The sequence below is a fragment of the Salmo salar genome, chromosome 17 (genome assembly GCF_965601325.2).
Source record: "Salmo salar chromosome 17, fSalSal1, whole genome shotgun sequence".
Lineage (NCBI taxonomy): Eukaryota > Metazoa > Chordata > Actinopteri > Salmoniformes > Salmonidae > Salmo > Salmo salar.
In genome coordinates this window covers 59,540,349-59,819,118 of record NC_138307.1, presented here as the reverse complement: position 1 = coordinate 59,819,118, position 278,770 = coordinate 59,540,349, and the positions used below count along the sequence as shown (strand labels likewise).

The 278,770-nt window shown below is 44.1% G+C and overlaps 13 protein-coding genes and 2 long non-coding RNA genes across 23 annotated transcripts in view; 7 read left to right on the top strand and 8 right to left on the bottom strand.

Moving 5' to 3' along the window:
- nrip2 (nuclear receptor interacting protein 2) overlaps positions 1-21,482 on the top strand; it is a 24,585-nt gene extending 3,103 nt beyond the window's left edge. Inside the window, exons 2-6 of the mRNA XM_014153377.3 lie at positions 7,611-7,952; positions 16,135-16,217; positions 16,486-16,601; positions 17,629-17,681; positions 19,000-21,482. Of these exons, the coding sequence (XP_014008852.1) occupies positions 7,611-7,952; positions 16,135-16,217; positions 16,486-16,601; positions 17,629-17,681; positions 19,000-19,119 (714 nt within the window). The 3' untranslated portion in view covers positions 19,120-21,482. The remainder of the gene's footprint in view (positions 1-7,610; positions 7,953-16,134; positions 16,218-16,485; positions 16,602-17,628; positions 17,682-18,999) is intronic.
- On the bottom strand, positions 10,736-13,531 carry LOC106576287 (uncharacterized). Its single transcript, XR_001321915.3, has 2 exons — positions 13,006-13,531; positions 10,736-12,636 (listed from the first exon to the last, which is right to left on the bottom strand). It is a non-coding gene; the product is annotated as an uncharacterized LOC106576287 (long non-coding RNA).
- A 13,763-nt stretch (positions 21,483-35,245) lies between the features above and the next one.
- On the bottom strand, positions 35,246-46,978 carry itfg2 (integrin alpha FG-GAP repeat containing 2). Of its 2 annotated transcripts, none has more exons than XM_014153374.3 (11): positions 46,639-46,978; positions 46,020-46,115; positions 45,797-45,838; positions 45,499-45,676; positions 45,241-45,380; positions 44,267-44,421; positions 43,958-44,106; positions 42,677-42,768; positions 42,469-42,586; positions 38,422-38,595; positions 35,246-35,431 (listed from the first exon to the last, which is right to left on the bottom strand). In XM_014153374.3, the coding sequence occupies exons 1-11, from the start codon at positions 46,732-46,734 to the stop codon at positions 35,352-35,354; spliced, it is 1,320 nt and encodes a 439-aa protein (XP_014008849.2). In that variant the 5' UTR covers positions 46,735-46,978; the 3' UTR covers positions 35,246-35,351. The 2 variants fall into 2 exon arrangements, with proteins under 2 accessions (XP_014008849.2, XP_014008850.2); XM_014153375.3 differs by lacking the exon at positions 35,246-35,431 and adding an exon at positions 35,449-35,614.
- A 3,839-nt stretch (positions 46,979-50,817) lies between these two features.
- ascl1a (achaete-scute family bHLH transcription factor 1a) lies at positions 50,818-51,922 on the top strand. Its single transcript, XM_014153376.3, has 2 exons — positions 50,818-51,611; positions 51,761-51,922. Exon 1 carries the CDS (start codon positions 51,012-51,014, stop codon positions 51,594-51,596), a length of 585 nt encoding a protein of 194 aa, XP_014008851.1. The 5' UTR covers positions 50,818-51,011; the 3' UTR covers positions 51,597-51,611; positions 51,761-51,922.
- Positions 51,923-55,512: 3,590 nt separating this feature from the next.
- On the bottom strand, positions 55,513-115,495 carry LOC106576282 (uncharacterized). Of its 3 annotated transcripts, XM_082963944.1 has the most exons (17): positions 115,331-115,495; positions 111,779-111,917; positions 100,931-100,996; positions 93,472-93,655; positions 90,145-90,612; positions 88,594-89,037; positions 82,207-82,365; positions 79,534-79,752; positions 78,193-78,293; positions 77,196-77,301; positions 76,120-76,188; positions 72,662-72,901; positions 64,909-64,979; positions 64,594-64,704; positions 64,414-64,511; positions 60,949-61,018; positions 55,513-56,792 (listed from the first exon to the last, which is right to left on the bottom strand). In XM_082963944.1, the coding sequence occupies exons 4-17, from the start codon at positions 93,599-93,601 to the stop codon at positions 56,541-56,543; spliced, it is 2,538 nt and encodes an 845-aa protein (XP_082820070.1). In that variant the 5' UTR covers positions 93,602-93,655; positions 100,931-100,996; positions 111,779-111,917; positions 115,331-115,495; the 3' UTR covers positions 55,513-56,540. The 3 variants fall into 3 exon arrangements, with proteins under 3 accessions (XP_082820070.1, XP_014008848.3, XP_082820069.1); XM_014153373.3 differs by lacking the exons at positions 111,779-111,917; positions 115,331-115,495 and adding an exon at positions 107,344-107,714; XM_082963943.1 differs by lacking the exons at positions 111,779-111,917; positions 115,331-115,495 and adding an exon at positions 107,232-107,382.
- A 494-nt stretch (positions 115,496-115,989) lies between these two features.
- On the top strand, positions 115,990-130,592 carry LOC106576281 (phenylalanine-4-hydroxylase). Of its 2 annotated transcripts, XM_014153365.3 has the most exons (13): positions 115,990-116,227; positions 117,602-117,718; positions 124,173-124,356; positions 125,578-125,666; positions 126,248-126,315; positions 126,798-126,994; positions 127,092-127,227; positions 127,494-127,563; positions 127,858-127,914; positions 128,024-128,119; positions 128,985-129,118; positions 129,265-129,380; positions 129,764-130,592. In XM_014153365.3, exons 1-13 carry the CDS (start codon positions 116,168-116,170, stop codon positions 129,805-129,807), a joined length of 1,368 nt encoding a protein of 455 aa, XP_014008840.1. In that variant the 5' UTR covers positions 115,990-116,167; the 3' UTR covers positions 129,808-130,592. The 2 variants fall into 2 exon arrangements, with proteins under 2 accessions (XP_014008840.1, XP_014008841.1); XM_014153366.3 differs by lacking the exon at positions 115,990-116,227 and having other exon boundaries at positions 117,619-117,750.
- A 474-nt stretch (positions 130,593-131,066) lies between these two features.
- LOC106576278 (tyrosine 3-monooxygenase-like) lies at positions 131,067-141,075 on the top strand. The gene is made up of 12 exons (XM_014153361.3): positions 131,067-131,401; positions 131,541-131,718; positions 131,879-131,967; positions 132,129-132,196; positions 132,356-132,406; positions 132,557-132,702; positions 133,034-133,169; positions 133,355-133,424; positions 133,544-133,600; positions 133,818-133,913; positions 134,069-134,202; positions 140,463-141,075. The coding sequence occupies exons 1-12, from the start codon at positions 131,174-131,176 to the stop codon at positions 140,620-140,622; spliced, it is 1,413 nt and encodes a 470-aa protein (XP_014008836.1). The 5' UTR covers positions 131,067-131,173; the 3' UTR covers positions 140,623-141,075.
- Positions 141,076-145,354: 4,279 nt separating this feature from the next.
- On the bottom strand, positions 145,355-152,363 carry LOC106576279 (nucleoporin Nup37-like). 2 transcript variants are annotated; one of them, XM_082963942.1, is made up of 5 exons: positions 151,338-152,363; positions 146,369-151,060; positions 146,121-146,171; positions 145,736-145,828; positions 145,355-145,574 (listed from the first exon to the last, which is right to left on the bottom strand). In XM_082963942.1, exons 2-5 carry the CDS (start codon positions 146,455-146,457, stop codon positions 145,568-145,570), a joined length of 240 nt encoding a protein of 79 aa, XP_082820068.1. In that variant the 5' UTR covers positions 146,458-151,060; positions 151,338-152,363; the 3' UTR covers positions 145,355-145,567. The 2 variants fall into 2 exon arrangements, with proteins under 2 accessions (XP_082820068.1, XP_082820067.1); XM_082963941.1 differs by having other exon boundaries at positions 145,355-145,828; positions 146,369-146,550; positions 150,966-151,060.
- Positions 152,364-157,071: 4,708 nt separating this feature from the next.
- On the top strand, positions 157,072-180,436 carry parpbp (PARP1 binding protein). The gene is made up of 11 exons (XM_014153360.3): positions 157,072-157,221; positions 157,395-157,549; positions 158,603-158,839; positions 158,962-159,072; positions 159,645-159,815; positions 159,951-160,105; positions 161,283-161,463; positions 161,593-161,774; positions 161,909-161,990; positions 178,931-179,111; positions 179,650-180,436. Exons 2-11 carry the CDS (start codon positions 157,400-157,402, stop codon positions 179,979-179,981), a joined length of 1,782 nt encoding a protein of 593 aa, XP_014008835.2. The 5' UTR covers positions 157,072-157,221; positions 157,395-157,399; the 3' UTR covers positions 179,982-180,436.
- A 66-nt stretch (positions 180,437-180,502) lies between these two features.
- pmch (pro-melanin-concentrating hormone) lies at positions 180,503-182,131 on the bottom strand. The gene is made up of 3 exons (XM_014153364.3): positions 181,883-182,131; positions 181,018-181,159; positions 180,503-180,690 (listed from the first exon to the last, which is right to left on the bottom strand). The coding sequence occupies exons 1-3, from the start codon at positions 182,129-182,131 to the stop codon at positions 180,641-180,643; spliced, it is 441 nt and encodes a 146-aa protein (XP_014008839.2). The 3' UTR covers positions 180,503-180,640.
- A 13,168-nt stretch (positions 182,132-195,299) lies between these two features.
- On the bottom strand, positions 195,300-217,197 carry LOC100136517 (insulin-like growth factor I). Of its 4 annotated transcripts, none has more exons than XM_014153327.3 (5): positions 216,911-217,194; positions 215,278-215,437; positions 203,143-203,405; positions 201,027-201,062; positions 195,300-198,725 (listed from the first exon to the last, which is right to left on the bottom strand). In XM_014153327.3, exons 1-5 carry the CDS (start codon positions 216,956-216,958, stop codon positions 198,666-198,668), a joined length of 567 nt encoding a protein of 188 aa, XP_014008802.1. In that variant the 5' UTR covers positions 216,959-217,194; the 3' UTR covers positions 195,300-198,665.
- Positions 217,198-223,393: 6,196 nt separating this feature from the next.
- LOC106576276 (WASH complex subunit 3-like) lies at positions 223,394-227,347 on the top strand. Its single transcript, XM_014153359.3, has 6 exons — positions 223,394-223,598; positions 223,826-223,990; positions 224,136-224,276; positions 225,413-225,520; positions 225,606-225,670; positions 225,826-227,347. Exons 1-6 carry the CDS (start codon positions 223,548-223,550, stop codon positions 225,920-225,922), a joined length of 627 nt encoding a protein of 208 aa, XP_014008834.1. The 5' UTR covers positions 223,394-223,547; the 3' UTR covers positions 225,923-227,347.
- A 2-nt stretch (positions 227,348-227,349) lies between these two features.
- Positions 227,350-234,664, bottom strand: LOC145861405 (DNA damage-regulated autophagy modulator protein 1). The gene is made up of 6 exons (XM_082963940.1): positions 232,437-234,664; positions 231,940-232,082; positions 231,683-231,860; positions 231,545-231,582; positions 229,722-229,814; positions 227,350-229,621 (listed from the first exon to the last, which is right to left on the bottom strand). The coding sequence occupies exons 1-6, from the start codon at positions 232,459-232,461 to the stop codon at positions 229,583-229,585; spliced, it is 516 nt and encodes a 171-aa protein (XP_082820066.1). The 5' UTR covers positions 232,462-234,664; the 3' UTR covers positions 227,350-229,582.
- Positions 234,665-235,190: 526 nt separating this feature from the next.
- On the top strand, positions 235,191-238,428 carry LOC145861404 (uncharacterized). The gene is made up of 4 exons (XR_014381189.1): positions 235,191-235,357; positions 236,494-236,601; positions 236,687-236,751; positions 236,907-238,428. It is a non-coding gene; the product is annotated as an uncharacterized LOC145861404 (long non-coding RNA).
- A 2-nt stretch (positions 238,429-238,430) lies between these two features.
- Positions 238,431-248,437, bottom strand: LOC106576274 (DNA damage-regulated autophagy modulator protein 1). The gene is made up of 7 exons (XM_014153358.3): positions 248,112-248,437; positions 243,518-243,585; positions 243,021-243,163; positions 242,764-242,941; positions 242,626-242,663; positions 240,803-240,895; positions 238,431-240,702 (listed from the first exon to the last, which is right to left on the bottom strand). The coding sequence occupies exons 1-7, from the start codon at positions 248,246-248,248 to the stop codon at positions 240,664-240,666; spliced, it is 696 nt and encodes a 231-aa protein (XP_014008833.1). The 5' UTR covers positions 248,249-248,437; the 3' UTR covers positions 238,431-240,663.
- Between the last annotated feature and the right edge of the window lie 30,333 nt (positions 248,438-278,770).

Sequence of the window (278,770 nt, the reverse complement as noted above, 5' to 3'; positions counted from 1 at the left end):
TTAGGCTCTTAAGTGTATTTACAGTCACATGTATAACTTTATGCCACTTTGTCAAGATATAATGCAGTCAGAGCTGAATCTAATCCTTTCTGCATCACCTTCAAAATGCAGACCACATCTGCTGAACGGCAGCATTTAATTCAACGACCCTACTGGGATAAATCCCTCTTATGCTAATACCAATTATCTGCTCATCGGAAAGAGAAAAGAACTCACTCTGATTCATACCTCATTTGCTAGAAACCCCATTCGATGGAGGAAACAGGCCACAGGGGTTACAGAATGATTCGCATGTCATCTCACCGCCCTGCATCACATTGTAATGGCCTCGGAGCCTGAACGGCAGAACACCAGAGAGGCAGCCATTGTTACAGCTCCCCCGCCGTGCCTCGCTCTCCGTACTGACTGTCAAAAGCAATCACGCTCCGGGTGGAGACATAGCTAAAGTGAATTGTAGAAAAGCAGCAGGAGTGTCCCTAAGGTGCGTGGGGCTACTCTGAGATCAAACAGAAGCAAGCTGATAGGCAACAACAGGGTAGTGATGTCACCTCACAGCTGAATCGACACACAGTATGTGTGTACAGTCGTGGCCAAAAGTTTTGAGAATGACACAAATATTAATTTTCACAAACTTTGCTGCTTCAGTGTCTTTAGATATTTTTGTCAGATGTTACTATGGAATACGGAAGTATAATTACAAGCATTTCATAAGTGTCAAAGGCTTTTATTGACAATTACATGAAGTTGATGCAAAGAGTCAATATTTGCAGTGTTGAGCCTTCTTTTTCAAGACCTCTGCAATCCACCCTGGTATGCTGTCCTATAACTTCTGGGCCACATCCTGACTGATGGTAGCCCATTCTTGCATATTCAATGCTAGGAGTTCGTCAGAGTTTGTGGGTTTTTGTTTGTCCACCCGCCTCTTGAGGATTGACCACAAGTTCTCAATGGGATTAAGGTCTGGGGAGTTTCCTGGCCATGGACCCAAAATATCGATGTTTTGTTCCCCGAGCCAATTAGTTATCACTTTTGCCTTATGGCAAGGTGATCCATCATACTGGAAAAGGCATTGTTCGTGACCAAACTGTTCCTGGATGGTTGGGAGAAGTTGCTCTCGGAAGATGTGTTGGTGCCATTCTTTATTCATGGCTGTGTTCTTAGGCAAAATTGTGAGTGAGCCCACTCCCTTGGCTGAGAAGCAACCCCACACATGAATGGTCTCAGGAAGCTTTACTGTTGGCATGACACAGGACTGATGGTAGCGCTCACCTTGTCTTCTCTGGACAAGCTTTTTTCCGGATGCCCCAAACAATCGGAAAGGGGATTCGTCAGAGAAAATGACTTTACCCCAGTCCTCAGCAGTCCAATCCCTGTACCTTTTGCAGAATATCAGTCTGTCCCTGATGTTTTTCCTGTAAAAAAGTGGCTTCTTTGCTGCCCTTCTTGACACCAGGTCATCCTCCAAAAGGCTTCGCCTCACTGTGCATGCAGATACACTCACACCTGCCTGCTGCCATTCCTGAGCAAGCTCTGTACTGGTGGTGCCCCGATCCCACAGCTGAATCAACTTTAGGAGACGGTCCTAGCGCTTGCTGGACTTTCTTGGGCGCCCTGAAGCCTTCTTCACAACAATTGAACTGCTCTCCTTGAAGTTCTTGATGATCCGATAAATGGTTGATTTAGGTGCAATCTTACTGGGAGCAATATCCTTGCCTGTGAAGCCCTTTTTGTGCAATGCAATGATGACGGCACGTGTTTCCTTGTAGGTAACCATGGTTGACAGAGGAAGAACAATGATTCCAAGTACCACCCTCCTTTTGAAGCTTCCAGTCTGTTATTCGAACTCAATCAGCATGACAGAGTGATCTCCAGCCTTGTCCTCGTCAACACTCACACTTGTGTTAACGAGAGAATCACTGACATGATGTCAGCTGGTCCTTTTGTGGCAGGGCTGAAATGCAGTGGAAATGTTTTTTGGGGATTCAGTTCATTTGCAAAGAGGGACTTTGCAATTAATTGCAATTCATCTGATCACTCTTCATAACATTCTGGAGTATATGCAAATTGCCATAATACAAACAGAGGCAGCAGACTTTGTGAAAAGTAATATTTGTGTCATTCTCAAAACTTTGGCCACGACTGTATATGTGTGTGTCTGTCTGTCATTCTGAAATAGTGTTCATATTTCAAGAATGCTTTATTATCAGTCTCATGGGTGCTTTCCCCTATTAAGGAATGATGAAGCCATTTGTCCTCATTATCATTCTCAAGTCATTAAAATAGAACTATTCCTGGTGTAAAAACACACATTGAACCAGGCAGGGCTTCTTTAGATGTAGCCTGGTTTGCCACTCCACTTCAACTCAGCCAGTACATCATTTAACAGTATAGAGCCAGTTATATGAGTGAATGTGTTTGGTCTCTCTCTCTCTCTCTCTCCCTCTCTCCCTCTCTCTCTCTCTCTCTCCCTCAAACCCTCCCTCCCTCCCTCCCTCCCTCCCTCCCTCCCTCCCTCCCTCCCTCCCTCCCTCCCTCCCTCCCTCCGGTAATCATCCTAGACCAGAGCCAGGAAGCAGTGAGCATGAAAAGGGCAAAGACACCCACCATTCGATCGCAAGAGCGAGGGAAGGGAAAAGCAGAGTGGAGGAGGGTGGGGACAAAAGGGGAAGTGGTAGACTGTGGCCCCTTTTAGCACAAGTGTTATTTATATCAGAAAGCCATGAGTACTAGAAAAACAGTGAGGAAGAGAGGAAGCCGCATCCCTCTCGCCACTTCTCAGTTATATCCCTCCATCTGCTCTGCCTCCCACTCTTTTTAACTTTGTGTGTGTGAATAAATGTGTGTGAGTGTATCTGTGTATCCTCTTTCCTGACAGACCCAGTGAGGCCTGTCTAATTGGGAGGCTCCAGATGTCCCTGTCAGGTCAGAGCTGGGCTGCAGCGTCCGCATTGTTTATAACATCCAAGAACGACGACATTAGCCCGAGTTCTCTCCCAGACGGCGACATGGCACCTTCACTCACTCAATGTGATCCCTTGACATTTCCCTAAGAAGTTTGAGAAAAGTGCCCTAACTCTGACTGTGGAGTGCCATGGTGAATTGATTCAGGAGACATCTCAGGAAGGTTCTAGTGATTACCGTTTGAACCCAGCACTGAGCCAATTAGCCTGGCTGACAAGAGCAGAGGTGAGCCCCCCTCTGACTTCAGCTAGGCGAGGACCCTTCTCTCTATCCCTCCACCCTCTCTCCACACTCTCTTCCTACCTGTTTCTCTCTCTCTTCTCTGCACTCTCTCACCCTCCCCGCTCTCTCTCATCCACTCTCTCCCTCTTTAAGTTGTCAGAAGCTTTGATGGGCGGCAGCAGACAGACAGCCGCCTAAAAATACCTGGGTGAAACAGACAGGCACAGAGACTGAGGGGATGGCAGAGGGAGAGAGAAGACAGTAGAAAGAGAGAGAGAGCTAGGGAGGGTAGGGAGAGAGGAGAGAGAGAGCAGATGTGTCGCTGGCTACACCGTGATGGTTTGTATGACAGGAAGCCAGTGGCTGGGGACCTTGATCCAAATGGAAAAGCAGGCATTAGCAGAGTCATGTGACTTCAGCCATGACAGAGAGAGGAGCCTGTTGCAGTCAGATAATTAGCCCACACGGCAATTAGGCTCTAATCTCTCAGAGAGAGTCAGAGAGAGAGAGAGAGAGAGAAAAGAGGACATGCCATGACAAAAGGGAGGGAGGGAGGGAGAGAGAAAGAGAGAGAGAGTGAGCATCATAGTGACCGGTTTGAACTGGAACACTGTGGACGTGTTCCGAGGGAGGTCACAGCAAGACACTCATCAGCCGAATCAGCAGTCTGCAATATGTATTAAGAACACAGAGGAACAGTGTGTGTGTGTATATGTATGTGTGTTTGAGGAGGGCTTGAAATTATGCAAGATGGAATGCTAGAATATGACAGACAGGATACAGACAGCGAAGGACAAGGACAAGGTCATTGATGATTGATATTCTATAAACATTCCAGTTTGTTTTTCCTCTTAACCTATTGTGCCATGTCTAGTGGTTTGACTGGACTGGTTGTCTAACTGGGTCAGTTTGCTTCTGTATCTAGTAAATTTGAATATTTAAAAAAAAACTAAACAATGGCCATCTAGCCTACGGGGGACAACAGTTGGCATTCATCAATAGTGTCATACAGTGTTAACACTCATAGAAATATCATATGTCATGCCAATAAAGTTTTAATTTCAATCTCTACTCCATACTTTCAGTACCAGAAAGGCTATGGGAAGTTATACTCTTTAATTACAGCTAATTGAATAGACAATTTATTTCTAGAGACCAACTAGGGGAGGGACAGGAAGAGACAGGAACCTTCACATCCTTTGTACATGTTTAACCAACCATCACAAATCACTATTTAAGACTCATCCAGTCATCATCTCTGCTGGCTGAAATGAATGATGGCTAACCATGATATCAGCCAATATAATCTAATCTGCATGAACGCTGATGGATGCAGACAAAGATTAGCCTAATTCATAGCAGGGATGCCAATTACAAGTTAACCACTTAGCCAATAAAGCCTACCACCTATCAGCATGCATTTACAACCATAAAGGTGTTGTAGAGCATAATGTCTGATGTATGACTGCGACCTTGTCCCAGGGGGGATTCAATAGGGGTAACTCCATATTAACTCCATATTTACTACATAGTAACTCCATATTTAGTGTGACAAATCAAATAAATGCCTTGTATGAGCTATTTGGCAAAACGAGACAGTTTTACATGTACTCATGCTTTTGCCATTTGACGGTTGGCACAAAAGTGATGAACGTGTCCACTGTGACAGCTGAAACTGAATAAATAATCAAAGTTTACTTGCGGTATTTGGTCGATATATTATTTTGTTGTTGTTGCAAAAGCCCTGAAATCATACTGTTTGCTTTAGCACTCCATCTTGTCTCTGAGGATGTCATGGCTTGAAAAGAGGCCAGACAGATGCAACATCAGACATGATTATAATCTTTGTCTCCAAACGGGTTATTTTACAGCCGCTTTCATCCCTGTCCCTGGAACCAGACAAAAGACTAAGCACATCCGCCAAAGTGCAGCGCTAGAACAGTGAATTGCATTTGAACTTTAGAAAAAAGGCCAGGGCACATACTATATGGCAGTTCACGACCGCTGCACACAGGCCGCCTGTTGTGGACAGAGGATCTGCATCCAAACAGTCTGACCTCGCTGTAGCTGCAGGGCAATCGGAACCTACAACAGCCAGCTGCCTCCTCACTCACATGGAGCAGGGGGAATTACATTGGGTACACTGCTGTCAGCTTCAATCTGCTCTGCTCTTTGCCAGTCAGAGAGGAGCACTGAGGAGGGGAAGTATGGGTAATGGAGTTTTTCTATAACTGATTTATAATAATGGGATTTAAAGGAGGGCTTTCTCCGGAGGAAATATAAAATAACATGATTTATTATAGAACTATAAAGTAACCCTATCAGAGGTGACATTGTATCACAACATAGTAATGAGGCTGATTGTGCTGTGATGTCCTGAAGCTTCTCTCTGTAATAGTATCTTTTAGAGGAGGCACTTGTACAGACTACAGACTACAGACTCAAGGCTTCATACAGAACGGACACCTGCTCATCTACTGAAGGTGTTGAGGAGGTCAAGGGTCACGTCTGTGTAAACTCTCGCCAGACACTTCCGGTGTGACACAGGGCCTTTAGAGAAACTGCAGTCTCCCACAATACCAGCAGCAGAACCCACCTACAGATGTAGGATCTTCATTTGAGCCTACTCTCCTAATGCAATCTTGCTGACTTTACAGAAGCCATCGCTCAGACATTTTGAAATGAATTGTGAATAATGATGAGTGAGAAAGTTACAGATGCACAAGTATCATACATCATCTGGGCGCGTGTGAGAGTGTGTGTGTGTGTGTGTGTGTGTGTGTGTGTGTGTGTGTGTGTGTGTGTGTGTGTGTGTGTGTGTGTGAGAGAGAGAGAGAGCTACAGTATATATGAGGGAGAGAAAGAGAGTGCATATATGCCTGATTACAGTGTCAATAAGCCCTATAACAGAGAAGTTCTTAGTAAAACTGGCCTCTCCAGAGAGTACTTCCTCCCTGATCAATAGAACACCTATCCACAGAGGTATACAGAGGCCTGATACGATCTATTGTGTGAGCCAGTGTGAGAGCCCTGACCAGTAATCACTTTGACGGGCTGACAGGGAGAACTGGAGCACAGGGTGAAATGAGCCCAGGAGACTGACAGACAGCTCGGCTTGGCTCTGATATGCTCTGATGTTGTGGTCATTACCTGAAACCTTCAACACCTCAACTGAACTCACAATGAGGCCCCAAAGGTGAGATTTGAGACCAGCAACTGTGTGATACAAGCAGAACAACTGTTTTGTAGGCTACATACTGTACAGACATGCACAGTGCCGATAAAAACACATCAAATTGGAGGCGCGCCTACACACACATAAGCGTGCACACTATTTACAGCTAACGATGTGCCTCTGGCATTGAGAGAATGGATGTTTCTATCACGTCAGTTGCAGCTTCGTTTTTCAGCAGCAGTTATGATATCTGACATGACTGACATCCTCCTTCTGGTGAATTGATGCTGTTGGTTTTGCTGGTGTTAGCTGACCTTCTGTTCACTTCAAACCACATGGCCTCTTAGGAAAACTATTTCTGTCTTTCTCTAGAGTGACTCCCTACTGGAAAACAATTAGATTACTATGAGGCACTGGAGCTGAAAATTATATTAATTTTAGATTTATCACATGAAAAGAATAGTTCAACTCATTGCCCACCAGTTGTTTTGAAATGGTTTAAAATCGAATTTCTTGTTAGTCATCCAGGCAAGTATCAAATCATAAAACAACAGTCACTGTAATATCTCTATGGAATGGGGTTGGTCTGAGTAAATGGATATGAAAGCTGTACAGAACACTAAGATAGAAATGTATCATATTTACAGAACTCTCTGTCCTGGAGAATATGGACTCATCATAACATTCTAACATAACACAAATTCTTATTTACAATGACGGCCTACCGGGGAAAAAGGGTTAACTGTCTTGTTCAAGGGCAGAACGACAGATTTTTACATTGTCAGCTCAGGGATTTGATCCAGCAACCTTTCGGTTACTGGCCCAACGCTCTAACCAATAGACTACCTGCCGACCCTAGCTGGTTCTCTTTTCTATTTATTTACCATTTCAGGTCTACTGTGCACTACCTATTAAACTAAGGGGCGGGATCTCAGACACAGATTAAGCCTAGTCCAAGAGTAAAAAGCACTTTCAATGGAGATTCTCTTAGTGACATCATTTTGAGTCACCCTGCCCCCAACCCAATGGACATTTATCATTGCCACAGTTGTAATATGTATATATAGTTTTTTCACTTTGTCCTGCATTGTTGGATCCTGGAGCGCAATAATTTCACTGTACTCTGTAATTACATCTGTAACCCTGTACATGTGACTATTAAACTCTCTAGTCTAATCTAGTCCAGGACTAGGATTAACCCATTGAAAATGGTGTCTGACATCCCTCTACCTGCTCTGTCTCCTGGTTACAGCAGCCCCACAGCATCGTGCAGCGCCGCCTCATGGCGGGAAACATCCCACAACTGCGTGGCGAAGCCCGCGTGGGGAGACCCTCGCCCCTGGTCGACAGCAAGGAGGGGGGCGCCGGCGACGCAGAGGAGAAGAGCGAGAGCACGGCTGACGACTCCACGGAGGAGAGGGATTCGCCGGAGGAGAGCGAGAGGAGCCTAGAGACGAGGTCGGACGAGGAGGAGGACAGCAGCGAGGCCGGAGGGAAGACAAGCAGCACGGCTGGGAACGATAAAACAGAGGAGGGGAGGAAGGAGATGCAGAGGACGGAGAGACCTCTCACTGCCCTGCTGGTCCAGTGCAAGGTACGCTTGTACACCCACCCTTCCTTCAGTTTGGCCTCATGGGTTTTGTATTAATCTAAATTAAATCTCAGATACTATTCAGTTCCATTCCATATGAAGATAAAAGAGGAGTGAAAGGGAGAGATAAAGGGATAGGAGGAGAGAGAAGCACTCAGAGAGACCACAGTGAATCATCAGTTATCCAGATGATGCATTCCCTCATTGTATTCCATTGAGCCCGCTTTCATTCTTAATGGCTTTGATTCTAGGGTTTGTCGAGTCCCGATATCGTCCCTCTGCACCCCTCAGACACTCTTGTCACATTGTGTCTGTGGCTAAATGAAGAGATAATGTAACACACTGTAACAGCGACTCCTCCACATGCAGGATCAACAACAGACTCATAATGAGGTCAACACAGCTGAAGACCCCATCATACTAACATCATAAGATAATCATACGAACAACATTGGTAGAATCAATCTATACGCAAGATGGGAACACAAACCAGTAACGCAAATGCATTGAGTCCACTGCCAACATCATTCATTTCAATGAATGAATAGCATTCAATTAAATTCTGACTCCGTATGTTCAGGCTATATTATTTCTGCACGCAACCCACTGACAACCCACATACTGCAACGTAATAATTGCACTAACTTTAAAACACCATACTGCACCCACCCGCAAGTATTGATTGTCTGGAATACAGGCTCAGACTGATGAAGCAACACCTACATACACGAGACTAACCAGGCATCAACTCCACTGAGAGATACGGAAATATACCCCCAATTAAAGGAGTTTGACCTTGGGGAGTGGGTGGGCGGGCGGCAGAGACTACTGTGTACTTTCCCTCCTCCAGATCACCTCGCCTGAGTCACTCTATAGACCAAGGTTGACTGCCACACAAAAAAAGATCCACTCAGTTGCATCATTTCTAACTGATGTCATGTCATCTCAAGGTAGTGTCCCCAGTGTATTTCCAATGTCCCCAGTGTATTTCCAATGTCCCCAGTGTATTTCCAATGTCCCCAGTGTATTTCCAATGTCCCAAGTGTTACCTAGCAGCATTTAACTAACTGGCTTTCTGAATCATAACTGCCTGAAGCATACCTGTGAGAGCATTCGAGGTTCCAACAAATCAATGTGGTTTGGAATAGATAAAGCTTTGCTGATGAACTCATACACTATTCCACATTTTGTTGTTACAGCCTGAATTAAAAATGCATTAACTACAATAACTTTAACTACAGCCTGGTACAGCCAGAAGAGGACTGGCCACCCCTCATAGCCTGGTTCCTCTTTAGGTTTCTTCCTAGGTTCTGGCCTTACTAGGGAGTTTTTCCTAGTCACTGTGCTTCTACATCTGCATTACTTGCTTTTTAGGGTTTTAGGCTGAGTTTCTGTACAGCACTTTGTGACATCTGCTGATGTAAGAAGGGATTTATAAATACATTTGATTGATAGATTTTTTTTTATGTTTGCAAATGTATTTAAAATCAAATACAGAAATATCTAATTTTCATACATGTTCACACCCGAGTTAATACTTTGTAAAAGCACCTTTGGCAGTGATTACAGCTTTTAGTTGTCTTGGGTATATCTGTATCAGCTTTGCACATCTGGATTTGGGGATTGTCTCCCATTCTTTCTTGCAGATTTTCACAAGGTCTGTTAAGTTAGATGGAAACCGGTGGTGAACAGCAATCTTCAAGTCTTTTCACAGATTTTCAATGGGATTCAAGTCTGGGCTTTGGCTGGGCCACTCAAGGACTTTCACATTCTTGTTCTGAAGCCATTCCAGCGTTGCTTTGGATGTATACTTGGGGTCATTGTCCTGTTGGAATGTAAATCTTAGCCCCAGTTTTAGGTCATTTGCACTCTGAAGCAAGTTCTCATCAAGGATTTGCCTGCTGTCATGTGCCTTTTTCTTAGGAGTTGCTTCCTTTTAGCCACTCTCCCATAAAGATTGGTGAAGTGCTGTAGAGACGATTGTCCTTCTGGCAGGTTTTCCCTTCTCAGCCAAGGAACTCTGTAATTCTGTGGTCATTGGTTTCTTGGTCACCTCCTTCTTGCCCAGTTGCTCAGTTTGGTCGGACAACCAGCTCTGTGCAGTTCCATATTTTTTCAGTTTCCCAATACTGGAGACCACTGTGCTCTTGGAAACGTTCAACACTTTATACCTTCCCCAGATATATGCCTCATCACATTTATATCACAGAGATCTATGGACATTTCCTTGGACTTCATGTTATAGTTTATGCTCTAACATGCACTGTCAACTGTGGGACCTTACTCTATATAGACAGGTGTGTTTCTTTCTATATCATGTCCAAACAATTGAATTGGCCACAGGTGGACTCCAATCAAGTTGTAGTGACATCTCAAGGATGATCAAAGGAAATTGGATGCACCTGAGCTCAATTTGGAGTGTCATAGCAAAGGGTTGTAAATACAGTACCAGTCAAAAGTTTGGACACACCTACTCATTCAAGGGTTTGTCTTTATTTTGACTATTTTCTACATTGTAGAATAATAGTGAAGACATCAAAACGATGAAATAACACATGGAATCATGTAGTAAACAAAAAACTATTACACAATTCAAAATATATTTAGTATTTTAGATTCTATAAAGCAGCCACCCTTCGCCTTGATGATAGCTTTGCACAGTATTCTTAATTTGTGCCCTTGAAAACCAAACCCAGAATCAAACTGAAAACTCATTTGAAACCTTTAGACATGCCTGCTCGTCCTTCATTTGAAAATGTTAAGTATCAAAGAAAATGTCAACAAAATTGAATTTCATAGTGGTTTTTATTAACATCATCATTTGCCAAGTGCAAGATGAATTATGGTAGGCTTAGATAAGTTCATGAAGTGCCATATGAAAAGAGAGCTATGCAAGGTACAATAAAAACATTCATAAATTATTATCCGTAGGCATTAGATAAACATGTATGAAGAGAGCTGTACAAGGCAAGATATAAAAAAAAAAGAATTATGCAAATATAATCAGGTAAATGTGCATATGAAGGGGAACTGTGACAGACAAAAAAACACCAATAAAGAGTTATGCTTCGATAATAAGGTAGAGCTGACAGAGCTTTACAAGACACAAAATATATGTACTATTTTTTTTTAAGTATAAGGCCCCTAGATACCACATAGAGGAACATATTTGGAGCACAGAGTTAGTCTGCCTGACTGGAACTCATCTACTATCCTTGGCAGCATATGTGTGAAATAGAATGCCTTCAGTTTAGGAATGCAATCAGCACAGAACTTCACATCAAAAGGCACATCAATAACAACCTGCTCGGATCGAGCCCAGACAAGCAGTTTGCATATGTATGAATATTCAAAGATAAATACAAAATGCAGAGGACTAAAGGTCAAGAGGGAATTCATTATCAATGGAAATAGTTGCTTTTCTGTAATGGGGAACTGAAGATTAATGGGTCAGGGACATGGGAGGAATTTCAATCCGGGACTCATAGCCCCATGTGGCAAGTTTTCATTGGTCCGAATTGTCTATACATTGAGCCTGAAACAGGATATTTGTTATTTGGCCATTGGCCCAGTTTTATTGCAAGGAATTCTAATTGGTAAACCACAGGCTAGGGTTGGGTTATAAACTACATCCTGTCTCTTTGTTCAGCAGAGAAACATTGAGGACAGGGAAGAATAAACATCTGCCATCTACTTTCGAGCATAACAACTATGATTTGTTCTCTTTGAATAAATATATTTTTCTCTCCCTGATTTACTTTGGGGTCTGTGTTATTGAAGAATAACATCGACTGCTAACACATCTCTCCAGTCCTGTGCAGAACATTACCATTTGCACCTGCATGTAGTACCCACGGGCTCCATTAGGATACAGCTGAGGAACCCCATGCACCAGCTTCACATCGGTGAGTTTGCCAGAGAACAGTTCAGTCAGAGACTCACACTACTTAATCAGAAGAGGACATTTGATTTCTAATAGTTCTTGAGAGTTTAACACTCCATCTGGGCTTGCAGAAAGACATGGCTCCTTGACACTCACTACTGTGCCTCTACTCTCCAGACTAAACCCACAGCTCTCCATCCATGTGTAGGCCACCTGCTCGTTCTCCTTGCCATATGTGGTTGCGGAACCTGGGGGAAGAGATGCTCCCGCACAAAGTTGTCGGCATTTGTTGGGGTGCGCACACAAACCTTATTTTCTGAGCTAGCAGTGATCCGAAGTTTACGCGGGTCACAGCACACATGGGAGACACTCTGTGCTTTAGTGACCTCCTCCAAACTGGCACATTTACACTCCAACAGCTTAACATAAACGTCATAAAATGAAAAGCATTTCTGACACTGCATGTTAATGCCGTGTTCACCATAAGGCTGCTGTAGCTGTGTGGCTGCTGCTGGAACCTGATGACTGTATAGTTTAGCTTTGATGCACAAGGCACCCCACTGGAACATTGACCCCTTCCACAATGCACTTAATAAAAGTTTGGGAGTGGTACGCAGGAGTTGGAGGTAGAGATGGAGAAGCGGCTGGGGTGCTGTCAGAGAACTCGTCACTTGGTTTGTGACGTTTGAAACAGATCTCGCTCAACCTTTTTGGAGCTAAATTCCGCTGCGTCCCAGAGTGCCACTGGCATTGCTCATCTGTACAGGACACCCCTGTCAATCCTCCATACACAGCATTCTGCACCTTCAACAAAACACTACTGTTAGAATAGCAAATTACAGTACAGAACACTAGTTTACATGGTGTTCACAGCTGACTAGTTTACACAGTCTCCTTTTAACTAGTAGGTTTAGGTTATGCTGGTAATTTCCTTGTAAAACTCACCTTGATTCTGTACCTACCTCATTGCCATTTGAGATTAAACTGATATACTTACACAATGAGCCATTGAAACCCAAAACTGTGTATGCATGTTGTACTAGTTAACGTTATCAGTTCTGATCAATGATATGGTATCATCACAATTAGCTAGCTAGCTAAGTAACTAGCTAACGTCAAACATATCAGTCAAAGAAAGGGTTATGATAAACAAAAAGCCAGCGAGCTAGCTACCTTCCATAGTATTACAGCTGCATGACCGCAATACTTCCCCTGCCCTGCCCTGCAACACAACAACACCCTGCACTCTCCACCGTTCCGACAGATGATATAAGAATCCAGGCAGAATGATGGTGTGTTTTGTTCTGGCTAGGCTGGACATCTGCTTTGAGGAACACCAGGTTGTCATCCTCAAGACAGTGAATAAGCACCCGCCCAACTCTGCCGCTGTGGAGGTATTGATATGCCTCTGCGCTTTTGTAGCTCCTCACCTCTGACCCACCCACACCGAGAGACGAGACAAAATAAGAAAAAGATGTCTTCGGAGGTGATATTCGGCCATTTTTTCATATCGTCTTCCCACTCGTGAATAATCTGCGGATGTGGCACAGACTTGCCATTTGACTTTGAAAGTTTTTTTTGGTATGATCCCACGACATTTTGAGCTAGCTAGCTAACGTTCGCAAAACTGCAAGAACGACACAACGGAAGTCCTCCACAAAACAGAACGTTTGGACATTGTTTTCTTTCCGGGTTCATAAATAAGGTGAATACTTAAGCAATAAGGCCCGAGGGGGTGTGATATATGGCCAATATGCCACTGCTTAGGGCTGTTCTTACGCACGACACAATGCGGAGTGCCTGGACACAGCCCTTAGCCGTGGTATATTGGCCATATATCACAAACCCCAGAGGGGCCTTATTGCTATTATAAACTGGTTACCAATGTAATTAAATGTTTTGTCATACCTGTGGTATACAGTCTGATGTACCATGGCTTTCAGCCAATCAGAATTCAGGGCTCAAACCACCCAGTTTATAATTCGTATTTTGGCGAATCTAGTACGACATCCGGGAACTTTTGGCATACTAACTATATCCATACTATGACCAATAAGCATACTTTATACTCAATTTACATCCCAAATAGTACGGTTAGTGCAGTTAGTATGAGTATTGGAACACAGCTACTGTGTGTGTGTTTGAAGCGAGTGGTTCGCCAGGGAACATTCCATGCGGATCAGCTTATCTTTGATCTGGTTTGTTTAGTTCTGTTTTTTTAAGCGGCTAAAAGCTCCATAGTTACCCATTAATTCCGGAGCCATTTTGAAACTTCACAGAAAGGGAGGACTTTTTCACCACTCAGGCAGAGACAAAAGCACACGTTTGCAGGCCTTCTGAGAAGCCTGGCCGTGAGAAGCCTGCAGGGATTAAGAGGGGGAAGCTCAACTAAAACCAATTGTGTGTTGGGGACTACATTTTTACACCCAGCCACAGCAACGGGATTTGATGTCCTAGTGGGCTTTAATCTAGGGGGTAAAAATGCCCTAGAGCCAAGTCGATGTATGTGTGATACACATACATCCATACATCTATGATTATCCATCCATACATCTATGATTCATTTATCCACCCATCCAACTTTTATCCACCCATCCAACCTTTATTCATCCTTCCATCCACCCCCTATCGAACCATTCATTCAAAACACGGTGGATGTTAGAGAAGGCTTGAGATGAGGTAGACTGGGTTGTGTTAGCTCGTGTTCAGGGAAGCATATCATTATGTGTCCACTCGGTGTCTTTCCCTCTCCATCGAGAGGGGGCGGGTGTGACATCTTGTTCCGTTCTCACTCGTGCGGATCCACCATACGCTGTGAAGTGTGTTTTAAATCCTCCCTCCATAGTTGCATGTTTTCACCAACATTGCGTGTTCTCCCTTCCACTCGAAGCAGTGTGATATGCCATATTCGAATAAGAGCCTTGAGATTTACAACAGAAACTTCATTATAGAACATTTTACATGTATATTTTAGTCCTTTAGCAGACACTGAGCAACTTACAGGAGCAATTAGGTTTAAGTACCTTGCTCAAGGACACATCGTCAGATTTGTCACCTAGTCGGCTCGGGGATTCGAACCAGCTCTCTTTCTGTTACTGGCCCATTGCTCTTAACCACTAGGCTACCTGCCGCCAGGCCGCTGCAGTCATTATAATCTGCCGCAATGTCTGCTTCCCCTTTACCGTGAATCACTGCATTGTGACATGAAGTGCCCTACGGCGGAACCACTGGGAGATGTGGAGGAGGATAAAGGACCACCACCCTGGCTGTTAGCAGCTCTGCTGGGTGGGTGAAAACACACACACACACACACACACACACACACACACACACACACACACACACACACACACACACACACACACACACACACACACACAGAGGCTGGATGACAGGAAGTGAGACAGATAGGATGCTTTAGGTACCCAGGAGAAGACAGCACTGCTGATCCTCACTTCAGAAGCGTTGTTTACTGTTCTATGGTTCTGGCTCAGAAGACAACATCATGTTGCTCTTGTACAGAAGATGTTGCCCTTGAGCATAATGGTTTCGAACGAACACTATTTACAAATCAGGAACTGACCGGTTCGCTGATTAGTTGAAGAACATTCCGCAGGCTCTGCTGATTGGGCTAATATTTCACTGTCTAGTAATGCATTCAGGATTATAAAAGCATGGAGAGGCCTCAGATAACATGGGATCATCATCTGTTTCAGAAAACAAGCACGGTCACTGGCTCTAATGGTTGAACTAATAGTCAACACATCCACTGGAGTGAGACTAATGATTTCACAGGTGTTTTTTTCTAAAATAGTCATGGTTGGTTTGGTATTATCTCTAACCACGAGGCAGAATAGTCCTGCATCATCAGCACAGGCTTCATGGTCTAATAGTCTCTGACTCAGACAGAGGATCAATACGAATGTGATTGCATATAAACAACTATGCCAAACCTAGAAAACACCTAGTCTTAAACACTACTTGTAATTGGTTGGGAAATGTGGCTTAATAATGGACTACTAGCACAAATTTGACCAGAACTCCAGAGTCGGTAAGCCTTTAATTCAGACTTTATATCGTCGTTTGGCAGTTTTACAGGCAGGCACTTGGCAGGCGTAGCAGAGCTGTTGGGACCCATTTGATGAAAAGCCTTTTGTAATCAAACAGATCTATTCCACTAAAGCCGCAGGACAAATATACGTGTTCCTGTCTGATGTTCTCTCCTTTGTGGGAGTATAAGTGTGTTGACTATACACGTACACTGTCAGTTAACACTGTAGTTGTTCTGCTGTGTTTCCACAGTGCTGTGACACTGAGGTGAAGGCTTCCATCAACACCGGGAGTCAACACAACCGCATCTCCAGCACCTGCTGCAGGAGGCTTGGGTGAGAGGCCTTATTCTCCCTCGCTACCTCTTTCTCTGTCGACCTCTACCACACCCACGAATCCCCACCCATCACATAACACTCCTGGGTCCAGGTTTGCCAACCAGCAACGAAATACAGAGCGCCAACAAACACATTTGAGTTCCACAGGCACTCACACAACCACAACCAACATCAGACCGCATCAGCATCAACAAACTGGCCTGTGAGAGACAGAACAAAGTAGCGTCCTAATAACCTCTACCATGGCCGTGTTGTGTGTTGCCAGATTGGTTCCCACCCAGGAAGGTCCACCCTGTGAGCAGACAGAGGGCCAGGGCTCTGTGAGGGGCCTCCAGCTGCAGCTGGGCAGACAGAGTGTCCAGTGCTCTGCCCACGTCACCGGTAAGGAAGGGGAGATCACATATTACGTCACATTAACATTTAAAGCAGCATTGCAGCCAGTTGTAATGACTGTCAATGAAGCAAGAGAGAGTCCACTCATACAGGGTAGGAATACAGGTGTTATGACAGTGTCAATGAAACACTTTTGATTTTCTTTCTCCGTAAACATACAGACTGTGACAAACAACATTGAATTGAATAATACTATAGATTGGACAAGTAAACCGTCTGGGTGCTATCTCACAATGACCACAAGCCATTTTACACACCATCAAGGTTACTTCCCTTCACCAATGTCAATACAAAACCCCTTGGTAAAAACCCCCCAACAAATCAGGTCCTAGACCCAACACTGTGTTGCATCTAGGCACTGATCATTAACAGACGGTAATAGATTTGCTTGCTGGCTGTGTTATTTCTGAATGCTTGCTCTAAAAAGTCAGCTGTCTTAAAAGGTGTTGGAGATGCGCTTGGCAGCCAATGTGTCTGTGACAGCATGTGTGTCTGTGAGAGAGTGTGAGTATGTGTGAGAGAGTGTGAGTATGTGTGAGAGAGTGTGAGTATGTGTGAGAGAGTGTGAGTATGTGTGAGAGAGTGTGAGTATGTGTGAGAGAGTGTGAGTATGTGTGAGAGAGTGTGAGTGCGTACTCAGTGTGCAGCATGTGCTCCTGACCTTTCCTATTCAGCAGCCAGGGTCAAATCACAAAGACAAATAACACTGAGCAAGCAGGGAGAGATTAATATCTTAATGGTTGAACACACACACAGAGCGTGCGCGCGCACGCACACACACACACACACACACACACACACACACACACACACACACACACACACACACACACACACACACAAACACAAACACACACACACACACACAAACACACGATGCAGATGGGAGAATTAATCAGTCAGCGGGAGACACGGCAGGTTAGAAATTCACTGTTTCTTATTCTGCTCTCTCTCTCCTCTCTCTCTCTCTTCCTCTCTTTGTCTCTCCTTCTCTCTCCTCTCCATCTCTCCATAGAGGATGAGGTGTTTGAGCTGTGCCTGGGTCTTCAGACTCTGCAGGAAATCAAAGTAAGTCCTCATTAATGTCGCAAATATGTAAATGCTGTGTTTGATCTGCCATCCTCCCTAAATCTCCCCCAACTTGAACTTTACAGCTAATGAAAATTGCTGCTAAAAATAATCATAGGAAAAAGGAGGCAGACATTGAATGTAGCAATTCGATTATGCAGAGGCCTTAGTAACACATTGAAGATGCTGGTTCCTATCAGAGCACATCAAGTAATACCAGGTTAAAACAGAGATGGAGACAGACAGGTTTGTGTTATGTTATCTGAGGGTTACAGCTGTCTGCTGGCGTTGCCTGGTGAGGACTGCAGGTGAAAGCAGACAGATAAGACAGAATTCAGATCAGCACATCTCACTGAGGTTTAAAATGCTGCCATTGCCCCAGGATATACCAGGAAATGACAACACAACGTGACAATCAACAAACAGAACAGGAGAAGAAAACACATGAACAGGGAAAGTAGAATTAGGAACGAGACTAATTGCGACCATTTCTCACAGAGAATCAAATTAATTAGACTTTAAGAGTACACTGGAAACCAGATCTATGATTACGCAAAAGCACCCCTGGAGGATCCACGATACCGGAGCCAATTTTCCTTCCAAGTGCACCCAGTCTCAGTATTCTGCTCCCTCGGCAAAACTCAAGATGGGAACTTTAACTCAATTTAAATCATAGCTGAAAGGTTTTCAAAATATTCCTTAAATAGACCGGTGGCTTGGAAAAAAGGGTGAATCCTAATTGAATTATCACGTATGCCTGCAAGGAAAGATACCCATACATGGAGATGGAGGAAGCCTGGAGTTACAGTTATAGACAAAATGTTCAGTTTAGTCCCTGGGCCGTTCTGGTGACCTGGAAGGAAAACACAGAGCTCAGTGGTGCGGAGTCTGTCAGGCCCAATGGAAGGCAGAGAGCTAGACTCAGGTGCATCTCACAGCCATTGTGTGAATTGTGATCACATGTGCATGCGCACTGGGGCATACTTAAATGTTGTGCAACATTGCATGGAGCCCTTCAAGAGAACCATTTGGATGGAAAAGCACATAACTGAAAAGAGTACAGTGTCTCCCTTTAATGTCACCATGTGCAGACCGATTGAACTGCTATTTGGAGCAGACGCGGCGACCTTTCCGAGGATATTGGTTTACATAACATTATTAACCTTCTGTTGTCCAAAATGACACTTTGTTGGATGATGGCAGTACTGCAAACGAATGGAGTTTCCATGGCATGCACTGCATTCTATCTGTGGTAGAGTTGATGTTAAACCATGTTTTGACCCATCTGATGTCTCCCATATCCATCCTTTATCTCTAGTGCTGTGTGGACCTGAGCAGTAGAGTCCTAAAGCTCCAGGGCTCAGGGGAGGAGCTGCCTTTCCTGGAGCCGCCATTGGTCAGCCAGTGCCATCACCAAGACAGCAATGAGAACCTGTGACGCCGGCGTGTAACAACCTCCCAGCCGTCCCACACCCTCCTCTGATTGGCTGGCGCTGTAAAAACATGATGCAGTCTGGGTCTGGACTGTCCAACCAGTGTTTCGCACTGCCAGCAACATGGTTGAACACCCCAATTCTCTTCAGTTTACACCATTGTGTTTGTTTCTGTGGAATTAAGACATTACCATGATGTTACTGCTGTATTGAATTAGCCTAGTTTATGGAGCGGATGGAGCTCAAGGATTGGGACGATTCTATGTGACAATCTTCATAATTATGTTCTTAATCAAGGTGTTTTTTATCTGACAGACAGTGCATCATTGTTCAATATACTCTTGGGACAAAAGGAATCCAAAAGGGTTCTTTGGCTGTCCCCATAGGAGAACCCTTTCTGGTTCCAGGTAGAATTGTCTTTGTAAAGAGTTCTACATCGATCTCAAAAGGGTTTTACCTGGAACCAAAAAGGGTTCTTGAAAAAGTTATCCTATGGGGACAGCTGAAGAACCCTTTTAGGTTCTAGATAGCACCTTTTTTTCTAAGAGTGTACTGAAACATACTGAGGAGTCAGACGATGATTATCATTTGAAATTAACATATTGTGACTTGGAGGTATAAAATAATTTACGTTGATCATCAATTAAATGCCAAAACTGTTTAAAATCAAAATCAGTTCAGCCTTGAGGAAAGAATGATATCTCCCTCCCTTTACAGAGAGATAGTCTCCTGGATATCTCCTAGATATCTCCTATGATATCTCCCTCCCTTTACAGAGAGATATCCTAGATGTCCTATCATACGTGCTCAAGAGAAACGGTGAAAAACCAGGTCTTATGAAACCTTTGAATCTGCCTGTTAAAAAATCTAATTGAGAGTCAGGACAGACAGGGAATACTGGAAGAGATGTGAGGAGACTACTGCTATTCCTGAACTAACTGCCTTCAGCCAAGTGAAGACTCTCTCTCGTCTATTTTCCCAAATGAAGAGTGCTCCTAAGAATGTCACAATGACCCACATCAAAACTAGTTCTCAGTAATTCCACTGTCCTGGAGCTAGTTGTGTGTGTCAGATGGACAGCACAGCAAAAAGATCCAAACAGTCCATAATTCCGCATTATTTTTTGTCAAAATCTGGATGTTAGTGTTCCTGTGAGAGTGTGTCAGTGCGTGTGACTTGGAGATGTGCGAGTGTGTGTACGTACTGGTGGATGTGCACTGTCTGTATGTGTGTGTCTGTGTGTTGGAGTGCATGTCAATCGAGGAGGGGCTTTTCTGTTTCGATATGGTTAGTGGCTAGAGTTTCACATGGGAAAGAAAAAGGGATGAGTTCTATTTACTTCTCCTCCCAGCTCCTCCTACTCCTCCCAGCTCCTCCTACTCCTCCCAGCTCCTCCTACTCCTCCCAGCTCCGGTCAGAGGGAGATGCCAAGATCGGATCGGCGCAGCGGTACAGAATTATCATCAAGCCCCTTGTTGCCTGACTGACAGTTTCACACTACAGGGTCAGCTACAGGGCCGAAACATACTGTGCTGGCTTGAAAATCGTATTTTCTCTTATCCTTTACAGCACGGTTCCAGCTACTATGGTGGATACGTAACGAGGCCAACCCAGTACTGTACAGCTCGGCTTGGTTCAGTTTGACCCTATGGTGTGAATCAGGCATGAGAGAGAGCCAAAAGGCCACACTATAATCTTCCCACTATCATGCATTACACTCTGCCTTGATCCATTCGCATTGTTTGGACAATCGAGAAGTGCTTCAGACACCCTCAGAAAGGTCTTCATACTCTGCTTTTACCATCTGGACCTGTATTCAAAAAGTCTCTGAGTATGGGTTTCCACTAGATAGCACAGCCACAAAGTCAAAATGGGCTATATTGAAATAAATACATGAAAACAAAAATGAGCTTTTTGGTCTTAATTCAAGGTTAGGCATAAGTTTTGCAGTGAGGTTACGGTTAGGTTTAAAATCAGATTTCTGGAAGAGACGTAGAAATAGGCTGGGTTTATGACTTTGTGGCTGTGGTAACTAGTGACTACCCTGGGTAGGTGCTGATATCGGATCAGTCATGCCTTTCAGAGCACAATGGATAAGATTACATGGACCTGATCCTAGATCAGCACTTCTACTCAGACTTTTTCTGAAGATGGGCCTTGGACAGTGCCATGCTCTCGACTGTGTAACAACATCCATCTGACCTCTAGCTCTTTCTTTGGAGGTGAACCACGAATAGATTGCTAATGTTTCGTACTAGTGTACTTCCTAATATGCTGTGCGATGGTAATCGATGTATGAAATACATTTATTTTTTGTGTTTTTTCTGAACAGTATTTTCTCTGCCTATTAAAATATGTATTCTGGCTAGCTATGCTTGCAGTTTTTTTATAGGTCTAATTTGCACACATTTACTATGCCAAGACTAAGATGTGCCAGTCACATCTTGACGAATGCCTGTTATGACACAAAAACAAGACTAAGCTAACAGTACAACCATTTATCTGCTCAAAAAACATCAAACCACAAGCAGTATCACGAATATCCACCACCTGACCAACTGGAGGGAAGAAGGGAGGATATTCAGCGCTAACTAAAACATGAGTCACTGTGCTGCCATTTTCTTTTTTTAATAACCCACTTGTAGCTCTGATATTCTCATGGTTGTGTTGCTGTGACGTCGTTATAAAAATACCCTTTTCACGTTGATGCAGCAGAGAAAGCAGATGTTCCCACAGCGAGGGACTGGGGGGCTGGAGGCCTGGAGGGATGACTCCTCTGACTAGGGAGCAGGTCCCTGGCTGGCTGCGTCCCTGTGCTAATGCTGACGTGTGTAACAGATGTGATCGTACTACGGAACTCGTGTTGTGCTTTTAAAGAAAAGACTGTCCAGCCAGAGATCCCCGTTGATTGGTGTTTATTCTGATGATAGACACAAGGAAGCACATTAGATATGACGGACAGTAGGTTGACGGCTGTAGATTCGTTATTAGTCGTTTGCATGTCAATATCAGACTGGGAATGTTGTAATCAAACGTCATAACAATGACAAAAATAGTACAGAATCCAATAAATGTAAGTACCTGACAATAGACACAAGGAAGCACATTAGAGGTGCAGGACAACAGTATGTTGATGGCTGTAGATTTGTGATTCGTCTGTTAGCATGAAAATAACTGAATAAGCAGGGAGCTAAGTAATGCGACCACTACAATTAGAGAATGTTAGCTAACTCGCTCATACAGCGATAACATACAAAAGCAAATCCCAGGAAGCCCGTAATATCTAACACGCACGCACGCAGTGTACAAAACATTAGGAACACCTTCCTAATATTGAGTTGCACTCCTTTCTGCACTCACGACAGCCACAATTCCTCGGGGCATGGACTCTTCAAGGTGTCGAAGGCGTTCCACAAGGATGCTGACCAATGTTGACTCCAATGCTTCCCACAGTTGTATCAAGTTGGCCTGATCTCCTTTGGGTGGTGGACAATTCTTGATACACACAGGAAACTGTTGAGCTTGAAAAACCCAGCAGCGTTGCAGTTCTTGACACACTCGAAACAGTACGCCTGGCATCTACCACCATACCACCCCCTTCAAAGGTGCTTAAATATTTTGTCTTGCCCATTCACCCTCTGAATGGCACACATACACAATCCATGTCTCAATTGTTTCAAGGCTTAAATATCAATTTTATTTGTCACATGCACCGAATACAACAGGTGTAGACCTTACAGTGAAATGCTTACTTACAAGCCCTTAACCAATAATGCAGTTTTAAGAAAAATTATGTTAAGTAAAAAATAAAATAACAAATAATTAAAGAGCAGCAGTAACATAACAGTGAGGCTATATACAGGGGGTACCGGTACAGAGTCAATGTGCAGGGGCACAGGTTAGTCGAGGTAATTGTACATGTAGGTAGAGATAAAGTGACTGTGCATAGATAATAACCAGAGAGTAGCAGCAGCGTAAAAGAGGGGGTGGGGGGGACAATACAAATAGTCTGGGTAGCCATTTGATTAGCTGTTCAGGAGTCTTATGGCATGGGGGTCGAAACTGTTTAGAAGCCTCTTGCACGCTTGCCGTGCTGTAGCAGAGAGAACAGTCTATGACTTGGGTGGCTGGAGTCTTTGACAACTTTTAGGGCCTTCCTCTGACACCGCCTGGTATAGAGGTCCTGAATGGACCTCCATTGATGCAACCAGTCAGGATGCTCTCGATGGTGCAGCTGTAGAACCTTTTGAGGATCTGAGGACCCATGCCAAATCTTTTCCATCTCCTGAGGGGAATAGGCTTTGTCGTGCCCTCTTCACAACTGTCTTGGTATGTTTGGGCCATGGAACTTGAAGCTCCCAACCTGCTCCACTACAGCACCGTCGATGAGAATGGGGGCGTGCTCGGTCCTCCTTTTCCTGTAGTCGTTAATCATCTCCTTTGTCTTGATCACGTTGAGGGAGAGGTTGTTATCCTGGCACCACACGGGACTTCCTCTGACACCGCCATTTATTGTATATCATTCTTTAACTGGTCTCCTCCCCTTCATCTACACTGATTGAAGTGGATTTAACAAGTTACATCAATAAGGGATCATAGACTGACCAGTTGAATCCAAGTGAAAGCTATGTCATGGAAAGAGCAGGTGTTCCTAATGTTTTGTACACTTATTAGGTACACCCCCCTGTTCACGAAAATGGTTCGCTCCTACAGACAGTGAGTCACGTCGCCGTGGCTTGCTATATAACGCAGGCAGACAGGCATCGAGGCATTCAGTTACTGTTCCATTTAATGTTAGAACGGGCAAATCAAGTGACCTAAGTGACTTTGAGCGTGGTATGATCGTCGGTACCAGGCGCGCTGGTTCCAGTATCTCAGAAATGCCCGGTCTAGTGGGCTTTTCACACACAAAAGTGTCTAGGGTTTACCGAGAGTTGTGCGACAAACAAAAAACATCCAGTCAGCGGCAGGCCTGTGGGCGAAAACAGCTCATTGATGAGAGAGGTCGAAGGAGAATGGCAAGAATCGTGCAAGCTAACATGCAGGCCACAAACAAACAAAATAACGGTGCAGTACAACAGTGGTGGGCAGAACGGCATCTCGGAAGGCACCACTTGTCGAACTTTGTCACGGATGGGCTGTTGCAGCAGAAGACCACACGGTCACTCCTATCAGCTAAAAACAAGAAGAAGCTGCTCCAGTGGGCACGCGATCACCAACACTGGACAATTGAAGAGTGGAAAAACATTGCCTGGTCCGACGAGTCCGGTTCCTGTTGGGTCATGCTGATGGCAGAGTCAGGATTTTCCATAAGCAGCATGAGTCCATGGACTTATAATGGTGCCGTCTTACGGGTTCCTGATCAATTGTTCTATTTTGTTTGTTTTCTTTGCGCTGATCCTAACTTTCTTTTGTACATAATGTTTCAGACATTGTTTTAATATGACCGAAAATAGCTTCTGGACAACAAAACAGTGATTTGGATGAGGACTATTTCAACAAATCAGAGCCGAAGGACATAATGCTCATCCCAGACCAGGCCCAAATCCCTGTCACTTGGAGGAGGTGGAGTCGGCGCTATAGGGGTCGGCGTGCGGGATATCTTACGAGACTCCGAGTGCGAGTAGATCAGTTGCCATTACCCTCCGTTCTATTGGCGAACGTGCAATCACTGGAAAATAAACTGGATGAGCTCCATTCGAGACTATCCTATCAACGTGATCTGAAGAACTGTAATATCCTATGTTTCACCTAGTAGTGGCTGAACAAGGAAATGGAAAATATAAATCAAACTGTTTTTTCTATTCAAACTCTAGATCACCTCTACTCTATACACAGAAATGTATACAAAGCTCTAGATCACCTCTACTCTACACACAGAGATGTATACAAAGCTCTCCCTCCATTTGGCAAATCTGACCATAACTTCATCCTCTTAATTCCTGTTTACAAGTAAAAACTCAAAACAGGATGTACCAGTGATTCGCTCAATATGGAAAGTGGTCCAATGAAGCGGACTCTAAGCTCCAGGACTGTTTGGCTAGCACAGATTGGAATATGTTCCGGGAGTCATCCGACTGCATTGAGGAGTTTACCACATCAGTCACCGGCTTCATTAATAACACACACACGCACATATATATATGGAAATATACATAGTGAACTCGTACACATTGTAATTACGTAAATAGAATGCACTATTTCAGAACGTGACCCTTTCAGAACGTGACCCATCGCTTGCATTTCAATATCAGACTGGGAAGAATGTACATTTTGCGATCTCCCCCTATCTGCAAGCATGACCAACGGCATAACACCTCATTGATATGTAAATTCAACCAACCAATAGGAATACATAAACATTGAATACATATTTCTTCAGTGGCAAGTGGAAACATAACCAACCCTGTTACACATGCTCCCCCCCCAATCAGAGAGGAACCAGGGAGGCAGGCTGCCTCTTAATCCCCCATACCAACCAGCCCCCAGGTGCTCTGCTGAATCACTGCTACCAACAAACAGCCTTAGGACTAGAGCCACACATATTCCCCAGATTTATCTCTGACTGCAAAGGACTACAAGCTCAAAACAATGCTACTAGCAGAGGTCTCTATGACCAAGTTATTACCTTGGCACCCAGAACCAAATCAGCTTCAATGTTAAGGCTGTCACAAGAGACTATTTTGTCACTGTTCTCCATGCCCACAGTGTTGATGGAATAAGAGCAGGTACTGCAGTACACAGGATTCAGAATAACATTGCCGATGTCAAATTTGGAAGACAAATGGACCTCGGCTAAGGAAACGTCTAAAGAGATCAGTGTCAATTTAAAAAGCTATTGTCCTGTGCTGCTGCTGCTGCTGTTTGTTCTATGACTGAGGCTCCTGCATCATTCGGGATTTAAACAGATGTATCAGCTGTCATGTCACAAAAACAGCCAAGTCCATTCATCTCATCTGGACTGTCTCTCAGTAACTGTTTCATCTGAGCCATGGGACGTCCCTGGCTTATCCTAGGTTTAAACACAACGCGTGGGGACACGGAGAGACTCTGCAGAGCTACATTATATCAAAGCAAGGTACAGAACGTCCCCCGAGCACCCTACAGTTAACCCAAAGCATAGTCATCTGTGCAAAACTGCAGTTTGCCGTCGCAGCATGCTTTGGGAGACCAGTAGCAACTTTCCTTTGGAGTCAGTGCACAGGCCACATCCTGTCACAGCTCTAACTCGCCACATTCTTTGTTCCTCTGCAGAGAACAAATGGCATATGGTGTAAACGTTGAACACAGGAAACAGCAATGGTACTCTCTATTGTTGGTACTTTGAGGCTTTTGACACCTCTGGACCTCCGCCAAGCTATTATCTTGCTTGATTACTTGAAAACTGCTGTGAATAAAACAGAAAACAGTGTATCACTTGTGATTGTGTTAGTCATATGGTTAAAAATACATTCAACTAGAGGCCTCCTCTTTTGCCTCCCACACTAAAGTCTAGCCACGTCTGAAGTCTCTCGCCATCTTTGGAAGAGTGTTGCAGGGTAACAGAGCACCTCCCCGCAGACCTTGAGTATGGTGTCCATTTTAGGACACCCTCACACCTCAACAAATAGACACCGTACCGGAGACAGTTCTCACTTACTGGAAGGAGAGGGGCTCTGCAGAGCCTAGCAGGGGACATCGTCAGACCCAGTGGAAGAAAGGCTGATACAACACTCCCACTCACAGAACAATCACACACTGAATCTCTCTGGGCTCTATCTCAGGTTACATAGGTGTTCCACTGATGAAAGATGGTCAATGTGTGACTGTGTCCAACCGGTCACGAATGGAAGAGCCTTCATTGCTTTTAAGCATCGCAGGCTGAATGGTGTAACTATGGCAATTGAAAGAAAAGTGTTGTTTCAAATCATGCACTAGATCATGATATGAAAATAAATATTGGACAAGAATTCTAGTCAAAATTGCGGGCCAGTGTTGACATACTGGATTATAATTGACATGTTACCTGCTCCTATTGTAATAGACCTGAGAATAAACAGACAGGGTTGGTGGGGTGGAGGAAAAACCTGTCTGTCTGTATTCTGTACGTCAACTCAAAATGCAATGATTTGTCTTGCCTGTCAAAGAGAAATTGCTCTTTGGGTTTCTATTCCTCTCCATCTCTCACTGCTATGGTGAAGTGATGATTCTGTCTGGCACATAGAGCGTTCTGTGGGTACCTGAAGGGTGGTCACGAACAGCCTCCAGCCTACTGCTGCTTGAGCCCAGGGAGAGCTGCTGGGGGGGGATATTAATCAGGCCCCCCCCCCCGCACACACACACACACACACACACACACACACACACACACACACACACACACACTCACACACACACCCCCCACACACACACACACACCCCCGTGGAAAATCCCACAGGGAGAGTTCCCCCTCCCACAGACAGCAACATAACTCCTTCCTGTCTGTAATGAAACATGCAGTGCCCTCTACACACTGACTAGCAGACCCACAGGAACATTGTGGTTAATGAAAAAACATTACACTGACATTCACATCAATGTGCGCGCCGCGCTTGGTGGACACACTGAGTTTGAAATCCTCGGCGCTGTGATAAAACTCGCCGCTTGTTAAAACGTCCACTTGTGTCATTCAGCCCGCGTTAGACCCCCAAGGGGGATCATGAGTTTATGAAATGGTGAAGTATGCCGTTGGATGCCATTCAGCTGTGTCAAATGTCATGGCGGGGGCCGCGGGGGACACAGAGACTAGCCCTCACATCAAGGACCCTTGTGAGGTGGCTAGCAGCCGGTGGGCTGTCAGTCAGGATCAGAACCCGTCACGGTGACACTGGGATCAAGCCTGAGCGTGCGCACACACACACACACACACACACACACACACACACACACACACACACACACACACACACACACACACACACACACCAGCATCAAGCCTAAGCACGCACAGGGTTACCATGTCAGTTTGGAACAGACTGTAGCCACCACAGAGACTCAGCAAAAGCACAGCACATCTCCATCAAGATGAGTTTTGTCTCATGGGCTAGGGACTTTGTTATGGCTTATCTTTCTAACAGCTCTCATGTACTCACAAGGACCAGGACTGATTACATTACACTACCATGTCTATTCAGGTTGAGACAATGCATGAAGCATACGCAAACAACTACCAACATTACTTCAATATTCAACCTGTATGAATCCTATTCAGCCTGTGTGAATGCAACATTGCAGCGGTATTATGTGAAAATCAATAAGGCTTTGTAGTGCAACAGACCCAGATTATGCATGGAGGCGCTCACATAGAGGGGCTACTGAGCATAGATACATACATTCTTTACTATTCTATTTAATTATGTGCTACAGAGATCAGGGGAGCATGTGGGCTAGTAACACACAGAATGGCACATAAAAACTGTGATATAGAAAGCAAACGGGGGAGGTTGGCCAATAGAGATATACAGTGTTTGATAGAGAGGAGACCTTGAAGGGACAATGATGGCTGAACTTGAATTTGAATCATGGCAAGGCGACTGGAAACATGACCGAATACAAACAGTGTAGTTATTCCCTCCAGAAGGCAATCAAACAGGCAAAGCGTCAGTATAGAGACAAAGTAGAGTCGCAATTCACCGGCTCAAACACGAGACGTATGTGGCAGAGTCTTCAGACAATCACGGACTACAACAAGAAAACCAGCCCTGTCGCGGACATCGACGTCTTGCTCCCAGACAAATGAAACAACTTCTTTGCACGCTCTGAGGACAATACAGAGCCACTGACACAGCCCGCTACCAAAACCTGCGGGCTCTCCTTCACTGCAGCCAACGTAAGTAAAACATTTAAACGTGTGAACCCGCGCAAGGCTGCAGGCCCAGACGGCGTCCCCGGCCACGTCCTCAGAGTATGCGCAGACCAGCTGGCTGGTGTGTTTACGGACATATTTAATCAAGCCTTATCCCAGTCTGCTGTCCCCACATGCTTCAAGAGGACCACCATTGTTCCTGTTCCCAAGAAAGCGAAGGTTACTGAACTAAATGACTATCGCCCCGTAGCACTCACTTTTGTCATCATGCTTTGAGAGACGAGCCAAGGATCAAATCACCTCCACCCTACCTGACAACCTAGACCCACTCCAATTTGCTTACCACTCCAATAGGTCCACAGACGATGCAATCGCCATCACACTGCACGCTGTCCTATCTCATCTGGACAAGAGGAATACCTATGTAAGAATGCTTTTCATTGACTATTGCTCAGCATTAAACACCATAGTACCCTCCAAACTCATCATTAAGCTTGAGACCCTGGGTCTCGACCCTGCCCTGTGCAACTGGGTCCTGGACTTTGACGGGCCGCCCCCATGTGGTGAAGGTAGGAAACAACATCTCCACCCCGCTGATCCTCAACACTGGGGCCCCACAAGGGTGCGTTCTCAGCCCTCTCCTGTACTCCCTGTTCACCCATGACTGCGTGGCCATGCACGCTTCCAACTCAATCATCAAGTTTGCAGACGATACTACAGTGGTAGGCTTGATTACCAACAACGACGAGACGGCCTACAGGGAGGAGGTGAGGGCCCTCGGAGTGTGGTGTCAGGAAAATAACCTCTCACTCAATGTCAACAAAACAAAGGAGATGATCGTGGACTTCAGGAAACAGAAGGAGCACCCCCCTATCTACATTGACGGGACAGTAGTGGAGAAGGTGGAGAGTTTTAAGTTCCTCGGCGTACACATCACTGACAAACTGAAATGGTCCACCCACACAGACGGCGTGGTGAAGAAGGCGCAACAGCACCTCTTCAACCTCAGGAGGCTGAAGAAATTTGGCTTGTCACCTAACACCTTCACAAACTTTTACAGATGCACAATCAAGAGCATCCTGTCAGGCTGTATCACCACCTGGTACGGCAACTGCACCACCCTCAACCGCAAGGCTCTCCAGAGGGTAGTGCAGTCTGCACAACGCATCACCGGGGGCAAACTACCTGCCCTCCAGGACGCCTACAGCACCCGATGTTACAGGAAGGGCAAAAAGATCATCAAGGACAACAACCACCTGAGCCACTGCCTGTTCACCCCGCTATCATCCAGAAGGCGAGGTCAGTACAGGTGCTTCAAAGCTGGGACCGAGAACTGAAAAACAGCTTCTATCTCAAGCCCATCAGACTGTTAAACAGCCATCACTAACATACTGTAGAGAGGCTGCTGCCAACATACAGACTCAAATCACTGGCCACTTTAATAAATGTATTTAATAAAGGTATCACTAGTCACTTTAAATAACTCCACTTTAATAATGTTTACATATCCTACATTGCTCATCTCATATGTATATACTGTATTTTATACCATCTATTGCATCTGCCTATGCCGCATGGAACTAGAAGCACAAGCATTTCGCTACACTCGCATTAACATCTGCTAACCATGTGTATGTGACCAATACAATTTGATTTGAACATGAATCAGTCTCAGTCCTAGTGATCAGGGGAAGGAGGGGAGGGAAGGGGGGGCTGCTTTAGTGTCACACAAGTGCCATCTGACCCGCATTATTATTAGCCGTCTGAGGAGACTGCTATGACAACCGAGTGACCTGATGGCAAAGGTGAAGGATTTGAGGGGGATACTCCCTTACAGAAAAAACACATGATCTGACATGTGAAAAATCCCACGATTTCACATGTGAAATCATGTGTTTTTGGAACACTTCACGTGATCACGTTTGTGTAGTTTGATGTTATCACACGTTGCTTTACATGTTATCACATTAACTTCACATAAGGCTAGCAGTTTTCAGAGTAGGACAATTTTCTTTTCACTCAAAGAGAAGATGCTATTTCCAACAGTACTTATTATTAGCCATGTCTTTGAGCTTAGATAGACTCAAAGTTTTCCAAACCCTTTTATGTTGGATAAAGCTCTCATAGCTACTGCCTTCAACTCCATATCAGATTTTTTCCCCTTCAGCTTTAACTTCAATTATAACTTGATTATTATAATTTGTAATGCGATTAAATGTACCCTTTCTTCTAAAGGTAATTATAGCTGTTGATAATTTGCCCAAAATGATATTATGTAGTGTAAATCAAATGACATGCTGCAAAGAACCTTTAATAACAGCAGACAAAAACAATTATCTTTCATTTAAAATGATCAACAACAAAAAAATGATCCTTCATTTAAAATGATCCAAATGCATCCATTATAGAGCGTTTAGACACGTCATGTTGTCAGTTGTCATAGACCCCGGGCCCTGATCATAGCCTCACTATTCTGCTTCATCAGAACAGTTGTTCAACCTTCCTATGATTACACTAACCCGGTAGCCATGCTCTGTGGAAGCATGTTAAATGTTAACATTCTCTATCTCTGAGAAAGAAAGTCCTCCATCCATTACACACAGTCAAAAAAGTGTTGTTTTTCTCATGCCACGGTAATGGGAGCAACAATTCTACCTAAAAACATAATCACAAAACTTGTTGAACTGCCTGGCTGACCTATGAATATAATGATTAACAGAGAGGAAAGAGGACATAGAACACACACATCATTCTACTGTTCCCATCGCCGGTTCATTCAATTCCTTAATGAACGGATGTGACGAGGTGTAACTTCTAACCTGTTGACTGAAACTAAACATATGTCAACACTGACTATCAATATAACTGTAAAAACTACAGGAGGGTGGAGGCAAGAATAGCTCCCATTGCTTAAATATACACACACACACTGCTGGCGGGGACATTACCCATGGGTGGTCAGTTCCCAGGGTCATCCATCTGCTGCTTTTGTATTAGATAGTGTAACATCCAGCCTGACTGCATTGGGGAAATATCAGGGCAAAGGTCAAATTCACACAGGATCCATACTACTCCTCCATGTTGCATTTATTATACCAGGATAGGGGTGTCCTATGTGGGAAATAATTTAATAAAATATGGCACCGATTGCTGGTCTTGACATTACTCTATTTGATGGGGCTTGACATACATCTACAATTGAAGTCAGAAGTTTACATACACCTTAGCCAAATACATTTAAACTCAGCTTTTCACAATTCCTCACATTTAATCCAAGTAAAAATGTCCTGTCTTAGGTCAGTTAGGATCACCACTTTATGTTAAGAATGTGAAATGTCAGAATAATAGTAGAGAGAATTATTTATTTCAGCTTTTATTTCTTTCATCACATTCCCAGTGGGTCAGAGGTTTACATACACTCAATTAGTTTTTGGTAGCATTGCCTTTAAATTGTTTAACTTGGGTCAAACGTTTCGGGTAGCATTCCACAAGCTTCAAACAATAAATTGGGTGAATTTTGGCCCATTCCTCCTGACAGAGCTGGTGTAACTGAGTCAGGTTTGTAGGCCTCCTTGCTAGCACACGCTTTTTCAGTTCTGCCTACACATTTTCTATAGGATTGAAGGTCAGGGCTTGTGTTGGCCACTCCAATACCTTGGCTTTGTTGTCCTTAAGCCATTTTGCCACAACTTTGGAAGTATGCTTGGTGTCATTATCCAGTTGAAAGAACCATTTGCGACCAAGCTTTAACTTCCTGACTGATATCTTGAAATGTTGCTTCAATATATCCACATAATTTTCCTACCTCATGATGCCATCTATTTTGTAAAGTGCACCAGTCCCTCCTGCAGCAAAGCACCCCCACAACATGATGCTGCCACACCCATGCTTCACGGTTGGGATGGTGTTCTTCGGCTTGCAAGCCTCCCCCTTTTTCCTCCAAACATAACGGTGGTCATTATGGCCAAACAGTTCTATTTTTGTTTCATCAGACCAGAGGACATTTCTCCAGAAAGTGCGATCTTTGTCCACATGTGCAGTTGCAAACTGTTGTCTGGCGTTTTTATGGCAGTTTTAGAGCAGTGGCTTCTTCCTTGCTGAGCGTCCTTTCAGGTTATGTCGATATAGGACTTGTTTCACTGTGGATATAGATACTTTTGTACCTGTTTCCTCCAGCATCTTCACAAGGTCCTTTGCGGTTGTTCTGGGATTGATTTGCACTTTTCGCAACAAAGTACGTTTATCTCTAGGAGACAGAACACGTCTCCTTCCTGAGCTGTATGATGGCTGCGTGGTCCCATGGTGTTTATACTTGCGTACTATTGTTTGTACAGATGAACGTGATACCTTCAGGCGTTTGGAAATTGCTCCCAAGGATGAACCAGACTTGTGGAGATCTACTTTTTTTTCTTCTGAAGTCTTGGCTGATTTCTTTTGATTTTCCCATGCTGTCAAGCAAAGAGGCACTGAGTTTGATGATGGCCTTGAAATACATCTACAGATACACCTCCAATTGACTCAAATGATGTCAATTAGCCTATCAGAAGCTTCTAAAGCCATGACATCATTTTCTGGAATTTTCCAAGCTGTTTAAAGGCACTGTCAACTCAGTGTATGTAAACTTCTGACCCACTGGAATTATGATACAGTGAATTATAAGTGAAATAATCTGTCTTTAAACAATTGTTGGAAAAATTACTTGCGTCATGCACAAAGTAGATGTCCTAACCGACTTGCCAAAACTATAGTTTGTTAACAAGAAATTTGTGGCGTTTTAATGACTCCAACCTAAGTGTATGTAAACTTCCAACTTCAACTGTATATAAAGTAGAGAGAAAAACACTTAAGAACATTAGAAGATTTTATATACTGAATAACCACATAAGGTAGCAAGTACTGGGACTGCAGTCAGAGGCCTTAGTCGGCAGACGGGGTCAAAAGTCGAGACCCAAGTGGAACCCAGTTATAGAATGCAGTGTTTTTCTGTCCCTTCAGTGTTGACGCACAGAGACAGAGGTCCTGGGAACCAGCGTGACACACTGATGTGCCAACCGTTTGACCATTAACGGTCAAAACAGGAACAAGTCTCGACAAAGCTGATAGGAAGGCTGCTGACCAATGGGCCGGCTACATATAAGGGCATATATCAGTGTTTTTTTTTGTCATGCCACAGTAATGGGCGCAACGATCAATCTAAAAACATAATCACATAACTTGTTGAACAGCCTGGCGGACCCATGAATATAATGATTAACAGAGAGGAAGAAGGACATAGAACACACATCATTCTACAGTCCCCATTGCTGGTTCATTAAATACCTTAATGAACGTACAGGTAAGTGCCAAAATAGGGGAAACACCAACATAAAGTGTCTTAATAGGGCGTGGGGGCACCACAAGCCAGAACAGCATCGATGCACCTTGGCATAGATTCTACACGTTTCTGAACTCTATTGGAGGGATGCAACGCCCCTCCATCCACAAGAAATTCCATCCTTTGGTGTTTTGTTAATGGTGGTGGAAAATGCTGTGGATGGGTGCATTGCCATCCTTTGGGGTCATAGCCATGGTAGACAAAATAATGGCCAACCCAGAATTTTTTACATGACCCTAAGCTTGATGCCTTGGCCCATAAAGGAGAGGAGAGCTCCAGAGTAGGCTACACAAGATACACCTGAGCCCAGAGTCTAGACACACACATACACACTTGAGGAGGCCACTGAGTCCTCCACACGTCCCTCTTCATTTATAATACATGAGAACCAGAGTAGACACCCTAGAGGATGATATAGGATCTTCCCTTTGGAAGAGGATTACCCTATAGACCAATCCAGCAGTCAGCCAGTGTTTACGCTTGTTGCCTCAACTTAGAAGTCCTCTGCAATACAAAACTGACAAACAAGAGTAGTCTTGCTGCTACGTTGATGGTCAAGTTACATAACGCTGTTGGTATTATGCAACATCAGTACCACTCCAGATCTTTGAGGATCAAAGATCACAGAACAAAAAGACAGAAAGAAAGAAAGGGACTAAAATGGCTGACATTTGGTATAACTTACAAGATAAAAAAACCAGGAATAAATATTGGTGGTTGAACCTATACAGGTTATTCACATTGAGAGCATATATCACTTCAATGTGTCTTCTAGACCCTATTTCTAAACCAGTCTGGTGCATGGAATACCAATAACTATGGCAGGGGGGAGATCTGAGACAGTGAGACAGTATGAAATAGATACAAGCTGAGCTAGGCAAACCAGACACATTTCATAATAAGATTCTACCAAAAACATGAGACAACTAACAGTCAATGTGTGATTCAGCCTTTATTCAGAGAATGTACATAAACAAGGAGAAAGAGAAGAAGGGGGGGGGAGGGTTGGAGGAGTGGAGAGGTGAGGGTCGTGTTAAGGTCATCCGGCCTGCTTCTTCAGCGTGTGTCCGTACAGCGTGTCTCCCACCAACTCTCTCACGGCCTCCCTGTCCTCGGCGTCTGTCAGAGACACAAATGGTGGCTATGACCCTTGACCAGACAATGATCATAGGACCTGTCTGTCCCCTGGCGGCATGGGAGCCTTCTGATTGAAAGGTTGCAGGTTCAGAGTGGGTTTTGAAATGTAGATGAGAGCACTGCTTTAGCTGCTCTGAGGAGCTCCTCTACCGGCATTCACTGAAACTGGGGAGTTTAGAATGCATGACCATGGTTGCTTAGGGAAGGTAATGCAGAAAAAAGTGTGACATCATCATGCAGAAGCAGGATGGCATGCATTACGAATGGGCCATTCATTTAGCTGGTCCCTTAAAGAAAATACATTAGGGCAGGATGTTAAATCAAGAGATGCAGACAGGTAGCATGTAGTAGCTGCATGTCCTCACTTCCTTGTTGAGGGTCCAACTTTGTCAGTGTTGTTCAAACCCATATTTACAATGACATACTGCAGACAGGTACACAGGTTCACTTTACATAAATGTTTTAGTTTGCCACAGTAAAACACCTGAGAGTGGGGGTACAAAGTAAACTGTACCCTCTGCATGGCAACGCCGCTGAGAAGACATTCAGATTGTTCATTTACTGCTGAAATAAACACAAGCAGAGAGAGATAAAAGTCCCCATAGGTATAACAAATATGCCGCTCTCCTCACGGCGTCTTGCTTTTACCTGTACAGCAACAGCCAAAATGATCCTGCATTGTCACATTGTGAAGCCAGAGGAAAGAAGCTTCTAGATAAACATAAAACACACTGTAGATACATTTACTGCCTTCCTTGTTATTAAGCAATGAGTCATATTTAATATCTCAGGTCTGTCGACAGAGTCAGAGAAGGGGGATGTGTTTGTGATGGGTGGGTGAAGATGTCTACCATTCTGTGTGGAACTCAGACTTGGTGACAGGCGACAGCTACACACACAGGCAGCACAATCTGTCAGCAATAAACTGATGTCACACTGCTAGCTGGGTTTACCCCCCCCCCCTCTCTCTCAGTCCCTACCCCCCTCTCTCTCTCTGTCCCTACCCCCCCCTCGCTGTCCCTACCCCCCTCTCTCTCTCTCTCTGTCTGTCCCTACCCCCCCTCTCTCTCTGTCCCTACCCCCCCCTCTCTCTGTCCCTACCCCCCCTCTCCCTCTCTGTCCCTACCCCCCCTCTCTGTCCCTACCCCCCCCCTCTCTCTCTCTGTCCCTACCCCCCTCTCTCTCTGTCCCTACCCCCCTTCTCTCTCTCTCTGTCCCTACCCCCCCCCTCTGTCCCTACCCCCCCCCCCTGTCCCTACCCCCCCCCCTCTCTGTCCCTACCCCCCCTCTCTGTCCCTACCCCCCCTTTCTCTCTCTCTGTCCCTAACCCCTCCTCAGCCCTCAGTCTCCATGACCACTCTGTGTCTCATGATGAGTTAGGTAACCAGTTCTCTGAAATCGCAGGAAGGAGCACCAACACGCCCAGGGGTTCAATTATTAACACGCTGCAGGAACAGGAAGCTACTAGGCTTAGCTGCTGTTAGGAAATCTGTCGTCAGTACATTTTTTTTTAAATGAATAAGGCCTACATGAAATGGCTATCTGCAGATTATATCATCAAAAACAACAATAAAAATATTGGGGAAAAAAAGAAGTGGAATGGTATCAAACTCATCAAACTCATCAAACTCATGGTTTCCATTCCATTTTCTCCGTTCCAGCCATTATTACGAGCCATTCTCCCCTCAGCAGCCTCCACTGGGTCAGGTAGCTGGACCATCTGTCACTCTGAGAGCACAGCAGCTACTGTCTCTTACAGAGTGCCATGCAGAGCAGCAGAGTATAGTACAAATGAACAGTACGTGCATATGCAACACAAACATAAACAGACAGGAAGCTAGCTACTGTATTATGTAGTGCAGTCTATGTCATTCATTAGTGGGGCAGACCAGGGACAGATGGAGATAGTGCCCACGGAGCACAAAGATAAGCCTGAATAGAGCCCGGCAGCTTGTCGTCCTAAAAAAATGAAAATGATATACCTCTGGTTCGTTTCTATGGGGAAAATGGGAAAGAATGGGGTTTTGGGATAAACGCTGAAAATATGGTCTGAGGTTAACACAGATCTCCTATCTTATACGTTTTGTTCGATGAGATAATATCAGGCAGTTAACGTGACCTTTATGAATTATGAAGCCTTTCATGTGCTTTGTAATTTTTTTGGATGACATAAATGCTTCAGAATTCACAAAAAGTGATGTTAGCGGATGAAGATTATCTCATAGAACAAGATCCCCTAAACCTGTATTTACCACCAACCTTATTTTCGGCGCGTTTATCCAAAAACTCCATTCATTTACCCATAGGCTTTGCCCATGAACCACGGCAGAGTGGTGCCTACAAAAAGACACCATTATGATTGCGTTTGTGTGTGTGTGTGTGTGTGTGTGCGTGCGTGTGATGTGTTTGTGAATCTGGGCAGCGTTTGACAGTGTTGCTAGTCTGCTGACAGAGAATTCCCCTGGGATAGAGAGAGCGAAGAAGAGAGAGGCAGAGAGAGAGAGATGAAGAGAGAGCGGTCCCCTCTGCTCCATAGGAGTGAATGTGTGGATTCCAGCCTCTGCTTCTATAAATACTCCAGTCATGCATCAGAACAACAGTCTGCTGGCAGAGACAGGTTTTTCATACATGTAGACGAGTTGAGGACACACACATTTAATCTGTTTCCCTTACTCTCAGTTAGATTACATGAATACAGAACAGTAGATGCACTGTTTATGTGTCAGGCAGCATTAGCTGAGTTAATGGGAAACAAAACAAAAATGGTGGACAGGGAAACCCAGGAGCCTTCTACCTGGTGCTGTGGTCTAATTAAATTACATGCAAGATGTATTTCAACCTACTTAGTCCACCTGTTGGCTCTTTCTAGTAATGAGCCCGGGGATGAGGTGAGACCTAACTCATTTTTTGTCTTGATATAGTTTGAGTGAAAGTAGCTTTTAGGTTTACATTGTTGTTTAACTCCAACTCACCCACTCCCAGTTGCTCCAGCCGGGCCTTGAACTCCGGCCTCTCCTCCAGGACCCTAAGGAGATGGGTGGGCTCCATGCGCTCCAGCTCCACCCTCCAGTACACATAGATCTTGTGGTTGAAGCTGACGTACACCAGACAGGGGCTGTTCTTGCCATCCTTACAGGTGTACTGACCTGTTAAACACCAACATGTAAAAGGCCGGTTAGACAACCACAGGGAAGAACATATTCCACATATTCCATGACTAGGGGCCTGAGTTTTCCCTAATCAGGAAAAACTCCAGGCCCTAGTCATTACAGTAAAATATACATTGTGACAATAGGAGATGCTTAGAAATAAGATTGTTCAAATCAAATAAATCAAATGAGATTTTATTCGTTACATGCGCCGAATACAACGGGTACAGACCTTACCATGAAATGCTTAAAAACAAGCACCAAATGACCAACAATGCATTGTTTTTCCTTTAGTAAGTAAGAAAATATTTGCTCATCTCTGTGGCCCTGTGAACACTGGCTAGCAAGCAATGCCAACAGTGGTGAGGCTGAGCTAACACTCTCCAATGACCACAGAGACAAAGCATGGATATTACTGTAGAATGCAGGCAGTGTGCTTGACGATTAAATCCTATCTGTAGTTTCAACATGCGTTCATCATTACACATTCTGCATTTATTCCTTGTGGTATTATTATTATTTGTATTATTCTCTGCGCTGTTGGAAAGCGCCTGTAAGTTAGCATTTCACTGTTACTCTAAACCTGTTGTTTACAAAGCATGTGACAAATAAAATTTCATTCTCTCTTGCCCATTTCTATAATCCTGCTTATTAGATAACAATATGATCTCTCTCTGCTCTCAGAGAGCCACTGGGGCTCGTGCAGAGATTGGAGAAACAGCGTTTGACAGAGCCTGAGATAGAGGATGAAGCGTGTTGATGTGAGCCTGAAGTCCAACACTGCCATCTAATGGTGACATGAGCTGGAATAATACTGTCGATATCAGGTATCCCGAAATGTGGGTACCCAATGCCGTCGGGGGTACGCCAAATTAAAATGTGATTTACATTTAAAAATAATAATAATTGTTTTTAAAAAATATAAAAAAATTATTCACATTTTCAAACAGTACATTATATTTTCCAACGGGGCTATACATTTGGGTGAGGTTTTTTTCTCGCCCGAGTAGCCTCGTTTCACTATCAAAAATACAATTAAACCATCTAGTGTTCAGCGAAATAACAACACAATGTCAAATATAGGTAGCCTAGTCAAATAATTAACATCCAATCACAATAACCGTTACTCTCTCGCAGGAATTCCACTCACGGTCCGAAGGTACCCGGGAAAGCACCGAACAACAGACAGGGACGTTGGACCATCGAAGAGGCGCAAATATGATGAGAACTACATGGATTTGGAGCTCACTTATATTTGGAGTAGTGCCTTTCCTCAGCCACAGTATGTTATATGTGCAAAAGTACTATCTCACAACTCAATGAAACCTTCACTCTTGCGCAGATATTTATAAACAAAACATGCCAATTTTTTAAAGAAGCCACAGGAGTTTTTTGAGCGAGAATTAAGACAAATTTCAAGTAGTAAGACATGTATCAAAGCAACAGATACCATTAATAAGAAGGGACTAGAAGCATCTTATATGGTGAGCTACCGAGTGGCTAGGACAGGCAAGCCCCATGCTATTGTGGAGGACTTAACTCTTCCTGTTGCTGCGGATATGGTTGGGACAATGCTGGGGAAAAGGCCAAAAAATCGATACAGACAATACCTTCATCAAAACAGCACTGTTTCACGATGCATCAGTGACATGGCAGGAGATGTTTTGAAACAATTACTGCTTCGCATACAAGCTGGATGAGTCAACAGACGTGACGGGCCTGGTACTGCTCCTGGTATATGTCCGTTATATTTATGGGGGGTCAATTAAGGAAGACATCCTCTTCTGCAAACCAGGACAACAGGACAGCTTTGTGACATCAAATGGACTTTGGTGGTCAATATGTGTTGGTATCTGTACTGATGTCGCAAAAGCCATGACAGGGAGACATAGTGGAGTGCAAGCAGTTGCTCCTGACGCCACTTGGGTACACTGCAGCATCCACCAAGAGGCTCTTGCTGCCAAGGGAATGCCTAACAGTTTGAAAGACGTTTTGGACTCTACAGTGAAAATGGTTAACTTTGTTAAAGCAAGGCCCCTGAACTCTTGTGTATTTTCTGCACTATGCAATGATATGGGCAGCGACCATGTAACGCTTTTACAACATACAGAAGTGCGCTGGTTATTGACACGTTTTTTTGAATTGAGAGACGAGCTTAAAGTTTTCTTTTCTGACCATAATTTTCACTTGTCTGACCGCTTGCATGATGACGAGTTTCTCACACGACTGTCCCATCTGGGTGATGTTTTTTCTAACCTGAATGATCTGAATCTAGGATTACAGGGACTCTCCGCAACTATATTCAATGTGCGGGACAAAATTGAGGCTATGATTAAGAAGTTGGAGCTCTTCTCTGTCTGCATTAACAAGGACAACACACAGGTCTTTCCATCATTGTATGATTTGTTGTGTGCAAATGAACTCAAGCTTACGGCCAATGTCAAATGTGATACAGCGAAGCACCTGAGTGAGCTGGTGGCGCAATTACACAGGTACTTTCCCGAAACCGATGACACAAACAACTGGATTCGTTACCCCTTTCATGCCCTGCCTCCAGTCCACTTACCGGTATCTGAACAAGAGAGCCTCATCGAAATTGCAACAAGCGGTTCTGTGAAAATTGAATTTAAATCAGAAGCCACTGCCAGATTTCTGGATTGGGCTGCACTCAGAGTTTCTTGCCTTGGCAAATCACGCTGTTAAGACACTGATGCCCTTTGCAACCACGTACCTATGTGAGAGTGGATTCTCAGCCCTCACTAGCATGAAATCTAAACACAGGCATAGACTGTGTGTGGGAAATGATTTAAGACTCTCTCCAATATGGTGGAAAAATTGCAAGATTATGTTATAATACTTTTATTGTATCAAATAGTTGTTTTATGCAACAGAATAGAGTATTCTTATAGCTATTGTGTGTGTGTGTTCTACTGAGGATGGGCCTCTGGGAGATAACACTGACAGGAGATTTACGATGTCTTTTGGGTGATAAAACCTAAAGAGCATTCCAGAGCATGAGTTAATGTTTCTGTTCTATACCGTACCAGGGAGACACGGCTCCAGAATGGAGTTGGGGAGCCAGACACTGGTCTCTACACAATGAAAACTGTTGACCCAGCAGATACTGTCTGCTATGTTTTATAGGTATCTTTCATACAGATCTTAACCTTGTGACCCATTCTATATATCGGTTGTTCGTCACGTAGGTTGAAAGGGGTGTATCTTGCTTATAAAAGACCTTAAACTTTTGTCTCGGGGCTCTCAACGAATCATCTTTGCGTGATTCGTCGACCAGCCATCACTACTGCAAAGCTCTCACTAATAAAGATTCAGTTTAAGTATAACTCTGACTTGTGTGATACGTTTGTCTCTCCTCATTTGATAATACAGAAATTAACCACCACACCAATCAAACCCAACATAGCAGAGGTATGTGCATCCTTTCAAGCATACCCTTCTCATGAACATGTGGTGAGTTAATCACTATTTTTGATGAACAAATAAAGTTTTAAATGTAAAATGGTTAAATAAAGAGCAAAATGATTGATTATTATTATATTATTATTTGTGCCTGGTCCTATAAGAGCTCTTTGTCACTTCCCACGAGCCGGGTTGTGACAAAAACTCACACTCATTCTTATTTTTAATAAATGTATCGTATAGTGTGTGTGTGGCAGGCATACAATGATGGCAAAAAAACAACATTTGAGAGTGCGCTGACCCTGGTGCTAGAGGGGGTACGCAGCTGGAGGTTGAATGTTTGAAGGGGTACGGGACTATAAAATTTTTGGGAACCACTGGTCTATATCATTTGCTTAGTCATCACGTAAATCAGGTATACATAGGTGAGGGATATGACCAGAGTCTCACCTGCACAGAAAGCGTTGACGTTCTCGTCAAACTGGAAACGCACCACCATGCGGTTGTGGTCGATGATGTAGGTCTGACCATCCCAGGCACACGCCACCACCTCCTCTCTGCCGTCGCCCTGGAGACAAGAGGCACAGTCACAATGTCAAAAAACGCACAGGCACAAACAGTCACAAAAAAAAAACGTTGATTGTTTTTGTAAACTCACTGTGACGTCCAGCTTCTGCAGAGCAAAGAGCTGGTGATCCACCTGCACTGACCATTTCAACTGCTCTGAACTGTCCATCAGTTTCAGTGTGCCTGGAACACAAAAACACACCATCACATTATTACATACTAAAATGACCAACATTTTATGCTTAATATTGTTAATGGCATCAAGAGTATTGTTGAAACTGCATATAATACGACAGTCTGATTAAAAAAATACAGAGAACTTAAACAACTCAAGACCTGCAGATCACTGGTTCTCACGAGGTTAAGGAAAACATTGAAATGGAATGAGTTATTTCTGTGGTTACAGCAGCACTCTGAGTGCTGGACACCGATTTTGCCCTATTTCCTTGCTTCGGGCTCAGGGATTTAGATGACTATGTTGAAGGTAACCTTTATTCAACACCATTTCTGACCCTCAATCTCTCCTGAAAACACCAACAAGCTTTGAATCGAAATTCAAATACTTGGAAAAATCATCTTCAAATTAAACTGCGACGTTATCTTCAAGCGTCACCTTTATTGTTTAAATAAAATGGCTGTAATATGACCTGGCTACATTTCACTATTCCGTCAGCAGAATTGCTCAAACGTTGATCCTAATTAGGGTACACAGGCATGTCAAGCCCTCTCTTGCGGCATCATTATTAGCCTATCTGTGACTGGCCCAGACTCTCTAGTAAGATAATCCTATTGGTTCCCCTTTTCTTTAAATATTGATAGTCTCTCCAGGAGCTCACAGAGCCCTCAGCCTGCTCAACCACAACCAGTCTCTTCTGGTAACATTCACCCACAACACCTCCCTCCCTTCTACATGCCTTTCCTAGTTCTGAGTGACCTTGTTAGACATTGGAATTGGTGAGAGAGTAAGAAAGGTCTTCCTTTTCCCTTTAAGGGGGCAGCGGAGCAGGCTAGGCAGCTCTATGAGCTGGCAGATATACTGCCTGTCAGAGATGTCCAGCAGGTTTCTATAAGGATGATTAATATACAGGGTCATGTCTGTTGAGATAAACAGGTCAGTCAGGTATCTTCACAACCACAAGTTATATAAACCTTGGATCAGATTTTTTGTTGTTGCTGAGCCCACTGCAGTTGTGATTTAGCTCATTATTTTAGAAGACAATTGACTGGCGTGATGTTAACACGTCTATCTGAACACATCCTCATTAGGATTCTGTTATGAGACGGACTGCGTACAAAAGTTCAGAGAGGTCAGTGGTGCGATTAGCGAATTACGCAGCGTTGCTCTTCTGAACAACTTCATTCAGACACTTACCATCTAGAGTACAGAGGGCAAACAGGCCGCATTTAGAGGAGTCGCCTTTGGAGCCTCTGCTTATGCTCCCGATGAGATGAGTGGAAACGTTTTTGTTGTGGATCCGACCAGTGGTCAGATGCAGAATGACGTCTCTGGAGGGACCCTCGCTGTGACAGACACATTACAAACACAGGACGATACCAACATGAACTGGCACAGCCCATCTATCATTAGACAGCCAAAGCACTGTTACATGTCTACTACTGTGTACTGTATGTATCAATACTGCATATGTATTAGGTGCTCTGCATGTCCAATGGTATGTACCTGCCAGGAGTGGGTGGGGCCTCCTCCCCAGGCCCCGCCTCAGAGGAGCCCTGTTGTGTCCATGTGCACAGCAGGATGGCAAAGCCACAACCAGGCTGGGACACCATCAGTTCAGGAAGACCCTCTAGGTCTGGGTTTACTGACAGGCTGTCCACCTGTCACAGGAGGAAATAATGGATTAGAAATAGTAGAGTGTAGACTTTACAGGATGTGAAGTCATCCAGTGTTATGTGGGGTTTATATGTTGGGCCAGAGTTCAACTCGGGATAACCGGTCATACAACGAATCCTTAAGAACTAACCTGGGGCAGGCTAACTCCACGTACCCTGAATGAAATGACTGAGCGCGAGTTGAGGACAAATTAAATCAGATCCACTCCCTCTTGCAAAGACTGCATCCTCCCCTCCATTTGAGGAAGACGACTGATTCAATATTTTATTAATCAAATGTTTTTTGTGTGTTACAAAATAGTCATGTTAAAATATATCACATTACACATTTAGTAATGATAGAATGCATTTTAAACTTCACGCAATGTAACACTTTTGTGTGAATTAATGAATAACAAATATCAGTTGGAGTGGGAAGAAAGGTGCTCGTGCATTGATCAGCACACCAAAGACAGCCTTAACGATAAGTTAGAAAATAAAGACGGCACTTCTAAAAGCCTATATCACACCATAGCCTGCTGAATTTGCAAAATAACTTTTCCTTCATTTTTATTTCAGAACAAATGAAAATGTGGCACTGATTAATTCATGGATGAATGTTTCAGCAATGAAGAGTTCGACTAGCCATGTGCGGCATGGACACAAGCCTGCTAGTTAGCAGCAGGCGGACGAGCAATATCCACCGTCGTTGAACGGACCAAGCCTGAGCTGGAACGTAAAGCTAGCTGAAGCTGGTAAGCTTTAGAAAACCCTGAGTAGATTGCTTCGTAGGATAGGAGTTTTTCAGTCTTTGTATAGACCTACCTGTCCCTCCAGAAGCCACTTCTTCAGCAGGACCAGCTGCCCAGAACTCAGGTCTGAGGAATCGGTAGGCTCCTCCCAGCGGAACGCTCTCACCACACGGTCTGTGTATCCCACTACAAGCTCACTGCGCCCATCCCCATCTGCAAAGCGTGTACACACACATACACAGTTGAGAATAAAGCAGTTGAAACAGAAGCGGTCAATTGCATTGAGGGTGCCTACATCTAGGGCGGAATGGGTGCAGAACAGAGAGGTTACCTATGTCACTAATAAGGATGACTTTGGTGTTGGCAGGAATGTGCTGAGAGAAGCAGGGTTTCTGGTCGTCAGAGAACAGCGCCTCCTGCTGGCTGGATGAATCTGACTTGGCTCCTGCCACTGCAGACAGGTCAAACAGGTGAAACCATCCCTCTGCACCCACAGCAACTACAAAGTTCTGATGGATAAGTTAAGTCAGTGAACAGTTAGGTGATAGCACACACTGGATGCAAGGGGAAACGATACACAAATATTCCTCATATGACTGGAGGACTATGCACAGTTTCTGCACACCCACCCTTCCTCTGTTGCATATGTCTCCAACACCAACACAGGTGAGCTAAAAAATAAACCAAAAAGATAACTCATTAAATATTTGTCTAAATCTGCTAAAATAACCATATAAATCAGACGTGCAGACAGTGGTGTTCAAATTTCCTCCTTCATGCCACTACAGTACTTAAATGTGCCGACATTTGAACTCAGAGAAGTGACCAAATGCCCTTTAAGCAGCCACTTACCATGCCCACACATGTTCTAGTGATCCAAGGCTTGGAGTCATCATTCTTGTACACATGCAGCTTTCCACTGGTGTCACCCACAATAAGTTCATTCAGCTGTTAAAAAAGAATAACAGTTAATGTCAAGGTTTCGGTGTCAAGGCCATGGGTACAGTCACAGCCAGGACATTTTGTTTCCATAGATATAAGACATGTTGTCATAAATATGTTGAAGGTCAAGGAACGTGATAGGAGTACTGTTATGGCATCTACTATTTCACTCTTGACCCTCTTATCGTGACTGGAGGGAATGAGTCAGAGACCCTCTAAAGCAGGAGTTGCTATTTACAGTACAGGCACAGCTGGACAATGAGTGGGCAAGTGAATAGTTGGTAGAGCAGTCTATGACTTCTGAAAAATGATTTATGTTGCCACGTAGGTGGGGGAAATAACTGACAAAAAAACGAGTTGATACATGTCATTGGTAGGCCTACAATATGTATAACTGGCCCTAAGTGGTGGATACACTAACGCCGTGAGCATTGAGACTACACATTTATTTTTCAATGATTGCCAAATGTCCGAAAACATGGACACAAGAAAAGATCCCTGAATAATTGTCTAGTTGCTGATACTTTACCGAGTCATTGTCCGCATCACCAAGACAAATTGCATGAGGGAAAAGCGTTCCGGGGAAATCAAAACTAACACGCTGAACATAGCTCAAGGACCGCATATCACCAGATAACAGTTTGACAGCTGAGCTGGACACTGACAGCTGCAATTTGCACCATCCAAATGCAAGTTAGAGAAACATCAAGTAGTTAGCTGTGTTAACGCGTATATTTAAGCGTTGCTTCTGCTTTTAAACTTGGCGTGATAACTATTATCAACCATAACCACTAAAAATAACAGAAAGGTGTACTGAAGTTATAAGACGTGAGGGTTTGTACGCTCTTCCTTAAACAAAGCACACGTGATAAAAACAGTACGGAAACTTACTCCAGACAAGCTTCACGCGTTTTAAAATTTGCGATTCGTATGGTCACGTGGCGATATTTATTGTAATCTTACAGATATCGTTAGTTATTGATAAATACAGAAAAAATTAAACAGCCAATGGAAATATATTATATTTTAACATAATCCCTGCATTTGTGTTTATGCACAAATACTGAATCCCACCTAGCTGATTATTCAATTGTTCATAATATAGCCTAATGTCACATTCACATGTAGCCTAGTAATTCCAGAATATTCTATGAGTGTAAATTATAAAATATAATGTCAGTAAGCTAAAAGAATAATGTGGTAGACGCTGTGAGCATTAAATCAAAAAGGTTTAAAAACTCAGTACAACTGCCATCAAGTTTACAGGGACTTGAAAGGCATTTGGGTGAAGCACTGTCAATCCTCTAGAGGGTACTGCAGTACAAGACAAAATATTTTCCAACTATTTCCCCTCATGCATGCTGTCTATGGACCCAAGGCCCTTCTGACCCATATGACCCTTTGAGTGAGGAACCCAAGCCACCGTTGGTTTGCCTATATATGTGGCCTACATGTTTGAAAGGCCTACATTTGTTGGTATATTCTCAGAAGTGCGGAATAATTTCAGTGCACATAACAGCCTGTGGATATTTACTGCAGCAGAGCCGCTGTTTTCAGTGATCTCCAGTGGTGTAAAGTAATTAAGTAAAAATACTTTAAAGTACTACTTAAGTCGTTTTTCGAGGTATCTGTGCTATTTATATGTTTGACCACTTGTACTTTTATTTCACTACATTCCCTAAGAAAATAGTGTACGTTTTACTCCATACATCTTCCTTGACACCCAAAAGTTCTCGTTACATTTTGAATACTTAACAGGACAGCAAAATAGTCAAATTCACACACTTATCAACTGAACATCCCTGTTCATCCCTACTGCCTCTGATCTGGCGGACTCACTAAACACACATGCTTCGTTTGTAAATGATGTCTGAAGGTTGGAGTGTGCCTGTGGCTTTCCATAAATACATTTTATAAAAGAAAATGGTGCCATCTGGCTTGCTTAATATAAGTAATTTGAAATGATTTATACTTTTACTTTTGATAGTTAAGTATATTTTAAACCAAATACTTTTAGACTTTTACTCAAGTAGAATTTTACTGGGTGACTTTTACTTTTACTTGAGTCATTTTCTATTAACGTATCTTTGCTTTTACTCAAGTATGACAGTTGGGTACTTTTCACCACTGGTGATTTCTCTCTCTCTCTCTCTGTGTGTGTGTGTGTGTGTGTGTGTGTGTGTGTGTGTGTGTGTGTGTGTGTGTGTGTGTGTGTGTGTGTGTGTGTGTGTGTGTGTGGTGTGTGTGTGTGTGTGTGTGTGTGTGTGTGTGTGTGTGTGTGTGTGTGTGTGTGTGTGTGTGTGTGTGTGTGTGTGTAAAGCCCAGAACAGGTCGTCACGACCCATTAAACAGCTGCACATCACTGGCCACAGACAGGACTGGATGATTGTCCACATCGACTGTAGGGAATTTTGGATAAATATTCAGTTCAGCATCTCTTCAATAGGCTAACTGCTGAGAGAAGTTGATTCAGGTTACTCAGATGCCTTGTGATGGCATGGTTCATTACCATTCACTTCAGATGTTCTTGACAGGTCTCATAAATTAATCAAATGCATAGCACAGCACTTTTCTTTTACTCAATAAGTAAAACAAAAGCATCAGATAGATGTTTAAAGTAGCCTAATTGTAAACGTCCCAAACTTTCAAAATAAAAGTCCACTATACTGTCATGTACGCTAGCTAGACAACACTGTGCACTTCAAATGTCTTATTTCAGATATGGTCTTTCATCTAAAAACTCTAGTTTAGCACAATTGAATAGTTAATGCAGCTGAATATAGGCTTTGCCCTTCAAACTTTTTTATTTAGACCTATTCATTTATTGAAATTGTTAGTTGAGATAAATCAGAATTTTGATAACAGTGATCACTGTGTTTGTATCCTTCAAAATGCATTCAGTAGGGGCTTTTCACTTTATTATAAGACTGATCTTTTGTAATACACCTGCAGAAATGATACAAAGAGTCAGTGCCATGGGCGACCCCAAACGACCACATTATTTAAAAAAAATAAACACCACAATTTAGTTTAACAGCTAACAAATTGAAAATTAATCCCACATATCACATAGGGATTATTTCCCAGGACAAATGGGCCCTTATGGGTTTTGTTTTATGATGTCTCAGTGAACTCCAAAAGCAGAAAGACAGAGGTGTTTCAATGGATACTCGGGCGCCCAGATGTCATATTAATTATTACACTCGGCTATGACTGGAACCCTCGAATAGAGGGAGCGCTCTGCCTGCCTCTGGAAGATCTGCAGTAGAAAAAAGTCTTTACAAAGCGCTAATTGGACTCTGGAACCGCACTGACAGGGGATGGTAGATAGGTTTCAGAAAGCCGACGATGGCGAGGGGGCTGGGGGAAACTGAATGGAACCCACGCTTCTTTTCTAAACTCTCTTGCTGTGCAAAAAAACGGAGGAAAAAGAAAAGAAAAGTTGGTGGGGGCTGGGTTCTTCAATGCAGGCTTGATTTTGAATGCCACAGCCAACACAGAAAAATTTCACAATTTACCCCCTCCCCTCAAACACACACACACACACACACACACACACGTATCCCCATGAGTGGAGTTGGTTGGTTTTGTTCTCAGTGAAAGACATGTTCTATTATGCTGCCCTTTAAAATAAAACAAAATTGTCGAAATACACTGTGTCGAGTCGTTACTGTAACAAAATAGGGTGTATCAAATCATACACAAAACATCCTCGAATGCGTCCTTCTTATGGCCCCTTCTCAGATTTACCCTTCCGTTTCGCCTCTCCGATGTTGATGATTAGCTCTAGCCTAATGAAAGTGGAAAATTCGCCTCTGGTGGACAAAGCTCCATTCTTCGAAAGACGAAGCATTCAAATGCGGTTGTAAAAGTGTTAACAATAAACTGTGGGTCATCCAAGACTGTGGGGTCTGCTTGTGCCTGCCAACTCGACAGTGTTTCAAACAACTCAATGGGGTCTATAAGGTATACCTTATAGTATAGTGCCCATACTTTATGGACTGAAAAGACAATGCAAACAACTAAATCTTAACTTCTTTTATAAGCGCCTTTAAGGTCCGTCAGAGTTTGAGAGCTGCCTTTCAGCACTACTTTTCGGTCCACTTGGGAAATTGGTTATCTACATGCGTAAAAAGCTAGTATAGCCTAATAGGTTCGCTTGAATAAGCTATTTAAAAAATATATTTAAAAGAAATTCAGAAGTTGTTTGATTCACCCATAAATGGACACGTTTTACTCATTTTACACATACAATTAAATTACACCTTATTTGTCTTTCGATCTAGAGCTTATTTTAAATGATATAAAACTGTGGCCAACTTTTATGAACAAGACCATCAGTCTCTCATTCGCCATGAAATTCAATATATCTAGCAAATAAGGTGCATTTCTGAAACAAAGACGCTCTATTTTTATGCATTTTATATGAGGAACATCATGCGTAATCATGCGATCCGGTGGTAGATGTCCAAAGCAGAGTTGAATGAAAAGTAACATTCTATTACTTCTCAAAACTCTCAAGACATCTGGAACAAGTCTGCATGCTGCAACCAGTTGTGATTTGGTGACTGTTTGTTCAGTGGTTCAAGTGGCACGCGTCCGGCGTACGCATTGCAACAGCACAGGAGCCAAGGTGAATACAACTAGCACGAGGAGGAGGCGTGGTCAGGTCCAGCGCGTGGGGTTGCCAGTGTAAAAGCCCCGCTACTAGCCTTTCTCAGGACTCAGTTCAGACTGAGGAGTGTGCGAGGCAGAAGCCCACAAGACCGCCCATTAAACAAGGCTAAAGTGAGCATTAAGCCACACGTGAACGCCACGAGCAGGACGCACTGCTACAGATCTATCCAAAGAAGAACTCTGAGATTCTCTGCAGCTCTTATTTTTATTTTTCAATACGTGCCGATGGACATCACAGCCAAGATGGAAATAAATGTGAGCCAGCAGCAGTTCATGCCGCCATCCTGCTTCTTTGCTGCGGCAGCGCAGAGTATCCAGCTCAGCCCTACCAGCAGCCAAGGGAGCGGCAAGTCAGCGTCCAAGGTGAAGAGACAGCGCTCATCCTCGCCGGAGCTGCTAAGATGCAAGAGGAGGCTGAACTTTGCCGGTTTTGGGTACAGCCTGCCGCAGCAGCAGCCGCACACCGTGGCGCGGCGGAACGAGAGGGAGCGCAACAGAGTGAAACTTGTCAACAACGGCTTCGCCACTCTCCGGGAACACGTCCCCAATGGCGCGGCCAACAAGAAGATGAGCAAAGTGGAAACGTTACGGTCGGCGGTGGAGTACATTCGCGCACTGCAGCAACTTTTAGATGAGCACGACGCCGTGAGCGCAGCGTTTCAGTCCGGGGTCCTGTCGCCCAACAACTACCCCAACGAGATGAACTCCATGGCAGGCTCTCCAGTGTCCTCCTACTCGTCCGATGAGGGGTCCTACGACCCTCTCAGTCCCGAGGAGCAGGAACTCCTGGATTTCACCAACTGGTTCTGAGCATCAGCCTATAAGGTACGAATGTTTTTATAATAGGCCTATCATTCATATTCTACAAGTACAGTATTATGCTTTGTTATGAATATTTGCATTATTACGTTTTCAAGATAAATAGAAAATAACTGAACTAATGTCTTACCTACTTTTGTTGTTCGTTACTATAGGAATATGGATCAATTGAATGATGTAAACTCTCAGCATGCGCTCGGGAGGATCACAGAGGAGCTCGCGCCTTCTAGAACAAGACGCACTGAGCTGGCGTTCTGCTCCGGTCGTCCACGTACCAGTCCACCTAAAGGAACGGCCTTGCAACCGGAGAAACTGCGGACATGCAGGCCAGTGTTGAGCCAAGCGCCAAAGGACTAAAAAAGAAAACGGGCTCTCCATGTCTGACAGCGTGGGAATCCAACCTTCCAGCACATTCGCCCACGAAAACAACATTTCAAAAGTGATTTTACAACAGCACACAAAACATTATTTAAAATGTTGGTTCTCAAACTATGCTTAATCCAATCAAAGAACATCAACCCTTCTTTGTAAACTCCTGTGACATTTAGTTCTAAAATGCTTCCATTGTGCGGATTTTATTATATGAAATTCTATATCAAACATGTTTTTGAAATATATCAAGATATTTTTGTATGTAAAGAGATTTTTTTAGATGTTTTCTTTTGTATATATTTATATTGATAAGTTGCTCTTATCTCTTGCCTATTTTAGACTTGTATAATGCTCTGCAGCTGGCTATTCTGTGTATGGTCATTGATTAATGGAGTTTCAAGAAGGGGTTTGACACTCCGGACGTTTTATTTTAGCACCAATGTGTCTTATTTAAATAGGAAATACATGTTATTGTATTTGAGTTCACAATGATCAGTTCATGAGTTCACGATGATCAAAGGTTATGCAGCTATTGTCCAAACAGAGCACAATGGCGATTCATTGTCTATTGCTATACTGCCAGCTCTACACTGCCTTTACTTATATCATGTTGGTTGAAAAGAGAAAAGCCTATAACCATATTTTCTACACTCTAGTCTCATAATAAAACATTTTCTAGTATTTCCTTTTGTACCTCAAAATTGTGCGTTTGCATTTTACATTCACTTTTAATTACAGTGTGTTTGACTGGAGATGGAATGGGAGAAAGGATACAGGAGGGGGGATGAAATATATTTCTGTTACAATTTTTCAATAGAAATATAAACTATTTTATGCACACTTCCACCAACGAATTCATGCCATATCACACATTTTACACGCGTCTCCATATGCGTAAAAAAAACCAGTACATTCTGTAATATAAGGTATTAACATACAAATAGAGTAATACAACAATAGTAAATTCGATTCCTCAAGAATCCAATAGCCCTGTTTATAGCCCCAGGACACTTAATGGGGTGATAATACATCTCGCCTGGCGTTAGGCTAGCTGAGACGTGTCATGAATATTGGAGTGTTGATGCTGCATGTCAATTCTGTTGTGCACCAGCTCAATGCTGCAGCGCGCAAGAGCGTGCATATCAGAGTGAGAGAAATATGTAGCTACAGCCTTGCACCCAAAAATAACACTTACAAAAGTCCCAGTTGTGACGATGACTCCGTTAATCCGTCTATGCCATCCTCTCAGTGAAATCCCTTACAATAAACTCTAAAAACAACTTTAATAAATGAAACTGTATAAATAACAGTGAATTCTATCAGCTGACTATGTTTTTGGAACCTGTAATATATTGTTCAATTCTGTAAAACAAACAATCCTATTTGTAATTGAAACAGACTTATTTCGTTGACAAACCATCAAAATTAGGATTCTGAATCATATAGAACTTTAGGGTTTAAGCTCTGAAAATAAAGTTAATTGCAATGACAAGAAAAAACGTAAAGCTTGAAAAGTTATTCTCGTTTAGCCTACGTATAAATGAACTCACCTGTGGTAAGTTGCAGGTGCCTACAGGAAAAAATAGACATTCAAACAGTTTTGCAAAGAGCACACATAACGTTCTGCGTCATTGCACTCTGTAGAGTGTTAAAGTGCCAATATATTTGACCGCAACTGTAGGCTCTATATTGAAACTCACATTAAGCATAATCAAAGGGAAGGACAGCATTTGTAGTTGTTTGGTTAAATTCATTACAAAAGTTGGCACTTTGTAGGCTTGTTTGCCTTGGTTTGTAAGATTCAATCAATGAAACAGAGACTGATGAAATATTTTAGATGACAATATGTCTCGTTCAGGTACCCATCTATTCCCTGAGGCCAAGAAGCATCGAGTTTGACAGGCAGGGAAGCGTTAGCTTCGAGGCGCGTGGCTGGTTTAATGAGTGAACGCTGTTGTCAAGTGGTGGAGAGGAGACCGCGCATTGAATTGGCTGACGGCGTGTGCCTTTCCTACAGCAGCGCGCCACAAGCACTCAGCAAATGCCCCGGCGAAGAAAAAAACAGTTTGGCTGAAGTTAAACCATTTGTTGCGTGCAGCTGCCAGAGGGAATATCGTCAAAGAGTGCCAGGTATTGTTCGCCACTATCTCTAGCTGAAAGGGTTATTGCTCAGCAGTTATTGCTGTTACCACAATACAGTATACAATTCCTTGACACCAAGATAAACAGCATAGCTGATGTTTCGTTAATGATTTATCCGGTAAAATTGTAGTCACATAAGAATATATTCGAAAGCTTGGCTACTAGGCCTACATATTATTTGAGTGGAGCCTAGTATTACATAAAGCCTGGGCATTGTGTATAATGCACCATTATCTAACTCTCTATGGGGACAAATACGGATTTGAAATCTATCGCTGAGACCAAGTTCTTTATAGACAGGACACAACGTGTATTTTCTGATGGTGTTAAGTTAGGTTTCCTTGATATTACCTTTACGAAAGGTGTCCCACAGTGTTCGGTTTTGGGTCCTGTACCTTTGACTAACTACAGTATATAAACAATATTGGTTTGTCTTTAAAAATGTGTAACCTTCACTTGTATGCGGGCATACTGCTGTGTATTCTGCTGCCCCTTTCTGTTGATAAGGCTCTAACTGATCTTCAGTCTGCCTTCATTGACCTCAAACTAGTATTAAATTATATGTTTTCTAGAGCACATGTAGTTTAGATTGTGTTAACATCGATTGTGTCCCTGCATGCACATATCTTGGCATCTGGATAGACGATGGGCTGTCTTTTAAAAAGCATATAGATGATTTAGTGAAGAAGCTGAGAATAAAATGGGCTTCTTCTGTAGAAATAAGTCCTGCCTCTCGCTTAATAGCAGAAACCAGATCATTTTATCGATCTTCCTACCGTTCCTAGACTATGGTGACATCATCTATATGAATGCAGCAGCCACTTCATTAACACCTTTAAATGCAGTTTACCATAACACTTCATTTTATTACTGGTGACAGGTTCAGATGCATCACTGCATTACTAACATAATTACTAACCTTTAGACATACGAGTCACAGTACCATACCTGGTCTCAGGGATGGCTTACTCTGGAAATCCCTTCCGTCTCTGCTTTTAGTTTGGTGCCTTTTGGGGAGTTCAAATTGTTGATTGGGGATCTCTTTGCTGAGGAATGTGATTGTTTTTCTTGAGTGTGTTTGTAATTGTGTATAGGCCTATTTGTATTATATTGTATTTTGTAGATGATGTATATGCTGGGCTCGCTTGGTAAATAGACCTTGCTCCCAATGGAACTCCCTGTTAACCTTTTACTGCAGTGGGCTAAATCAGGATCACACTGTCTTTCTTGGTAGTCTTAAACAAATCTACTGTACTTTGAAACGAAAGTATACACCTCACACGGTTATGGCCTAAAAAAATTATAATTAGGCAACTGAAAATGTATTACATTTTTAGTTTGCATCCAAATATTATACTTTATATACATCACAGAAGATTGAAACACAAAACCGTTTGACATAGAAACACAGAATTTTCGTTTAATTTATTTTTTTTTTGGGGGGGGGGATTAATTATGAAAAAATAATAACATTCCACCCATGATTGCACTAGAGGGCGATTTGATCATTTGAATGCAGGAAAGGGTTACAATAAAGGTCAAATAAAAATAGAGCTTACCAAGAAGGGCACAAGACACAAAAACGACAGGCAATATGTATAGCTCTCTTTGGTACCCTTACTAAGCATCATAGAATTTCTATGACACAGCTACCCGAAAACAGCAATGAATGGTCTGAACAATTCCATGACCGCCTGTCAGAGTGCGTTAACCCTTTTCTCCCCGACTCTGTCAAGCCCGAGGGAAATGAAATAAAGAACTGCCATATCTAATTTGTAATTTCTTGCCGGACCCTCTCACTTAAAGCTGAGGGAGATGATTGAAAACACATAGGAGATTTAGGTTAGGTCATGCTTCATTTATTTTATTTTCATAATGCCACATTACTCAGTTACTAAAGCGGTGGAGAACCATTATATTCACCCCCCCATCTTAAAAACCCGCACAAAGGTTTGGCATAAATCATGCATTAAATCAATGCTTAATTTGTGCAAAAGTTCGAAGTAGCACCTGCATCATGCATTTTAGGATTTGGTCCCCCATGAGCAACAATTGTGTATCCCTTATCTAACTGGAGTCTAAACGTGTTATGTCCCTATTCAGTGCATTACTCATTCAGCATGAACCGCAACTGACAATCCCTGCATATTTCAGTACCATAGACAGCACCATTCTCAAGCTTAGACGTCCACCTTCAGTAGGCTATTTATAAATGCATATTCCAAAGGGTGTCTCCAAAGCCCTTTTCAAGAAATGTCTCAGAATGTCGACCTTGTTACATGAAATGTGCCCCCCCCCAAAAAAAACACATCTAAACAACAGCTTTAAGTGCATTAGCTATCGTTTTAGAAAGGGAACCCTGTTGTCACAGTGTGTGGTAGCTAATGACAGATAGGGTTCAAGCCTGTGTAGCCGATGACATCACAGGTTGCTGGAGTCATCCAGTGGGTTGGCGATGACTGAGTTGTGGATTAGGACGAAGAGGGGCAGGTACGCCAGGAAGTCCAGCAGGTCCAGGGAGCTGATGTGTCGGAGCTCCTGTTTGATGGCTTCCTCTTGTTCTGGTCGGATGCCCCCGGCCTTGAGCTCCACTAGGAGCTGCTCTGCGCTGATACAGCCCTGCTGGGCCACAGCGCCCCCTGTCTGCTCCTCCAGCAGGAACATGAACAGCTGCTGTAGAGGGACAAACACCATGTCAATACAGGTGGAAAAAAGAGAGGCCTTTTCAATATGCAATGGTGTGGACTTGGTTTAGACAGGGCAGAGGTGGGTGTGTGTGTCTTGTGTATGTGTGTGTCGGTCGGTGTGTGCCTCTCCTAGCGTCTCATGTTACATCGGCCTGTTTCTAGTCTTGTATGAGTGCACCTGTTTGCACAGTTAAATGCATTCTAGGTAATAATTGGGGGGAGGGGGTATAATCCTCTGGCAATCAGCCTATTTCTACCCTCCAGCTCCTGCAGCCCAGTTAACAACCCTATCCCTACCACCAGCTCTATAATTACTAAGCCTTCCTCCACCTAGACCAGGCTCAGTTTCCACACCCATGGCCACATGCTTTCATGTTCCCTATGTGCCTTTCAGCAGCCTCGTCGGCCTGGCCTCCCCATTTGAATGCGACGGGCTGCCTTGCCTCTTGTGAATGGCCATCCTATAACCCTGGTCCATCTGAGATGAGTGGTAGTGTGTCTCAGGGCTGATTAAAGGGAGGGGCGGAGCGGCGCGGGAGGTACACCGCTGGGCACTTTAATGAGATTAAGGCCCCGCAATCCATGAAAGCGAAAAGGAGCCTCTCTCTCTCTTTCTATAGATGCACTTGGTCCTTCTGGAAAAAGCTAGTTTTACTAAGCTTTCATTTGAAATGCCCTTCAAAGTGTTTACCAAGTCTTTATTTCACTGTAATTACCCTCCCGGGGCCATGAAAGAGGGAGAGGTACCGCAGGTTGGAAGAGATCTTGTGATGTAAGCATGAAAATACCTTCATGAGAGTGATTGTGGTAAATGATAAACTATACTGTACATGGTAAAGATGGGCTTTACAGTTAGAGAGTAAGCAAACTACCTGAACTATTTTGAATATTATTACCACATGAATATACAGTGCCTTCAGAAAGTGGGATTAAAATGGATTTAATTGACATCTACACAAAACACTCTGTAATGGAAGTAGTCAATACATGTTAGAATCACCTTTGGCAGTGATTACAGCTTTGAGTGTTTCTTGGTATGTCTCTAAGAGCTTTCCATACCTGGATTGTGCAACATTTACCCATTATTCTTTTCAAAATTCTTCACGCTCTGTCAAATTGATTGTTGATCATTACTAGACAACCATTTTCAGGTCTTGACATAGATTTTCAAGCAGATTTAAGTCAAAACTGTAACTCGGCCACTCAGGAAAATTCAATGTTGTTTTGGTAAGCAACTCAAGTGTAGATTTGGCCTTGTGTTTTAGGTCAGGGTTTTCCAAACTTGGTTCTGCTGGGTGCAAGTTTAGTTTTTTGCCCTAGCACTACACAACTGATTCAAATAACCAACTCATCATCAAGCTTTGATTAATTGAATCAGCTGTGTAGTGCTAGAGCAAAAAACTAAAAGTGCACCCAGGGGGGACCCCAGGCCTGAGTTTGGGAAACCCTGTTTTAGGTTATTGTCCTGCTGAAAGGTGAATTAGTCTCCCAGTGTCTGATGGAAAGCAGACTGAAACAGGTTTTCCTCTAGGATTTTGCCTGTGCTTAGCTCCATTCTGTTTTTTGTTTTTTTTTTCTGAAAAACTCCCCAGTCCTTATCGATTACAAGAATACCCATAACCCAATGCAGCCACCACTATGCTTGAAGATATGAAGTGGTACTCAGTAATGTACTGTATTGGATTTTCCCCAACCATAACACTTTGTTTTCGGGACAAAAAGTTAATTGCTTTGTCTATTTTTTTGCAGTATTACTTTAGTGCCTTGTTGCAAACAGGATGCATGTTTTGTAATATTTTTATTCTGTACAGGCTTCCTTTTTTTCACTCTGTCAATTATGTTAGTATTGTGGAGTAACTACAATGTTGTTGATCCATCCTCAGTTTTCTCCTATCACAGCCATTAAACTCAAACTGTTTTAGTCACCATTGACCTCATGGAGTGAGTCCCTGTGTAACGTCTGCTTCCAACTCACACCCTCAAACACATAGATCCCCTGAACGCAGCTCACTTTCCAGCCCACTTTCCAGCTCACATTCTCAAACACATAGATCCCCTGAACGCAGCTCGCTTTCCAGCCCACTTTCCAGCTCACACTCTCAAACACATAGATCCCTTGAACGCAGCTCGCTTTCCAACCCACTTTCCAGCTGGCACTCTCAAACACATAGATCCCCTGAACGCAGCTCACTCTCCAGATCCCAATCACCTCAATTCTAATCACCTGTTCACACACCTGTATGTCATTATCACACACTATTTAGTTCAGTTCTTTGCAACCCATCACTGTGAGGTATTGTTTGTTTTGTGACACATGGCATTTGGAGCGCTGGGTTTCCCTTGATTTACTCCCCCTGTGTATGATAGTTTTTGCCTATTCCCTGCCTGTACTTTAGCCTATCGGATTTCCTGTTATCTACCTATTGCCCGATCTCCTGGACTACGTTACTAACCTTTTCACTGCCTGTACTGTTGCCCTTTTGGACCCCCTGTGTATGACCTTCTGCCTGCCCCTGGACCCAGCTACCTGCCTCCTCCTGTGTATGACCTTCTGCCTGCCCCTGGACCCAGCTACCTGCCTCCTCCTGTGTATGACCTTCTGCCTGCCCCTGGACCCAGCTACCTGCCTCCTCCTGTGTATGACCTTCTGCCTGCCCCTGGACCCAGCTACCTGCCTCCTCCTGTGTATGACCTTCTACCTGCCCCTGAACCCAGCTACCTGCCTCCTCCTGTGTATGACCTCCTACCTGCCCCTGAACCCAGCTACCTGCTTCCTCCTGTGTATGACCTTCTGCCTGCCCCTGGACCCAGCTACCTACCTCCTCCTGTGTATGACCTTCTACCTGCCCCTGAACCCAGCTACCTGCTTCCTCCTGTGTATGACCTTCTGCCTGCCCCTGGACCCAGCTACCTACCTCCTCCTGTGTATGACCTTCTGCCTGCCCCTGGACCCAGCTACCTGCCTCCTCCTGTGTATGACCTTCTGCCTGCCCCTGGACCCAGCTACCTGCCTCCTCCTGTGTATGACCTTCTACTTGCCCCTGGACCCACCCTCTGCCTGCCCCTGGACCCAGCTACCTGTCTCCTCCTGTGTATGACCTTCTGCCTGCCCCTGGATCCAGCTACCTGCCTCCTCCTGTGTATGACCTTCTGCCTGCCCCTGGACCCAGCTACCTGCCTCCTCCTGTGTATGACCTTCTACCTGCCCCTGAACCCAGCTACCTGCCTCCTCCTGTGTATGACCTCCTACCTGCCCCTGAACCCAGCTACCTGCTTCCTCCTGTGTATGACCTTCTGCCTGCCCCTGGACCCAGCTACCTGCCTCCTCCTGTGTATGACCTTCTGCATGCCCCTGGACCCAGCTACCTGCCTCCTCCTGTGTATGAACTTCTGCCTGCCCCTGGACCCAGCTACCTGCCTCCTCCTGTGTATGAACTTCTGCCTGCCCCTGGACCCACCTTCTGCCTGCCCCTGGACCCAGCTACCTGCCTCCTCCTGTGTATGAACTTCTGCCTGCCCCTGGACCCAGCTACCTGCCTCCTCCTGTGTATGACCTTCTACTTGCCCCTGGACCCACCTTCTGCCTGCCCCTGGACCCAGCTACCTGTCTCCTCCTGTGTATGACCTTCTGCCTGCCCCGGGACCCAGCTACCTGCCTCCTCCTGTGTATGACCTTCTGCCTGCCCCTGGACCCAGCTACCTGCCTCCTCCTGTGGTCCTTTACAGTAAACACCTGCTGCGCCCTGCACTTGAAACCAGCTCTGTCTCTCCTCGTGTTCATTACACCCTGCAACTTATTACGTGAATTGTTAGGCACATTTTTACTCCTGAACTAATTTAGGCTTGCCATAACGAAGGGGTTGAATACTTATTGACTCCAGACATTTCAGCTTTTCATTTTGAATACATTTTAAAAATTTTGAAAAAACATAATTCCACTTTGACATTATGGGTTATTGTGTGTGTAGACCAGTGACAAAAACATGCTCAATTTAATCTACAGTATATATTTTAAATTCAGGTCGTAATGTGGAAAAGGTCAAGGGGTCTGAATACTTTCTGAAGGCACTGGAGACCATCGTCCATACTGAATATGTTGATTCAACAGGATTGAGATAATACAAACCAAATGTTGTCATTACCTTTGCTTTGTATAGCTTTAATGCCAAAGAATGGAAGTCCATTTTGCTTATCAGGGAACGCATAAATACACTGGAAAAAAGAGACACAGACAGTGTCATTCAGGAGACAATCATGACACTGCAACTCTAAAAGATTTTGGTCCCTCAGAGTTATAAAAAAAATCCCTCTCCTTTTGAAACATCCTCTTTGTCATATAAAGATGCACACATACGGTCAAAATTAATCCCATTACACCTCTTTGTGGATATCTCTACAGTGTCACTATAGTGTTAGGGTAAAGGGGAGAAAGAGAGAATAAACAGAAAAACAGGAGAGGTGGCCCAGTTGGGGAGGTCTGGGTCCCTGTGGCGGGTGTTTTTTGGCGGGGCTCTCCCATGTGATGCTGTGTTTGGGGAGACGTGATGGTAAAGTGTTCTGAGCCCATTGTGGTTGCTCACCGTGGCCTGTCCCCCAAACAATGCCCATGGATACGGGGACATCCCGCCACAGCTAACAGATAAAACTGCTCTGGATGGAGACAGTGAGAGGGTGGTGAGGGTGGTGGGCGAGGGGTAGTAGGGTGGGGGTTCAGTGGAGGTAGGGGGAGGGGGATGCTCTGGTGCAATGTGACTATTCGCTGACCGACACAATCTAGTCCCCGTTCAGATAATTAGACAGAGACACAGACGATTGTGTTGGGACAGACCTCTCCTGTCCAGCGTGTGGCACAGCGACGGCCGTCCCCCGGTCTCTAACGAGCCCCCCGTGCTAATGAGCCCTCGTCCCTCCCCGGCCCGGCCCACGCGCTGAATGGCCTGTTAGGGGGAAAGAATGGAATCAGCACTCTGCCACCGAGTTGAGCACACGCCTGAGTGCCCACAGCGCTGCGACTGGCCCACTTCCCTAACCGGGGCCAAGACGGGAGGGGCTTGACGGGAACGAGGGGAGACAGGGCAGCTAATGATCATTAATTGCACTTGGTTTGCAGTAAAAGAGCCCAAATGACGGTGCAGGGAAGGACAGTCATGATAATGGCCGCCCCCAAACATGGGTCCGGGAAGGACCAGCGAGGAGGATAATAGCAGCCTAACCCACTTCTTTTGTTGGCCCCCCTACGGCACCCTGCCGTGGACAACCCAGCAGACTTCGTACTTACGTAATGTCCAACATTTTGGCGGTCACTCCTCCATTAGGGGGGCAGGGGCATGATGAGGTTGGGGGTCAGTGTTGGAACGCAAACGCATGCTGACCCAGTTAAAATCGAGTGACAGGGAGAAATTGAGACTTGTTTTTGGAAGAGGGGGATTTGAGCAGGCCACAGTTGGTCTGAATGCAGTGTGAAGGAAGGAGAGAATGAATAAAAGCAGGTCTGAGGGAAAAGAAGAGGAGAATGCATTTGGAGGGACTCAGAAGTGAGAAGAAAGAGGGTGAGAGGTACATTGCATTGTGGGTCAGTCTATTTAAAGGTGAGCGGTTCAACCGTCTAGGGTCTCAGGTTTCCCTGCTCATTGCCAAATGAACACCTCCTCCCTCTCAGTGGTCTGAGTCACTCTAGTGAATTGGCAGGAACATTGGGAATTACTGTTCTTCCATCATGCGGCTTTTGCTAGATTCATTCAAAAATAATGCACTAGAACACCCCCCCTACACACACACACACACACACACACACACTCACACACAGCACAACAGAGGTCAGAGTGAGGAAAGACTACTAGGAGTGAAATTCCACTACAGCTCTTCCAGGTTCAGGGGGGTTCAGTGGGGGCATGAGGCTCCACTGGTGTCCTGTAAGGGAATGCAACCCTGGCTCTGATGGGCTGCTGCTGTATGGAAATGTGTCTCTCAGGTCATGTGACCTGCCCTGGGGGAATAGCGATGTACAAGGAGGGCTGAGAAGCACAGTGTTATACAGGGACAGATGGACTGAGTCAGGGGCAACACGCCAGAGCAGAGAGAGAGAGAGACATTGAGAGAGAGAGAGAGACATTGAGAGAAAGAGACATTGAGAGAGAGAGAGAGAAAAAGAGACATTGGGAGAGACATTGAGAGAGTGAGAGCGAGAGACAGAGAGAGAGAGAGACTGAGGCACAGAGGGGATAACTAGATTGAATAGTTGACTGAAGTTGTGAAGGATAGAAAAGGAATTGTGGGGGAAGGGGGAAATAACGGCATGGTACATCATTATCTGGGATACTCATGCTGGTGAATCCTCAAAGGCAGCCAGAGAGTAGTACTGTTGGGCTACTGTTACAGATTAGTTTTACGCTAGGACTAAAATCAACAGGATTAGAGCAGGTAACAGGATCAATTTAGTTCAGCTAGGACCAGATGAGAGACTGATGCTATTGTTTTTTAGGGAAGGGTATTAAGACGACTAATCTTTGTCTTGAAGCTTGTACTTCCATTTAAGGACCTACAGATGAATATCGGCGGTTTAGGAAACTCTGGAAGTATTACATGCCAGTATTGTCTGAGATGTTAATGATTGGGCATGGTTCCTGTTAGATATATCCAGGAACCATTTACAAGTTCTCTGAAAAGAGTTCCATTTCCATGTACTGGACGTTAAAATGAATCACGATCACAATTACTTCTTTCCAGACTAAACACCCCAGTCAGTCCCTCTCCATTTCTGGAGAAGTCAGAGAGTCTACAGTCATAGATGGGATTGAGTAGGAGCCCCTTCTCCTCTTCACGGGGCCGCACAAAGGGCCAGCCGTAAATCAGGGGACCCATGACCCTGGCCTCGTTCACCCTGAGAGGGAGCTCTCACACTGGACTGTGTCTCCCTGAGCAGCCCCTGACCCCTGGAGACCCCTGGAGCTTCAGGCGGGCCCTGCTCACAGTACTTAGTACTCAGCCATAAACCACGGCCAGGGAGAAACGTGCAGTGTGTGGGAATCTGTGGCATATGGGACATAATGTAGTGACAGAGGCCCAAAACTCTAATCAGTGTGATGGGGTTCTGTACTGGGATCATGACTGCCCGGGTCAGCTTTAAATGGCCTAGACTAGGCGTGTTGTAGTCTTAATGTATTCACAGGCATACACAAACACACTCAAAAGAGTACACACACAGAGGCATACACAGTGGACAGACATACCGATGCATACACAGTGGACAGACATACCGATGCATACACAGTGGACAGACATACCAATGCATACACAGTGGACAGACATACCAACGCGTACACAGTGGACAGACATACCGACGCATACAGAGTGGACAGACATACTGACGCATACAGAGTGGACAGACATACCGATGCATACACAGTGGACAGACATACCGATGCATACACAGTGGACAGACATACCGACGCATACAGAGTGGACAGACATACCGATGCATACACAGTGGACAGACATACTGATGCATACACACACACTAGTATTCTTATTTATGGTGGGGGGTTCAGTGACACCTCTTCCGACTTCATTGTGAAAAGGGAGTTGGATTAGTGACTTGGACTACTCACTCCATGGTGACTATCTTCTGCGCCAGGCTCGCAATCACAGCAAAGAGCCTCAGGTCTGTAAGTCCATCTGTCACCCTGAAATCCACCATCTCCAGGATCTGAGAGAAAAACCATCATGGTCAAAGTGATATGGAAGGTGTTGTGTGTGTGTGTGTGTGTGTGTGTGTGTGTTGTATTTACCCTGTAGACATATATCTCTTCTTCATCAGAGAGCAGCTCTGGAGGGATGATCTTCTTTAGTGCCAGCAGCACTTGCAGACAGGAGATGTAACCATCAGCATCGCTGTCAACCTGAAGGGATCATCATCAACATTATCATAATCAACAACAACATCATCATGTAAGCAAAGTTAGAATCACGAGAGACAGGAAGAGTGAAAAGGAGAGAGAGAGAGTAAGATCTAGAGAAAGAGAGAGACAGAAAACCAGGAAGAAAGAGGGAGTGTATCTGAGGCATAGTGTGAACAGAGAGGGTTTAAATCCCCTTTCACTTACTGCTTCAAAAGCCCTTTTGTATTCTGCCAGCTTCTCCTGGCTGAAAATGCAATACTTTGCCAAGAAGTCGACTGCAAGAAAGAAAGGAAGAGGAGAAGAGAGTAAATACAAACCTCTGTGTTTAACAGGCTCTCTAGCGGGAAGAGAAGCCACACACAACCCTCTGCTATAGTGTTCAATTCAAATCAACTGCTTACAAATCCTCACACATCACCAAACTGAAAAATAAACTTAATATTATCTCAAACTGGGTTTATATCTTATTTCATACTGATCACAATACATCTGTGAGATTTTTGAACGTTTTCTAATAATATCTAGATATACAGTATGCCAGGATTCAGGTGTGTGTATGTGTATGTGTCTGTGTGTGTGTGAGAGTCTGGTCTTTATCAATGCGAGGCCAGCAGCATCCCTCTGGTGGTGGTGGCGGTGGGGGGGGGGGGGGCAATAAGGGCCAGTGTGTTCACTGGGGTTCCCAGCCGGGCAGGCAGCACACTCAGGGGACTCTTGTGGCACTTGGCTGCTAAGTCTTCGTGTGTGTAGAGAGAGAGGAGTTTTTACAGACCTGGGATCAGCTGAGGTCAATGTATTGATTGACTAAGAGAAACAGGCATCATAACCCACTTTCGGGGAAACGTTTAATACAAGTAAAAGGGTTTGAGCACGTAGTACACATTTTAGAAATTATAAACAATTGAAGTCTGAAGTTTACATACACTTAGGTTGGAGTCATTAAAACTCGTTTTTCAACCACTCCACAAATTTTTTATAGTTTTGGCAAGTTGGTTAGGACACCTACTTTGTGCATGACACAAGTAATTTTTCCAACAATTGTTTACACAATTCACTGTATCACAATTCCAGTGGGTCAGAAGTTTACATACACTAAGTTGACTGTGGCTTTAAACAGCTTGGAAAATTCCAGAAAATGATGTCATGGCTTTAGAAGCTTCTGATAGGCTAATTGACATCATTTGAGTCAATTAGAGGTGTACCTGTGGATGTATTTCAAGGCCTACCTTCAAACTCAGTGCTTCTTTGCTTGACATCATGGGAAAATCAAAAGAAATCAGCCAAGACCTCAGAAATGTTTTTGTAGACTTCCACAAGTCTGGTGGTACCTGAAGGTACCACGTTCATCTGTACAAACAATAGTACGCAAGTATAAACACCATGGGACCATGCAGCCGTCATACCACTCAGGAAGGAGACGCGTTCTGTCTCCTAGAGATCAATTTACTTTGGTGCGAAAAGTGCAAATCAATCCCAGAACAACAACAAAGGACCTTGTGAAGATGCTGGGGGAAACAGGTATAAAAGTATCTATATCCACAGTAAAACGAGTCTTATATCGACATAACCTGAAAGGCCGCTCAGCAAGGAAGAAGCCACTGCTCCAAAACCGCCATAAAAAAGCCAGACTACGGTTTGCAACTGCACATGGGGACAAAGATTGTACTTTTTGGAGAAATGTCCTCTGGTCTGATGAAACAAAAATAGAAATGTTTGGCTATAATGACCATCGTTATGTTTGGAGGAAAAAGGGGGAGGCTTGCAAACCGAAGAACACCATCCCAACCGTGAAGCACGGGAGTGGCAGCATCATGTTGTGGGGATGCTTTTCTGCATGAGAGGCTGGTGCACTTCACAAAATAGATGGCTTCATGAGGAAGGACAATTATGTGGATATATTGAAGCAACATCTCAAGACATCAGTCAGGAAGTTAAAGCTTGGTCGCAAATGGGTCTTCCAAATGAACAATGACCCCAAGCATACTTCCAAAGTTGTGGCAAAATGGCTTAAGGACAACAAAGTCAAGGTATTGGAGTGGCCAACACAAAGCCCTGACCTCTATCCTATAGAAAATGTGTAGGCAGAATTGAAAAAGCGTGTGCGAGCAAGGAGGCCTACAAACCTGACTCAGTTACACCAGCTCTGTCAGGAGGAAGGGGCCAAAATTCACCCAATTTATTGTGGGAAGCTTGTGGAATGCTACCCGAAACGTTTGACCCAAGTTAAACAATTTAAAGGCAATGCTACCAAATGCTAATTGAGTGTATGTAAACTTCTGACCCACTGAGAATGTGATGAAAGAAATAAAAGCTGAAATAAATCATTCTCTCTACTATTATTCTGACATTTCACATTCTTAAAATAAAGTGGTGATCCTAACTGACCTAAGACAGGGAAATTTTACTAGGATTAAATGTCAGGAATTGTGAAAAACTGAGTTTAAATGTATTTGGCTAAGGTGTATGTAAACTTCCCACTTCAACTGTATATATACGGATGTTGAGGATGCCACAAGTCTACAGTGGTCAACATTTTAGATAGCAACCGAAGGGACAACATCTCGTTTGCTATGATAGCTAATCACACATCCACGTCAATTTCAGAAAGCAAATCTGGAGGAGGAGAAGAGAAAGCAGCAGAAAGGGGAAACGGGAGAGTATGGAAGAGAATGGGAGAGAAGCAGAGAGGAAGGGAAGAGAAGGGGAGAGCTCTTTAAGCTGCTTCCACTTCAATTCAGTAGAGATGAGAAGGAGTCCTCTGAATAATGGATCTATTCATTGGGTAGCAGAAGAAAGTAACAGAAACAGAGTTTATATCAGTCTGACTTAAACCCCTGGACCTCTGGGTTGCTCCCCGGTTGCAGGGGGCCGTTTCAATCTGCCATTTATCTGCTTAGGCCTAATCAAAACCAGGCCTTCCGCAGCCTCCGCCTTTCACATGCAAATTGTTACATTCGCATCCAGACAACTTGACTTGTTAAAGCTTGATTGATCAAAACCTGCGGGGCGGCTGTGTACATCTGTTTGCAAATATCTGTGACGAGAAGGGGCTTTTGCTGAGACCCATGAGTCACACGTTCGGTCCCCGAGCAGCGTCTGGGATGGGTATTAGCTAGCCCCCAGACCCCAATCTAACCCTCTTCAATAGACACACACACACACCACTGCCTGGATCAGTGCACTGATCAATCCAATGAAGTGAATTGACAGCTTGTGTAACAGAGTAAATGGATCCCCCGTCTCCTCTCTTTAGCATGGTGGCGGGCTGAGGCAGGTCCCATCATTCCTGTCCCTGGTAGGTAGTGCTTCAGTCCCCCTAATGGGGACTCTATTTCTACCACGCTCTCTCTCTCTCTTTCTCTATCCTAGGCATGCTTCGCTTTCCTGGGCCTCTGAATTGCACCTCTCAGGCCTGATGTGTGCCCACAGGCACTCACTTTTACACACACACACACACACACACACACACACACACACACACACACACACACACACACACACACACACACACACACCACACACACACACACACACACACACACACACACACACACACACACACACACTGCAGTCCATGCTGGAGGGAGATCAGGGGGTCTGCGACTGAGGGGGCCACTCCGTCGGGAAATCAGCCGGACAAAAGGTGCAGTGGAGTGAGAGATTGAGGGAGGAAGCGAAGGCGGGTGGAGGAGCGGGACAAAGCCCAGGCACTAAAACCTCCTGCCAGATAGCCTTATCTGATTCCACTCCAGCGCATGATGGCTTTCTTTTTCAGATGGCCTTTAAAGCACACAGGTTGTGCCTTTGGTGTGAAGCCTAGCAGAAAATGTTAATCAAGAGAAGGACCGTGGCACAGAAAGGCGAGAGAAAGGGGAGAGTCACTCTGCTAAAGCTGTAATCTGTAATGAGAGTGAGGCGATTCAGTAGCGATTGAGGGAGGAACAATGGGGCCGTGATGATGATGAGCGAGGAGGTTCACTTTTGCTGCCGTTTGTTTTGCTGCTTTTTGTTCCGTTTCTTCAGTCACCAAAAAGATGTTCATCGGTCCGCAGACGGCGAAAAGCCACCAGTCACATCTCATTTAACACACACTTGGACATCACTGTCAATGTCTCCAGCTGACAGATGACAAACGGCCTGATTGCTGATCTGACACCGTGCAGGCATTCATGAACACATGATTAATACTTTCTCACAGTCACAACCTGAACAAAACAAACATCATTCAAAGTGAGAAAGTAGTTTGCATATAACCGTTATTTTTGATCGAAATCTAGGTTAAGTCGGAATAACTGAATAACTGCAACAACAAACTTTCTCAATACCGTACATTATAGTCGGGAAATATGTAAACAGTGTCGGGACTGTGGTTCTATTGTGTTATATCACGTGTTGTCCTCTTGTTTATTTCGCTCCCTCTCTTCCCCACTTAATCCCAGACCTTTGTTTCTGCTCATCATCACATGTATAAAGTATCCATAATTCCCCAAACAAAGGTCACATTCAGTGCTAGAGGAGAAATTACCCCGTTTTTCCAGCGGGAGAATGTCAGAGCCCAACCTAACCCGCATAGTGTCTGATTAAAAACCTGTATTTAGAGTAATTACATTCATGTAATGAGCATGGATTTTCCATGGCGTTGGCTAGACTCAAACGTTATCCACTGTGACGGTAACACAACAGACAGACTATACGGGAACATTTGGGGATACGTTGGGTTTTAAGCTCTTTAAGTGCTATGATCTTTTAATTCTGTAGCGTCAAAACATGACATAATGAGTGCTAGTCCTACAATCTTCAAATAAACCAAAGCTTCAGTATAGTTTGAGTAGTTTGACATGTTGTATGATGATAATAAAATCCTCCAGTCACTGACATTAATTCAACCAAACTGGTCTAGATTGTTCCATGATACGATTCTACAGTATATTTAAGTGTATTAATTACACAATGGAGCAACCAATGAGGTTTATATGAAGACTAAATGTTACAGTAACAGCATTATAAAAGCAGGAAGTTGAGAGCTTCAGTAGGCCAGTAGGAGGTGCACGAGGGGATCATCAGTCCTTTAATTCCTGAGCTCCACTCAATGTTGAAAGTCATTCACAGAGAGTGTATCTAAGTGTATCTATGTCCATATCCACACACAACTGTTAGCTGAAGACAGGGGGTCAGACATCACTTAAACATATTGTACATTTCCTCTAGTCTTGTAACAGCAGTAGCTAAGGATTCATGGCCAGACTAGCCAATTCATCAGTAACGATTCCATGATGTTATCGTTTTACATGAAAGGAACTTAGAACCATAATTACAGGATAGTTCATCAACTTTTCGTGATTCTTTAATAATGCGACCAAATATGATTCAACATCTCTTTTGAGTCGGAGGAGAATTTGGCAGTGTGCTCCAGTCCCTTTGAGCATGGTGGATTCAGGAGGGGGGGCAGAATTTGGCAACAGGCCTCATTATTACTCCATGGACCCGTGGCTCCGCCCCTTCACTTTCCCCAAAAGGATGAGGGGGAAAAGTCTGTGTCAGGAAAACAAACAAAGACACACGCAGCGCCACACTCCCGACCCTGGCAGCACGCCACCCACCTCACCACAAACCACAGCTCGCATACACACACACACGCTTACACACACTCATACACACGCCTACGTCCAATCACCTAGCGCTGATTGGACATTGGACAGATCCACAAAGATAAGTCCTCAAAGCCTCTAATCATCTGCTATAACTGATCTGTACTGATAAGCTGACATTGCCAAATTCTGTGTTATTATTGCCCAGCCTCTCCTTGACATTATGCCATTAATAAAGCCATTGTGGAGGGCCCTCTCTGTTCAGACACCATATAATAGACTCTTTGACAGATTCACTTTGCCGCTCTCTGCCTCTCTCCTTCTCTGCGCTCTTTGAAAACAGCGGCAGCTAACGTGCATATTCCACGCTGATGCTCATCAATAGGCTGGCTGTTTGTTTGTCCAGTCATTTGGCGCTAATGGTAAATACACAGAGGTATTCTAATGGTAAATACACAGAGGTATTCTAATGGTAAATACACAGAGGTATTCTAATGGTAAATACACAGAGGTATTCTAATGGTAAATACACAGAGGCATTCTAGATCAAAGGCTGAGCAAACTGCCGTTACATAAAGGCACTGTACCTTAGCGCACGGGCACACACACACACACACACACACACACACACACACACACACACACACACCACACACACACACACACACACACACACACACACACACACACACACACACACACACAGGCGCATGCGTGCAGACACACACACACACACACACACCCTCTTTTCTAAGTGATTGGTCTCCCTTGCTCATTCATTGAGAAGCTATTCATTGCGGTGAAAACAACCGAGCAAACGACTGCAGTGGATTCCCCACCTGACTGAATAGAACGCTAATACACGGGAGGCTGAGTGGCGTCCGGGGGGCGGGGCTGAGGCGGTGCAGTCACGGGGCCGCCAGGTGTTCCCCATCAACACCGACATTCATCAGAGACCCTGGCAGAGTGAGTCACTGACGCCAGCAGCACAGGTACAGCTACTGAGCAGCACTCCATGGGACAACAGCACACAATGGAGCTCCGAGTGGACACCAGTCTCCCTGCATGCACTTACAGTCATCCCTCTTGCGTATCTATCCAAAACAATCATGCACTCAGTCAACACAGGCATTGTATGTTCCTAGCCTACTAGGAAAACATTGAGGTTCAGACCTGACGCCGCTCTTATCTGTATGAAAACAATCATCACTCTGCTATTGCTTATACTTACTGTATACAATCTACGGTCTCTCTACTACTGTGATAACACAGTCATGTACACCTTCCTGTGTACAATCCACAGTCTCTCTACTACTGTGCTAGCCCAGTCATGTACTCTTGATGGGAAACAGGGAGTGTGGCACAAACAGAGGCACAAGAGAAAGTGAATGTCTAGGGGTAGGAAGGATGGATGGATGGGGAAGTAAAGGAAGAAAGTGGGAGAAAAGTGCATAGAGGAGAGGAAGAATGGAACGAGGGAGGGGTGCGTTGAGAGGCGTCTCTCTAGGAGTGCTTTGGCCAGTGGTCAGTGCCAGACGAGAGGGTGCCAATTAAGGCCAATTAGTGCCTTTCAGCCCCTAATGAGGGGACAGGTTTACACGTGTCTGAGCGAGGGGCAGCAGCCCACACACACGTGCAAACACACACACATACTGACACTCATTATCACACAAACCCACAAATACAAACAGAAAGTAACACCAGCAGACATAAACATGATGCTCGAAGATGACTGCTAAAAATATAAAATGTGCTGAGAACTGAGAAATAGTTGAAGCCAATACACACTTATGAAAGAGAAACAGTTCCCTCTCCCCACCACACACACACACACACACACACAAACTCATCATTGGTAAAAACCTTCCTTTTGTTGTGTGGAAGGACAGCTGCAGGGTTCTTCCTCTTGGTTTATTACTGGCTGAACGAACCTGTCCAATCAGACAAGTGGCAGTGCACACAGGAGAAACCCTGACCCAGGGACCAATCTGGGGGCCCCACCCCCTTAACCTTGACCCGAGGTGTACAGGCTCATTGTGGGACTTGCCAGGCTCGGCACAGTGACAATGGGTGGAACGACAGAAATTCGACATTTGGGAGAAACTGAAGAATTTCAGGGTAAACTCCTGTTTACAAAGCAGCTAATTGAAATGGTGAAATCAAGTGCTGTGCTCTGGACTAAAGGAAAATTGTGTTGGGGAGAAAAATGATTTTAAAAAGTTGAGAGGCCGCAGTGTTGAGCGTAGATGCGTTTGTGTTTTGCTAACATGCTCCCTTATGGTAAGAGGCAGTGGGCAGATCAGTATGTGTCGGTTGGCAGTTTTGGGTTTTAAATGTGTGAGGGTGGATGGATACACTGATACACTCACAGTCCTCAAACTTGGAGCGGCCCCTGTTGCGGCTGGGCTGAAGGGGCCCGCTGTCCTGGAGTCTGGAGTAGATGTTTAGCACCTTTGTCTTTCTCTCCTCCCTTTTTCGCTCCTTCTCCCGCATCCTGCGCTCCAGCCTCCCGGGTCTTCTCCTGCCCACTGTGGAAGCCCAGCCTCGCTCCCCCCGATCAGGGCAACCAGGCTCCTCCTTCACTGGAACCCCCTGGTCTGGGCTGGGGCCTGGATGGGGACACATAGAGATGGAGAATAATCTCATGGCATTGGGCAGATTTCAAAGCCCATCTGAGTCTGAGAGGTCATCATATTGCAGTCATATCCCCATAAGCAGATCTATGAGAACTAACACTGTTTATGGTTGTTTATGGTACTCACTCACTGGTTGTTGTATTTTCATGATGCTGACCCACTTAGTTAGATATTACTGTTGTGTGCCTAGTAGAGTTCCACAAAGCACTTTGAAAGTCAACATGCTAGGTGTTCTGCATTTGTGTACATCTATCTTGCTACTTAAGAAATCACTTTGCAACCACTTCTCCTTTTTTCCCCCCTCACAAACACACGTTCACCTCTTTGTCCTCCCTAAACATCCCAGTCACATCATTTCTCCACTCCTCTGTTCTTTACACATCCTAACTGAAAGAGGGACACTCCCTTCGGGAAACTTAACCACTCAGTCGATTTGGCACTGGCCACCAATTAGGAGTCCCATTATCTGCCAATGAAATGTCAGAATAATGCACTTCCTGGCCTGGAAGCGCAGGGACAACGAGTGCCATCAATGAAGACTCAAGGTACATCGAGGCTTGGATTGTGAGTACAAGTTCCTTCTTTTTTTAAAACTATAGTAGTCATTCTTTACCATAAGTGTTACTTGTGTTATCACATAAAACAAATGAGTTTCAAGCATTTCAGCATTAGGATGGTGTTAGTTAGACATTTCGATCAGGAGAAAGCTTGACCAACAGAGTGATAGGGTTCCTTCAGATCTATCTTTCATCAAAAACGTCACAGACTGTCATCATATATCATATATCGTGCTGAAAGGTCAGAGGTCAGCAGCTCAGATGGATATAGTCATGTCTCATTTGACAATCCGTCTTCCACCACAGTGAACACAATCAATATCTCTACTTCAGTTTCTTTGTCGGGCACCATTCTCAATGTCAAAGGCTTTTGGGTAGTAAAATACTGTCCACCGATACAACATAGAATTTATCATTCGGTCTACAATATTTATTTGTGTGCAACATCAATCATGTTTAGATTATTTATTTAAACGAAATTGGAAGGACCAAGGAGATGTATAATACAAATGATATCATACAGTATAGAATGCATGCCTATACACCATGAAATTAGAAGGAACGGTGACAAAATGTTAGTTCGATTGCTATCTGAAATTATGCATTTGTGCAAGCGCTTTAACATCTTACATGAACACATTTCATAATATATTTATGTTCATTATTGGACAAGACCAACTAGACTGGTCATTTTAAACAGCGAGTCTGAGACATCTTTGATACAAAGTAAAAGCTTTGCCCAAATTATTCACGATTTGGTGCCTTCCTTTCTAAAAGCTCCTATTCTAATATGGCTTAATCCGTGAATGCTGGGGAGTGATTACAGGTCAGTTCAAGCTGGAAACAAGACAGTGGCCTGCTTAGAAACCATCTAAAAACACACAGACCAGGTTACCATACCAACAGAGCCATCTGAATTGTGGCAGATAGCTGGATTTGGCTGTGTGTAGCCAAGTCAAATCCCCTCCCTGATCTCAAAAGGCCACCGAAGACAAAAAAATCCCACACCACCCCCCCTCTGGCCGGCTCTGCCCCTGAACACAAAAATACACACATTGACTGCTCCTCCACACAGAAAGAACCCAACATCCAGTGCACCAGGAAGAGGCAGGAAGGTCGGACTTGTATCTTTTTCTTTGTGTGTTTGAGAAAAGGATGAGCGTCAGTGAAACAATCAGTGCCATTCACCGATGCCACCCAGAGCCTCGACTCCTCTATCTGTCCAGAAGAAAGGCTGGAATAAAGGGAGGGGCGGACAAAAAAGGCAAATCCGTCCAGATTATTATTCATGGGGAGGGATTGGCCTTTTCAGGTCTCCTTTATCGGCACGTTCGTTTTCCAACACGTCATCCTCTCTATCAGCCGCTGACAAGTGCCAATCAAAGGGCCTGGATGAATCCAGGTTTGAAAAAGGGCAAGGAGGGAGAGAAAACGATGGTGGATTTTGGAGGAGACAATGACCACTGAGCCCACAGTGGCAGTGGTTTAGAGACAATAGTGACACAGCTACATTGTCAGTGTGTGGTCCTCTGGGGGGAGGGACCATCCTTTCCCTTCTCTTTCACCGGCCCTAATCTGTCCAGCTAGCGGCTCCCCGAAGCCTTCCGGAACAATCTACCAGGGTCAGTCCAGATTAGTCCTCTTCGTGGCCCCGGCTCGTAACGATATTCACTTAGGACGCTAACGTCTTCAGTTACAGCTGAATGCTAAACTCTGGGGTAAACACAGGAGGGACCGGGCAGAATTGAAACAGTCATGAATTTGTACCTATGAATGAATTATGACAGAGAGAGGGACAAAGACCTTATCAGAGAGCTCACTGGGGACAGACCACATATCTTACTGACTTATCTTAACTTATTGCATGATGTTTCTGACTGGGTAAGTCATTGGCCTAAGTGCCATTGGCCTGTATTCTGCCTATTGGTTCATGCACAGGTGGACATTGTTTGGAACAAGCCACAAGCTATAAACCTGTTATAACAAAAAACTGATAACTACGACAACAGGGTCTGTATTTCACATTTGTCGTATATTCTTTATTTGGACACATACTTTTAGGTCAAAGTCCTTATTGGATTCGTAAATTCATACTGGAACGCCATGCTGTCACCCTACAATGCTGTCCCCATAGTGTCACATTGAGTCCTAACAGTGTCATTCTATCGACTACTTAGGGAGCTCTATAGAGTTTTAACTGCACCGTTCCTCCGCTTGGAAACCCAATCTCACCTAACTTATGGCCACACAAAGCCATCCCACACACTGGGCACCTCTCAAAGGCTCGCTGACCCCGGGGCTGACCCCTCAGCGCCCTCCCCATGACCCTCTCCTGGGCTCTGACCATGTCTTTGGCCTCCCAGAGGTCATTGTGCAAGAGCACACAGACCATCACCAAGGATACCTGGGATGACATCTTCTTTTTTATGTGACAAGTTTGTTCTCGCAGAGCTGCAGTAAATAAGACCGTCTTTTGGGGTTTCGCGATGTTTAGGGCTCCACCACAACAAACGGTTGCCTTATGTCGAATGAGCATTATGAGCGTTCCATTGCAGGCGTGTAAAATAGAGGTGATAATACAGTGGGAAAACTTTACTATCCCAAATGAAGACATCTCACGAAAACGTCACTCACCCTTGTGCCTGTCATTTAAGGAGGTAAGGGCCTGGCTGGTTTGGTCACTTCCCTCGGACTCCTCCCCATCTGTAAGTTAACATAGATGAAGTCATGTGACACAGCTCCTGGTATCTGACCAGTGAGTGTAACCCACCAGTCATGGTGTCCTGACATCAGACGACAAGCAGTGGAGCCAAGAGGACATGTTACATGTCACTGTGCCCTTGATCATAGTTAACGGCTGAGTACGGTGGCCTTCATGCATGACTGTTGAATCACAGGTATGACAACTGGGTTTGTAATGGTGCTGTCACTGAGCCGCAACACAGCGAGCCACGGGCCATTAGGGCCAACATAACACAATGACTGATACAGGAGAGTCACTCAGCGTTAAAACACATGGCATGATCACAGGCTGAGGACAGATGTGGTGAAATAGAGGTGGAGGAAGAACAAAAAGGGCGAAGGAGAAAGTGATGAGAGGGAAGAGGGAAAAGGAGAAATTAAATGGGGAGAAAGTTTTAGCTCAAAAAGAGTGTTTCTCTGCTTCACAGAAGAGAGAGAAATGTGAAGGGGGTAAGTCAAACCCAATTGATCCTTCCTTTCTCTTTCCTTCCTGTGAAGCCTGTTTTCTCTGTGTTTCTGGTCCTACAGTACTTGCTCTGCCTTTGAACCCATTATTCATCAGTGTACACAAGACGGCCACACAGGAGAGGACCACTCTGCTCGCCAGCCGGTTCTACGGAGGATTATCAGGCTTAAATGTACCGGACGCAGAGAAACGCGGCCAAACAGCGGTGACAGTAAAAACACAATGGCTTTGAATAAGACCCACTCTAGTATGGACAGAGGGGGCTTTTACGGAGACCAAACCCTCATGTTAAGGACATCCTCTTGTAGGTATTGACTGATTAAAGACAGCTGTTAAGGGTTTCCAGAGATGTATGCTGAGGTTCAGAGAGAAGGGTTGAATGCAGAATATGCAGAGCTGAAGCTGAAGTATAACGGTTAGGAAATCAAATCAATAAGGTCGTTGTTAATAAGAGATCACGTTCATTAAGTGTGGATGTGATAGGAGTTATATGATGCAGTACCACAGCAGGACTCGCATTGGGAACTGGTGGACCCGGATATGATGCCTGATGGGCTGGAGTCACTGATCCATGACGATGGTGACCTGGAACCATCCTTGGTGTGGGACTGTTGAAAACACAAGCATAAAACCACGACACGACCATCACATTATTCAATCTGACCTGTGTTCAAACCACGTTGACCAATCAGGCATGACTATTACAAAAAAATAAACATTATAACCGCATAATGCGTTCCAATCCCGCACCAGCACCCTAGACTCTAACCCTGTGGTGTAGTAGTGGTCCAGTATGCAAATAGCCTAACATGAATCATGCCCCGGGTACTCAGAACGCTTCATTGTGGTTAGACATAATCACAGGGGGCTTATAAGGCACATTGAGCCTTTCAGAGAGCAGAGGAAGCTCTCTCCTCCATCATAAAGAGGAGATGAATAGTCTATCGCGTGGAGCACCTGCATCCATTCCACTGCACCCCGGCACTCGCAGCGCTGCGTTTACCCCCTGACCCCTCACCCCTGACCTGTCTGATCCATCCCACCAGAGGCGCATCCTCCAAAAGAGTCCCCCCTGTATAGAGCCACATCTAAGTGTGAGTGAGTGGTCCCCCCTTGGTTAGAGCAGTGGGATGAGTGGAGTGTGGTGTAAATAATAAATCTGCTCTTTCAGTGGTACAGTCACCAGCCTCTCCCTCCGGTGGCCTGTGACTGATTAACTACACACCTGCTGCACAGCACGCTTCTCTCACTGTTGTTATATTGTGTTTCAATTATCAACAACAATTTGGCTGCTTGATCCGGGATGGCAGTTACAAATTCGCGCCAGTTCAAGTTTATACTGTAAATAGAGGTCTTTGTCTCAGTCAGTGTCTGAGTGTTTGTATAGTCCGTGTTTAAACAACAATGTGCAATAGTCATTTAAGGAGACGGATGAAAGCCGGGGGGGGGGGGGGGGTTGTTGTGAGGGGTAGTTTAGGGGAGGGCCTACAGACACTCACCATTGTGTGCTCACCCTGTTCCTGGACTTTGCCTGTGGCGACACACCTCTCAGACACACTGCCGTCTCCACAGCTGCCAGCTGTGAGGGGCTGCAGGACGTCTGACAACAACACACACACACACACACACACACACACACACACACACACACAAGCACATCAATTTGAAGACACAAACTGGATAGATTGTGTGTGCGTGTGCCAACGTGCCCGGTGTGCACGCTTGCGTGTGTGTTTTCCTTTGTGTTTGAGTGCGTGCACCGATATGAGTAATGCCATGTATTAGTTAAAAGTATGGTTCCTAATCGCTCTGCAAATACTGATATAAAAAGAGGGGGAAAAAAACATGGAGGAGCACCTGTCTCGCAGAAGCGTGCCAGGTGCAAACACAGAATGGGAAAACATCGTTCTGGAGACACACCTAGGAGGACAGACAGACAGACAGACTAGCTCCCTGCAATGTCTACATCTCCAGGCAGGCCACGGTGACATGTCACCGAGTGAAGAGGATTTAGTTGGATTCAATGACTGTATTCAAGGCCATTGCCAATTCAGAGGAGAAGCATCACACTGAGCATTAGTATTGTCAATATCATGGAAAACAAGTTTACACATCTTTTGTTTGCCTCTAAAACTACAATATGACGTGCTTATTTCCAACTGTTTGCTCATCGACCACTTACGTTCCTTTTACCACTTTACGGGACGTTTGGTCAACTTTCTATGCCATTTCTTGCATCACCCAGAGTGATATGCGCATGCCGCACAGACACAATCACATCCAGATTGTGCCATTGTTAAAAGAGATACTTTTGTGTGTCTGGGCTGAGGTCTCCAGGTTAATGATAAACGCGAAGCAGTTTGATCTTTATTAATATGGCATATCATATCCCAATAAAATGTTCTGCCAAAGCCAGAAATGAGCCTCCATATCTTTATGGCCTTTCAGTTAAGAGCCTGCAGCAGCATGCCTGGGAGCAGATGAGAGGCGGTTCACACTGTAAAGACATTACTCTCAAGGCCGGGCCAACGAACGGCAGGCACACACCCATAACGCTGCTTGGTATTCCCCTGTCCAGCCTATTCTACAGAATAGAACTCTGTCTGGATTTTCCCTGTTGTGAAATCAACGGTTTTGCTGTTTCTATCAAAGGTCACAGTTTGGCTCCTTGTAACTGTCAAAAGAAACTATCAAAGGAGTGAGTTTACATCTAGTAATCTTACTGAAACAATGTCTCAAACACAGTGTGTATATAAAGACATGTGCCAGTTCAATCCCATTCACTGACTCACAAATAAATCACAGACTGGGCTGGGTGTTGAGTTGTAAATCAGGTATACCTGTAGTGTACAGTCTTGGACTAAGAGGTCTTCTGGCTCGGAGCTCCGCCGTGAGGTCTGTTGTTCTGTCTTCTGTTGGGGAGTACTTGTCCTGACCAGCGAGCCAGTGGGGCTCCACAGGGTCCGACCGGTCCAGGAGCAGGAGCTGCACACGGGACAGGGAGCCCAGGTCCCCTGAGTCACAGCCCACTGTCAGAGCAGCCAGGCCTGGGGACATCTCTGCAGAGGTGGCATACAGTATACAGGACAACTGAAGCATTATGTGAAACAGCAGATCCAACACATCAGAACTAAAGCATTAAAAAGGGACTAAGGGAGTCCATTGCATCAGTCAGTCCATCTACTAACTCATTTAAAAAAAATGTTTGGACATTTAGCAGACACTCTTATCCAGAGCGACTTACATACGAATACATACATTTTCATACTGATCCCCTGTGGGAATCGAACCCACATCCCTGGTGTTGCAAGAGCCATGCTCTACCAACAGAGCTACACGGAACTCAACAAACAATAGATTAGTCAGGACCAGAGTGACCACCTCCTCTGATTCCCTGTGTGCAGGGGGTTATCACAGGGAACCCTGGATCACAGGGACCCCTGGATAACCAGGCATAGGCCAGGGATAGCCTCTCTGAACCAGAATAGAGATGGAGGAAACAGTCCTGTATGGATCAGTGAGGTGTGTGCAAATATGACTGACAACCCTCCAGCTCCACCCCCCAGTCCTAGGCTCCAAAGTTCTCTGTCACGGCCAATTAAAAGGGGATCAGTAACAGTGTGGGCTCCCTGCCCATGCAAATCCCCACGCCGCCCAGGCAGAGAGCAGGGTGTGGAGCTGCTGTTCCTGGGAGGGGATTTCACACAGCCGCTGAGCTGGAGCTGTCTCATATCACGCTCTGCTGCACGTCAAACCTGCTTCTCCTCTCAATGCAATCTCAGTCCCACCATCTCACAGCCATAGTGGAATGCATTGTGTTTTATAGCGCATAAAAAGTATCACATCTGGATAGTTTTCTAATTGTTAAGTACAGTACAGCGTTTATTTTACAGTATGTCCTTTGAGCGACTAACTTTTAGTGACTTTGAGCGACTTTAAATGAATTCTGCCTCGATCAGGGGAAGACAACCCTGTACCTGGAGTACTGCAGGTACTGCAGGATGTTGTTCCAACGAGGTACCACACCTGACCAACCGAGGTGATTCCTTAGTTCAGCGATTCCCTACATTCAACACACCTGGTCTTCCAGGTCAGTTAAATCCAAAACCTGCCTGTGGACCTCTAGGATCAGGGTTGCCTACCCATGGCCTAGGGAGTGTTCCTGCCTCTACAATGCGTTGCTTGTCTCTGGGTGTGTTTCTGTTTGTCAGGTAAACCCCTTCAGGTGAGAAAAAAGGGAACTGGCTGGCTGTCTGATTGATTAAGGAGTTGTGGTGAAGGAATTCCCATGGATCAGCATGGGTGAGACACATTGGGATGACACACTTTCAGTTAGGCTGGGAGTTAACCCCCTCATTAGCCATGACAATGCAACCCATTGTAAAGACACACTGTTACAGATAAAAGGTCTAACCCTGTGATTAAAGCGTTAACTAGCTATACTGCCACCCAGATGGGGTCACTGGAGAGTGGACAGACACACTTGGATGCCTGTGAGTCAGTAGCAAAGTTTAAGCAGTCAGTCAGTTTAAGACAGTTTTACATGTATTTGCTTTCCAGGCTCTATACTGATAATAGATGTCTATATCTGTCAATTGAGGAAGATGTTACACCACTGACATGATCCCACCACATCCTCAGGGCAAAGGTCATGGAGGTCAGACGGAGGTTCAGGTCAAGCGAGCAGGTTAAACATCTTAAACACCTTGTCAGGGATTAGAGGGGATGAGAGAAGCTTGGGGAAGTCCTCAGTGAGTGAGAAAATCACTGTCTGCGTTGGGTAATGATCCACTTCACAGCTCACTGAACTGACCAACCTCAGTAGACACACACACACACACACACACACACACACACACACACACACACACACACACACACACACACACACACACACACACACACACACACACACACACACACACACACACACACACACACACACACACACACACACACACACACACACACACACACACACAAAGACGCGGCACTCTGTTCCACAACAGAGCGCTGAGATACACACATCACCGTCACACCCCAGTCCATTACATGAGAGAGGCTGAGGAAGGAGAGCACGTCTCATTAATGGTGGTCAAACAAACATGGCCACAACAACAACCACAAACAGGAAAAAGACAATCAGGTGCCGTGACCTTTTCATTGACAATACTGTCTAAAACAATGCTAATTAATTTTAACACCATGGACTGCCCAGGTAGAAACAACTCTAAACATCAAGTACATTCCACAAGTAGCTAGTTAAGCATTCACCTGCTCTAAAAAAATAAACGGTTAATTCACCAACTTTGATACAAAGTAAAAAGCCAATGGCCATACAACAAAGCTCTTCTTTTTCAAGTGTCTACAGTTAGAGGAGCACATGTACAGTATGTTTGACATAAATATAGAGCACATTTCTGATGTAATCATTGTGTAGACCCTTGACAGGTATGACATCAGTGGTATTTTATACAATCTGCTGGACATAATGTGGGTGCTCTGTACAGTACCTGTACCAGGTGGGCTGCAGTCTGCTGGGCTGAGTGGGTGGTCTAGGGACAGACAGGAGCTGGTCCGCGGGGCGATGGCCTCCAGTTCATCAAACACATGGGACTGGCTAGAGCTGACCTGAGAACAGCGGGACCAGGAGGACACTGTGTCACTGCCATCTGAAACAGCACAAGCAGGTTGGCATATCACATAGAGAATATACACCTGTATTGTGTTACATGATGCAATAGAAATGGAGGGTTAGAAATAGAGGATCCGTTCCGAGCAGAACCCCTATTTATTTATTTACAGTGTTCCGACCAGCATAATAAAGTTCTGAACCGGTTCGAACCCACCCCAAAAAGTAACGGTTTATACAGTTCCTTTTCATTCATTTTTTACCCTGTGAAATCAACATCGTTCTTTCATTTAGTCCACCAAGAAGCGTGGATAGAGCAGCTTGCTGTGGAACGTGTAAGCTAGTTGTTTACATGTTTGAGGACAGATAAGTGCAGGCGAGAGATGTGACTGAAATTTCACGGGTGGGGAGAGAGCGAGAGAGAGGGGTGGACGTGGAGGGGGCTTGGCTTGAAGTGCTGAGCATCATGACATGATGTGAATTGGAATATGTTTACGCTATTACTAGCATCATAACTTCACTGAATTACAGAATTACAGTATATACTAGACATTAGGAAAAAAAATGTGATCAAAAAATGACATTATTAACTGGTTCTCAAGATTTAAAAGTAACAGTTCTGTTCCGCAACACTAGAGATCACTTTCTTTCCTGGTTCTGTTCCCATTTCTCTAAAAGAAAAATAGGTTTTTCGCTGCTCCCTGAACCAGTTCCAACACCTGGTTGTAAGTCAATTAGTGCCTGACTGCCTGTCCCCTCTAGGCTTCTTAGAGACGGCTCGGTAGCATACCCATGCACACACAACAAACACACACTTCACCCAGACACCAAACAAACTCCCACTCCTCCTTGCCCTGAGCCGGTGTCATCAACCCTCCACCCCCACCACCAAACCAGGACCTCCACGGGAGAGAATGCCCCCCAGGTGGAGTCTGTGTCAGCTTACACAGAGCCAGTCAGACCCTGGGGCTACGGGAGATGGTACTATACACACAGGAGCAACGCTCTCCCTCTAAGCCCTCATTACCACATACCTCCCTCACAGGACAGGCCAAACTGTCCGCCCTTAAATCACTCTTTACTTGACTCTTCTCAAAGCAGTCAAAACACACCTGTTTTCTTTGCCCTTTTTTATAACGGTAACTGAAAATGGTGTGCTGAGGGTTTCTGTCACGATGACAGCCTTAGAGAATGAGCTCTTCTTCTCTCGTATGGACATGTAAAACAGATAGCAGACACACGTAATATATACACAAGCAAATAAAGAACACACAAACTCAGCTCCTTTACGTCTGACAACACACACACACACACACACACACACACACACCATTGTGCATTCCAGTGCCTCGGCTCTCTACTCAGAGAGACAATGGAGGGACTTGACTTGACACTTTAAAGCATATTGCTGCTGTCAAGTCAGCCGTCATTCTGAGGAGTGCTACTGAGTCGGGGCGGTGGTGTTTACATTTACATTTACATTTTAGTCATTTAGCAGACGCTCTTATCCAGAGCGACTTACAGTAGTGAATGCATACATTTCATACATTTTTTTTTTTTTTTCTGTGCTGGCCCCCCGTGGGAATCGAACCCACAACCCTGGCGTTGCAAACACCATGCTCTACCAACTGAGCTACAGGGAAGGCCATAGGGGGGCGTAGGGGCAAGGCCAGGCAGGGCAGGATGGAGTCAGCCCAGACAAGGCTCCTCTGTGTCCCCATGTACCCCCCTGTCCCCCCACTCTGGCCACACCGTGGGGCTGAAAGGCTGGGTGGTGCCCTGGGTCTGGGTGGTGGAGAGGCCAGAACAGGGCACCACAATAGGCCAGCGCCCCGCTTCATTGTCAAGGACAGTTACACTCTGGAGATGATGCTCAATGAGGGGTCGCCTTGGGGTCGCCCTCTGATTGTTGGGCCCTGGCGTGGGGACCTGAAAGGGAGCTGAGGGGAGCACACAAAGAGAGGACCCCATCTGAAAAGAACTGCAGAAGGGTGAGGGATTCCAGCACACCAAATACACCCACACACTGCACACACACACACGAGAGGGATCATTAGCCTGTATATCACTCTGCCCAAGACATTGACATCCCCAACTATGGGAATGAAATTCAGCAAATTCAGCAACATTTGTATTTTGTTCTCACATACATTATACCGTCTATATTTTTAATATGGAAAAAATAACAAACGTATATATTGCTTACATATTGAACGTAAACTCAGCAAAAAAAGAAACGTAAATATTTGTATGAACATAACAAGACATAAACTGAACAAGTTCCACAGACGTGACTAACATAAATGGAGTAATGTGTCCCTGAACAAAGGGGGGGTCAAAATCAAAAGTAACAGTCAGTATCTGGTGTGGTCACCAGCTGCATTAAGAACTGAAGTGCATCTCCTCCTCATGGACTGCACCAGATTTGCCAGTTCTTGCTGTGAGATGTTACCCTACTCTTCCACCAAGGCACCTGCAAGATCCCGGACATTTCTGGGGGGAATGGCCCTAGCCCTCACCCTCCGATCCAACAGGTCCCAGACGTGCTCAATGGGATTGAGATCCGGGCTCTTCGCTGGCCATGGCAGAACACTGACATTCCTGTCTTGCAGGAAATCACGCACTGAACGAGCAGTATAGCTGGTGGCATTGTTATGCTGGAGGGTCATGTCAGGATGAGCCTGCAGGAAGGGTACCACATGAGGGAGGTGGATGTCTTCCCTGTAACGCACAGCGTTGAGATTGCCTGTAATGACAACAAGCTCAGTCCGATGATGCTGTGACACATCACCCCAGATCATGACGGACCCTCCACCCCCAAATCGATCCCGCTCCAGTGTACAGGCCTCGATGTGACGCTCATTCCTTCGACGATAAACGCGAATCCGACCATCACCCCTGGTGAGACAAAACCGCGACACGTCAGTGAAGAGCCCTTTTTGCCTGTCCTCTCTGGTCCAGCGATGGTGGGTTTGTGCCCATAGGCGACGTTGTTGCCGGTGATGTCTGGTGAGGACCTGCCTTACAACAGGCCTACAAGCCCTCAGTCTAGCCTCTCTCAGCTAATTGCGGACAGTCTGAGCACTGATGGAGGGATTGTGCGTTCCTGGTGTAACTCGGGCAGTTGTTGTTGCCATCCTGTACCTGTCCCGCAGGTGTGATGTTCGGATGTTCTGATCCTGTGCAGGTGTTGTTACACGTGGTCTGCCACTGCGAGGACGATCAGCTGTCCGTCCTGTCTCCCTGTAGCGCTGTCTTAGGCGTCTCACAGTATGGACATTGCAATTTATTGCCCTGGCCACATCTGCAGTCCTCATGCCTCCTTGCAGCATGCCTAAGGCACGTTGACACAGATGAGCTGGGACCCTGGGCATCTTTCTTTTGTTGTTTTTCAGAGTCAGTAGAAAGGCCTCTTTAGTGTCCAAAGTTTTCATAACTGTGACCTTAATTTCTTACCGTCTGTAAGCTGTTAGTGTCTTAACGACCATTCCACAGGTGCATGTTCATTAATTGTTTATGGTTCATTGAACAAGCATGGGAAACAGTGTTTAAACCCTTTACAATGAAGATCTGTGAAGTTATTTGGATTTTTACAAATTATCTTTGAAAGACAGGGTCCTGAAAAAGGGCCGTTTCTTTTTTAGCTGAGTTTAGAATTGTAGAATGTTGAAATGTTTTCACCAAAACCTGGGTCTGTCTACATCTGTGTAAAATATTTTTATTTTATAATTAATTTAATTTAACCTTTATTTAACTTGACAAGTCAGTTAAGAACAAATTCTTATTCTAAATGTATTTCTGGGTGAAATAAATGAACCCGTGACTTGCTCTGCAACTGGCCCGTAGAGAACAGTGTGCCACCATCTAGCTGTAACTCCCCATAGAGAACAGTGTGCCACCATATAGCTGTAACTCCCCATAGAGAACAGTGTGCCACCATATAGCTGTATCTCCCCATAGAGAACAGCACGCCACCATATAGCTGTATCTCTCCATAGAGAACAGCACGCCACCATATAGCTGTATCTCCCCATAGAGAACAGTGTGCCACCATATAGCTGTATCTCTCCATAGAGAACAGCACACCACCATATAGCTGTATCTCCCCATAGAGAACAGCACGCCACCATATAGCTGTATCTCTCCATAGAGAACAGCACGCCACCATATAGCTGTATCTCCCCATAGAGAACAGCACTCCACCATATAGCTGTATCTCCCCATAGAGAACAGCACTCCACCATATAGCTGTATCTCTCCATAGAGAACAGCACTCCACCATATAGCTGTATCTCCCCATAGATAACAGCACTCCACCATATAGCTGTATCTCCCCATAGAGAACAGCACACCACCATATAGCTGTATCTCCCCATAGAGAACAGTGTGCCACCATATAGCTGTATCTCCCCATAGAGAACAGCACTCCACCATATAGCTGTATCTCCCCATAGAGAACAGTGTGCCACCATATAGCTGTATCTCCCCATAGAGAACAGCACTCCACCATATAGCTGTAACTCCCCATAGAGAACAGCACTCCACCATATAGCTGTATCTCCCCATAGAGAACAGCACTCCACCATATAGCTGTATCTCCCCATAGAGAACAGCACTCCACCATATAGCTGTATCTCCCCATAGAGAACAGCACTCCACCATATAGCTGTATCTCCCCATAGAGAACAGCACTCCACCATATAGCTGTAACTCCCCATAGAGAACAGCACTCCACCATATAGCTGTAACTCCCCATAGAGAACAGCACTCCACCATATAGCTGTATCTCCCCATAGAGAACAGCACTCCACCATATAGCTGTAACTCCCCATAGAGAACAGCACTCCACCATATAGCTGTATCTCCCCATAGAGAACAGCACTCCACCATATAGCTGTAACTCCCCATAGAGAACAGCACTCCACCATATAGCTGTATCTCCCCATAGAGAACAGTGTGCCACCATATAGCTGTAACTCCCCATAGAGAACAGTGTGCCACCATATAGCTGTATCTCCCTATAGAGAACAGCACTCCACCATATAGCTGTATCTCCCTATAGAGTACAGCACTCCACCATATAGAACTGTAGATATCTATGATAGAGAAATGGTCACAATGTATATGTAAAAGCGATAATTGATGATATTTCTCTGTCTGCTTTTGTATGTTCTGTATAAAATGTACATCACGCAGTCTATTGTACAACGTACCGATTTAGAGATTTTGTGATGTTTTCTTTCTTGATCATGTGACGTATGCTATTATAGAAGCCAGGTGTGTGTGAGGAAAGGCCTAAGGCCGGGAATGTTTGTGTTTTCTTTTCATCTTTCATTCATGCACTTGATTGATTTTTGGGGCACCATGATGTTCTAAATAAACATATTTATGTTACATTCAAGCCTCAGTTTTGGATGTATTCCTTTTTTCAACAGTGTGCTGGTCGAAATCTCAGTATTCTTATTTTGACTCCTACGCACCTGGAACCGATATTAATCAGTAGAAAGGACCTTAGAAGAACGTAGACGGCATCATCACTTCTGTTAGAGAAATAAAATCCCTACACAATTTCCCAATTGTTTGCTCTCTTTTCATAAAGTCCCCCATAAAAGTCAGATGTCAGTGGCCCCGTCCTTTATCTCTATTCTAAACGGTAAATTAGCTGCGACGGAAAGCCGCTATATTCTATTGTGGACCGTAGCTCTAACTGTTTCCCCCGTCAGCGTACGGTGGTCAGTGTGGATTTATGACCATCGGCTACACGTCTCCCTTTCAGCGACCAGGAGAATGGAGAGAGCGCGGGGAAGCCGCGGCTGAGTGGGGACGGCACACGAGGCAGGGAACCCCCCACTCCCTCCTATTGTGAAGGGGCCTCGCGCGCCTTTGAACTGTGAATCAAACGGTACCAGCTCTTCATCAAGAGTCCTCTTTCCATAGCTGCTTTAAAGAAAAAAGGAAAGCTTTCTGCGTTATTTATTATGAGGGGACACAAAACAGGGCTGACAGCAGACCCTCACAATGCAGAGCGGCGATGGGGACAGGAGCATCTGATCTGTGGAGGGCGTCTCTATAGAGCCAGGCTTTGAATTCCTCTGTTGTCTGTTAGCTGCCATCTCTTTGTACGAGGGAAGATGTCCAGCCATGTTGTGGACAATCAGCCCCGTGGCACTAGGTAAGGGGCACCAGTGCAGGCTGCTGCTGGGCGGAGAGGGAGGCTGGGAGGAGGATGTGAACGGCCCATATGGGACAGGCAGGGATCATTCCTTACCTCTGACAGGAGAGATGGGGGGAAGGACGGACCAGCGGTGTGATGTCCAGTCCTGCCTCTCCACCACCACAGGAGATGAGGTCAAACCTGACCCTAACCCTGGCCGGGGAGTTATCCTGCACTGTGGGCTGGGGCAGGACTGCCAGGTGTCTGAGGGGAAAGCTAGGGTAGTAGGGTCTGGGTTGGGCTCCAGGAATGGGTCTGGGTCTGGGTAGGGTGGGGGTACATGGCCTGGCTGGGGCTCCGTGGTGGTCCAGTCAGGTGGGCAGTGTTGGGCCTGGTGAGGGAGGGGATGGTGTAGAGGGTGGTGAGGGGCTGGGTTTGGGGGCTTGTGTGTTGGGGGGTCCTGTGGGGTGCAGGAGGCCAGAGCAGACAGGGACATGGAAGAGGAACCATGCTGGGAGAGAGGAGAGCCACCCTCTGAGTCCAGGTCACTCAGATTCGCTGTAAAAAGAAAAAAGGATATAAGGAATAATTATCCTTCAATTTGACATGATAGGTAAGCAAGCCTTGGCTACAATTAAACATTCAAGTCTGTGTACAAAATCACAGAATATTTAAGGATTTTGATCACCTACACTACCGTTCAAAAGTTTGCAAAGAAAAAGCCACATCTCAGACTGGCCAATAAAAAGAAAAGATTAAGATAGGCAAAAGAACACAGACACTGGACAGAGGAACTCTGCCTAAAAGGCCAGCATCCCAGAGTTGTCTCTTTACTGTTGACGTTGAGACTGGTGTTTTGCGGGTGCTATTTAATGAAGCTGCCAGTTGAGGACTTGTGAGGCGTCTGTTTCTCAAACTAGACATTCTAATGTACTTGTCCTCTTGCTCAGTTGTGCACCGGGGCCTCCCACTCCTCTTTCTATTCTGGTTAGAGCCAGTTTGCGCTGTTCTGTGAAGGGAGTAGTGCACAGCAGTGTACGAGATCTTCAGTTTCTTGGCAATTTCTCGCATGGAATCGCCTTAATTTCCCAGAACAAGAATAGACTGACGAGTTTCAGGAGAAAGGTCTTTGTTTCTGGCCATTTTGAGCCTGTAATCGAACCCACAAATGCTGATGCTCCAGATACTCAACTAGTCTAAAGAAGGCCAGTTTTATTGCTTCTTTAATCAGGACAACAGTTTTCAGCTGTGCTAACATAATTGCAAAAGGGTTTTCTAATGATCAATTAGCCTTTTAAAATGATAAACTTGGATTAGCTAACACAACGTGCCATTGGAACACAAAAGTGATGGTCGCTGATAATGGGCCTAAGTAAATATTCCATTAACAATCAGCTGTTTCCAGCTACAATAGTCAGTTACATCATTAACAATGTTTACACTGTATTTCTGATCAATTTAATGTTAATTTAATGCACAAAAAATGTGCTTTTCTTTAAAAAACAAGGACATTTCTAAGTGACCCCAAACTTTTGAACGTTAGTGTACAACAGTTACAGTAATTATGCATTTTTAAATTCATGAAACAACTAATTAGCCCATGTGGAATGCAACAGCTTCGATACATTTCACTTCAATTGTCTCAAAGCAGTGTAGGTACAATACCACATAGAGGACTGCTCCGGCCACTACCCAGGTCTGTGCTTCGGCTGAACTGGCTGGATGGTGGGCGGCTAAAGTCTGAGAGAGAATCCTCACAGACACTAGGGATTGGAGAAACTGAGGGGTCTATGTCCTCAGGACCAGAATTGGGATCTTGGTCTGGCCTTGGAGGGCGGAAGGCCCCTGAGGAAGCCGAAGTGCCCCCACCCATCTCTTTAACACCATCCTCTGTTTCCTTCTCTCCTTTCTGAGTATGGACATGAGGCAGGGCTGAGGCTGGAGCAGGGATGGATCCAGTCCCTTGCTGCTCAGAGTCAGTGACAGTGGAGGATGTTGGACTTGGGCAGACTGGGAGCTCAGGGGAGGCTCTGCTGGGAGGGGGGGAGACTGGCACTGGAACACAGGGAACAACAACAGCTAAGCGCCTCCCTCTGGTGGTGCTGCAGTGCTGCAGGCTCCTGCTCCTGGAGTCTGCAATAGACAGGAATAACATGATTTAATTAAAGCATATTTGACCGGGGGTGTATTTTCAGCTCCTGTATTCATTTCAATACAGATTTTGACAAGTCTAATTTACGATGATACTGTCTTGTCAGAGAATGTCTCAACCTAGGCAAGGGGTATGCTGGGGATACAAGCTTTTAACTTTTGGCATTGGGCATTGTTCAGTTCTGACAAAGAATGGTGGTGAATAGTTAACATGTGGGGTCCTCAGAGAGGGTAATCTATAAATGGTATTCATCATCTTTTACAGCTCAGAGGCGTCTCTGCCAATACAGTGAGGGAAAAAAGTATTTGCCCACTGACAAAGAAATGATCAGTCTATAATTTTAATGGTCAGTTTATTTGAACAGTGAGAGACAGAATAACAACAAAACAATCCAGAAAAACACATGTCAAAAATGCTATAAATTGATTTGCATTTTAATGAGGGAAATAAGTATTTGACCCCCTCTCAATCAGAAAGATTTATGGCTCCCAGGTGTCTTTTATACAGGTAACGAGCTGAGATTAGGAGCATACTCTTAAAGGGAGTGCTCCTAATCTCAGTTTGTTACCTGTATAAAAGACACCTGTCCACAGAAGCAATCAATCAATCAGATTCCAAACTCTCCACCATGGCCAAAACCAAAGAGCTCTCCAAGGATGTCAGGGACAAGATTGTAGACCTACACAAGGTTGGAATGGGCTACAAGACCATCGCCAAGCAGCTTGGTGAGAAGGTGACAACAGTTGGTGCGATTATTCGCAAATGGAAGAAACACAAAAGAACTGTCAATCTCCCTCAGCCAGGGCATTGAAAATGGGTCGTGGATGGGTATTCCAGCATGACAATGACCCAAAACACACGGCCAAGGCAACAAAGGAGTGGCTCAAGAAGAAGCACATTAAGGTCTTGGAGTGGCCTAGCCAGTCTCCAGACCTTAATCCCATAGAAAATCTGTGGAGGGAGCTGAAGGTTCGAGTTGCCAAACGTCAGCCTTGAAACCTTAATGACTTGGAGAAGATCTGCAAAGAGGAGTGGGACAAAATCCCTCCTGAGATGTGTGCAAACCTTGTGGCCAACTACAAGAAACATCTGACCTCTGTGATTGCCAACAAGGGTTTTGCCACCAAGTACTAAGTCATGTTTTGCAGAGGGGTCAAATACTTATTTCCCTCATTAAAATGCAAATCATTTTATAACATTTTTGACATGCGTTTTTCTAAATTTCTTTGTGGTTATTCTGTCTCTGACTGTTCAAATAAACCTACCATTAAAATTATAGACTGATCATTTCTTTGTCAGTGGGCAAACGTACAAAATCAGCAGGGGATCAAATACTTTTTTCCCTCACTGTACCTGCCGGTGACATTTTCTTTCCCACTTTAGTGAGGCCCGGAGCAAACACTGTTTTCCCTGCTGTGTGGGTCAGTGCTCTAACAAAGACTGAAGAAACCCCATCCCGTTGGACCAGCTGCCCAATTCCCATCTTAATATTATATATTCAGAATGCTACCCAGTACTGGAGGCAGGGCTATTTATAAAAACTTGATTCATCGTGATTTGTCATTAATTTTATGTTATTCCACCCGCATATCAATTAACTGATCCAAATCCAGCATCTTGGCAGCTTGTCCTGCTTTCCTGAGAGCAGCATTAGAATATCCTGATTAAGATGTCTGTATCTCCTAGAAGACATCTGTTATACCTCTACTCTGTCACACTCCTCTTCTCCTGTACCTGAATCTGAACTTCACACTACCTGGGAACTCTCTCCTCTCTGCTCAGCCACTCTCTCTCTTCTCCACACTCCTCTTTTCATCCCCCTCTCAGATCCCTTCCACAAACATCAGCTCCAGCCAACACCGGCCCTCTTCCTTCTCCCCTCTCTCTATTCTTCCTCTGTGCCTACGCACACTCCTCTTTTCTCTGTGGGGCTGGGGGGTGTGAGACAATGCACTCTTGTTTCCTGGGGGTCTGTGTGACAGAGAGGAGTCAGCGGTAGCAGGGGGATACAGAGAGCAGCACTGGAGGAGAGCACATTTCTGCACTATTCTCCTCTCACAATGCCCTGCACTTCCCATCTGTTACACACACATGAAGTGCGTGTGTGTATGTGTGTGTCTGCCTGTATATGAATGACATGTGTCAGGGGCACACAGCTACACACACCCCCTCCCGCTAATAACGCACAGCACGTTTCCCTCAGGGACCAGGGTCAGGGACGATTGTGTTGAAGCCGACCACCATATGGTAGAATAATTGGTTTTTGGAAGCCGGTTCCAGAGCAGAGAAATACCCCAATCCCCCTGGTTCCCCCTGGTTCCCCCTTGGCTCCTCACACTCGTCTCAAAGCCGTGTGCTGCAGTGTGGCTATGGCCCCGGCGAGAGGGGAGGACAAATGCCTTCACATCAGAGTCAGAGCCCTGAAAGGAGCGGCAGGTATGCTGGCACAGCCTTTCATTGGCTAACACCCTAGCAGAGGACCACCAGGAGGGCGGCTCTATGGACACTTCCTCCCCACAGCAGAAAGAGAGGGATTAGGACATAACAAAGTGGGCCGAGGGACGGATTAAGGACTAACGAAGGCCCAGGTGGTTACCTCCACCGCTCTAACACTGAGACCTAGTTCCCTAATGAGCAACGGTGTGGGGTCAAAAGCAACAATGCCCTATGATACCACAAGGTTATCTGTCTCTGAAGATAAGATAAACAATACATACTTTATTAATCACTGAGGGGGGAATTGTGGGATTAATAAACTATTTGTTATCTTATCTTGCACGTTGTTGTTGTACAGTATATTGTATTGTCCAAGCAGCAGGAAGGCTTTTGCTGTGGCTCACCTGCACATGAATGCGTCTTCAGGCCACTAAGGGCTTGTCTTTGTTGTGTCGGTTCCCGGCGAGGAGGACGTGGTCTGGGGTTACTGGATAGGAAACGTGGGGGTCTGAGGTCTGCAGGACAGGTCTTCATGTGAACCAGGAAACGAGGACACAGAGAAGGATGTCCATCACGGACAGTGTGGTCCTGAAAGGGACATCAAAAACATAGTGTGGGGCAGGGAGAGAGAGAGAGAAAGATCAGATGTATCATGTTTTTGATCAATCAAATAAAATCCCAGGTTCCAAATACTGTAAATAAAGCAACATAAAGTCATTCTCCACATGCAACATGAAGGGGAATCATAGCATTAATTAAACGTGATCGCCAACGTACAGAGAATTCAAATCGTGCATGTCGTCTTCAGTGCCCCCTTGTGTCTGAAGAACAGATCTCAGGCTACATACATTCTCAACACAGCTGGAGAAAGCTTCAACCTCTCCCTGCCTTTTTTTAATACCTTTCTTGACCACACACCCACCCACACACCCACACACCCCCACACACCCACCTACACATCCCCACACACTTCTGTGAGGATGATGAAGATTCTTTGAGCACACAGGACATGGTCCTATTGCTATTTAAACAAGGGTCGTGCTGAGATAAAAGCAGGCGGGACGGTCAATATTAAACTTGTGGAGGGATGGCGCTGCACACGCCGCGCTACCCGCTGCACGCCAGCCAGGAAATTACTCAGCCCACAGACTCAGTACCAGGGACTAATTCACTCCCTCTCTGGCCTTTAGAGAACAAACACCCAAATGTTATAAAACACCCACTGACACACACACACACACACACACACACACACACACACACACACACACACACACACACACACACACACACACACACACACACACACACACACACGGAGAGAGGACATTTATTTGTCTTGGATTCCCGGCTACATCTGAGACACCTAAACAAAGTTCACCTCGTCTTTCACCTATCCTTTAACCCTAAACACATATGCACATAAACACGCAACCACAGACGCAGGCATGAACACACACACACACACACACACACACACACACACACACACACACACACACACACACACACACACACACACACACACACACACACACACACACACACACACACAGCATGCCAGGGAGTGTGTGGAGATGAACCCTCAGTACCCCTCAGACTAAGAGAAAGAGAGGCTGATTGTCTGTGACTCACACAGGGAGGATCAGCCTTAAATCCCTCCACGATCTACACTCATTCCCTCTCCTCTGAGCTGAGGGTTTACACATTTGCATTCTTGTGAAGAAAAGAGGAAGAAGTGAGGAAGAAGAACAAGAGAACAATGGTCCAGGAGCACGCCCTCCTCCTCACTCCTCTTCCTCACTCCCTCCATCTCCCCCCACGCCCGCCCACTGAAGAGCTTTATGAGGTGAGAAGGGTGTCATCCAGCCACAACCTGTCAGACCGTCAGAGGGCAGGTCTCAACACGCCCTTTACGGCAGGACCCTGCCATTACAACCCCACAACCTGTCAGACCGTCAGAGGGCAGGTCTCAACACGCCCTTTACGGCAGGACCCTGCCATTACAACCCCACAACCTGTCAGACCGTCAGAGGGCAGGTCTCAACACGCCCTTTACGGCAGGACCCTGCCATTACAACCCCACAACCTGTCAGACCGTCAGAGGGCAGGTCTCAACACGCCCTTTACGGCAGGACCCTGCCATTACAACCCCACAACCTGTCAGACCGTCAGAGGGCAGGTCTCAACACGCCCTTTACGGCAGGACCCTGCCATTACAACCCCACAACCTGTCAGACCGTCAGAGGGCAGGTCTCAACACGCCCTTTACGGCAGGACCCTGCCATTACAACCCCACAACCTGTCAGACCGTCAGAGGGCAGGTCTCAACACGCCCTTTACGGCAGGACCCTGCCATTACAACCCCACAACCTGTCAGACCGTCAGAGGGCAGGTCTCAACACGCCCTTTACGGCAGGACCCTGCCATTACAACCCCACATACACACACATACACACACCTTACCTTCTAAGTCCCGCTTGAACTACCTCTCCAAGTAAACATATTTTTAGTTTTTTTTGGGGGGGTACATGACCCCCAAAGCTGTAGTTGTCCTGGTCTCTTTATTGGGTAACAGGTACACACAACTGTACACACACATTTCTCACACCTGTATAACTAGAATGATTTAAACCATGATGAGGTTCATTCAGTATTGGTATTTCAAGCAGCCTGCCACTCTGACCACCCTGACGGCCCACTCCATCCTGGTTGATCTTCTTAGAGCAACAGAGTAGAGCCTATGACTACACCTAGGAGTCCTCTGGGCTCCTGCAGGGCCCCAGGAAACAGCCTGACCTCCTGGCGTCAGGCAGCCCACACGCTGGCCTCACACAGAACAGCCAGCCCAAAGCCAGCCCTGGCTAATGTCATTACGGGCCTGTTTGTGGTCAACAGCTCCCTGATGGGGATGTACAAGCACTGGAAGATGAATGTAGGAAGTCTATTAGTCAGAGTCCCAGATGGCCTGCAGAGGAGAGGCCGGCGTGCGCTCTCGACCCCCTCCAAACACACACACGCTAACACACACGCTCACACACAGGCTCAAACTCACACACACTTAATGGCACTTTTTCTGAGTGAACCCACTGACAGGGAGACGACTCGAGGCGAAACAGAAGTGTGTTTCTGTCCTGTGTGTGTCCGTCTAGAGGAGGAACAGAGAATTCTTCACAAAGAGCCTGGCGTATAAGAAAGCCAGGCTTAGGCTCTAACAAGGTTAAACCCATGAAAAAGAGTGACTTTTTAAATCATGGAGACTTGTGTTTCTGTGGGGTGTAATTAGCTTTGCTCTGGTAGAGGAGAAGTTTGGGGTTGGGGGAGGTTTGTGGGGGGCAGAGGGGGATGACAGTGGAGTGCATTGTGGAGTCCAGCGGATTCAGAGGAGTAAATCTGATTATCAGCTCGTGTCAGAAGCCAGGCTCAGATGCAGCTTAGCATTCAGAGCAACTGTCTACTTTCACTGAGAGACAATGACCCTGCTTTGCTGTTCAGGCCCCTGCAGTAGTCCCAGTGGCCCCGCCAACTCGTCCTCCTAACCCCACATCCACCATCCATGCCTGGCACAACAGGCCCACTACCCCAACACAACAGGCCCACTACCCCAACACAACAACACGACAGGCCCACTACCACAACACAACAACACGACAGGCCCACTACCCCAACACAACAACACGACAGGCCCACTACCACAACACAACAACACGACAGGCCCACTACCACAACACAACAACACGACAGGCCCACTGCCCCAACACAACAACACAACAGGCCCACTCCCCCAACACAACAACACAACAGGCCCACTACCCCAACACAACAACACAACAGGCCCACTACCCCAACACAACAACACGACAGGCCCACTACCCCAACACAACAACACAACAGGCCCACTACCCCAACACAACAACACGACAGGCCCACTACCCCAACACAACAGGCCCACTACCCCAACACAACAACACAACAAGCCCATAACCCCAACAGAACAGGCCCACTACCCCAACACAACAGGCCCACTACCCCAACACGACAGGCCCACTACCCCAACACGACAGGCCCACTACCCCAACACAACAACACGACAGGCCCACTACCCCAATACAACAACACGACAAGCCCATAACCCCAACACAACAGGCCCACTACCCCAACACAATAGGCCCACTAACCCAGCACAACAACACAGCAGGCCCACTACCCCAACACAACAACACAACAGGCCCACTACCCCAACACAACAACACAACAGGCCCACTACCCCAACACAACAACACGGCAGGCCCACTACCACAACACAACAACACATCACGCCCACAACCCCAACACAACAGGCCCACTACCCCAACACAACAACTCAACAGTCCCACTACCCCAACACAACAACACGACAGGCCCACTACCCCAACACAACAACACAACAGTCCCACTACCCCAGCACAACAACACAACAGGCCCACTACCCCAACACAACAACTCAACAGTCCCACTACCCCAACAAAACAACACGACAGGCCCACTACCCCAACACAACAACTCAACAGTCCCACTACCCCAACACAACAACACAACAGTCCCACTACCCCAACACAACAACACAACAGTCCCACTATCCCAACACAACAACACAAAAGGCCCACTACCTCAACACAACAACACAACAGGCCCGCTACCCCAACGCAACAACTCAACCGTCCCGACTACCACAACACAACACAACAGGCCCACTACCCCAAAACAACAGGCCCTCTATCCCAACACAAAAACACGACAGGCCCACTACCCCAACACAACAACTCAACAGGCCCTCTATCCCAACACAACAACACAACAGGCCCACTACCCCAACACAACAACACAACAGGCCCACTACCCCAATGCAACAACTCAACAGGCCCACTACCCCAACACAACAACTCGACAGGCCCACTACCCCAACACAACAACATGACAGCCCACTACCCCAACACAACAGGCCCACTACCCCAACACAACAACTCAACAGTCCCACTACCCCAACACAACAACACAACAGGCCCACTACCCCAACACAACAGGCCCACTACCCCAACACAACAACACGACAGGCCCACTACCCCAACACAACAGGCCCACTACCCCAACACAACAACTCAACAGGCCCACTACCCCAACACAACAACACGACAGGCCCACTACCCCAACACAACAACACAACAGGCCCACTACCCCAACACAACAACACAACAGGCCCACTACCCCAACACAACATCATGACAGGCCCACTACCCCAACACAACAACACAACAGGCCCACTACCCCAACGCAACATCTCAACAGGCCCATTGCCCCAACACAACTCAACAGGCCCACTACCCCAACACAACAACTCGACAGGCCCACTACCCCAACACAACAACTCGACAGGCCCACTACCCCAACACAACAACATGACAGCCCACTACCCCAACACAACAGGCCCACTGCCCCAACACAACAACTCAACAGGCCCACTACCCCAACACAACAACTCGACAGGCCCACTACCCCAACACAACAACACAATAGGCCCACTACCCCAACACAACAACACAACAGTCCCACTACCCCAACACAACAACACAAAAGGCCCACTACCCCAACACAACAACACAAAAGGCCCACTACCCCAACACAACAACACAAAAGGCCCACTACCCCAACACAACAACACAAAAGGCCCACTACCCCAACACAACAACACAACAGTCCCACTACCCCAACACAACAACACAAAAGGCCCACTACCCCAACACAACAACACAAAAGGCCCACTACCCCAACACAACAACACAAAAGGCCCACTACCCCAACACAACAGTACAAAGCTCTAGCCATTGTTAATGGCTGGGCCCCACTGAGTGGTAGAGATAGTCTTCCTTTGAAAACAGTGTTGAATAGATCTGGTAGAATAGAACAATAAAGAACAATGGTCATGCCAGCTTTGGCATAACGTCTTGGCATAATGATCAGTGTTAGTCCAACGGTGTGGTCACTGGTTACACTGATTCAGCAGCACCAGGCCCTGGTATGCAGAGAGGGCAATACTACTGCAACCACTGGCAGAGCCTGAGACAACAGAACACTATACAAGACAGATCCTGGAACTGTTAAACTGACAGCTAACTCCTTCTGTAAACACCCATGTGTATAAATAACCTATCCTAGAACCAGTGCTCTTGTTTAAGCACCTGTGGTTGGTTTGTGTCCCTGTGCATTCTGCAGCCTACTGTCTCGGTGCTCCCCATGTCCTGGGTGACAGTAGTGGGAGATCAGAAGCATCGTGTCCTGGGTGACAGTAGTGGGAGATCGGAAGCATCGTGTCCTGGGTGACAGTAGTGGGAGATCGGAAGCATCGTGTCCTGGGTGACAGTAGTGGGAGATCGGAAGCATCGTGTCCTGGGTGACAGTAGTGGGAGATCGGAAGCATCGTGTCCTGGGTGACAGTAGTGGGAGATCGGAAGCATCGTGTCCTGGGTGACAGTAGTGGGAGATCAGAAGCATCGTGTCCTGGGTGACAGTAGTGGTAGGTCAGAAGCATCGTGTCCTGGGTGACAGTAGTGGTAGGTCAGAAGCATCGTGTCCTGGGTGACAGTAGTGGGAGATCAGAAGCATCGTGTCCTGGGTGACAGTAGTGGGAGGTCAGAAGCATCGTGTCCTGGGTGACTGTAGTGGGAGGTCAGAAGCATCGTGTCCTGGGTGACAGTAGTGGGAGATCAGAAGCATCGTGTCCTGGGTGACTGTAGTGGGAGGTCAGAAGCATCGTGTCCTGGGTGACTGTAGTGGTAGGTCAGAAGCATCGTGTCCTGGGTGACAGTAGTGGGAGGTCAGAAGCATCGTGTCCTGGGTGACTGTAGTGGGAGGTCAGAAGCATCGTGTCCTGGGTGACAGTAGTGGGAGGTCGGAAGCATCGTGTCCTGGGTGACTGTAGTGGGAGGTCAGAAGCATCGTGTCCTGGGTGACAGTAGTGGGAGGTCAGAAGCATCGTGTCCTGGGTGACAGTAGTGGGAGGTCGGAAGCATCGTGTCCTGGGTGACAGTAGTGGGAGGTCAGAAGCACGTGTCCTGGGTGACAGTAGTGGGAGATCGGAAGCATCGGCGGCGTGGCAGACCACTGGTTCAACAGCCTCTCATCTGCTTGGCCTGTCCAACGGGCCTGTTTGGATTGGGACGGCCCATAAAGTTCAGTGTGGAGTTAAATTGTCACTGTCAGACAGGAGCTGTTTACCGTTACTCGTTACACCCCGATGATTTATCAGGTTTTCCAGTGCATAGAGAGGAGAGAGAATGAGAGCAGGGTGATACCGGGCTGATAAACTTGGTGAATACAGAAGTGCTGAAGGCAGTTGAAGATGTAAATGAGGCTGTAAGGACCAGCGAATGTCTTTGTCCCCCCTTTTCACTTGTTTGTTTAACCAGAGGCCAAGACAGGAAGCCAGCCCACACAACTCTGCTGTCCCCATGGCAACCCCACTGTTAATTGTGGCACAACTACTCACAGAGCTCTTTAGAGAGTAGGGGAGAGGTGGGGACAAGCGTGTGTGTGTGTGTGTGTGTGTGTGTGTGTGTGTGTGTGTGTGGTGTGTGTGTGTGTGTGTGTGTGTGTGTGTGTGTGTGTGTGTGTGTGTGTGTGTGTTGGTGTGCGTGTGTGTGCGCATGCGTGTGTGTGTATGTGTGTGTTTGTTTGCGGGTGTGTTTTATGCAGGCCTGAATTTTAGCAGTTTTTGCATTTTTGTGTGTAATGTAACAGCGTTTGTGCACCTTATACAGACTGTGGTTGTATTACTCTACATAGCTGTACATGTGCTGTGTATAGTTAGAGTTGTATTTTGGCACTCACTGTGTAGTGGTAGAGTCCTCGATCCCACAAGATGGCCTTACTGACAAAGGACAGATAACAAGGTGCCTGGGAAACAGACAGAACAACAGACATCAGTGAACACAACACAAGAACACACACAACAAGGCATACCAAATCATCTCAGACCATTCTTAAACTTGACAGAAAAGAACATTCAACATTGTAAAGGTGTCTGGGAAACAGAGAGAACAGACATCAATGAACACAAACAGACACAGAATACATGGCAGGTCCAATCATTTCAGGTCATTTCTCAATTGTAAAGAGTTCAGAAAAAGTACAGAAACACTATTGTAGACCAAGACAAATGTATCAACTTTAGATGAACTAATGCTGATGGAGAGAGTGTTGAGATGAACTGCTTTCAAAGGAAGACTATCTCTACCACTCAGTGGGGCCCAGCCAATAACAATGGTTAGAGCAAACAAAACCAATGCAGAGACACAGAGACACAGAGACACAGACAGACAGACAGACAGACAGACAGACAGACAGACAGACAGACAGACAGACAGACAGACAGACAGACAGACAGACAGACAGACAGACAGACAGACAGACAGACAGACAGACAGACAGACAGACAGACAGACAGACAGACAGACAGAGAGCTCTATAGACATCCCTGTGAAACCCCTCCTGGTGCATCAATCTTCCCTCTGTCTCTATAATGAGCTGGTCTGTACCACTAATCCACTACTCCAGTCTCCAGCAGTGGGGCTCTACTGTAGCACAGACTGGACACTTCATCATAGTGATAGCCAATTGTAATGTCTCCATTCAAACACATCTTTGCTCTTTCTGTTCAGTTATCAGACTGCTTTTGGTTTGACACTTTTTGGTCCATGTGTGACTTAACAGTCCTTCTTTTACCAGCTCCGCTCCATGGGATGGACAGCACAGTGTCTGGGTGTGTCCATCAGTCTGACCCATGGGGCATGGGGCACTATGTTAAGCTCATCAATCACCAAGAGACGTGCACACATCCCCATCGGAAACCCAGCCACAGTCACCAGTGGAGCTCATCCATCTCTCTTTGCAGCGGGTGGCAGCTCCCAGAGCTGAGTCAGTTCCAGGCCTGGGCCACTCCAGGGTGTGAGAGGAGAGATCCTCCCAAGGCTCACCCCTCATTCAGGGGCCGTAACCCCGCACCGGAGTGGGTGACAGGGCACAAGGGCCTCAGAAGGAGGAGTACAATGGAACTTGCCTTGTGAGAGGACTGCTCTGACCCCCATCCCCCCTTTGAGAGCTGTGGGTGGACCTCCTGACCTGTGCCAGCTTGTGCCAGTCTGCTCTCAAGATGGGAAATTATCCATGCTTTGATGCTGTAAGTGGCTACAGGGCAGTATTGGGTCTACCCATCTCCAAGTCCTGGAGTGACAGGGCAGTATTGGGTCTGCCCATCCCCAAGTCCTGGAGTGACAGGGCAGTATTGGGTCTACCCATCACCAAGTCCTGGAGTGACAGGGCAGTATTGGGTCTACCCATCCCCAAGTCCTGGAGTGACAGGGCAGTATTGGGTCTGCCCATCTCCAAGACCTGGAGTGACAGGGCAGTATTGGGTCTACCCATCACCAAGTCCTGGAGTGACAGGGCAGTATTGGGTCTGCCCATCTCCAAGACCTGGAGTGACAGGGCAGTATTGGGTCTACCCATCACCAAGTCCTGGAGTGACAGGGCAGTATTGGGTCTACCCATCACCAAGTCCTGGAGTGACAGGGCAGTATTGGGTCTGCCCATCTCCAAGTCCTGGAGTGACAGGGCAGTATTGGGTCTACCCATCACCAAGTCCTGGAGTGACAGGGCAGTATTGGGTCTACCCATCCCCAAGTCCTGGAGTGACAGGGCAGTATTGGGTCTGCCCATCACCAAGTCCTGGAGTGACAAGTTGCCTTTGTATGTATGGGCCTCTCCTGCTCTGTGCAACAATGAACATCACCTCTACAGATGATGACAGACATTATATCGGACAATATTTTGAAATAAGTCCACTTATTAGAAAAACACACCACAATATGCTCAGCCATTAATGGCGGCCCATCTGAATAATTACCAGGAGATGGACAACAACCAATTTCCCCATAAATTGTGAGTGCCTTGGAATGACCTTGTTGTCACTAATTACACATTGAATGTGAAATCCAGTACATTTACACACCAGAGGATGGCATGGCTGTGAATGGGGGAATTGCGAGTTGGTGATAATTGCAAATCTCACTGGGAATAGAGAAAAGAGAGGACAAGAGGAGGACAGGAAGAGGAAAGGGGGATGTATAGTGCATAGTGTTTTCCCCAGACTCCTTTTGCTCAGCTACCAAATATGTCCTATTTCACCAGACTGCCAGAACTGTGCTGTGATGAATAAGGACCTGAGCTCATTCCCAGTCATGAACTGTGCTGCTGGGAGAGGCCCTGAGCCCTGAGCCTGTTACTAAACATGAGAGTTGAACCAGAGGGCAAGAGGGCACACAGACTGTAATTACATGTCATATTAATGGTGTAAAACTACACCCCAGTGAACATGGCAGGGAAGTGGGCTCATTCCAATCTGATCAATCTATCCTCTTCATAATTTACGTTTATATTATTTATTTATTACTTTTTTTTGTTGCTTATGGCACCTGGTATTCCCGGGCGGTCTCCCGTCCCAGCACTAACCACTAACAAGCGTGTTTAGGGTAGTATGGCCACAAGCATATTTTTTTTACCCTGTTTTCTCCCTGAATTAGGTCCCTTGGCTCATCTCTGCAACTCCTCAATGGGCTCAGGAGAGGCGATTGCGAAGGTGGAGTCCTCTGAAACATGACCCGCCTGGCCGATTACTTGTTATAACAATGCTCGCTTAACTTCTCTGGGAAAGGGGGGCAGTATTGAGTAGCTTGGATAAAAAGCGTGCCCAAAGTAAAATGCCTGCTACTCAGGCCCAAAAGCTAGAATATGAATATAATTAGTAGGATAGACAACACTATGCAGTTTCTAAAACTGTTTGAATGATGTCTGTGAGTATAACAGAACTCATATGGCAGGCAAAAACCTAAGAAAAAAATCCAACCAGGAAGTTGGAAATCTGAGGTTTGTAGTTTTTCAAGTGATTGCCTCTCCAATATACAGCGTCTGTGGGGTCATATTGCACTTCCTAAGGCTTCCACTAGATGTCAACAGTCTTTAGAACGTTGTTTCAGGCTTCTACTGTGAATGGGGAGAGAATAAGAGCTGATTGTATCAGGTGTCTGGAAAATTGGCATGAGCTCAATCATGCGCGCAGCCGTGAGAGCGAGCTGCCTTTCCTTTCAATTCTAAAGACAAAGGAATTGTCCGGTTGGAATATTATTGAAGATTTATGAAAAAAACATCCTAAAGATTGACTCTATACATCATTTGACATGTTTCTACGAACTGTAATGTAACTATTTTGACATTTCGTCTGGACTAAACTCGCGCACTTAGTGAATTTGGAGTTCTGGACTAAACGCGCAAACAAAATGGAGGTATTTGGACATAAAGATGAACTTTATCGAACAAAACAAACATTTATTGTGGAACTGGGATTCCTGGGAGTGCATTCCGATGAAGATCATCAAAGGTAAGTGAATATTTATAATGCTATTTCTGACTTCTGTTGACTCCACAACATGGCGGGTATCTGTATGGCTTGTTTTGGTGTCTGAGCGCTGTACTCAGATTATTGCAAAGTGTGCTTTCGCCGTAAAGCTTTTTTGAAATCTGACACAGCGGTTGCATTAAGGAGAAGTTTATCTATAATTCTGTGCATAACACTTGTATCTTTTATCAAAGTTTATGATGAGTATTTCTGTAAATTGATGTGCTCATTCACCGGAGGTTTTGGAGGCAAAACATTTCTGAACATTACACGCCAATGTAAAATGGGGTTTTTGGATATAAATATGAACTTTATCGAGCAAAACATACATGTATTGTGTACCATGAAGTCGTATGAGTGCCATCTGATGAAGATCATCAAAGGTTAGTGATTCATTTTAGCTGTATTTCTGGTTTTTGTGACGCCTCTCCTTGCTTGGAAAATGGCTGTGTGGTTTTTCTTGTCTAGGTGCTGTCCTAACATAATCTAATGCTATGCTTTCGCCGTAAAGCCTTTTTGAAAACGGACACTGTGGTTGGATTAACGAGAAGTCTATCTTTAAAATGATGTATAATACTTGTATGTGTGAGAAATCTGAATTATGAGATTTTTGTTGTTTTGAATTTGGCGCTCTGCTATTTCACTGGCTGTTGGCGAGGTGGCGTCCCACATTTCCCAGAGAGGTTAACCCGGGCCTATGGGGCTCCCGGTCACAGCCGGTTGTGACACAGCCTGGGATCAAACCCTAAACTGTAGTGGCGCCTCAGCACTGCGGTGCAGTGATTTTGACCGCTTTACTTTTTGATGCCATTTCATTATCATTGACCCGTCATCACAAAACACATAATCCCGGTGAGGGCTGTCTAAAGTGATTGTCGTTCCCTTTTCCTTGTCCAATTCAGATGATGAGATTAGGTAGATTCCTGGCAGATGGAGTTTCCACTAGCTGGTGTCTCAAGGACGCCCCCCCCACCCCTCCTCTCCACCGACCTCAGGCACTTCCTGCCAGGGGGGGCGCTGTTTACCGTTCCATGGCTGCAGCGTGGGCTGCCAGGCTCCTGGCCTCAGAGGGCAGGAAATGCTGACTTGCTAGTCCAGGAGCAGTCAAAAGGGGAAATATGTTGGGAGCTTATCAATAACGAGTAGGTGGAAAAGGGGAGATCAAATTACCAATTAAGGGCTAATCGCCAAAGTGGTGGCTGGTCTCGCTCCCTCTACCCTCTCTGTCTCCTCACTACCCTCTCTTTCTCCTATCCCACTTTCCCTTGTCCTCTCAGATTTGTGGCCATCTGCCTGTGTTTCTCAGGGGATCCCTTTCTCCTCTCCTGAGTACGAGACGGGATGTTTTATTAATTCACTTTCACCTGATTACACCCTCTCTGTGAGCCAGTGTACATTAATAGGCATTTCATCAACGTTTAATCAAGGCTGCAGCACAGCGAACAGAGAACCAGGGATCAGAGCATCCTGATCAGAGCATCCTGTTGAGGTCAGCAATAAAGGGCCAATACAGGGACATATGATTACATTAGGGAGCACGCACACACACACACACACACACACACACACACACACACACACACACACACACACACACACACACACACACACACACACACACACACACACACACACACGCGCGCACACGCACGCACCACAAGCCTCATGAGAACTACAGACAGAATTACAGACAAACGCAAAATAATATTGTAAATACACGCCGCAGCAATTCAGCAATGTCGCACACTCAAATCAGCAATGTCGCACACTCAATTCAGCAATGTCGTACACTCAAATCAGCAATGTCGCACACTCAAATCAGCAATGTCGCACACTCAATTCAGCAATGTCGTACACAAAGGACTACCATAGCAACACAAAGGACTACCATAGCAACACAAAGGACTACCATAGCAACACAAAGGACTACCATAGCAACACAAAGGACTACCATAGCAACACAAAGGACTACCATAGCAACACAAAGGACCAGAACAACCCACTAAGCGCACACCGGAGGAACCACAGGTGTCGGAATACAATGAGACCATTATACGACGCAAGATGGCACCGCGGACGAGGAGATCGGGTTCAGAAGACAATCATGCACATGGCAAACCTATTACGGCCACACAAAAGAGCAGGGTTAGCTCCCCAGCATGGACCGGACCAGGTTAAAATTAGAGACAAAACCAGAGAGCAGCCAGATCCAAAAGAGAAAGCCCAGGGTCAGCTATAATGAGAGCTGAATGTGAGCATCCAACCGGTCCTGTTTAATAGGGTTCATCCCTACAAGGTCTGTGCCCTGCCTCTGGTGTGTGTACACGTTTGGTTGTGGGTCAGGGGGCTGCAAGGGCTCCATGACCCCGAAGTGACCTCTGGGAGTCAGAGGGGACCCCCACTGGCAAGACAGAGCTCTCTTTATACTTTAATCTGGTAGCACAGAGGATCAATATGGCTACCATCGGCGCTGGTGATTGTGTGAGCAGGAGTTAGCGTTCCAGCCATTTTCGGCCCCTCACCGGGTGGCTGGACACAAAGCCAGCATCCCTCTGCCACCCCGGTCACAATGACCTCTGGGACGGTGGCACACCACCGGCTAACCTACTTAACATTCATTAGTGTCAAAGAGGTGAACAGATGCTCAGGTCTTACAGCTCTTCTCTCTCATGTTCTCACCGTGGGACTCATTGAACAGAGTTTGACGTGTTTTTCATTTGGGATATGGGAGAGGTCTGGCTTCAGTCCATTCTGCTGTTGATTAAGAGGAGGGCTGGGTGGCCAGACTCACCCTGTCCTGGTGGAGTGCTGAGCAGGAGCCATGTTGCCAGGTGACGGTGTTGACTGGACGTCTGGGCCGGGCCAGGAGCCTGGTAGGATGGTTATTCTGGTGCTGCTGTTCTCTGTCCAGTCTGTTCCCCCAGCAAGGCTCTGGCCCTCGCCCGTTCTCAATGACCCACATGTCCCCTGAACTAATCTCTCCGACCTCTCTATTAAACTGTAGCCTACATTCCCTCTCTGTCGCCCCACTGAGTGAGAGGACAATGTGACATCTACAGGTCAATTCATATGGTTCATACTACAAAATATGCTCTTTCTCCATGATGTTGATGTAGCTACCTCACTCTTGCAGCGACAGAATGGACATGGGGAGGAAGAGAATGAAATACCTTCCTGTATGGGACTGAAACTGTGTTTTCATACGTGGATTATTGCTGTTAATAATTACCACCTTGTTAAACCAGTCTAAGTCACTGGTGCATGCTATTCCCTGAGTAAAAACAGATGATTGTAATATAATACTAACGAACGCAGAGTTCCTTTTCGTCATAACTTTGAGGCACATTTACACACAAAAACACCTTTCATGTTCTCTTCTAGGTCCTTTACATTTGGATCAGGCGGGCCCCGTGATCCTCCAAAGCCATGAATGAAGATCGTCCTCAACCAAACCACACACACACACACAGAGGCCAGACCAGAAAATACAAACTGCTGGACAGAGAGCTTTTCAGCCCAAATACAGAGAATAGACATGGATCACGTTCTGGGCTGCTATAACGCTAGAGCATACATCTCCTAGCCATAATTACATTACAGGGGATACAGAGACCAAGCTATGTGGAAACAATGGACTCTATCAATTCCCCAAATCAGACCTCATTCGTGTGAATGTGTACATGTGTGTGTGCCTGTGTTTGTTCTAAACAGAGACCTATCAATCGAAGCCTATTATCTAGAGTGTGTCTGTCTTCAGTTGGATGTTTTTTTAACTTAGAATTTGTTTTGAGAGGGCATTTTGTAAAAAACAGTAGTGACATATTAACAAACCCCAAACCAGAGAGTAACGGTAACCGTTGCCCCTAGTGACAAGAGACATTTAAACCCACACTGACACACACAAGCTATCTTTTAGGTCGTTTGATATCTTTGACAGCCAGTCTGAATTGTATGTCTAGTAGAAGCTCTTTTCAAACTGACGGAAAGCTGAGAAATGTAACAGAAGTTCTTGTAAAGCTGTTTTCCTTTCATGAGCACAGTCCATTAACTTTGTAAAAGTTTACATTTTAGACAAAAGTCTTTTCCCATATGAACTCAATAAGGAAATGAGTTGTTCCGGAGAGACTAAAGCTTCATGGGTGTATCTGAGCTCCTGACCCTGCCTATACATATCCCTTCCTAAAGCACACTCTCCCCTTGGCTCCCTCCATTCTGCCCAACAGGGGGCTCTGCAATGCACCTTGGGTAATCCAGATGTCACAATGCCAGTTGCTAAGACACTGCTTGGAAATGCATTGTAAAGGGAAGCACAGCCTGGGATAAGTCACTGGCAGTCTGTTTCGTGCTGTGATGTCTCAACACTTTTTTACGATAATGGGTCATTTTCTTTGATATAGCTTATATCATTATTATAGCTATATCACCTGTATATTATGCTTGTCTGAATGCCCTTAATTGAACTGCCATTTTTTCTTCTAAATGACACAGCACAACTGATCTGACGTCAGATCCATACCAAGATTGATACTCCATTGCAATCCACAGGTTAAGTGTTGAACTAATGGGGTAACCCTTCATTTCGAGGGTCTGCCTGTATACTGGATGAACCATTACAACCCTATACCTGCTGTTACACCATTATTACCACTTTGTCATGTGCTGTTCTGTTCCTAAACCCCTTATTATAAGAACCTGAAAGCATATAGAAATGCTAAACAACACACCTTATGAATTGACTTTATGTAATGGTTTCAAAAAACCGAGGTAAATAAGCAATAAGGCCCGCGGGGTGTGGAATATGGCCAATATACCACGGCTAAGGGCAACGTGGAGTGCCTGGATACAGACCTTAGCCGTGGTATATTGGCCATATATCACAAACCCCTGAGGTGCCTTATTGCTATTATAAACTGGTTACCAATGTAATTAGAACAGTAAACATAACTTTTGTCATACCCGTGGTATACGGTCTGATATACCACGGCCGTCAGCCAATCAGCCTTCAGGGCTCGAACCACCCAGTTTATAATAATGTTTATAACCTGTTTAAAATCAAATGTCAAATAAAGAGTTTCTAAGGCAATAGAATCCCCAGCACATTCACTCACAAAACATATGCAAATACACACATTACACGCGCAAACACACAAAGCTGACAAAGTCCCATAAAAATACCAATACAAGCACATTCACGCTGTTCTGAGGGACAGAGACCTGCCCACTCTGTGCTGCCCATTGTTGGCAGCAGGGCTATGACCTCTGCTCCCCGGGCTCACTCCAACCCCTGGTCCCCGCTCAGCCTGGGGCACCACACTGGGCCCCCCCTCGGTATCAACGTTATTTCCTCATCTCATCAATCTGTCAGCTTAGCCCTGTGACACACTGCACAATATGGTCCCCGTATTCCTCCATTAGTGCCCACTTTCTCAATATGGCCCCAGCATTTCAATATTAATGACCTCTCTCCCACTGGGCAAGGCCCCTTGTTCTGCCTAGTAACAACCATCAATACTATCCACAGCCATGCACATCCTCCTCATAGACTGGGTCACAATTGAGATAGAGTCTACATTCATCAATACACAAAGATGCATGCATTAACACCCATATTGTTCTGGGTCAAAATTACATAATCAAAAACTATTCTGTGAGTGTCCCTACCAAGGAAACAGCTGGTGCATGCACGTGCAAAACTGGCACACTGGCACAAAGTAGGCCTATAAGAAAGAGTGGTATTTAAGAAACCCAAAATGCTGGTCAACAGGCCCTCACCTATTCAGTACAAGTTGGACACATGTGTATGGGGGTAACAATCAGGGAGAGAGGGAGATAAAAAGAAAGAAAGAGAGAGAAAAGAGAAAAGAGAGAGCGTGTCTCTCTTTGGAGAACCATGCCACTCGATTGGACTCACTTTAGAAACAGACTATTCAATTAATTTCCAAGTAAGAAAAGGAGACTCCAAATTATACATGGAATCTCTTCAATGGTAATTCTCTTAAATAGCAAAAAGGGGGTAGGCTGGGGACTGTATAAATTTGACATATACAAGGTAGCAGGGCATAGTGATTGTTGCTTCACCCAAAAACTTTTTTTTCTTTCAGAAAACCCTTTCCTTGCTGAATAGGCACCTATTAGTGACTCCATTTTAGGCACAGGGCTCTTCAATGGCTCCTCACTGTGCGTCTTTATCATAGTCAGGCCCTGAATGCAGGCAGCCCCCCTCCTCCACCCCCAGCCCAGCTCCTCAGACTGTATAGATAGGTGCTGGAAGTGTGGTGGTGGCTGAGGTGGGGTGAGGTGGAGCGAGGTGGGGGTGAAGTGGGGTGTGCTGGGGTACTCTCGCACCCTGTTTTGAGCTCCAGGTGTGGTGGGTTAAGCACAGCGCTCTGAAGCCACTAAAGAGGACTCCATTGTACAGGCGCACACTTTCTTCACCAGCGTTCTACACGCATTAGCTGATCTCCATAATGATGCCCCCTTCCCCCCTCCCCCCCCCCATCCCCCGCCTCAAAATAAGTCAGGCCTCCGGCGAATCGCTGCACACCGCCTTCAAGCCCCTGTATTGTTGCTGGATTATTCTGGAGTTGGACGAAAGAAAGAGAGGAAGGGAGAGGGATGTCTGTACTTTATCTCCAGGGGAGACGGAGAGTAACGAATGAGCTTTGTTAGAAAAGTGAGTTGCTGCGCCGAAGGCCCCACAAACACCTGCAAGAAGACAGGCACGTGCACAGGCCAGGGCAAGGAGGTCCCGTTGTTTATCTAACTGTGCTACTGGCCCTCTTCCAAAATCTCAGTATATCCCAACCTCATGTCAATCTCTCAATGTATTGTAGCCCCCACCCTAACAACAATACTGTATTATTCTACTGTACATCACAATCCCTATCCACCCTTCAGTCCTCTAAAAATACTGTCCAGGACTAGTCCATCAGAATGTCCCCTTGGCCAAGATACCAACATTCTTTGAAAGGTTTAATAATTGTTACTGTTTGTGTGCCTGTGTGAGTGAGTGCCTGTGTGTACATGTATCTGTGTAAAAAAACTGCTTTTCAAGAGGAGGGGAGTTACAGAGTTTATGCTGATGTGTGTGTGTGTGTGTGTGTGTGTGTGTGTGTGTGTGTGTGTGTGTGTGTGTGTGTGTGTGTGTGTGGTTGAGAATACAGAGAGTGAAGTTGAGAGAGAGGGGCTGTATGATGAATATGGGGGCATTGTTCAGCCATGCTTACCTCCACGGGCAACCATCTGCTCCCTGTCAATGCGTCACCTGCTCGGCTGAGCCGTCTCCACGGAAACCGGGGGAGGGGGATTAGGAGAGGTTATGCCTTTGAAGGGAGGGGCCACAGAGACAGGCGAAGAGGAGGATGCCTGGGGAGACCAGAGGAAGGGTTACTCAGAGAATGGCGTCCTCTGGTGGCGGAAACTGCACGTCAGTGCATCACAATGTTGAATATAGGGCGAAAAGTTTTCCTGGGCAGGACATGTGGTCAGAAAAAACTCTTGGCCCTATAAATAACCTCTGAGCTATTCTCGTGGAATGCTAATGCCAGAATGTAAACTCGCCGAAGTTTGTGAGGAGCTCATTTTAAGGCTTTCATTGACGTCATGCAACAGCTAGGAAAGCTGACCAGGTAAAGCAATGTAGTGAACATGACTGTAGTGGCTGATTAGCTGCTGTGAAGTGATGTCCTGTCTGTGTGGGCAGCACAGTGAGACTGGTATATTGTGTGACAGAGAGCAGGAGGATGTCGGTCCATCACAGGGATCAAATTAAGGCATGCAGGTACAAACACTGTGCAGTCTGTATGATCACCACCATGTAAATACAGGCCTCAGAGCAGCTTGAAAGGCGTGTGTGGGAGTTCACAATGGACCTGACGAATGCATCAGCCAGCAGCTGGAGGCCGGAAGTATTGAAACCATCAATGAACACAGGAGCAAACAACACTGGGTTTTAAGTTAAACACAATCACTCAATCAGCTTCACTGGTAAGTTACCACGCATTAAGTTACATTAATAGGTTCTCTCATTAACTTAGAATGAAATAACATGCTATTTAGCAGATGATGAACAATGAACAAACCAAAGAAACTCAGTCTCCTGGCTGGGTTGTTCACCTACACAGACAGACAAACCATGTGACAAATAAACATGGGTGACCCTTATACTTTCATGTCTCTGGTGATATCATGGAGCTCAGTTTGGAGGGATATTTCTGTAAATAATACTACGTGTATATAAAGGCAGAGATTGGATGGGTGGTGATACTGAGAGGGGTACAGAACAGAGTGGCTGGGGGGAGGGGAGTGAGAGAGGGGAGTCTGGCTTCACAGTGCACACACTCACTGCAGAGGAGGAGCAGCCTGCCACACATGGACGCTCACCTGGAGCCGCTCTCCTCAGACCCACAGAGAGAGAGGAACACAGCCCTGGGGGACAGGAGAAAGTCTGAGTGACAGGTGAAAGTGACCAAGTCGTGGGGAGGAAACACCTATTGTGTTTGGTCAAGAGGGCAGAGAGCCGGAGCAGAGAGATAGGGCCTGCTCAGCCGCCCGCGGCCCTCCTAAAGACCAGATCGTCAGCCAGCCTCCACACCCAGGGGCATTTAATGGGTTGGTTTAATTCACTCTCTTTACCTCATCGTTAACCCCCCCCCCCCCCCCATACACACACACAAACACACACCCCCACCCGCACACACACCCTTGGGTCACCAACTGCCAGGTTAGAGACATAACCAAACCCCTCTCCCCAGTACCCTTTTATGTTGTGGAAACAGACTCTAAGGCTAAAACGTATCTCATCAGTTAGGTCAGTTCTATGTGAGGGCAGTTCTATTTGGACTGGTGACAGACAGACTTCCTGTTTCAGTCTAAATAAAATCTCCACTATTGAGATTTATATCGGCCTCCCTTCCTTTGACTGCCTCTCTTCCTCTCAACTTTCGATGGTATCATGGTAGTTTCCTAATACAAACACTGCACTACCTCTAAACTGACACTGACATTTCAGAATCAGATATTGTATGAAGTCAGAGAGAGAACTGAATGGTGTCCAAAAAAAATGCTTTAAGTCCACCAAACACTTCAACCAAGATTCTACAGTAAAGTAGACCACGGTCTCCCATCACACGGAGGAATTATTACTCTATCCACCCTTCTCCCAATGGCTCTACCTACATTGGAACTGCGTCCTCTCTGTGCTGGCCTGGGTGAGATGTGCTGTGATCCTGGGAGAGTTGCTGCCAGGGCCACGTGTAGCAGGGACGTGGCTGGGGGTGACTTTCCTGGGTGTAAAATTCAATTATGCAGCGGGTGAGCGTGTCTGAGCGTGTCTGTTGAGAAGCGGTGGGCGCGCGGCTGCCCGTTCCCAGCGTGCGGCGAGGGGGTTAAGTGCCACAGAAAGACCTCCATTATCTGAGTGAGAACAGCCCATGTGGCTGGCCACACGGCCCCTATTCCCCTTTCACTCTCTTTACAACAGCCCTGCTGAAAGCCTCAAAATGTAATTATTTATTCCCCCTCTTTTCCCCTCCCTCCCCCTTCCAATCTCTCTCTCTCTCTCCCTCTCTCTCTCTCTCTCTCTCTCACACTCAGTTCAAAAAGAGTTTTGCACAATGTTAGTGGAAACCCAGAGTAGATTCTTCAGCACCCCTGTGGACACTGGACTGGGCCTGGGAGACAGTGCACATGTGGACCCGGTTCGCAGGACTGCCGTCAATCAGGCCACAAATCGACAACATCTCTCATTCTCTCACGAAGACACAATTAAGCCTCACAACTCTATAATTCCCCCAGGCAGCTTCCTAGTCTAGTCTCTACAATCACACAGACTCTGCAGTTATTCAGACGAACACCACAACATCATTAAATCCTAGGTCTGTGTTGCATAATGATAGGGCAGATAATGACTCACAAACGGTCTAAGAAACAGCTAGAATACATGTGGGAAACATTCCGGGAATGGGCCCTGAGACAGGCTAAATGTTCATTCCTCACTAATTTTCACATGAAGCACCCAACTGACAAAATGTCCCAGAACGCATTTGGCCCAAGGAGTACTTAGTGAGAACAGATGCTCTGTGTGAGACAGAGAGAAGAGGACTGAGGCTCTATGGAACAGGCCGTTGTCCGCACACACTCGGCCACTTCACATGAAGAGCGAGCAATTGTCTCCATCACCGTTAATGACGCAGCGAGTCCCCGATCTGATCTACAGAGTGAAGAACACATTGAGGAAGCGGACAGGCACATTAATGAGGTTTAATGACACCGTTATTACAGCATTGACTATCTGTGCAGCTATGCAATGGAATCCAACAGCGGTCATTGGCATGTAATGAGACAAATGTGTAGTCACTGATATACAGTGAGATGACATATGTGCAGTCTGAAGAAACGAATGCTCTTATACAGAGGTCAAGTAGAGGTCAGACTCTCCTTGCATACATTTATCATCATGTCACTATCCATAATGACCATGAGTGGGTTGGGTGTGTTCTCATTGTTAATTAATACCACATTGTTGAATTGTGCGGAGTAGACCTATGCTATCAAACGCTTGTTCGTGGTCTACTTTAACAAGGAGCGGTAGGTAGGCCTACACTCTTTGTTGTAGAAGAGAATTCTATGGTATATCATTGATAGGCCTACATGTCTAGGCCTATTGCCCTACCGTGTTCGTTGAACATCAGCAGAAAGGATGGAGGTGTATGACAATTTATTTAAAATGGCCGTTGTAACGTTTTAAATTAGAGTAATGTGAAATGTAAAATACTTACGGCGTATTCACCTGTTGACAGGTATATTGCCCTAGCACGTGACGACTTAGTCCTATAAGACACTCAGGATCAAAACGTTTTTATTTAGAAAAATAATTTACAACTCTCCGTTTGTTTTTACAGAGGGACGTCATGTAGTCAGGCCGCTGAAGTGGCGCTGAATTGAACATCAGCTACAACCTGTTTTAACCTGTTGTTCGGCGCCACCTTGTGGCTTTTAGAAGCACCATCACATCACTGGATGCAGATAAGAGGGGCCAAGCAAGCAAAACCGACCCCGAAATATTCATAACACATTCATAATAAAAAAAAAAAATGCTATGAACTTTTGATCGATACAAGTTGCGTCGCTTACTGTCATAACATAGCCTTATATGAGAAGCAGCTATACGACTTTATTGATTTTCGGGTCATTATAGTGGTCTAATTGCTCATTATCAGCATGCGTCACAGTATAGGCGTCCATTGACCATCCTCTTAATCATTATAACTAAGTCATATTTATCTGTTACATAACAGGGAAGTCCTACTGAGTAGGTGTAGGCTTGGCAGGTAGTGATGGTTATGAAACGTTGATTCTGAACACTTACCCAGCCACCTCTACCCCACCAGCACTAGACAATAAGAACCAGATGTGCCAATATAGCGGTTTCATAACTTCATGGCTCCACAGGCCTCTGTTCGTAGCGTGACAGGGATACAAACCATAAGGGGAGTGGTGTCACGTGTGCCAACATGAACGGCTGAAGTTTAACTTGAGTTGCTCAAACAAATTCGACCAATGCGCACACATTCAGCATCAGTAGTTTCATACCTGCGCAACGAGAAGACTGGAGGATGGACGCAGCATGCAAAAAAATTAACGGGGACTATCCCACACCTGACAATGGCAAAGAGGTAAGCCATTTTAAACATACAATCTAGTGTGAACAATAATATTAAATGTTTCATGAATAATATACATTTATGAAGTTGTTTTTCACTAGTAATATAATGGTGATGACAATTTATGTTATAATGTTGAATGAGTAATATACATTTATAAACTCATTGGCTTATAATACTAGATGGTGATAATTGATGGTTTTATGATTCTGTTTATTTAATATAGCCATATCATTATTATTGTGCAGTAAATTCCATGTCACGAGATAGGGAAGGGAACAGGTATACTTGGCATTGAACAGATCCCCTGTAAAACGTGCTATTGTAAAAAGTCACAGTGTCATTTCGTGAAACGGCTATTAGAACGTTGTTCATTGTCCAGCTACTGTATGTTGTTCACTGTGGCTGGAATATTCTAGTCAGCAGAATGGCAACACAGACTAGACTGTTGTAAACATATGGTAATTGTGAATAATGTTAAAGGTCAGTGACTATGAATCCATGCAGGTTGCGGTAATAAATATGTTTTCTTTTTTTAAACTTTTTAATGAGATCTAGAAAAGGGGTGCACAGTTTAACATCAGCTTTTGCTTGAGAGGTAATGATAAAACGTCTAGTGTTTATTAATTCATCACAATAATGGACTGGAGAAATTCTAAATGGATAGAATCCCAATAAACAGAGAAGTTCAAGGAATTGTGGATGTCGAGGTATTTGTGCTGAGTAGAGATAAATAGTCGATTTTGATGAGATGGTTTCAGGGGTCATTACTACAAAGGTCAGAGAGGAAAGGTTAAAGGTGTGAAAGCTTTGCGCTTTGAGAGGTAAGTCATTTAGAATATGCAAAATAACCTGGGTTCTATAACCACAGCCCACACACAAACACATTCACCAAACATGATTTTTCATTATGAGTGATACTTTGGAGTAAATGCAAAGGAATAGATTAACACAATCCTAATGATATAATGCATATCTGTTCAACTGTTTGATCTAGCTGGGTTCCTATCAGGTTTGTGGGTCAGATTGTGGAGGCTCAGTCATTAGGGAGTGGGCGACATGCGTTTGCAGTTTGGTGAGAGGGCATAAAGGGAGAGAAATAGCTGTGTAGTTGAGGTAATGCCAAGGGTCACCACGCTACAGAAGGTTCACTTTTGGAGAGCATAGCCATGTCAATCACTCCACTCACCTTCATAAACAATCCATTGCTACAGGATACGAGTTCTTCCCAACCCCAGGCCAGTGATATATCCACTGTTCATAGCTATGTAGATGAGAATGTAATCCACAGCCCACCACATTCAATGCCCCCTGGAATGTGTGCAGTGGTAAGGTCCAGCCCTGGTGGTCATAGGCCAAATTGCTGTGAATCTTGTCTTGTTGCAGAGGAGAGGCTCCATGTACCTGGAGGAAGAGACCAGTGCCAAGGCGGGGGTGCTGTCCTGCTTCTTCTCCCTGAAGGAAGAGGTTGGGGCGCTGGCCAAAGCCCTCAGACTGTTTGAAGTAAACCACTCAACATAACCGTGAATATGAATGTACACAGTGCAAACAAACAATCTTACATGTGCAGTAATGTACTGTAGTCACACACAGGCAAAGTCATGTTCAATCTTTATTCTGAAATGCTCTGATGTGTTTGTCCAATGAGTCATTGGTCAAGGACAAATAAGAAATCAGTCAGCCTGTTAGGAGTGCCAAAAACCTGGAAAGCTGAAAAAGCTGTAGAAGCTGAAAGCAATAATAGCTGAAATAGCTGTGACAGCTGAAAGCAGTAATTCCTGAAATAGCTGTAAAAGCTGAAAGCAGTATTAGCTGAAATAGCTGTGAAAGCTGAAATCAGTATTAGCTGAAATAGCTGTGAAAGCTGTAATAGCTGAAATAGCTGTGAAAGCAATAATAGCTGAAATAGCTGTGAAAGCTGAAAGCAGTATTAGCTGAAATAGCTGTGAAAGCTGAAATCAGTATTAGCTGAAATAGCTGTGAAAGCTGTAATAGCTGAAATAGCTGTGAAAGCTGTAATAGCTGTAATATGTAAAAGCTGAAATAGCTTATTTTTAAAAATCTAACTTTAAAAGCTAGAAGCTTAAATAGTTTCTGTAGATGAGAAAGAGAGAGGTGGGTATGAGGCTATTGAGCAGTACAAGCACAACAACAGGCTATAAGCAAACAAAGTAAACAATTATGTGTTTTTATCCATTTCATACCATGCGTACCAAATATGAATAAAACAGATGGAGAAAGACTAATCCAAATGATGTACAGAATCTTCAGAGAGTCAACACTACAGCTGTGTTCTGGGCCAGGAAAACTGCTTAGTCACTCCTTCAGGAGGACAGTTATTTTTACATTTGAGTCATTTAGCAGACACTCTTACCCAGAGCATCTTACAGTAGCGAGTGCATACATTTTTCCATATCGGTCCCCTGTGGGAATCGAACCCACAACCCTGACGTTGCAAGCACCATCTCTACCAATGAGCTACACGGGACAATTTATCACTAGCAACTTTAGGGAGGTAACGATCACACCCATAAAAAGCAGAGCGACTAGAAGATCAGACAGAAGTTTACTAGCTGCCATTTGTCAGTCCGAGGGACCAATTTAAAGAGACAGCCAGACCTTCCCTCTTTTCCTCCATGAAAGAATTTACAAGGCACGCAACCAAACCAAATGCATTTCATAAGACAGCATGTTTCCAATTAGCTCCAGATGTTAGAGGTTACTAACCATCCTCCTGCATCCTGGTACCTGCCTCAGTGAAGGACCTGTGTCTGGCTGAATACAGTACATAGGTCCCCCCAGTAGGAATATATCATACCGTAGGGCCTGCTGTGTTTTAATGTGTACAGCTCTGTGTCGAATTGGAACAGGCTCTCTCATACAAATAGACCAGCTTGTTCAATCTCCATGCAGGCTCCTGCAACAGAGGCCAAGGTAATGGAAAATAATGCTCCACCATTGGATACTACCAGTAAATGCACTGTACGGTAACTACTGCACCCCCATGAAATATGAATAATGGACATTTCCCTGGGGCAGAATTTACATTAACATTTAACTAGCCAAATGTTAGTGGAGAGTTTCCAGCAGGGTGTGAAGGAGTTGGAGGCCTACCCCAAAGTTTTTACATGATGTATCATTAAAGTCCTAGGCTTTAGGTTGGTGCAGTATGTTCCCTCTACCTCTGGGCAAGAAGTAGTGTCACTCAACATTGTTTCTTCGTAATTTCAGAATCAAAATAATACCATTGCGTCATTATGGATAGCTGTCATAACATGTACATGTTGAACATTTTTGTGTCATTTTAACCCAAGACCTTTCAACCAGGGTTCAAGGTTTCGTTTATTTGAAATATTTTGAGTTTGTTGACAACTCAATCAAATATTAACCCAAATGTGGTTGTTGATCAGACGTCATTGTCCAATGTGTTGGTTGCCCAATGTATTAGTAGCCAACGTTGTTAATGCAGGTTACTGGATTTAGAGTTGAGGGGATGTAAGCCCGACTGTGTAGATTTACAGCTCTATGGTAACTGTTAGTGTGATGACATCTTTATCTTAGATATCTATGGGAGCAGCTGTGTACACAATCTTTCCAGGCCGCTCTTTGATCCACAATGCAGGCTGAGGTTTCTGTTTCTGAAATAGTCAAACAGACTGGAAGACACCCATCAGACTCCAATATGGTCACCAGTTATGGCTACTCCATTCATTTAACCATGTTGAGTTGTACCACCAGCAACAGTTGACCCTGTTTCAAGGTACATCCTTTTTTTAAATTTTGTGTTGACTTAAGTGACTATGTTCTTCGTAGCACGCAGTCAGTGCTGTTGGGCAGCACATTCATTGTTTAACCTTCGACGATGAAGTGCTATCAAAGTTTGATGTCCTAGTAGTCAAACCAGAATTGGATTGTCTTGTGGCTCACTTGTAGGGGAGAGCGGGGTACGTTGAGTCAAAGGGTTAGTTGAGCCATCCCTTGTTTCTAAGAAACCATACACAAAATTAATCATTTGACCAAATACTTAGGAAGAGGTCATCATTTGTCTGTGAAGGAAGAAACCACATGGAAAAAGTGGTAAGTTAGGTCCAAAGAACAGAACAAAATTAATTAATTTATTGTGTTACTACGTTTCATGTTGCTTGTATCTAAACCAGAGTAGATGTTTTATACATCAGTTGGGGTCTCTATAAGCTTCATATGACGTCCTAAACCGAGCTTGAAAGTTCATCCTTGTAGCTATGTTGGCTAATATAGTCAGAATGTTTGCCTTGGAGGAAGTTGAGAAAATGGACATGGGGTAAGTAGAGCCAATGGCTACCATACTCCATACAAATGATTAATTTTGGTCAGTTTTACGCATAATATGCCTGCAATGTGTCATGCTTATGAACTCAAGATATAGCATTTATATTGTTACAGAGCAGACATCATCACGTCCCGTGTATACAAATGTAAAACAATCAGGGGTCTAACCCCCCTGAGGTTCTTGAGGGAGCAGCCAAGGAAGTGAGAGAGGGGAAGAAGTCCATTCAATCAGCAGCAAGGGATGAGAAATAGACGGAATGACACTGAAGCGGTACCTTGACAAAAAACAAAACTAACATGTACCTGTGCGAAAGAGAGGCTATGACAGAGTAGCAGAGGAACACGAGGTCTTATCTGATGACATGGAGGCTTAGCTTGCAGACCAGTTTCATGGGCTCAGTCGCCTCAAAAGAACTTGCCCACGAATTGGTACATGGAAACAACATCCCTGTCCCAGACAACTGGTCAAGAAATGGAAGCGTAAGTGATATTGAACAGAGAGATCTATATCTGAATGTAGGCATACAGTTAAATATACAATATACCACATCCCCATTCCATGAATTCAACTTTGACCTTCCATCCCCATCACCCACTGTCACAGGACACTGTCACTCAACTTACGCTGTCCCTATTCTCAACTTACACTGTCCCTATTCTCAACATACCCTGTCCCTATTCTCAACCTACCCTGTCCTTATTCTCAAATTACCCTGTCCCTATTCTCAACCTACCCTGTCCCTATTCTCAACCTACCCTGTCCCTATTCTCAACCTACCCTGTCCTTATTCTCAAATTACCCTGTCCCTATTCTCAAATTACCCTGTCCCTATTCTCAAGCTACCCTGTCCTTATTCTCAACCTACCCTGTCCCAATTCTCAATTTACCTGGGGTAAGTTGTGCCAAGAGACCGCTTTTATGGGGGGCAAGCTATGTTTTCAAAACTGTTATGAATTCTGATTATTTCCAGGGATACACACCATCCTGAAATATGTAGATATCTTTGTTAGAAAGAATACTATATTTCCCTTGATGTAGTGATGCTGAATGTAAATAATGGCTCAACTTACCCCACTCTCCACTACAGATATAAAAATGGAGTAAAACAGAAAGTAAAACAAAAAATCTTAATGCGTGTTTGTGGAGATGTGTGAGATCAATAAGTATCTTCCACGTGCTGTACTCCAAATGTAAACATGAGAAGCTCCTCTGGACCTATGAGCTCTCATTCCCCAGATCCACCCCCTACTCCACCCCCAACTCCCTGTAAAACCCCAAACCTCCCCACCATCAGACCCAGTTTTAGTCCAATCACTTCCCAGCATCCACACCCTCCTTTTCTATAAAAACAGGCCACGTTACCCTGAAAACCATCAACACAGCCCTCCCTCTCCCCAGGACTGACCAGACTCCACTGTACTCGGCAATATCAGCTGGCACCCCCCCGTAGGGCACCTGTCAGTCATCAGTGGGAGGACAGGATCATCTGGATGGTTTAGGAATACAATCTTCCCATATGGCTTTATTCATGTATGTGGAGTGGAACATCGAAAGGCATCCAAGTAGAAACCATCATAATTTGAATGTGAGAAACTGAAAATGACAGCTCAAGTAGGAAGGACCGAATACAAAGGAAACTTTTACATTGGCTCCATATATCCATATCACCAGCTGCATAATCAGCATAATTTATACCCATGTACATTTGCAGTATTAATTTGGAGTCAAAAAATCCTCCTATGCATTTCCAGTCCCCAGCTACATCTCAGTAACTCCCTGTTTATCCCTCTGAAACTCCAGCCCATGTGATGTGGGTTAGATGTCATGTGAGGAGTCAGTTCCTAGCATCAGTGAGCTTGTCATGACCGGACCAAGGCCTTAGCCCAGCCAGGGCATGGGTAGGGTTAATGTCACTCACGCAATGCCTTGTGGTAGACATTCATTCCACTTCAAAAGTCACCAGGAGCATAGGGACATCCCTAGGAAGTACACAAATCTATCCAAACGGCCCATATAGGCCTTGGGTCCATATGAACTGGGGGGGGCATATTTTTCCCTAGATAAGCCTGGTCAGGCTCCCTGTAAGATTAATATTAGGGGGTTCTTGGGGGTGGGAAATGTATTTTTGTTATTTATTTATCTATTTTGAGGGGAGGGGGCTGTGGGAGGTCTCGGATGGTTGAGGGGCAGGTCTTGGGGAACTGTGGGGGAGATCTTGGAGGGCTGGCAGTTGGGAGCTTGGGCTGGTAGCTGTTGGGTCGCTGGTTCAGGTCCCCATTTTTTGACCTTGTGGGAGATCTGTCAATGTGCCCTTGAGCAGGGCGTTGACCCCGGTTGCCTTGCTTCTATGTGTCGCTCTGGATGGGAGTCTGTTAGATAACTAATGTGATGTAGTTGTTGAGCGGTTTCACTGCAAGTACAGTATATTGTATGTTTTAAACATTTATTTAAAAAAAATAAAAAATAAAAATAAAGATGAATATTAGAATAACACTGCAGTACTGATCTCCTGTCAACAACAAAGGAAACACTAAACTATCTGCCTAAACTAAAACACACAGACAGAGACCTAAAAAACAAGGCAAACAAACTCACTGACACCATAAGGAGTCAATAACAGCACATCAGATGTAAAGTATGCAGAGCGATGCTAGGCCAGCGATGGGGGGGAGAGGGGTGTGGAGCATTGTTCTGTAACTAAGTGCTGTTGGATGTTGAAACAACAGCAGATCCATATGGTTTCCATAGAGCCCTAGTCTGGATAATGGGATCCAGATGGAGATGGAGGGGGGGGGGGGGGGGGGACAGGAGAGTGAGGGGGAATGGGACTGTGTGCCACCTGGCCCCGCCTCTCTACTGGGCCTATGGCAGTAAGAGATTGTTCTACTCCCTCTCCGCTCCCCACAGTTACAAAACCAAACCAAATGTTTGAAATAATTAACCAATATAGATTTGCATGTTTCTCCGGATGGGCCAAAAACTACAATTGATATTGAGATGTACAGTTAATGAGATGTACAGTTGATATTGAAATGCATAGATATGTATATGCACACATCGAATCCCATCCAAAATGAACATATTCTGGAAAATATTCTCTGGTGTTATTAAGTGGCAATTTTATAAAATGCAAAAAGTTGACAGAATGATTTCAAAGATGTGTTGGCATTGATAAAAATGCTGCATGTTGTTGTGCAAGCCCTTTCAATGCTTCCACAGCCCACGTCCTGGCTCTAGTCGGTTCTATAACATCCAGCCCACAGTGCATTAGCTGGGTGATTGTTTAGTGGTGTACTGTTCTGTCCTAAGGTCATGGTTGACTCCACAAAGCCGGTCAAATGACCACTGTTTGGATGTGCACTTGGCGCCCTCTAGCGGTATGCTAAGTCCACATACAGTATTTCCAGTGCTGGATCGTCATGAGTTGAATCACAGGTTTTTTAAGTCGTTTTTCAAAAATGTAACCTAACTTTTATTGTCAAAAATATTTCAACAACACAATAATGCTTTTAAAGTTAAAGATACAAAAACACAAAAACAAAATAAATAAAGTGATGTACAAGATCTAATAGCAGGATTGAACCACTTAGCTGTCACACACAGGATTTGCAGAGCTACATGGCTTCCCCTCTGTCTCTGACTCAACAGGAGAAGGGCATCAACCTGATGCACATCGAGTCTCGCCCGTCACGACTGAACAACCAGGAGTTTGAGTTCTTCATCAGCGTGGACACCAGCTACTCCAAGTCCCTGGACGAGGTCATCGAAGGCCTGCGCACCGAGATCAGTGGCCACGTGCACGAGCTCTCACGCAACAAACAGAAGGACACAGGTGTGTTTATCAGGGTTGGGGTTCATTCATATCCTCGTCAACACTTTTTAATTAGGAAAATTTGGAATTGGAATACAGAATTACTTTTTGAATTGACTAGAGTTGAAATGGAATTCACCCTAATCCTGGTGTGTATGAGTGTGTGTATATAGAAATATATTATCAATGAATAATCAATCTAGATATGCATATAACATATTACAAACCATGACTGAAAGTATTAAAAACCATGACTGATTAAAATCATGACTATTAAATCATTATTTTAAGTGTACTTAACATTAATTATATGATGATATATTTGTGTCTAGGAGGGAGAAGGGGGAAGTAGACAAAGCCTGTGTGTGTGTGTGTCACATGATCTGAACTCTGGGTGGCGCATTAGCAGGCCACCAGACAGACTGTCTAATGAGGCGATGAGCGTCGCCGTGGAGACGGATGGCCTGTCCCTCACATCCAGCCTCCTTTATTAGTTGTTTCCACAATGACATTAGTTTAGTTACTGGGTACCAACTGGCCTGGCTGCAAACAGAGGAGCCCAGTGTCACCGACTGTCACAGAACAGACTGTCTCTATCACAGACCCAGAGGAGGGAAACTCTAACAGGGTCATCGCTCATCCCGGAGAGACAGACAGGCGGAGATAGACAGGGCCACCAGCAAGCCCCCTCTGTCTAGCCCTATGGTCTACTGGACAGGGCGACAGGTTAATGTGTCATTGGAGGATATTAGAGATATTTATGGTCTGAGATGGAGACAGGCTGTTTTGAGAGGAGTCTGGTGGGGTCCCATTGTTCACTTAGCCGCAGGCTGGACCACACGGCCTCGATTTAGATTAATGGTCGACGTCCAGTACTTCTGTCATAAATGAGCCAATGGGTGACCTCCTCTGCTGCTCTGTTCACTGTCAACATGGTTACTGGATAGTGTTCTATCCCAATACAAACGCACCCTGCAGGCAAAACCCCCCCAAAGCCATCCACATCAATATTCATTTGGGCTTCACTTGTTTCAATCAATTTACATTTTGGAATTGGACATTGAACACAAGGCCGATATACTACAAACAATTGTAAATATTACTAAAGTAAAACCAATCGAAACACTGGTGCATAACTTCTTGAGATGAAGAAAACTACACTCTGTTCTGTTTTGGCCATGTATATATGTATTTGTCACATTCATCTGACCTGGGTAATGAGGAGATTCCCCCGTCCTACAGTTCCATGGTTCCCCAATGACATCCAGGACTTGGATCGCTTTGCCAACCAGATTCTGAGCTACGGATCTGAGCTGGATTCTGATCACCCTGTAAGGATCAACCAATCATGAATGTCTGTTTACATCCTACACACTGTACTGGGTGTCTGCTTTGTATTGTATGTGCGTCTGCATTGTTGGGAAGGGCCCGTAAGTTAACAGTTCACTGTTAGTCCACACCTGTTGTTATACGAAGCATGTGACGATTACAATTTAATTTATGTGGGTGTGTGTACATGCGTATGTACATGTGTGTATGCATGTGCACCCACACGTGTGTTTTATGAAAGATTCAAATCGTGATGACAGTCCCCACTCTCTTATCTATTCTAATGGAAACTCTCTAGGGCCCCAAATTGATGTCATTGCTTTAATTGAGCCCCTGTAATTATAGATAATTGCTCCCTTTTGCCACCGCCTTTAAAGTGAAATGTATTCCTCATGAGCAGCATACATTCTACAAAGGCCTCATTCGAATATGTGTTTCCAGCCAGGGCTCTCAGCAGAGTGGGAGAGTATGATGCTGTCAAAGAGTCCAAGTAGTCCTAGCTGAGGATTTACACACTAGATACAAGGCCAGGCAGTGATCATAAATAAGATCTAACATTGATTACTTCTGTCTTTCACTCCAGGGCTTCACAGACCCAGTGTACAGAACCAGGAGGAAGGAGTTTGCCGACATTGCCTACAACTACAGACAGTAACTATCAATCCAGACTAGAATCATTTCTCTCTTGGGTCCCTCTCTTTTACACAACAGCAGAGGTGAAGAGAGCTTCTAGAACCTACTAGAAGTGATCTATGGCTCTTTCCTCCAGCCTCATTTCATTCCCCACTTTGCCTTTTATTGAAAATGACCACAAACAAAAGGGGACAAATTACAGAGGGGACAGTGGTGGATTTGAAGCCTCTAGCTTTGTTCGCATAATTGAGACTTCATTATTCCCAGGAACTACAAAGAGCGCCAGCCCCAATGAAAACGCCCTTACAGGAAGCTCACATTTACATAGCAGTGGGACCTTGGCAGAATAATGAAGTGAATCCACTAACTGTCCCCCCCCCCCCCCCCACCCATCTATCCTCCTAGTCCTCCCTCAACAAATAGGGACTGTGTGTGTCTGTGTATATAAGAACATATTATACACAAGTGTGTGTTAACAACAGTGTGTCTCTCTGTTTCAGTGGCCAGGTCATTCCCAAGGTGGAGTACACAGCGGAGGAGAAGGCCACATGGAGCACAGTGTTCAATGAGCTGAAGACTCTGTACCCCACGCACGCCTGCCGCGAGCACAACCGTGTGTTCCCCCTGCTGGAGCAGTACTGCGGCTACAGGCAGGACAACATCCCCCAGCTGGAGGACATCTCACGCTACCTGCAGTGTAAGACAACAGATCGTGCCTAAGTGCTCCACTTCCTATGCTTCTATCAGCGTCCCACATACACTGACATGGTACCCTCCCCTCCTCTCTGTTTTAGCGTGCACAGGTTTCCGGCTACGCCCGGTGGCTGGCCTGCTCTCCTCTCGGGATTTCCTGGCTGGTCTGGCCTTCCGAGTCTTCCACTCTACACAGTACATCCGTCACCAATCCAAGCCCATGTACACACCTGAGCCGTGAGTGTCCCCCCTCATCATTTTAAGGAGAAAAAACATCAATGTCTCGCTCGTTCGCCATGGTATGTTTTAGGGACCGTATGATTTCCGTCATTTTCTACATGTAGAATCGGTTTGCAAATTACAGCCAGCACCCTGTTAAGTACTTTCGGCTGGCAAATGCCACCGCTGTGTCCATGCCTTTATATAGGTGTCACATCCCACCTTGGGACCAGTTGTACATAGTTGAATATGTTCTACAGTCATTGACTTACATCTCACCACAGGGATATCTGCCATGAACTCCTGGGCCATGTTCCTCTGTTTGCTGACCCCACCTTTGCCCAATTCTCACAGGTAAAGAACACAAGAGGACATGAACGTTCTTTAACCACTGCTGGTATCATAACTTAAGAGAACTATCCATTGTTGGCTTGAAAAAGGGCGCCACTTTAAAGATCAGCTTCAAACACAGTCATGCTAGTCATAATGTTGAGGAGGATTGAGGAGAATGCCATGCAACTGTACTGCATGTGCCAGTCTTTCTCTAATATTGGTTTTGCTCCTGTAGAACGCTTTCATTTGTGTTACAGCACAATATCCTGAAGCAGATATAGACAATAACGATTTATTTGACGCTATTCTGAACAGGAAATCGGTCTGGCTTCGCTGGGTGCCCCCGACGAGTACATTGAGAGGCTTGCTACTGTAAGTATCTCAGACGTCTCACAACATCAACTACAGCCGACTCCTGATACCAGAGGAAGGCAAAACAATTTTGAATATGTGACGAGCCCTTGTGTCTGTCTGTCCACAGGTCTATTGGTTCACAGTGGAGTTTGGCCTGTGCAAGCAGGGCTCTGAGATCAAGGCCTATGGAGCTGGGCTTCTCTCATCATTTGGAGAGCTGCAGGTATTTGCATAACATTTACACCTTCCAGAGTGACTTACAATGAGAAATATATGCTAGAAGCAGCCACAGTGGTCACATGTTGAGCATCTTCACAATAGAACAATTCATTTAGCCATGTGGCTATTTTTGCTAGAGTGTCTTTCATGACCTATTTAATACCCACGTGCGCAGGTCTCCTTTCTGCAGTTCTAATATAGACAAATCCCTACGATGTAGCCTAGTGGGCTGTCAGTCAGCAGCATCGCATTAGTGGAAACAAAGACTGTTCTCAGGGCAGACCTGGTTGTAGCTAGATATGTTCGAGTCACATCGGGGACAGTTTTAGCATTTTAGCTAACCCTAATCTTAACCTAATTTTCCTAACCTGCTACGAAAAGTAACTTCTACTAATCAAAACCGTCAGACCTGCCCTGATACCAATCTTGGTTTCCACTAATGCGATACAGCTGTCAATCAGTTTGTTAGTGGTCCATACAGGGCTCAGGCGAAATGTGTCACTGGGGGAAACTGGCGAGGAGTGGGTTGGTGGTTCACTGGTGAAGTAGGGGGCAGAGACAGAATTCATATCTTAAGTCACCAGTTACATCAGACATTGTCATCAGAGGATGAGCAGTTAGCTGAGTCATATCACAGCAGGACGCCATTCACACTGTACTTCCTGTTTACTGCTACCGATGCTCACCAGGCACAGAATATCATTGAGGAATTGCACACTGCTTGTGGTCCGTGACCTCAAAACACCAAGTGAGGACTTGTAACCTGGTTTCTGCTCATTGTAGATTGATTCATGACAGTGGTACATCTCCCATAAGTGGGGATTGTCAAACTCTGGAATAACGTTTGACTGTTTTGAATTGTTTTACAGTACTGTTTGACAGACAAGCCCAAGATTCAACCATTTGACCCTGCAAAGACCAGCCTCCAGAAGTACCCAATCACTGAGTTCCAGCCCATTTACTTTGTTGCAGAGAGCTTTGACGACGCCAAAGAGAGAGTCAGGTAATATTTAACATCTGTACAATATTAAACGTTTATTATCTCACATTCATTCACTGGATTTGCTTCCGAACTCTCTGGATCTTTATATCGTAATATATACATTCACATTCTCAATTGAATGTCCTATGTCATGACTCTTTATACAGGAGATTTGCCGACACCATCCCCAGGCCTTTCTCAGTGCGCTACAATGCGTACACCCAAAGCATTGAAGTCTTGGATAACACCCAGCAGCTGAGAAACCTGGCTGACAACATCAGTGGTGTGTGACATTTCTATAGAGTCCCCATAAAACTAACTTTTCAATAACCCCTTATGCAAATACCAACATCGAGTACTATTAGAAATGGATTCAAATGAGATTTTCTACCAATTGTAATTTATATACACTTCATGTAATATATGCTAGTTAGCATACACTTTTATCCAAAGCGTCTTACAGTCATACATACGGGTGGTCCTGGGAATCAAACCCAGTACCCTGGCATTGCAAGCACCATGCTCTATCAACTGAGCTACAGAAGACCACACTAGGATTTATTTTTGCCTTGCCTTATACAAATTGTACAACTCCTACTGGAATTGAATGTTTCTTAGTCTTCTACACATGAACTACCTAATTTGATCATGTTGCTTTTATTTTAGGGGAAATTGGGATCTTGTGCAATGCCCTGCGGAAGATGGAGTAAGGAGACCACTTTGGAGACCACCTTCAATACTGATGTGCGCAATGATAGAATCTCAATGTACTTCATCAATCTTGTAGATTTCCATTATACTCTTTCTACTTATAATCTATGTGCTTGCCCATTATAACATCTACTGCATTCTGCTTCATCTTTAAATAAATTATTCATAAATACCTACTGCAAGTCATTTTAAGTAGAACATTTTAATTTTAGTAGTCATTATTAGAGTAGCACTCTCTCAATGAATCACACAGAGGCATACTACTAGCCAATGAAAATGGCACATCGGAAAATGAGTCAGTCTTTGTAAATATGAAGTTACATTAAACAAGTATTAACTTTAAAAGAAGTATTCTTTTATCATACCTTTTTCAGTATGTTCTAGAAATCCAACAGCGCCATTCCAGTATTGATAGGTTAACCGATGTCATTTTCTGTTAACTGCTGAGGGGGATTAAATTGGAATAGTGCTGTTCCAAAAGTATTAGCTCAGGCTTTGACGATGATCTCATTCGCACTTGAGTATTCTATCTGTAGTGGTTAAATCGCAAATGGCAAAAATAAATCCTTGCATTATGCTATAAATAGCTAGGCCTATATAACACAATAACGAAATGCAATGTGTATGTCCAGCATGTTATTAGAGAATGTTTGATTATATCCTGAATTCTGATCAATCCAAATGATCGACTGTTTTTCCATTCTTTACTATCACATTTGTTTGTATAATATGCATGAAAATGTGTTATTATTAACTTGTCAAATAAATGTATGCTAAAAAGGTTCTTTCAGATCAATTCTCAAACTAATTATTGTTATTATTACATATGTTTTATTATTATTAGGCTGTAATTGGTTGTGAGAACATATTTGTGTGTTAGAGTCTGCCAAAGTGCGTTTCAGCACCTTGGAGAGCATCCCAAGTCAGGGGAAAAGAAATGTTTTGCACAATGACCTGTTGCACCTCTTACAAATCAATGGAAATACAAATATATAGCCTAGGATAAATGTAAGTTAAATTCAATATTCATAATCTTATTTTGTAGGCTACAAAACGTTTTATTTCGCAATATATTAGGCCTATACGTGCTTTCATAAACTATTTTTTATTCCATTAAAGGTGATTGGCTGTTATGACGCATAACACCTAAAACTCAGACGTGTGCATTTGCGTAACTAATTTCCATAAAGAATTATGTGAGCACTAGGATATAAACCTGTCTCTCTGCTGACAGCACAGATTCAAACACCGCGGTGCCTCGGAGAGTCTCAGTATCCGGGAATAGGCCTATATAGACTATTCGATCAAACAAATCATAGCAACTCTCAATATTATTTCAGTCTACGACAAATCGCCAGAAGCTCAATGAAGACGGAGAGTGTGGTGCAAAACATTCCGTTCGTCGGCAGAAAGCGAAGTCTGATCGAAGATGCCCGGAAAGAGCGCGCCAGCGGTTCATCGTCCCCTGGCCCATCGCGGGGCGGTGAAAACTTTATGTTTGAGGAAAAGGAAGGAACGGTGACACTGAACATTCTTTTTGCACTCAGCCATGAGAAGAATGCAGGGTTCTTTAAAACTGGCAAAGTCTTTGAGGTAAGGAAAGCATGTTCATCATTAGATATGAGTTGCAGATGGAGCTTCAATAAAATCAGGCCTACCGCATCGAATCAATTTGCTAAAATATAAATGTGTTTGTTTAAATATGATATGTATGTCTTTACCATGCATTCAGACGTTTGAAGCCAAGCTTCTGAATATTGAGAGCCGACCAGGGAGGAAGTCTAAGAACAGTGGCTATGATGATCTGGAGATCTTTATGAGGTGTGAAGTGCACAGCTCTGACACAGACATCTTCATCAACTCACTCAAGAGAGTCGCGGACGACGTACGCACCATCCCAGAGGAAAAAGGTTATAATAACATTTGAATGAAATAATAATCATAGGTTTCTATTAATAGTAACGTTTTTCTTATTTTTTTAAATGATCGATTAGAATACAATAACACCTAATAATTTAAATTGTGTGGAATAATTATGCTGTGCCATATTTTCCTGTTTCCTTGTTTTAGTTCCCTGGTTCCCCAGAAAGATCAGAGATCTGGATAAATGCAACCTGTTGATAACGAAATATGATCCAGATATGGACCAGGACCATCCAGTTAGTGTTTATGTTTACCTTAGCAATATTGCTAGGCTACCATTTATATGGCATTGATACAATACTTGTATAATTCATTGAATTGTTAGCAATAATACTCAGCTAAAGAATAACAAACTAAAAATGTTATGGCTAACTAAATGTTATGATTCCTTTTTCAGGGATTCAGTGATCCAGAATACAGAAAAAGAAGGTGCTTCATCGCTGAACTTGCAGCAAATTACAAACAGTAAATTGATCCCATTTTCACCTTTCAAAAAAGTTATTCCCATGTAGTGAGTCGCTCTTAGGTGCCAGCACTGCATCATTGGACCAATGGCATGACATCGTAGAAATGCATTCGTAAAGCAATGACTGATGTATTGATGCATCCATCTCTGTTCCACAGTGGGGAACCATTACCCAGAGTGGAGTACACACCAGAGGAGGTGGCCACGTGGTGAGAATAACAGCTGATGTATAGTATACTGGAGATGGCCATCATACCATAATACTAGACTTCTTTCATAATGATAATAATCTAGTCAATACACCTGTGGAGTTGGAATGACAGTGTTCTAATGACTCTGCTGCTGCTGTCATTTAACAGGAGAGAGGTGTACCGGACCCTGAGGACCATCTACCCTGACCTGGCGTGCAGACAGTTCCTGGGTGGGCTGCAGCAGCTGGAGAGGGAGTGTGGCTACGGAGAGGACAGTATCCCCCAGCTCCGGGAGGTCTCTGCCTTCCTCAAAGGTGAGGCCCAGCAGTCTATCTCTGCCTGAGGGACAGAGCAATAGCAGCACTATGCCCAGCTTCAAGGAATAGAATAAACACGGACAGAGGAAAATCCAGCATGCCAATGACTTTCCATTGAATGACTAATTCTGGTCGATGACTGTGCGCAGTGCGCACCTTATAGATTGATTGTGCCTCTTTATTTTCATGTAGATTGCTTACAACAGTAATAACAACATTAGGGATGGTTCTCGTATTGCAGAAACAACATGTATGAACATCAGCATCCATGCCACTGGTGAATATGTGTCTGACAGTGGTACCTTGCTATGTGTTCTTGTTTGTCCAGAGAAGACAGGCTTCCAGCTGCGTCCGGTGGCAGGGCTACTCTCCGCCAGAGACTTCCTAGCTAGCCTGGCCTTCAGAGTGTTCCAGTGTACCCAGTACATCCGCCACGCCTCCGCACCCATGCGCTCCCCGGAGCCGTACGTCAATTGGTGTTACTGACATAGTAGAATCACTCGAAATAGTGTGTCATAAAAACAATTTTACTAAACTGATCATAAATAATAACATATGTATGATTCATGCCAATCATGATAATCAGTCTAATCAATGGACATATTCATGTGAGTCATGTATTCACTGCTTTTGCGCTTCCTTCTCTCAGAGATTGCTGTCACGAGTTACTTGGCCATATTCCTATGCTTGCAGACAAAGAATTTGCCCAGTTTTCCCAGGTAAAAACATTTAGACTTATATGGTTCATATGATGCTTGGGAGTAATAATACATCAATTATAATAATACATCAATTGTCTTATCAGTGCGCAACACTTATAATTGTTCGTCATTTGCAGGAAATTGGCCTAGCCTCACTGGGAGCGTCAGACGAGGATATTGAGAGACTCTCAACCGTAAGAGCTGACCTTTGAGCTTTCATTTTAAAATAAGCAGTTACCAATCAGATGTAAAACATTAGATACTGCATTAACGTTTGGTGTTGGACTGCAAATAATGGACCTTTGCTGCCATCTAGTGGAAATATAGAATACTGACCAATCTGATAATTTGACTAATGTGTGAAATGGAGCCTTATCATTTCCTCATCACTTGTTGTCATTCCTCCGACAGTTGTACTGGTTCACGGTGGAGTTTGGACTGTGTAAGCAGAATGGAACTGTGAAGGCATACGGTGCCGGCCTCCTGTCCTCATATGGAGAACTCATTGTGAGTAGTATTTTACATTGGTACTCTGTAGATTTGTACTGATGGAGGGGACTAATTCCTAATTTGTTATCTCTGTTTTCATATAACATGCCGCTAATCATTTCGGAATTAGTCTAAAACAATAACTAATCACTTCTCTTATTTCCATCTTTCAGTATGCTCTCTCTAACGAACCTGAGTACAAGCCATTCAACCCAGAGGAGACAGCAATCCAGCCGTACCAGGACCAGACTTTCCAACCTGTCTACTTTGTCTCAGAAAGCTTTGAGGATGCCAAGATTAAGATGAGGTACATCAATGCATAAAAGTGGTGAATGTCTATATGTGAGCACTTCAGTACGGTTTGAGTTGATCTTGTCGCTCCTGGACGCGTTGCTGCAGGGGTTTTGGAGAGGAGCCAGTGGGAACCTCAGGGAATCTGAGTGAGGACACAGAAGCAAATCAGATTGAAGGCAGCTGTTTAGGAGTCACTCGTAATTAGTATATTATGTTTTGTAATATTTTAAGGTAATCTGAATGAGCAGAGTATGGATGGACATAGAGCAGGGATGGACAACTTCAGTCTTCGGGGGCCGGACTGGTGTCACACTTTTACCCCATCCCAAGCACAAACAGCTGAGTAAACTAATTGCATTCTGAACTGAAGATCATGGTTAGTTGATTATTGGAGTCAGGTGTGCTAGCTAACACATCATTATGAGAGAGATGAAATGACTTGAGGAGACACTCGGAGTTCATAATTGCGAACATTTAAATTTAACCCATAAGAGTTTAAGCCCTGTACTACTAAGCTACAGTTGAAGTCGGAAGTTTACATACACTTAGGTTGGAGTCATTAAAACTCGTTTTCCAACCACTCCACAAGTTTCTTGTTAAACAATAGTTTTGTCAAGTCGGTTAGGACATCTACTTTGTGCATGACACAAGGAATTTTTCCAACAATTGTTTACGGACAGATTATTTCAATTATAATTCACTGTATCACAATTCCAGTGGGTCAGAAGTTTACATACACTAAGTTGACTGTGCCTTTAAACAGCTTGGAAAATTCCAGAAAATGTCATGGCTTTAGAAGCTTCTGATAGGCTAATTTACATAATTTGAGTCAATTGGAGGTGTACCTATGGATGTAATTCAAGGCCTACCTTCAAACTCAGTGCCTCTTTGCTTGACATCATGGGAAAAAAATCCAAAGAAATCAGCCAAGACCTCAGGAAAAAAGGTTGTAGACCCCCACAAGTCTGGTTCATCCTTCGGAGCAATTTCCAAACGCCTAAAGGTGCCACATTCATCTGTACAAACAATGGTACGCAAGTATAAACTCCATGTGACCACGCAGCCGTCATACCGCTCAGGAAGGAGACGCATTCTGTCTCCTAGAGATGAACGTACTTTGGTGCGAAAAGTGCAAATCAATCCCAGAACAACAGCAAAGGACCTTGTGAAGATGCTGGAGGAAACAGGTACAAAAGTATCTATATCCACAGTAAAACGAGTCCTATATCGACATAACCTGAAAGGCCGCTCAGCAACGAAGAAGCCACTGCTCCAAAACCGCCATAAAAAAGCCAGACTACGGTTTGCAACTGCACATGGGGACAAGGATCGTACTATTTGGAGAAATGTCCTCTGGTCTGATGAAACAAAAATAGAACTGTTTGGCCATAATGACCATCGGTATGTTTGGAGGAAAAGGGGGGACGCTTGCAAGCCGGAGAACACCATCCCAACCGTGAAGCACGGGGGTGGTAGCATCATGTTGTGGGGGTGCTTTGCTGCAGGAGGGACTGGTGCACTTCACAAAATAGATGGCATGATGAGGCAGGAAAAATATGTGGATATATTGAAGCAACATCTCAAGACATCAGTCAGGGAGTTAAAGCTTGGTCGCAAATGGGTCTTCTAAAATGGACAATGACCCCAAGCATACTTCCAAAGTTGTCGCAAAATGGCTTAAGGACAACAAAGTCAATGTATTGGAGTGGCCATCACAAAGCCCTGACCTCAATCCTATTGAAAATGTGTGGGCAGAACTGAAAGTGTGTGCGAGCAAGGAGGCCTACAAACCTGACTCAGTTACACCAGCTGTGTCAGGCAGAATGGGTCATAATTCCCCTAACTTATTGTGGGAAGCTTGTTGGAAGGCTACCCGAAACATTTGACCCAAGTTAAACAATTTAAAGGCAATGCTACCAAATACTAATTGAGTGTATGTAAACTTCTGACCACTGGGAATGTGATGAAAGAAATAAAAGCTGAAATAAATCACTCTCTCTACTATTATTCTGACATTTCACATTCTTAAAATAAAGTGGTGATCCTAACTGACCTAAGACAGGGAATTGTTATTAGGATTAAATGCCAGGAATTGTGAAAAACTGATTTTAAATGTATTTGACTAAGGTGTGTGTATTATCTTCTTACTTCAACTGTATATGTAATTGTTTTAAGGTCATACCAATGATCATTTTGCTATTTGATTTTGAATCTGAAGACCCCTTGAAGTATCAAAAACATTTGATTTAACCCCTTAGAAGATGATTTTTGGGATGTCTCATCGTCAGACAAACACCGCTCTAGCTCTGTCACCTTTTACCGCAAATGCGGAAGTGTTACGGATGCAATGCATTGAGACCCATCCAAACTTGTCTAGAAAGCGGCACGGCAGGCTGTCTAGCTCCCTCCTATCCTTTTTGTGGATACATCTCATTATTGTAATCTTTATTGGAATATTTGTTGATAATTTTTGACGTCAACTGCCTGTATTCAATGGAGAGAGATGCTATGCTACTAGCTTCTTGTCATGAATATGTATAGCTCTCTCGAAACAACTCCAATATAAAGTGTTTTTTTCTCAAAGTTACCGGGATGTCATGTGTCCTACTTATCTCAGTACACTCATAACTTAAGCATTAAGTAACTTCTTCTATTTGATCAAATAAACCTCAGTAGCAAATAAGCTACTTTTTTTGTTGTTGACCAAATTCGACACTCAAAAACTCCTTGCTTGGGTGGGTGAAACAACGAAAAAAACGTCACCTGCTGGAGGGAGACAGATTTTCCGCAGAGTTGGGCCTCTCTCTTCCTGTAGGTTTAAAATATCCCTCGTGGCCAGGGTTGACCCATTTCAAGAAATGCCATTGGTTGGTGGATATAAAGTTTAAGATCTTTGATACACTGATGAAGAATTTGTGCCAGGATATAATAAGTGCCACCTGTTGAGGTTAGCATAACGTGTTCCATGTTATGTGATGGGACCAGCTACAATTGTGATGGCGCCGTTTTATTGGCGCTTAACCAACCATGCCATTTTGTTTGTAACTTATTTTGTACATAATGTTGCCGCTACCGTCTCTTATGACCGAAAAGAGCTTCTGGACATCAGAACAGTGATTACTCACCTCGAATTGGACAAAGAATTTTCTTTAATGAGTCGGACAGGAAGGATATACTCCAAACACCCGAACAGGCCCTCATCCCCGTCATTCACTGGAGAAAGAAACTGAGATTTTGCGTAAAGAGATCGAGGTGCCTTGTGATGATCAGGCGACAAGAGGCTAATCTGCCTTTGCCATCAGTACCGTTAGCTAATATTCAATCGCTGGAAAATAAATGTGACGTACTGAAAACACGTATATCCTACCAACGGGACATTAAAAACTGCAATATCTTATGTTTCACCTCAGTCGTGGCTGAAAGACAACATTAATAACATACAGCTAGCGGGTTATACACTATTGGCAGGACAGAACAGCAGCTTCTGGTAAGACACGGAGCGAGGGCCTATGCATATTTGTAAACAACAGCTGGTGCACGATATCTAAGGAAGTCTCAAGGTTTTGCTCGCCTGAGGTAGAGTATCTCACGATAAGCTGTAGACCACACTCTCTACCTAGAGTTTATCTGTATTTTTCGTAGCGGTCTACATACCACCACAGACCAATGCTGGCACTAAAACCGCACTCAATGAGCTGTACACCGCCATAAGCAAACAGGTAAACGCTCATACAGAGGCGGCACTCCTTGTGGCCGGGGACTTTAATGCAGGGAAACTTAAGTCAGTTTCACTTCATTTCTATCAGCATGGGCAAACAGAGGGGGGGAAAAAAACTCTAGACCACCTTTACGCCACACACAGAGACACATACAAAGCTCTCCCTCGCCCTCCATTTGGCAAATAATTCTATCCTCCTGATTCATGCTTACAAGCACAAATTAAAGCAGGAAGCACCAGTGACTCGGTCTATAAAAACTTGGTCAGATGAAACAGATGCTAAACTACAGGACTGTTTTGCTTGCACAAACTGGAATATGTTCCGGTATTCTTCCGATGGCATTGAGGAGTACACCACATCAGTCACTGGCTTCATCAATAAGTGCATCGATGACGTCATCACCACAGTGACTGTACGTACATACCCCAACCAGAAGCCATGGATTACAGGCAACATTCGCACTGAGCTAAAGGGTAGAGCTGCCGCTTTCAAGGAGTGGGACTCTAACCTGGAAGCTTATAAGAAATCCCACTATGCCCTCCGACGAACCATCAAACAGGCAAAGCATAAATACAGGACTAAGATCGAATCGTACTACACCAGCTCCGATGTGGCAGGGCTTGCAGACTATTACAGACTACAAAGGGAAGCACAGCCGAGAGCTGCCCAGTGACACAAGCCTACCAAACGAGCTAAATAACTTCTATGCTCGCTTCGAGGCAAGTAACACTGAAACATGCATGAGAGCATCAGCTGTTCCGGATGACTGTGTGATCACGCTCTGCGCAGCCGATGTGAGTAAGTCCTTTAAACAGGTCAACATTCACAAGGCCGCAGGGCCAGATGGATTACCAGGATGTGTACTCCAAGCATGCGCTGACCAACTGGCAAGTCTCTTCACTGACCTTTTCAACCTCTCCCTGACCGAGTCTGTAATACCTACATGTTTCAAGCAGACCACCACAGTCCCTGTGCCAACCCGTAGCACTCACGTCTGTAGCCATGAAATGCTTTGAAAGGCTGGTCGTGGCTCACATCAACACCATTATCCCAGAAACTCTAGACCCACTCCAATTTGCATACCACTCCAACAGATCCACGGATGATTCAATCTCTATTGCACTCCACACTGCCCTTTCACACCTGGACAAAAGGAACGCCTATGTGAGAATGCTATTCATTGACTACAGCTCAGCGTTCAACATCATAGTGCCCTCAAAGCTTATCCCTAAGCTAAGGACCCTGGGACTAAACACCTCCCTCTGCAACTGGATCCTGGACTTCCTGACGGGCCGCCCCCAGGTGATAAGGGTAGGTAACACCACATCCGCCACGCTGATCCTCAACATGGGGGCCCCCCAGGGGTGCATGCTCAGTCCCCTCCTGTAATTCCTGTTCACTCATGACTGCACGGCCAGGCACGACTCCAACACCATCATTAAGTTTGCTGATGACAACAGTGGTAGGCCTGATCATGGACAACGATGAGACGGCCTATAGGGAGGTCAGAGACCTGACCGTGTGGTGCAAGGACAAAAGCCTATCCCTCAACGCGATCAAGACAAAGGAGATTATTGTGGACTACAGGAAAAGGAGGACCGAGCATGCCTCCATTCTCATCGACGGGGCTGTAGTGGAGCAGGTTGAGAGCTTCAAGTTCCTTTGGCGTCCACATCACCAACAAACTAACATGATCCAAGCTCACCAAGACAGTCGTGAAGAGGGCACGACTAAACCTATTCCCCTCAGGAGACTGAAAGGATTTGGCATGGGTCCTCAGATCCTCAAAAGGTTCTATAGCTGCACCATCGAGAGCATTCTGACTGGTTGCATCACTGCCTGGTATGGCAACTGCTCGGCTTCTGACCGCAAGGCACTACAGAGGGTAGTGCGTATGGCCCAGTACATCACCAGGGCCAAGCTTCCTGCCATCCAGGACCTCTATACCAGGCGGTGTCAGAGGAAGGCCCTAAAAATTGTCAAAGACTGCAGCCACCCTAGTCATAGACTGTTTTCTCTGCTTCCGCACGGCAAGCGGTACCGGAACTCCAAGTCTAGGTCCAAGAGGCTTCTAAACAGCTTCTACCCCCAAGCCATAAGATTCCTGAACATCTAATCAAGTGGCTACCCAGACTATTTGCATTGCCCCCCCCCCACAACCACCACCGATTTGCCGGTGCCCTGGCACATTGACTCTGTACCGGTACCCCCTGTATATAGCCCCGCTATTGTTATTTACTGCTGCTCTTTAATTATTTGTTATTCTTAGCTCTTACTTTTTTGGGGGTATTTTCTTAAAACGGCATTGTTGGTTAAGGGCTTTAAAGTAAGCATGTCAATGTAAGGTAATACCTGTTGTAATGTAATACCTGTTGCATTCGGCACGTGACAAATAACATTTTATTTTGAATTTAGCTTTCTGTCACATGCAAGTAAATCACAGATTTGAATTGGCTGATTCGCATTTGGTGCCAGAGAAACTGTTTATAATGAAATGGTTGCTTATTCGCAAATATGGAACCAATGTTTTAAAACCTTATTTTTCTACCTGCAGGCGGTACTCGTCGTCCATCCAACGGCCCTTCTCTGTCCGGTACGACCCATTCACCTGCAGCCTGGAGGTTCTGGACCAGCCCAGTAAGATCCAGCATGCCCTAGGCCAGATGAGAGACGACCTGAAGATACTCCACAGCGCCCTGGAGAAACTGGGCTGAGGGCCTCAACACTGAGCCAGAGACTCAGGGAGTGAAACTGATACATACCTCTGGAGGGGTGGGAAGGGAAAGACATTTTGGGTCTTTAAAGGTGCAATCTGTAATTTCTCTGTGTGGCCATGGGGCCAAATGCACAATCAATCAATGCTCAAAATAGTTCCATTTAAGACAATCAGTTGAATATCCACCTCTTCAATCCTGCTGGGCTAATACTTGCGTTATTATTATAATATTTTTTTTTTGAGACTAAACTAGATTTAGCCGTTAAATGGATGGATGTGAAATGCTGTGTATATATTTATTCAACTGAAAAACACAATTTCTATTTCTTTGCGAGATGAATGAATATTTCCTTGTTGGGTGTATGTACTAATATGTACAGTCATGTTATACATGTATTGTGAGGAGAATGTACAAAGTAATAAATATTTACATTTTTTCAGTCCAATCACAAAGGGCATGAAAAAGAGACACACATGGGGGTAGGAAATGTACAGGGTAAATATGTCAGAATGTTTATCTAAGTAGAGAGATTATAGAGAAAAACTTTAGAATGTATGTGTAAAATAGTGACCATGGAGGGATCAAGGAAAGAGACAAGAAAGTATCCGAAGTCTGTGTATTTGCGTTTGAGAGAGCGAGCAAGAGACAGAGAGAGAAAAAGAGAGAGGGAACATGAACGAGAACGTCAAAGAGGGTTGGAGTACTACAATATAACCCTATGTGCCACACTACCTCCCATTCCAAACCAACTGTTTCCATTTAGAAAATTCTTGGAAGCCATTTGTCTTCTAGTGTTATTTAGTAAAGGGAAGGAGCTAATTATGAAAGATTTAAATATTATGTTTCCTCAGCTAGCTACTGTCAGAGCCAGCACTGAGGCCCAGTGGATCTAAAGCTGGACCTGGTCACACAGACGTCACAGTATAACGCTACACGGTCAGTAGGGCTTCACAACTGGCATGATAAACTCTCGCCATCTCCTCTCTCTTCCTCTCTCTGCCTGTGGGTTCAACGGGTGATGGAGGCCTTGTTTCTGTATCAGTGACAATGTGTCTGCACCAGAGTTCACCCATATTCATTTTTAAAGCCAGAACGCAAATCGGTTCATAGATCTACTCAGACTGTAAAACACCATGATGTACACAGTGGTTGTGAAAGCCTCCGACCACCTTGAGTGGGAGGCCTTCCTGTTCAATCATTCCAGTGTAAATCAAACATGGTTCACCTTACTCACAGAGAAACTCAACCTCTCCGGTGCAGAGAAAATGGTGCACAGAGCCGAAGATTGATCTACTATACCGCTTGATTTGAGTGCAGCGGTGCACACATCCACTTCCTTAAGCAAAATTATTAAGTGTCCGAATTTTGGTTATCTCAGCTTACATCCAGCACAGCTCGAATCCAAAAATCCCCCCCAGAAAAACCGACCACTGAGATCCAAATCTGCTGAGGCCCCCACACACAAAAGGGGTTGCCATGACGATAAGATAACCACTACTGGTTCCAAGCAAAATTACTGTGCCTCACATACTAACCACAAATCCCCCAATGATGCACAGTATCATCCTGCCTTCAGAACTTAAGTGTTTCCTAATGTCATGGACCATGGTTGCCTTGGCACGCTAGCCTCCCCAGACTCAAAAGGATGGGTCATTGGGTTCACAGAGTCCTCCCTGAAGACATAGGTGAAGCACAGATCATGGACTGTCTTTTGCATTCATAAATAAAAGAATGCTGCTAAACCCAATGATTACTGCACAGAGAGACACTTGAAATTAAACAATGACCAAAATGATCCAATTTACATTTTGTGTAACCCACTGTACTGAGTGCTCTAATGATTTATCGTAGTCACATTTAGTCTGTATTGTAATGCTTTGCAGCCTTTTCTCTCAACTGCTCTCATCCAGATCAACACATTTTCACTTCGGGCTGGTTTTACATCATGTAGGCCTAAGAAAATCCCCAGGAGATTAAAGGAAAGTATTTTTTTTTTACCTCAAAGAAAACCTCTAATCTCTTCCTTTGTTTTCGCTCCTCTAATACTGCTCGTTATTAGCATTTGTTCTCTTTTTCTTGAGCCCCTGGCTTCGCATGTGTGGGTTGGGGCGGAATTAGCTGAAGGCCTCATCTTGTCTGAAGTGGTGGAGGGGATTACAGAGAGAGAGGTGGAGAGTTCACACCTGTCTGATCTCTCTTTGATTCCTCTCCGCGTTCGTTATTACATTACAACTGGAGATTAAGCTGGAAGCCAAGTCGGCCTACTAACCAGGATCGCCTTCCTGGCCGATGAGAAATAGCTCCGTCATGGTTATCCTACTGTTCAACTTCAAACCAAGGATCTCCTTGTTCAAACCAAAGAATGATAAGAGGTTAGGGGTCATGAGAATGACCTAATATGGATAATTTAAAACTGCAAGCTTCAAGCTCAGTTTACACTTGATTTAACTTGCCAAAAATTACATGGTATGCCAAATAAGGTAACAAAGCAGTCTCCAAAATCCAAGACCTAGGGCAGCAACAGTACTAGGTCTGGGATTAATGGCAGATTCTCTTGGTTGTTCCGGGAGGGTCCTCTTCAGAGAGACAACTCTCCCAACAAATCACCAGGCAGACACATCGAAACCAACGTTTGCAGGCAAAACCTTTGCTGTGGTTTTAGTGAAGGTAGTTGATGCAAACTAGCCACTAGCAAAAATGCCCTCATTAAAAATAACCTCTGTGATCTCCATCTTACCAGCTACTATGTGTCCAGGGGATGTTTGCGATAGGGGAAGAAGCGTATAAGGCAGTGACTTAAAAAAGCTGGATGTACCAACGCCGCCCTTTCCTCTATGCCAAACTGACGTTGTATACATACCGTACCTCTATGATTCAGAGGGGGTGGGTTAAATGCAGAAGACACATTTCAGTTGAATGCATTCAGTTGTACAACTGACTAGGTATCCCCCCTTTCCCTTTCCTTTCCAGACGTGTTAAGATGGATCATTGGTACATTGTGGGAGGCAAGCCATCTGTCCAGAACAGGGATGGGTAACTCCAGTCATCAGGGACCTGATTGGTGTCACTTTTTCCCCAGCCCTAGCTAAACACACCTGACTCCAATAATCAACTAATTGTGATTTTCAGTTTAGAACGCAATTAGTTTAATCACCTGTGTTTTCTAGGGATGGGGGAAAAGTGGGACCTCTCTCTGGCCCCCGATGACTGGAGTTGCCCATCCCTGGTCTAGAGACTAGTAACAGAGGTTGGAGCTCAGACCACCAGGTGGTGGTGTTGAGTCACTTTGATTCTGGGAGACACTATTGATTGAGATTCATGACTCACATTTCTCACAAAAATCTCCTTGCACTTTGCAATTCTAATTCACCCTAAGAGGATATTATAGCCTTTGGAAAATGTTCAGCAGTGTGTGCATAGAGAGGTTGCGGCGTCTTGCTCGCCGACATTGATTTCTCGGTTTCAAGTAGCCATTCCAGCACCACTTGTGTCCAACACTGCAAACGTACGGGACCAACCACATTGGACTTGTTCAAACAAAGACTCGACCAGGAGAGCGGTAGCATGTTATGATTGCGAATGGTGGTTAGTGCGTACTCTCCAAGAAACATACAGGCCTGTCTAGAGGGATTGAAAGAGTGGAGGTCTCACCTCCCCTATACCTGCCTAACTCTGTCATGCAGCAACACCGCTGCACAATAAAACCTACTGTTTCACCCCTTACACATACATTAATGGAGTAAAATAAACTGTTCTGTGTTACTCCCTGTAGACACACACAACTCCATCCAAAGGGCTGCGCCCTCGGACTACAAAACATCCATCTGTGGAAACAAGTGATTAGCTGTCACTAAAAATGATTCATGATCAAATTGAATGCATGCCCTCTTGTAGTTCTAATGCAGTAAGTAAGTGCTATTCTCGTACATGGGCCATCCAATAGGATACAATGAGCCCTTGTTTCTAATGGAGTACTCTGCGTCTGTTGGCGTATGGTCTGATGTCTCCCATGCTCCATCTCAGCATCACTGATCGTCCCCACCCACTAGGACGATGAGATATGTGGCTCTCGTGTTCTTTCTCTTTCGCTTCGTTTTCCCTCTTCTCTGGAGACAAATCACTCATCCCCTCTGCCAGCCAGTAGTATCTGACCTGAAAAGACCTCTACTCTCAGTTTCCTGCGCTTCTCGTACAAAACCTTTTTTTCCTCTCTCTTTAGTTTCCTGCCCTTAATCTGTCTAAATCTCAGGGATAACCCAAAAGAAGGAGCAGGCTGCCTGCATTAGGCCTTCCCCTTCCCAGGCCTCACTCTGCAGGTGGAATAGGACCTACAGGGGTGGGGACAGCTGTGTGTGTGTGAGACAGAGATTGTGTGTATGGGTGAGTGTGTATGTCTGTTTTACAGAGAGAGAGAGTAAGCACCTGTAGAGGGATTGTGATGTTGACCAGTAGAGTGCTGGCAGCATTGAGCGCACACATTCCTGTGACCTGCAGCTCACCCTGAGGCGCTTGGCAGAACATCATAACAAACTAGCACTGATACAAAACTTCTGAGAAAGACAGAACCAGCCCCGCTTTTCACAGAAGCCAAGTTCCACCCTTCTGTTTGTCTGGGTATGACAGTTTGTCTGTTTGTCTGGGCGGTCAGTTGTCGGACTCTAAAATAAACATCAAAAGTCCAGGATGTGTCTAAACTTTAAATTCAGAACTCAAAGCAAACAAAAACATGGAAAATGAAATACTTTATTGAAAAATTAAGAAAATAGAAATATCCAACCACAACTCAGGTCAAACAGTTTCATTGTACATTTGCATTATCTCTAATACTTCCATAGGAAGTGGCTGCATTACATTTCTGTCATCCAAAAAGAGAGCTTTCAATCACCGCCAATGACACAAAGTGGGAGGGACCTGTGACCCGCCCCCACCGTGGCTGATCCAATCACGGGCTGCAACACCACCACCATATAAACATAAGAAACCAGGTCCAGGAAGCACGTTACGTTATCCTTACTTCCAACACTCTTATTGAACATTATTCCCACACTTTTATTACTCAGAAACTGACACACTGTGTAAATGCAAACAGCCAAACACACAGCTTACTGACCTGCGGGTGACCAGGTGATGCACTAGTAACTGACTGCTGATCTTGCCTGGAAATCCTGTTGTGGAGAAGAGATTCTCATTGACCCGAGACCACCTGGAAGACCATGACACCCGTGGTTACAGTAATTGCCATCACCATTATCATGATCATCATCATCACCACAGCCATTATCATGGACGTCGTCGGCAGCAGCGGTATCAGCCGGACTACCACAACATGCATCACAATACTCTGAAGGTCAGAGGAATTGGAAGCATTCAGGATCCTTGGGACATCCCTACCTTAACCATAACCCTTACCATAACCATTTAACATTTCAATGGGGGAGGGACATCCCAAGGATACCAGATAGCAAGGACCTTGGAAGCATGGACAAAGCAGTTACCTGAAGTTTCCTGCTCGTTCTACATGGGCAGGCCTCTTCTCTTGTGGGTAACTACGAACAGACAAATAACCATTAACAAAACCCATGCCTTCATACAGTAGTGTTACACAGCATGTAACGGAGGTGCTGGGTAACCTTGTCTGAGACATTAAGACTTGTGTTAGCTCTTGGGGCTAACAAAGTATTTTGGCGTGCTAGAGACCCGGTTTCAAACCCAGTCGGTCACAAGCATCTGTCCTGCCACTCACCTGGAGCGGGTAATATCCCAGATCACCCAGTCGCTGCCCGTCACCGCGCCCCCCTTGATGGTGTCGGCGAGGCACCAGTCGGCCGACATGAGTGGCGACTGGCCGCAATCCAGAGAAAGAATGGCCTACTGGGTAACCAGGTCATAGAAGCGGATCGTCCCTTTCTTCTCGGACACCATCAGCTGTACAGAGGACCAAGGTTTAGTATTGCGAGATCTTTCCACTCTCACGCTAGATCTTTCCACTCTCACGCTAGATCTTTCCACTCTCACGCTAGATCTTTCCACTCTCACGCTAGATCTTTCCACTCTCACGCGAGATCTTTCCACTCTCACGCTAGATCTTTCCACTCTCACGCTAGATCTTTCCACTCTCACGCTAGATCTTTCCACTCTCACGCTAGATCTTTCCACTCTCACGCTAGATCTTTCCACTCTCACGCTAGATCTTTCCACTCTCACGCTAGATCTTTTCACTCTCACTAAGTATTTAAACTCTCATTATGAAGCTGGAAAGCACTGTTACTGTAAGCATCTTGAAGACATCTTCAGGATGCCAGCACACACTGACGTAGTGCTTTCATTCCCCTCCAGGTCCCATACCCTGTGGGGACAAGAGAGGCCATCTAGCATGAAAGGGAAAGGGCACTAGCTGGACACTACAGGATGGTCAGAGAGGGGGTATGCTCAGGGGAAATGAACCGTTTAAGGACTGTAAGAAAATTATTCTCCTGTCCTCAACTACCCGTTTAGAAAACAACCTCAGACAGGAAGTCTGCAATTTAAACAAACAACCCAGTCCGAAGCTTCAGATAAAACAGGTCCTGTCAGAAATGAGACATTATCAAGTCCAAAAAACAAGATTAATAAGCACTCAATTAGCTGCGCTGGAGTGGGACGCGCGGCAGCGCTAAAAATAGCTTCCGGAGTCCAGCCACCCCCTGTGTGGAGGGGAGATGACGCGCAGCACAGCGCAGGCAGGCGCCTTGGTGCTGACAGCGCACAAAACAAAGGATTACACACGCTAATGGCAGCTAAAAATATTTAAAAAACAACAAAGACATCATGGCTGGCTGGCTGGCTGTTTTTGTCTCACAGGATCCATGTCAAAAAAGTTACAAGCTTCCATCCAAACCCATCTTTCCCCAGGCGTCTGTGAGACTCTCTTCGGGAATGTACTCTAATGAGTGAGCAGCACACACCAGACCTGTAGTGATGCCAGTGTTTTTCTGAAAGCACGTAATGCCTGCGTGTAATTCATCTAACTTCTGTCAGTTGTCCAAGAGATGTGCACACAGAGCCTCACTAGCACTGCCCTTCTTTCAGGGAAAAAGGGATCTTGGTTGTAATCTCCCCCTTGAGCTGTGAAGACAGGCGGGCGGGGCCCTGCGCTGACAAGCGAGAAGGCCGAGGACAAGGCAAAGGTGCGCCTGGATGTAATAAATCACTTGGAGAGGACAGGCTGCTCCCGAGACCAGGATCTACTCTTCAACCACATCCGAGAGCCCTCCTCAGCGAACACAAGGCACCGTATCTACAGAACATTCCCCTGAACCAGGGAGGAATAAACTTGCAAGTGGTTGATTTTTTATTTTTTTAAAGGACTGTATGGTTGTGAGCGATGTGAATGAGTTGACTGATGAGGTCATGCAGAAGACAAGGCCCAAAGCCTGTTTAAATGTCAAACACGTTGGAGAGATGTCTGCAGAGTCGCGGCCGAGAGGATATGATTTTGCCCCATCCCAGATGAAGACCTCAGTAAACAAACACAACTTTTCCTTTGTCTTCCCTGCAGGGGATAAAACATATTTCTCCATGAGAGCTTTTGCTTCTTGACACGACACAGAAGTCAGAATGGCCCTGTGTAGAGTGCGGTGCAGACCCTCCTCCATAGAGCATGAGCGAGGTTGGAAACCTCAGACCACAGCAGACAAACAAGCATAAACCCTCTCTTCTCAGACCACTCGCCAAGCAGAGTTCAATCGCACGCTACGCCACATCTGGCCAAGTTGTGGTCCACCACTTTGCCCTTCAAATGAGGAAAGATTCTTATTTAAAAAATGTAATCCTTGCTGAACAAGGTGAAAGGGGGCAAGAAACAAGACCGAGACCACCACTGACAAAGCGCTGTGTAATTGCATAACACTACAACTGACGTGACAGCAAGCAATAACACTGGGCTTCATGTACAATAGAGTTGAAAGGCGAGACTGCATTTGAAGTCTGTGTGTAGATGTGAGTGAGAAAACAGCCGCCGCACCTTTTCATTTTGGTCAACGTTTTCCAAATGAGCGGAGGAAATGGGAAACGTAGTGTGCACCGTGTGAACTAAATTATGAGAGAGTGCAGGGTAAATAACCTTGGCGACTCTCGGCGGAACGAGGGTTGAGAAAGACAAACAGTAATCCCGCCTCAGAGCCTCACAGGGGAGTCCAGGCAGAGGCGCACAGCACGCCGTCCTTCCCTCCCCGAAACCACACCAACATCCATCTTGATCGGACCTGCTCAAGTGTCTTGAACAATAACATGTTCTTTAACAGACATTTGGACTGTTGAAATAATTATCTCGGCCATTAGTCATTTTTATTGGATCGGTTTGCTCCTCTCGCTAGAGTTGATGATGGGATCCCCTAGCACGGAGCGAAAAAAGCGTGAGAACATGAGAAGGAGAAAAGAGGAGATGAAAGAGTGGGATGTCGTAGAGTGGACATACTAACTGACAGATAGCTTGACTGACGGGCTAGAGTTGGGAGAAAGGCTCAAACTGTTGTGAGAACGCCTCAGAAATACTTCCCAAAAGGATGACACACAGAGTAGATCACACACACAGAGTAGATCACACACACAGAGTAGATCACACACACAGAGTAGATCACACACACAGAGTAGATCACACACACAGAGTAGATCACACACACAGAGTAGATCACACACACAGAGTAGATCACACACATCAAATAGTTGCAGCAGGTGTCTCTGTTCATGCCCCTTGAGTAAGCTTTATTCTGCTGATCCATGTCACCACGAAACCAGAGCTGGCTGAAGTGAGGAATCCATCTCACACAACAGAAACATACCTACTGCAAATCCAACTGGAAGCTAACAGACATAATGGGAGCCGAGCCCAGAGAGGTTGGGACCTCTGGCAGACACTCTGACCTCAGTGGGAGGCTGTGACCTCCTTCTAGCTGCTACAGGTGGCTTCTCCGGCTGGAGTAGAGTTCCCACGCAGGAAAAGACAGTGCTGACAAAGAGCACAGCAGAGTTATGGTAGGACAACCTGCCAAATGTACGAACACGCACGCAAGTAGAGAAGCCAGTCCACTGTTCTTTTCTCTCACCCTATCAGGGGTCTCAGTTTGTGTGGGCTGCCTGGAAGGCCCCTCTCCTGTTAACTTGATCTTTCCCTAGTTCCACCACTCTTCCTCATGCGTCCCATATTTTCTCAACGTGACAGAATTGAAATCTTTCTGCAGATGGAGCCGGAGAAAGCGTACCCCTGTTTTCTCTGGCCAGACCATTATAGAGGGAGGCTGAGGGAGAACTGTACTCTGATGTTTCTTGCAGTAGCAGAGCTTCATCACCAGCCCTAGCTGAGGCCTCTCTCTCCCCACAGCCCTCATCCTAACCAACACTTTAGAGCATTTAGGCAGGCCGGAAGGAGATTGAGGAGATAATTCAACCATGGCTTGTATTTGATGACTGGAAGTGTAACCGCGAGCTTCAGGCTGCTGAAATGATGAGTTTATGAATAGAAAGCAGATGTTTCAGGTGTGTTTCTCATCCAGGGAGCTTTGGGTTTAAAGATGGATATGAGAGACGTGCTCTTTCAGGCTCTAGCGGAGAGTAAAGTAGGGGCCAGTCATTCATTTATAAGTTGCTAACTTGATTAAACGTTCTCCCCCATCAATCACTGGTCAAACAATAAGAGCTCACATTGTGTGGGAAGGAACAAAGAGGGAGTAGGATTTGGGCCAGGCTTTCGCCCTGTCTAGACCCTAGCAACAACCCTAGTTACTAAGGTAACAGGAGGTCCCCTCAGGTTCAGGGGAGGCTGCTGAGGGGAGAACGGCTCATAATAATGGCCGGAACGGAGCTAATGGAATAGCAAACACCTGGAAACCATGGATTTGATACCATTCCACTGATTCTGCTCCAGTCATTACCACAAGCTCGTTCTCCCAAATTAAGGTACCACCAACCTCCTGTGCCCAGGTTACCCCATGGTTACCCCGTTGGCTAACGACACACTCTTTCCTTCCTTGCTCCACTACCTAGCTACTGATTGACAGGCCACATTGGGGGACCTTGTTATGAGTCAACCTTAAGGAGGGGAACAACCTTCACCAGTACTGCAGCTAATTGGATTTCCATATTTAACCAATTACTTTAAAAAGCTGGAGAAGCGGCTGTGTGCTTACGCACGGCAACACCGGGGTGTGTTGTGATAAGCATTGGGTTTCATTTTGGAAACACAGTCAGGACGTTCTGCACCATTAACAGAGAACAGAACACAGATCCAAGAGCTGGGGGAAGACACACTCTCACACACTCATATTATTCTTGCTGAATGAGACCCGGAGGAGGTTCGGACTGACCTGCATGTATGGTCCTCGCTGACCGAAGCCATTTGTTTCCCCTCCGTGGGTTCAAACACTAAGTGGTTGATGTAGCTGGTGTGACCCTCCATCACCTAGACAACCACAGACATTGCCACAGAAACACAGAAGATACAATTAACAAAACGCTGCATTTGGTGCGAGCCTCCCATAGACTGTATGACAGTTCCCTGGCTCCTTGTGTGCGCTGGGTTCTTGATTAGGCTAATATAAAAGCCATTCACTAAGTGCCTACTGTCAGTGTGCTATATACAAACGGTTTGTTTTAAAGAAACCAGATGCCAACTGAACTGACAGGTGCAGTAGTTCCAGTGGGATCTAGTCGTGAGGGCAGGGGCACTAGTACTCTACCTTGACTTCATGTTGATTCTGAAGATCAGAAGTCAACAGCCTCAATTTTCTGTCTGCCGCAGCAGTGCAAAATCTGGTGGGAAAGACGGAGAGAGAGAGAGAAAAACATAAACAAAGAAAGAGAACATCAAAACAGAGCCCGTCCTACTATAAGACATGCGTACACGCACCCGGGCACACGTCCATGTCTATGCGTGTGTCTGACTGCACTGCAGCCTGGGCTGACACCTTTGGATGTGTGTGTGTATGGTAAAGACTTGGACATGGATCAATGGAAACACTGCCAGGGAGATTCTAATTGCGAAGATAAACATGGAGAAAAACAAAGATTCCTCACGCCATCTGAGCATTTCTAACACCTGGGAGACGACTTTGCCTCTAATCAGTCGTAGTATATACCAGCGCCTGCAATTACGTACACAATTACACTAACTCACTTATGACAAGAAAAACACACATATCGCAAGAAAAACACACATATCGCAAGAAAAACACACATATCGCAAGAAAAACACACATATCGCAAGAAAAACAGACGCATTTTCACACATTTGCAGTCGCAGGAACAGACGGATTTGGCATGATGTCACGATACACAGCCAGAATATTCCCCCAAGCAACTGGTACAGGTGATTACACCAACAACTGATACATAGCCTAGTAGTCAGCGAATTGTGGAGGGCATTTCTTTCAACTCAATTGCTGGGCATTGCCAAAGATTTATCATCAAACCTCTTAATTCAATACATACTTCAAAGTCTTGCAATATGAACTAGCTATCTAGATTTAGCCTACACTGCAGGAATATTATCAATGAAAGAACAGGTGCCAAGTGGGAGAACATTTCTTCATGAGACAATCTTCAAAGAGTTGTCAATGTCACAGGGTTGACTAATGACTGGGTCTGTTTTGGCCCTGAGCTGATGTTGGGGAAGTGATCCTGACAGTTCCCCAGACTCTACCAGGAGGTTGCTGACTGGACCTCACATGGCTGGCCTCGTAGAATCTCGGATCCTCCCAGCGTAAGCCCCCTACCCCCCCCCCCCCCCAGCACCCTTGCCGGCCCCTGCCTCAGACACGCCCGTGAGAACACTGCTTTTCCTGGAAGGCATAACTACGTGCAAAACTAGGGGAGGGACGGAACTTGAGCGGGGAGCCATCAGTGCAATAACACGTGCACACGTCACACGCCGGCCCCCAGGGCCCTAAAGACTTAACCACAAAAGGTCAGGAAGTATCACTGCCTTTCCCTTTCAATTAAAGCAGCTTGGAAACATCTCCCGCGGGATTACAGCATTCCCATCCACCATTCCAATTAAGAGGAAAACCTTGCTTTCTATGTAATAACGTTCAACTTCCTTTTTTAAAATCAAACCACACCTGAAATAACTGGGTTGGCATTCCACCACTACAGTGGGCCACAGACTAGTATGATGACTGGACTTCATACGGTAGGTGAATGAGGAATACAGCTGGGCCAAGACTACTGAGTGTTTCATACCACTGACTGACACAGAGGTGGTGTAGATGGATGATCCAGAGACATATTTTGGTAAATATATGGCTCTGGGATAAGCAGGTGGTCCAGCTGTACATACCTACACGTACCCGACGTTCACAAGACACAGGCCTCAATGTTCCTAGAACTTCTAAGCAAACAGCTGGAGGCAAGACTTTCTCCTATGGAGCTCCATTGTTATGGAATGGTCTGCCGATCCATGAGAGATGCAGAAACGGTCTCAGCCTTCACTGAATAATCATCTCTTCAGTAGGTCCTATGATGGAGTGTAGTCTGGCACCAGGGGTGCGAGGGTGAACAGCAATGCATTGGAGTGATGAACCACCCTTGCCGTCTCTGCCTGGCCGGTTCCCCTCTCTCCACTGACCCTATTACGGGGGCTGAGTAAGTGGCTTGCTAGTGCTCTCCCATTTCGTTAGGAGGGGTGCATCACGTCTTGCCAGGCTCTTTCGCTATACTCGACTTGAGTGGGTTGAGTCACTGATGTTATCTTCCTGTCTGGTCTTGCGCCCCCTCGGGCTCGTGTGGTGGGGGAGATCTTCGCGGGCTATACTCCGCCTTGTCTCAGTGTAGTAAGTTGGTGGTCTGTTGATATCCATCTGGTGGTGTGGAGGCTGTGCTTTAGCAAAGTGGGTGGCCCTGTGTGGGGGTATTGTGGGACAGGGCCACAGTGTCTCCCAACCCTTCCGTCTCAGTCCCCAATATCTATGCTGCAATAGTCTATCTGCCGGGGGACTAGGGTGGGTCTGTCCTATCTGATGTTTTTCTCCTGTCTTATTGGAGTCCTGTGTGATCTTAAGTATCCCTCTCCTGCTTGCTTGCTCTTTGGGGTTTTAGGCTGGGTTTCTGTATAAGACCTTTGTGACATCAGCTGATATAAAAATGGCTTTATAAATACATTTTACGTAGGAGAGATTAAGAAAAAATAACAGTGGCGCAGCTTCAACCCACAGCGGTGGCTGGTCCAAATAACCAACTAACCACGTCGTCAGTCTGCACCATAATGAGCTGAATCAGGTGTTACTTACTGCAGGGCTGGAAAGAAAACCTGAAACAACCAGCAGCACTCCAGGACCAGACACCCTGATGTAAAGACAGAAGACAGCTGTAAGAACTAAAAGGTCTAAGGTAGGCTACTTGATGAGTTCGGGCCGCTTGTCCAGCTGAGACTCAGGGAAAACACGCAGTGTTGTGAATTCAACCCCCTCTACCTCCATGTCCTCCTCAAACAGTGGTTCACGTCACACATACAGGAGTGGTTTACATCACACATGGAACCAAAACACTGGCTCATTTCCTCGTATCCCCTATCCATGCCTCCTCAGAGAGGAACCTTGGGAGGATCTTCTCTTCTGACGCATTTTGAGAAGGGAGGCTAGAAGAGCGGACATGAGGAAGAGGAATCTGGCAGGCTACCACTCACCTTGAAGCGGCAGGTGCCTACCACCACATACTGGCTTCCTGCATAGCCCAGGAGGGATGCAGCTGAGCCACTGTCAAGGGGCTGAACTCCACCACATGGACGTAGTCATCACAGGGCACTGTGTAGCTGGCTCCTCGACCTGAGTCCTCCATGCTAAATGTATTTTTGGTGATGTTCATGTCCGGTGTATTTACTCTTTGGTTGAAGAGGGGTTAATATGAAGAGGGGTTAATATTTCAAAAAATAAGATATTAGATTATTATAACTTCCTTATACAGAAACGGCACATCTGTACTGAAAGCCAAAAATAATACTTCTGTATGCACACTGAAGCGAGATAAAGCTTACATGCTCCGGTACTGGGCTAACTCGTTGAGGGGGATTCATATAGCCTAAAGCCTGAACATTAATGAACATGTCCGTTTAATTTCTGTGGTAGTCACTGAGGAAATTACTGTAGGGAGTGACAATAAGATAATCATGAGATCAGAACTTTCCTAAACGCAAAACCCATCAGTCATATAGATCCCTTGCTACAATTCAACTAGGAGAGAGATATACCAGAAACAGACTTCTCCAGTTTTTCTAGGAAGGGTGCGGTGAAACACCGTTCTCCCGGCCCACATGGGTTGGGGGGTTGTTTAGATGGAAGCTTTTTAAATGTGTGAAAGGTCATAGGTGACAGCTGTCACAGTGATCACATAATGGGACATCATTCTTGCTGTTGTACTTACATCATGTAGGCTGTAGGTTCCCAAACTGTACGTTCCGAAGCCTTTTCACTCAGGCCCTGCTTCCAGCATTGTGCAACATCCCACATCCCCCCTGCGGGCGCCACGTACATTTCTATGGGCACACGCACTGTTCACGACACAAACTGTTCACAACACAAACTGTTCACACCCCTCTTGTTGGCAGAGAGAAAATGTTGCTGTTTAAAGGCAAATTTTCTTGCAATTCTATACATTGTCATGTCTAATGTGTATTCATGTGATATGAGTAACTCAAACATTACAACAAAATCTATGTGCTAAAAAACATTAGCTGACATGGGCTAGTTGATCTGGACATTTCTGACAAGTTATAAATAGGTATGCAATGATTGACATGACAAGAGGAAAACTGATGATGCACTAACCCAGAGTTTGAGAACCACTGGGCTATTGGATTCCAAAGGTTAACAGCAAGGGGGATCCACCAATTGAGGGCAACAGAACACTATTTCACTACAGTGGATCATTCAGTCTCAAGTGTTATTGATTGCAGTCTTAAAGGGGCAATGTGCAGTTTGAACAATTACAGAGCGGACCACACAGCCACTGATTTGGTAAACTGCTGTGGGATGGGGCTTGATAAATGTAACCACTCAAATTCATGGACATAGCTATGGATGCAAGTACTGACCATCTATGACAGGGGAAGGCACCCTTTGTCCTAAAATGCACAGGCACTTCATGTTTTTGATTTAACTGACCTGGAAGACCAGCTGTGTTGAATTTAGGCAATCACTGAACTGATCAATTAACTAAGTAACTAACTCAGTGTGGTGCCTAGTTGGAACAAAATCCTGCGGTACCTGTGGCACTCAAGGAACAGGGTTACCTACCCCTGATCTATATCAAAAGTATAGCATTAATCATATTTTGAAGCTATAGAGTTTGCAAACAAAAGGAATAAAAACAACTTTACATGTTGGGTTCTGATGGGGGGTATGACAGTTGAACTAAGCTCATGGGGCATCTACGAGTTATATTATTCAATAGGTATTCTACATAAAATGTATTTAAAGGTCTAAAAGTGATTGTAGCAACCTCAGATTGCCCATTTAAGTAGGCTAGCTAATTACTCTTGTTAACGTACTGGCGACTTAAGTTTGCTCCAAAATGTTTTAGATAGACCCGTATCTCTGGAGTTAAATTAGGGCTGGATAGGCATGAACAATTCAAGTGTATGTTACACATAGAAGCCAGGCATCTAGTAAGTAGGTTAGGGCCAAGGAGGCATGTGCTGGCTATTGCTAGCTCAACAGTGCACAAACGGTCAGTACTGAAGATAGAATACTTAGTCTATCTAGCTACCGCCCGCTTTCCTATCTTCTTCGTAACCACCAGAAAGGTGGTAGCCTTGGCTTCAGGACATGCTCTGATCATGTAACATTGTGAAATGCTAAGTAACTAGCAGTCCCCCCCCCCACTGTTGTACAAGCTAGCTTGCAAATAGAGCAGCGCTTGCTAATTATTAACGTCTAAACATGGTGACGCTACCTAGCTGATAATAACAGACAGCGAATGTCAGCCAGCGAAACTACCCAAACGCTAGCAGCCTACAACACACTACATCGATTAAAAGTGATGACAGCATTTGGCAAGATAACACAATATATTTTTACAAAAATAAAGCGGCTTTTTTTTAAACTAGCATAGATAGCTAACTCATAACCATACCTATGCGTGCATTTCAGCATTTTAGCGACAACATCTGCCACAGAAAAAAATGCACTCGTTCCCCAGTTGATGTCCGTGTTGGAACGTACCATGCCATTTTATTCTTAAATTCTAGGGGGACCGCGCTGAGATTAAAAACGCAATGGTGCAGCGCTTTGACACGTTACAACTTATTGCTATATTAAAAACACTTTATAAAAATAATAATGAATAAACGTTCTCACACGAAACATAGTCAGATATGCTAAAAACAATATTGGGTTCTGTGATAAAGAACCACATACAGCGGTTGAAACAACATAGGCGTGGTTAAATGATGACACAAAGTCTGATTGGTCAGAGTAGTTACTAGCAGGATTTAAAAAATGTTAAAGCATCAGCTGCTTGTGCATTGGCTACGTGGGTGGTGAATGTATTTTGGCGATACGCTTACGACGTCCCTAAAATATTCGAGATCTATCGGAGAAGGCGGTGTTTGAGGCTGTAACATTTGTTTAGGTAAGTGTGTTTAATGGTGTTTTATTGTTTTCACTAGCTACCAGCAACCTACATCTGTAATGTTGTAGATGTTTATATCAACTTTAATTAACGTTAATCAGTTTAACTAATACATTGCCTTTTTGAAGGTTTCAGTACATGTAACTAAACAGTCTTGTTTGTCACCTTCACAGGGACAATGGCGACTTTAGAGGACAGTCTGAAGACAATAGTGAGAACCTTCAGGCGAGAATGCCACCGGGTTCTTGAGTCAGAGAGGACTACCATCCACGGGGCAGATGGAATGTTGATGGTTCTACAGCTGGCCATCGCAGAGGTCAATAAACAGGTACAACTGGTAACATTTTATAAGCTATGAATCCCTCGCTGTGACAAGTGGCCTACAGCAGTTTCATAGGGCCCCTGCAAGCCCCCAACCTCCCCAAAATAGTTTTTTGTGAGCGGATCTGTTAACTTATTGGGAATTCTACAATTTGTGCCATGGGGCAAAGGGAAAAAGGTGGTTTTATTGCTACCCATGCCATTCTGCAATGAGGCTGTGAATTTGTCATTTTAAAGCTAATTTCCTGCTATTCTACACATTTTGCCATGAGGCTGAGACCTTTTTTTTTTGTTGCAGTTTTACAGCTGATTTCCTGTAGTTAGCATTTTTGGCTTATAATGTGTTCATATTGTATTGGGGGAGGGCCATTTATATGCTACAATATCAGTACTTGTTGTGTTTACAACTTGTCTAAGTCCTAGCATCTACTGATTTCAACTAGTGTATAGCTGTGGATTGACTAAATTGTTTGAATGTAATAGTGGCATTTAATATGAACAAATAATTATGGAATCATTCATCTAAAGCTGGCTAGCTAACAAACCTACAGTGCAGACATTTTTCCCATTCATTATTTTATGCTGTTTATCACAGCACTGGTAAACCATGGTTGACTAACTCCCTGACCAACATGGCTGGTCTTTATTCCATCGAAGCTCAATGTCCATTCTGGTATTTCAATTCCTAATTATTTTGGGGTGAGGCCCCCCCCCCCCCCCCCCCCCCCCCCAAGCCTGCGTGGTACACCATTGACTGTGGTCCTAACAGACATCGATACTGCGATCAAAGCCATAACATTTAATGGCCTAATTCCAAAACATGTTGTCACTAAGGCAATGAGTTTATCTGCACCCCTATTATAGCCATTTGGGCCTAGTTTCTCCTGATCACATGGTCAGAAGACTCCTGACCCTATAAAGAAATAATCACATCATTTGTCCCACCCTTGGTCCCACCAGACTGTATGGGAGGATAATTCTCCATGAACTATGCATTCTGATTCCCATCACAGGCAGCAGTCATGGCTTTAATCCATCTGCTTTTGCTCTCTTCTGACAGGAGAGTGGAGAGTTCAGTGTTGCCCTGAGCGACGTTCTGATGGCCTGGAAACACTTACTGTTAGACAAACTTCACCTGCCCCTTGACAATGACTCTTCCCGACCAGAGAACTATGACATCATCAGGAAAGAATACGACTCCTTTCTGAAGCGCACCAACACTATGGACCTGATTGATATCCACTCTATGTACAAACAGCTAAGGGTTGATCTGGACCCTGAGGAGCCTCTGAGCTCAGTGAGTATTAGGCCTGATTGAAACTAGGATGATGGCCCATGATTGGAAGTTTTAGTCAACTGTTTGAAATAGTCTCATAGGCCAGTTAGACTAACTGCTAAATCTGTGTTCATGTTGCCAAGGTCCAGCTGTTTCAGTTTCTGTCCAATAACATGGAGACCTATGAGGTGAGGGATTCCCTGTCCCAGGTCCCCTCCACTCCATCAAGCAAGTCAAAGCCATGCAGCACACAGGTAAACATATGTCATAAGCATGTATGAACATATCAGCATTATACAGGTCAGCATAGTGTAAGCAAACTGACTCTCCATTCTCTCCACTCACATAAGAGAAGGTGGTTTGGCCAGAATATAAAATGTTACGTTGGCTCATATCATTGTACAACCAAGGTACTTCGTTTCACTGTTCCCTCTCGTTTTCCCAGTCAGCCTGGCAAGACTTTCATTCTCCCTTAGCTTTTCCAGTCTTTTTCAGGCACTGGAATCGGTCTCACTCTTATTAACAGGAACTTTAAATCATATTACTCAGATTTAAGAGCAAAATGTGAATTAAATTACCAGACAGCTGTTTTTAAAATGCTACAGACATTGTGGGCTAGGACATGCGCTGCTCTCTCCAGGCTGCTGCCCTGTCAACTGTCTGATTTATGAGTGGGTAGAATATGGGTTGCTACTGTAATACTGCCTGGGGGTAACGAGGTTTATGAAATGTTGGTTTGGGTTGAAGATGGTGTTCTGACTTTAAATTGGACCGTGTAGTTTGTGGCATCAGCTGTTGTTTTTAAAGGCTGGTAAATCTCCAATAGGTAGGAAAGGTGGTAAGGAGGGTCTTCTGCTCCTATCTGGATCAGCTGGTCAACTCCAAGAACGACATGGCCCTAGCGTACACCCTTGACACCCCTAGCAGATCGCTCGGCCGTATAGCTTTTACTGACCTGAAGCGTGAAGCACGGAGCAAGAACATGTCACTCTTCTTGGTAAGATTGACAAATTGGCCTCTACTCTTTCCATGTCTGTTTCCTATCATTACACTGACCTATGGGTTTCAGCAATGAATGTTGACAACATGACAATCATATGGTCTCGTAATGTTAATCATCTATATATTGCAGGCTGTGACATCATTTGTGCGAGCGGTCCAGCTGGGAGGAAAGGGCTATGCCCCCGCTGAGTCTGACCCCCTGAGGAAACATGTTAAAGGCCTGTCAGACTTTGTCCGTTTCACAGACAACCTGGAGGAGATATTGGGAGACAACCCTGACCCAAGGTACTTAACCAGCTGGGTTGTATTCATTAGTGCACATCGTAGCAAAACGTTTTGGAATGGAAGGTAAAAACCAACCCTTAATGGATAGGTCCATGTACTGTAGTTCTTCCTGGTTTGTCTGTTCTTCTGTTTGGTGCCTAATGAATACCACCCTGGCCTGGCAGACTCCATCTCTGTTTACCCTTGTCATCAAATCCCACATGCCCATTGCTGTGTACAGATCTGATTTCCCCCTAATGACTTCAGCCCCAGGTTGTCATGATAACATGTGAATTACTAAAACATGTTTATCTCGGCTACATCAAAGTAAAATTGACTAAAAGTCAAAAGATAATATGTTCCTTCCTTGGTTTGATTACTATTATCATCGAACTTTATTTCCTTGATCACTCTCGTGGCCTTTGTATAATTGCAGATTGATTCAGATTTTGTTCAAGCGTTTGACAGTGCCACAAATGTGGTTAAGAGATTGTTTGGTCATTCGATGAAAATGTGTGGACTGAACTTTGATCTAAAGCAATGGGAGAAGTCCTGCTGTGTCACAAGGCCTCATTTCCCCTGAATTCCAGTAGCAACTACAGTGCTAGATGATTGACATCTTGGCACTCCGATATATAGCGATAGTCCATAATATTGGATGTATTGTCCCAGTTCCCTCATAGCAGGGGCCTTCTGGGTGTTTATGACTGAGGATTTTCTCCCTGCTCTGCTGTGGTGCCTCTCTGATGGGACACTGGACTGATCTGATGCCAGAATGTCTCTTTCAACAGCCTGCACCCCTACTTCCCCCTTCACACCCTCAGTGGAGTACTGTATTTCCACACACAAACACCTTCTCTGAAGGGTTCAGGGCCTCTTGTTCAGTTAACATCTGGTATCCCAGATGATTCTGTTCCAGAGGCTCACTCCCCTCTCATAATAGCTGGGTAAGGGATTCTAGCCTGCTCCTTCTCCACCCCACCTTGCCACAGTCTTGACACTTGGTGCTCTTTTCACGCACCCCAATAATGTTGCAGTCACTTCACGGTCAGCGATGAGTAAACCCTTAGACAAAGGGGGCGTCTTCAGCCATCTTTCTCCTCATGGCCTATAAGTAGAAGGCTGCTTGACTTGTCTGCCTAATGGATTAGATAATTGCAAGAATTTATTATATTTCATGTACACTTGTTTTTCTCAGTATTGCTGGCGTTTGTCTGGTGACCAGTATCAGGGCAGCTCTGTTGAAGGGGCGGGCCAGTGGAGACGTTGTGTACGCTGCAGCTGACCAGACCGCCAAGGACCTCAAAGAGCGGATCGTTCAGATCCATCTGTCCCACAGACTGCAGTCGGCTAGTGGGACAGGGATCAGCCCAGCCAGGGTATGATGACTTTCTGGGCCAACGGATCCAACCGCTCTCAGCCTACATGTTCATGTCAGTGCCCTTTTTTTGTTTGATCCACATCAATGCCATCTTAACACTATAGTGTTTTGTGTATATCCTCTTCAGCCTAGATACCATGCTATTAACCACGCCACTGCTTATGGAGGTCGGGAGACTGTGAAGGTCCTGATAGCATTGCTGGATGAAGATGCTTTGGCACCGCCCTGCAGGAACAAGGCAGTCTTACTCTCTGCGGATCAGGCTGTCCTCAGTGGGGAGGAGGGGACCTGCATGCTCACACTGTTCCGGTAAGCCTCATCTCACGCGCGCACACGCACTAATCAAAACTTAATAGGCTAATAATGAATAGGTTTTCACAGCCTCTCTAACCCCTAACTCATAAACAGCTGGTTTCAGTCTCTGATTGCTTCTGTGTCCTCAGATCCCCTGAGGTTCCCACTGGCTCCTCTCCAAAACCACTGCAACACCGTGTCCAGGAGCGACAAGATCAACTCAAACCCAAGGTACACACACACAGCTCGCCCACCTCCCACCCTCCAAGTAGCACCAGGAGACCCGAATACGAAACATCGAATCAGATGTCCAAACATTGAAAAATAATGTCTATGTCCTGTAATTTCTCCCCGGTATTGTATTATTTATTTGCTCAGTTGACGCCCCTCGTCTTATAACTGGCTTCTACACGTTCACATTTGTACAGCTGTGTTTTTGCTCCCAGCATTAGTCCAGTGGGTTGCTCTGAGTGAGTCTGGGGTATAAAACTACTCCTCTACAATCGGGGGATTCAAACCTCCCAGTACACGTTTTGTTATGTTTCTCAACAGGGCTCCACCCTCTGGGTTTGATAAGTAGCTGGTCAAAAGATGCTCTATTCTTCTGTTTTGTCGTGCTGGCAAGTGCTCCCTGGCACCCCGGGGTTTGCATGTTTACCGTGGTCATTGTATAGCATCCCTAGACGTTTTCTCTTTTATCAGTAGGCCCAGGACAATACCAGTATCACAATATTTTTCCATGGCAAAAATGAAAACCAAAGCAGAACTCTTTGTTCCTTTAAAAATACAGGTTTTTAAAGGATTCAGGTTGTCTCCTATAGCTTGGGAAATAAGTAAATGTGACTCGATGACTGTTTGTTTCCATCATTAGGGCACTTTTCCTGAAGTGAAATCCGCTTCATTTTTTATTTAATTTTTTTCCCTTGCCGCGATACTAATGAGTATCGTGATACTGGCATCGGCCCTAATTATCAGGATGTAAACGGATTGATATAACCAGCGGATGTGGACGGAATCTCAGTCAGAAGTGTGATGTTTGCAGCCTGGAAGGCTGTGGGCTTATCGACTTGCCTCAGTGTACATGTTTGCTGTTTTCACAATGCGCTTGTAGAATTGAAACCTGGTGCTAACATGCTGTGCTTGTCAGTAACAAGTATACCGTTCGTCAAAAGCACCTAGTTAAATAGCAAATAAAACCTGGATGTAGAAACTGCTTGCTCATCTAAAACAATTAGTTTCAGATTTTAAAGGGGCTGGGTTGTTCTCAGTCTCTACATGAAATAGACTGCTTGAACCCCTTTCAAACGTGTACTAAACACATTTTGTGGAAATGGGCTCCTTTTTTGATTGCGCTAGCAGATGTCACTTTAGCTCCCCACATTCTGGCCGTCTTCCTGGGAGTGCGCTGTAATGGTCCCTGGGCTGCTCACCGCTTCCTGAACTCGGCGGGCGGAAGCTTTCTGCATCCACTTCACTTTAAAGATGTCATATCAGTCGCTTAACTCGACTAGTAAGGGAAACTTGAATGGTTGTTTCCTGTTGTCTGCTGAATGTCGATCAACCCGGACCCCTGTCCAATAGTTTCATCATACGCTGACGTCAGTCAACTGGCCCACGTGCAGATAGTCACATTTAGTTTTTGCATTGTGGTTCTTTTTTCCCATGCTTTTGTCTGTTTCAGACAGAATAAACATGGCAAAACTGTTAACTCAGCAAATTAAGTGCGCTTAATGATGTATTGAATTGCATAATTGGAATGAATAGTATGACCCATTGATGCCTGTGATAATTTGATCTCTGTAACAAGATGCCTTTCAATGCTTTGACGTATTCCTCTTCCCCATGAAATCCAAGCTGGCTCATCATAAGAGGAGCTGCCATAAGAACACAATGAGTCTGCCAACTTCTCACCTAATATCCTGATCTTGCAGGTGGGCTATTGGGCTTGTGTGCGTGCATTCAAAAACAAACCCGAGAACAGAGCAATTGCTTGCACCTGCTGTTCCTTGAGGTCTCATCAGGATGGGCTTACCTTGCCTGGCCAGGCCAACCAGTCTATAGAGGTTGTCTTAGGACAGCCTCTGAAGTGGTGGTGCCCCCCCCTAATGTCATCCTCTCCCTGTAATGGAACAAGATGCTGCTGTTTCCACCTGCTATAATTGGATTAAGTGTGGACTGCATGTCAGGAGGATGTCATGGTAGTCTTCTACCTCCCTGCCTGCGTTATGTTATGTTCTCCCCTGTCCGTCAATATTTCTGGCGTTAGTGAGGCGTTTTTATTAGCATGCAACGAGGGTACGTGTACATTTCATGCCTTGTGATCTGAGTTCAATGTTGTTTTAGCTGCTCTTTTGAGAAGTTCTTTGACTAGCCTTCTCTCAGGGCTTTGATTTTATTTATTTTTTTCCCCCCTTTGCTTTACAGTCCCACCCAGCTTTGCACACCGTTCTTTTTTCTCCACTGGATTCCTCCTTCCCTACTGCGCCTCTGCTGCTGGCCTGGAGGGAGAAATCCTTGAGTCGTGATAATCCCCAGCAGGCCTAGATCAGAGGATAAAGGAGTGGATCGGCCAGGTTTCCCGATAGCGGTGGAATTTAGGTTTACGAATGTCTTTAACAATGCGTCTTTCCTACAACGGCTAAATATGTAACATGCGTTTTACACAACACCATGCAGAGCAGTCGCTAAATGCATCGTTGGAGCGCGTGTCGAGACTGATGGGATCGACAGGGAGCACTGCTGTTGGATCCGCTTTCTTCATTCCAATCTTTCCTTAACTTTTTAGAATTATAATAGATCAGCTCCGACAGATATTACCACCCACTGCTGCAAATATTGACGCGGTTAATTATAATGCCTACCCGATTAAAAAATGATTTGCCACATTGCGCAGAAGGCTACACATCATGAAATGTGTTGAAATTATAGATTAGCCTATAAGTAGAACGTATAACTCAATTGATTGAAAGTATTCCTTGACAAGATGGTGCCGAAGACCATGACTGATGTTTTACATTCTCCCAACCAATTGTGTAATTTAAAAAATATCTATATTTTTTTTTAACTTATTGTGTACATAATGTTACTGCTAACGTCTCTTATGACTGAAAATAACTTCTGGACATCAGAAAAGCGATTACTCGCCGCAGACAAACTTTTTCCTTCAACGAGTCCGACATCCTGCTTTCACTGGAACAGGCCCAGATCCACGCCTTTTGCTGGAAATGGGGATGCAGATCGGGGATCCTTCTGAAAATCCAGAGGCGAGCAAACTTCCAATGCCTTCCATTCTTGCAACGTGCGATCGTTAGAAAATAAAATTGATGACCTAATATTAAGATTATCCAATCAACGGGACATTAAGATTTGCAGTTCTGTTTCACCGAGAGGCGGCTGAATGAAGAAACGGACAATATAGAGCTGGCGGGATTTTCCATGCACCGGCAGAACAGACGCTACCTCTGGTAAAATGAGGGGTGGGTGTGTCTTTGTCAATAACAGCTTGTGCGTGATGTCTAAGATTAAAGAAGTCTCAAGGTATTGTTTTCCTGAGGTAGAGTACCTTATGATGCGGTCGACTGCATCATATCTACCAAGAGTTGTCATCTATATTATTTGTAGCCGTCTAATTACCAGCTCAAAGCGAAGCTGGCACTAAGACCGCTCTCAACCAACTCAATAAGGCCATAAGCAAAGAAGAAAATGCTCACCCAGAAGCGGTGCTCCTAGTGGCCGGGGACTTTAATGCAGGCAAACTTAAATGAGTTTTACCAAATTTTTACCAGCGTATGACATGTGCAACCAGGGGAAAAGAATCCTAGACCACCTTTACTCCACACACAGAGATGCATACAAAGCTCTCCCGCCTTCCATTTGGCAAATCTGTCCATAATTCTATCCTCCTGCTTACAAGCAAAAACTTAAGCAGGATGTACCAGTGACTCGCTCAATACGGAAGTGGTCAGATGACACGGATGCTACACTACAGGACTGTTTTGCTAGCACAGACTGGAATATGTTCCGGGATTCATCCAATGGCAATGAGGAATACATCGGCTTCATCAATAAGTGCATCGACGTCGTCCCCACAGTGACTGTACATACATATCCCAATTAGAATCCATGGATTACAGGCAACATCCGCCTCGAGCTGCCACTTTCAAGGAGCGGGAGACTAATCCGGACACTTATAAGAAATCCCACAATGCCCTCAGATGAACCATCAAACAAGCAAAGCGCCAATACAGGATTAAGATTGAATCCTACTACACCAGCTCTGACGCCCGTTGGATGTGGCAGGTCTTAAACTATTACGGACTACAAAGGGAAACCCAGACGCGAGCTGCCCAGTGGCGCGAGCCTACCAGATGAGCTAAATGCCTTTTTATGCTCACTTCGAGGCAAGCAACACTGAAGCATACACGAGAGCACAAGCTGTTCTGGATGACAGTGTGATAATGTTCTCGGTAGCCGACGTGAACAAAACCTTTAAACAGGTCAACATTCACAAAGCCGCTGGTTACCAGGACTGATTACCAGGACGTGTACTCAAAGCATGCGCAGACCAACTGTCAAGTGGCTTCACTGACATTTTCAAGTTCTACCTGACCGAGTCTGTAATTCCAACATGTTTCAAGCAGACCACCATAGTCCTTGTGTCCAAGGAAGCGACGGTAACCTGCCTAAATGATTACCGCCCCGTGGCACTCACGTCGGTAACCATGAAGTGCTTTGAAAGGCTGGTCATGGCTCACATCAACAGCATCCTCCTGGACACTAGACCCACTCCAATTTGCATACTGCCCCAACAGATCCACAGATGCTGCAATCTCAATCGCACTCCGCACTGCCCTTTCTCACCTGGACAAAAGGAACATCAATGTGAGAATGCTGTTCATTGACCACAGCTCAGCATTCAACACCATAGTGCCCACGAAGCTCATCGCTAAGGACTCTGGGACTAAACACCTCCCTCTGCAACTGGATCCTGGACTTCCTGACGGGCCGCCCCCAGGTGGTAAGTGTAGGCAACAACACGTATGCCATGCTGATCCTTAACACTGGGGCCCCTCAGGGGTGTGTACTTAGTCCCACCTGTATTCCCTGTTCACCCACAACTGCATGGCCAAACACGACTCCAACAACAAGTTTGCTGAAGACACAACAGTGGTAGGCCTGATCACTGACAACAATGAGACTAGGGAGGTCAGAACTGGCAATGTGGTGCCAGGACCACTACCTCTCCCTCAATGTGAGCAAGACAAAGGAGCTGATTGTGGACTACAGGAAAAGGTGAGCCGAACAGGCCCCCATTAACATCGACAGGGCTGTAATGGAGCGGGTCGAGAGTTGAAGTTCCTTGGTGTCCACATCACCAACGAACTATCATGATCCAAACATACCAAGACAGTTGTGAAGAGGGCACAACAAAACCTTTTCCCCAAGAGACTGAAAAGATTTTGCATGGGTCCCCAGTTCCTCAAAAGGTTCTACAGCTGCACCATCGAGAGCATCCTGACAGGTTGCATCTCCACCTGGTATGGCATCTGACCGTAAGGCACTACAGAGGGTAGTGTGTACGGCCCAGTACATCACTGTGGCCAAGCTTCCTGCCATCCAGGACCTACAGTTGAAGTCAGAAGTTTACATACACCTTAGCCAACTACATTTAAACTCCAGTTTTTCACAATTCATGACATTTAATCCTAGTAAAAATTCTCTGTCTTAGGTGAGTTAGTATCACCACTTTATTTTAAGAATGTGATATGTCAGAATAATACAATACCTTGACTTTGTTGTCCTTAAGCCATTTTGCCACAACTTTGGAAGTATGCTTGGGGTCATTGTCCATTTGGAAGTCCCCATTTGCGACCAAGCTTTAACTTCCTGACTGATGTCTTGATGTTGCTTCAATATATCCACATAATTGTCCTTCCTCATGTTGCCATCTCTTTTGTGAAGTGCACCAGTCCCTCCTGCAGCAAAGCACCCCCATAACATGATGCTGCCACCCCCGTGCTTTACAGTTGGGATGATGTTCTTCGGCTTGCAAGCGTCCCCCTTTTTCCTCCAAACATAACGATGGTCATTATGGCCACACAGTTCTATTTTTGTTTCATCAGACCAGAGGACATTTCTCCAAAAGGTACAATCTTTGTTCCCATGTGCAGTTGCAAACCGTAGTCTGGCTTTTTTTATGGCAGTTTTGGAGCTGTGGCTTCTTCCTTGCTGAGTGGCCTTTGAGGTTATGTCGATATAGGACTCGTTTTACTGTGGATATAGATACTTTTGTACCTGATTCCACCAGCATCTTCACAAGGTCCTTTTCTGTTCTGGGATTGATTTGTACTTTTCGCACCAAAGTACGTTCATCTCTAGGAGACAGAACGCGTCTCCTTCCTGAACGGTGGGACGGCTGCGTGGTCCCATGGTGTTTATACTTGCATACTATTATTTGTACAGATGAACGTGGTACCTTTATATTTTTGTCTGAGGTTTTCAAGCAAAGAAGCACTGCGTTTGAAATGCTTCCAATTGACTCAGGCTAATTGACATAAATTATCTGATGTAGAGGTCGACCGATTAATTGGAATGGCCGACGTTATGAAAACTTGAATCGGCATTTTTGGACACAGATTATGGCCGATTTACATTGTACTCGCCGAGGAGACTGCGTGGCAGGCTGACTACCTGTTATGCGAGTGCAGCAAGGAGCCAAGGTAAGTTGCTAGCTAGCATTAAACTTATCTTATAAAAAAAAAGTACAATCTTTAACAAACTAGTAATTATATAGCTTGTCCTGCGTTGCGTATAATCGATGCGGTGCCTGTTAATTTATCATCGAATCACAGCCTACTTCGCCGAACGGGTGACGATTTAACAAGTGCATTCGTGAAAAAAAGCACTGTCTTTGCACCAATGTGTACCTAACCATAAACATCAATGCCTTTCTTAAAATCAATACACAAGCTTATCTTTAAACCTGAATATTTACTTAATATTGCCTGGTAACATGGAAATTGTGTCACTTCTCTTGCGTTCTGTGCAAGCAGAGTCAGGGTATATGCAACAGTTTGGGTTGCCTGGCTCGTTGCGAACTGTGTGAAGACCATTTCTTCCTAACGAAGACCGTAATTAATTTGCCAGAACTCTACATAACATAGGTTGTGCAATATTTAGACTTAGGGACGCCACCCGTTAGATAAAATACGGAACGGTTCCGTGTTTCACTGAAAGAATAAATGTTTTGTTTTCGAAATGATAGTTTCCGGATTTGACCATATTAATGACCTTAGGCTTTTATTTCTGTGTTATTATATTATAATTAAGTCTATGATTTGATAGAGCAGTCTGACTGAGCGGTGGTAGGCAGCAGCAGGCTCGTAAGCATTCATTCAAACAGCACTTTCCTGCATTTGCCAGCAGCTCTTTGTTGTGCTTCAAGCATTGCGCTGTTTATGACTTCAAGCCTATCAACTCCCTGGATAAGGCTGGCAATACTATAGTGCCTATAAGAGCATACAATAGTCAAAGGTATATGAAATACAAAGGGCATAGAGAGAAATAGTCCTATAATTACAACCTACTTCTTACCTGGGAATATTGAAGACTCATGTTAAAAGGAACCACCAGCTTTCATATGTTCTGAGCAGGAAACTTAAACGTTAGCTTTTTTACATGGCAAATATTGCACTTGTTCTTCTCCAACACTTTGTTTTTGCGTTATTTAAACCAAATTGAACATGTTTCATTATTTGAGACTAAATTGTTTTTATTGATGTATTAAGTAAAAAAATAAGTGTTCATTCGATATTGTTGTAATTGTCATTATTACAAATATTTTAAAAAATCATCAGATTTAATCGGTATCGGCTTTTTTTGGTCCTCCAATAATCGGTATCGGCGTTGAAAAATCATAATCGGTCGACCTCTAATCAGAAGCTTCTAAAGCCATGACATCATTTTCTGGAATTTTCCAAGCTGTTTAAAGGCACAGTCAATTTAGTGTATGAACTTCTGACCCACTGGAATTGTGATGTTGAAATAATCTGTAAACAATTGTTGGAAAAATTACTTGTCATGCACAAAGTAGATGTCCTAACTGACTGGACAAAACTATACTTTGTTAACAAGAAATTTGTTGAGTGATTGAAAAAAGAGTTTTAATGACTCCAACCTAAGTGTATGTAGACTTCAACTGTATATAATGGGCTGTGTCAGAGGAAAGCCCATAAAATTGTCAGACTCCAGTCACCCAAGTTACAGACTTTTCTCTGCTACCGCACGGCAAGCTGTACCGGAGCACCAAGTCTAGGACCAAAAGGCTCCTCAACAGCTTCTACCCCCATGCCATTAGACTGAACAATTAATACAAATCGCCACAAGACAATTGACATTGATTTCCTCCACCTCTTGTACACTGCTGCTACTTGCTGTCTGTTACCTATGCGTAGTCACTTCGCCTCCACCTATGTTTACAGATTACCTCAACTAGCCTGTACCCCCGCACACTGACTCGGTTCCGGTGACCCCTGTATATAGCCTCGTTATTCTTATTGTATTACTTTTTATTTTAGCCTACTTGGTAGGTATTATTTTTCTTGATCTGCACTGATTAAGGGCTTGTAAAGTAAGCATTTCACGGTAAAGTCTACACTTGTTGTATTCGGCGCATGTGGCAAGTAAAGTTTGATTTGAATTGACAACATTGAAATATAAATGTCATCTGATTTTCATTTGTAGCATATTTTTATACGTGGTTTGTCAATTGCAAAGACAACTTTATTTATTTTATCGGTGGTCAGACGGATAAACCATGTGATTCTTTGTTTAGCGGGGGATCTGTATAAAAAGTGATGCAGGAGGGCAAAAAGCATGATGCATTTAGCTGTTCTGAGTGTGAGGCATGCATTAGATTACAGACGTTTTCAAGTGCGGCCTTTTCAAGTGCAACGTTAACGAGGGAGACTTAACGCTGCCCCTACGACGGTTCTATCAAGGCCAAATTCATTAAGATGCTTTTGAGAAACCGGTCCCTGAACCCTGTACGTGGTTTGAGATGTTAACGTGGTAACTTTTTTTCCAACTTGGGATAGCCAGTTCTATTGGCAATTTTAGCATGTATATCTTGGGGGCGAAAACTACCCCAATTGTTTTTAATGCATGCTAGCAAAGCCACTACACAACACTTAACAATGCATCAATTGTACTGTAACTATGACAAACAGTGCCCACAAACTGTTAGGGCCTACATAACTTTCCCAACAGCAGAGCTTTCTTTTCAGCACCATTGAGTTAATATTTATCACTGCTACACCTGGCTTTCAGTCAAGCCTTGTCTGGCAGTGAAACAGTTTATCAGCCTCATTTACTGGCTTTAAAAAAAATAGCTCATATGGCTGACTTGCTTAAACAAATGTGGTTTCTACTGACAATTGAATGTACAAACTATGGCATAAGGGAATGATGAGCGGATGAGGCAATCCATAATTTCGATTAAGACATTAACGAGAGAGTTAAGACTGGTCTATTTCAGCACTTTAAAAAAAATGTACAGCGACAGAATTCAGAACATTGGCAATTCTTACAGTATTCGCCCTGTACACCATGACCGTTCAAAAATGTATTTTCCAAGTCTGAGCTTGTCGTTCTTCCGCCCCCCCCCCCCCCCCCAAGTTCCCAGTTGTCTTGAACTCACTGAAGTCTCAGATTTCTGAGTTTCTAGTTGTTTTGAACACAGCAGAAGTCATGCTGGATTGACAGCATGGCCAATGTATTAAACCTCTTTTGGCCCATGGTGTTGCAGGTGCATGTTTATCCTTTTAAACTTGGGAAAGAGACTTGGACCACACCCCCTCTCCATTGAATAGCAGGCTAGTGATTGCTTTTCAGCACTTGCAGTTAGCCATTGATTTATTGATTTTTTTCTAAACCACTTATTGTTGAATTTACTATTTCCTACATAAGGGATGCCGATGGCATTACCTGTATGGTTGAGGATCTCCGTATTGCAAATGTACGGTCCCTTGCAAGATGTCCGTGAGTGTTTTATTTAAATAGGCTGTCGGCCTATGGTCGTGCCCCAGGGCCAGATCTTCCAGGAAGTCATCAAATAAAGTCTCTCGGACATTTGGTTTCGTTTTTTTAAAATAAAATGTTAAATTTTTGGTCATTTTTCCATTGTGCTGGTAGGTTTGTCCATTTCCAATGTATTTAATGAGGGATTATCCATCACCAAATGGACAGGCTGAAATCAACATCAATGAGAAATTCTTACTTCCTCTGATCAAACATGACAAATATACCTTCAAGGTTGATTCAGGGCTTAATATATACACACCTCAATTGGACATTTCTCATGCCATTTGTCCAAGTTCACTGATCATATATTGCAAATGGACAAACACAATAAAATAAGACAAATGTATGTTTATACGGTTATTACATATGTATAATTAACAAAATATATTTATTTCAAAATTTCACCCTTTGGGTCTTGTGTTTGTCACCATTTGCCATATGAAAATCTACGGTGGAGCGCGTACACCATTTTTGGGCTATGACACTAGGCATTTGCCATGTTCCGCTTGCCATATGGTTTTGATGAACTGCCATCCATTTGAGTGGTATTTGCGATTGTATATATGGTTTGCCCAATGCCAGTAAGTTGCCATTCATTTTTGTCAATTTCATGGGGGTCTTCCCTTTCCAAATGCACTGTGAACATTACATTGGTAAGTATTCAGACCCCTTGGTTTTTTCCACATTTTGTTACGTTACAGCCTTATTCTAAAATGGATTATATTGTTCCCCCCTCAATTTAAACAGAATATTCCATAATGACAAAGTAAAACGTTTTCAACATTTTGGCGCATTGTGTATATATCAACTGAAATATCACATTTTGACATACGTTTTCAGATCCTCTAAGTACTTTGACGCACCTTTTGCAGTGATTACAGCCTCAAGTCTTCTTGGGTATGATGCTACAAGATTGGCACATCTGAATTTTGGAAGTTTATCCCATTCTTCTCTGTAGATTCTCTCAAACTGTCAGGTTGGAGGGTGAGCATCGCTGCACAGCTAATTTCAGCTCTCCAAAGATGTTCGATCGGGTTCAAGTCCGGCCTCTGGCTGGGCCACTCAAGGACATTCAGACTTGTCACGAAGCCACTTCTGTACTTTGCTCTGTTCATCTCTCCCTCAATCCTGACTAGTCTACCAGTCCCTGCCGCTGAAAAACATCCCTATAGCATGATGCCATCACCGCCATGCTTCATCGTACGAATTGTGACAGGTTTCCTCCAGACGTGATGCTTGGAATTCAGGCCAAAGAGTTCTATCTTGGTTTTATCAGACCAGAGAATCTTGTGGTCTGAGTCTTTAGGTGTGTTTTGGCAAACTCTAAGCGTGCTGTCATGTGACTTATTTTTTATTTTTATTTTTACTGATTGGCTTCTGTCTGGCCACTCTACCGTAAAGGCCTGATTGGAGTGCTGCAGAGATTGTTGTCCTTCTGGAAGGTTCTCCCATCACCACAGAGGAACTCTGGATCTCTGTCAGAGTGACCATCAGGTTCTTGGTCACCTCCCTGACCAAGGCCTTTCTCCCCTGATTGCTCAGTTTGGTGGTTGCAAACATCTTCCATTTTCAGAATGGAGGCCACTGTTCTTGGACCTTCAATGTTTTGATATCCTTCCCCACATCTGTGTCTTGACACAATGCTGTCTCTGAGCTGTATGGACAATTCCTTCAACCTCATGGCTTGGTTTTTGCTCTGACGTGCCCTGTCAACTGTGGTACCTTAAATAGGGGTGTCTCCAAATCATGACCAATCAATTGAATTTACCACAGGTGATCTATGGAAACAGGATGCACTTGAGCTCAATGTCGAGTCTTCTAGCGAATGGTCTGAATAATACGTTTTATTTTTTTCTAAATTTGCTAACATTTCTAAATCTGTATTTGCTTTGTCATTATGGGGTATTGTGTAGATTGAGTTATTCTGAAATGGTTAAATATTTTTTTTTAATTAAGGCTGTAACTTAACAATGTGGAAAAAGGAAAGGGGTCTGAATGCACTGTATGGCCGATGAGCACTGATACGTTATCTTATGACAAGAATTGAAAACGATTTGCCAGTAGATTGTCGACTTGCTTCATGATGACTGCTTGCTAGTTAAGCTTTTGAAAGTATGACGATGACGTGATCAGTCCAATCAAAGCTACGGTAGTTATGTCATTTTATCTGTGGCCAAGGTGCTTGAATTTTCGAGCTCTCCTTGTAGATTTTGCGGTGGCATAGTGTCCCCATGAGTGACAGAACACTGAGCCTATCACGGCGCAACTAGAGAACATTGGCTCTCTGTGAGTAAAACATTTAAACGTGTGAACCCTCGCAAGGCTGCCGGCCCAGACGGCATCCCTAGCCGCGTCATCAGAGCATGCGCAGACCAGCTGGCTGGTGTGTTTATGGACATATTCAATCAATCCTTACCCCAGTCTGCTGTTCCCACATGCTTCAAGAGGGCCACCATTGTTCCTGTTCCCAAGAAAGCGAAAGTCATTTAGCTCAGTTACCATCGCCCCGTAGCACTCACTTCAGTCATCATGAAGTGCTTTGAGAGACTTGTCAAGGACCATGTCACCTCCACCCTAGACCCACTTCAATTTGCTTACCTCCCCAATAGGTCCATAGATGACACAATCACACTGCACACTGCCCTAATACATCTGGACAAGAGGAATACCTATGTAAGAATGCGGTTCATCGACTACAGCTCAGCATTTCACACCATAGTACCCTCAACTCGTCATTAAGCTCGAGACCCTGGTTCTCGACCCCACCCTGTGCAACTGGGTTCTGGACTTCCTGATGGGCCGCCCCCAGGTGGTGAGGGTAGGAAGCATCTCCACCCCGCTGATCCTCAACACTGGGGACCCGTAAGGGTGCGTTCTCAGCCCTCTCCTGTACTCCCTGTTCACCCATGACTGCGTGGCCATGCACGCCTCCAACTCAATCATCAAGTTTACAGATGACCCTACAGTGGTAGGCTTGATTACCAACAACGACGAGACGGCCTATAGGGAGGAGGTGAGGGCCCTCGGAGTGTGGTGTCAAGAAAATAACCTCACACCCAACGTCAACAAAACAAAGGAGATTGTGGACTTTAGGAAACGGCAGAGGGAGCACCCCCCCTATCCACATCGACGGGACCGTAGTGGAGAGGGTGGAGAGTTAAGTTCCTCGGCCTACACATCACGGACAAACTGAAATAGTCCACCCGCACAGACAGCGTGGTGAAGGCGCAACAGTGCCTCTTCAACCTCAACAGGCTGAAGCAATTTGGCTTCTCACCAAAAACACTCAAACTTTTACAGATGCACAATCGAGAGCATCCTGTCAGGCTGTATCACCGCCTGGTATTGCAACTGCTCTGCCCACAACCGCAAGGCTCTCCAGAGGGTAGTGAGGTCTGCACAACGCATCACCTGGGGTTGAACTACCTTCCCTCCAGGACACCTACAGCACCTGATGTCACAGGAACGCCCAAAAACATCAAGGACAACAACCACCCGAGCCACTGCCTGTTCACCCCGCTATCATCCAGAAGGCGAGGTAGGTACAGGTGCATTAAAGCTGGGATCGAGAGACAAAAGCTGTTTTTCAGTCTCAAAGCCATCAGACTGTTAAACAGCCATCACTAACATTGAGTGGCTGCTGACAACATACTGACTCAAATCTCAAGCCACTTTAATAATGAAAAATTGGATGTAATGTATTACTAGCCACTTTAAACAATGCCACTTTATACAAATCAAATGTATTTATATAGCCCTTCTTACATCAGCTGATGTCACAAAGTGCTGTACAGAAACCCAGCCTAAAACCCCAAACCGCAAGCAATGCAGGTGTAGAAGCACGGTGGCTAGGAAAAACTCCCTCGAAAGGCCAAAACCTAGGAAGAAACCTAGAGAGGAACCAGGCTGAGGGGTGGCCAGTCCTCTTCTGGCTGTGCCGGGTGGAGATTATAACAGCACATGGCCTAGATGTTCAAATGTTCATAAATGACCAGCATTGTCTAATAATAATAATCATAGTAGTTGTCGAGGGTGCAACAAGTCAGTAACACAAGAGTAAGTGTCAGTTGGCTTTTTCATAGCCGATCTTTGAGAGTATCTCTACCGCTCCTGCTGTCTCTAGAGAGTTGAAAACAGCAGGTCTGGGACAGGTAGCACGTCCGGTGAATAGGTCAGGGTTCCAGCAGGTCTGGGACAGGTCATACACAATGTAACTCCAAGTCAATCACACTTCTGTGAAATCAAACTGTCCACTTAGGAAGCAACACTGATTGACAATAAATTTCACATGCTGTTGTGCAAATGGAATAGACAACAGGTGGAAATTATAGGCAATTAGCAAGACACCCCCAATAAAGGAGTGGTTCTGCAGGTGGGGACCACAGACCACTTCTCAGTTCCTATGCTTCCTGGCTGATGTTTTGGTCACTTTTGAATGCTGGTGGTGCTTTCACTCTAGTGGTAGCATGAGACAGAGTCTACAACCCACACAAGTGGCTCAGGTAGTGCAGCTCATCCAGGATGGCACATCAATGCGAGCTGTGGCAAGAAGGTTTGCTGTGTCTGTCAGCGTAGTGTCCAGAGCATGGAGGCGCTACCAGGAGACAGGCCAGTACATCAGGAGACGTGGAGGAGGCCGTAGGAGGGCAACAACCCAGCAGCAGGACCGCTACCGCCGCCTTTGTGCAAGGTGGAGCAGGAGGAGCACTGCCAGAGCCCTGCAAAATGACCTCCAGCAGGCCACAAATGTGCATGTCTGCTCAAACGGTCAGAAACAGACTCCATGAGGGTGGTATGAGGGCCCGACGTCCACAGGTGGGGGTTGTGCTTACAGCCCAACACCGTGCAGGGCGTTTGGCATTTGCAAGAGAACACCAAGATTGGCAAATTCGCCACTGGCGCCCTGTGCTCTTCACAGATGAAGCAGGTTCACACTGAGCACATGTGACAGAGTCTGGAGACGCCGTGGAGAACGTTCTGCTGCCTGCAACATCCTCCAGCATGACCGGTTTGGCGGTGGGTCAGTCATGGTGTGGGGTGGCATTTCTTTGGGGGGCCGCACAGCCCTCCATGTACTCACCAGAGGTAGCCTGACTGCCATTAGGTACCGAGATGAGATCCTCAGACCCCTTGTGAGACCATATGCTGGTGCGGTTGGCCCTGGGTTCCTCCTAATGCAGGACAATGCTAGACCTCATGTGGCTGGAGTGTCAGCAGTTCCTGCAAGAGGAAGGCATTGATGCTATGGACTGGCCTGCCCGTTCCCCAGACCTGAATCCAATTGAGCACATCTGGGACATCATGTCTCACTCCAACGCCACGTTGCACCACAGACTGTCCAGAAGTTGGCGGATGCTTTAGTCCAGGTCTGGGAGGAGATCCTTCAGGAGACCATCCGCCACCTCATCAGGAGCATGCCCAGGCGTTGTAGGGAGGTTATACAGGCACGTGGAGGCCACACACACTACTGAGCCTCATTTTGACTTGTTTTAAGGACATTACATCAAAGTTGGATCAGCCTGTAGTGTGGTTTTCCTTTAATTTTGAGTGTGACTCCAAATTCAGACCTCCATGGGTTGATAAATTGGATTTCCATTGATTATTTTTGTGTGATTTTGTTGTCAGCACATTCAACTATGTAAAGAAAAAAGTATTTAATAAGATTATTTCAGTCAGTGTGTTATTTTAGTGTTCCCTTTATTTTTTTGAGCAGTGTATAATGTTTACATACCCTACATTACTCATCTCATATGTATATACTGTACTCTATACCATCTACTGCATCTTGCCTATGCCATTTGGCCATCGCTCATCCATATATATTTTTTTTATGTACATATTCTTATTCATTCGTGTTCGTGTGTGTGTGTGTGTGTGTGTGTGTGTGTGTGTGTGTGTGTGTGTGTGTGTGTGTAAGGTATTACTGCATGGTCGGAACTAGAATCACAAGCATTTTGCTACTCTCGCATTAACATTGCTAACCATGTGTATGGGACAAATGAAATGTGATTTGACATTACCAATCCCTATGCTCTGTAGTTTCCGCTGGCTGCCCCACCACAGAAAGCACTAGGTAAACCACTGCGGCCCTACCCTGAATGACAGGTCGCCGCTGGCCAGGTCCACAAAAGTGCTTGCTCACCTTTTTAAGCCAGCTCCATTTCTACAGTAATGAATATTTCAGAACTAACCTGATACCAGGCAGGCAAACTCCATTTATCCTTGAATGAATTGTCCAAGCCACAAGTTGAGGACCAATTAAATCCGATTCCCTCTTAGTCGCTGGTTTGACTCCCCGAGCCAACTTGGTGAAAAAGCTGTTGCACCTTTTGAGGCAAGGCACTTAACCCTAATTAGTCTTAAATTACACTTTAGTAATGACGATGCATTTTAAACTTCACTCAGAGTAAAACTTGTGTGTGTGTGACGTAACACTATTATTTTATCAATAGGAGTGTGGGAGTTGCTTGTGCATTGATAAGCACACAAGATAGCAAAAATATATTAAAATAAACACTGCACTTGAAGCCTATTTCACACCATCGCCTGCGGAATTTGCAGTGACTTCCCTTTCATTTTGATTTCGGCACAAATTAAAGTGGCACTGACTCGCCCATGGATTAAGGCTTCGGCATTGTCTCGACGTGTTTGACTAGCCTTGTGCGACATGCATGTGCAGTTACAAGCCTGCTAGAGTTAGCGGCAGGCGGACAAGTAATATACACTGTCGTAGTATGGATAAAGCCTGAGAATGTGAAGTTAACTAAAGCTAGCTAGCTTTAAAAACCCCTGAGTAGCGCTAGCTTCAGTCATAGTATACCCCAGGGGCTACTGGGGTTGTGGGCCCTGGAGATCACTCACTACTTTTCTTGGCTGTTCTCAGATCAGTAAAAATAAACAGGCTACTAGGTTCAGGTTCATTGTCTAATGGAGGCTTGGCTGATTTAAACCTCATTACGTCACAATTTTCTTCCAGAACTTGCAACAAAACTGTTTCGATAAACAAGCCCATTCCTGGAGAGCTACATCTTGTATCTTCACTTCAACCCCAATCTAGTGCACCTGATCCTTATTATTTTATTTTCTTTAAGGCCAGAGAGCGAACCATCCGATCTCAGTTTGCCTGCACGTACCAGGACGACTGGGAGCTGCCCCTCAACCGCGTGCTGGACTTCCCCAGCACCATCCAGGTCCCCATCTGTGTACACCCGGCTCCTAAGCGGACCCTCACTACTGTGGACTCCACCTCTGCTGTCAAGGAGCTGGGCAGAGGTAAAAATGTGTAGTTGTGACTTCATTCCCCCTTTCTCAGCAGAGACTTGTAACAGACTTTCTCACATATAGTGCAGCGTAGCTACATGCACACAACACCTCCCCCCCCCCCCCCCCCCTTCCCCCCTTCAGGGATTGGCTTCTATTCCCTCTGACGCCACCGACTCGGCTTGATGCCCAGATCCACCTTCCCAGCCCAGGCCTCGAACCCTGCCCAGTCCCAGCCTGGGGACTGGTACTTACGATCAACCTTTAAATGATTCCCCATTTTTATAAAACCTGGCCGCCCCCACATCTGTAGTAAAAACCTACCCCCCCCCTCTTTCTTTCTGTGGGAATCCAGGCTCCACTCCATCGGGTTACATGACAAATGTTCACTTTCAGCTCGCTAGAATAAACACTCTGGCTGTTAAACTGCAGGCTAACGTCAGCAATTTCATCAGATTTTTTTCCCCCCCCTCTTTCCTTCCTCTCTTGTTATGTCAAAAAAAAATGTCAACCCCAATTGTTAAGCTCTATTACTGTTTCCTCTCTCCAGTGGAGGTTTACCCAGAGGCTGGGAGGAAAGAGGCCCTGCGAGGAGGCACGACCCGGGGGGTTGCCGCAGCGCTGGGGCCCAGGAGTGGAAATGATGCCCCGAGCAGCAGAGTAGGTGGGGGCGGTCGGAAGACCAGTATCCAGACAGAAGGAAGCAGCAAGGCCTGTAAACGGAAGCTGGTGGATTGTAGCGAACACTGTGAGCCAGAGAACCAGCCCCCTCTGAAGAAACTCCCCACCAGATTGACAGGGAAGAATGGCAGGGATAAAGCCCCCAGTAAGAAGAAACTGATTGCAGGACAGGGCAAGCTCACCAGCTTCTTCAGATTGTAAAGTACTCATTGTCGTGATGAAATAGAAGGCACTACTAGTAATGTCGCTTTATTTAATCAATGGTCTGTCTTCTTTGAAGCTGAATGTTCCGGAATCAATTGCACTTGTTTTCCCGCAGTGGCGCTTGGCCTGATTTCAGAGGCTTTATTGTACTTTTTTTTAATTTCTTCTTTTCTTGCCTCTGTGCTTTCCAACGATTGACAGACATCATTTTGAAAGAAAGATCACCAGCTGTGGTGTGTCTGGGAGAGTGTAATGCAATGATGCAGAAGAGCTGTTGAGGCAATGTGGAAAGTCTGAGAGTGGTTGAAACCTAAGCAGATCTGTTTGATAGCCGATCTGTGAAGGATTGGCCTGCAGTTTATCTCCCACTAAGACAAGGCCCACCACCAGACACTTCTCCTCTTTCATGCATCTTCACTACTACTATAATAAATTCCATACTGTTTATTTTCTTTACCTGTACGATGGTGACTTTCCAAATGTAGCTATATTATGTGACCCAGAATTGAAGCGTACGATTGTTTTTCAAAATCATTTTAATAGTTATTTGATTTTACACATGTTTGTTTTAAAACCATTGAACAGATAAGGAAAGCATATTAGTTTTGCAGGATATTGACAGACGGCAGGGCAGCAGTGTAGCATCCACCACACTCTTATGCTTGCCAACAGGGTCGGTACACTCGTCCGATCATGCATCGCAGCACTGCAGGGAATAAAGTTGGTAGAATTGCAGTTATTTTAAAGTATTAACTGTTTTTAATAATGCTGTCATAACCTTCTATAGTCTTCAATTTGTTGCTTTTATATGTCTGAAATGTCACAACTCCAGCTGATAAAACTCTTGTTCTAAATAATGAAAGGAACATCATGGTGAAAAGTATCAACACTCTCATTTATGCTTTTAATGCCAGTATCGTCACCCATTTGACATGCTGAATGACGGTGATCTGGAGCTTTCTAATGCGCACGATTGAACGGATACAGGAACCATAGAAGGAAAAATAAAAGGAAGTCGCTGGTCGATACTTACTCTCAAGGTCGGCCTCCCTGCGCTCTACTTTCAGGCTATATTCAGCAGGAGAGTGATCTGTGCCTCGGTCGGGGAGGACAGGAAGGGCACGGGAGAAAGCTGTGTTCAAGCCACGTCTGGTGTGCCCTTTCAGTCCAATGTCCTGTGGGACAGAAGACTAGGTCACTGTCTGGCAGGCTTCCATTAGAGTGGATCAGCCAGCCTCTACATTGGTATACTCTGTCCACTGATGATTCTATTGCACAATCAGGTCTGGTGAACCGAAGGTTATCTAGCTTGCATGATACAACAAAGATACAACAATAAACATGAAAAGGCAATAGAATCCAATGTCAAAATTAATTGAGATGGTGTTTTTCTTTTCCATTCATTTTGGATTGATGCATGCCATTTGCCAGATGGACATTTTTAAGAAGCGGCACAGATCTTCTGGGTCTCAAACCCCGGCTTTCTGGAGTCTGGTCCTGAGCCAGGCCATATGAAACCAGTATGAGAGGGGCTAGTTATCCAAGACATCTAATCTGTGTGGCTTTATAACTCCTGTCCTCATCGCTCTCTCCTCCTGTTCCATTACTACAGAGATGTCCATGACTTGCATGACATACAGATGCTAGACACACTGAATCACTCCACATGCCTGCCAAACCTTTGATGGAGCGGAGACATTATCGTACATGTTGCCACTGTGTGAATCAAATAAAGATAAACAGCTATCCCTTTCATCTTTGTTTGATGATGGCTCAAGTTTGAGCGACTGTAAAATGTTGGCATATGGATAACATTGTATTGATGCTGCTACTGATGAAGATGAGAGTTAAGAGAAAGATTGGTATGAGGATGGACATGGATGAAGGAAGATACTTACTGAAAGGATGATGATCTTTGTGTTGTCCTCTTCGTCGCCCAGTCCGTTGTCCAGGACGGGCTCCCGTCTGAACCTCGGGGCAGCCAGAGCGTTGTCGCTCATCGTGTCTTCGCCTAGTATCGAAAGCAGGCTCTCCTGCTCTGTCCTACCCTCGTCCAGCTTGCCTGTCGGTACAGCTAAGACGACCGAGCGGTTGTCAAACTCAGAGAGCAGCACCAGTGTGAATATAACAGAGTATAGGAAGATCATGATTCCTACTACGCTATCTTGGTCCTAACGGCCTTGTGAGGGTAATTGGGAGTGGACTTCAGTTGCGCTCACCTGTGATGTCTGTTGGTCAGTGGCCCATCAGCTCTTTTTATATCACGAAAAGCCAAAACAGTGGATTTTTTTAAATCATCATAACAAAGCTGTCAAATATGTGTGTAGAGGAGATTTGAAGTCTCCTGCTGAGCTTGGCCCATGTCATCAGGGAGGGTAGGTGAATAATAGCTGGATTACTGTCGGATGTAAGGACATGCTGTCTTTGAAAGAGGGGGGGCAACATCTTTTCAACAGTCATCTCTTCCCTCCTGTAGAGGGGTCTCCTCGGGCCCCTCAAAGATCGTAGGTCTCAAATTGGTCTCACTTCTCAATGCTGTCCACTTTCAAAGGTGGAAAATAAACGGTGGGCATATGCCTACTGTGCAATCTGAAAGAAACCAACAGATTGCCTACAGTGAGTTATCATCACCGAACTACGTCAATGGCTACAGGCATTAATGCTCTGTGGGGAGAGAATATCATCCAGGGTGAACAGTCCTGGTATAAATAGAGGCTGGGTCACTAAGGTCATGTCATCAGACATCAACAAGACCCATAGAGAATGAAAACAGAGACCCAGGTAGCATCAGCCGAACTGACCTATTGGTGATTGGGTATACACCCTTACCGGTTGGGTATTAGGTGGGAGGAAGTCCCTGACTTTTCTGACAACATAACCTAAAGGATACTCCAGGCGCTAGTTATAGGCTATGTAACTATAGTTTATTCTGTTCTGATCCCATGGTCACTGGTCAGGAAAAACTCTGGGTTCTAGTCATTAGAACCTTGAGTGTTAGCTTCATTGCCCCAGGGCTAGGCCCTACCCATAATGAGAAGCCCACTGACTGCCATCTGTGGCTTCCATGGCTGATCACCTCGTGTTCACAAGGGTAATGGCCGTGAGTTTAGGGAAATGAGCACGGAGGAGTTTTACATATCAAAACAAAAGGCCTTGTTGACATAGCTCTCCCAAGCTCCTCTTCAGGTCTTAGGAAAACAGACAAGGGCTTACCTTATTAACATCACAGTAGCTACAGCAGAGTGATGGAGAAATGGGACATGAATAATAGTTATTGAACTCAGCTGAAGTGATTTTACTTGGAGTGCACAGCCTTTATTTTGTGAGTATTTTTGTTGGAGGCTGAGGGGCTCTAGTGAAGAACTGGTCCACAGGGGCCCAACTGTTCCAGGAGCAGTACAACTCAATCTGGGAGCTTCAATATGTGTTGTTTTAACCTCTCTCTCTTTCTATCTCTCTCACTCTATCGATCTCCCTTTATATCCCTCCCTCTCTATCTCACTCTCTCTCGATCTCCCTCACTCTCTATCTCCCCCTCTCAATTCAATTTCCAATTGAAGGGGTTTTATTGGCATGGGAAACACGTTTACATTGCCAAAGCAAGTGAAATGGGTAATAATTTTGTATTGTTTAACAGTAAACATTACACTTGCAAAAGTTCCAAAAGAATAAAGACATTTCAAATGTCATATTATGTCTATTTACAGTGTTGTAATAATGTGCAAATAGTGAAAGTACAAAAGGGAAAAATAAATAAACATATATATATATGTGTGTATATGTTGTATTTACAATGTTTGTTCTTTACTGCTTGCCCTTGTGGCAACAGGTCACTAACCTTGCTGCTGCGATTGCTCACTGTGGTATTTCACCCAGTAGATATGGGAGTTTACCAAAATCTGATTTGTTTTTTAATTCTTTGTGGATCTGTGTAATCTGAGGGAAATATATGTCTCTAATATGGTCATACATTTGGCAGGAGGTTAGGAAGAGCAGCTCAGTTTCCACCTCATTTTGTGGGCAGTGTCACATAGCCTGTCTTCTCTTGAGAGCCAGGTCTGCCTTTGGCGGCCTTTGTCAATAGCAAGGCTATGCTCACTGAGTCTGTACATAGTCAAAGATTTCCTTAATTTTGGGTCAGTCACAGTGGTCAGGTATTCTGCCAATGTACTCTCTGTTTAGGGCCAAATTGCGCTGTAGTTTGCTCAGTTTTTTGGTAAATTCTTTCCAATGTGTCAAGTATAATCTTTTTTTTTTCTCTTGATTTGGTTGGGTCTAATTGTGTTTCTGTCCTGTGGCTCTGTGGGGTCTGTTTGTGAACAGAGCCCCAGGACCAGCTTGCTTAGGGGGCTCTTCTCCAGGTCCATTTCTCTATAGGTGATGGCTTTGTTATGGAAGGTTTGGGAATCGCTTCCTTTTAGGTGGTTGTAGAATTTAACAACTCTTTTCTGGATTTTGATCATTTTTTGCAGAATTCTGCATGCAGTCTCAATTAGGTGTTTGTCCCATTTTGTGAATTCTTGGTTGGTGAGCGGACCCCAGACCTCACAATCATAAAGGGCAATGGGTTCTATAACTGATTCAAGTATTTTTAGCCAGATCCTAATTACTATGTTGAATTTTATGTTCCTTTTGGTGGCATAGAATGCCCTTCTTGCCTTGTCTCTCAGATCGTTCACAGCTTTGTGGACGTTACCTGTGGTGCTGATGTTTAGGCCGAGGTATGTATAGTTTTGTGTGTGCTTTAAGGCTACGGTGTCTAGATGGAATTTGTATTTGTGGTCCTGGAAACTGGATCTTTTTTGGAACACCGTTATTTTTGTATTACTGAGGATTACTGTCAGGGCCCAGGTCTGACAGAATCTGTGCAGAAGATCTAGGTGCTGTTGTAGGCCCTCCTTGGTTGGGGACAGAAGCACCAGATCATCAGCAAAAAGTAGACATTGGACTTCAGATTCTAGTAGGGTGAGGCCGTGTGCTGCACACTTCTAGTGCCCTCACCAATTCATTGATGTATATATGTTGACGAGGGTGGGGCTTAAGCTGCATCCCTGTCTCACCCCACGGCCCAGTGGAAAGAAATGTGTGTGTTTTTTTCCAATTTTAACCACACACTTGTTGTTTGTGTGCATGGATTTTGTAATGTCGTATGTTTTTCCCCCAACACCACCTTCCATCAATATGTGTATAGCAGACCCTAATGCGAAATTGAGTCAAAAGCTTTTTTGAAATCAACAAAGCATAAGAAGATTTTGCCTTTGTTTTGGTTTGTTTGTCAATTAAGGTGTGCAGGGTGAACATGTGGTCTGTCATATGGTAATTTGATAAAAAGCCAATTTGACATATGCTAAGTACATTGTTTTCACTGTGGAAATGTACGATAATGCAGAGGATTTTCCCAAGGTTGCTGTTGACGCATATCCCACGGTAGTTATTGGGGTCAAATCTGTCTCCATTTTTGTGGATTGGGGTGATCAGTCCTTGTTTCCAAATATTGGGGAAGATGCCAGAGCTAAGGATGATGTGAAAGAGTTTAAGTATAGCCAATTGGAATTTGTGGTCTGTATATTTTATCATTTCATGTAGGATACCATCATCACCACAGGCCTTTTTGGGTTGTAGGGTTTGTATTTTGTCCTGTAGTTCATTCAATGTAATTGGAGAATCCAGTGGGTTCTGGTAGTCTTTAATAGTTGATTCTAAGATTTGTATTTGATCATGTAAACTCAGCAAAAATAGAAACGTCCTCTCACTGTCATCTGTGTTTATTTTCAGCTAACTTAACATGTGTAAATATTTGTATGAACATATTAACTGAGACATAAACTGAACAAGTTCCACAGACATGTGACTAACAGAAATTGAATAATGTGTCCCTGAACAAAGGGGTTGTCAAAATCAAAAGTAACAGTCAGTATGTAGGTGTGGCCACCAGCTGCATTAAGTACTGCAGTGCATCTCCTCCTCATGGACTGCACCAGAATTGCCAATTCTTGCTGTGAGATGTTACCCCACTCTTCCACCAAGGCACCTGCAAGTTCCCGGACATTTCTGGGGGAATGGCCCTAGCCCTCACCCTCCGATCCAACAGGTCCCAGATGTGCTCAATTGGATTGCGATCCGGGCTCTTCGCTGGCCATGGCAGAACACTGACATTCCTGTCTTGCTGGACATCATGCACAGAACAAGCAGTATGGCTGGTGGCATTGTCATGCTGGAGGGTCATGTTAGGATGAGCCTGCAGGAAGGGTATCACATGAGGAAGGATGATGTCTTCCCTGTAACGCACAGCGTTGAGATTGCCTGTAATGACAACAAGCTCAGTCCTATGTTGCTGTGACACACCGCCCCAGACCATGACGGACCCTCCACCTCCAAATCGATCCCGCTCCAGAGTACAGACCTCGGTGTAACTCTCATTCCTTTGACGATAAACGCAAATTCGACCATCACCCCTGGTGAGACAAAACCGCGACTTGTTAGTGAAGAGCACTTCTTGCCAGTCCTGTCTGGTCCAGTGACGGTGGGTTTGTGCCCATAGGCAACGTTGTTGCCGGTGATGTCTAGTGAGGACCTGCAGGCTTACAAGCCCTCAGTCCAGCCTCTCTCAACCTATTGTGGACAGTCTGAACACTGATGGAGGGATTGTGCATTCCTGGTGTAACTCGGGCAGTTGTTGTTGCCATCCTGTATCTGTCCCGCAGGCGTGATGTTCCGATGTTCCGATCCTGTGCAGGTGTTGTTACGCGTGGTCTGCCACTGCGAGGATGATCAGCTGTCCGTCCTGTCTCCCTGTAGTGCTGTCTTAGGCGTCTCACAGTATGGACATTGCAATTTATTGCCCTGGCCACACCTGCAGTCCTCATGCCTCCTTGCAGCATGACTAAGGCACGTTCACGCAGATGAGCAGGGACCCTGGGCATCTTTCTTTTGTTGTTTTTCAGAGTCAGTAGAAAGGCCTCTTTAGTGTCCTAAATTTTCATAACTGTGACATTAATTGCCTACCGTCTGTAAGCTGTTAGTGTCTTAACGACTGTCCCACAGGTGCATGTTCATTAATTGTTCATGGTTCATTGAACAAGCATGGGAAACAGTGTTTAAACCCTTTACGATGAAGATCTGTGAAGTTATTTGGATTTTTAGGAATTATCTTTGAAAGACAGGGTCCTGAAAAAGGGACGTTTCTTTTTTTGCTGAATTTATATGTTTTTGCTGTTTGTTCTTTGTTATAGAGCTAAAATGATTGGAGAAGAGGTTTACACATAAATATCCATTTTGGATAATCACTCTTCATGTTGTTGTTTGTTTAGTGTTTTTCAATTTTCCCAGAAGTGTTTAGTCTATGGGTTCTTCAATTACATTGAGCTGATTTCTGAAGTGCTGGTCCTTTTTCCGTAGTGTATTTCTGTATTGTTTTAGTGATTCACCATTGTGAAGGCGTAGGCTCAGGTTTTCTGGGTCTCTGTTTTTGGTTAGGTAGGTTTCTCAATTTCTTTCTTAGGATTTTGCATTCTTCATTAAACCATTTGTCATTGTTGTTATTGTTCTTCGGTGTTCTGTTTGACGTTTTTTGATTTGATAGGGAAGCTGAGAGGTCAAATATTCTGTTTAGTAGGTTTCCGCAGTACTTTCCTTCCATCTATAGCATTTCTTAATATTATTGAGTTCCTTATTGAGTATCATTATTGAGTATTGCTCTGTTCAAAATCAACTGTGATTTTGCTGTGTTCTGATAGGGGTGTCAGTGGGTTGACTGTGAACGCTCTGAGAGACTGGATTGAGGTCAATGATAAAGTATTCTACAGTACTACTGCCAAGAGATGAGCTGTAGGTATACCTACTGTAGGAGTCCCCTCGAAGCCTACCATTTGACTATGTACATACTCAGCATGCCGCAAAGCGTGTCTATTGATCTGTTGCTCCTGTGTGAGGTGTTGGGGCTGCGTTTGAGGGCGATGTCCTTCAGGGTCCGGGCAAAAGTGTGGCACTGCTGCCTTATATAGGTGGACCTGGTCGTAAAGGCTGTTCAAGACCAGGGTGGAGTGGTGGGCCAGGTAAGCATTTGGTTTTGAGTCACAGTCATGGGAAATAATTATGTTTACCTGCTGTATGGTAGCAAGGTGGAAGTCTTTTCGTGGAAGCAGGGTGGAGATAACCACTTGTGCGTTGGGAAAAGTAGAAGGATCTTTTTCAATCACTCTCTTGAGTGCTGTGGCCAGCCTTTCCTGCTGTGCTCGCAGGTCATTTGTGCCTGTGTGTATTGTTATGTGGCTGGGTGACCCTAGTTCGTCCTCAGACAGAAGGTCTAGGGCACGCTGGGTGTTTGGACACCAGAGTTTAGACAGTGTGTGTTTGGGAAAATGTTTATTTCTTGTATATATTTCCCGTTTGCGTCCATAAGGAGTACAATCTGTGGCTTGTGTATGTCCTCAGTGGGTGCGGGGGGGGGGGGGGGGGGGGGGTTGTCAGGGTGGCTGACATGGGGGTTGCTCGGAGGGGGTGGGATCCCCTGGGCTTGGGGTTCTTTATTTGTCTGTCCTGCTGTGATGTCGAGGCTATGGTCAGGGTCTGGGGTGGACTGTTCTGCTGTGGTGTCAAGACTTTGGTCAGGGGCTGAGGTGGGCTGTTCTGCTGGCTTCTCTGCGGGGGTAGCCAGCTCTCTAATGGGTTGTTCTCTGTCACAAGCCCAGGGGATCTCTGTCACGCCATCCCCCTCACCCTTTCCTCCAGCACTCTGATCCTCTCCTCTAGTGCTCTGTTCTTCTCCTGCTCCTGCTCTTTCTCCTGTTGATGTTGTCTCACCACAGTCCAGAGTGCAGATATGTCTCTATCCAACTACAGCTCTCAGGGTCTGGTTGAGGGGGTGTTGTTGAGCTGGCCAATTTTTTGTGCTGACTGGAGTAGTGGCCACCTGCTGTTCCAGCTCCACCTGTCTTCCCTCCAGCTGGGTGAATTTATTCGTAATTTCAATGAGGGTAGTACTCTGTGCTGGGAGGTTGACTTTCTGCTTGGGGTTGCTCATCTGTGGGGTTGTATAATGAAGAGGTCTGGTCTGACACGCTCGGGGTGGGGGTATCTTTCTCAAGAGAGCGCTTATCCTGCTGAGCTATCTCTTTGATTGTGTGAAAGTCCAGCTGAAACTGTTTGGGGTTGCCCCCTACCATTACTGTTCCAGACTTGTACAGGTTAACATTGGCTGACTCAGAGTCCTCGTTGTCTAACATCCTGAGTTTCCACCCATCGCTAACACCCACCCCCCCGTAACAGAGGGGTAGTGTGTTAATATAGCACTGCGCCATGCCAGGGGATGGTCTGTGTGGAAGATTAATTTGCTTATGTTCCCATCTTTATAATGGTCAGCAAAAAGTGTATCTTGATTTTCCTTAAGGACCTTCTTTTCGTGCCATATCATTTTTTACATCCAGAGTTTACTGTATTGTTATGAACAGTGGGAGGGGTCTTCAAAGGCCTCTTCATTTTGGCGGGGTAGGCTGTGAAACTTTCATGCCATTGTTGGGCTCAAGGGCTTTGACACCTCTCACGTCACACCCCAGTGCTAATTGAAGTTGAAGTCAGATATGTTCTGTCCTAGCAAGCTTGGTAGCCTTAAAACCTCTTAAGGCTAGGGGGCACTATTTTCACGTCCGGATGAAAAGTGTGCCCAAAGTAAACTGCCTGCTACTCAGGCCCAGAAGCTAGGATATGCATATAATTGGTAGATTTGGATAGAAAACACTCTAAAGTTTCTAAAACTGTGTAGACATTGTTAATGTTATAAATAACTATTGTAGCTGGAAACTGCTTATTTTTTGTGGAATATCTACATAGGTGTACAGAGGCCCATTACCAGCAACCATCACTCCTGTCTTCCAATGGCACGTTTTGTTAGCTATCCAAGTTTATCATTTTAAAAGGCTAATTAATATTAGAAAACCCTTATGAAATCCCGGAGTTGCCTCTTCACTGTTGACGTTGAGACTGGTGTTTTGCGAGTACTATTTAATGAAGCTGCCAGTTGAGGACTTGTGAGCCGTCTGTTTCTCAACTAGACACTCTAATATAATTGTTCTCTTGTTCAGTTGTGCACCGGAGTCTTCCACTCCTCTTTCTATTCTGGTTAGAGAGCTTGCGCTGTTCTGTGAAGGGAGTAGTACACAGCGTTGTACGAGATCTTCAGTTTCTTGACAATTTCTCACATGGAATAGCCTTCATTTCGCAGAACAAGAACAAACTGACAAGTTTCAGAATAAAGCTCTTTGTTTCTGGCCATTTTTAGCCTGTAATCGAACCCAACAAATGCTGATGCTCCAGATACTCAACTAGTCTAAAGAAGGCCAGTTTTATTGCTTCTTTAATCAGGACAACAGTTTTTAGCTAATTGCAAAAGGGTTTTCTAATGATCAATTAGCCTTTTAAAATGATAAACTTGGATTAGCTAACACAACGTGCCTTTGGAACACAGGAGTGATGGTTGCTGATAATGGGCCTCTGTACACCTATGTAGATATTCCATTAAAAATCAGCCGTTTCCAGCTACAATAGTCATTTACAACATTTACAACAACGTCTACACTGTATTTCTGATCAATGTGATGTTATTTTAATAGACAAAAAATGTGCTTTTCTTTCAAAAACAAGGAAATGTCTAAGTGACCCCAAACCTTTGAATGGTAGTGTACATGTAGGTAGAGGTAAAGAGACTATGCATGGATAATAAACAGAGTAGCAGCAGCGTAAAAATGGGGGTGGGGACAATGCAAATATTCTGGGTAGCCATTTGATTAGCTGTTCAGGAGTCTTATGGCTTGGGGTAGAAGCTGTTAAGAAGCCTTTTGGATTTAGACTTGGTGCTCCGGTACCACTTGCCGTGCGGTAGCAAAGAGAACAGTCTATGACTAGGGTGGCTGGAGTCTTTGGCAATTTTTTGGGCCTTCCTCTGACACTGCCTGGTATAGAGGTCCTGCATGACAGTAAGCTTGGCCCCAGTGATGTACTGGGCCGTACGCAGTTGCCACACCAGGCAGTGATGCAACCAGTCAGGATGCTCTCGATGGTGCAACTGTTGAACGTTTTGAGGATCTGAAGACCCATGACAAATCTTTTCAGTCTCCTGAGGGGGAATAGGTTTTGTCGTGCCCTCTTCACGACTGTCTTGGTGTGTTTGGACCATGATAGTTGGTGATGTAGATACCAAGGAACTTGAAGCTCTCAACCTGCTCCACTACAGCCCTGTCAATGAGAATGGGGGCTTGCTGGTCCTCCATTCCTGTAGTCCTCTCCTTTGTCTTGATCACGTTGAGGGAGAGGTTGTTATCCTGGCACCACACTACCAGGTCTCTGACCTCCTCCCTATAGGCTGTCTCATCGTTGTTGATGATCAGGCCTACCACTGTTGTGTTGTCGGCAAACTTAATGATGCTGTTAGAGTCGTGCTTGGCAATGCAGTCGTGGGTGTACAGGGAGTATAAGAGGGGACTGAGCACGCACCCCTGAGGGGCCTCCGTGTTGAGGATCAGTGTGACAGATGTTGTTACTTACCCTTACCACCTGGGGGCAGCCCTTCAGGAAGTCCAGGATCCAGTTGCAGAGGGAGGTGTTTAGTCCCAGGGTCCTTAGCTTAGTGATGAGCTTAAAGGGACAATTGTGTTGAACGCTGAGCTGTAGTCAATGAATAGCATTCTCACGTAGGTGTTCCTTTTGTCCAGGTGGGAAAGGGCAGTGTGGAGTGCAATAAAGATTGCATCATCTGTGGAACTGTTGTGGCGGTATGCAAATTGGAGTGGGTCTAGGGTTTCTGGGATAATGCTGTTAATGTGAGCCACGACCAATCTTTCAAAGAACTTCATGGCTACAGACGTGAGTGCTATTTGTCGGTAGCCATTTAGGCAGGTTACCTTGGATTTCTTGGACACAGGGACTATGGTAGTCTGCTTGAAACATGTTGGTATTACAGACTCGGTCAGGGACAGGTCGAAAATGTCAGTGTAGACACTTGCCAGTTGGTCAGCGCATGCTCAGTCTACACGTTCTGGTAATCCGTCTGGCCCTGCAGCCTTGTGAATGTTGACCTGATTAAAGATTTTATCGAATGTATCTAACTCTAAATCTATCTTTTTGTAAAAACATGCTGAAAAATGCGGGATCTTGTCTGTCTGTCTGTCTGTCTGTCTGTCTGTCTGTCTGTCTGTCTGTCTGTCTGTCTGTCTGTCTGTCTGTCTGTCTGTCTGTCTGTCTGTCTGTCTGTCTGTCTGTCTGTCTGTCTGTCTGTGTCTCTTACTCACTCACTCACTCACTCTCACACACAATGTGAACAGCTCAGCCCTATGGTATTTTTTAGTATTTCAGCACGCTAAAACACAATTGATATCAAATTGTCATATCAGCCCTGCTCTCTTGTCTTGGAAGACCCTGCAGTTAAAGCATATGTTGATGATCCACCTCCTTTCTTCAATGACGAGATGGTGAGGCTCAGGCTGGGGGTTTTGCTCTTTTCCCCTGAGTTAAATTTCTCGGAAAACATTACCATAATTACCATAACTAAAGTCCATTAACATAAAAGGGAAGAGCCAAATAATCTTAAGAGGGCAAGATGTGATTTCCATTGTGTTCTCAGGTCATATTTGTTTGATCTCCTTTGAAGTCAGAGGGAGAGTTGAACATGAGCGTTTCCAATCTTCAGCTGTTGGGTCTGTGAATCTGTGCACCTTGTTCTGCTGTTTTTATTGGCTCAAACAATACATCATGAAACATTTCAATTGGGTAATAAACAACTCAAACATAGGGATCAGGAGAGGTAAATAAGTGTGTCTTTTATGCGGAACAAAAACAGGGCACTGGTGATATCTTTATTTTCGGGAATAATGACTTTTAATAATGACATGTATGTCAAAATATATCAGATCAGATGAAACTGTTGATTGACTTGTCACAGTATGCCGCTACTGCCTTAATATTTTCTATCTTGGTTCAAAGTTTCCCTCTGGTTTTGACAGCTTAATTGCCCTTCAAAACTTAGAGAGATGGCTGGCTGTGGGGACAGTTTTCCCATCTCTCCCTGCTGATTGCGTCACCTGTCAGGGGGCGGTGTTGTAATTTGGTCAAATACATCTTTCAGTCAGAACCGAAACCCTCTGAAGACCTCGCCAGATGACACCATCAGCAGCATCATGTTATGGTTCTCTGTGGGGCAACATATTATTTCCTTGTCCTGTTCTAACACGCTGCTTTTCATCGCCGAGCCTCAACTCCTATAGTAAAAACGGTACAGAGCTGGGAGAGGAGTACGTAATGCTGGGAGCTCCAGGATGCTCACTATATGCAGATATTTGTTGTTGTGAAGATAAAGGTGGGGGCCTTGAAGTCTGGTGTGGGGGTGGATGGTTGGAGGTGGGGGCATTGAGGACTGTCTTGCAGCAGGCAGAGTTGTGGGTGTAAGGGGCTACGATTGGGCAGGCCTCTTTGTTGCCCAGAGAACAGACCATGGTTTCCTGGAACAATGCAGCTGATGAGAGGCTCTCCAAGGAAAATATGGGTCTGACATCATGGGTTCTTAAAGCACACAGCTGAGCCAACACTCTCCTGCCATAATCAGTACTCAGTGAATTTCCACTGCTGAGGGAAATGGAGGAAAAATAAGACAGAGAAGCCCCTATGGGCATGGGTCCCTTCCCCTTTTTACACCCAGGTATGGCTAGAAGTTCAAATTGAGAGTTTCAGTTTGAAATGGAAATGCATAATCCAGTGATATACAAAGTTACTGTCACATTGGCTGGTGTCCTAAGGAGAGAAGAAAGCCAGGAAACAGTAGTGATGGGGAAAGATGCTGAGTTGACGGACTAATATACAGTGAGAACAATAAATGCAATTGCCAGTCCTTTGTATTACTGTAAAAGTAATTGATATCCAGTATTTATTATTAAAAGAGAACTACATAGAATTTTGCCAGACTAACACAAATCATCCCTCCCCCTAAAACAACCAAGAGGAAAAATAGTGAAATTGGAGTGTATTAAAATAAACCACAAGGTCATTTAAAAGACAATAGCGTACGTAGTTGTAGTAGGGTTTTGGAGCTTCCACTTCAGGGCTGGTCCAAAATCGGAGTCCTTAGGTGCACTCAGCCCAGAGCGCATAGAGTCCATCTGATAAATTTGGGAAATAGATACTTGAGACTGCTCCTTCCAGAATCCTTCTGCTGGTGTAGCAGAGGTGCAATGGAGAATTCGCGATTAATTATGATATTACAGAATTACAAATCAGGAATTAGACCGCAGATGTTAAATAGATTCAACTTTTTTTTTTTTTTTTTTTTACAGAATACAGCATTGAGGTTTCTTGGAGATTTATTTAAACTCTAAATCCTGCAAGCTTGCAAACTGCAATTTATCTATTCGGGCCTAATAATTGATCTTGTATTAGTCATTGAGAGGCTTGGATGAAATTACCATCCAGGATCGCCGGGCCAGACGCTTGCCAACTCTCTGCTCCACACACGAAAATGTTATGTCTGCTGAATGGAAGCCAGGAGGCCAATTTTTCTGTGAAAATGACTTAAATGTTTGATTATATATTCATAAAAAAGGGCTGACAGTGAATGAAAGCTTTGTCCTGTCACTGCAGAGCCGTCCGTCCTCTAAAAAGCTGAACACGCAGGCGCAGCTCTCCCCTCAGTGAACCCACACCGACTCTGTTTGCCTTGGCGGAACATGCCATCCTTTAGGAAGTATCACTTTGTCATCCAGAGTGTATTCAGTTTCAGACTGATGGTGAAATGATCTCCAATCTGAATCATGTGTTGATATACAGCCGACAGACATAATTGATTTTTTATAGTTTTTGCATATGCTCAGAGAGACAAAAGTGAGCTTTGTTACAATGCAACACTAATGTCTATGTCAGTGACACCATGGTTTATTTTACAGGTCTGACCTTGCTGTGGATAGCTTACTGTGCTATAATTACATAATAGGGAGAATTGTGTGTTAATAAGATGCGTTGCTGTAGAAAGTCTCCTGGACCTCTCAGTTTCATTACATCCGTTGGATATTCATACTTGACGTTCATTGGTTGGTTTTCCCTTGCATCAAGCGAGAGGGACATGGTGATCAATTACACTCCAAATACTGATACAAGAAAGAAAACTGTTCACCTGGCTGTTTGTTTATCTTCTTATGTTTGGTTGCCAAGCAACAGTGGTAAAAACATCTTCATGTTATTTTATTAATGGAGGATATTCAAAGGTTTCTCAAAAGTGCCTGTAGAACATTCTGACATGAGGATGACAAATGGTATGAAATAAGTGCCCAGACGTTGTCATAATGTTGACAAGTGGTTTATTCAGCAGGAATGGTGAACAATCTGTCAGTATTTAAACATTTTCTACAGAAGGCAATCGAGCACCAGAAATAACAGCGCTGTAATTAAACAGTTTCTTAGATGATGGTGAGCTTTGGAATCCCATGGCAATCAATTCAAATGTTTTCCTATTCTAGAGCGCTTGATAGAGTCAAGTTCCTATATGTAATTCAAAATACAGTTTTCATTCCTGTTTGTGACATTGTAACTGCTAATTGTGAGATAAATGGTGACAAAGAATCAGTCAAAATTGTGTTTTGGGAGTCAGATAACTGGATTAAAAATCTAGATTCTATCATGCTCATAGCTTTACTCTGTTGCTGCCCCCTCAAGAGGCCACGATTATTATCCTTTATGCCTGCATATTGACAGTCCCACAAAGTCCCACATGGTAAACTTCCATCTTCAGGTTTGTTTCAGGGAGAACTACACTCTTAGAAAAAAAGTTGCTATCTAGAACCTAAAAGAGTTCTTCGGCTGTCTCCATAGGAGAACCCGATGAAGAACCCTTTTTGGTTCCAGGTAGAACCCTTTTGGTTCTATGAAAAACCCTTTCCACAGAGGGTTCTACCTGGAACCCAAAAGGGTTCTACCTGGAACCCAAAAGGGTTCTCCTATGGACAGCCGAAGCCTAAGAGTGTAGAACTGAACTGGGGTCAGTCTGACCAGCGTATGCCTCAGGGGATGAATGAAACCTACACTTGTATTACTCAAGCGGCATTAGCATAGCTGAACAGCTGATCAGATGGATGGAGACATCGATCAAATGTGATAACTTATGATTGACAGTTGTCAGTTTACCTAAACTGTCTTTCATTAAATACAAAGCTGACAATGCAAGTTGAATTAGATTGTGTCTTAATTTAGCTGAGATCTTTGGTATCAGTCTGGTGATATGGTACTGAAGGACAATCGTGCTGATAATAGGAACAACTCAACAACCTTGTTTTAAAACCACATACATGCATCTCTACCGAAGGTCAAATGGGATGCGGCCATAGAGGTCATCCTGGCTTTCAATTCACCTGACAATATCGCCCGTAGCTATATGTGAATGGACAAGATGGAGTCCTAATCTTAACCACTACACAACAACTACATCGTATTGTATGTGGTGATGATTACAGCTGTGGGTTGCTGATAGAAGTAAGGATATAAGTACCACATTAATACTTTAGTCAGACTGTCATTTTAATACTTCTTTTGATAATTTCTATCCCATTTTATTGATGTCCAAATGCATCAACAACCCAAAATTGTAAAAGGTTGTAATAAATAAAACATGTCTTACTTTGTGGGGAGCTGAGAACCAGATCTGATTCGCTATGTCACTTAAGCTCTTTAACACATGGACATGGTTTTACAAAACAAATCATTCAACCTTAATCATACATATTCGTAAGCGTTAATGCCTTGGCTTTCTGATCATGGTGCGTTTACATACATTTCGTTCAGGTCAAACAAAAGTACACTATGACTTTTAACACCTTAATATTATTGAAGGATCACAGTTCACAGTGCTTTTTGTCAAGTTATTTGGCATAGGGATCTATATTGAGTAACAATAATTTAAAAACAGTAGAAAAAATAGCGTTTTGCCTTCTTGGGACCACAACAAGATACTTTTTTTCCATGCATTCACAGATTTCACACAAAGACATTTGCTTGTTTATACTACTACCTTATTGAAATCGCTTACAAATAAAAACACTATTAATAAAATGGTGGCCACAAGGCTGTGCAAAAGGGACGACCTCCAACGATAAGCTTTGCCATCTCTCTTTCTCTTCCTGTTTTAGCCCACCGTTGCAAGTAACAAACTACAAAATAGCACCATTATACAGTGGATAGGATTTTCTTAATACGGTTTTGCTATATGATACCATCATGTACAATGATAGTAGAAGAATGCATAGGATAACATAAATGGGAGTATTGGTTGATTATACACTGACAGAGGAGGAAGAGATGTGATGGGTTGTCAGGTTGCTGAAATGGTACATTAAGACTGTCAGGCATCCAGATTGTGCAAACAGCCATTACTCTCTGTAATCCTGACGCAAACACAGGAATTCTCAGAACATGGTCTGATGGAACCAGTGTGTGAACCTTGCTCACAGTAGCAGAGCTCTGAGTGGCTTAGCTACAAAACGGACTGTGTGTGTGCACAGCATTTTTCAACTGCAGTCCTGTTTGTAGGTGTGTGTTTCTGTGTTTCTAACAGTATTTGAGTTGCAACACTATATGTGTTGCTGTTCATTTGATCTCTTTTTTTTTATGACAAATCCATGCAGTCCATGTTCATACAGAAGAAGCAAAGGACCCTCCCTAAGCTAACAAAATAAAAGAATGCAGGCCAAGTGAAATCAATCATTAATCGTCTTCCTGTAGCTGGCTATTTTTAGCGCCCCTCTGTCCTGTCCTCTGCATTAGAATCCATTTTTAATCAGACCACATATTAGACCCAGAGAATCTACGGTGAGTCTTTACAAATTAAATATAAATTGAATCTCCTTAGTACTTTCTGTTTACAGTACAGAATATAATATTACTGTCAGTTTCACTAGAATGGCTTAGCAGTACAAGAAGATTGTATCATCAGAATAGGTCTCTGGTCATATTGTTGCCTCAAAGCCAGGTTCTTGTGGTATGGTTGCATGTAATACGCTTATTGTCTGTTGAAGAAGACAATAGGAAATAAATAGCCTTAATGAAACACGTGACAACTGTGAAATCATCTTTTGGCCAGAACTGACTGAAGCGGAAATAACATTCTCTTGAGGTTGTAATACATTTTCAAAGCAGTGGTTGTTAGATGAGAATGGGGGGATTACTTATCCAATAGCCCGACTACTTTGCATGGCCCAACCTCTCAGTGTAAAGCTTAAACTCTTTCAGAGTTCAGGTAAAGAGGATGAACCATTGGCTCCCATAGACAGACAGGTAAAACTGCTGGCTGCCCTCCTATTGGCTGTATGTAACACAGAGCCTATCAGAGGCCACCAGGGACACTAAAGCTCAGCTCACACATGGAGGTATAAGAAGAAGAAGCTCTTTGATGTGTAAGCAGCTAAACTAGTCTGTTACATTGGTTTGACATGGAATATAATTCCTTCCAATATGAAATGGTGCAGTGTATAAAATAATCAAAATACCTCTCATATAACCCCAGCACTTTAACTCTCAGCTAGAGACATTACACACAAAGCTTATTACCATTAGCTTAGTACCATTATCCACCTTTTGTTGTTTTACAGTGAACCATTCCACAGAGGCACCAGGTAAGGGCACACCCTTCTCTCATCCCTGTCCGTTAGCTTCTGTCTTCTACATTCGGTAGTTCCTTCCCCCTGTGTTTCCTCGACTTGAGTTCTTCTGATGTACCTCCTGAAAAGGGTGGAGGGGGAACAGATTTTTAGGAGGAGAAACATTAGATAAGTGGATTAGGAGAGTGGGAAAAAAACAGCTTTGGGTCAAAACCCAGTGCCTGTGCCTAGAACAACGCAGCTGTACAATTAATGGGTGATGATTTCATAACCTTTTGCTATAGTGAAAGAGCCACAAACAGTACAGTATCGAATATCCTTCCTACCAGAGCTGATAGGTCCTATTTAAACCACAAGCCACCAGAGCGGCACTGACATTCAACACACTGTCCCTCTGCACATGAATAAATCAATGTGATTATATGCATGCCGTTACCCTCTGTAACTAGCATGCCACAAATCTGTTGCAATCTGAGGACCAGGGTTTCAGCACAAAATGTACAGTATGAAAGTAGAATCTGTCTGGGGAGTGAGAGTGCCCATGGGTCTACCACAAAAACCACTTAGTCCTCCGCCCCTTCGCTAATGGCTTTCTTTTTTAAGAGGAGAGTTGTAAAATGCACCTAGTCCAAGCTTAAAAGGATGACATGGACACACAGGTGGAATTGGGAAACTAAGGGAGAGGAAAGAAACATTTCTTCTGGTTGGGTTGACTACTTTGGACTGGGCTTGATTACTAATTCAATTCTGTGCTTGTATTTCCTTCCCTCTCACAAAGAAGTCAATAAATGCTGACTGTATTCTGTTGTAACCTGGCCAAGGAGTCATTGATTTTGTATCTACTAAACGAAGGTATAAACAGCTACTTATAACAATGACAAGTATGCATCACATATGATGGTAGTCATGGCACCAATCATGGCATGCTATATTCTACACTGAACAAAATTATAAACGCAACATGTAAAGTGTTGGTCATGAGCTGAAATAAAAGATCCCAGACATTTTCCGTACGCACAAAAAGCTTATTTCTCTCACATTTGGTCCACAAATTTGTTTACATCCCTGTCAGTGATCATTTCTCCTTCGCCAAGATAATCCATCCACCTGACAGGTGTGGCATATCAAGAAGCTGATTAAACAGCATGATCATTACACAGGTACACCTTGTGCTGGGGACAATAAAAGGTAACTCTAAAATGTGCAGTTTTGTCACACAACACAATGCAACAGATGTCTCAAGTTTTGCGGGAGCATGCCATTGGCATGCTGACTGCAGGAATTTTCACCAGAGCTGTTGCCAGAGAGATTAATGTTAATTTCTCATATTCTTTCGCTTTAGAGAATTTGGCAGTATGTCCAACCGGCCTCACAACCGCAGACCACGTGTAACCACGCCAGCCCAGGACATCCATATCTGGCTTCTTCACCTGCGGCCACCAAGACAGCTGATGAAACTGTGGGTTTGCACAACCGAAGAATTTCTGCACAACTGTCAGAAACCATCTCAGGGAAGCTCATCTGCGTGCTCTTCGTCCTCACCAGGGTCTTGACCTGGCTGCAGTTTGGCATCGTAACCGACCTCAGTGGTCAAATGATCACCTTCGATGGCCATTGGCTGGAAAAGTGTGCTCTTCACGGATGAATCCCGGTTTCAACTGTACTGGGCAGATGGCAGACAGTGTGCATTGTGATGTGTGGGTGAGCGGTTTGCGCTGATGTCAACGTTGTGAACAGAGTGCCCCATGGTGGCGGTGGGGTTATGGTATGGGCAGGCATAAGCTACGGACACAATTCCCTTTTGTTGATGGCAATTTGCATAGAGATACCGTGACGAGATCCTGAGGCCCATTGTCGTGCCATTCATCTGCTGCCATGACCTCATGTTTCAGCATGATAATCTATGGCCCCATGACGCAAGGATCTACACAATTTCTGGAAGCTGAAAATGTGCCAGTTCTCCCATGGCCACCACACTCACAAGACATGTCACCCATTGAACATTTTTGGGATGCTCTGGATTGACGTGCACCCCAGCATGTTCCAGTTCACACCAATATCCAGCAACTTCGCACAGCCATTGAAGAGGAGTGGGACAACATTCCACAGGCCACAATCAATGGCTTGAACAACTCTATGAGAAGGAGATATGTTGCGCTGCATGTGGCAAATGTTGGTCACACCAGATACTGACTGGTTTTCTGATCCACACCCCTACCTTTTCTTTAGGATATCTGTATTCCCAGTCATATGATATCCATAGATTAGGGCCTAATTTATTTATTTCAATTGACTTATTTCCTTATATGAATTGTAACTCCTGAGTTAAGTCTTAAAATTGTTGCATGTTGCGTTTATATTTTTGTTCTGTGTAGTTATAGTAGGAAAGTACCACTGCAGTAGTGAAGGACAAACAGCCTACCTTGCAAGATGTGTGACTATGCCCAGATAAAGGTTTCTGTCAGGAAAAATAATAAAACCGTTCAGATATGACACATTTGCTTTCCACTGTGGTAGTTTATTGTCCACAATGGAATAGTTAGCCACTCTCTAAGGGGTTAAAGTCAGTTATTGGTGTTTTCTGTCCTCATCATCAAGCCTTAGCCTTAACGTCTTAACTTGGAGTGCATGCTCTGGAAAAAGCCTGACACACTGTGTCTTCGGAAATTATTCAGACACCCTGACTTTTCCCAAATTTTGTAACTTTACAATCTTATTTTAAAATGGATTTAAAAAATAAATGTCCTCCGCAATGTACACACAATACCCCTTAATGACAAAGCAAAAACAGGCTTTTAGAAATGTTTGCAAATTCATCCAAAATTAAAAACAGAAATACCTTATTTACATAAGTATTCAGACCCTTTGCTATGAGACTCGAAAATGAGCTCAGGTGCATCCTGTTTCCATTGATCATCCTTGAGATGTTTCTACAACTTGATTGGAGTCCACCTGTGGTAAATTCAATTGATTGGACATGATTTTGAAAGGCACACACCTGTCTATTCAAGGTCCCACAGTTGACAGTGCATGTCAGACCAAAAACCAAGCCATGAGGTCAAAGGAATTGTCCGTAGAGCTCCGAGACAGGGTTGTGTTGAGGCACAGATCTGGGGAAGGGTACCAAAAAATGTCTGCAGAAAAAAATGTCTGCAGCATTGAAGGTCCTCAAGAACATTCAATGCACCCGAGTGGCACAGCGGTCTAAGGCACTGCATCTCAGTGCTAGAGGTGTCACTACAGACCCTGGTTCGGCCCCAGGCTGTATCACAATCGACCGTGATCGAGAGTCCCATAGGGCGGCGCACAATTGGCCCAGCGTTGTCCGGGATAGGGGAGGGTTTGGCCAGGGTAGGCCGTCATTGTAAAATAAGTATTTGTTCTTAACTGACTTGCCTAGTTAAATAAAATAATTTAAATAAGAACACAGTGGCCTCCATCATTCTTATGGAAGAAGTTTGGAACCAGCAAGACTCTTGTTAGAGCTGGCTGCCTGGCCAAACTGAGCAATAGGGGGAGAAGGGCCTTGGCCAGGGAAGTGACCAAGAACCTGATGGTCACTCTGACAGATCTCTAGAGTTCCTTTGTGGAGATGGGAGAACCTTCCAGAAGGACAACTATTTCTGCAGCACTCCACCAATCAGGCCTTTATGGTATAGTGGCCAGATGGAAGCCACTCCTCCGTAAAAGGCACATAACAGCCTGCTTGGAGTTTGCCATAAGGCATCTAAAGACTCTCAGATCATGAGAAACATGATTGGTCTGATGAAACCAAGATTGAACTCTTTGGCCTGAATGCCAAGCGTCACGTCTGGAGGAAACCTGGTGGTGGCAGCATCATGCTGTGGGGATTTTTTTCAGCGGTGTGGACTGGAAGACTAGTCAGGATCGAGGCAAAGATGAACGGAACAAAGTACAAAGAGATCCTTGATGAACACCTGGTACAGAGCGCTCAGGACTTCAGACTGGGGTGAAGGTTCATCTTCCAACAGGACAACGACCCTGAGCACACAGCCAATACAACGCAGGAGTGGCTTCGGGACAAGTCTCTGAATGTCCTTGAGTGGCCCAGCCAGAGCCCAGACTTGAACCCGATCGAACATTTCTGAAGAGACCTGAAAATAGCTGTGCAGCAACGCTCCCCATCCAACCTGACAGAGCTTGAGAGGATCTGCAGAGAAGAATGGGAGAAACTCCCCAAATACAGCTGTGCCAAGCTTGTAGCGTCATATCAAAGAAGACTCGTGGCTGTAATTGCCGCCAAAGGTGCTTCAACATAGTACTGAGTAAAGGGTCTGAAATGTGATATTTTCAGTTTCATATTTAATTTTGGGGTATTGTGTGTTGATTAATGAGGGAAAAAAACGATTTAATGAATTTTATAACAAGGTCTGAATACTTTCTGAATGCACTGTATGATCTAACAATCAAATATACTGGAAGACCCACTACAATGTTCTATATCTATGTCCATTCTGTTTCGCTGATGTCAACTGTGTATGCTCTTAAAATGTATATCTGTTTGGTGCTGTGCTCACCTTCTTGGTTTTTGTCTTGTCTGGGTGCTGTGCTGTCCTACGCTCTGTGCCTCTGTCCACGTTTTGCACTGCAGTACTAACCTTAGGTGTTCTTGGCATGTCTGTGTGGCGCTGTGCGCGCACAGAGCGAGCTGCCTTGCCAGACTTGACAGGGGCACAGTACATTTCGAGCCGCCGCAGCTCGCAACTCTGGAAGCAGCACTCGTCCACAATACCACGGTTATGTGACCGCCGTGAACTGGGGCCATACCCCGTTGGTTTACCTGGAGAGACAGAAAGAAGAATTTGTGTTACTACATGTGACGATGTAAAGAGCATGCAGAGAGCATGCAGAGAATGCATGCAAAAGTCATGCAAAGAGAGCATGAGCGAGCATGTAAAGAGCAAGGATAGCTGTTGTTCCAGTTTGTTCTGTAAGTAAATAAAAAAGATAACTGAAGACAGCTTGTTGTTTATGATTATACATTTTGGACTTCCATGTATGTTTGTCTTCATGTTATAGGTCGAAGTTAAACGTTGAGGTAAAGGTAGAGGTCATAGGCATGTTAAGTGTTGTGTCACGGGTATGTTAAGTCAACCACAGGTGCTTTAAAGAGCCAATGGAATCATATACAACATAACCCATTTCAGTCTTGGATATGGACCAACTTATTTAGTGCAGATGTCCTGGAAGGTCTTATATCTGTGAGCTGAATTAATCCAGAGAGCAGTAATAATTTGTGGCTGTGCGCCAGGCCATGGGCCCTGTAATAGCTGAGTGCTAACGGCCAGGTTGTGGACTTGATTATTCTGATATATGGACAGCGTTAATGACATTGATTTCTACACTGCAAAATGTACAGGGTATCGCATTGCACTGTGCGGACTCTTTTTGGCAGCCGTGTGGCAGTAAAAAAAGGTCACGGTCACCGTAACATTGAGAATATCACGTTTGGACGTTTTAGACCCATTAGGCCAAACCTCAACCCCTCGGGGCCCATCAGCCTGCAGAGAAAGCAGGCCCAGGCCTAAGCCACACCCTCTGGCGGCCTGGATGGTCGTTTCATTCACATTTTCACCTGGCAACCCAGCAGCCCTTTATTGCTGACAATCTCAGAGCCAGTTAAACTCTGGATACTGTGGATGCTGGTACAATGCAGCCATGCTGTTGTTCACTAACAACTATATGGCTTTCCTGAGACACGACTAGACTCATAGTTCCCATACGTGCAAAAGATAGGCAGTTGGTGGCACCTAAATTGTGTGGGGGGGGGTCATAGTAATGGCAGGAAGAGAATAAATGAAATGGTTTCAAACACATCACACACATGGTTTCCATGTGTTCGATATCAGTCCATTCACTCCATTCCAGCCAGTATTATTAGTCGTCCAACCCTCACCAGCCTCCTGTGGTGCAAAGCCAGAGAGGCTCACTTGGAGGTCTGGTGCTCTTCAGTATGAATCGGAATCTGAGCACTTCTCTGAGAACCCAAGTCACCTTCTACAGTGATGTGAGTGGAAGGGAGGAGGAAGTTAGGAATTGCTTTGACACCTGAATGCCAACAGCTTTCGACTCCCTCTCTCCAAACCCACTTTCTTTCAGTGGCCTTTAAAAAAATATCCCACTCTCCATTTACAATTCCCCGCTCACCTCGGGCAATATAGCCTTGATAGGCTTTTCCCTGTTACCAAATGAAATAATAATAATGTAATATGGCATTTACAAGGAGGAAATGCCTTTCCCTTTCAGAGTTAATTGCTCTTTCTTTGCCTGGGAGCCTGCCAGTGCTGACAAAGTGCATTAACTTCTGCTCTCTGCCTTCCTTATCTTGACAATGTTGTTTTGGACAGAGAGGAGCTCCAATTCAGAAACAGATTCATCTCTCCACAGTTCTCAGTCAGGACCCTGGGTACAGTGTGAAGAAAGATTATGGAGGGAGTTGTTCTGTGTGTGAGAGAACACTGATCTCAAGTCAGATGATGAGATACAGTGTGTGTTCATGGATAGTTGAAGGTGGGAGGGTTCTATACTGGCTAAAAGGTTGAAGGTGAGAGGGTTCTATACTGGCTAAAAGATTGAAGGTGAGAGGGTTCTATACTGGCTAAAAGGTTGAAGGTGAGAGGGTTCTATACTGGCTAAAAGGTTGAAGGTGAGAGGGTTCTATACTGGCTAAAAGGTTGAAGGTGCTGCAGTGGACAGCAAGAATAGTTGATTCAGCAGGCAACATGCTCTAAGTCTTAGAGTACAAAGAGATAGTTCTCACCCAAGGTCTATGTCCAGGTCAACAAGGTCAATCATTGTTTTGAGGATTTGACCACCACAATGTAGGCTAAAGGTAATAAGGCCATGTTATAGCCTCCTTACAATGAGAACTGCACATGCAATACACCAGTTTTCACCTTGAGAATGAAAGGTAGCAGGTCTCATTGTTTGAAGACTATTTGGGGATTTTCATAACTTCATCTCACTTTGTGTCCTCAGCTGGGCCCAGTTAAAGATGCACTCTCTAACTTTTGTATAATTTCAGCCAGTAGTTTTGAAAGTGGCGCTCACGAGCCAAAATGGGTCCCTGTTTTTTGTGTACTACGTCATTCAATTGTGTTGGGCGGCAGGTAGCCTAGCGGCTAGAGTATTTTGACCAGTAACCGAAATGTCGCTGGTTTGAATACCTGAGTCGACAAGGTAAAAATCTGTCTGTGCCCTTGAGCAAGGCACTTAAACCTAATTTGCTCCAGGTGCGCCGTGCTACTATGACTGACCCTGTAAAACAACACATTTCACTGAACCTATCCAGTGTATGTGACAAATCATTTAATTATTTTTATTTACTGTCATCCATTTTGTTTGATATGTTATGAATTTTGCTATTCATATGATATCATCCGAATTTTGCAATTTGTTTGATATGTTACAAATCCAATTCATGCTATTGTTTGTGCTTAAGATCGCGGAGTGCATCTTTAACGGCATGTTTACTGAATGGCATGTTGTAATTAAGCCAGAATAAACCATGATAAATTGTCACTTAACCATTGTTGCTGACGTGTAACAAGGAATTTTCATGATGAGGGAAACCTTCTTGCGAGGCCGAGTTTGTGATTATTCAATCAGACAGGTTGTATTATGAGCCAGGAGTCCACTGTGCTGGCCCTGTTTTCCAATCCCTCCCAATAAAGCCCTCCAAATGAACATCCGCTATTATTCTCAAAATAACCTGTAACCTTCTAAACAAACAGCTGGAGAGGAGAGAAAAATCATCTGGATGCAGATTTTAACATGTAGAAGAATCAGCTGTAGCTGGTTGTAAAAAGCAGAAAGCATCAGTAATCCGGTGGAATAGGTTTTGGAAAGTTTTAAGTGCCACGTTTCAAGGGATCACTGACTGTAATCCGCCGTGAATAAAGAGTTGGTGTCCTGTGTGCTGTTGTCATAAACAAACTCAGACAAACCACCTTCTCCTGCCTGCCGTGTGGTGTGGACATCCAGCCCGGTGGACGGTGTGAGAAACAGGCTGTTTGAGAAGGGGGGTCCGTGGTGATTGGTAAAGGCTATTGTTTTGGAGTTTGGTCGCAGCCATTCAGGGCATGGCAGATTAGTGGTAGGCTACACGTCTTCTGTTTGTGTCACTGTGTCGTAGACAGACACCCACTACAGATTGGGGTGCAGTTTTGTTTTGGTGTTGTGTGTTGTCTCAGACATCTATTGGATGGAAGGGGGCCCATTTCCCCCCTTTTTGTAGGGTGAATGAGGGTGAATATATTCGACTGAGATCTAAGCATTGCACAACAATTGTTTGGCTGCGTAGAGAGAGGCTCCATCATGACTTGAAAGAAGGAATGTCTACAACTCTGTAATGCTCCCCAGTGGTTTATTAAGATGCACGCAAAACAATGTTTTGATCCCACTGCGATCTTTGTCAGGTCAGTCGACAATTTCTTAGCTGAAGAGCAAGGCAGCCTGTTTAGAGCAACCTGACTGAGCTGCACACAAGCTACAGGGACCTTTTGGTCAAGCAGCATTGACCTTTTGGCAGTAGTGCCATAACAGCAAAGAGGCATGGGTACAAATATAAACCATACCTTTAACTACCACTATTGTGCTCATGCTCCAGTTACTATTATATTTTATTTGTCATGTACAGTGCATTTGTGAAGTATTCAGACCCCTTCCCTTTTTCCACATTTTGTTACGTTACAGCCTTATTCTAAAATGGATTAAATGAATAAAAATCCTCATCAATTTACACACAATACCCCATAATGACAAAGTGACCATAATTATATCCTCCTGATTCCTGCTTACAAGCTAAAATTAAAGCAGGAAGCAACAATGACTCGGCCTGTAAGAAAGTGGTCAGATAAAGCAGATGCTAAACTACAGGACCAACGTGAGTAAGACCTTTAAACAGGTCAACATTCACAAGGCCGCTGGGCCTGGCGGATTAACAGGACGTGTGCTCCGGGCATGTGCTGACCAACTGGCAGGTGTCTTCACTGACATTTTCAACATGTCCCTGATTGAGTCTGTAATACCAACATGCTTCAAGCAGACCACCATAGTCCCTGTGCCCAAGAGCACTAAGGTAACCTGCCTAAATGACTACAGACCCGTAGCACTCACGTCCATAGCCATGAATTGCTTTGAAAGGCTGGTAATGGCCCACATTAACACCATTTTCCCAGAAACCATAGACCCACTACAATTTGCATACCGCTCAAACAGATCCACAGATGATGCTATCTCTATTGCACTCCACACTGCCCTTTCCCACCTGGACAAAAGGAACACCTATGTGAGAATTCTATTAATTGACTACAGCTCAGCGTTCAACACCATAGTACCGTCAAAGCTCACCACTAAGCTAAGGATCCTGGGACTAAACACCTCCCTCTGCAACTGGATCTTGGACTTCCTGACGGGCCGCCCCCAGGTGGTGAGGGTAGGTAGCAACACATCTGCCACTCTGATCCTCAACACTGGAGCCACTCAGGGGTGCATGCTCCTGTACTCCCTGTTCACCCACGACTGCATGGCCAGCCATGACTCTACAGTGGTAGGCCTGATCACTGACAACGACGAGACAGCCTATAGGGAGGAGGTCAGAGACCTGGCCGGGTGGTGCCAGAATAACAATCTATCCCTCAACGTAATCAAGACAAAGGAGATGATTGTGGACTACAGGAAAAGGAGGACCGAGCACGCCCCCATTCTCATCGACAGGGCTGTAGTGGAGCAGGTTGAGAGCTTCAAGTTCCTTGGTGTCCACATCACCAACACCAACTAGAATGGTCCAAACTCACCAAGACAGTCTTGAAGAGAGCACGACAAAACCTATTCCCCCTCAGGAGACTGAAAAGATTTGGCATGGGTCCTGAGATCCTCAAAAGGTTCTATAACTGCAACATCGAGAGCATCCTGACTGGTTGCATCACTGCCTGGTATGGCAACTGCTCGGCCTCCGACCGCAAGGCACTACAGAGGGTAGTGAGTACGGCCCAGTACATCACTGGGGCTAAGCAGCCTGCCATCCAGGATCTCGACACCAGGCGGTGTCAGAGGAAGGCCCTAAAAATGGTCAAAGACCCAGCCACCCTAGTCATAGTCTGTTCTCTCTGCTACCGCATGGCAAGCGGTACCAGAGTGCCAAGTCTAGGACCAAAAGGCTTCTCAACAGCTTTAACCCCCAAGCCATAAGACTCCTGAACAGGTAATCAAATGGGCTATTTGCAATGTGTCCTGCCACTCCCCCCCCCCCACACACCTTTTTACGCTGCTGCTATGCTCTACTTATCATTTATGCATAGTCCCTTTAACTATACATTCATGTACATATTACCTCAATTAGCCTGACTAACCTGTGGCCCCCGCACATTGACTCTGTACCTGTATATAGCCTCGCTACTGTTATTTTCACTGTCATTTTACTGGTTGTTTTACATTTTATTTCTTTACTTATCTATTGTATACCTAATACCTATTTTTTACTTAAAAATTGCACTGTTGGTTCGGGCTTCTAAGTAAGCATTTCACTGTAAGGTTGTTGTATTTGGCTTTGTATTTCAGCAAATAAACTATGATTTGAAAATAGTTTTTTTGAACTCTATTACATAAGTATAGAGACCCTTTGCTATGAAACTAAAAATTGAGCTCAGGTACATCCTATTTCCATTGATCATCCTTAAGATGTTTCTACAACTTGATTGGAGTCCACCTGTGGTAAATTCAATTGATTGGACATGATTTTGAAAGACACACCTGTCTATATAAGGTCTCACAGTTGACAGTGCATGTCAGAGCAAAAACCAAGCCATGAGGTCGAAGGTATTGTTCGTAGAGCTCTGAGACAGGATTGTGTTTAGGCACAGATTTGGGGAATGGTACCAAAACATTTCTGCAGCATTGAAGGTCCCCAAGAACACATTGGCCACCATCATTCTTAAATGGAAGAAGTTTGTAACTACCTCAAGAGTTTCGCTGAGAGATGAGAGAACCTTCCAGAAGGAAAACCATCTCTGCAGTACTCCACCAATCAGGCCTTCATAGTTGAGTGGCCAGACGCAAGCAACTCCTCAGTAAAAGGCACATAATAGCCTGCTTGGAGTTTGCCAAAAGACACCTAACGGACTCTCAGACGATGAGAAATACGATTCTCTGGTCTGATAAAACCAAGATTGAACTCTTTGGCCTGAATGCCAAGAGTCACATCTGGAGGAAACCTGGCACCATGCCTACTGTGAAGCATGGTGGTGGCAGTATCATGCTGTGGGGATGTTTTTCAGCAGCAGGGACTGGGAGACTAGTCAGGATCGAGGGAAAGATAAACAGAGAGATCCTTGATGAAAACCTTCTCCAGAGCGCTCAGGACCTCAGACTGGGGTGAAGGTTCACCTTCCTACAGGACAATGACCCTAAGCACACAGCCAAGACAACGCAGGAGTGACTTCGGGACAAGTCTCTGAATGTCCTTGAGTGGCCCAGCCAGAGCCCGGATTGAACCCGATCGAACATCTCTGGAAACCTGAAAATAGCTGTGCAGCAACGCTCCCCATCCAACCTGACAGAGCTTGAGAGGATCTGCAGAGAAGAATGGGAGAAACACCCCAAATACAGGTGTGCCAACTTTGTAGCGTCATACCCAAGAAGACTCAAGGCTGTAATCGCTGCAAAAGGTGCTTCACCAAAGCACTGAGTAAAGGGTCTGAATACTTATGTAAATGACATATTTCCGTTTTTTATTTTTAATAAATTTGCTAACATTTCTAAAAAACAGTTTTTGCTTTGTCATTATGGGGTATTGTGTGTAGATTGATGAGGAAAAAAACATTTTATAATAAGTAGAAAACGTCAAGGGGTCTGAATACTTTCCCAAGTAAAAATATATACGCAACATGCAACAATTTCAATGATTTCAATGATTTTACTTAATTACAGTTCACATAAGGAAATCAGTCAATTGAAATACATTCATTAGGATCTAATCTATGGATTTCATGACTGGGCAGGGGCGCAGCCATGGGTGGGCCTGGGAGGGCATACGCCCACCCACTGTGGAGCCAGGCCCAGCCAATAAGAATGAGTTTTCCCCCCAAAAAGGGCTATATTAGACAGAAATACTCCTCAGTTTCATCAGCCGTCCGGGTGGCTGGTCTCAGACGATCCCGCAGGGGAAGAAGGTCCTGGGATGGCATGGTTAGGCGGCTTATGGTAGAGAAATTAACATTAAATTATCTGGCAACAGCTCTGATGGACATTCCGGCATGCCAATTGCATGCTTCCTCAAAACTTGAGACATCTCTGGCATTGTCTTGTGTGACAAAACTGCAAATTTCAGAGTGGCCTTTTATTGTCCCCAGCACAAAGTGCACCTTTGTCATGATCATGCTGTTCAATCAGCTTCTTGATATGCCACACCTGTCAGGTGGATGGATTATCTTGGCAAAGAGTAATGCTCACTAACAGGGATGTAAACACATTTGTGCCAAAAATTGGAGAGAAATAAGCTTTTTGTGCTTATGAAACATTTCTGTGATCTTTTAATACAGTTCATGAAACCTTCGGACCAACACTTTACACTATTATTTTTGTTCAGTATATTTGAACGACTTCTAAGACAAAAGTCAAAGAGTCAGGCCACTCACTGCTCCATCCTGCTGCTTGGATAGAGCTATGCTGGAGACACTGCAGCACATAGCTCACATTCCTCAAACGAGTAAGGCTGTAAAGACAAGGCTCTCCTCCAGAGTGGGCACAGAAAGGATCTGAGTTTTACAGCCTCTCCGTGGTTAATAAAAAACAGTGAATTCTTGGAACCGGTGCAGCGCACTGCCTGTGGAGTGTCAGGGAGTTTATGGTTTGTCGGGGTCTACGAAAGCTGCTATAGACCTGGAAACTACCTCTTTATCACTGGTACCACAAAGAGTTTATAGCCTAGCTAAATTTCCCTCACATTTTCAACTGAGGTTATGTCTGCTTTTAGGCAATTAAAAGCCAGTTTGTAAGAGCATTTAGGATCCTAACTCAGTGAGTTAGGGTCTCGTGGGATGGGATAGACTGGATGGGTCAGTCAATTCAATATGATGTGACATAGCAAGCTTGGCTAGCTCTGGCTAGTTACAGTCTAGGAACCATTTACCCAGGGTTTAAGTTTCGGTTTTAGCCCTAAGTAGAGGCCTCAGATGAAACTGTAGGCTATAATAATGTGGGCACAATGTGTACAATATCTGTACGAGTTCTTTATGGTCAAGCCTGGCCAACATCACCAACAGAACAGGTTTATTTCAACTCAAACCTTTGTGTCTTGACTCCAAACGGACAGAACTCAAATCTAACATCCCCATCCTGTCGTTTTCATGAGAAGTCTCTTTGTTATGCAGAGTAGTTATTCAGTGAGGAGGGTCAACGTTCTCATTTCAGCACTCCATGGAAAAACAACACCTTTTCACAGTGACAAAGTGCACACAAAGTGCAAACAGGAGGCCTTTCTTTCTTTAGTGCTGAGTGCCTTCTGCTGAGTGTGTGTGTGTGTGTTCAGGTCCAGTGTATAAAACTAGAGAGGTGGGGAGGTGGAGGGGAGGGGGGCATCCTGATCATCCTGTAATCCCCCATAATCCCCTGCTGCTCCGGGACAAGGCCTAGCTGTGTGGGTAGTGAGGCTGATGTGCTGTTTACACGTTCTCCACTCTCCTACTCCAGCTGCTTCAAATAGAATAGACACAGAGAGACAAACAAGGCTGAGAAAGGATAGGATGGCTCATCAATGGCTGCTTAAAAGCAATTTACTCCCCTCTGTTCCTCGTTCTGTTTAAACTACATGCTGTTGGGAGGGCGGTGGCATAGTGCCAATCTGAATTCGTTTTCATCTGGACTATAAATGTATCTCATGTACAACTCTCTCTGAGCTAGTGGCTTATGACATGGCATTATGAGACAAAAAGGACAAGGCTGGTTTGTCTATTGCCCTGTGTGGCTGAATCTCTGTGCCTTTTGCTGAATAGGTTTATCTCTGACCCTGACATGGTTCCTTCTGATTAAAATGTATATCACTAATACATTTACGAGTACTCCCAGCATCATCCACATTAGAGATTTGGTATATGTCATGACATTGTATTTATGGAGTTACTAAGAGAAAGGTGGTGTGCCATAGAAGTCCTTTTTCATTTTTAGTCAGTTGTATTTTTTCACATCCTAGAGCTCTGGAGTTGGTGCATCGTAGGGGTTCACTTTTAGACTGTGAGAGGAAATTCTTCAGAATAGAATAACCAGCTCCATCCAGAGTACATTACAGGAAGTGGGTGTTATCTAGAATAAAAGCTCAGGAAGAGTTGATTCATGTCTTCCAGAGAATCTACAGTACCCCACTGATCAGAGAATGTTCCTACCGATTTTCCTCCCAATTTTCCTGTCGTCCAGTGTTCCTATTTGCAAACTGGGGTTACCCAGATTCTGTTCAAAAGACCCCCACGAAGTCCAGATTCATGGTATGTCTGTATATCCACTCTACTCCACTCAACCCGGGAGGAGTTTGCCTGCTAAAGCATTACTAAGACAACTGAGGATTTCTAGGTCAGGCTAATAATTGGAAAAACTGACTACGGTTGTGGATTTAGTTTTTCTTCTTTAGACCACATTTTGTTTCAATAAAATATTTTTCCACCGAGTAGTATTTCACATTTCTGTCAAGGTAATGAAATATGAAGTCTTGAAATGCAAGTGCAGCTACTTTAGCAGTGACATAGTGGGTAAGGTGGATTGGCCCAGCGTCTCAGCCCGCAGAAAGCCCAGTGTCACTGCAACACTCTGGGGACACATCATCACTATGGTGGCTGTCAAGTTCAATATGGTGCAGCAGACTGGAGGGGAAGAGTTCAGCTCAGGAGCAGACCAGACCTGACGACCGCACGGAGCTGTCACTCTTCCCAGCGCAAGATACGACAGAGCCGAAAATGGATTATCCAGATATCTCACCTAAAGACTCATTGTTATACATGTGGTTCCATCTGACAGCAGGAGAGAGAGACATACTGTCCACACAGCGAGCCACCTGCTGTAAATGCTTCACCGTTCCTTTCCAGAAAGGATGGAGTGTGCCTGAAATGTTCTCGACTCAATGTACCTTTTTTAACACGAGAACAAGGCATTGATGGATGGGCACTTTGCAGCTCAATGATCGCACAGTACAGTCTATAGTCACATGGAGCTATGCAGTCTAGTTCCAAACCTTGACAGATTGAATTCCCAGAGCCAGATAAGGTCTATCTGAGGTCTGTGAGTTCAGGATTGGAATGATTTGTTGTTTATGTCCATTGTTCGGTTCATCAATTAATTATCATAGAATAATCTTGTTGACGATACAGTTATATTCCAAATACAAGATATGGCAGTGTGGCAAGTTCTGGCAACTCAAGATTCTATTCCATAGGCCATGTGAAATCCATTAAACACTCAGAGAATACATAAACCCCTTTCACAGTCTCACATCATCAAATCTCCCAGACAGTCTCACACCTCATCAAAAGTCTTTACACATATTAAATATTTCATCATGTTCACAGAAAAATTGTTATCACGCAATCAAACATTCTCAACTCTGTCACATCTAGTCAACAACAAAAAAACACCACCTCAAGAGAACTTTCAAAGGGGCATTCCACAGTACATGGTAGTGCGTTAGCTGAGAAACTACCATGATGTAGTCTGAATTCAATTCTGATTAAGTTGGAGCATAGAGGCTCTTTCAAGATGATTGACATCTCTGAGCTGTATTGATATGTCAATGTCAGTGATACGAAAAGATGGTGCACAATAATTGTTTAGCCTTGGAGAGCTGGTAAAGAGAGACTTGACACTTGTATGTGCAGTGATATCATTCAATGCCAGCTAGGGACCCTCAAGGCACCACATTCAGTGTATGGCACTAATGAGCCAAACCACAACCTTTCTGAGTCCATGGTTCTAATGGGAAGAAGTAGTCCCCTGAGGGAAGGATCAGGGTCCATGTCATAGGAACACTGGCTACTGCTGAGTGGGAGAACGCAACACCTTGACACAGCTCAGCACTGCCATATATTGCTGGTTGTTCTGGCCTTTGTGCCTCCAACGGAAAATAGGAGATTTAAGTCCTGGATTCTTAGTGGATGGTTTTCTTTGGGTAGCTTTCCCCATTTCTGGTGGAAAAAGAGTTCACTGCAACATTTATGTCTTTCCCTCCTCCTTCTTGCAGATAGTCAGCCTCAATTCCACTTAAAACCCCATCCCCATAGACCCAGCAGCCATCTGAATGAGCATAATAAACATATAGCTGTTTAACATCATTCTACACTTCATTTACCTCTCAGCAACCCCCAGAACCTCACTCCTGGTTCAAGGGCATTGCAGCATGTGATTCTGTATATTCCATTAGTCTTAAGTCAGTAGTCCATCACAATCAGGGACTGAGACAAAATATACATATACGCATCAACTATTTCAAATCTGATAAGTCTACAGCTGAAATGTTTAATAGGAGTGCGGAAAAAGACAGAGGGAATGCTTATTAGAAAGTGAAGGCCAGATGAGAGAGATCTGATACTGTTTAATTTATGAGGTTGCGCATTAGCGCTTTGGGAGAATGGAGCAGCAGCAATCCTTTATAAATAAATAAAAGGTGCACTTACTGAAATAAAAGCCTCTCTCTCCACACACAAACTGCAGCGTGTCCACCAGCTCCGCCCCACACAGGGTCTCGGGCCCCGCCCCTGTTGCCGCCGAAGTCAGGGTTAGGACGCACAGCAGCAGTGAGAGGGTGTGGGTACAGGAGATACAGCACATCGCACTCTGCGTTCAATGGGGAGAAGGGCACAGTTAGTAGGGCATGGCAGGCAGAGAATGTCGTCAGTCTCACCGCCCATATCGTATTTCACCAGTGTCAGTATGGTGGCAGTGATTTCAAACGCCTTCACCAGCCTATTTCAACATCTTCTTCATTATCAGTTTTTACTATACATTTGACAAATATATAGCTAGGTTTTCTAATAGGTTCCCAATAAGTGAAGGAACAGGTGTCTATGGAACCGTGGCGTCCAAAACAATCACACAATTATAATAAAAGAGCCTACAATAATACCAGTCTATGAGTTTTGGTCACGATTTACGCACGATTTACGCACCTATGGCCCTTGAAGTTTATTAATCCTAAACATATTAGGATGTATGGAGCGGTGACTGCACGAGCCGCTTCCTGGGGAGAGGGTGCTTTCCCGGTTCGAAGCTGATACACATCATTATCTTGTCTGTAGGCTATTTCACTGATAATATTCCTGCAGCCATCAGACAGTTATGTTTCACAACCCGATAATCCAACTTTTGGGGTGTCATAATAAAGAATAGTTAGGAATTAGTCACAGAGAGAGAAAGGTATGCATAAAACGAATGCATAAATCAATCAAGGCGATAAGATATCTTTAAAATCGTTTGTTTCCAAACAGTGGTTTATCTTCTTTAAGTAGGCTTAGTTTTAAGATAATGCAATGATGCCCTTGCTTTCTCTCATTCTCAGCTCCAAAAACGATCGTTCAGGACAGGAGCCACAGAGCCAAGGATCTTGCCTATCCAAACATGAGATGGAAAACGGTTCACGCGCCAAACCCAGCAGATGAAGTATAACAGGACAAATTTACATAATAAAGAGAATATACACAGGATTCATATACATCACAACCCCTACCACATAGTTATCATGCCCAAAGTGCCCCTTCTTAGACGCTTTAAACCCTCCTTATTGTTTGTTTTCCTACAATCCAATGTGGTATCCAAATGCGGAGTCAGCAGAAATTACTTTGAAAGTTCAGTAACTTATGCAGCAGCATTAGTGGTTTATATTCATGGAAACGGCATCGGTCAGCGCGCAATGCGCAAACGTGTCGAAACTCATGCTGGAAACACATTGAAACATCCACGCGAGTGTGTTAACTCATGCACGCAGACATGCCTAATAACCTTACTTCGTAAAGTCAATGAAAGTAAATGTTATAGCTAGGCTACATATAATGTCTATGTGAAAACAGTCAAACTTGCACTCACATAAAATGCACGCAAATTTACCTGCTGACATGTTCTGATAGAAATAGTCTATAATAAAACCGATGTGTACATTAAATCCCTGAACTAAAATCATCTGCTATAATCAAACATGGGTCTTTATTCATTTGTGCTTTGATACTGCAAATAAATCAGGTTGGTTCTTGCAACAACAACAAAAATTGTAAGTAAGGTGACAATCTGGTGTCAAAGGAAATGATTTAAAGTTACCTTGAAGACATCACATAAATGCCACTGAAAGAAATGACCGCTAGACATCCCCACGGGTCTTCGCACGACAAAGCCCAGCAAAAATGAACTTGTTTGAAGTCATTAAAAACAGTGAGAAAGAGGATAAGATGCAGGCAATGTCACATCTCAATATTCCGACTTTGTTCCATTGCGCAGGCTCGTTTTGGAGAAGTGAGATTTAGCGAACTGGAGACGGATTTAGAGAGAAAATCCCTCACATGTATCTACATTACACAGACATTTTCAACAGGAAACAGCTGGGGCAGCATTTGCCTTCTCCTCATCCTAAATTATTCATTAAGGATTTTGGGCACATATTCAAATAACGTCACCATTTATACTTTTCTTAGAATGGGATTGAATTTTGATCTCTTTAAGGCTTGGACCCATATCACCCGCTCTTCTCAAAGCGTGTTACGTGTAGAAATCTCATGGATGAGTTGTTATAGGCGTTGGAAAATATAATTATTGTCCACGAAGCTCGTGCGTAATTTATGTGCCACATGTAGGCTATGTGTCTTCATATTCATCATCTATTGCATATATATCTATCTCCAACTTTTGATTTAGTGGGCTTATTCATCATCATGATTGAAATATTTTCATAAACTAGAATATTTGAGTGTTTATGTACAGTGCACACACAGTCAGCAGTTGTAATGGATAGCCTGCACATTGGTCTCTTTTTTTATACAATTCATATATGTTTATATTCATATATGTGAATATCACCCCTTACCTCAAGTCATCAGGATTAAAATCCCACATCTAACCACCTGATTATTCATGTAGTTTTATACATGTAGTTTTAAATATCCTCTTGTTAGGTCGATCTGCAAACATCATGGCAATAAATCAAATTTTACAATGCAAATATTATGACCACTCAGTGTTTGTCACTGAACACTGCATTGCCACTTGACAGCCCAATTGTGGGCCTTTTCCCAATCTGTGAATCTGCACCTTGCTCTCCCCTTGAATTGACATGTGTCTCAGTATCTGTTGACAACAGCACTCTTTCCATGGCAAATATGTATGCCCTTGAATAGGACAATCCTCTTTTTTCCAATAAAGGGCAGTGTTTTGAAAGACCACTGCCTAATTGTCCCAGGGCTTAAAGAGGGTTGATTTCACCAGCAGAGATAAGAGATCAGCACTGATCCAATCACTAAACAGGAGATCAGTGCTGACCCAATCATAAAGCAGGACATCAGCAGCACAGATCCAGTTAGCTCAGACAGTGTCAGCGCATGACATAAAGAAGGACGTATCCAGAGAGTGCAGTGCATGGACACAAACAGGCAAAGATGACACCTTATAATGCCACCAAAGTGGGTCACAACATGCAAGCACATTCAAAGACGTCACAGGGTGTATGAGGACATTCAATTCACCTATTTAAACCTAATATGGGCAGATAGTGACTACATTCATATATAGTTTTCACTCAATGCAATATGTTATGCATAACAATATTACCAGTGTTAAGTGGATGAGCCCCAGCAGGGAATATAAAAGGTTTCAAGATGGCTTGATAACTATAATCAAGACCAACATCCTATCCACCCCAAAGCCTACTGCCTCCAAAAGTCCTCCCTGCCCCTGGCTTAGCTACAGCTCCAGCAGATTGGGTGTATTGTCATAACCTTTAATTCAGTGTCTCTCTCTTCAGTTCAGAACATTGGGGCATTATCATCCAACATGCTGAATGGCACAAAACAGGAGCACAATGTACCATACACCTTTTCACTCCCTGCTGTGTATTGTGTCATGGTAACGAGTAACCATATAATAGTAAACAATGATGCACTCCTGATTAAAGACAAAGCTGCTTGAGCTGACCTTGTCAAATCAGGGCATACAAAATAAAACTCCTCTGGTTCCAAGAAACTTACATAAACCTCGCTATTAATCAGTGTTTTCTGATGAAAAGCTCATCTAATTTGGCAACCATCTTCTCAGGTGATTATAAGTCCCACTTCCATTAATTATGACAAATATGACTATTATCATTACTGCTGGGGTATGGCTATAATGATGGCCTGTTCTTGTCTGATTATCCCCCAATGCAGTAGTAGACTGACCTTCCTTTCCTTCTCCTGCCCACTCTAATATGCAGCACTCAGGGTTGTACCTCTGCCAGCTCTCTCTCTCTCACTCTCTCTCTCTCTCTCTCTCTCTCTCTCTCTCTCTCTCTCTCTCTTCTCCCTTTCTTTCTGTCTGTCTGCCCTTCTCTCTCTCTCTCTCTCTCTCTCCCTCTGCCTCTCTCTCTCTCTCTCTCTCTCCCTTGCTCTCCCCTCTCTCTCTCTCTCCCTTGCTCTCCCCTCTCTCTCTCTATCTTTCTCTTCTCTCTCTCTCTCTCTCTCTCTCTCTCTCTCTTCCGCCCCCCTGAACTCATTGACCAGGAAAAGGCTTGTTTTCACTCACAGGGATTCTGGACAGGGAAGAGGTGTTGACAGCATCCTCTGTCTGGACTGACCTGCCAAACAGCCAGGCCAGAGGTAAAGACAATGGTCCAGCATACAGATGAGTATATGAGAAAGATAAGCATTTAAAGTTCACATGAGGACACACAGGGGGCGGAGAGAGCAGTTCGAATCTGTGCTCTCAACCCTGTTTCATTCTTCTCCTTCATAGCATTGATCTTAATTGGGGTGAACTATTCCCTCTTGATTAGTTTGAGATGGCTCTTGTGAGTTAGGCTGTACTTTTCTGATCAGTGATTTAAACCCCAAAATCTTCATATGAACAAAGCAAACTAAGTTATTCATTGTGTGAGAGAGGGGGTAATTTAGTTTTTTTTTCTCAGTATTTAATCTACTCAGTGATGTGGAGTGGGTTTAAATGAAAAAGAGGGGTGTGGTGCTGATGCGCGTGCATGGGGTATCAAAATCATATTTCGGTGCCATACCATGTCTGTTCATATGGAAGAAATAAAGGTGCGTCATGGAGCAGCAGAGCGAGAGGGGTGCTTGTTTTGATACTTGCCGTTGCCGCAGCAACATGTAGGGGTCACAAATGTTTCGGTGAAGTGGGCAGGAAATTCCATGGCGCCTGTTGATGATCAAATCCCAATTTAAATACTGTTCTATGATAGTTTAACTATCCATGTCAGATTGATGAACATGTTGGATTCCAGTAAGAGAACGTTTTCAGAAATAGCCTAGTGTTCTCAGAAGGAGGGTTGCAAAATTCCACGAACTTTCAATAAATTCTCTGGTTTTCCGAAAATTCTGGTTGGAGGATTCTGAACACATTCAGAAATCATGTTAACAAAGCAAATAATACCCAGCTACCAGGGTATCAGGTCATTATCTCTGGAAATTGTTATACAGGAGAAAGCTATTCCTCAACTTGCAGGATCACAGTTCTATTATTAAGAGCCATGTATTTATTATCAATGTTTAATAATGCTGTCATTATTTAGTCACTATCAAAATGCCAAAACTCTCTCTTTTACGACACATAGGAAAGTCCCTCTGAGACTATTCATCCTATCAGTGTCAACGTGCTTACAGACACAGGATTCTGTCAAAACAGTGAACACTGGAAATCCTGGTTGATGCAATCATACCAATACAATTCAAGTATGCACAAGTTGCCAGTAGATCAACGAGTGCACTTGATGTAGGAAAAAGCCTGAGAAACATAGCTTTTTAATTGCCGTAAGCTGTCTATGCCCCACCACACTACACTCTCAGAGGACCCCCTTTAAGTAAGAAACCTGTTAATTCTGTAAGTATCCCTATAGAGAAGTACTCCCTCCTGCAGAAAGCCCTGTCAGCAGAGTGAACGTGTTTGTGTGAAACATGTATGGGAAGCTCTCAATCAAATGTATTTCCAAAGCCCTTTTTACATCAGCCGATGTCACAAAGTGCTACACAGAAACCCAGCCTAAAACCCCAAACAGCAAGCAATGCAGATGTAGAAGCGACAGCAAGGGAGGTTCGTTTCTCCAATGCCTTTCCGTTCACCTTCACACCCCTGGGCCAGACTACACTCAATCATAGGACCTACTGAAGAATGAGTCTTCAATAAAGACTTAAAGGTTGAGACCGAGTCTGCGTCACTCACATGGATAGGCAGACCATTCCATAAAAATTGAGCTCTATAGGAGAAAGCCCTGCCTCCAGCTGTTTGCTTAGAAATTCTAGGGACAATAAGGAGGCCTGCGTCTTGTGACCGTAGCGTTCGTCTGAGAGCTAGGTAGGAGAAAGCCCATGTAAGGCTTTGTAGGTTAGTAGTAAAACCTTGAAATCAGCCCTAGCCTATACAGGAAGCCAGTGTAGAGAGGCTAGCACTGGAGTAATATGATCACATTTTTTGGTTCTAGTCAAGATTCTAGCAGCCGTGTTTATTACTAACTGAAATTTATTTAGTGCTTTATCCGTATAGCCGGAAAGTAGAGCATTGCAGTAGTCTAATCTAGAGGTGACAAAAGCATGGATGAACTTTTCTGCATCATTTTTGGACAGAACATTTTCTGATGTTACGATGTTACGAAGATGGAAAAAAGCTGTCCTTGAAATTGTCTTGATATGTTGATCAAAAGAGAGATCAGGGTCCAGAGTAATGCCGAGGTCCTTCACAGTTTTATTTGAGACAACTGTACAACCATCAAGATAAATTGTCAGATACAACAGAAGATCTCTTTGTTTCTTGGGACCTAGAACTAGCATCTTTGTCTTGTTCGAGTTTAAAAGTAAAACATTTGCCTCCATCCACTTCCTTATGTGAAACACAGGCTTCCATGGAGGGCAATTTTGGGGCTTCACCATGTTTCATCAAAATGTACAGCTGTGTATTGTCCGCATAGCAGTGAAAGTTAACATTATGTTTCCGAATGACATCACCAAGAGGTAAAATATATAGTGAAAACTATAGTGGTCCTAAAACAGAACCTTGAGGAACACCGAAACTTACAGTTACTTTGTCAGAGAACAAGTCATCCACAGAGAAAAACTGATATCTTTCCGACAGATAAGATCTAAACCAGGCCAGAACTTGTCTGTGTCGACCAATTTGGCTTTCCAATCTCTCCAAAAGAATGTCATGATCGATGGTGTCAAAAGCAGCACTAAGGTCTAGGAGCACGAGGACAGATGCAGAGCCTTGGTCTGACGCCATTAAAAGGTTATTTACCACCTTCACGAGTGCAGTCTCAGTGCTATGATGGGGTCTAAAACCAGACTGAAGCGTTTTGTATAAATTGTCTTCAGGAAGGCAGTGAGTTGCAGCACTACAGCTTTTTCGAACATTTTTCAGAGGAATGGGAGATTCAATATAGGCGATAGTTTTTTATATTTTTTGGTTTGGCTTTTTCAAGAGAGGCTTTACTACTGCCACTTTTAGTGACTTTGGTACACATCTGGTGGATAGGGAGCTGTTTATTATGTTCAACATAGGAGGGCCAAGCACAGGAAGCTCTGACAGAGCAGTTCACTCCTCACGGTATGATAGAGTGGCTTGGGGGTAAGGGGGTAACCATCCACTGCTCACTCCCTGGCGGAGGGTGTGGGGGTGTGGGGGGGTGCGGTACTCCTCTGCCCGCTGCCTGGCTCAGAGTATGTCCAGGGAAGAGGCTCTGCCAGGCCTCAATTATGGGGGAGTCATCCAGGACACACTGAAGCAATTACAGTCCCATATAAATCAATATGCTGCTGGTTTAAAAAGTGATCTGCTCCCAACACTCTCTGGATAGGTTCTGACTCAGGAGGTCAGCTTAGATGTATTTGTTGAGTTCTTCATAACAATTTTTTCGAAACTGGGCAGAGACTCTTCCTGCCTGTTCAACTAGGTTGAATTGGCATGGACTGGGCTTTCAGATTTGTTTACGATCAGGTGGGCAATGCTGGGCATGGACTATGGCTTCAGTTTGCTCTTAGGTCAGGTTAGAGGGTTTCATTTCTGTCTGACATCAAGTTTAAGGGACTCTTATTTCAGACAAGTCCATTTCAAATCAAATGGTTGGAATCGTTTTAGAGTTCAGATTGAGGTCAAGTTGGACAGCATTTTTGGTTTCCTGTGTTTTGTTTTCCATTGGTTCTGCTGCGCTCCTATGTAGTAATAGTTCACAACTAATCAGGCATGATCCAATGCAACACACATTGTGGGTTGCCTCCAAAAGACGATAGCATCTGAGGCATCATCAAAATTAAGTTGTCAAATAATTTGTGTTGATGGCTTTATCCATTAACTCATCATCTCTGCAAACCATAGTACAGCAACTTTGTCCTCCTTGCCTGAATCAACAGAATTGTGGCTTGTTTTGAGACGCTGCACATGTATTAACCATTATACTGTACTCCCTCCTTGTGGTGCATTGAACACACTACATTTGTGGCAATGAACTGTTAACCCTCCAGTTCAGGAGATGGAGGTATGCACCTTCAGCCTTGGGTTCATTTTGATTTCCAATAAAGAAGTAGAAAACTAAGCACCTCATTTGCTGATATACCCGGAAGAGCAAAAGAATAATGACGTCAGAATTGGGTCACAGTGAAGTCACATGAGGCGTAATAAAATTTCCATCTCGCTTTTGCAGATTTTCAGTCAAATATTACTATTAAACAAAGTAATAGCGAGTTAACCGATAGTTTGCCAAAACGATAAAAACATGGACGAGGACGGTTTACCGATTGTGGGATCAGGAATAGATCTGACCAAGGTGAGTGTTTTCCGTAGCCGAAGTTATCTTGGTGGCTACTGTAGCTAAATTAGCCATGATAGCTTCAGCTTGTTTTGTAAACAAGCTGACTGACTCTCAGCCAAATAATGTAATCATGTAAATGTTGTATCTAATGAGTATGTGTAGTAAATGTTTTTGAACTCCACAACTCTGTAAGTAAATAAACATTGCATATTTCCCCATGATATTGACTGATATGGTCACAGGTCCCAGCCATACAACAGAGGAGAGTCGTTGCCTATCTCAACCAGTTCATAGTGCACACTGTCCGCTTCCTCAATCGTTTTTCGACAGTTTGCGAAGAGAAACTTGCATGCATATCTCTTCGGATACAGCAGATTGAAACTACCCTCAGCATTTTGGAAGCAAAGGTAGGTAACCCAGCTCCTGTATGTGTTTTGTATACAATACAATGACTTTACTCTTGTCTTTGATGTTGTTGTACAATTATGTGCTTTGCTGCTCTGGCCATACCAATTTGATAATGTCAGTGCGTCCTGATTTTGTTCTATGTAGCTATCCTCTATTCCTGGTTTGGAGGATGTCAGGGTGGAGGGTGTTGGTCAGCGGCCAGCTACAGAGGTCAATGGTCCAGTCGCAGTTGTGGTCCCAAGTCAACCAGAGACCCCTATAGCTGTGGGATTGCCACCTCCTGAGGTACCCCCCCCACCCCCCCACCACCACCACCACTCACACACATACAGTGCCTTCAGAAAGTATTCATACCCTTGAATTCAAAATGGATTAAAACATTTTTTTTTCTCCTGCATTGATACATAAAACCCCATAATGACGAAGTGAAAAAAAAGGCACATGAAAGACTGAGCTCATAAGACAAAAGATTATGTGGTCTGAGACAAAAATGTAACTCTTTGGCCTGAATACAAAGCGCTATGTCTGGAGAGAACCAGGCACAGCTCATCACCCATCTAACACCATCCCTACTGTGAAGCATGGTGGTGGCAGCATCATGCTATGGGGATGCTTTTCAGTGGCAAGGAGACTGCTTAGGATAGAGGGAACAATGAATGGAGCCAAATACAGGCAAATCCTTGATGAGAACCTGCAAACAACCTTAGACTGGGGCAACGATTTACGTTCCAACAGGGCAATGACCCTAAGCATACAGTCAAAGTGCTTGAGTGGCCCAGCCATAGACCAGACTTGAATACCATTAAATCTGTGGAAAGACTTGAAGATTGCTGCTCCCTATCTAACTTAACAGAGCTTGAGAAAATCCGCAAGGGAGAAAATCCAGAAGTGCAAGTGCAAAGCTGATACAGACACTGAAGACAACTCACAGCTTTAATCGCTGCCGAAGGTGCTTTTACAAAGTATTAACTCGGGTGTGAATTCATATGTAAGTGAGATTTCTGTATTACATTTTCTATATATTTGCAAAAATGTCTAAACATGTTTTAACTTTGTCATTGTGTAGTTTTCTGTGTAGACGGGTGAGAATTTTTTTGGAATAAGTCAAGGGGTATGAATACTTTCTGAAGGCACTACACATATAGTTGGCTTATGCACACAACTACATATATTTAAATCAGTGGCGGCTGCTGAGGGGAGGACGGCTCATAATAATGGCCGGAACGGAGCGAATGAAACGGCATCAAACACCTAGAAACCATGTCTGACGTATTTGATACTGTTCCGCTCCAGCCGTTACCACGAGCCTGTCCTCCCCAGTTAAGGTTCCACCAACCTCCTGGGATTTCAACATATCCATTTTGACTTGGTGTATTTGTGCATGATGGAAATAATGAATTGCAGTATTGACTCTATTGTAGGCTTCTCCAAACATACCAGACCCAAGAGCAGCAGAGGCAGCAGGAGACAGTTGGATGACTGTGGCCAAGGACCCACGCTATGCCAGATATCTCAAGATGGTGCAAGTGGTGGGTCTCTATACATTGTCATATTCTGTAGAAATGTGAAATCTGTTCAATGAAATCAGTAATGTAGAAAACTTTTCAAAAACAGGGTGTTCCAGTTATGGCGATAAAGAATAAAATGGTCCAGGAAGGTTTGGATCCCAAACTGCTTGAGTGAGTGTGCTTACATTACATCTTTGTAATATCTGTATTCTCATACCTCGTAATCCAATACGTTTTGTTTTATACCCACATCTGAATGTCATAAAATGGTGGTTTTACATGTATTTTAAGTAACAATGGTGATTCCTACATGTTTCTGTATGCAGCACACCAGATGCCCCTGTGCCTGATGCCGTCAAAAAAAAAACACTGGATCAAGATGACGACAGCGATGATGGCAGCGAGTCATCTTTCAGCGATTGATCTGCTGTCTTTGCCATGAAGTTACCTATAGGGAACTTCCTTCTCTGTCGTCTGTGCTCCAGGCCTTTTCTACTGTGCTGCTGCAGGGGCACAGAAGGACTAGATGCCAGTGTGTGCTTGACAGGCAGAACTACAGTGCTACCAGACAGAAAGTCTCACTTCTGTGGAAGGGATCTGCAGGGATGCACAAAAACAGGCAGATTGTTAAGTAGCTGAAATCGCATTGTAGATTGAGTGAATGTCAACGAGAAAGAGCTGAAAATGTCTATGTCCAGGTCAGCCACTGATCTTGTGACTGTTATGTTCTTGTTTCCATTTCTTCTGAAACATTTCATTGGTTATGGACATGGTGTGTCTTTATTTACATAGTTTAGCAGTAAAACCGATGGAATGACAACCATGGAAAGTACTAACCAGATAACCGATTTAATAACTGACCATTATTTTATTAAGATTGCACTGGGCAAACATGCCTCTGCCCCATGTCAGTATCATGTGAACATTCCAATGCCTTTGAAAGAGATTGTGGGGCGGCAGGTAGCCTAGCGGTTAAGGGCGTTGGGCCTGTAACCGGAATGTTGCTGGTTGGAATTCCAGAGCCGACTAGGTGAAACATCTCTGTGCCCTTGAGCAAAGCACTTATTGTTCCTGTAAGTCTCTCTGGATAAGAGTGTCTGCTAAAAGACAAAAATTTAATTGTGCTTTAGTCCCATTTGTTTTATTATTTTGACAGTGATGTCTGCATGTTACACTTGTGTGTATCTCATGTCCATAATAATGTTTGGGACAAAATTTGATGGGTACTATTTTACACTACAACTGCTGTATGAAGAATGTCAAGCAGAAATATTGAGGACTGTTCTCTGGCCGATTCGTCGTTTTTAATTGAGACATTAAGCTGTTGAAATGTAAATGTTCCTGGAGTGAACAATGTGAAGGACAAATTAAGAAAATTGCACTTTTGGGTAAATATGTAATGGAAAAAACACCACTAGTTGTGAGCAATGTGTCAATTGCAATGGGCTAAATTAACTGTGGTACCTAATGTGAATTCACCTCAATCTTATAAAATGATGCATCTCAATCCCAGATTTAACCATGTGTGACTAACCATGTTAGCAAGCCTTTCAGGCCCTTGGATCCCACTGTTGTGAAGGCATTATGCCTTTAAGTCAAGAGAGTTTTATACAACATCCCTTATCCAAACAAATGCTCAGAGATCCAATTCATCTTCACATTGTTTGTAGTTGTCTCTGGATAGAACACTGCAGTGAAGGATTTTTTTCAATTGATTATGAAAGAGGGTAGATGGAGAGATGTTAGAAGATTGGAAAGCACGTTGTTCACAAGCACAAGGCAAGCAGCATTGAGATCTGAGTGTTTATGCAGTTTAGCTGTAAAAATAAAGAACACATTTTGCCTAAAGATATGTGGACATCATTTTATTCAAACATTTTTTGTTGTTGTTGGGTACATAGAAATACTACACACATACAGTTGCCCTGTAAGTATTCTGAGTTACTTTATTACAATGGTATACCATAGATATGCCTCCTCAATACCCTGAGAAACAAGAGTTTTTCTTGAGCAAAACACCTAACTAGAAAAATATTTACATTCTAATATAAAACAATTAACCTTGGAGTAGGTAAATGTACATACAGCCTCAATCCATAAACTAGTGATGTGTGAAATTCATTTTCTATATTAACTTGATCTTGTGATTTTCTTGTTCAATATTGACCTTTGTACCACCCGGATGAGTCTTTCATTCACCCAACAAATTCTAGAATTGCTGTTCACAGGATGTGTTTTGTGGTTAACCGTTAAGACTTAGGTTATGTTGCAATGGATACAGTATCAAACAAATAATCATACCATTCAGATAATCTCATACAGTGCATTTGGAAAGTATTCAGACCCCTTCACTTTTTCCACATTTTGTTACATTTACATTTTAGTCATTTAGCAGACGCTATTATCCAGAGCGACTTACAGTAGTGAATACATACATTTCATTTTCATTTCATGCATTTTTATTTTTTTTATTTTTGTACTGGCCCCCCATGGGAATCGAACCCACAACCCTGGCGTTGCACACACCATGCTCTACCAATTGAGCCACAGGGAAGGCGTTACAGCCTTATTCTAAAATTGATTAAATAAAATGTTTTCCTCATCAATCTACACACAATACCCCATAATGACAAAGCAAAAACACTTAAAAAAAAAAAAAAAACCTTACTTAAATAAGTATTCAGATCCTTTGTTATGAGACTTGAAATTGAGCTCAGGTGGATCCTGTTTCCATTGATCGTCTTTGAGATGTTTTTAGAACTCGATTGGAGTCCACCTGTGGTAAATTCAATTGATTGGATATGATTTGGAAAGGCACACCTGTCTATATAAGATCCTACAGTTGACAGTGAATGTCAGAGCAAAAACCAAGCCATGAGGTCGAAGGTATTGTCCGGAGAGCTCTTAGACAGGTTTGTGTTGAAGCACAGATCTGGGGAAGGGTCCCAAAACAATTCTGCAGCATTGAAGGTCCCTAAGAAAACAGTGGCCACCATCATTCTTAAATGGAAGAAGTTTGGAACCACCAAGACTCTTCCTAGAGCTGGCCAAACTGAGCAATTGGGGGAGAAGGGCCTTGGTCAGGGACGTAACCAAGAACCTGATGGTTCACAGAGTTCCTCTGTGGAGATGGGAGAACCTTCCAGAATGACAACCATTTCTGCAGCACTCCACAAATCAGGCCTTTATGGTAGAGTGGCCAGATAGAAGCCACTCCTCAGAAAAAGGCAGCCTGCTTGGAGTTTGCCCAAAGGCAGCTAAAGGACTCTCAGATAATAAGAAACAAGATTCTCTGGTCAGAAGAAACCAAGATTGAACTATTTGGGCTGAATGCCAAGAATCTTGTCTGGAGGAATACAATGAAGCATGGTGGTGGCAGCATCATGCTGTGGGGATGTTTTTCAATGGCAGGGACTGGGAGACTAGTCAGGATCGAGGGAAAGATGAACGGAACAAAGTACATAGAGATCCTTGATGAAAACCTGCTCCAGAGCGCTCAGGACCTCAGACTGGGGCGAAGGTTCACCTTCCAACAGGACAACGGCCCTAAGCACACAGACAACGCAGGAGTGGCTTCGGGACAAGCCTCTGAATGTCCTTGAGTAGCCCAGCCAGAGCCCGGACTTAAACCCGGTCGAACATCTCTGGAGAGACCTGAATATAGCTGTGCAGCGATGCTCCCCATCCAACCTGACAGAGCTTGAGAGGATCTGGAGAGAAGAATGGAAGAAACTCCCCAAATACAGGTTTGCCAACCTTGTAGTTTCATACCCAATAAGACTTGAGGCTGTAATCAATGCCCAAGGTGGTTCAACAAAGTACTGAGTAAAGGGTCTGAATACTTATGTAAATGTGATACGTTTATTTTTATACATTAGCAAACATTTCTAAAAACCTGTCTGCTTTGCCATTATGGGGTATTGTGTGTAGATTGGGGGGGGAACAATTTAATACATTATAGAATAAGGCTGTAACGTAACAAAATGTGGAAAAAGTGAAAGGGTCTGAATACTTTCCGAATGGACAGAAAAATACACTTGATTTTGTAAATATTCAGATTAAAAGGTTAAAATCGATGCTTCGTCAGGAAACAAACTCTGTTCTCAGCTTCAGAATAAACTTCTGTAAGAAACAAGATATAGAAATAAATACACTCAAATAAAGGAGAAGAAAAGGAGAATGATTTCCCACCACAATGACAGAGCGGTGACTGAAAACTCACTTTAAAGTCGTGGATGTAGGTGAAGAAGAAGAAGATGAAGCTGAAGACCATGATCCACTCACTCACAGCACTCACCAGATGGAACACATAGTCCTGTAATGACAGGAAGAGTTGGAGAGAGACCGATATTGGCACGTATAGCTTCTCTGGCCTATAAAGCCTACAGTTGAAGTCGGAGGTTTACATACACCTTAGCCAAATACATTTAAACTCAGTTTTTCACAATTCCTGACATTTAATCCTAGTAAATATTCCCTGTTTTAGATCAGTTAGGATCACCACTTTATTTTAAGAATGTGAAATGTCAGAATAATAGTAGAGAGAATGATTTATTTCAGATTTTATTTCTTTCATCACATTCCCAGTGAGTCAGAAGTTTACATACGCTCAATTAGTATTTGGTAGCATTGCCTTTAAATTGTTTAACTTGGGTCAAACATTTCGGGTAGCCTTCCACAAGCTTCCCACAATAAGTTGAGTGAATTTTGGCCCATTCCTCCTGACAGAGCTGGTGTAACTGAGTCAGGTTTGTAGGCCTCCTTGCTCACACACGCTTTTTCAGTTCTGCCCACATATTTTCTATGGGATTGAGGTCAGGGCATTGTGATGGCCACTCCAATACCTTGACTTTGTTGTCCTTAAGCCATTTTGCCACAACTTTGGAAGTATGCTTGAGGCCATTGTCCATTTGGAAGACCCATTTGCGACCAAGCTTTAACTTCCTGACTGATGTCTTGAGATGTTGCTTCAATATATCCACGTAATTTTCCTCCTCATGAAGCCATCTATTTTGTGAAGTGCACCAGTCCCTCCTGCAGCAAAGCACCCCCACAACATGATGCTGCCACCCCCGTGCTTCTCCCCCTTTTTCCTCCAAACATAACAATAGTCATTATGGCCAAACGGTTTTATTTTTGTACAATCTTTGTCCCCAAAAAGTATGATCTTTGTCCCCATGTGCAGGTGCAAACCGTAGTCTGGCTTTTTTATGGCAGTTTTGGAGCAGTGACTTCTTCCTTGCCGACCGACCTTGCAGGTTATGCCGATATAGGGCTCGTTTTACTGTGGATATAGACACTTTTGTACCCGTTTTCTCCAGCATCTTCACAAGGTCCTTTGCTGTTATTCTGGGATTGATTTGAACTTTTCGCACCAAAGTACGTTCATCTCTAGGAGACAGAACGCGTCTCCTTCCTGAGTGGTATGACGGCTGCGTGGTCCCATGGTGTTTATACTTGCGTACTATTGTTTGTACAGATGAGCGTGGTACCTTCAGGCATTTGGAAATTGCTCCCAGGGATGAACCAGACTTGTGGAGGTCTACAATTTTTCTTCTGTGGTCTTTTGATTTTCCCCATGATGTCAAGGAAAGAGGCACTGAGTTTGAAGGTAGGCCTTGAAATAAATCCACAGGTACACCTCCAATTGACTTAAATTATGTCAATTAGCCTATCAGAAGCTTCTAAACCCATTACATAATTTTCTGGAATTTTCCAAGCTGTTTAAATGCACAGTCTACTTAGTGTATGTAAACGTCTGACAAACTGTAATTGTGATACAGTGAATTATAAGTGAAATAATCTGTCTGTAAACAATTGTTGGACAAATTACTTGTGTCATGCACAAAGTAGATGTCCTAACCGACTTGCCAAAACTATAGTTTGTTAACAAGAAATTTGTGGAGTTGTTGAAAAACAAGTTTTAGTGACTCCAATCTAAGTGTATGTAAACTTCCGACTTCAACTGTATATGAATCCAGAATTTTATCCATCTTTGTTGTTTGTGTGAGTTGTGTTCTTGGTAAAGATGTGCTCATACCGTACCTTGTCTTCAGTTCTATGCAGTAAGGCACAGATAATAGCTGGTTGGAAAATGAAGGAGACCTTTTCTTTGGTAAAACAATGATCATTCATGATTAAAATCATTTAGACACAATGGATTACTATTGTTTTCAAGGATACTGGGGGGAACTGCCAGGAAGGCCATGGTTGCCATTCCTGTGCGCACACGACACAAGGCCATGGAACATCCATAGGGGATGGTCTTATAGGATATAACGGACTGGAGGATGGTGTACAACACACCAGAAACGAAGAAGAGTATTGCACCTGCATCATGAACTTGAATAATCGTTGTTTCCTGGGGTAAAAGAACACACCAGAGAGATCATGTATTGAATATGACACTCCATCTTCTCACTTAAGAGGTGACAACCTACCTGGAAAGTAGCGACAAAACACATCCCCAAACAAGAAAGCATTCCAATCCATAAAGCAGCCTTGTTCAGTGCTGGGGGCACACCACCTGCCTTCTCATTGAGCTTCTCCACAAACTTGTATCTGGCATACATGGTGGCCATACCTGTAGAGGATTTGGTATGGCACATGGAGTGAATATTTTTATTTTAAAATGTCACATTTAGACAGTATTCGCTCACAGGCTACTGTAGGGCAATGTAAAACCTGCAATATTTATGTATTTATTTAATTTGCACTTTAAAACATAGGGAACTTATATGTAATACTCAGTAAAAGTATCTTATACCATTGATCCCAGCCTTTTCTTACCATGCATTTCTACTTTCATTTTTTTTAAAAATGGGAAGTGTGACTAAAACTTTTGGCACAGTCGCTGACCTGGAAAAACCCATGAGGTTGTTTCAGCTCAGACAAAAACAAAAGGCCTTTCATGGTTTTAGTGTCCTTCTGTGCTCACCTGCAAATGCAGTGATGACCGTCATCAAGCCAAAGATACAACTCGCTGGGGGTTTAGCCCCAATTTCACTAAAGAAAAGAAGAGTTCAGGTTTAATGGGTGTAATTCTGCTGTGTCTAGAGGGCATTTTAAACATGTTGATCTGTTTAAGGCCCAGTGTAGTCAAAAACCTAATTTTTTGGTGCTTTATATTTCCACACTATGAGCTTGGAATAATACTGTGAAATTGTGAACATGATGATAATGCCCTTTTAGTGTAAGAGCTTTTTCCCTTTAAAAGTCATGTAAGGAAACACACTGGCTAGTAAGTAGTTCACAGGCCTCTACGCAGTTGGCTACACAGCTAGGACCTGGGTAGCCCAACCGGCACAAGATGCTGTTATTATTCCTTTTATGTTGTTTGTCATACGACATCAGGAAGAACTACGCCCTCTAGGGTTCTAGGCGCTAGGACCTGGGTAGCAGCCAAGTAGAGGTCTGAACCAGTGATGCCAATTTAGCAATTTTGTTGCTAGATTTAGCAACTTTTCAGAGTGTATTTGGAACATTTAGCAACTTTTGAAAAGTGACTCAAACGCTAAAATGCATTTTCCCTCTAATTGACACAAAAACGATTTTCTCTGTCACACACTTGGTCACAACACACGTGTCTGTCTGCAAAAGTGCATTATGAGTGACGTCAGCAGCAGGCCAGCAGCAATTTCAGCAAATTGCAAATCATTGTTGGCTGACAGCAGCAGCAGTAGTATGCGTTCGACGAGCCAAACCCAATGAATATAGTTGGTCACAAATGTTTGATCTTGAACAGAACTTACAACATCAATCAACATGTCTCAATCAAAATTGTACAGGCAGAAGTACAGAAAAGAGTGGGAGTCTGTACCTGAATTTAAAGGGTGGCTGAAGCCAGTAATTGGGGATGATTGACGGGCATACTGCTTGCAAAAATGTATGACATCAAAAACCATTGTGTTGCAGCAAAGCATATAAATAAATCAAAACCGTACAACCCCACAACGCAGTCTACATTACCACAGTTGGTTAAAAAAGTGGATAACTGCAAAAGCGCAGAAGCTACTATGGCAATGGCCACTGCAGAGCATTGTTTGCTGCTAGCATGCGACCATTTAGGTATGGCTTGCAAAGCTGCCTTTTCAGATTCTGTGGCAGCAAACTTCCAAATGCACCGCACCAAGTGCACAGAAGTGATTAGGGGAGTACTGGCTCCTTATTTTCTCAAAAGGGTATCATCAAATGTGGGGGATGAGAAGTTCAGTCTCCTTTTGGATGAATCCACTAATGTCAGTGTCTCGAAATACCTGGGTGTGGTGATTCGGTATTTCAGTGCTAAAAAAAGAACCGTTGTGTCCACATTTCTCGGGCTGGTTGATTTGGAGGAGGGCGATGCCAGATCAATAGCAAAGGTGGTAGTTGAGTTTCTTGATTAGTGTAACCTTAAAAAAGAGAATCTTCCGGGTATTGGCACTGATAATGTGTCTGTGATGACTGGGGTGCACAACGGGGTGCACAAGATTTTAAAGGAAGAATGTGCATTGCCCAATTTGGTCCTCATCCGCTGTGTGTGCCAGTCTTCACAATTGGCTGTCTGTGCAGCATCCAAAGAAACAATCCCTAGGAGTGTTGAGTACTTAATCAGGGAAACCTACAACTGGTTTTCGATTTCCCCAAAACGGCGCGAGGCGTTAATTGTGGCCAGAAACCCCTGTAGATCACCAAAGTGTGTGCCACACGTTGGCTATCGATTGAGCCTGCGGTAACTCGTATATTGAGCCAGTGGAAAGAACTGAAACTCCACTTTGAGTTGACCAATGCCAGTGAGTGTTGCTACATGGCTGATGTGCTCCACGCCATGTACATGGACAAGACCAACTATGTCTACCTGACAATCTTGAAATCAATCCTGTCCGACGTACAAGTTGCAGTGAAGTCATTTGAGGGAGAGCAAACAGATCCTGTAAAGCTTTTGGACAATCTGGTACACCTCTTAACATCAATTTGCAGCAGAGTAGTCAACCCTATGGCAAAAATTGATGTCCTGAAGGATGCCATTGATGGACACCTCAGTCCATCACCATACCTTCAGTACCTTTTCGAGAGCACGGTGTACCAACTCAGTCTTGCGCCAGAGGACAAAAAGGTAATTAAAAAATATATCTATTTCACCTTTATTTAATTAACCAGGTAGGCTAGTTGAGAACAAGTTCTCATTTACAACTGCGACCTGGCCAAGATAAAGCGAAGCAGTGTGACACAGACAACAACACAGAGTTACACATGGAGTAAACAATAAACAAGCCAATAACACAAGCAAGTCAATGACACAGTAGAAAAAAAAGAAAGTCTATATACAGTGTGTGCAAAAGGCATGAGGAGGTAGGCAATAAATAGGCCATAGGAACGAATAATTACAATTTAGCAGATTAACACTGGAGTGATAAATGAGCATATGATGATGTGCAAGTAGAAATACTGGTGTGCAAAAGAGCAGAAAAGTAAATAAAAATAAAAAGCACATAATTGTACAACAACATCAAAGACAAGAGTAAAGTCATTGTATTGTATACAAAACACATACAGGAGCTGGGTTACCTACCTTTGCTTCCTTGGAAGCAAAGGTAGGTAACCCAGCTCCTGTATGTGTTTTGTATACAATACAATGACTTTACTCTTGTCTTTGATGTTGTTGTACAATTATGTGCTTTGCTGCTCTGGCCATACCAATTTGATAATGTCAGTGCATCCTGATTTTGTTCTATGTAGCTATCCTCTATTCCTGGTTTGGAGGATGTCAGGGTGGAGGGTGTTGGTCAGCGGCCAGCTACAGAGGTCAATGGTCCAGTCGCAGTTGTGGTCCCAAGTCAACCAGAGACCCCTATAGCTGTGGGATTGCCACCTCCTGAGGTACCCCCCCCACCCCCCCACCACCACCACCACTCACACACATACAGTGCCTTCAGAAAGTATTCATACCCTTGAATTCAAAATGGATTAAAACATTTTTTTTTCTCCTGCATTGATACATAAAACCCCATAATGACGAAGTGAAAAAAAAGGCACATGAAAGACTGAGCTCATAAGACAAAAGATTATGTGGTCTGAGACAAAAATGTAACTCTTTGGCCTGAATACAAAGCGCTATGTCTGGAGAGAACCAGGCACAGCTCATCACCCATCTAACACCATCCCTACTGTGAAGCATGGTGGTGGCAGCATCATGCTATGGGGATGCTTTTCAGTGGCAAGGAGACTGCTTAGGATAGAGGGAACAATGAATGGAGCCAAATACAGGCAAATCCTTGATGAGAACCTGCAAACAACCTTAGACTGGGGCAACGATTTACGTTCCAACAGGGCAATGACCCTAAGCATACAGTCAAAGTGCTTGAGTGGCCCAGCCATAGACCAGACTTGAATACCATTAAATCTGTGGAAAGACTTGAAGATTGCTGCTCCCTATCTAACTTAACAGAGCTTGAGAAAATCCGCAAGGGAGAAAATCCAGAAGTGCAAGTGCAAAGCTGATACAGACACTGAAGACAACTCACAGCTTTAATCGCTGCCGAAGGTGCTTTTACAAAGTATTAACTCGGGTGTGAATTCATATGTAAGTGAGATTTCTGTATTACATTTTCTATATATTTGCAAAAATGTCTAAACATGTTTTAACTTTGTCATTGTGTAGTTTTCTGTGTAGACGGGTGAGAATTTTTTTGGAATAAGTCAAGGGGTATGAATACTTTCTGAAGGCACTACACATATAGTTGGCTTATGCACACAACTACATATATTTAAATCAGTGGCGGCTGCTGAGGGGAGGACGGCTCATAATAATGGCCGGAACGGAGCGAATGAAACGGCATCAAACACCTAGAAACCATGTCTGACGTATTTGATACTGTTCCGCTCCAGCCGTTACCACGAGCCTGTCCTCCCCAGTTAAGGTTCCACCAACCTCCTGGGATTTCAACATATCCATTTTGACTTGGTGTATTTGTGCATGATGGAAATAATGAATTGCAGTATTGACTCTATTGTAGGCTTCTCCAAACATACCAGACCCAAGAGCAGCAGAGGCAGCAGGAGACAGTTGGATGACTGTGGCCAAGGACCCACGCTATGCCAGATATCTCAAGATGGTGCAAGTGGTGGGTCTCTATACATTGTCATATTCTGTAGAAATGTGAAATCTGTTCAATGAAATCAGTAATGTAGAAAACTTTTCAAAAACAGGGTGTTCCAGTTATGGCGATAAAGAATAAAATGGTCCAGGAAGGTTTGGATCCCAAACTGCTTGAGTGAGTGTGCTTACATTACATCTTTGTAATATCTGTATTCTCATACCTCGTAATCCAATACGTTTTGTTTTATACCCACATCTGAATGTCATAAAATGGTGGTTTTACATGTATTTTAAGTAACAATGGTGATTCCTACATGTTTCTGTATGCAGCACACCAGATGCCCCTGTGCCTGATGCCGTCAAAAAAAAAACACTGGATCAAGATGACGACAGCGATGATGGCAGCGAGTCATCTTTCAGCGATTGATCTGCTGTCTTTGCCATGAAGTTACCTATAGGGAACTTCCTTCTCTGTCGTCTGTGCTCCAGGCCTTTTCTACTGTGCTGCTGCAGGGGCACAGAAGGACTAGATGCCAGTGTGTGCTTGACAGGCAGAACTACAGTGCTACCAGACAGAAAGTCTCACTTCTGTGGAAGGGATCTGCAGGGATGCACAAAAACAGGCAGATTGTTAAGTAGCTGAAATCGCATTGTAGATTGAGTGAATGTCAACGAGAAAGAGCTGAAAATGTCTATGTCCAGGTCAGCCACTGATCTTGTGACTGTTATGTTCTTGTTTCCATTTCTTCTGAAACATTTCATTGGTTATGGACATGGTGTGTCTTTATTTACATAGTTTAGCAGTAAAACCGATGGAATGACAACCATGGAAAGTACTAACCAGATAACCGATTTAATAACTGACCATTATTTTATTAAGATTGCACTGGGCAAACATGCCTCTGCCCCATGTCAGTATCATGTGAACATTCCAATGCCTTTGAAAGAGATTGTGGGGCGGCAGGTAGCCTAGCGGTTAAGGGCGTTGGGCCTGTAACCGGAATGTTGCTGGTTGGAATTCCAGAGCCGACTAGGTGAAACATCTCTGTGCCCTTGAGCAAAGCACTTATTGTTCCTGTAAGTCTCTCTGGATAAGAGTGTCTGCTAAAAGACAAAAATTTAATTGTGCTTTAGTCCCATTTGTTTTATTATTTTGACAGTGATGTCTGCATGTTACACTTGTGTGTATCTCATGTCCATAATAATGTTTGGGACAAAATTTGATGGGTACTATTTTACACTACAACTGCTGTATGAAGAATGTCAAGCAGAAATATTGAGGACTGTTCTCTGGCCGATTCGTCGTTTTTAATTGAGACATTAAGCTGTTGAAATGTAAATGTTCCTGGAGTGAACAATGTGAAGGACAAATTAAGAAAATTGCACTTTTGGGTAAATATGTAATGGAAAAAACACCACTAGTTGTGAGCAATGTGTCAATTGCAATGGGCTAAATTAACTGTGGTACCTAATGTGAATTCACCTCAATCTTATAAAATGATGCATCTCAATCCCAGATTTAACCATGTGTGACTAACCATGTTAGCAAGCCTTTCAGGCCCTTGGATCCCACTGTTGTGAAGGCATTATGCCTTTAAGTCAAGAGAGTTTTATACAACATCCCTTATCCAAACAAATGCTCAGAGATCCAATTCATCTTCACATTGTTTGTAGTTGTCTCTGGATAGAACACTGCAGTGAAGGATTTTTTTCAATTGATTATGAAAGAGGGTAGATGGAGAGATGTTAGAAGATTGGAAAGCACGTTGTTCACAAGCACAAGGCAAGCAGCATTGAGATCTGAGTGTTTATGCAGTTTAGCTGTAAAAATAAAGAACACATTTTGCCTAAAGATATGTGGACATCATTTTATTCAAACATTTTTTGTTGTTGTTGGGTACATAGAAATACTACACACATACAGTTGCCCTGTAAGTATTCTGAGTTACTTTATTACAATGGTATACCATAGATATGCCTCCTCAATACCCTGAGAAACAAGAGTTTTTCTTGAGCAAAACACCTAACTAGAAAAATATTTACATTCTAATATAAAACAATTAACCTTGGAGTAGGTAAATGTACATACAGCCTCAATCCATAAACTAGTGATGTGTGAAATTCATTTTCTATATTAACTTGATCTTGTGATTTTCTTGTTCAATATTGACCTTTGTACCACCCGGATGAGTCTTTCATTCACCCAACAAATTCTAGAATTGCTGTTCACAGGATGTGTTTTGTGGTTAACCGTTAAGACTTAGGTTATGTTGCAATGGATACAGTATCAAACAAATAATCATACCATTCAGATAATCTCATACAGTGCATTTGGAAAGTATTCAGACCCCTTCACTTTTTCCACATTTTGTTACATTTACATTTTAGTCATTTAGCAGACGCTATTATCCAGAGCGACTTACAGTAGTGAATACATACATTTCATTTTCATTTCATGCATTTTTATTTTTTTTATTTTTGTACTGGCCCCCCATGGGAATCGAACCCACAACCCTGGCGTTGCACACACCATGCTCTACCAATTGAGCCACAGGGAAGGCGTTACAGCCTTATTCTAAAATTGATTAAATAAAATGTTTTCCTCATCAATCTACACACAATACCCCATAATGACAAAGCAAAAACACTTAAAAAAAAAAAAAAAACCTTACTTAAATAAGTATTCAGATCCTTTGTTATGAGACTTGAAATTGAGCTCAGGTGGATCCTGTTTCCATTGATCGTCTTTGAGATGTTTTTAGAACTCGATTGGAGTCCACCTGTGGTAAATTCAATTGATTGGATATGATTTGGAAAGGCACACCTGTCTATATAAGATCCTACAGTTGACAGTGAATGTCAGAGCAAAAACCAAGCCATGAGGTCGAAGGTATTGTCCGGAGAGCTCTTAGACAGGTTTGTGTTGAAGCACAGATCTGGGGAAGGGTCCCAAAACAATTCTGCAGCATTGAAGGTCCCTAAGAAAACAGTGGCCACCATCATTCTTAAATGGAAGAAGTTTGGAACCACCAAGACTCTTCCTAGAGCTGGCCAAACTGAGCAATTGGGGGAGAAGGGCCTTGGTCAGGGACGTAACCAAGAACCTGATGGTTCACAGAGTTCCTCTGTGGAGATGGGAGAACCTTCCAGAATGACAACCATTTCTGCAGCACTCCACAAATCAGGCCTTTATGGTAGAGTGGCCAGATAGAAGCCACTCCTCAGAAAAAGGCAGCCTGCTTGGAGTTTGCCCAAAGGCAGCTAAAGGACTCTCAGATAATAAGAAACAAGATTCTCTGGTCAGAAGAAACCAAGATTGAACTATTTGGGCTGAATGCCAAGAATCTTGTCTGGAGGAATACAATGAAGCATGGTGGTGGCAGCATCATGCTGTGGGGATGTTTTTCAATGGCAGGGACTGGGAGACTAGTCAGGATCGAGGGAAAGATGAACGGAACAAAGTACATAGAGATCCTTGATGAAAACCTGCTCCAGAGCGCTCAGGACCTCAGACTGGGGCGAAGGTTCACCTTCCAACAGGACAACGGCCCTAAGCACACAGACAACGCAGGAGTGGCTTCGGGACAAGCCTCTGAATGTCCTTGAGTAGCCCAGCCAGAGCCCGGACTTAAACCCGGTCGAACATCTCTGGAGAGACCTGAATATAGCTGTGCAGCGATGCTCCCCATCCAACCTGACAGAGCTTGAGAGGATCTGGAGAGAAGAATGGAAGAAACTCCCCAAATACAGGTTTGCCAACCTTGTAGTTTCATACCCAATAAGACTTGAGGCTGTAATCAATGCCCAAGGTGGTTCAACAAAGTACTGAGTAAAGGGTCTGAATACTTATGTAAATGTGATACGTTTATTTTTATACATTAGCAAACATTTCTAAAAACCTGTCTGCTTTGCCATTATGGGGTATTGTGTGTAGATTGGGGGGGGAACAATTTAATACATTATAGAATAAGGCTGTAACGTAACAAAATGTGGAAAAAGTGAAAGGGTCTGAATACTTTCCGAATGGACAGAAAAATACACTTGATTTTGTAAATATTCAGATTAAAAGGTTAAAATCGATGCTTCGTCAGGAAACAAACTCTGTTCTCAGCTTCAGAATAAACTTCTGTAAGAAACAAGATATAGAAATAAATACACTCAAATAAAGGAGAAGAAAAGGAGAATGATTTCCCACCACAATGACAGAGCGGTGACTGAAAACTCACTTTAAAGTCGTGGATGTAGGTGAAGAAGAAGAAGATGAAGCTGAAGACCATGATCCACTCACTCACAGCACTCACCAGATGGAACACATAGTCCTGTAATGACAGGAAGAGTTGGAGAGAGACCGATATTGGCACGTATAGCTTCTCTGGCCTATAAAGCCTACAGTTGAAGTCGGAGGTTTACATACACCTTAGCCAAATACATTTAAACTCAGTTTTTCACAATTCCTGACATTTAATCCTAGTAAATATTCCCTGTTTTAGATCAGTTAGGATCACCACTTTATTTTAAGAATGTGAAATGTCAGAATAATAGTAGAGAGAATGATTTATTTCAGATTTTATTTCTTTCATCACATTCCCAGTGAGTCAGAAGTTTACATACGCTCAATTAGTATTTGGTAGCATTGCCTTTAAATTGTTTAACTTGGGTCAAACATTTCGGGTAGCCTTCCACAAGCTTCCCACAATAAGTTGAGTGAATTTTGGCCCATTCCTCCTGACAGAGCTGGTGTAACTGAGTCAGGTTTGTAGGCCTCCTTGCTCACACACGCTTTTTCAGTTCTGCCCACATATTTTCTATGGGATTGAGGTCAGGGCATTGTGATGGCCACTCCAATACCTTGACTTTGTTGTCCTTAAGCCATTTTGCCACAACTTTGGAAGTATGCTTGAGGCCATTGTCCATTTGGAAGACCCATTTGCGACCAAGCTTTAACTTCCTGACTGATGTCTTGAGATGTTGCTTCAATATATCCACGTAATTTTCCTCCTCATGAAGCCATCTATTTTGTGAAGTGCACCAGTCCCTCCTGCAGCAAAGCACCCCCACAACATGATGCTGCCACCCCCGTGCTTCTCCCCCTTTTTCCTCCAAACATAACAATAGTCATTATGGCCAAACGGTTTTATTTTTGTACAATCTTTGTCCCCAAAAAGTATGATCTTTGTCCCCATGTGCAGGTGCAAACCGTAGTCTGGCTTTTTTATGGCAGTTTTGGAGCAGTGACTTCTTCCTTGCCGACCGACCTTGCAGGTTATGCCGATATAGGGCTCGTTTTACTGTGGATATAGACACTTTTGTACCCGTTTTCTCCAGCATCTTCACAAGGTCCTTTGCTGTTATTCTGGGATTGATTTGAACTTTTCGCACCAAAGTACGTTCATCTCTAGGAGACAGAACGCGTCTCCTTCCTGAGTGGTATGACGGCTGCGTGGTCCCATGGTGTTTATACTTGCGTACTATTGTTTGTACAGATGAGCGTGGTACCTTCAGGCATTTGGAAATTGCTCCCAGGGATGAACCAGACTTGTGGAGGTCTACAATTTTTCTTCTGTGGTCTTTTGATTTTCCCCATGATGTCAAGGAAAGAGGCACTGAGTTTGAAGGTAGGCCTTGAAATAAATCCACAGGTACACCTCCAATTGACTTAAATTATGTCAATTAGCCTATCAGAAGCTTCTAAACCCATTACATAATTTTCTGGAATTTTCCAAGCTGTTTAAATGCACAGTCTACTTAGTGTATGTAAACGTCTGACAAACTGTAATTGTGATACAGTGAATTATAAGTGAAATAATCTGTCTGTAAACAATTGTTGGACAAATTACTTGTGTCATGCACAAAGTAGATGTCCTAACCGACTTGCCAAAACTATAGTTTGTTAACAAGAAATTTGTGGAGTTGTTGAAAAACAAGTTTTAGTGACTCCAATCTAAGTGTATGTAAACTTCCGACTTCAACTGTATATGAATCCAGAATTTTATCCATCTTTGTTGTTTGTGTGAGTTGTGTTCTTGGTAAAGATGTGCTCATACCGTACCTTGTCTTCAGTTCTATGCAGTAAGGCACAGATAATAGCTGGTTGGAAAATGAAGGAGACCTTTTCTTTGGTAAAACAATGATCATTCATGATTAAAATCATTTAGACACAATGGATTACTATTGTTTTCAAGGATACTGGGGGGAACTGCCAGGAAGGCCATGGTTGCCATTCCTGTGCGCACACGACACAAGGCCATGGAACATCCATAGGGGATGGTCTTATAGGATATAACGGACTGGAGGATGGTGTACAACACACCAGAAACGAAGAAGAGTATTGCACCTGCATCATGAACTTGAATAATCGTTGTTTCCTGGGGTAAAAGAACACACCAGAGAGATCATGTATTGAATATGACACTCCATCTTCTCACTTAAGAGGTGACAACCTACCTGGAAAGTAGCGACAAAACACATCCCCAAACAAGAAAGCATTCCAATCCATAAAGCAGCCTTGTTCAGTGCTGGGGGCACACCACCTGCCTTCTCATTGAGCTTCTCCACAAACTTGTATCTGGCATACATGGTGGCCATACCTGTAGAGGATTTGGTATGGCACATGGAGTGAATATTTTTATTTTAAAATGTCACATTTAGACAGTATTCGCTCACAGGCTACTGTAGGGCAATGTAAAACCTGCAATATTTATGTATTTATTTAATTTGCACTTTAAAACATAGGGAACTTATATGTAATACTCAGTAAAAGTATCTTATACCATTGATCCCAGCCTTTTCTTACCATGCATTTCTACTTTCATTTTTTTTAAAAATGGGAAGTGTGACTAAAACTTTTGGCACAGTCGCTGACCTGGAAAAACCCATGAGGTTGTTTCAGCTCAGACAAAAACAAAAGGCCTTTCATGGTTTTAGTGTCCTTCTGTGCTCACCTGCAAATGCAGTGATGACCGTCATCAAGCCAAAGATACAACTCGCTGGGGGTTTAGCCCCAATTTCACTAAAGAAAAGAAGAGTTCAGGTTTAATGGGTGTAATTCTGCTGTGTCTAGAGGGCATTTTAAACATGTTGATCTGTTTAAGGCCCAGTGTAGTCAAAAACCTAATTTTTTGGTGCTTTATATTTCCACACTATGAGCTTGGAATAATACTGTGAAATTGTGAACATGATGATAATGCCCTTTTAGTGTAAGAGCTTTTTCCCTTTAAAAGTCATGTAAGGAAACACACTGGCTAGTAAGTAGTTCACAGGCCTCTACGCAGTTGGCTACACAGCTAGGACCTGGGTAGCCCAACCGGCACAAGATGCTGTTATTATTCCTTTTATGTTGTTTGTCATACGACATCAGGAAGAACTACGCCCTCTAGGGTTCTAGGCGCTAGGACCTGGGTAGCAGCCAAGTAGAGGTCTGAACCAGTGATGCCAATTTAGCAATTTTGTTGCTAGATTTAGCAACTTTTCAGAGTGTATTTGGAACATTTAGCAACTTTTGAAAAGTGACTCAAACGCTAAAATGCATTTTCCCTCTAATTGACACAAAAACGATTTTCTCTGTCACACACTTGGTCACAACACACGTGTCTGTCTGCAAAAGTGCATTATGAGTGACGTCAGCAGCAGGCCAGCAGCAATTTCAGCAAATTGCAAATCATTGTTGGCTGACAGCAGCAGCAGTAGTATGCGTTCGACGAGCCAAACCCAATGAATATAGTTGGTCACAAATGTTTGATCTTGAACAGAACTTACAACATCAATCAACATGTCTCAATCAAAATTGTACAGGCAGAAGTACAGAAAAGAGTGGGAGTCTGTACCTGAATTTAAAGGGTGGCTGAAGCCAGTAATTGGGGATGATTGACGGGCATACTGCTTGCAAAAATGTATGACATCAAAAACCATTGTGTTGCAGCAAAGCATATAAATAAATCAAAACCGTACAACCCCACAACGCAGTCTACATTACCACAGTTGGTTAAAAAAGTGGATAACTGCAAAAGCGCAGAAGCTACTATGGCAATGGCCACTGCAGAGCATTGTTTGCTGCTAGCATGCGACCATTTAGGTATGGCTTGCAAAGCTGCCTTTTCAGATTCTGTGGCAGCAAACTTCCAAATGCACCGCACCAAGTGCACAGAAGTGATTAGGGGAGTACTGGCTCCTTATTTTCTCAAAAGGGTATCATCAAATGTGGGGGATGAGAAGTTCAGTCTCCTTTTGGATGAATCCACTAATGTCAGTGTCTCGAAATACCTGGGTGTGGTGATTCGGTATTTCAGTGCTAAAAAAAGAACCGTTGTGTCCACATTTCTCGGGCTGGTTGATTTGGAGGAGGGCGATGCCAGATCAATAGCAAAGGTGGTAGTTGAGTTTCTTGATTAGTGTAACCTTAAAAAAGAGAATCTTCCGGGTATTGGCACTGATAATGTGTCTGTGATGACTGGGGTGCACAACGGGGTGCACAAGATTTTAAAGGAAGAATGTGCATTGCCCAATTTGGTCCTCATCCGCTGTGTGTGCCAGTCTTCACAATTGGCTGTCTGTGCAGCATCCAAAGAAACAATCCCTAGGAGTGTTGAGTACTTAATCAGGGAAACCTACAACTGGTTTTCGATTTCCCCAAAACGGCGCGAGGCGTTAATTGTGGCCAGAAACCCCTGTAGATCACCAAAGTGTGTGCCACACGTTGGCTATCGATTGAGCCTGCGGTAACTCGTATATTGAGCCAGTGGAAAGAACTGAAACTCCACTTTGAGTTGACCAATGCCAGTGAGTGTTGCTACATGGCTGATGTGCTCCACGCCATGTACATGGACAAGACCAACTATGTCTACCTGACAATCTTGAAATCAATCCTGTCCGACGTACAAGTTGCAGTGAAGTCATTTGAGGGAGAGCAAACAGATCCTGTAAAGCTTTTGGACAATCTGGTACACCTCTTAACATCAATTTGCAGCAGAGTAGTCAACCCTATGGCAAAAATTGATGTCCTGAAGGATGCCATTGATGGACACCTCAGTCCATCACCATACCTTCAGTACCTTTTCGAGAGCACGGTGTACCAACTCAGTCTTGCGCCAGAGGACAAAAAGGTAATTAAAAAATATATCTATTTCACCTTTATTTAATTAACCAGGTAGGCTAGTTGAGAACAAGTTCTCATTTACAACTGCGACCTGGCCAAGATAAAGCGAAGCAGTGTGACACAGACAACAACACAGAGTTACACATGGAGTAAACAATAAACAAGCCAATAACACAAGCAAGTCAATGACACAGTAGAAAAAAAAGAAAGTCTATATACAGTGTGTGCAAAAGGCATGAGGAGGTAGGCAATAAATAGGCCATAGGAACGAATAATTACAATTTAGCAGATTAACACTGGAGTGATAAATGAGCATATGATGATGTGCAAGTAGAAATACTGGTGTGCAAAAGAGCAGAAAAGTAAATAAAAATAAAAACAGTATGGGGATGAGGTAGGTAGATTGGGTGGGCAATTTACAGATGGACTATGTACAGCTGCAGCGATCGGTTAGCTGCTCAGATAGCTGATGTTTAAAGTTGGTGAGGGAAATAAAAGTCTCCAACTTCAGCGATTTTTGCAATTCGTTCCAGTCAATGGCAGCAGAGAACTGGAAGGAAAGGCGGCCAAATGAGGTGTTGGCTTTGGGGATGATCAGTGAGATATACCTGCTGGAACGTGTGCTACGGGTGGGTGTTGTTATCGTGACCAGTGAACTGTGATAAGGCGGAGCTTTACCTAGCATAGACATATAGATGACCTGGAGCCAGTGGGTCTGGCGACGTATATGTAGCGAGGGCCAGCCGACTAGAGCATACAGGTCACAGTGGTGGGTGGTTTAAGGTGATTTGGTAACAAAACGAATGGCACTGTGATAGACTGCATCCAGTTTGCTGAGTAGAGTAATGGAAGCTATTTTGTAGATGACATCGCCGAAGTCAAGGATCGGTAGGATAGTCAGTTTTACTAGGGTAAGTTTGGCGGCGTGAGTCAAGGAGGCTTTGTTGCGAAATAGAAAGCCGATTCTAGATTTGATTTTGGATTGGAGATGTTTAATATGAGTCTGGAAGGAGAGTTTACAGTCTAACCAGACACCTTGGTATTTATAGTTGTCCACATATTCTAGGTCGGAACCGTCCAGGGTGGTGATGCGGAGACAGTGCATCAACTACATTGTTGCTTTAAGCAAGGAGCTGCAAGCAAGGCTCCTTGAAGCCTTGCGAAACATGGCCTTGTTCAGTGTTAAGGAAACGCTAAGCACAATAAAGGCACCACTGAAATTATTAAAGTAGCTGAGCTACTGGAATACCAGCCAGTACCTATAATTGTTGATCAGTTAGGTAGCATGTTACCTAACTACTAATACCCTGCTTAAAACTATAATTGTTCAGAATGTGTAAGTTTACTAGTTAAAAAGAAAATAAAGAAAATATAATTGTTCAATAATGTGTAATTGTTCAATAATTCAATGTGTTGTGTTTAAAAATATAAATGTGATCATAATAAAATGCGTTGTTTATATTACTTTTACAAATAAAAATATGATAATCAACTAACAAATCTAAACTAACAATCTCAAATCATATTTTTCGCCGAGATGGCCAGTCAATTTGAGAACGTTATTGTGTATTCTATGTAATGACGCAGTTTTACGTTATTACGTAATGACGTCATAGCGCAATGACATCACAACGTCTTTTAGCAACTTTCAGCAACAAATCGACCTGCCTCTAGCAACTTCCCCTGAAAATTAGTTGGCAACACTGGTCTGTACTGGGGAAAACTAAACTGATTTATTTTTGTCGCTACAGTCGGTGGTGTAGTGGAGGCTATACACCGTATACCCATTTCTCTAGGTATTACTACACCACTGGCTACATTTTTCACTTATACAGCTAGCATTTCTCGGTTAATCTACACCTGTTGTTTACGAAGCATGTGACAAATAACATTTGATTTGACTTCTTTATTATTTAATCTGTACAATGACCGACATGTGATGGCAGAGTTTGCTTAACAAATGCCCTCCCGATTGAGACAAATCATTATGATACAATCCTTGCGGTCAACGTTTAATTGGGAAGGTGTTTTGGGAAAGCCTTTAGACATGTTTATTCAAACAAAGCATGATGATTGAATTGCTCATCGTCAATATTCAACCAAGACTTCGAAGTCGCCCAACCTGCCTGGGTTGCATACCCATTGTTGCATTGGTTAGCCTGTACTGGTACCCAGTTGGGAGCTGAACGCTCTTGCTGCCTGACAGATGAGATTCTATTGAAACTAGGCTGTGAATATATTTCACTTGCTTTACGTTTGTAAAGGCTACTTTGTGCATGCTTTTTATATTGTACTACGTAATTGATAAGGCGCAGGCCTATCCCTCCACTACATGTGTAATCTTATTAACGGTTTGATAAAGGCAGTTCGTGGAAAATAAAAACTATTAGGCAACTGATAAATAATAACAGCCTATAATCTTCTTGTTCTAAATTCTTACTTACCTTATATAGGGTAAGATAAAACCCACATCATGCTCGAACAATGCAATTAGGTAGGAAACCATAAACGTGCTGGATGACCAGATGACCAAGAAAACTGGTAAAATGCATATTCCCTTCATGTCCATGAACCAAAACATATTCTCAACAATAAGGAAAAGTTACAACACAGACAGACCGATCTTGAGTGCAATTTATAAAGACATATTCGATGCAGAATACTGACAAGTAAAACCCATCTGCTAATAATGCTCAAGAGTTGAGATTTGAAGAAGGAATATCATAGGCTTTCTTTAAAACGTAATCTTGCAGTCACGTGGTCTAGGAAGTATTGCATTTCAGTCGTGTTGAGTGTGGGTTGGGTTTGGGTTTCTGTTCCGATCATTTCCGCATGTGACAGAAAATTACAAACACTCAGCCGTGCATACCAGAGTGGGTATCATAAATGTTCACCCCGCTTGGATTTTTTTCACATTTTGTTTCGTTACAAAGTGGGATTGAATTTAACTGTTACTTTTTTTCTCTCATTGATCTTCACAAAATACTCTATGTTAAAGTGGAAGACATTTAAAAAAAAATAAACGTAATTAATGAAAATGAAAACACTCATAATATATCTTAATTCGATAATGATTCACCCCCTGAGTCAACACGTCAGAAATACATTTGGCAGCGATTACAACTGTGTCTTGTGTAAGTCTCAAAGGAGCTTTGAAAACATGCATTGTGACATTTTTGCCCGTTCTTTTCAAAATTCTTCAAGCTCTGTCAAGGTGTTGGGTTTCATGACTAGACAGCAGTCTAAATCTTGCCATAGATTTTCAAGCAGATTAAAATCAAAACCGTAATTTGGCCACTTGGTAACATTCACTGTCTTCCTGGTAAGCAACTCGTGTAGATTTGGCCTTGTGTTGTAGGTTATTGTCCTGCTGAAAGGTGAATTCCTTGCCCAGTGTCTGGTGTAAAGCAGACAGGTTTTTTCTCTAGGATTTCTGCCTTTGCTTATGCTATGTTCACCTCCTAGTCGGAACTAGCAACAAGCCTGGCCTGTTGAGGAGTGACGGACTCCATCCTAGCTGGAGGGGTGCTCTCATCTTATCTACGAACATAGACAGGGCTCTAACTCCTCTAGCTCCACAATGAAATAGGGTGCAGGCCAGCCAGCCTGCCAGCTTAGTGGAGTCTGCCACTAGCACAGTCAGCGTAGTCAGCTCAGCTTTCCCCATTGAGACCGTGTCTGTGCCTCGATCTAGGTTGGGCAAAATTAAAAATGGCGGTGTTCGCTTTAGCAATCTCACTAGTATAAAGACCTCCTCCATTCCTGCCATTATTGAAAGAGATTGTGATACCTCACATCTCAAAATTGGGTTACTTAATGTTAGATCCCTCACTTCCAAGGCAGTTATAGTCAATGAACTAATCACTGCTAATAATCTTGATGTGATTGGCCTGACTGAAACATGGCTTAAGCCTGATGAATTTACTGTGTTAAATGAGGCCTCACCCCCTGGTTACACTAGTGACCATACCCCCCGTGCATCCGGCAAAGGCGGAGGTGTTGCTAACATTTACGATAGCAAATTTCAATTTACAAAAAAAAAAAACTATGACGTTTTCGTCTTTTGAGCTTCTAGTCATGAAATCTATGCAGCCTACTCACTCACTTTTTATAGCTACTGTTTACAGGCCTCCTGGGCCATATGCAGTGTTCCTCACTGAGTTCCCTGAATTCCTATCGGATCTTGTAGTCATAGCAGATAATATTCTAATTTTTGGTGACTTTAACATTCACATGGAAAAGTCCACAGACCCACTCCAAAAGGCTTTCGGAGCCATCATCGACTCAGTGGGTTTTGTCCAACATGTCTCTGGACCTACTCACTGCCACAGTCATACTCTGGACCTAGTTTTGTCCCATGGAATAAATGTTGTGGATCTTAATGTTTTTCCTCATAATCCTGGACTATCGGACCACCATTTTATTACGTTTGCAATTGCAACAAATAATCTGCTCAGACCCCAACCAAGGAGCATTAAAAGTCGTGCTATAAATTCTCAGACAACCCAAAGATTCCTTGATGCCCTTCCAGACTGCCTCTGCCTACCCAAGGACGTCAGAGGACAAAAATCAGTTAACCACCTAACCGAGGAACTCAATTTAACCTTGCGCAATACCCTAGATGCAGTTGCACCCCTAAAAACTAAAAACATCTGTCATAAGAAACTAGCTCCCTGGTATACAGAAAATACACGAGCTCTGAAGCAAGCTTCCAGAAAATTGGAACGGAAATGGCGCCACACCAAACTGGAAGTCTTCCGACTAGCTTGGAAAGACAGTACCGTGCAGTATCGAAGAGCCCTCACTGCTGCTCGATCATCCTATTTTTCCAACTTAATTGAGGAAAATAAGAACAATCCGAAATTTCTTTTTGATACTGTCGCAAAGCTAACTAAAAATCAGCCTTCGCAAATGGAGGATGGCTTTCACTTCAGCAGTAATAAATTTATGAACTTCTTTGAGGAAAAGATCATGATCATTAGAAAGCAAATTACAGACTCCTCTTTAAATCTGGGTATTCCTCCAAAGCTCCATTGTCCTGAGTCTACACAACTCTGCCAGGACCTAGGATCAAGGGAGATACTAAAGTGTTTTAGTACTATATCTCTTGACACAATGATGAAAATAATCATGGCCTCCAAACCCTCAAGCTGCATACTGGACCCTATTCCAACTAAACTACTGAAAGAGCTGCTTCCTGTGCTTGGCCCTCCTATGTTGAACATAATAAACGTCTCTCTATCCACCGGATGTGTACCAAGCTCACTAAAAGTGGCAGTAATAAAGCCTCTCTTGAAAAAGCCGAATCTTGATCCAGAAATTATAAAAAACTATCGGCCTATATCGAATCTTCCATTCCTCTCAAAATTTTTTGAAAAAGCTGTTGCACAGCAACTCACTGCCTTCCTGAAGACAAACAATGTATACGAAACGCTTCAGTCTGGTTTTAGACCCCATCATAGCACTGAGACTGCACTTGTGAAGGTGGTAAATGACCTTTTAATGACGTCAGACCGAGGCTCTGCATCTGTCCTCGTGCTCCTAGATCTTAGTGCCGCTTTTGATACCATCGATCACCACATTCTTTTGGAGAGATTGGAAACCCAAATTGGTCTACATGGACAAGTTCTGGCCTGGTTTAGATCTTATCTGTCGGAAAGATATCAGTTTGTCTCTGTGAATGGTTTGTCCTCTGACAAATCAATTGTAAATTTCGGTGTTCCTCAAGGTTCCGTTTTAGGACCACTATTGTTTTCACTATATATTTTACCTCTTGGGGATGTCATTCGAAAACATAATGTTAAATTTCACTGCTATGCGGACGACACACAGCTGTACATTTCAATGAAACATGGTGAAGCCCCAAAATTGCCCTCGCTAGAAGCCTGTGTTTCAGACATAAAGAAGTGGATGGCTGCAAACTTTCCACTTTTAAACTCGGACAAAACAGAGATGCTTGTTCTAGGTCCCAAGAAACAAAGAGATCTTCTGTTGAATCTGACAATTAATCTGGATGGTTGTACAGTCGTCTCAAATAAAACTGTGAAGGACCTCGGCGTTACTCTGGACCCTGATCTCTCTTTTGAAGAACATATCAAGACTGTTTCAAGGACAGCTTTTTTCCATCTACGTAACATTGCAAAAATCAGAAATTTTCCGTCCAAAAATGACGCAGAAAAATTAATCCATGCTTTTGTTACTTCTAGGCTGGACTACTGCAATGCTCTACTTTCCGGCTACCCGGATAAAGCACTAAATAAACTTCAGTTAGTGCTAAATACGGCTGCTAGAATCCTGACTAGAACCAAAAAATGTGATCATATTACTCCAGTGCTAGCCTCCCTACACTGGCTTCCTGTTAAGGCAAGGGCTGATTAAGGTTTTACTGCTAACCTACAAAGCATTACATGGGCTTGCTCCTACCTATCTTTCCGATTTGGTCCTGCCGTACATACCTACACGTACGCTACGGTCACAAGACGCAGGCCTCCTAATTGTCCCTAGAATTTCTAAGCAAACGGCTGGAGGTAGGGCTTTCTCCTATAGAGCTCCATTTTTATGGAATGGTCTGCCTACCAATGTGAGAGACGCAGACTCAGTCTCAACCTTTAAGTCTTTACTGAAGACTTATCTCTTCAGTAGGTCCTATGATTAAGAACGGAAAGGCTGGAGCAACTCCAGCAAAAGGCTGGAGCAACGAACCGCCCTTGCTGTCTCTGCCTTGCCGGGTCCCCTCTTTCCACTGGGATTCTCTGCCTCTAACCCTTTTACAGGGGCTGAGTCACTGGCTTACTGGTGTTCTTCCATGCCGTCCATGGGAGGGGTGCGTCACTTGAGTGGGTTGAGTCACTGACGTGGTCTTCCTGTCTGGGTTGGCGCCCCCCCTTGGGTTGTGCCATGGCGGAGATCGTTGTGGGCTATACTCGGCCTTGTCTTAGGACGGTAAGTTGGTGGTTGGAGACATCCCTCTAGTGGTGTGGGGGCTGTGCTTTGGCAAAGTGGGTGGGGTTATATCCTACCTGTTTGACCCTGTCCGGGGGTATCATCGGATGGGGCCACAGTGTCTTCTGATCCCTCCTGTCTCAGCCTCCAGTATTTATGCTGCAGTAGTTTATGTGTCGGGGGGCTAGGGTCAGTCTGTTACATCTGGAGTATTTCTCTTGTCTTATCCGGTGTCCTGTGTGAATTTAAATATGCTCTCTCTAATTCTCTCTTTCTCTCTTTCTGTCTTTCTCTCGGAGGACCTGAGCCCTAGGACCATGCCTCAGGACTACCTGCTATGATGACTCCTTGCTGTCCCCAGTCCACCTGGCCTTGCTGCTGCTCCAGTTTCAACTGTTCTGCCTGCGGCTATGGAACCCTGACCTGTTCACCGGACGTGCTTGTTGCACCCTCGACAACTACTATCATTATTATTATTTGACCATGCTGGTCATTTATGAACATTTTAACATCTTGACCATGTTCTGTTATAATATCCACCCTGCATAGCCAGAAGAGGACTGGCCACCCCTCATAGCCTGGTTCCTCTCTAGGTTTCTTCCTAAGTTTTTGGCCTTTCTAGGGAGTTTTTCCTAGGGAGTTTTTCCTAGCCACCGTGCTTCTTTCACATGCTTTGCTTGCTGTTTGGGGTTTTAGGCTGGGTTTCTGTACAGCACTTTGAGATATCAGCTGATGTACGAAGGGCTATATAAAAATAAATTTGATTTGATTTGAAATTTCGACGTGTGTAACTACAACCAGTTAGAATGTTGGACATTTCTGATAAGGCTTTGCATTAAGGCCTGAAAGTGTATATTTTTTTTGCTGTATTACTTTAGTGCCTTGTTCCATACAGGATGCATATTCTGTATATTTATATTCTTCTTTTCCCTCTGTCTTTTAGGTATTTATTGTGGAGTCACTACAATGTTGTTGATCCATCCCGTTTTCTCCCTTCAGAGCCAATGAACTCTGTAGCTGTTTTAAAATCACCAATGGCCTCATGGTGACATCCCTGAGCAGCTTCCTTTCTGTCCTGCAGCTCAGTTCAGAAAGATAACTATACATTTGTTGTGTCTGGGTGGTTTAGTATGCTACATCATCCACAGCATTATTATTATTATTATTAACATGACTATGCTTAAAGACATATTCAATGTCTGATTTGTTATTGTTACCCAATTCACCAATCTTTGTGTTTCCCTATAAGGCTTTCGAAAAGCTCCCTGGTCTTTGCAGTTGTATCTGTGCTTGAAATGCAATACTTGATTGAGGGACATTACAGATGTATGTATGGGGGACAGAGGAAGGGGGACAAAGTCATTAAAAAATCATGTCAACCCCTATTATTTCACATAGAGTCCATGTAATTTATGTAATTTGTTGTGCAGCATTTTACTCCTGAACTAATTTAGTATTGCCTAAACAAAAGGGGTGAATACTTTTGTAACAACTATATTTTAGTTATTATATTTTATTAATTTGTTAACATTTGTAGAATTTGTGTGTAGACCTATAAACTGGTGATTCATTTTCATTCAAATTCATTTTCTATATCCACTTGATTTTGTGATTTTCTTGCACAATACTGACCTTTGTACCACTTGGATGATGAAGAATGTGTTAACACTTTTATTAACCAAACAACTTCTCTAATTGATGTTCACAGGATGTGACCTCCCAGCCTGTCTGGCCGTGCATTTCAGCTTTAATTTTCTCAATATGGGAAGTGTGACTAAAGCTTTAGGCACAGTCTCAAACCTTGTAAAACCCTTTGGGGCCGTACTTGTGAACTTTTGCTTAGAGACCATGGTTTTTAAAACATTGGTCTAAAATGGCTAGCTACAAGCTTTTCTGATAGGCCAACCTGGCCAAGTTCGCCACGATGCTGAACCGAGGTAAAGACAGTTTCAGGTTGGATATTCACCTGTAGTTTTCCTTACGTCCACCAACAGCAGTTATGGACCATCAACTTAGTGACAAATAACATTTTTCAAATTTCAACAGCTCTTTAACCATTACTCCTAAAACTGGTTGTAGCTAACCTGATGGCATAGACATACATTGCACACATTTTATTGTTGGTTGATTTACATCTCGCACTATTTTAAATTATTTATTTACATTTTTGAATTTGGTCATATGACCTACTGACTTCAAACAAGGTTCAGAATGTCCACTCAGTGGGCCTACACATTTCATACCCTTTAGTTTATCCATTTTCATCTACAGTCGTCTACAGTCTGAGACCAACACGCATATGGGGTGGCTGCTGCCAGTGATCTTTTTACTAAAAACAAAACTTCAAAGGATGGAAGCATCTTTCCAAATGTGTCTACCACTTATCAGAGCCATTCAGAACGGTCTCCAAAAGCGCTTTGGAGAAATGATGGAGTAGCCACAGCTTATTGCTTCTGCCAAAGTTCAAGATGTTTTGGACTGACAAAGCTGATGTCATCATAGCCAGTATGATTTCTTTACTCAAAAAGGTTTTAACCTCATTGTCCATATGATGATATCTTTTGGTCTTTTCTTTAATTGTTTGTTTTTCTTTTTTCCCATTATTTAAGTTGCATTACAGGTGCTGGACAACAACCTTTGCATATAACTATGTTTGGGTTCAGCCAGACATTGATTCACCTCAACATTAGAGAATTTGTTAGGTCTGAATGTATTTGAACAACTCAAATCAATCTCAGTATCTGAGAATAACAAGTGGGGAAGTCTGTGTTAGAGCTATTGCAATGTCAAGAATATGATTGTGTTGCCAGCCAAATACAACAGAGTTTGCTGAAACACTGAATACGCACATGTTGTGTTGTTTCCAATGTACAGGTATGGCGTACCTGAATAATCACCTTGACACAATCACACAGGACGAGACTGAGCATCTAAGGCAGCATTCATCTGATGAAGAGGATTAGAAAGTACAGGGGAAACGGTCAGAAGGTTCAGGGGAGCTGGATGGGTATGTTACTAGTCCATCGGACAAAATGGATTTACTTCATTTTTTTCTGTACATAAAGAAGTTGTCCCTCAAACTCAACACAGGCCTGCCTGCATCTGCCGCCTGTGAGCGTCTTTTTAGCTGTGCTGGACTACTCTTCACTGCAAAGCGAGCCAGGATAGACTCAATTAACTGTCACACTGGTATAAAGGATTTTGGAGACAGATGCAGGAATACACAATAGGGGTTTTTAATACACCCAAAACAAACACATATACAAAAACACTGGGCTGTATCCAAACAAAAGAGCGAGGGTAAACCTCGTTGAACGACACGGGACGATACCCGTAATACACTATATATATATAGCACGCAGCATAACAGCTGCACTAACGCATAGGTACTCACACCACCATCGGACATGGGAACAATAGGCGACAAGACCATGGAAATCAAGGGCACATGTATACAAATACTTATCAGTGGGAATAGGGGACAGGTGTGCGTGATAAAAGTTCCGGAGGGATCCGTGACATTAACTTAGAAAATCAGCTCATAGTGAAACTGAATGGCAAATTCAGAGAGAAGTGAAGTGAGTTAAGTGTTCGATAGGTAGTTCCACAAAAAAATATGCCTTTTGAACATTTTAGTTTGTGAAGTTGAAGACTTCCAGCTGTGCTGGATCTTATCTTGTCATTATTTTCTGCAACATTTGCCACATCCTTTTCACATGAACTTCCATTCTTGTAAAAGGAGAATAAAAATAACCATCAAAATTGAAATAGCAAATTATTAAAGAAGTAACTTTTACTCTGAGTACTTTTTAAATGTGGTACTTTTTACTTTTACTTTAGTAGTTTTTTTACACCAGTACTTTTACTTCTACTTGATTACAATTTCATTAAAGTAACAGTATTACTACTTGAGTAGTATTTTACAGTACTCTTTCCACCCCTGCAAATGGGTCTTCCAAGTGAACAATGACCCCAAGCATACTTCCAAAGTTGTGGCAAAATGGCTTAAGGACAACAAAGTCAAGGTATTGGAGTGGCCATCACAAAGCCCTGACCTCAATCCTATAGAAAATTTGTGGGCAGAACTGAAAAAGTGTGTGCGAGAGAGGAGGCCTACAAGCCTGACTCAGTTACACCAGCTCTGTCAGGAGGAATGGGCCAAAATTCACCCAACATATTGTGGGAAGCTTGTGGAAGGCTACCGGAAACGTTTGACCCAAGTTAAACAGTTTAAAGGCAATGCTACCAAATACTAATTGAATGTACGGTATGTAAACTTCTGATCCACTGGGAATGTGATGAAAGCAATAAAAGCTGAAATAAATCATTCTCTCTACTATTATTCTGACATTTCACATTCTTAAAATAAAGTGGTGATCCTAACTGACCTAAGACAGGGAGTTTTTACTAGGATTAAATGTCAGGAGTTTAAATGTATTTGGTTAAGCTGTATGTAAACTTCCCGACTTCAACTGCATGTGTATACTGTATGTGGGAATGTTTTATGTCCGTCCTACATGTAGTGTTGATACATGGAATATTCCCCAACTGCATATATCATAAATTGCTATTGCAAATAGAAGTATTATGTTCAACAACTGAGATTTTCAGATATTATTTTGACAAACACACTTTAACACACTTTGCTTACAATTCATTCTCTATTGTCATAGACTTGATGGGCACTGTCATCTGTGATCTTTGTGATATGACTTTCTTTAAGCACGTACTGATGAAACTGTCACTTAATATTTTTTTCTTAAAGTCTACAAACACTACATGTATTCACTCTGTGATAGGGTTGGATCCTATATGCTACTTTTATTACTCTGATGTAAATGGTTCAGTGCCTATAATTGAGGCTGTGTGTAGAATGGGGCATAAAGGAAATGACCTCTATTAGATTATAGTGTTAAGGAATTTACCTTACAGTTTTGGCCTGTGTATTCATTTGCCGATAACTAATCAGAATTCCATTGTGTTTACATAAAGAGAATACTTCAAAATGAGAAGGTCCTGCCATGGAAAAGACGACTGGGTGGACGTAAAGTGGAAAGGAGGGGAAATAACTCGCACCATGCAGCAGGACACCTTCAGCTGCAGGGTTTTTGTAATGCAGGTTTGATAGTTATATTTTCAATAATGAATGGTTAGCTGTTATGTGACAATTTTATTTGTCTATTTTTTTTGTTGGTGTAGATGGCCAAGGAAGTTGCACAGAACTTCCCCAACATCCCCTCCCAAATTGATATAGAACCTTAACAAAAACACATGGAGCAACTGCAAAAAGAAATGGCTGAGGATATACTAAAATGTCTGGTATGTAATGACATTTAATTCAAAGTAAATGTAATTTCTTTATTTTTATGTATTTGTGTGGGACAGCCATATGTTCAGTTCATGCCTATGATTTCAGAGTTCAACAAAGCCAAAAACTGCTTCATGTGTGCCACTGATAAAGAACCTGGATGTGGCCCAAAGACTGACTGAGTTAGTAACTTTATTTAACATGTTTATAATCTTTTGACAGAAGTGACGGCATGTAAGACAATTTATGATATAACACAATGGATGGCTAATTCGTCATACTGTATTGATATTTGATATTATTTAGAACGTGTTACGCTTTGTTTTGTTTTAGATTGAATGTTTTGCATGCCAACGGTGGTTCCATGTGCTGTAACTAGGAATGAAGACAAAAGAGTTCATGTCCAAATCGTGAAAATAAGACCTGTGCAATGTTGTGTGAAATCTTTCCAACATCTTGACACTTATTTGGAGTCTGTGACTCAAGTGGTTTGAAAGCTATTGAGGTTTGAAAGCGTGAATATCCATCGAATATGCAACTTGAAACTGTCTTTACTTCGGTCGATGCTGATGACAGCCAGCTGGGCAGATAATTATATCCGATAACAAATTCAGTCTCGCCCAATTAAAATTGTCCACGATGTTGGACGGCTCCAACACTTTTTCACTAAAACATCCTTACCAGAAGTCCACCAGCACATTTTGATACTCAAATTAACTGCACCACATTAAAAAATGTGTCTGGACAATTAGCTCACAATGATAAGATGCCTAGCACTTGTGTAACAGAGATGAATCTACTCTCCTTGCGTTGTGTTAAGTTCAAAGAAATCACCCCATCCAGTGGTCCAAGTAGAACGTTATTTATTATATGTGATTAAATAGGAAACAGCACGTTAGTTGTGCAGGGCTTAATGATGTTGATGGATGTCGATGGTAAAATCTGTAGCACGTAAACCACTGTGTTAGCAGTGAGCTTATGTGACCATTACATCGGTGCATGCTAGCTAACACACTTATACACAGCAATCATATACCAAAGCACATCCCAGAAAGTCCCTCAATCCCTAACAGGCACCAAATATCCACACATGTATACATCAGGAATGTACAGCAAACTTGTACACATTGTACAATATAAAAATAGAATACAGTATTCAGAACGTGACCTAGCCTTGCGTCACATTTTCATACTGGGGAGACGTGACGTTCGTGATCGCCCCCTATCTGCAAGTGGGGCCAATAACAACACGCCTTGTTGTCATCAGAATTGAGCCACCCAATAAGAGTGCTTGAACATTAAATACACCTTTCTTTAGAGGCAATTGGAAACATAACCAACACTGTTACTTCTAACCACTAGTGATGTATTCCAATCCCCCATGGGGTCATAATTTTCCTTTAACATGTGGACTTTTTCCTTTGACATGTGGACATTGTGGTATGGTGTTGAGGAGTAAAGTGCAGTCATCACCTTAAAAATGAAGAGTAAGAATGAATTTCATAAGGAGCTAGGGCTACAACTTTTTTCAGCCCTCTTCACAAACACACTGTTGGCCCTAATATAAGGGTACGGCTAAAGGCTATAAGAACTGGTCGTCTAGTGCGTTTGGAACAGAGAGTAAAAGGAGCAGATTTCTGGGCGTGGAAGAATAGATTCAAGGTATAATGTACAGACAAGGGTATGGTAGGATGTGAGTACAGTGGAGCTAAACCTAGGCATTGAGTGACGATGAGCGAGGTTTTGTCTCTAGGGCACCAGTTAAGCCAGGTGAGGTAACCGCATGTGTGGGGTGTGGAACAAAAGGGCTGTCTAAGACATATTGGGCAGGGCTGTGGTCTATACAGTGAAATAAGACAATAATCATTAACCAAAACAGCAATAGACAAGACATATTGACATTAGGGAGAGGCATGTGTAGCCGAGTGATCATAGGGTTCAATGAGTTGTAATAGATGAGTCAGGGAGCCGATTCAGTAGTCGCTACTACGCTAGGCGAGCTGGAGACACGGCGATTCAGACAGCTAGCGGGCTGGGGCTAGCAGATGGGCCTCCGGCGACGTCGCAATGGAAGAGCCTGTTGAAACCACCTCGGACGATTACGTCGGCAGACCACTTGTGATGGATCGGGGGGCTCCGTGTCGGCAGTAAAGGGTCCAGGCCAATGGGCCTAGCTCGAGGCTATCTCAAGGCTAACTGGTGCTTACTTCGGGACAGAGACGTTAGCCAGGAGTAGCCACTCGGATTGCAGTTAGCTAGCTGCAATGATCTGGTGTAAAGGTTCAGAGCTTGCGGAAGGAATCCGGAGATGTGGTAGAGAAATAGCACTCCGATATGCTCTAGGTTGATATCACGCTGTGTAGACTGGCAGGTATTGACCGAGCTGAGACTTGCCGGTGTCCGAGTTAACGGTGAAAACCGCTAGCAGTGGCTAACTTACTACTAGCTAGTAGCTAGTTAGCTGGCTAGCTACTGATGGGGGCTACGGTTCTAAAGTATAAAAATAGCAGATCCGTACCACATTGGGTGAGGTGGGTTGCAGGAGAGTATATTCAGTCCGTAGATGGAAAGTGAGATTAAAGTATATCTGAAAAAATGAGGGGAAAAAAACGATAGTCACACGGGACGGGACAAGACAAAACACACGTCCGACTGCTACGCCATCTTGGAAGTAAATGATAGTTCCACTAAGCGCAAACCAGATGGGATGGCGTATCGCTGCAGAATGCTGTGGTAGCCATCTGGTTAAGTGTGCCCAGAATTCTAAATAAATCACAAACAGTGTCTCACAAAGACACGGTGGTTGGAACCAAAAATCTCAAATTTGGACTCATCAGACCAAAGGACAGATTTCCACCGGTCTAATGTCCATCGCTCGTGTTTCTTGGCCCAAGCAAGTCTCTTCTTATTATTGGTGTCCGTTAGTAGTGGTTTCTTTGTAGCAATTCGATCATGAAGGCCTGATTCATGCAGTCTCCTCTGAACAGTTGATGTTGATATGTGTCTGTTACTTGAACTCTGTGAAGCAATTATTTGGGCAGCAATCTGAGGTGCAGTTAACTCTAATGAACTTATCCTCTGCAGCAGAGGTAACTGTGGGTCTTCCTTCCTGTAGCAGTCCTCCTGAGAGCCAGTTTCATCATAGTGCTTGATGTTTTTTGTGACTGCACTTGAAGAAACTTTCAAAGTTTTATTATCCAGATAGACCGACCTTCATGTCTTAAAGTAGTGATGGACTGTCATTCCTCTTTGCATATTTGAGCTGTTCTTGCCATAATATGAACTTGGTCTTTTACCAAATAGGGCTATCTTCTGTATACCCCCCTACCTTGTCACAATACAATTGATTGGCTGAAATGCATTAAGAAGGAAAGAAAGTCCACAAATTAATTTTTAACAAGGCACACATGTTAATTGAAATGCATTCCAGGTGACTACCTCATGAAGCTGGTTGAGAGAATGCCAAGAGTGTGCAAAGCTGTCATCAAGGCAAAGGGTGGCTACTTTGAAGAATCTCACAAGAATCTCACATCTCACGGTTAGGTTCGGCGGAGTAATTCTTAGGAAAGGAGGTGAGGTTGTAGGCGAGGTGAAACAGTAATAGTAAATTAGGAATTTGAAGATAAAACAGTAATAATAAATTAGGAATTTGAAGATCAAATTCCTAATTTATTATTATTGTTTTATCTTCAAATTCCTAATTTACTATTATTGTTTTAAGATGAAAAAGTAATGGTATAATAAAAGTTTGGAGGTAAAATAATATGCCCAATTTAGGTGTAGAATAAAATGAGATATTTAACTGATTGAATTTATTAACAGAAAGGCATTAAAAGGTTCGGAGGAATATTTTAGGTAGGGCGATAATTTTGGTTATTGGCAAGGCCCATACTACGGGTATGATTAGGTTTGAAAAATATAGGTTTTAAACGTTGAGTTATTGTGGGCTCTAATGGGGAGTTATCATTTGATTTGATGATTAATGTCTGACGTATAACACTGGTGTAGAATAATTAGGTTGAGATAATTTGGATTATTATTTGATGTTTGATGTTTGATTTATATTGAATAACACCGGTTTTAAATAATTAGGTGGAAATAAGCATTGAGTTTAACTAAATAGATTGAAACAATTTGGTTTAAATAATTAGGTTAACATACTTTAAATAACGGACTGATTATCAAATTGGATAGAGATAAATACGAATATTATAAAGTAAAACAAAAACATGACTACCAGTGTAGAAGCGGAGAGAGTATTAAAGGCTCTAAAATCCACGCTCGAAATTAATGGAGGAAAGGACGGGAAGGAATGGAAGAGACGAGGAGAGAAACTCTATAAGGAATGGATAGAGGATGGTTGGGTATTGTCCCCCGATGGAGTTCCCACAGGAGGCGAGCCAGGTCGAATACTGGGAACATTGAAGCAGAAAACCCAGAAAGCAGAGGGGGGATGGAAGAAAGAGAGAGAACCCAGAAAAGGTCAAATCAAGGAAGCAATGGAGAAAGCCGGACTAAAGGAGAGAATAGGACTGGCAATAGTGGAGAAACATAACCCTCCCGTTGTCCTCCCATTCTGCCTACTCCCCGTGTCCCCGGGCGGGTCACCCTGTCCCGTCTCGGCTAAAGGCCCAGAGGGCACAAGTGTGACAGTAGGCGTGCGAACAGCCTTTGCAGATGTATTTCTTACACCTGCAGCACGCCGTGTGTGTCTTGGCGTCCTTTTTGGGCGGGCAGAGCTGACACCTCTTCCTCTTACTCACCACTAGCGGGGCGGCGGCCGGGCCGGCGGCGTGCTCCCGGGCTGGCGGAGGAGCGGCGTCGCGGTCGGCACTCTGCATGACTTTGACGAGCGCGGACGGGGCTTCGGTGCGGGGGAGACGCTGCCTTCTTTGTATCAAGGGCTTGACAAGCGCCTTTCCCAGCTGCTCCAGGAACACCCTCCTCTTGTTCCGCTTCCGAGGCATCCAGTCGGGCTTGATCTCTCGCCATATGACAAAGGCGTTGTAGGAGGACACGTCGAGGATGTTGTGGAAGATGACCAGGGGCCAGCGGGCAGTCATCCGTCTGCAGCTGTAGGTGCCGACCACCTTGTCTAGGTTGTCCACGCCGCCCTTGTTGCGGTTGTAGTCTAGGATGAGGGCCGGCTTCCGGTCGCGGCGATCGCTAACGTCGGCCTCCGTGTGCAGCGTGCTCAGGAGCAGCACGTTCTTATTTCTCTTTGCCAGGTAGGACACCAGAGTGGCGGTGGGCGTGAAGGCGAACCTGGAGGACGAGACCTGTCTGCCCTTTGACTGGAGCAGCGCGGGAGGGAGCTCGGGCTTGTTCTTTCGCACCGTGCCGACCATGGTGAGGTTCCTCTCGAGGAGCCGCTGGCCGAGTTCGTAGGAGGTGAAGAAATTGTCGCAGGTGACGTTGTGACCAGCGGGCAGCCCCTGCGTGAGATCGAGGACGACGCGGGCGCCCTGGTTCTTCTTGGGGGCTCCGCCGGCCGCCTTACCGGTGTAGACTTGCATCTTCCAAGCGTAGCTGGACTTGGCGTCGCAGGCCACCCACGACTTGATGCCGTGTTTGGCCGGCTTGCTGGGGATGTACTGTCGGAAAGGACAGCGCCCTTTTGGGAGAGGGAGAGGAAGGAGATTAGAGGCGGCGGCGGCGGCGGCGTCACTGATGCTGACGCTACCTCTCTATACTACCGCTGGCTCATCAAGCAGCGTCATGCTGCTGATGCTACTGCTGCTGCTGCTGCTGCTGCTGCTGATGATGATGATGATGATGATGCCGCTGACGCTACCCCTCTATACTACCGCTGGCTCATCATTGGGGGGCGAACGGCGTTTATGTTACACGCCGCCGATGCTACCGCTGACGCTACCTCTCTATACTACACAGATACACAGATACACAGATACATAGACGGTACCTCTGAACGGGACCAGTTGTTGGTCCACCGTCAAGTCAGACCCCGGGTTGAGAGGAAGGAGATTAGCAGCGTCATGCTGCTGATGCTACTGCTGATGCTGCTGCTGATGCTACTGCTGCTGCTGATGATGATGATGCCGCTGACGCTACCCCTCTATACTACCGCTGGCTCATCATTGGGGGGCGAACGGCGTTTATGTTACACGCCGCCGATGCTACCGCTGACGCTACCTCTCTATACTACACAGATACACAGATACATAGACGGTACCTCTGAACGGGACCAGTTGTTGGTCCACCATCAAGTCAGACCCCGGGTTGAGAGGAAGGAGATTAGCAGCGTCGTGCTGCTGATGCTACTGCTGATGCTACTGCTGCTGCTGATGCTACTGCTGCTGCTGATGCTACTGCTGATGATGCTACTGCTCCTGATGTCGCTACCCCTCTATACTACCGCTGGCTCATCATTGGGGGCGCACGGCGTTTATGTTACACGCCGACGCTGCCGATACTGCTGTTGCTGACGATGATGCTGCTGATGCTACTGCTTCTGATGCCGCTACCCCTCTATACTACCGCTGGCTCATCATTGGGGGCGCACGGCGTTTATGTTACAAGCCGACGCTACCTCTCTATAGTACACGCACAGATACTCACAGCAGATACGCACAGACACACACACACACGCACACACACACACACACACACACACACACACACACACACACACACACACACACACACACACACACACACACACACACACACGCACACGGTACCTCTGAACGGGACCAGTTGTTCGTCCACCGTCAAGTCGGACCCCGGGTTGTAGAGGGCTGGCAGCCGCTCCTCCCACAGGTCCCAGACCTCTCTTATGGCCGCCAGTCTGTCGGCGGCGAGTCTCGCGGGTCTCGACCGGCGGTCGTCGAATCGCAGCAGCCTCGAGTACTTGTGAAAGACCTTGAGCGGCATGGTGGCTCGGAACACGGTCCTGCCGCTCTCCGCGTCCCACAGGCTGGCCGCGGCCTCGCCCCGGGACCTGTAGACGCCCGCTAGGATTAGCAGCCCTAGGTAGGCGCGCAGGTCGACCGAGTCCATGGGTCGCCAGCCGTCGCCGTATTTTCTCACCCCCTGCAGATTGGTCATGTCCACGACGATCCTTTCTATCGCCGGCGTGACAAACAGCCGGAAGGTGGACTCGATGTCGAGCGCACGCGACGCCGCGTAGTCCGTAGGGCCAGGCGTCACCGCGGGGCCGGGGTGGCGGACGGCGCGGGGCAGGTCCGGCCCGCGATAGGCCGCGGAGGACCATTTGATTTTGCCGTTTTTTGACAGCAACGTCTCCCTTCGGGCTTGGACGGCCGCCGCCGCCACCGTGTCCTCTCACTCTGGCTCTGGCTCTCTGTCTCGCTCTCGGGCGGCGGCCGTGTCTCCCTCTCGCTCTCCCTCTCGCTCTTCCTCCTCCTCCGAAGAAGAAGAAGAAGAAGAGGAGCGCGACCGCAAGGCTGAGTCGTTCGCGTCACGTTCGGGGTCGTATTCCTCGCCGTCTTCGTCTTCCGAAACGTCCTCCTCTTCGGAATCGCAAAAGTCTTCTTCGTCTTCTCGGTCGACGCTGGAGGCTATCTGTTCCAGGACCTGAGCCGCGCTGAAATCGGGACCGCGGCGAGGCTAGGAAGTATCACTTCTGTAGTGAATAAGCTCAAAGTTCATACCATTCGCCACCAAAGCTCACGCTGAGGTTGGCTTAGTTCTGTACTTGACGTGTGTCCTTCTAACGTAGAGGCTGCAGACCTCACGTACTGGAACATGTGGTTATCTTTTCGTCAAAGGCTTATATAGTGGAGAGGGGGAAGGATGTGTTTCATCGTTTATAACCCCTGTCTCTTCACAGGGGTGGGCCACTGATCAAGCAGGGCACTTTCCTTATGAAAACCCAATTCTCTCATTTGGAAGCTAAAATTACATTTAATCTCCTAACAAAAAATTTCAATATCAAACATTTCAATTGCATAACAATTCCATGTTACTCTGATAACTAGAGGGTGTATACTTTCTCAGGTACAGTTTATGTCGTCCTGTCATCAGTCATAATGTCTCAGATGACAACCGAACTGACATCCATACTCATTACGTTCCCAAGCATATTTCCAACTGGTTTTATTACCAAAATATGGTTCCTTTTCCCCATTTGTTTGATGTTCCCAGACTCTCTATATTTAACACACGCTATTCAAGTCCTTCAGTAGGGCCAGAAAGAGAGGGGAAGGGAGAAAGGTATTTATGGGGGGGTCATAAACCTTACCCACAGGCCAACGTCATGACAGGGTCGAGACAAATACAGAGAGAAGAAGGTCAGGCGCCCACAGCCAGACTCAGAGGAGGAGGAAGGAAAGGCATGTTCAATCACATAAACCAGTGAGGAAGTTTAAAACTAATGATTTGAGGAAGTACAGTGGAGTTATTATTAGGTTTTGTTTGTAGTTAACTTTTGGGTTTTTGAATCGGTGTAGTATGATGAAATGCTGACCAAGTGGTTATTTTATGGAAAAAGGAGCACTTAGCTCTCTTTGGGAAAAAATCCTAGGGACAGGATATCTTAAAGGGATATACACACATGGCATTTTGGAAGTTTTGTTTTCTGAGTTTGAATCAAGCACGTGAAATTATTTTGATAGGGAATGTTCTGGGAACCTGGGATACAAAATGTAGATAAAGTTCTTAGCTTTCATTTGTCTAATGTAGTAAGAAACACGGTTCTGAAAAGGTGGTATGACTTTTGACCCCTCTGGTGACTTTTCCTTTGTGGTCTGATCAGCCGCAATGAAAAGCCATTTGGATGGTGAATTTAAGGTCATTGGTGATATTGATTTTAAGGAAATTTGTAGAACTGATAATTATGATGGAGTTAAAGTTCTTAGACACAATTGATAATTTGAGCCAATGAGAAGACAGAAGGGTACAATACTTTTTCTTTGTGGAGTAGTTCAGATTAGGCATTTTGATCTGATTATGTTATTTGAATATCTTTTTGATAAGCAGGGGTATTTTTTTTACATTATCTAGATAAGTATTTTCCCTTAGGAAGTCAGCTGTGGTTGTAAGCAGTGTAAGAGATTTAACACAACAAGGCTGTGGAATTGACATAATAGTATTATTATATTTTGTTGTGAATAAGTTTAATAATGGTAGACTTATGTCAACAGGAAATGGATATATGACATTTGTAGGTGATCCAGGATCATTGAGGGTATCGAGATAAAATTAAGTAGATATGCAATATCTAGACAGGTTGATTTTTCAAAAAATTCAGGAGTGCAACAGGGGAGACCGTGAGACATTTAGTCAATAGTGGGAAACAAACCATATTTGATACTGACAGTTATGAGAAAGAGCGACAGACAGATAGAAGGAAGGGCAGATGGAGAAGTCCTCCCCTGCACTGCTAAGACCTTGATGGGTTGGAAGTAGCAGGAGGAGAGCGTAAGCCAGGAAGAGAAGATAAAAGTGACACAAAATAATTAGATAACAGTTAGTGAGTGAAGACCAGCATAGTTAAATTATAAACAGGTGAGGACAGAAATAACACTGGGACAGACAGAAAAGACATAATAACAATAGAAGATAGGAAGATAATTTAGTTTGGTTCGCTTAGTTAGGATATTAATTAATGGAGGGACTATCGGCTCTATTGGCATGTATTTTAGTTTTGATTTTAAGTTTATGTTTGGTCAATTCTCTAAGAAGAGATATGACTATTTACACAGACAAGCACATAGGCATTTAAAACCACACAAAGCAGCACAGATAAATCTTAAATAAGACACTTGACAGAGAATTGTTACAGGGTAGCTAAGGATGAATGCCCCAGGGAGAATTGGACATGTGGAAAATGAAAGGGGGCAATCCTACAAGAGAAGGGCTGACATAAGGATAATTTACTGATCTTACCAAAGACATTGTTTAGATATGCAGCAATATTGATACATGGCTTGAGCCATGTATAAATAGGGGGAGTATAGTAGAGCAGGTGATAGAACAGGTTAGGATAATTACTTAAACAAGAACATATTACTTAAACAAAACATTTTTTTGTAGAATATCCATTCCAACATTTGGAAATGGACTTATTGAACTATTCCGAATTGAGGGGAAGAAGGGGTGTTTAACAATAACAGATAAGTATAGCAAATGGGTAGAAGCGTTCCCAACTTACTTGGTGGACATGATTATGGTAACTAAAATATGAGGTCAAGATATTATCCCTAGAGTTGGTTTACTAGCATCTATCTCTTTAAATGATGGATGACATTTTAGCTAATCAGGTAGAGCCTATAGAATGCCAGAGTTAGGGAGAATAGAGATACCAGAACAGGTAGACATAGAAGTTGAAGAAATACTAACAGAACACATGAGAAGACTGTTTGTTAACCAAACCCATATGTCCAAGATTTTGTGTCCAACAGGTGAATTACAGGAGAAGGTGATTCACTCAGTACAACCAGGAGACTGGGTGTGGATCCAGTCCCTGAGGAGAAAAGACGGGAAGTAGCCCCGTTGGGAAGGCCCATACCAGGTTCTGTTAAACCATTGCCTTTGCCATTAGAAAAGCTGAGAGAGTCACTTGGGTCCACGTTATCCACTGCAAGAAGGTATGTACACATATGAGCACTGCTGATCACACACAGTTAGGAGAATAACATTTACATTTACATTTTAGTCATTTAGTAGACGCTCTTATCCAGAGCGACTTACAGTAGTGAATGCATACATTTCATTCCATACATTTTATTTTATATATATATATTATTATTATTTTTTTTTTCTGTGCTAACCGAGTACCGAGTACCAACAGGGTCCGGGGGCTACCTCCTTAACGAAGATTTCCTATCCCGACCGTTCATCACTGTGTGTGCTCCTAGAGGTGTGAGTATGGGGTGGTACCTAGCAGAGAGACTAAGGGCAGGAGAGGGTTGGCGGTTTTTGGGAAGAGTAGAGACTCTGAGCTGCATCATAGTTTTGGTAACCTTTCTGATACATTCAGATCCACCACCTTCCGGTACTAATCACATGATACCGTTGTCATTGAAAAGAAGTAAAATAAACTATATAATACACTGATGAGTGACATACAGAATAAGGAATCAAAGAAGATCAAGATTTAGAATTTAAGGTAAACATTAAACAATTTCCTGGGGAAGCAGACAACTGTAAAGGAATTCGGGTTGGCCAGATTGAAGTACTCGGCCAACCCACCTCGGTTCACTTAAATTCCTGACGAGCACCAGTGTTATAGATACAAGAATGTCACCGAGAACTAAGATGATTGTAATGGCTGAAAGGTAATCGTTAATGTGACTGACTTAGGTTTGAAAGCACAGGAGAAAATTCTTAACCTCATAGCACCTATAACTGATATAGGGTGGGCTAGTACTAGCAAAGGACGCATACGACAGAAATTACCACAAAGGGTGGCTAGGAACTTGCGCCCTGGGGTTATTGGTCCAACCAGATCGAATTAGTCATCAGAGGCCAGTTATAGGAGGCTAAAGTAGGCACAGGAGGAGTTTTGACCAGGATGGGAGTAGCTTTGTCTAGATGGATGCTATTGGCATCCTCAGGGAAGTTCCAGATGAATACAAAGCTATGAATCAAATATGTGAAGGCTTTAACACTACATTATTTTGGTAGTTGACAATAAATAAAAATGTGGATTGGATTAATGACATCTTTTATAATCAACAGAGATTCATGAATGAAACCGGGGATGCAGTAAAGAGGTTCTCTGACCAATTATCCGCCACCTCCCTCATGACCTGGTAAAATAGACTGACTCTCGATATGTTACTGACAAAAGAGGATGGTGTAGGTAGAATGATTAGGTTCATTGCTGTACGTACATTCCTGATAACACAGCTCATGTTTGGGAAATGGAAAAGTGTTGTAAGAACTGTATTATGGGCTGCTTTCACCTGTATGAGGTTTAATCACCAGAACTCTAGGGAGATCGATAACGGAGCAGATGGTGAGATACGGAACGAGTCAAAGTTCAGACCAGTGGGACGACAAATACCTTCCGCCGAGCCTGGTGGAGGATTCATTCAATTATGAGGAGCCCATGTTAGATGAGACCATCTTTAGAGTTTCCTGAATTAGTTTGATTTTGTGTGAAATTTCTGAATCCAATAAAAATAGATGTGTTATAATGTATGTGAAATATTTAGCCCTACTGGGACTTGACAAGCTATCTGCTGAAATGAAGGGTGTAGCGAGGGTAGACAAGTGGAATTGGCTGAATATATTTTTGGGCAAGTATACAGCTATGGTGGTTACTGGAGTTCTGACCCTAGTGCTTGTGTTCCTATTATTGATATGTTGTGCTGCTTGTATAATCCCTTGCTTAAGAAAGTCTTTCACAGATGTTGTCAGAGCAACCGGAATGATGCCTTTGATGGAATTGACCCCGGAGAACACTGAATCCAGCTCTGGGCAAAAGGTGGGTCTGTCCGAGGACGATCCTTGGTTTGCTGTTGAGGAAGTGGTTGAATAAAGCTTATCCAAAATGTTCTCATATGTATTGAATGTAGTGGCAGGTGGATGTGAAGGTTTTAAGTACTGGGACAAAGAGTCCGTCCCACACATGTTAGGTGTAGCCACTGCCGCAAGAAGGTCTTCTTTTTATACGTTTTTTAAATAATATGTTCTGAATTTATCCTGTGTACTATTTGTCTTTCCTTATGTGAAGGTTTGAAGTTCCTGGGTGACTGGTAGTCAACCTAGTACAAGTGAGGTGTAGCCGGAAGGACGTGAGGGTTTTTATCTAATAATCTAATCATTAAAATGGAGATTTACAAATTGTGTTGAGTGACACCCTAGGGGGTGTCAAAAGGGGGAATCCTACATTTCTCTGAAATTTCTTATTGGAGTATGTACACACCCCAGGGGGTGTGAAAAGGGGGATTGTTAGGATTGAACTGGCTATTTGTTTGCATAACCTATATAATATAACAGAGAAGCTATGCTACAATATTAAGTATATAAACTATAGATAAGTCAACTGCTAAAGACAATAACTACACCCGGCAACAGGAAGTGCGTCACGAGGTTGGGACCAACCTGCACGCCAACGATAGGATGAGTAAGTTTAAACCATGCTCATCCTCCCTCTGACAGGCCAGCAATGAGCGGGAACTATCTCTGTCAGAGTATTTAAGGAAGAACAAAGGATGTGTTGTTCTCTTCTCTGTTTTGCCCTGCGTGGTGTTACAGTGAGACCGTATATACGAACATCATATTTACCATTCAAGTGTTTGCATTAATTAAAGTACAAAGAAATCAGAAGTTACTCTGTGCTAACTATTTTGTTCTAATACCAGATTCGAATTGACGCGACCCGACACCACCAAAACAGCCTCAATGTGGATGTCGGCTAAAGCGGACCTGATTGACTAGAGCCCTTAATCTGATCTTCCTTTCCTGTCAATTCTGTAACATATGCTATCTTCCTTTTCTGTCAATGCTGTAACACATGCTAGGCCTAGCCTATATAGACATTCAGGTCAACAATAGAGATATTTTCATTGTCATGGATGTGTTATTAGCTGGGCTAGCTTATATCAACACCATTTTCAACCTGGTCTCAGAGCATTTCCTATTATTCTGTACGTAACTCCGAGACACTCCATTAAGTATGATATGATATGTTTCGTATGGTTGCATAAGACAGATGGTTACTTAAGGCAATAATGAAAGTAGGGTGGGTGGTTGGTCAGGCGTATAACACAACTGTCTAGCAACCCAAAGGTTGCGAGTTCAAATCTCATCACGGGAAACTTTAGCTACTTTTCAACCACTTACTACTTTTTAGCTACTTTGCAACTACTTAGCATTTTAGCTAACCCTGCCCTAACCCTAATCTTAACACGTTTAGCTAACCCTTACCCTAACCTTAACCCTTTAACCTAACTCCTAAACTTAACCCTATCCTTATGGAACTTTAGTGTAGCATACACTTCAAATATTTATTAGGCCTAACTGTGGTTTTGTTGTGAATCAAAGAGAAGGCAACATGTAGTAAATTAATAATATGAAAGGAGCTTCTTGGAGTTAGTCAGACCTAAACACAGGCTATTAGGATAGGCCTAATAGAGAGCAATAGTAATGACATCTTTTTGTAGGCACTAACTCCACCATGGTTCGTTGGACAAAGTCAATGGGAAAAGGAATTCTGTTTTTCCAGGGTTTTTGGATAAACATAGGAAATAAGGTCTGTGGTAAAAGGAGATATTTTGTTCTATGAGATCATTTCTTCAACTAACACCACTTTTGTGAATTTATCTAAAAAAAAAACATGAAAGGCTTCATATTTCATAAAGGTCATGTTAACTGACTGATATTATCTCATAGAACATTTATTTTATTATTTTGGGGCGTTTATCCCACAACCCTATTCTTTCCCAATTCATTTTCCCCATAGGAATGGCTGAACAAAAAGGAGGTAATTAATTTGGGGTTTTTAGGACTACAAACTACAAACACATTTTTGTCACTACAATGAATACAGGCAAAATTATACTGAACAAAAATACAAACGCAACATGTAAAGTGTCGGTCCCATGTTTCATGAGCTGAAATAAAAGATCCCTGTCATTTTCCATACACACGAAAAGCTTATTTCTCTCAAATTTTTGGCACAAATTTGTTTACATCCCTGTTAGTGAGCACTTTGTCCTTTGCCAAGATAATCCATCCACCTGACAGGTGTGGCAATACAAGAAGCTGATTAAACAGCATGATCTTGTGCCGGGGACAATAAAAGGTCACTCTAAAATGTGCAGTTTTGTCACACAACACAATGCCACAGATGTCTCAAGTTTTGAGGGAGCGTGCAATTGGCATGCTGACTGCAGGAATGTCCACCAGAGCTGTTGCCAGATAATTGAATGTTAATTTCTCTACCATAAGCCACCTCTAACATAGTTTTAGAGAATTTGGCAACATGTCCAAACGGCCTCACAACCACAGACCACGAGGAACCATGCCAGCCCTCCACATCCGGCTTCTTCACCTGCGGGATCATCTGAGACCAGCCACCCGGACAGCTGATGAAACGGAGGAGTATTTCTGTCTCTAATAAAGCCCTTATGTGGGGAAAAACTATTCTGATTGGCTGCCCCTGCCCAGTCATGTGACATCCATAGATTAGGGCCTAATGAATTTATTTCAATTGAATGATTTCCTTATATGAACTGTAACTCAGTAAAATCATTGAAATTGTTCCATGTTGCGTTTATATTTTTGTTCAATGTACTTAATTGTACAAGATGTTATACTCGCCTACCTCGTCACATTAAGCTATTTCACTCGAGGACCATCGGTGGAGTAGATCAAAGATAAAAATGGATCTAGCCCTGAATGGGATTTGACTCCAACCGACCTTTAACACCATGGGGTAGACCACTTTAGTGGATCACTGCAACCTCTCCAGACTAGCAGTAGGCTAGTTGGTAAATCACTGCTATTTGACAACATCATGAGAGACAAACTTTGACTTTTACGACATCTGAATACAAAGTTACATGTTATATAATCCTACTTTTTTTCAGTGAAAGTACATGGATGTATGTTATTTAATGGATGAACAAAACCATATAATTTTGTCACGCCTGCTGCAGCCCCCCGTACCTGCTTCTCATCTCCGGCGTCGGTCCTTACAAATTTGGTCATAAAATCGAAAACCCTTTTGAATTTTGTATGATGTCAGTAACCTATTTAAAGAAGCATCATGCAACAATATACAGAGCTGAACTGGGGAAAATGAAACGGATGTATTTTCGTCCCTACAATGCGATACGATTTATGTTAATGATCGCAGCTTTTGGTCAGTGCAAATAAAGAAACATTATTTCCATTAGCCACACTGATTTAAATAATAAAGACGTGTGTAGTTATTCTTGGAAAATACAAACTATTAGGCAACTGTTAATAATCGTAGCCTAATCTTGTTCTTACTTACCTTATATAGGGGAAGATAACATTCACATCATGCTTGAACAATGCAATTAGATAGGAAACAATGAAAGTACTGGAGAACCATATGACCCAAAAAGTTGGTAAAAAAGCATATTCCCTCCATGAACCGAAACATCTTGTCAACAATATGGAAAAGTTACCACGCAGACAGACCGATCTAGCCCAAAGGCTGGCAGATGGCGATATTGAGTTGTTTCATATTAAATAAGATGAAGGTCAAATGGGTAAGATGAAACGACTCAAGGTAGCCATCTGCTGGCCTTTGGGCTAAGACCGATCTTGAGTGCAATTTAGGAAGAAAAAATAAAATGCAGAAAACTGACAGGTAAAATCCTTCATGCCAGTATTCCTCAGAGTTGAGATTTGAAGGAGGGATGTCATTTATAGGCGACCTAAAAGTGACATCTCTTTCTGTAGGCTAAACTAAACTGTAATCTTGCAGTCACATGGTCTAGACAAGATGGAACTTCAGTCATGTGTAGGCTGCAGTTGGGCCTATATGGGTTGGGCAGACCTCTTCATATAATTACCATGTGGCAGACAATAAGACACACACAGCCGTACATACCATGGCCATACACCCACTCTTAGAAAAAAGGGTTCCATCATGGTTCTTCAGCTGTCCCCATAGGAGAACCATTTTTCGTTCCAGGTAGAAAACTTGTTGGTTCCAGGTAAAACCCTTTTGGGTTCCATGTAGAACCCTTTGTGAAAACGGTTCTATATGGAATCCAAAGAGTTCTACCTAGAACCAAAAAGGTTCTACTTGGAACCAAGGATTCTGCTATGGGCCAGCCAAAGAACCCTTTTAGTTTCTAGATAGCACCTTTTTTTTCTAAGAGTGCACACACACACAAATACACAGACACAGCCATTAATTCCATAACACACACAAAAACACCGGCATATGCTCATTATACTGTAGACAGATAAACAATGTGTCTCAGAAATAGCCTTAGAGGGCCTCCCCTGTGGCGCAGTGGAGTCCAGGCTCTGTCGCAACCGGGAGACCCATGGGGTGGTGCACAATTGGCCCAGTGTTTTCCAGACTAGGGGAGGGTTTGACCGGCAGGGATGTCCTTGTCCCATTGCGCACTAGCGACTCCTGTGGCGGCCGGGCGCAGTGCACACTGACACAGTCGCCAGGTGCATGGTGTTTCCTCCGACATATTGGTGTGGCTGGTATCCGGGTTAAGTGGGCATTTTGTTAAGAAGCAGTGGTTGGGTTGTGTTTCGGAGGACGCATGACTCTCGACCTTCGCCTCTCCCGAGTCCGTATGTGAGTTGCAGCGATGAGACAAGACTGTAGATATCAATTGGATACCACGAAATTGGGGAGAAAAAGGGGTAAAAAAAAAGCCTTAGCACCAACGCCTGAACCAAAACACGTTCTTTCTTTCTATTCTAATTTCATTTTGCTTTATTCATTTCATAGGTTTGTCTAGTCTGAGTGGGGAGGCTGAGGGTCATCACTAATTGGGCAGTTCCACCAACTCGGTGCCTTTTGTGAAGTGTAGCTTGGCCGAAAAAACGTTTGATTTTACCTAATTTTAACACTCTGTCATAAAGAGCACATGTTTAACAAATTTTCAGTTTCCCCTCCCCACATAAACCACTCCCAAACAGTCCTAGCAAAGAGAAATTACCCAGAAATTATTGCATTGCACCTTTAATAACTCAGGAACCACACCTGTGTGGAAGCACCTACTTTGTATCCGTCATTTATTCAAGTGTTTTGTTTATTTTGGTAGTTACATCAGGTAACTTAGGGTCATGTATAAACATTTATAAAAATGCCCAGATGCCCATTATTTTGGCAACAATGGCTCGAAGAAAACTCAGTGACATTAAAAGATGGGTCTCAAAGGAGCATAGAAGGTTTAAAGTGTGTATGTGTGTGTGTCTCAGTCACGAGATCTCAACCCAATTGAACACTTATAGGAGATTCTGGAGCGGCGCCTGAGACAGCGTTTTCCACCACCATCAACAAAACACCAAATTATGGAATTTCTTGCGGAAGAATCATGTCGCATCCCTGCAATAGAGTTCCAGACACTTGTAGAATCTTTGCCAAGGCGCATTGAAGATGTTCTGGTGGTACTTTATGTTGGTGTTTCCTTTATTTTGGCAGTTACCTGTACATCCATGTGCTTTTACGGAGAAAAGATAGAGGTCTATACCACATTTAAGTTTATCGTACATCGTAAAAATAAAAAAAAGAGTTGAAGAGTCTTATGGACTTGTCAAATAGCTGCCATGTACCGTAAGCATTATTACTCTCCTGGTGGCAACCACTGCTAAAGCAGTTGATTAACCGCAGGTTCGACCCCCCTCACTGCTGGTCCACGAATATGTGACAAAGTGGATGATCATAATGGATATAAAATGTTGCAAGTGTAGACCTACAAATCAGTGGCGGTCAGGGCTGTTTAAGATGAGGGTGGACGATTTTATTTTTATGAGCATGGCCTTATTTCTATTGCAGCATATTGGATGACTGTCATTCATATTCCATTCACCCAGTTCAATGTAACAGTGATAGGTTTAGGCTACTACATGATACTCTAATTTTCCCTATACCCATCACGAGGTTGCTACAACCTAGCTTATGAATGGCAGTTTACAACGTAGATGACAGATGGACATACAGTGACATTCAATACTGCCTTGCACACACTTGCCTGCATCTAGCTGGTATAAGGTGTAATCATTAGTCCAATAGTTGCAAACGAGAGTTTCTATTGGACAAATTCAGTTATGTTTATCCCCATTTTGTTCCATTTGCTTCCGTTTAAGAAACGTTTTTCAACAGAATCGGTGGAATGAATACACCCCTGATCACGCATAAACACAGTTCATTTACATAGCAGTCACGTTGTATTCCTTCTGGCATCTATGCGCTCTCCTCTTCTCACCTTGTCACGAGTGTCGTAGGGTTTAGACCAAGATGTAGCGGGAAAATGTATACTCATCTTCTTTTATTAAAGGACAAAGAAGGAAAACCAAAATAAACACGTATACAAAAAACACGACGACAAAGAACAGGCCGGTAAGGCACAAAGCTATACACACCAACGATCTCCCACAAAATCCCATGACAAACAAACTCCTAATTATAGGACCTTCAATCAGAGGCAACGATAACTAGCTGCCTCCAATTGAAGGTCCAACCCCAATACCAAAACATAGAAATACAAACACCTAGAAAGAACATAGAAAAACTAACATAGAACAATAACCAAAACCCTGGACTAATAAATCAAATACCCCTCTACATAAACAACCACCCCGAACCATATAAACCAAATACCCCCTCTACATGAACACATACACAAACACACCCTGAACCACATAAAACAAATACCCCCTGCCACATCCTGACCAAACTATAAGAACAAATAACCCCTTTACTGGTCAGGACGTGACACACCTCTCCCCTTCGCTTGTGGACTTCAATGCACAACACATCAGCTGTATGTGACCAGGCAAAAAAACTTTCCAAGCCAAACTGCGACACACAGCCTACATCATTGTCACCATATTAGCGTAAGTAACGTCATAGTAAGCATAGCTAATATAACCAATGCCTTAGTAAACCCGCTACAATCATGCAGTAACGTTACATTGTACAGTCAGTAAGCAGTTACACCGGCGGGCCCCGGTGGCAATAAATTAGTGAAAACCAAAAGCTTACCTTGACTTGGAAGAGTTCCAGTTTTATAGCCAGCTAGCTAACATAGCATCCCTCTGTTTGAGCAGGGTGTTTCAGTAGGTTAAACTATCTAGCTGCATTTGCTAGCTAAGTAAGTGAAACTTAAAATGAAAAAAAATAATGAAATCGCTTTCTCTATTTCTCTCTTGCTTCTCCTTCATTTTGGAAGAAATTAATTTGTTCAAATCTGTTCAACTACTGTCTTTCTCTCTCTTTGAGTCAAGTACTCACCACATTTTATGCACTGCAGTGCTAGCTAGCTGTAGCTTATGCTTTCAGTACTAGATTCATTCATTATGTGGGTGGACAACATGTCAGTTCATGCTGCAAGGGCTCTGATAGGTTGGAGGATGTCCTCCGGAAGTTGTCATAATTCATGTGTAAGTCTATGGAAGGGGGGGAGAACCATGAACCTCCTAGGTTTTGTATTGAAGTCAATATACCCAGAGGAGGACGGAAGCTAGCTGTCCTCCGATTACACCATGGTGCTACCCTACAGAGTGCTGTTGAGGATACTGTAGACCTTCTTTGCAAAATAGTGTTTTAATAAATGATTTGGTGACGTGATTATATTTAGTATAGATTTATCTAAAAATGATAACTTTTTAAATGGTCCTCCTCTGGGGAGCCTCCACTGCTACATATGTATCTAATATAGCCTATACCAGGGGCACAACTTTGGTTTTAGAAGTGGAGGGGGACATAATTATATATATTTTCTTATCCAGTTGGATAAACACTCCAAACACCTTAACAGCCCGCAAGGAGGTGTCAGCATGGTCCTAAAGCACACCGTTGCCTTGTTTTGTATCACATTCCAATTACAAAACTGGGGGGGACAAAAATGCAATTTCAGAATGTGGGGGAGACATATCCCCCCCTGTCCCCAGTGAAAGTTGCGCCACTGGCCTGTACTAAATGATTATGTATGTAGCAGTGCCAGTAGCCTATGTGTCGGTCTGCATTTTTACATTGAATTCATAGTTTTCACAAATAGCCTACCGCAAACATTGTTGGATTGAAGTATACCATACAAAGTTACATATGCATTAATAGGTTATATAACATAAGGAGAACACTATCTGATGTGAATGAATGTAGGCTATAGCTATATTATTGAGTTCCTATAGTACATAATATGCTAACCAGAGATTTATATGACTTTTTCAAATATAAATAATTCACAATCT

What these genes read in the sequence shown, in the direction of transcription:
- LOC100136517 (XM_014153327.3), bottom strand. Translation starts at nt 216,958, where the DNA reads ATGTCTAGCGGTCATTTCTTTCAGTGGCATTTATGTGATGTCTTCAAG. An exon ending in ATTTATGTGATGTCTTCAAG is followed by an intron (nt 215,438 to 216,910) that starts GTAACTTTAAAT and finishes CATTGAACGCAG; the next exon opens with AGTGCGATGTGCTGTATCTC. An exon ending in ATAGTCACACATCTTGCAAG is followed by an intron (nt 198,726 to 201,026) that starts GTAGGCTGTTTG and finishes CACCCTTTTCAG; the next exon opens with GAGGTACATCAGAAGAACTC.
- pmch (XM_014153364.3), bottom strand. Translation starts at nt 182,131, where the DNA reads ATGATCTTCCTATACTCTGTTATATTCACACTGGTGCTGCTCTCTGAG. An exon ending in CAAAGATCATCATCCTTTCA is followed by an intron (nt 181,160 to 181,882) that starts GTAAGTATCTTC and finishes TCTGTCCCACAG; the next exon opens with GACATTGGACTGAAAGGGCA. An exon ending in CAGGGAGGCCGACCTTGAGA is followed by an intron (nt 180,691 to 181,017) that starts GTAAGTATCGAC and finishes TATTCCCTGCAG; the next exon opens with TGCTGCGATGCATGATCGGA.
- LOC106576278 (XM_014153361.3), top strand. Translation starts at nt 131,174, where the DNA reads ATGAAGACGGAGAGTGTGGTGCAAAACATTCCGTTCGTCGGCAGAAAG. An exon ending in GGTCTCTGCCTTCCTCAAAG is followed by an intron (nt 132,703 to 133,033) that starts GTGAGGCCCAGC and finishes TTGTTTGTCCAG; the next exon opens with AGAAGACAGGCTTCCAGCTG. An exon ending in CCTCATATGGAGAACTCATT is followed by an intron (nt 133,914 to 134,068) that starts GTGAGTAGTATT and finishes TCCATCTTTCAG; the next exon opens with TATGCTCTCTCTAACGAACC.
- LOC106576274 (XM_014153358.3), bottom strand. Translation starts at nt 248,248, where the DNA reads ATGTTTTGGTTCATGGACATGAAGGGAATATGCATTTTACCAGTTTTC. An exon ending in TTTATCTTACCCTATATAAG is followed by an intron (nt 243,586 to 248,111) that starts GTAAGTAAGAAT and finishes TCTTTTCTTTAG; the next exon opens with TGAAATTGGGGCTAAACCCC. An exon ending in GGTCATCACTGCATTTGCAG is followed by an intron (nt 243,164 to 243,517) that starts GTGAGCACAGAA and finishes AATCCTCTACAG; the next exon opens with GTATGGCCACCATGTATGCC.
- LOC145861405 (XM_082963940.1), bottom strand. Translation starts at nt 232,461, where the DNA reads ATGACGGTCATCACTGCATTTGCAG. An exon ending in GTTTTGTCGCTACTTTCCAG is followed by an intron (nt 231,861 to 231,939) that starts GTAGGTTGTCAC and finishes CTTTTACCCCAG; the next exon opens with GAAACAACGATTATTCAAGT. An exon ending in CCTACATCCACGACTTTAAA is followed by an intron (nt 229,622 to 229,721) that starts GTGAGTTTTCAG and finishes TGTTTCTTACAG; the next exon opens with AAGTTTATTCTGAAGCTGAG.
- LOC106576279 (XM_082963941.1), bottom strand. Translation starts at nt 146,457, where the DNA reads ATGTCGGCCGACTGGTGCCTCGCCGACACCATCAAGGGGGGCGCGGTG. An exon ending in TGGGATATTACCCGCTCCAG is followed by an intron (nt 146,172 to 146,368) that starts GTGAGTGGCAGG and finishes GTCTGTTCGTAG; the next exon opens with TTACCCACAAGAGAAGAGGC. An exon ending in GAACGAGCAGGAAACTTCAG is followed by an intron (nt 145,829 to 146,120) that starts GTAACTGCTTTG and finishes ATGGTCTTCCAG; the next exon opens with GTGGTCTCGGGTCAATGAGA.
- ascl1a (XM_014153376.3), top strand. Translation starts at nt 51,012, where the DNA reads ATGGACATCACAGCCAAGATGGAAATAAATGTGAGCCAGCAGCAGTTC.
- itfg2 (XM_014153374.3), bottom strand. Translation starts at nt 46,734, where the DNA reads ATGCGGTCCTTGAGCTATGTTCAGCGTGTTAGTTTTGATTTCCCCGGA. An exon ending in ACATATGCAACAGAGGAAGG is followed by an intron (nt 45,677 to 45,796) that starts GTGGGTGTGCAG and finishes CTTATCCATCAG; the next exon opens with AACTTTGTAGTTGCTGTGGG. An exon ending in CATCCTTATTAGTGACATAG is followed by an intron (nt 45,381 to 45,498) that starts GTAACCTCTCTG and finishes CACGCTTTGCAG; the next exon opens with ATGGGGATGGGCGCAGTGAG.
- LOC106576281 (XM_014153365.3), top strand. Translation starts at nt 116,168, where the DNA reads ATGGACGCAGCATGCAAAAAAATTAACGGGGACTATCCCACACCTGAC. An exon ending in AAGCCCTCAGACTGTTTGAA is followed by an intron (nt 117,719 to 124,172) that starts GTAAACCACTCA and finishes CTGACTCAACAG; the next exon opens with GAGAAGGGCATCAACCTGAT. An exon ending in GACGCCAAAGAGAGAGTCAG is followed by an intron (nt 129,119 to 129,264) that starts GTAATATTTAAC and finishes CTCTTTATACAG; the next exon opens with GAGATTTGCCGACACCATCC.
- LOC106576276 (XM_014153359.3), top strand. Translation starts at nt 223,548, where the DNA reads ATGGACGAGGACGGTTTACCGATTGTGGGATCAGGAATAGATCTGACC. An exon ending in CAGGAATAGATCTGACCAAG is followed by an intron (nt 223,599 to 223,825) that starts GTGAGTGTTTTC and finishes ATATGGTCACAG; the next exon opens with GTCCCAGCCATACAACAGAG. An exon ending in ATCTCAAGATGGTGCAAGTG is followed by an intron (nt 225,521 to 225,605) that starts GTGGGTCTCTAT and finishes TTTCAAAAACAG; the next exon opens with GGTGTTCCAGTTATGGCGAT.
- parpbp (XM_014153360.3), top strand. Translation starts at nt 157,400, where the DNA reads ATGGCGACTTTAGAGGACAGTCTGAAGACAATAGTGAGAACCTTCAGG. An exon ending in CTGAGGAGCCTCTGAGCTCA is followed by an intron (nt 158,840 to 158,961) that starts GTGAGTATTAGG and finishes CATGTTGCCAAG; the next exon opens with GTCCAGCTGTTTCAGTTTCT. An exon ending in AAGATCAACTCAAACCCAAG is followed by an intron (nt 161,991 to 178,930) that starts GTACACACACAC and finishes ATTTTCTTTAAG; the next exon opens with GCCAGAGAGCGAACCATCCG.
- LOC106576282 (XM_014153373.3), bottom strand. Translation starts at nt 107,514, where the DNA reads ATGTGGGTCATTGAGAACGGGCGAGGGCCAGAGCCTTGCTGGGGGAAC. An exon ending in GAGGACTCTACCACTACACA is followed by an intron (nt 93,656 to 100,930) that starts GTGAGTGCCAAA and finishes TGTCCCTTTCAG; the next exon opens with GACCACACTGTCCGTGATGG. An exon ending in TAAAGCTATACAAAGCAAAG is followed by an intron (nt 56,793 to 60,948) that starts GTAATGACAACA and finishes GTCCCTCTACAG; the next exon opens with CAGCTGTTCATGTTCCTGCT.